Source organism: Stegodyphus dumicola, chromosome 10 (assembly GCF_044657685.1).
Source record: "Stegodyphus dumicola isolate Sdum_Otavi_A_Nest chromosome 10, ASM4465768v1".
In the NCBI taxonomy this organism is placed as follows: Eukaryota; Metazoa; Arthropoda; class Arachnida; order Araneae; family Eresidae; genus Stegodyphus; species Stegodyphus dumicola.
In genome coordinates, this window is record NC_140777.1 from 44,551,151 (window position 1) to 44,819,624 (window position 268,474).

Below are 268,474 nucleotides of genomic sequence, written 5' to 3' on the forward strand. Positions count from 1 at the left end.
AATGACAGCTATTACCAAGCTCTTACCTTTAATTGGCAAATTGTCAAAGATAGACTTACTTAGAAAAAGACACATCTTTATCGCTATCATAAGACCGATCTTCTCGTATGCCTCGCGGCTTGAGCGGCCGTTACAAGAAAAGAATTAAATAAACTGCAGGTTTTAAAGAACAAGTATTTTAGAATAATAACAAATGCTCACTTCTACGTCTCAAATGACACTCTTCAGAGAGATCTAAAGCTTGAAAAAGTAGATTTCTTACACCGTATGAACTCAAATTTCTTCAGTAAGGCTCTGAACTGCCAACATATAAAGCACTTTAAAGTATTTGATTACGTTATCTTAAAAGAGGACTGCAAACTCCGACCACTCGCGTCTCACCTCACCCGTTACTCAAATTTTCCGACCTAATTTTAACTTATTCTTACTTATCTATCTGTATATATTTTGTATATTACAGATAAATTACATATTTATTTTTATTTATCGTAAGTATTATTTAGTATCCATCGGATTTTCTTTGTAATGTATTTAATTTATACATATAGTAAAATTTTTATTATGTATTTAAACTACGTTGTGTTTTTTTAATCACCCCCTATCATGGCAACATAACATATTAGATTTATGCCACTTCGTCACTGCCTCTCAAGGTCAGTTCTCATATTCTGGCTTCTCGCCTTGTGACGTTTGGTCAACCCCTCTTTCCATTTCCGACCTCCCGCTACCCGGTCCAGACTTTCTAATGTTACGTGCCCTTACGGCACACTTGTCAACGGTTACAGCCGAAAACATCGCGGACGAAAACGTCGCGGAGAAAACAACACAAGGCGAAAACGTCGTGCTACAAAACATCGTGGGAAAATCATCGCAAAAAGAAAACATCGCAGTTCTAAAACATCGTGGTACAAAACATTTTTGTCGAAAATAAAGCGGTTCAAAAACTTCGCAGTTTAAAAACATCGTCGTCGAAAATATATTGGTAAAAAATAAAGTATCTGCAAATTATCGCATGACGATAACATCGCAAACATGCTTTTTTCAGACTTTAATAACTATACATGGATTTTGCCGTAATGATTTGTGAGCACAAGATGGAAAGAAGGATAATTTTTACTTTCATATTTTTTATTAATCAATAAATTTTTGCTGAGAAAATAAAAAGGAAACTTAAGCATAGAAAATTAATGCAACTTATAGCACTTAATAGAATTTTAAACCGACATAGTTAACTAACAAAGGCCATTAATAAATCATTTTTTGTAAAGTTTTCACTGGTAAATGTTCATGAAAAGTATGATCTATAAGTTGCATTTAGTTTTCTATGCTTAAGTTTCCTCCTTACTTTTTCAGCAAAATTTTATTAGTTAATAAAAAAATGTGAAAGTAAAAATTATCCTTCTTTACATCTTGCGCTCACAAATCATTATGGGAATATCCATTTACAATTATTAAAACCTGAAAAAAGCATATCTGCGATGTTATCGTCATGCGATGATTTGAAGATACTTTATTTTTTACCACGAAATTTTCGACGACGATGTTTTTAAACTGCGAAGTTTTTGAACTGCTTTATTTTCGACGACGATATTTTGTACCGCGATGTTTTAGAACTGCGATGTTTTCTCTTTGCGATGTTTTCTCCCACGATGTTTTGTAGCACGACGTTTTCGCCTTGCGTTGTTTTCTCCGCGACGTTTTCGTCCGCTATGTTTTTGCCACGATGTTATCGGCGGACACCTTGTCAACGACCCGGACACGTCACGTTATAACTGCGACATTCCGGCATAGATGGTATTGATTGATTGAAAATTAGAGATCGTTTGGTTCTTGAGAAAGCTGCCTTCACGTGGAGACCGGTTCCTAGGAGCTGGGTGTAAAAATGATAATTGGGGTTTGGGTAATGATACTTTTATAATGATTTATTGTTAATAGGTTTTCGGTAGTGTTTTAATCTAAAAATAAAAAGTTTCATGCCGTTGACTTCGCAGTCCTGATTTGATAACTGTCTAGGAGATTAAAGTACGGTAATTATAAATCCTGCTTCGATTACAAATCATGCAGTTTTCGAAGATCTCTTTATAGCCATGCTAAATAATTCCGTAAACATATCGGTTATCACTATTTAGACCTTGTCATAAGAACTGAACATTACAGCTGTTTAATGACATTGAATTCAGATTTCTTCAAAACTATGTATAGTTATCATAGAATTACATTGCATTTCATTGAGAAGAAATTTCATTTCTATTTTCGCAGCTTTCTTCATACTTTCTTAAGGATATTGATTTTAAAATATTCGGTTAACATTTCTGAATATTAATCATTCTACTTTTCGATAACTTTATTCCTGAGATCTATCGCACCTGATTAATCTAGCCGGTTGCCAATATTTGTTAATTAAATTGAAGGAAACATTTTTAAATTTTGTTCCCCTTTATTGAACATAATGTTAATAATATTGACGAATTGCGAAGGAAATTTATCCGCACTTTTCTCTTATTAAAATTGTGTTAGTTACTATATTTTCAAATACTTTACAAAATAGGACAAATTATTAGATTAAAACAAAAAAGTACCGAATGTGATAGAAATTGTTTTATTGAAATTCCATTTAGTATTTTAAGTTTGAATCAAGAATTGTTGTTGTGACTAATCTCGCTTGTCTAAATCAGGATAAGCCTAGAAAATTCACCGCGGCAAGGATACAAGACTACGCCTGTCGTTGGCAAGAGTCTTGGGCACCATATTGATAATAGTGCGAATTTGTTCAATCCTCCCCCTCTAGTTTTGAGAAAGACGGCTGAATCGGTCTTTCTCAAAACCATCGGACCCCGGATTGGGTCCGAGGATCTTCCAACCCTCTTTCTCTATCACTAGTCCACAGGAAAGAACTTTCAACCCGCCATATATTTAGAGTGCCTCCATACTGCAAAGATACTATACATTTACAATCATCCATATCTTCTCCGGGATTCGAAACCGGGGCCTTCGGTACGTTGGTTAGAGTCACTAACCACCATCCCGTTTAGGTAACTGAATCAAGAGTTATTCAGGAAACTGATTTTTCTTATTACATTCAATAATCAAATCTTAATTTTAAAATATAATAATAGTTTTAATTTATGATATTTTAAAGCTACCTCTTATGTTCTTTGATTTAATAATTTACTTGCTTCTAATATTTAATTCCATTTTTCTAGCATTTCGAATGGCATTTTATACAAGAATTTTATTAGGAACTATGATACAGTCTATTTTCTATTTTTCCTCTTTCTAACATTAGGGAACTTTAACCCTTATTATTTATTTTTAATTCTTCTTATACTCTTTTTTTAATATCAAAAACTGCGGTTCAAATTCTCTTGAATGAAAATTAGTATAATCACAAGGGAATTGTTAAAAACTCAGTACTGGTAAAATATCTGTGATCACCATTCATGAAGCTTTGTTCAAGAACTTCAGTTATAAGTCAGCTTCAAGAAAATGCAACAAAAACTACAGTAGTACCTCCCAATAAGGGATACTCACCGGACCAGACATTTTGTCCCTTAGATAGAGGTTTCCTTTTATCAGAGAGTAGATAATAAAAGAATGTAATTTAATTAGAAATTCAGGTTATATCAAGCTTTACATAAATGATATACAAATAAGTAACATAGTTACAGATATTTATTTGAATTTGAAATTAATGAAAAATGAAAATCTTTGATTAAAAATATTTAATTGCAGAAATGTATCAAAAGTGAACAATACATTTTGTACTTACTGAAATTTAATGAAAATAATCCATTACGCGGGTTTGTTTGAAAATCTGCTTTGCAAGCATTTTTTCCGTGAGGATATTTAAGTCGCTGATAATCTTAAGTTCTTCACTGTCACCAACGGTTATCATGAATTTTTTTAATTGGAAGGTGTACTTTAAAGCATTCTTTGTAGATTTTTATATCCCACTTTTCATCTGGCTCTTCGTTGTCTTCCTCACTGTTTTTCCAGTTATTTTTGTTAACGCACACATCATCAACTGCAGATAAAATAAAAGATTTCGTGTCGTCCATGGTATCTACAAGTTTTACTCAATTTATAAATAGTCTTTCAATTGAGCACTACCACTGATTTTCACAAATTCAAAAAAATTCATTTTCATCAAAAATATTTTTACCGAGGGCACCCGAAAGTCGAATTTCCAAGCCTCTTAAAGCATTGCTGAACACAACTTTGTGATAGGAGTTTAACAGCTTCTGTTATCCACTGAATGACATTTAATATATTAACACATTTTGTAACCTGATCCAAGCAGCTTAACAAAAAACATGCCGTAAAAACAGTTTTTTGTAATGAACTTTGAAGCTTCTATCTATCTTCATTATCTGATTTTGCATTAGGTGGGAAAAACACTAATTTCCCTTTCATTTTTTAGTATGTGGGCTGGTAAATTGTCAAAAAACAGAAGAAGGCTCCTGTTTTTCTAGACGTTGTTTAATCAAGAGCAAACAACCATTCTGACATTATGCTTTGCTTCATCCACGACTTTTTATAAAGCTTTTGGATTGATGTGTTTGAAAATGATCTGTGAAGAGAACAGATACCCATTGTTGACTGGTCCAAGAGACGTGTTCTCTTGCCCAACATAAACGGGCACCTCTGTGTCCTCGGTTCAAGGGGGGGGGGGCACAAACAACTGGTCGTCTTGCATACAGACCTGTATTGTGCAGACATCTGTGCACTATAGTAGTCGAGATTCTTGTTCCTGTTGTGACTAAATGATTTTGCCTCAAGCTGAGGCACAGAAATGTTAGTCCTGCTTTGGGCCGAAAGAGTTAAGTAACGGTCACTCGCAGCTCTAGGTCTGCCTGAAACGTGTCCTCTAGACACAGAATCATTGGATTCAAACTGATTCCATAGTCGGTGGACCACACTACGAGAGACGTTTAGATGTCAAGCAGCATCATCTTGTGACATCCCCATTTCCATCCATCTCATCGCCCGCCATCTTAACTAATCGGGCAAACGACTTCTTCTGGATATTGTCGACGAAACTGTAATAACAACTAAAGATACACACTTGTAAACAAAAATTATAATTTTTGCGTTTTTTCTCCAACTCCTATATAAGCCTTAATTTCTATGGAATAAAAGTGGTAGCTATTGTTTTTGCATATATTTTCTTAAACTTTGTTACTGTTATGCATATAAACTGTGAACTTAAACATTATCGACTCTTGTGTAATGATGAGCTTTGAAGAACGTTCTGTTCCTTAACTTTTGGAGGGTAGTATATATATGATATGGTTAAGTTGAAGAAAAATCTAAAAGGGGGGGTAAGAGATATCTGTAAAATTATAAATTTTTAATGTAAACTAAATAACTTGCCAAAGAAATAAAAAAAAAAAAAGGTTTTTTTTTTTTTTTTTTTTTTTTTTTTTTTTTTAAATTCGGCCAGTAAGTTAAGATTAACATGGTAACATGAAACTGCATTTGTCGTTTAACCCCTTCGAGCCGGGTAGCGAAAACGCGCGCTTATCGCTGAGGCCGGCAGTGTCTTACGCGAGCGTCTCTCCAGGCCCGGGGCCTTTTTTGCTACTAAGCCTAAATCCATAAAATTTCCGAAGTATCAACGCATTGTTTAATAATGCTCTATAGAGTATTTAAACGGCTTATGCTTTATAAATATTTTAATATATATACTTTAATTACCTTATTTCTTGTTTAAATGCATATTTTACACATTTTATTTTAATTACTCACCATTTTATGAATTTTAACATTATACATCTGAAAACTAAATATATTACTTAAAATTCTCTTTTCGTATGAAAAATTTGAAAACAGGGATCTACACACAGTCCTACGTTACATTCCTTGCACTCGTAATAACTCATTTGCCGTTTTGGAGGATTTTTCCGGGAATGTGAACAAACGAAGCATCGTCGTCTCATTTTCTTATCAGTCTCTTCTGAACAAAGTTTTGGAAAATGTCTTTCAGTTAATCTTTCAGAATCAATATCAGAATATCAGAATTTCAGAATCAATATCTGAAATATTTTGCATCATTTCTGCTATTTCATGCTCTGTTAAAAATTTTCGACGCTTCGACATTGCAACGGTAAAAACAAAGAATTCACGTCTAACAAGATCTAATTATTTTCTAAAAACTGAACTGCAAACCGAAATACCCAACGCTTTAGAGCAAATAAAACTTCTCTACTTACAGTAAACAACTACCACGTGCGAATAAAGTGCGATTTAAAGAGAGATCATAAATCACGCCATTCGGAAACATTTATTTCCCCGTTTGTTTATATAATCAAAAACACGTGTATGTGAGTTATGCTTCTCTTATTTCGAGTAGAAGGTCTAATTTACATGTATCTGAAACCATATGGACATACAGTGCCATCTTGTGGCAGAAATTATAGTTTGAAAAACGTTCCAAAGTACTGGCACAAATACGTGACAGTCGGTAGAGAATGGAACAATCCTCTGGCACGCCTGCGTGTCGGCCGGTAGGTAAGTGCGTTCGTTGCTGGCACGTATACGTGACAGTCGGCGCGAAGGGGTTAAAATATGGGAAAACATTTGTTTTTTAGGACGCTGCTGTCGCCACATAGTTAAATAAGAATCTAATTGGTTATGGTCAGTGATGTATTGAAGTTTATTTTACCATTTAGTACTATCCCATAACCTTTCAATAGTTTGTGTATGACAACCAGTACCAGGATTGATAAAATATGTTTATAATTGATGCAGAAATGTTTAAATCTGCCTTTTTTAATTCTCCAGTGTTATATCCTTTTGAAAGTCTTAATATATCAATAACAGTGCAATGATTCATATGAAGTTGGTACTGAGAACATTCAATGGAAGTTAACTCTAAGCACCATCCATAAATGAAATGAATTGCGTTAAGAAATTGATTCTCAATCTTTCAAACCAGTTTTGAGAAGGTAGTCTTCTTTTCTTTTTTTCCTCTGTACATCATATCTTCACATGTCCATTTTGGCACTTCCTTTGAATTGAAACAGAGCGGGCACCTCTGTGTCCTTTGGCCAAGGGCACCTCTATGTCCTCGAGTCAAGAACAAAAAATCAACTGGTCGTCTTGCATACAGACCTGTATTGCGCAGGCGTCTGCGAACTCTAGTAGCTGATATTCTTGTTCCTGTTGCCACTAAAGGATCTGCCATAAACTGAGCTTCTCCTTTGGCCGAAAGAGCTTATTAACGGTCTCCCGCAGGTGTTGTAACACTAGGTCTGCATGGAACAGGAACTTGCTCTACACACAGAATCCTCGGATTTAAACTGATTCCATAGTCGATGGACCACACTACGAGAGACATTGAGACGTCTAGCAGCATCAGCTTGTAACATCCCCATTTCCTTCCATTCATCTGATCGCCCGCCACCTCAGTAAATCGGGCAAAGGACTTCTCCTGGACATTTATAGACTCTCCTGGATATTGTCAACGAAATTGCTAATAACAAGTGAAGATCAACACTTGTGAACAAAGCTTACAATTTTTGCATTTTTTCTCCAACTCGTATATAAGTATTCATTTCTATGAAATAAGAATGGTAGCTATTGTTTTTGCGTATATGTTCTTAAATTTCGTTACTATCATGCACATAAACTGTGAATTTAAATGTTACTGACATTTTTGTAACGGTGAACTTTGAAAAACATGCTGTTCCTTAACCTTTGGAGTGCGGTGTATTTGCGCGTATGAGTAACCTCGCGGGTGATACTGTAGCGGAAGCACTCCTCAAATATCTCTGGCTTTCGCGTCATCCTACTACTGTACGCAGTATTGTAGGGGCATTAAATTAAGTGCGTCATAGTTGGCTGTTGTGGCAAATAAAATTTATAATCTAGCCGTATTTCCTCAAATCAATGTAATATGCAGTATACAGTCACCACAAAATTTACCGCCGGAAACACCATTTGCACAGCTAACTTGGCAAGTGGGTGAACTGGCCGCGATTTTGCATCATTGCCGCTTGAGAGATAATAAATTCAAAACTCATAAAGGGCGCAATTGCAGTCGTTCCAGGGAACGCTATAAAGAGCTGGAGAGTAATCAATGCTTTTATCATATGAATTTTAGTTCCAAGGCTAAAAATGTACTTCCCATGATCTTTCTGGAACCAAAGAAACTAGTTCTCCGATCGCATTTGGGTCATAACCGTCACTTCTATGTAAATCGCATTCTTTAGGTCGACCCTTTTCCTCATTCTCAACAGTCTGTTGAGAATGAGGAATTCGTTTTTTATGCCGCAGAAGGAACAAAAATCCAAACCTTTGGTAATTGACGTCTGACTCTTAAATTTACGGTGAAAGTTCATTTGGTCTTTCGTAATCGCCAAAGTTAGCCGACATATCACTGGCATTGCTTTTCTAAATAACTTTAATTTATGCTAGTTTAGTTGATGCTAAAACTAATAGTATAATTAATACTGAGACCATGCTCTCGTCATAGGAGAAATTTGCTCATATTTCTTCCGGGTAGCTGTAAATTAAGCGTTTTTTTAGGTCCTTAAAAGCTTGATAAAATTTTGACTGAATATTCAGAAATTATTAATCCTTCATATATTTTCAGAGAGCGGCAGAATCATGCTCTCTCTCATCATATTGAACCCAGATAACCTCTATTTTATAAATCGCACTGGCTATCGCCTGAGCTGCTTATGGTTGCTCACCAGAAGTTTGAGTTTCTCTTGGCATAGGGCATCGTGTGTCTGTCAAAGAGTGCTTCGTCAAGGTCCCTTCATATGGTTAATAAAAAAAATTGCCTGTAGCGTCTCTGCGGTGATTATTGTAGCTTTAATTCCATCACTGTCCCTGATTGTTATCCCCTTCCTCATTCAAGATTGTATCCGTGTATTTTAAGGAGAAAAGAATATTACACAACGTTAGATTTAGATCGCGCGTATCATCAACTCCCTGTTAATCCAACCGAAAATGAAAAACTACTGTAAGAATGTCAATTGATTGATTTAAATTTCTGTTTACGCCATTTGGCAGACCACATTTGCCATAAATATGTACATCAGGGTTTAAGTGGACAGATTTTTGTATACCCTATTTAGATGATATTTTAATCCCGTCGTCAAATGAGAAGGAGCACGAAAGCCATGTAAGGCATGTTTTAGATAAAAATCAAAGATTATTTTTCAAATCAAAAGTAAAAATGCATTTCCGCAACAAAATCATCGAGCTGCTATCTCTCACTAAAATAAAACAATATCTGCTCTCCTTCCTGAACACTTCTAATTTCAATACAATTCTAGAAATAGCCCTAAAACACTTTTCATTTAAAATACAACACGGAACTCTTCAAAACACCAGGGAAAGATAAATCTCAAGTTAAAGAAGTCAAAACACCAATTCAAATAAATTAAATAAACCGATTTTATAGTCACCAAACATTATAAATTACTTTTTCTACTACCGCAATAAGTTACATACCCACCCAGGTTCGAATTGAAATAAAACCATGTTTTCCGTAAGGATCACATGGGTGACCTAGTAGACCACAAGATAAAGCTCAAATAAAACATACAATAATTAAAACAATAAAGACATTTATCTAATATTCCAAACATTATAATTCAAGATAGCTGGCCAAACTCTCCGTACAAAATATTATCAAAAAATTTACTCATAATTTCTCATTTGATCGCTTATCTCTCATTACGAGTATGAATACTACAAATCATTAATCGGGGAGCTACCCGGATTTAGTCAAAAATCGTCAAAACCAAAATTTCGTCGTTGTCAGGAAAACCGATACTGTTCAAGGCATAGCGGGGATTTTCTCATAGTTCCAGCACTATCCTCTGTCTAGTAGCATTTTAACTCTAAAATCAGCCTTTGAAATGTTCATGCTAATGATGGGGATAAAGGCAGGCAAACAGCCAAGTGGAGAAGACGACACTCCTGCACTTATATTCTCATCCCTAATCTGGATCTTCGCTGTAGGAGCATCTTCCATAAAGTACAAAATATCAGAGACAAGGCGACTAATTTTTTTAAGAAGTACAAGTCTGAGTAACGGGAAATTACGAGCCGGACAGCAACATGCCAACAACCCACATTGCACACGGCTCGGTACCGCAGCAGGCAAACCACGGGGGAGGCGGTAACTGGTCATCACCGACGGCGGCTGGCCTCGAGGTGGCCGTCGTCAAAGATGCAAAAAGCTAAGGCTCTGGAAAATCTGCTAAACAAAATCTGCCAAAAAAATCTGCTCCTGCCTCTCGTGCAACGGCTTAAGAAACCTCGGTTGACGCTCAAAATATAACGTCTCTAATTGACAATCAGACATCACTAAAATTATAAATTAGCCAATGTTAAACAAAACTGGAATCCTCTGTAGCCAACTAGAACAAGAGCGATAAACAGCCACCTAAATTCTAAGAAAATCTGTCAGCGCAATCACAGGAATGTTTTCAATCGTAATTCAGTTAAACTTGCGACACGAGTAGGTAATAAACACATCATACAGTTCTCTTTTCAGAAAGGCCGAAAATACTTTCTCGCCTCCAAACCCGAAACACGTGTTCAACCCTCCTCTAGAAAGAAGGGAAAGGAAACGTAGCTGGCCGCAAAGTGACCACTCTGTGAGAACGGAAGTTTAAAAAAGCCGCGCCTTTTAGCTATATCAACTGTCTGCCACCCTAGCAGAGCTATACCGTAATCGAACGAAAAGTTTAAACAATGCAAAATATTAAACATTAATTCTTAAATAAGAACATTATAAATTCCTTATTTACAGTAAATTAATATGTAATAATTGTACACAACAAAATAATACATAACAATTTCATAACACCTGGGCTAAAAACGATAAACGGCCGGTTCCTTTGGACTATACTTTAACGCATCCATTTGAAGCATGTAAACTTGACCTTATGAATTAGGCAACCCTAGCTTACCACGCCCCTGATCAACAGCTATTCTTGACGGCCGAAAGAGTTGCAAACTCTAGCATACTTTTCGCGTAAACTGAGCTTTACCGAATGAAGCACTTATGACAGAGAGTTCTCAGCAGTCTATTCGGCTGTAAAACACTTTCGACATAATTTGCAGCACGTTCATTTTATAATAAACACAGACCATAAACTCCTGATCTTTGCTTTTTTTAAAAATGTCTGTTTCAGTTTTTCTCGACAAATGAGATACCTCGACTACATATCGCAATTCAGTACGAGTACGGATATCAAACAATATCCGAAGATGGATCCTATAATATTCAAAGATCTCCATTATTTATTCAACACAGGTCAGCATGTCATAAACGTATTCAAGAACCATTTATGTGGCCAGAGAATATTGAATTGGGCAGAGTCGTGCATAGACTGTCGTTTTCTGTTGCATCTAAAAGATTGGAGTACGCTGACCTCGACGTCTAAAGTCCCTTGCTTCCATCTAAGGGATATACATATTTTGTCACCTTTATAGATCATTTTTCTCTTTAGCCTAAAGAGATACCTGTGCAGGATATTACGCCTAGAGCTGATACCAGCTTGCATTTATTGTTGATGAATTCACGTTTTCATGTAAGTTTAATTATTTCTTAAACTTAGTTTAAGACACTGCTAAATTTAGGGTCTTATGTTGAATTACTTCCAGAATGTCATTAATGTGTTGGGATTTCCTTCGTTTAGTGCTTTATTTGTAGAAATGTACAGTGCGGGGGAAAAACAAAAGTGGGAGACAGTTCTATATCTTAGGATATATATTAGATTTATATATAGCACTATTCTAACATAGGTATTTTTACACAAAATCGGACTTTTTCTGAAATTTACATATTTCGATTCTATGACTCAAATTATACCAGACTGCCAAGTTTTGTAAAAATCGTACGAGTAGTTTTTAAAACATTAGCTCTCAAACTTTTAGCTCCTCAATGTTAATTGAATTTGGTATATATTTATTAATATCTCTTTTTTTACTAAACGTTTTTGGTTTTTCCTTTCACATTTCGAAATTTAGGTTCATTCCAAAACAAATTCACCCATTTTTTGTGTTTTATTTTTTTAATTTCTATTTTTAAATAATTTTTATAATTTTTTGAAAAAAATTTTGAATTAATTGAACAATAAAATTTTTACCATCATCTTAATGTTGGTGTAGTTCTAAGCATGCCTGCAAAAAATTAGAGTTTCTTATTCAAAATTTTCTATGATATACACGAATTTACATATTTTCGCGTTTTGAAATTTGGCATCTTTTTTTTGAGCGATAATAACGCCAAATGTGGTTTATGGATTTCTGTTGCAGTGAATTGACACAGCTATTTTTAACTTTAAATTTCAAATAATTTTTTTACGGAGAATCAATTATATGAAATTTTTTCCCTCAATGATGCGCAATAAATATTTATCAATAATATATGAAAAGCTATTTTTTTTTAAATTACAGATGATATTATTCAAATTTTTAACTTTAAAAAAATTTCTTTCTTCCTTTTTTTTAAATGTTTGTAAAAGTAAATTTTTACCTTCGCCGTGTAATCGTCTGCTACTTTGCTTTAATTTCATTTAAATTGAATTGTCTAAAACTGAGAAAGCTCGTTTGATGTTTATTTTCACAATGTTTTTAAGCAAACAGGACGTCGACAGTTTGGGCCATGTCCCAGCTTTAAAATATATATATATATATATAAATTTTTAAATTAATCCTTTTAGAAAGAATTTTTTAAATAGTAATTTTGTATCGTGTTGTAGATTATATAAAAAAAAACATGTTCTTTAATATAGATATTATTAGGCTTAGAAACTCTAAATAATATGATTTAGATTGTTTGCATCCGATATAAAAATCGGGCCACTCCGTGGTACAGGATAAGCGCTGCTGGAGTGGTTTATTTCTTTCTCATTTAACAAAATTCTTTTGATTCAAATATTTATTCTTTGGACTTTGCTTTAAACTTGCATTTGATGCAACTGATATTTTAAAAAAATTGATAGGAATACAAAATTTATGGAAGTGTAACAATCGAAAAATCTTAATTTGTGTCAGCACTGAAAACAAATGTAGAAGTAAAGAAGGAAATTGGGGGGAAGCAAAAATTTAAAGGGGAATCTACTTCAAGGAAGTTGCGTGTTCCAAGAAAAAACACTTGGACGTGCATACCAGCAAATAGCAGCAATTGAGTTAGTACTAATAGAAAAGACAAAAACCATATCATTGCATATTAAATTGAAGAGCGACTGGTTTGCGACTATATGGTTGTATAAATTTAAATTACATCATAGAACATCATATCGTATCCTAAACGGAACAACCGATGATTTCTCAGTAGAATTATATGAAGATTCAGGAATTTATCCAGTGACATTATAAATTATTACTCCCGCCTTCTTAGCTTGCATTCGTGGTGTAGTGGTCTGCACTCTCGGTGCGTATTCGAGAGGCCTGTGGTTCGATTCCCGGCGAGGGCATTGCTCATTTTTCACGTCTCCTGCTTCCAAAAATCCTAATGTCTCTAAAACGTATATGGATATCATCTAAAGACGTTTTTCCTCTTTATGAAACTAGTCTTTCCTTTCATCTCATGCCTTCAAAATGCTTAGCCATTAAAGACTGATAAAAGCTCTGACCAAATACTGATGAAATGGATTGAATTGGATTATTAATTACGGCAAAGCAGGGCTATCTGCCTAAAAGGAAGGATATAATTATTCTAAGAAAAACCAACTGGCACACACGTTACACATGAGAAAAACCACGAAAACGCCCATGCAACCAGTCCGTTTACCGGGATTCGAACCCCGGGGTGAACTACCTGTGTTCAGCAAACGCTCCGCCGTTTGTGGGCCTTTATGAAATGGAAGGCGATATCTGTATTTAAAATGAATGCCAGAAATAGCAAGTTATTTCGAAAAGTTGGATGCTTTATAATATACTTGCAGAATGCCTGAAGAAAAAGAGCAAGCCATTAAGAAGAAAAAATTAATTTTTGCATAAATTTAGTATTTTTTTTTTAATTTAAAGTGTTTTAGTCTTATAATATTTGATTCGTGAGATTTCAAAAATAAAATATTTGACTAAAATATGAATAACATTTTAAGAAACTAAATATTGGATAAAAATAATATTTTGTAAAGCAAATGGGCACAATGATAAAACTGTTTAAAGCAATGTATGCAAGTCATCCTAAATTAAAATGTCGGTTATACATCTCTCTTATTTATATATCTTTTTTGAACGGAACATTCAAAGGCGTGTTAACTGTGCTTTACTGTATTTTCTCTTTTAATATATGCAGTTTTCAGATTCATCGTAATCTGGGTCACAAACTATTCTTTCGAAAGAAACGCAATTCAAATAAATAAACTCAAATTCTGGAAAATTGTTATTAATAAATATATTTGTAATGCTCAGTTTGAAGGAATAAATAGAAAATTCTAAAGCAATTATCTGAAGAGACAATGCAACACAAACAATTAAAATAATAGTCTAAAAATTTAAAAATTACCTAAAATAATAACTATGACTAAAAATATAGTATAAAGAAAACTATTTGAAAAAAAAATAAAGGATACACCTTTATTTAAACTACGCAGTTCGAATGAGTAAATAAAAATTTTTAAAACAGTTATTCGAAAGAAACTATGTAACGTAAATAATTAAAATGAAATTCGAAAAAGAAAAAACTGCTGAAAATTAATAACAATTATAATTAAAAATATAATATAAAGAACATTATTTGAAAAAAGGAACGATTGTGTCTTTTTTTTCCTCTCACGCACTATGTAAAAATGAAAATGAAAATAGGTTGCAACATATTAAGAAATTCGCCAAGTAAACTAATTTTGGCGCAAACTGAATAAAAAGCGCCAACATAAATTGTTGAATTTCTTCGTAAATCTCGCAACAAATTTTACAAAATTCAATATTTAGGCATAATTTGAGTCGTAGAATCGAAATATGTAAAAAAATATGTATGTTATTTCAGAAAAAGTGTCCGATTTTGTGTCACAATACCTATGTTAGAATAATGCTATATATAAATCCAATATATATCCTAAGTCGCGCTTTCGAGACATGAAGAACGCAATTTAAATTTCGTCAATCGGCCCAGTGTAGAACGGGAGATATTGAACTTTCCCTTTTTTCTTTTCTTTTCTTTTCTTTTTTTTTTTTTTCTTCCCGCACTGTACATATGCTTGACACAATAGGCTTTGAATGCTTTGATGATTCCTTGATCCACTGGTTAAGGAAGTGATGTTCGGTGGATGGAATAAAATCTCTACATATGGATACTATGTTGTGAGAGCTTGGTGTGTATTTAATTATGGCAAAGCACACTAGGGCTATCTACCTAAGGGGGAGGGATGCCTTTCGTGGAGGACTTTCTAAGGGAAACTGGCTCGTATACACGTTACACATGGGGAAAACCACGAAAACGCCCATGCAGCCAGCCCGTTCGCGGGATTCGAACCTCGGACCGAACTACCAGTGTTCAGCGTCTTTACCGCTCGGCCGCTGGTGGGCTGTGAGAGCTTGAGTACTATGTTCTGGAGCATTGTCGAGAATTAGGAAAAAATTCAAGTTTTGATGTTCTAAGCAATGTTTGACTTCTTTAATAAAGGAATTTTCAAACTAATTATTAAAGAGGACCGTAGCAGAAGTATCAGAAGAAATTTTGCGTCAGGATTTTTTTCTGTTTAAAGGGAAGATTTTAAAAATTCAATATTTTATTTATAGGAAAATTACTTAGTATAAATCGAAAACTAACATATTTTAAACATACTTCAAATAAAATGGAGTTTTTTAGTTTTAATTCAAAACATTAAAATTTTTACATTGATTTTGAAACCTGAAAACCTTTGATCACATTTGTATGCAGATGCATGTATTAAACCTCTCTTACTGTATGAATTTGTACTATAAATATCTTGTTGCATACATGCATTTTTACTGCACTTTATTATATACGTTTGCTATATGAATTTCGTAATAATGTATGTATTTTGTACTGTACGTTTACTAAATGTATTTTGTAATGTACACTGCTCAAAAAAAAAAAAAAAAAAAAAAAAAAAAAAAAAAAAAAATGGACAGTCCTATATCTCCCGATCTACTGGCTCGATTGACAAAATTCAAATTGCGTTTTAAATGTCTCGAAAGCGTGACTTAGGATATATATTAGATTTATATATAACACTATTCTAACATAGGTATTTTGACACAAAATAGGACTTTTTCTGAAATAACATACCAATTTTTTTACATATTTCGATTCTACGACTCAAATTACGCCTAAATATGAAATTTTGTAAACTTTGGAGCGAAATTTACGGAGAAATTCACAAATTTATGTTGGCACTTTCTTGTCAGTTTGCGCCAAGAATACTTCACTTGGCGAACTTCTTAATATATGGAAACCTAGTTTCCTTTCCTGTGAGAGGAAAAAAAGTCACCATCGTTCCTTTTTTCCAAATAATATTCCTTATATTATATTTTTAATTATAACTTATTATTTTAAGTAATTTTTTCTTTTTCGAATTTCATTTTAATTGTTTAAGTTGCATGGTTTTTTTCGAATAACTGTTTTAAAAATTTCTATTTACCTATTCGAACTGCGTAAATAAAGGTGCAGCGTTTATTTTTTTTCAAATAGTTTTCTTTATATATATTTTTTGTCATAGTTATTATTTTAGGTAATTTTTAAATTCTTATACTTTTATTTTAATTGTTTGTGTTGCATTGTCTCTTCAGATAATTGTTTTAAAATTTTCTATTTATTCCTTCGAACTGAGAATTTTAAATATATTTATTAATATAAATTTTTCAGAATTTGATTTTATTTATTTGAATTGCGTTTCTTTCGGAGGAATACTTTGTAACCCAGACTACGATGCGTTTGAAAACTGCATTTATTAAAAGAGAAAATATAGTAAAGCACAGTTAACACGCCTTTCAATGTTCCGTTCAGAAAAGATATATATAAATAGGAGAGATGTATAACCGACATTTTAACTTAGGATGACTTGCATACACTGCTTTAAACAGTTTTACAATTGTGCCCATTGCTTTACACAATTTTATCCTACATTTGGTTTCTTAAATGTTATTCATATTTTAGACAAATATTTTATTTTTGAAATCGTAAGAATCAAATATCATAAGATTAAAAAGTTTTAAATTAAAAAAAAAAAAAATACAAATACTAAATTTAACCCAAAAATTTATTTTTTCTTCTCTTTTTCTTCAGGCATTATACTTTATTCTTGCTCTTTTTCTTTAGGCATTCCGCAAGTATATTAAAAAGTATCCAACTTTCCGAAATATCTTGATATTTCTGACAATCATTTTAAATAAAGTTATCGCCTTCCATTTCATAAAGGCCCATAAACGGCCCAGCGGTAAAGTCGCTGAACACTGGTAGTTCACTCCGGGGTTCGAATCCCTATAAGCGGGCTGGTTGCATGGGCGTTTTCGTGGATTTTCTCATGAGTATCGTGTATGCCAACTGGTTTTCCTTAGAAAGTTCTTCACAAAGGCATCCTTCTTTTTAGGCAGATAGCCCTGCTTTGACGTAACTTAATAATCCAATTCAATCCATTTCATCAATATTTGGTCAGAGCCTTTATCAGTCTTTATAGGCTAAACATTTTGAAGGTATGAGATGAAAGGAAAGACTGGTTTCATCAAGAGGTTTTGGTCTATTTAATTATGACAAAGCACACCAGGGCTATCTGCCTAAGGGAAGGGATGCCTTCGTGGAGGACGTTCTAAGGGAAACTGGCTCGTATACACGTTACACATGGTTAAAATCACGAAAACGCCCATGCCACCAGCCCATTCGCGGGATTCGAACCTCGGACCGAACTACCAGCGTTCAGCGACTTTACCGCACGGCCGCTGTTTCACCAGGAGGAAAAAAAAAACCTCTTTAGGTGACACCCACATACATCACTGGATAAACTCCTAAATCTTCAAATAATTCGAATGAGAAAATCATGGGATTCTCCATTTATGATACGATATGATGTTCTATAACGTAATTTAAATTTATACAACAATATAGTCTAAAACTAGTCGCTCTTCACTTTAATCTGCAATGATATCGTTTTTATCTTTTCTGTTAACACAAACTCAATTGATGGTATTTTCTAGTGTACACGTCCAAATGTTTTCTTTTTGAGCATCTAAATTCTTTGAAGTATACTGAAAGTATATTCAAAAGCGTCCAACTTTTTGAAACATCTTGGTATGTCTGACAGCCAAATTTCCCTGCAAATTTTTGCTTACTTTTCTCCCTAATTTTCTTCTTTCCTTCTACAGTTATTTTCAGTGCTCACACAAGAAAATTAAGATTTTTCGATTGCTAGACTCCCATAAATTTTGCATTCTTCTCAATTTTTTAAAATATGAATTACATGAATTGCATTTCAGCTGAAGACAGCTTTTCATTTTCTAGTCATTGTAACTATAAATAAAGTTTAAAGCGAAGTCCAAAGGATAAATATTTTAATTAAAAGATTTTTGCTAAATGACAAAGAAATAAAACAGTCCAGCAGGGTTTATTCTGTACCACCGAGTGACTCGATTCTTATATCGGCTGAAACAATCTAAATCATATTAAAGATCATGTTTTTTTATACAACCTATAACGCGAGAAAAAAATTAAGAGGATTAATATAAAAGATCATATTTATATATATATTTTTAACGCTGGGACATGAACCAAACTGTCAAAGTTTTAAATTTACATGGTGGTTATAATTAAAATTCCAATTTGAAATGGTCATAAAAGGAAAACTACAGGACCAAATGTTATCAAACTTGGGAATCGTTAAAAGGAGGTTATGGGAATTTATTTTCCGCGAAAAAAAAAAGAAAAAGAGTTCAAAAACTCACCACCAGGGCGAAAATGGCGCTGTATACAATATTGTTAAATGAAATAAGACACGAAAACATCTATTTAAAATGTGTTTAATAGTTTCCGAAACGTGTTACAAAGCATGTTCAATGTAGCATCCAGCATTTTCCGAAAGCAACTTAAATCCTGTTATTGCATTCTCAACAGCAGCTCTTAGCATATCAGGAGGAATGTTACGGACATGTCAGTGTATCACATTTTTCATTTCTGCCAAATTGTTTAGATTATCACCATAAACAGTGCTTTTGAGATAACCCCATAGCCAAAAGTCACAGAGGTTGAGGTCTGGTGGGAGGAGGGGAAGTGTTGGCCTATAAGACGTTCATTCGTGAAATGTTGCCTAAGTAACTGTGCGACACACGTGAGGTTAGGCCCAGCTCTGCATAAAAATCGTAGTATCTAAAATGCCTCGTTACTGCAGTTCATGTATCACGAAACATTTTAACATTGACTCTAAGTGAGCTGCAATCACAGTGGTCCAGCTGTCGACTGCTCTTCAGAGAAAATTGGTTCAATTATAAAACTAGCTGTCATTCAACACTAAACGGTGTGGAATGACTGCTATGCAATCGAATGCAGTAGGATAATGCAATGGAACTAGGTAGATAGCATGAGGGACTTCTTTCGCCCAAATCGATTAAAAGCGTTTTGAATCAGTGCTTGCATGTTTTAGGGCCGAATTCAGGGTTCAAAAATTACAATTTAGCGATCTGTCAGAAAACGATTTCCAGATTGTACGCACTTGTGCGAGTGATTTGCGATCTCACATTTTGTAATCGCTAATTCGTGGTTTTCACGGACGAATTTCTCACTTACACGAATGGCGCACTCGACGTTTATCGAATTTAACGGCTTTAAATGATATATTGCTTAATTCAAAGTTTCTTAAGGGTATACAACATATTAAACTCGTGTAACAAAAGGTTAAGTTAGATTCCGACCCATATTTCGTTTAACAGCGCCATTTTGCGCCATTATATACATATACAGCGCCATTTTGGCCTGGTGGTGAGGTTTCGAACTTCCTCTTTTCGCTCAAAATAAATTCCCACAACCACCTTTAGACGATTACCAAATTTGATAACATTTGATCCAGTAGTTTTCCTTTTATGACAGTTTCAATGTGGAACTTTAATTATAACTACTCTGTTTATTATTAAATTTTAATTTGAAGCTATGCGTTATATGTATACCATGCGTAAATTTTTTGCTTTTATGGAAAAATAAAGAATCGAAGCAAATATACTTAGGGTAATGGACCAAAACTGAAAAAATTTCACCTCCCTCCGAAAATCAAATATTGAAACTTCGACCTTGAATTTATTGGGCTATGGAAATATTTAATTTGACTTATTTCTAAGTCCTAGTTCTGACAACAATGCCGTCAAGAATTCTGAATTACTTAAGCTGAAGTAAAAGATTTAGTATATATTCACTGTATGTTAATAATGTAATCAGATTGTAATAAAAATAGATTATAGAATTTGCGCTGATGCAACTTTTTGTCTGACTGCACAACATGTAATGGAAGAGAAGGATTGTAGAGATCTGTTTTTGACATGCCTCTAAAATTAGATGTCATACTCCTTTTGTCTCTTCAATGTCAAAAAACTTTCCTTTGAGAGGCAACTTTAGTTTTTGGGAAAGAAAAAAAAATCACAAGAAGACAAATTTGAAGAACATGCAGGACGATTGAGTACACATACTTATTTTAGGAACACAAGCGGTTCTCCGACAGGTTATTGAATAATGAAAAGATGCATTGTCATGCAATACAAAACATTTGGAATACGTTTTCTGACTGAATAACGTAAGATTAAAAGTCATCTGCTTAATTCAGAGCCATTTACAAGTCAACTACTCGGCAATTGCAGAATCATTTTGATCCTGAGCTTGTAAGACAAACCTAATATCACTGGATTTAAACACTTCTTTAATCTTGCGAGAACATTCCTTCTTTAGCTCATATTCCAAGAATATTAAGTGAATACAATTATTGCAAAAGAAATTGAATATTCATTTTCACTACGGCTTGGTAGTTAACTAACGAATTAACAAAACTTAAATTCTGCTTTTTGTGTCTAAGAATACAACAATATTTTTTAAATATTTACAAATAAAATATTAAATTGGAGATTTACTTGGAGCCTCATCAGTTGCCTAGCATTTGAAGATTGTTAAATACTAATTGTTTGTTGCAACGTCTAACCCAGGCTTGCATGGTTGGTTTTCATAGTTTTCTATGTTCTCCTTACAAAGGTTCTCTATGAAAGCATCTTAATCAAATAGCTCCCATGTTCTTTCTATGTTCAAATAACCAACTAACTTAGTTTAAGCGCGATTTCCAAGTGAAGTTACTAGCAAAACTCGAATACTCATTAAAAATCATGTAGCTTGCCAATCGGGAGTAACATGAAAGATACGGCGCCAATAATTGAATTGCTGTTACGGTACGCTGTTTCTAAACTTAGATGGTCATTCCTTAATTAAATAGCCCACCAGCGGCTGAGCGGTAAAGACGCTGAACACTGGTAGTTCGGTCTGAGGTTCGAGTCCCGCTAACGGGCTGGCTGCATGGGCGTTTTCGTGGATTTCCCCATGTGTAACGTGTATACCAGCCAGTTTCCCTTAGAAAGTCCTCCACGAAAGCATCTCTCCCTTTAGGCAGATAGCCCTCGTGTGCTTTGCCATAATTAAATAATCCATTCAATCCAATTCAATCCTTAATTAAATATAATTGATTTGTAACTTCTACTAGAGTTGACGGTAAAAATTGAAGTGTAAATAAATAATATCGTGTGCAATCTTGATTAATATAAAATTAAAAATATTTGCATTCAGACAGAAAGTTTTTTGAAATATTTTCAGTTACTTTATAAGAAGGATTTATTAATAACCGTAATAATTACTTATTATACTACTGATGATCAGGATTCAGTTCTTGACAATTACATTCTAAATTAGAATTTTAAGGATTGTCCACAGAACCTGCTGACTTATCCAGCTATTAAGTAGCTGCAGATCATTTCTACATAACCATTGAACTTCCATTAATTAAGTCTCTAAGAGGGTTGTATGTTTATATCATAATTTGACTTTTATAAAAATGATTTTTCTAAATCTTATATTTCTATAAAAATACACTGTGATTTAAAAATATGGATGATAGTATCAGCCGCTCTTTCAGCTACTTCATAAGCAACAGTTTGTTTAGAAATAAATTATGCAGTTAATGTCATAAAATATTTTCATAAAATTCAAATAAACATCAAACGAAAATTCTCAGTTTTGGACAATTCGAATTAAGCGAAGTTAAATTAAAGTAGCAGACGATAAAACGCCGAAGGTAAAAATTTACTCTTACAAAAATTTACTTTTATTTTTTAAAAAAAAAGGAAGAAAGAGAGAAATTTAAAAAATAGTTAAAAATTTGAATAATATCATCTATAATTTAAAAAAAAAATAGCTTTTCATATAGTATTAAAAAATATTTATTACGCATCTTTGAGAGAAACAATATCATATTATTAATTCTTCGTAAAATTTTACTTGAAATTTAAGGTTAAAAATAGCTGTGGCAATTCACTGTAACAAAAATCCATAAACCACATTTGGCATTATTATCGCTCAAAAAAAAGATGCCAAATTTCAAAACGCGAAAATATGTAAATTCGTGTATATCTTAGAAAATTTTGAATAAAAAAGTCTAATATTTTGCAGATATGCTTAAAAATACACCTACTTTAAGATGATGGTAAAAATTTTACAGGTTATAATTCAAAATTTTTTTCGAAAAATTTATAAAAATTATTTAAAAATAGAAATTTAAAAAATAAAACACAAAAAATGGGTAAATTTTATTTGGAATGAACCTAAATTTCGAAATGTGAAAGGAAAAATCAAAAAAGTTTAATAAAAAAAGAGATATTAAATAAATATTTGCCAAATTCAATTAACATTGAGGAGCTAAAATTTTGAGAGCTAATATTTTAAAAACTACTCGTACGATTTTTACAAAACTTGGTATTCTGGCATAATTTGAGTCGTAGAATCGAAATATGGAAAAAAATTGGTATGTTATTTCAGAAAAAGTCCGATTTTGTGTCAAAATACCTATGTTAGAATAGTGCTATATATAAATCTAATATATATCCTAAGTCACGCTTTCGAGACATGAAAAAAGCAGTTTGAATTTTGTCAATCGGCCCAGTAGAACGGGAGATATAGCACTGTCCCATTTTTTTTTTTTTTTTTTTTTTTTTTTTTTTTTTTTGTGCAATGTACCTTTACTGCATGTATTTTGCACTGTATTTTTACTGTATGTATTTTCTACTTTACTTTTTGTATGTACGCCACTTTTATTGTATCTGCCTGTAAGCTTTGTTTACCTTATGAATTCCTGTAAGCCACTTTTAACTGTTTAGGGGAAAGAAAAACTTTAATCATGCTTCTAATTTTAAGCTAAACGCAAATTACAGTAGACTACTAAACATTAAACAATTATAAAATGTAGTAATAAAATGGCTTTGTTTAATTTTTCAAAATATCCCGCATGACTCCGAAACCTCTCTCATATTTCGTGTTAATTATATATAGATAATTCACTGTATTAACATCAGACAATATTCAAAGCGGAAGAAGTTTCCAATATACAGTGCCATTCTGAAAATTTAGAAGTTAGTATTTTTCTGAAGATAACAACAAAGCAATTTTTGAGTTTCTTCCCCACGGGGGGAAAATACATATTCTTGATTTTTTCCATTTTCTTTTTTAAATTAAAATTTGTGAATTTTAAAATTAAAATGTTTTTTGTTTTAAAATTAATTTTAAAATTAAAATTATGAATGAGAAAATTCACTAAAAACTGAAAAAAAGTTAAAAGTTAAAGATTAAATATGAAAAAAATAGTTTTCTAAAAATTTCAATTTCTTTGCTTAAATATTGACATTAAATAACGGTAGCAGAGCCCTTTCATGGAGTAATAAATTCATGAAATAACAGTAGCAGCGGGCGTTTCATGGATTAATAAAGTAACATAATAATTTTTTCTTGTCTACCTTCCAAAATTTTGGCATTAGCTAGGTGACTGAAAATTAAACCATTTTTTCCTATTTTCTTTTCTTCAGCGCAAAATGAAGCGCCTCTGAATAAAGCAGGGGGGGATACCCGCCCAACTGTTATACTCTTTTAGCCACGCCCGAAAAGAGAAAGTGGATCTGGCAACAGCAAAGTGGCAGATGGAGCGGCAGACGAGCACTTGCCGTGCGGTACTTTGGTTGAAATCAATCAAACTATCTACTGTTCTTTTCCTTTCACTATTTTGGTCGATGCGAAGAAGGTAAATATCTTATTATTCTAACGTGTCTTAATGTTCTTTTCGTGCGGATACATCTAAACATTATATATTTCAGTCCTATGTCTATTTATTATTTCCTAAAACGGTTTTACCTGTGAAAAACTTCTTAAAACTAAATTTTAAAATAGATCATAATTTTAAAGTTAGGATGAATGCTTTTGATCTAAAATATTTTAGAATACTATATGGAATAAAAAGTCGGGGCTGAAATAAATACTTATAGATTAATGTATTTTCATTTTATAAGTGTTATCACGAATATTAAGGTATAAAAATTCCCTGAGTTCTTAAATGTGCTGACAAATCTTGGAGTAAGAAAGCTCATTTATGTTTGCTATAAAGAAAGTTTTCGAAGTTAATAATAAGACTTTTACAGTTAATAAATACATTTTATATTTGATGCAAAATAAATTTTAAAATTTCATCAGCTTTTGTAGTTACACGATGTAGGATTTATATCGATACATTTCGTTTTGTTTCATTGACAATAAATTATGATTACTGCAGCAAACCTATGAAAAGAGCTAAATTGTGTGTATTTTAGTATAACATAATTAGGTATTGTAAAATTTTTAAACTGGGAGTCAGTTCGGAAATTATATTTTTTTAAATATATATATATAATTTTTTAATATAATATTAAAAAAATATATGTATAATTTTTTAATATATATATATATATTAAAAAGATATATATATATATATATATTTTAAATATTAAATTTTTCAAATTTAATTAATTAAAACCTATAAATCGAAATAGGCAAAAATGTTATCAATACACTATTAAAAAGTACATTACTGTTTAAAGTAAACTAAAAACGAAATACAAACATACAGGTGATTACAATTTATGTATTATTAAAAACGTTTTACATTATTAGCCCTAAAGGGGTGTTAGTCCTGAATGGAATATTAGTCTCGAAAGGGCATTTTTCGTCGAATCACTATAAACGGCTGTATAACTTTTCAAATTGTTGCGACCAAATATTATCGCCCTGTATTATATTTAAAGAAATTAAATAATGAAGAATCTGCATGAACGTATGAATGTTTCTCGCACTGTGAAAAAAATCAATGGTACCTAAAGCAATCAAATTTTGAATAACGTAGTCCTCTTCCGGAACATAGGCAGTCGGAAGCTCGAAATTCGAATTTCGAATTTGTTTTATTACCTATCTGATATTTTGTAAAACTTTAACGAATTTTTTATCAACAAACTCAACAATTTCAAAGCGAGCAGTACCAACACTGTACAGACTAAAATATTTTTATCTCCAGCGCGCGAAACTGTCTATCGGAAATTCTAAAGATACGCTGCTTTTAAATATTTGTGATTTTGCTGCTGAATCGAATTTTATGTGGCTTAAGCGTCATGAACATGATATTGAATAAATAAAGTAAGCATACAAAACATTAATAATACAAGACAAAAAACGTTTTCCAAAGCCATGTTAGTAAGAAGCATTGGTATGGTGAACTGAGAAAAGATTGGGTTAAAAAAAAAATATTATGCGAGCACTTAACGCTGCATCGGGAATTCTAAACATATACTACTATACTGCTTTTAAATTTTTGTAAATTTTCTTTAGCGAAATGCAAAGAAAATGTTGCTTAATAATAAAGCTACATTCAGGTAGAGGTTTTGAAGAACAATGGCATAGCGCAGACGCGTAATATTTAGTCCTATAAGCATTCTTATTAATGACGCTAAAGATATAGTTGTTAATAAAACTTTTTACCTTTAAGAAACTTACATTTACACATTGAACGACCACTTTAGAATACTGATTAACCATATTAATTTGGAACTTGAAATGAATATTGTTCTCTTGCCGAAGCTTGAAAACAGTTTCAGTATTTACTCTTGAAAAGGTTAAAAGTAAAATAATACTCAAAATTATTTATTTCAAGAGTTACAATAATTTTGTTGCGTATAGAATAACATCAATATCTAATTAAACAGAAGAATTTTTTCTTTCATTCTCAATCATATCTATTATTCTTTCCTAAATCCGCCTATTAAAAGCGGATTTTTTTTTTGCCTATTAAAAGCGACATGGTTTTAAATGGGCCTCGTTTCTGAATTCTGTCCCAAAATTTTGAAACTGATTCAAAATTTAGAAGGATCAAATTATGCATTAGTTCAGTAAAGGATTTACAGTCTTCTCTTGAGCGCCAAAGTAATGGCGATTTTGGTGATAAGAGAAAACGTGTTTTGGCAAACGAGAGAACTGAAGTTGATCAGAAGCTCAAAATGATGTTGATGGCAATAGCAAGAATTTAAGTAAATTAATTCTACATATATACTCTCCAACGCAACAAATTAATCCTATGAGAAATATTAATTTGTCCAAACTTATTACTGCAAAACTTCTCTAAATTACCATTTTTCAAAGACATTCCAATTGACAAGCTCATTGATGGATGCAATTGTTTTCATAAACAGCTTCTTACGATGGTCAGTCAAGGTACAATAACATTCTGTTCACAAAAACTACGTAAAGCCTTCTTATTCTCAATAACAGTGTGGATGCCGAAAAATATTTTAGTGTCTATAGCATCGTAATTACAGATAAAAGAAAAATATTCAAAAGAGGAAAAAGAATATTAAGACTACAACGATATTAATTTGCAATTACCGCATTTTTTTTCTCTTTTTATTGGGACAATTTATTTGATTACAATAGGTTAAAAAAGTAGGGATTTGCATTTCTTACTGTCTTTCGAATTAATGCCAAATTTTCATTTTCGAATATTTATTGTTGAGAAATTTCGATTTTTTAATGCGTTATAAATTATAATAAATTAGTTATAAAGCAATTATCGAATACAATTATATAAACCGCTATATTCAAAATTCTCTGATGCTTAAGATAGATCATTTATATGATCGGGCTTACAAGTTCGTAATAGAGATTGAATATACGCAGAATAGATGATAGCTTGATAAAATTTATTTTATCAAAAGATTTATCAAAAGATAAAATTTATTTTATCAAAAATTTATTTTATCAAAAGAAACGCTTCACAGTTCTGGAACTTCCCACAAAAAATGCTTGTACAGCTTTTCACAGTATCACAGAGTACAACCGTTTCAAATTACTGAGAACGTTAAACGCAACGCAATGAAAGCACATCTTAAAGCCGAAGCTCTTACGGGTATTTCAAGAATCCGTAGTCGTTCTGAACTAACAACTGAGAGCAGATGCTCTCTCGCCAATCTTCATAGCTTTCACCTGGCCGCCGAGAAATCTCTAATACTTCTTGAAAATACTGGAAGGCATATGAGGGCCGAATATGGTTACAGCTACATATGAAATCAATTGCAGTTATTCAATTATAATACCTATTACGGTAGTGCAAAGACCGGACCATGATGTCGACAAATATTCGCCAAGTTGGTGAATTTTCGCCAAATTTGGCAATAAAAATTAGTCACTAAAACCACCGCTAGCTTGGTGATACCTCACAATTTAGTGAGGTAGACATTTGCTCAATGCTAAATAGACTTTCACCTGTATTCTTATTTTTACGGCAGAGCATCATCTCTAGATTTTCGTGTTACATTGTACAGAAAGAAATACAAAAATTTCACATATAATTTCACTCAAATTATTTATATATGCACAAAATTTGTAACAATATATATTGCGAAAAATGTACTCCAGCATGTGGTAAGAAGTTATTTGTGAAGGCAGAATAAAATAACCAAAACGAAATAAGTAGCTTTGATTTGCTTATCAAACGACTGATTATTAATTTTTATTGACTAAATTTAAAAACATTTACCAAATAATAGTATCTGGGAAAAATTAATATATTCTTTTCAATTTAACCAGTTCAGAATTAGAAAGTGCACCTATAATTCAAGTACTCTCTTTCAGAAAGATGAAAAGGTGTTGAAAGATAGCTATTTCTTCATACATAGTAATAACATTTAATCGTGTGTTACAAGTGTTTTCATAAAATAGGGAACGTTCGCATGTATAACAATACAATGTTTATTAGTGTAACAAAATAAGCCATTTGAAAGCAACAGATATTTATGAATTATATTTGGATATTTTGCAATGGCAACAATATTATTAATAAAATATCTGTTGCTTGAAGTACTTTGATAGTATTTTTATTGGCATTGGCAAACAGAAGTTGATTTCAGGGAAAATTTAAGTAAGATTTGCAAGCTGAAAATCCCCATGTTAGAATATTAATGAAAGTTTACTGGGACGAATAAAAACTATATCGGAAAAGAGTATTAAGTTTTACCAGATTTATAAATTAGTTTATGCTATAGAGCAAGGAAATATTCCGGAATCTACTCAATGTACCTAAGAAATATTATTTGTATTCTAAAAGCCGAAGTCGGTTAATACATTTTAGAAAGGTTACTATGGAAACAAAAGTTACTCAGACAAAAGATGATTACAAAAGAAGATTAATGATAGCGTATTGAATCATCTCATCGAAGGGGAAATTAAGGCTTAATCAACGAGGCCCGTGTAAAAGACAGATTATTACTTAATTTTTTTCTTTCATCTAAACAGCAGCGTCTGGAAAATAAAGAGAAAATATCTGATATCACTTTTAATAGAAATCACTTTTAATAGAATGAAATCTCTTAATAATAGCTCCCAAAAGTTATAATTATTGAAAATATAAGCTTACAATCAAAAGAAATAAGGAATAATTTTCCTTTGGTAGATCAAATCTGAGGTATTGTAAAAGAACAAAGCAGACATTTCTTTTTCTACTTCTGCACTGATTCGTATTTTATGAGAAAACAGAGAACGTTAAATTACAATTATGGGAAAAGCATCTCATATCTATTTAAACTATTAAAACCTCTGTATATTAGTTAAATCATAATTCGCAATATATCCCTCAGCCAATGTGGCTATGAGAAAAGTCCTCCTATGACCAGGACTTAAAATGAATATGAATTCGTGCTTATTTAAGGCGAAATAGAAGTACCTGACACAAAAGAAACAAATAAAATTAATATATTGATAAATTTAGTAAGAATAAAGGAATTAAGCTGGATGTTGATGAGAATTCCAAATATTTATGTAGAGGAATTTCGAAAAAAAAAAAAAAAAAAAAAAAAACTTAACTTAAAAATAAATTTAATGAGGAATACAAGACGGCAAGCGTGAGACATCTAGTGTGGGAGGAAGAACAGATGAAGACTCAGATGTTTCAAATGTAACATAATGATTGATGTATTTGATTCTAAATATGCTAAAGAGAAATGCATTAAAATGGACCTATTACTGTATGAAATAAGGCCTCATGCAGATAATAATATGGCAGAAAATAATTATTCATCTTGCTTACAGAAACATTTATTTTTTGCATTGACTGTAGGAAATCTTAAGAGTAAAACAGTAATGTCTGGAGATCATGTGGAAACTAACACTTTAGAGAAAATTAAAAATTATTATCATTTTAAAGTTATTAAAAGGAGTAGGAGCACTGCAGTATTTAACTGGCTAGTAACTGCAATATCCAGCTGCATCTAGACATAAAGCGCAGATGACTGCGATAGACAGTGGCAAAAAGTACATTCTGGCTTTAAACATAGACATATCTTTCAAGGTGAACCTACAAGTGACAAAGCACAAGTTTATCGGTAACTTGTGGTACTCTGGTACTGTAAATAGACGGCATGCAAGAAAAGGTAACGTTTGAAGGGTTTTAAAAAAAAACGTTTTCCATGTTACGTTATGTCTTACGTATAGAACTGTCTACAGCTTCAGAGTTATAATCGCTTGGAAGATATCAGGGTTATATTCAAAAGCTAGCACTTGAGTTACATATCAGTAGCCTTAAGGAGTTAAAAGAATATGCAGTGGTTAAATAATTATTTAGCTCAGTGGTAAGTGAGATCAGCTTTTCGGGTTAGAATTTTAGAGAAGTGGTGTACTAACTATATTTTAGAGAAGTGATGTACTAACTGTATAGAAGTTATAAAAAGTAGTGAAGTCTATTATTCAAATATTAAGCTGCATTTCGGATGCCAAAGAATGGGAATTAATAGCAATTGAGAGTTAGATCTTTAAAAGATAAAAGAAATCAACAGGATTACTTTTTTGATATTTATGAATAATAAATTTATAGGAATAAAATTAAAGAGCAACATCAAATTATGAACTATTTAAAGTTAGTTAGCTATTGAAAGTTGAATAATCTACATATTTTTAGAAATCTTTTGATTATATTTTCAATTAAGATTATCCAACATTATAACCATAAAAGGTCTTATTTGTAACAAACAAATTATTTGGATTATTTGGATAATTGTATTATTTGGATTATTTGGATTATTTGGTATTATTTGGATAAAGCATGAATGGCTTTATCCGGTCATGATATTTTTGTCACTTGATATATATTATAATTTAAAATATTTTATTTTCTTACTTTCTTTAATGATGTAAATATCATGTTAATGAATGGAAGTTTACAAAAACAGAGACCAAAATAAATAAATAATACAAATTTAGCAAACAAATGCTGTTTAAATACAGGTGTTCATGAGCAGATCCAAAATGCTGTGCCACTCAGAGAATTTTAATGTAACGTTTTTATAGCAAACAGGATTTGTGAAAAGCAGGTAATTCAATGAGAAGTTCTTAAGAAACAGGAATGTTAATTTGCTTAAGCAAAAGATTTAAAGCAAAGCGGGTATTGAAATTAAGAAGATATTATTGGATTTTTAAAATACTTAATTTCAAATGAAATACTAAATACAAGAGTGGATGGGAGCACAATGCCAAACAATGCATCCAGTTGTGTAAAGCTAGGAAAAACACAACATTCATATTTGTACTACAGTCATCAATTTCTAAATGTATATATCATTGCTGACGTTTTTCTGATGAACACTTTTCCAGACTGATTTCATCAAGAAAATGGAAGACCTAATTATATTACTATAATGGATTTACTTACAGAAACCGAAAGATAACAAAAGAAGGAGATCAACAATTGATGCTTTTATTTTGCTCGCAGTGGAGCATACATACGGAGCGATATGCTTTTTGGTTTAAAGAATACAGCAGCGTTCTTTGAAAGATATATTTGGCAGTTACTTACATCGGGAAAATTTTATATCGAGGAAGTCAGGTGTACTATGTCTAGTAAGGTTATGATCTACAAGTGAAATTTACTAGAAACATTCAATAATAACATTTGACGAACTTCCAAATTAACAAACATTGATATAAAACTTCATATTCTGGACTGTGTTGCCTTCTTTTTATTTTATTTTGACACAAAACTGATTTAGTTTGGATCCTTTGTTTGTTAGTCTAAATTAAATCGTGACATGAGTTTTTGACTTACCGAACTTATATCCTTAAAATTTTGTACACATATGTATTTGCTGTAATAATACCATATATTCAAGCAATTTTTTCTTTAAATATTCGGAATTTCAAGGGCGTTTTTGCCTATGTCTTACTTAAATGTTTTTGACATTCTATGCAGATACAAAGTTATATAGAGAGATGCAGAGTTAAAGCAGCAAATTGCGTTTTTTCATGTATCTTCAATTAATGGTTTAGGGGTGTCGTATATCCATCGTGAGATGGGTTCTAGGTTATTTAACATGAACGCGACATGATATGGCTATTTTGATATACTATACGTATTAAAGGACGAGCATTTTATTATAACACGAACAAAGACACATCACATAAGTTAGTAACATAATATCCCGCTGGCATACAGCGTGCAACAACCATTTTCGTAGCGTTCTCTTCTATATCTGTAATGTCGACTCAGTGTCATGCGAGAGAGAGGCTGAAGCTGCGGAGCTGAAGGAGGCCACGTACGAAGGGACTGCAGAACACCCCAGAGCACGAGAAAGAAGACCATTTCCCTGCAACGACGTAGGAAACAAATTAATGACCATATCGCGGAGATGAGTTTGAACGATAGAGAAAAGCCTCAGTTTAAAGCGCTCAAGATTTCTGCAGTGAGTGGCAACAGTAATGGACTATCCATCAATGGGCATATCAGTGGAGTTCCTTGTAATATGATTATTGATACAGGAGCTAATGTTATAGCTAGCAACTCTGCTTAGTATACAGAGTTGTTCAATTCTAGTTTCTTTTTCCACTGCCATTTTACAGTACCATTATTCAGTTTACAGAAGGCTGCCCTTACCGCTTTCCGTTTCGGAGCCAACTGTAAAAATGTGATAACTGATATTTTGAATTAGTTCATCGTTTATGTTGATGCTGTCGGACAGATTAAAAGCAGCTGGATGAACTTTTTTCAGATGTGTTGCACTTCATAGTGCTTCATAGTCTCCAGCTATGATACAGTGTGGTGCTCTAGTTAGAAAATTAGAATTACGTTCTTCCAATAGAGAAATGATTTGCTTGGCAGTAGGATGCACAGCAATAACATCATTGCTACAGTTGCTAGTGTCTAGTCTTATGGAAAATGTATGCTGTATGGCTTTCATCAGGAGAGAGGAGAGAGAGCCATAGTAAATAATCGCAGCTAGTTGGTTCTTTGAGAGAAACTTTTTGCGATGTGACGGAACACTGGAAATCTCTCCATTGTAAGTGTAGGCCTCTTGGAAGATTTCAACATTAGTAGCGATATGTGGCATTGCTTGTAGTGCGTTAAACTGCATAGCACTTCTACAAATTGCACTGTAAAAATCGAAGACCTGTTACATGCTTATTTAATGTCATCTTAGCAGAGTTCTACTCAATGGTCGTTTTGAGGCCCTCAAAATGGGCTCTGAACACCGAGTAAGAGCTTGAAGTAGCTGGATGGTCTGTGTTGAAGAAGATCCTCTTTTCAGAATATGTATTACAGCAATTAACGCAACTCACTTTTTCTGAGCTACACTCATGCGTTAGATATCCGTTGCCACACTTCGCGCATACTAGAGTGGTCTTTCAGTTCCTATTGTAGTGCCTGAACTCCTGGTAGTTGTAGCAGCGTATAATCCTAAACACATGGACGAAGAGCACAGTACTTCAAAGCCGTCTAACTTAAATAGGTGCTCTACTGACTTAGGTTCTATGTCTATCACTCAGTTTTCCCGACGGCTTTGCCTAGAGGGGCTTGTTCGAGCTTGACAAATACTAGGATTGAAGTCAAGCAGTTGATCTACGAGTGCTGTTGTGAGGTCTTCTTTTCCTACTCCAAATATATTGAAGCTTGCCTTCTTGGTCTAGACTTCCGTATTTCAAATGTTTTCTTTAGTGCTACCCTATCTTCTGTTGCCTGCTTGAGGGTAGCAAGTGTGCCTTTCCCCAACACCTGATAAGAAGCTCTTTGCACATTGTGGGTCGCAATTGCACTAAAGAGATCCCTAGCTGGAATGAGGTCCGCAGTTAGTTCAGCTTTAATCTCTTCAGGTGCCCACGTGAAGTTCTTTGTTTTTGGTAAGAGAACGTTCTCCGGTAGTACTGGAGAAGAGCCTGAAAGCGGTAAAGGGTTCCGTTTCCTTCTTGTCATCTCTGCGAAGCGAGCTTCTGATACGGACTCTTGTGCTGAGACCGAGAATCCCTCTGCTAGAAACAATACAGAAAGCTAAGGAGTCTAGTGAAGTGGCTGTATACTGTTAGCAATTTGCTGCTCTTGTATCGTTACTCTTGTAATTTGTTGCTCTTGTATTAATACTTGTCCCCATACCTGGGCGCAATATACCGTTATAGTTAAGCGCACAGTGTTTGCAAAAGATGTAAACTGCTTTCTTTCAGAGGAGTTTAGTCTATGATATTCTTTTGCTTGTAAGATAAATAATTTGAGTTGGTTACAGATTTAGCTAATTTCTTCCAACATGGAGACAGGTGTGATTAAGCTAGATGCGCTTTTATCAGTAGGAGGGGAATCTTGAATTTACGCACCTTGCCAATTGTAGGGAGTATCCGAATGCATAGTATTCCACTCAGATAAAATCTTTAAAAAATTACAAATAACACTTAAAAAAAAAAAAAAAAAAGCAATTCACACATTTTTACAGTACTAAACGTGGATGAGAGGATGTACGATAAAATCAAACACACTCACAGTATTTCATGAATATAGCACTACAACAAAAGGCTGCGGAGTACAATGCACATACTTTTACAGAGCTAAAACTGAATGAGGAGATGCACGATGAAAGCACATACACTGCCAGTTTGGCTGGAGTAATGAGTATGCACCGTAGCACTATAAAGGAAGCATACGTTATAGATCTTCTGTATAAAGTGAAAAATATGTATTTTAATTCGATAAAAATATTTAAAGTTTTGAAGTAGATGTACCATGAATTAAAGGCATTTTTATTTAAATCAGTCTGATTGAACAGAAATAAAGTTATAGTCTTAAGAGTTGTATCTACTGTTTTCAAATAGTTTAGTTTATTAATTAATACCAGACAGATTAAATATGAAAACATAATATCTCACATTTTTCCGAATGGTCACAGACTCGAACGAAAAGTGAAAAACGCAAAATCGCCTTTTGAGACTAATTTAAGTTAGCTCTTTCTGGTTAAAAATAAACAAAAAATATATTTCAGTAATCATTTTAGAGTCAAATAAATTGACTGACAAGAGACCGACAGATGATTTTATGGAGAATATAAATCCAGTGACTTGACATATAACCTCTCAATAATTCTAATTCTCTTCCCCCCCCCCAAAAAAAAACTATTTCACAAACTTCTTTTGAAAAATATTTCTTCATAACACAGAAAGTCAACAATCAGGAGGCAAAGAAAAGGTGTGATTATACTCTTAATTTGCTTTGTGATTATTTACTTTATTATCAGTGTCGAATAATCATATGTTAGCCAATTAGAACTATATTTCGAGACAATTAGGTGTTGGAATAAGCATATATCGGCCAATCGGCTGCGAAAAGAGCCACAAAATTGGCATAGCACTCGTCTTCTGTGAAAGCTGTCGCAGAATTTTATTTATTTATTTATTTATTTATTTATTATTTAATATTATGTTGAGTTTCATAAATTCCAAAGAAACAACTTACAGGTTTTTATTTAAAACTTTTCTACTTAGATTTTACATATTGTTTAATATGCAACTCAGGTTATTCACTAACATCTTTTGAACCCTATATTCATTTGTTCCGTACTTTCTAAAGTTGCACCACGCCGTTTTCATTTACTTAAAATGTTCTAAGAAATAATTATATTTAACTACCAACGAATCTGTTATTCAATTAATCATCCAGAAAATATTGCTGTCTTTCTAAGATTTATTTTGGTCTATTTTATGATTATTTTAAATTTAGATTCAAAATTGTCAACTTTTTTAATTGGCTTGTACATATACTTACTCGACATCAGTATCATTTTGTTAACATTTCAAGAGCTGTAAATAATAAACGAATTGTGTTGCTGCAGTTTTACAAAATATAGTTTCAACAACTCTTTAGCGATTATATCTTAATCACTTGTTGATTATATCTTAATTATAATCAAAGTCAAATACGCTTGTTAGTTTCTAGAGTCATTAGGTAAGTTCGAAGCAGGAGTGATGAAAAATGAGCAACGCCCTCGCCTGGAATCGAACCACGAACCTACGTACGTAGGAATAAGAGCTCAGCGAGCAGACCACTGCAGCACGAAGGCACGCTAAGAAGGCAGGAGAAATATCTTATAGGTTTATAGACCGAAAAGTTTTGCATTAATTTGACTTGTTATAAAAGAGTACACTAATAGTAAACAGGTATGCTATTTATTATATCAAACAGGCAAGTCTGTTTGGCTCCCATGCAAATATACCTTCATGGAATTTTCAAGAAAAATTGGAGTTATTAATACGCAAGGCTGCTGTACTAAATTATGAGTTTTGTTTTTTGAGATAGTAATTTTGCTTCAGTTTTACTGTGTTTCGAGAGTATCCTAATATATATATAGAGAGAGAAACATTAGAGGAACTCATATAAATATCTAATTAATGTTTATCTTCGAGGTTTACCCCCTCCCTCTCTGATCAGGGGGGTGCTCCCAAGAAACTTAAGTTTTTAAATAACTATGTGTAGGAACGTAAAATGTGATGTGGACACCACATGACTTCCTTGTTCGGTCTATTAAATAATACTCTTTTTTTTAATTTTTTAAGGGATCATATCATTCTGGACACACACTCCCTTTTAATCGTAGCATTGATTTGTCCTTTATTAAAATAAATAATTAAAATTCAAGGTCATATTGTATTCTGATCATCAGTGAGATGTATAAAAAGGCTTTGAATGATCAAAATGCTTACAAAATCGAAATATGTAGATTCTTTCTTATTTTGGTTTGAAATTTAAAATACTTAAAAACATTTTATGCCGCAACTTTAAATCTGTACAGCCCACATAATTCTTTCAATTGTATTAATTATGTGCAACTGTTTAATTGGATTTCAAATAGTTAATTAGGTTAAAAGAACAATAACAGTTTTCATTGTACTCTGAATAGTAACAAAAATATTCGTTTACTTTTAAAATTACTTAGTAATAATTTCTTAGCATGTAGTTGGAAAGTTTTAAGAGAAAAGTTAAGAGAAGGGCCTTCAGGTGCCATTTCCTCTCTAGAGATCAAAATGAGTCCTAGTGTTGTGGTCTGGTTACCGTGACAACGGAGTTCTAGCTCCTAGTCTTGCATATAAAAAGGATAAGAACGAATATTAGTTCTCGTTCATACAGCAGTAGTTACTTGTCATTTAGAAGCAATGGGTCAGCTTTATGGGTAGAGGTTAGGAGTTTTGTGGGCGGGGTTGGCTTCCTGTTCGTCTTATTTTCTGTTTTAAGAGACAGACACGCACTTAGGAAACAATTTGCAGCTATAGAAGATCATTAAAAACATTTTTATATTGTTCATTTTTCTTTTTTGGATATAACACCATCCTATCCAGAAGAGACATAACACAGATATCTTACAAAACGCAGTTTATCACACATAACATGCATTATGTTGACATAATACGCACTTTAAAAACAGGTATGGAATTTATGAATTTCCAATAAAAAGGGGATAAAACAGTGTTAAAGTTTGTGAGTTACATGTAGTAATTAAATTTTAATTTTGCTTTTTATCTGTCAAAACGATAGCTTCACAAATCAGCTTACTAATCAGTCTTAAAATGCCTTAAGTCTTAAAATGCCTTGTTTCGGATTCTTCTTAAAATGAGTTTGCTAAAATTATTGTCAGAGTAATGTAAATTTATGGTAACCTCTGTACCTCCCCCATCTTTAATTTTTTTTAATTTGCTTGCGTTCTTGTAATACATGATAAACTGACAGACTTTAGAATAAAAAAATTGTTCATCCGAAGTATTTCTAGTTTTCTATTGCTAAACGTTTAAAATTTTAATAGAATTTTAAAAATACTGAAATTTAGAAAATCCTAGTTGTTTTAAGTTAAAATAATTGATGCAAGATTCATTAGCGAGTTTGTAAAATATCTGATGTTAATTAACCTAGTATAATTTTTATCTTTACTTTAACTTCTCCTTTTCGTATTCCTCACCAGAATGCAAATTACCTTTGCGTGTCTCTAAGCTGAGGTTTCTAACTCTTAGTAGAGAGAAAGAGAGCTTCTGGCAGTCAAGGCTATTGTAAATTTTGCCAGCTCTGTGTCAAAATGATATTCCGGGTTTGGCATCCTTGCTAACCGATATTTAAAACTTGTGCGCCAGTAAAATACACTTTGAGCCAGCTTATTTCTTATTCTATTGCATGTATAGTCTTAGACTACGTTATCAGCACCTCAATTTACTTGTCTGGTATTGCTTAATAGCAACGACTGGTGGTTTTGCCTTTAACGAAAGTTGTACCTTTTATTCAAATTAGATGAACATAAAAAAAAGGTTATTTTAAATCTTCTTCAGCATTTTGTGACTATTTAAGACGCCATGATAACTCGCAATCTTGTCTAGGAGGACTTGCAGGATTTAACTTTAGTTTCCAGTTGCAAGAGCAACACTAAAACTTGAATACAAAAATAACTTTAATTCGAAAGGACTGGTTCTTCTAATAAGTTTAAAAATTATCTAGATTTGAAGAAAAAAATCAAAGTCGTAAATATTATCAGTTAATACTCCAGCTTTTTAGATGTAAATGATATGTTAAACAAATATTTCAAGTGGTTTCAAGAACTCCATTCAACAATGAAATTCATGTATATTGTTATGAATTTTATATATATGTAAAACATTTTAATGAAAATTATGTGAAATTATGGTACCTTTTGCAACTCTTAGTAGAAGACTACTATTTCTAACTCTTAGTAGAGAGAAAGAGATCTTTTGTATAATGTATTATATAATAATAGTTTTGATGTTTAATTTTTGTCATTCGCCTTGGCGATACTTTGATTCGGTCCCCTATAACGGTAATTAGTACTGTAACTGAATGACTGTAATTGGTCTTTATATGTAACTGTAACCGTATCCAGTCCTTATATGTAACTTTAAGTGTATCTGCCTTCCTAAGTTCGATTTTTCGCTCTGCGGGCAAAAAGACTTAGCGGGAGCAAAGCAAGACATCTGTCTTCTTTGCCTGTCTGTTTGTCTATATCTGCCTTCCAGTAATTTCGAGAATGAAAGTACCAGAGATTTCTCGGCAGTCGGAGGAAAACTAGTATATAAGACTGGAGAGAGCATAAGCTCTCAGTTCAGAGCTGATTTCGGAGTATTGAGAGAGCGTACAAAATTCGCTCTTTGGATGCATCGTGTTTTTAACTTTATTAGTAGTTTGAAGTGCTATTTATTAATCCTGCTCTGTTATACTGAGAACAGCTGCAAGAATACCTTTGTGGAAAGTTCCAAAAATGTAAACTGTTTCTTTTGGAAAACTAAATTTTACCAACCTATCATCGCACTCAATTCATTACGAACACATACGCACGCAACAGTGTCCGTATTTGGAGTTTTTGCGGTAAAGCAGGCATTTCGTAGAATTGCATGAGTGGTCGGTCCCTAGTGGCAGCTAAAGCACGTAGCTCTCTTCTCATTGGAAAGCGTACATGTGTAAGTTAAATGCAATAAACTACATTTCAAGCATCTGGGTTCGTTGAAACAAACGAGCTGGACGTGTCAAAATCTTTGACATCGAAAACAAATCCTGGAACGTTTTCCTTCCTTGAATTTACGAACTCTGACCCGTAGAGAAGAAAGAGTTCTGATCTTAAATATTTGGAGATCCTCATCAGTTTTAAACACTTCTGTAAAGAAGGTCTGGAGCTTGAACAGTTGATTCATTTTTTTTTCTTCTCAAACTGTTTCATATTTGAAACAGGAATATATAGGCCAAGTAGTTTCAAGTAGTTCTTCTTTGATATTCAAAACGGAAAATCTCCTCCGTTCATTAATGTCAGATTCTTTTTTTTTTTTTTTCGGCTAAGTGTCGAAATTAAACACCAGTTGTTTAGCTGCGGCCAAGTAATAGAGACTAATAGTTGTGTGTTTTGCATTTTCATTTTTGCAGTGCTTTATAAAATATTTTTTTTAATATTATGAATCAGAGGAGAAGCTTTGAATTTGGAAAGTTATACAAAATTACAGTGAACAGGAAAAGACTGCAAGAGCAAAACTGACAATAAAACTGCACATAATCCAAAATAGCCAATAATTAGGTATATTAAACTTAATCTAATTATGATAAATTAGATAATAAAAATAGTTCTCATTTGAAGAAAATAGTCTATTATTTGACAACCACAGCTTAAAAAGGGAGAGGGCTATGAAACACAAACGTTCTTAAGGAATTTCTTCTTTGAAAAATTTGCCTCGGTTAATATAAATAGTCGATATAATTCTTCTTTGAAAATAAGTCATAAATTTATGAGTAATAGAAAATGATCGCTATTTTCCCCTCATTTGGTACCACTACGAACTAAAATAATTTATCCTAGTTTCTTCGACGAATTGCTTTATTTCTGAACATTAACACTTTATTAGACGCTGTTGTGAATTCACGACATTTCAGATGCTGTTTATGGCTGTTGAAAAAACGAATTCACATGACTTCAAATGTTCTTTCTGGTTTCTGATAAGGGGAATTTGTGTATTTTATGACGCATTCCGAGTACCGCTGGCGGGAATTCACATCGTTTCAAATGTTGTTTTTAATAACCTTTAAATTTTTTTAGTCAATTTCTTGTCACTTTGAACGTCACTGAAGATTCTTAACAAATTTTTGGGGAAAAATATAGAATTACCATAACATTTTAATGTAAATTTGATGCTATTTTTATTAGATCCAAGAATGATAATTATATATATTAAGAAATAGAATAGAATGATTTTTATGACAGCGTTTCATTTGCAGAACTTCAAAACTCTTGTAATGCAGACATGTTATCAAAAAATGCACTTATTCCCTTGCACTACAGATGAAGATGAGACATAACAGCAAACAGCAAATTTGGAAATGCCTGTTGCTTTACGTTTACCGATCTTGGAAATCACTGTAATGCTATTCAGCTGTAATTCCAAAAACTAATGAGCATTGTTTACTGGTATCTAAATATCAAGGGCATGTAAGTGTAAATCAAAATGAATTTAGATTTGTTAATAAAATTATATATTATTCAATAGTCCAGTAAAATAAAATTTTCAATAAAAAAGTAAAGAGGCAAACATTGATAATGTTGATATATGTTGAATCAGTTTTTATACATGACCGATTATACCTGATAAAAAATAATCTGACATTTCCTATTACATTCCATTCTATTTATTGGAACAATAAATTAGATTTAGTTTACAAACGATAAAACCTGAAGTGACACTTTACTTAAAACTCGTTGCTAATTGAAACATGGAATTGGGAGTTTGTGTGTTGGCCACATTCGACTATTTCTCAATCTGTTTCAGACGTAAATTTTGAAATTCCTCCTCAAAGATAATTCAAACGGAAATATTTTAATTAAAATAAAATTTTTACATGTCCCATATTTTAAAACAAATTTTACAATTTTTAGTCTTGGTTTAACGACAGAAACCTTCAACCATCAATCAACTTTACTAAAGGAATTAATCAAGGACTCAAACAAATGTTATCCGGTCTATTTGCCGGCCTATTTATGCGTATATTTATTCTGTTTAATTCTACAAAAGTTCAAATACTCACAATTTTTCTTCATCTCTAAAAATTTCGATATTTCTGTAGCTGGGTAGCAAGCGTATAGTAATTTAGTCACGTTGAAATATTGAATTATGCTCAACATTACCAAACACGAGGCTGGAAAATTATGAACCTCAAATTTTGTACTACATAGATATAGAAAACAACTTCTTACTATTAGTGTAGAACGGAAACTTGCGTGTGGAAAAGGTGTCGATTATGAAATTGTTTTCTTCCAGCTCATTGATCGTATTATTAACTGCAGAGTGTTTTTGAAATAGTCTTATACAGGTTATCGAAAATCAATCTTTTCATGAGAAATTAAGAAAGATGAGAAAAAATTCCATTCTTTAAGTCGATGGTACAGGAAAGTAAATTGCCAAGTTACTTGGCCGTCAATTCACACACACATATATATATATATATATATATATTTTGAAAGAATGTAATGCATTTTTAAGAAAAGTCATCTGCATAGTTTGTACAACATTTACATATCCAGATTATATATTTACAGAAGATTAAATGCAAATTAAAATTTATGATGCTCTTAAAATAAAATTTAGTTCCGACTGTCGTAGATTTAACTGAACTCGATCATTTAGGGAAATTAAAAAGTTTTCTTAAATCATCAGTACTGATATAAAGAGCACATACAAATCGAATGCCTAAATACCCATCATATATGATATACAGTTGGCAATTATATTACTGACTGAAAAATTTGTCCACTAGCCGGCCGAGCGGTAAAAGCAGTTGAACATAAGTAGTTCGGTTCGAGATTCGAGTCCCGGCGAACGGGCTGGCTGCATGGGCATTTTCGTGGTTTTCCCCATGTGTAACGTGGATACGAGTCATTTTCCCTTAAAACGTTCTCTACGAGGCATCTCTCTCCATCGTGTAGTGCTTAATGGCAGAGCACATAATAAATAAATAAAAGATAGAGACATTTGCCTCACCGGTGGTCGAGTGATTAAGTGATCTGGTGGTCGAGTGACTAGTGAATACTGTTATTTCGACTTGGTTTATGTTCAACCCAGACGAATGGCGTAGCTGCATGGTTTGCTTTTGTGTTTTCTTCATGTGTGGCGTGAATACGAGCCAGTTTTCCTCAGAAAGTCTTCAACGAAAGCACCCTTCTCTTCAGGCAAAAAGGCCTGGTGCTCTTTGCCTCGAATAACCTAACCTAATTTAGCCTAATCTCTGACTAAGTAGTCTTTAAGTAAAATATTTTCATACTTTCAATTAGCATGGTAATGAATGTCATTAGTATCTATAGTTAGATTCTGAGATCATCAAAGTAAGATTCAAGAACATTTGATCCGCATGGACAGTACCGTTTCTGTATTTCCATTCTAGGAACTTAACGGATATTGTTTATAAAAGACTTCAACAAATAGCTTAAACTTCAGCCAGTCATCCCGAGGAAAGTTTGGAAGCACAAAATCGCTCATTACTTAGATAATCAACAGATAGAAATTCTGAATCGTGCCTATTTAACAGAGATTTTTCTGACGCCTGGAAATCCAGTACATTTGAAATATTCTAGTATGGATTGTTCCGTAGAAAGCAGATCCAAAATTTTGATCTCTAATTTGAAATTGCGAGGTAAGAACAAAGAATTAGCTGTTAAATTTATACCCTTCTTTACAAAAACTAAATTGGTTTGTAGAGGATTAATCGTAGTGACATAAATCCAAAGCAAGCAATTGACGTCACATTTAACCTATATAGACGCTAAATCACACTGTTTGGCGACTGTTTTTATTTGTTGAAAGTAATAGACGGGAGAATACTTAAATACCATAAACATTTAAATATACAGACATTGGTAAAAATTTGCATAACTCAAGCAAATTTATCAGAGATTATAATTTAAACTAATTTACACAAATTCAAGATTTCTTAAAGCCATACTATTTTTTATTTAATTTAAGAAACGAAGTAAAACATTTTAAATTTAAGTTGTCAATCTGATGTAATTAATGTATCACATCAAATCAATTACTGTAACTGATATTTAAGAAATTGCATTTTATAATTTAGAAATGTTTTAAGCATGTTTTGATATTAATGAGAATCATTAATCATGATTCTTTTGCCTTGAAAGTCCGGCAAAATCCGTCTTTGCCCTCAAGTCTGACGACTTGAAGACAAAAGCGTGCATTTTTGCCCAATTTAAATACATGTACTTTCAATGCGAGTGTCATGAACAATTTTTCCATAAAGTCTTCATTATCTTATAAAATTTTAAAATATATTTTATATGTTTTTCGAACATTTTAAATAGCGCTCCTTAGACGATTAGAATAAGAATTTGGCAAAACAGTAGCATTAGAATTTGACATTTAGAAGCTTAATAAACTTAAATTTTACATAAATAACTCTCTTTATTTAGTAAATTAAGTTTTTAAGTATTATGCTTATAGCAGTGTTAACATCTAGAAACTTAATTAATGTATAAAAGTTTTATGTAAAAGCACTTTATAATAAAAATTTATTTGAAACATCAAAATATGAAATTTTTATTAGCGTTACTTACACATGTTTGTTTTATAACTTGATTCTGGAATTTATTTATGGAATCAATGAAGAAAACGTTAAAAAATTTCATATCAACAAGATTATATGCGATTTAGTTCATACTATAAAAGTCCTGAAAGGTTATTCAGTCTTTCGAATCTCGAACATAACTCGAAACTTTCAAATCTCTAACATATCTGGGAACTTTCGAATATCAAACATTTCTTTTTATCTTTTGAATTTTAACATCTTAAACATCTTTTGAAGCTTGTTTATCTTGAATCTCTCAAATCTTTCAAAAGAAATTATATATAATGAGTGGAAGGGGGAACTTTTATCTAATAGTAAGAGTTTTTAATTAAACCAAAAATTTTAAAGCTGCGTTTAACTAAAGACAGGTTTAAGAATATAGAATTTTAAAATGCATTTATACACCTATAATTAATTTCTGATTAACCGGAGTTTTACCGGGAACGACGTGCATAACTAGCTCAAAACACAGAATAGTTAAAAGAATAGTTAAACGTAAGAAACACACAGAATAGTTAAACGTAAGAAAGAGAAATAACCATATTATAATTAAAATAAAACTGCTATTAACAATTTGCCTCTATTCTAGAAATCTTAATCTGGAGCAGTTTATTTGGATAATTAAATTAAATCAATATTCAAAGTTCTCTGTCCCATTTCTTTCAACAGGGCGTGAGTAATCTCTTTTTCTCTATCTTGGTGTCTCTGATTTGGATTTGTTTCACTATGGTGAAGTACAGCATTGCGCGTTACAGCTACCTGCGTTAAACAAGAGATACCCTAGTGGAAGCTTTCTAAGCGGGCTCTTACGTACTTTTACTCATAAAGAAAAGTTCCTTTCTATATTCTTTCCTCATATTACGGCACCTGCGATTTATTTTTGTTTACATTACTCTTGCATTTCAGTGGAAGTCGGTGTGAAACAGAAGATTAGTGGCTTCATTTATTTTTAAAAACAAACAATTTAATAGGTGATTTAACAATATTTATATATATGTATATATACATTTTATATATTTATATCTATGCATTTTTTACATTTATATAATCTGTTATTTATATAATCCATAGTTCTATTTAAGAGAGCTTTCGATTTCTATATTCGATTCAAATCACTACTTCAATTAAGTCTTAATGACTTACACACATTTTTATGTTACAATATATGCATAATTCGAGATTAATTTCTAATCAAAACATGGGGATTATCCCCCCTTCGTATCAAATTCTATCAAGAGAAACCGAGTGAGCGACCGCCGCCTTCCCAGTTCGTTTTTCGACTCCTCGTTGCCACTGGCAGAAGCGAAACTTTCGCTCATTTCGCTTTCGAGTTGTAACATTTCTCCCACCTTTTGATTTTTGACAAAGTATGAAAAAAAAATCAAAACAATTGTGAAATGAAAATTGAAATAAGAATATAAGATGAGTAATTTAAATCTTACCAAAAATTAACAATTTTATCTAGGCGTAACAAATATCTTGAATATTTTAAACTTACTTAATATTCTGCAAACTTAGATTCTTTAAACAACAGGCAAAAAAAAATTTTCTGAAAAATACTATTAAAGAGATTAGTTCACTAAACTGGAAAAACCAAATTGTATACAAAATTTAAATTCAAAGAAAAGAATAAAGAAATCAAATAATAGTATTAAAGAGATTAGTTCACTAAACTGGAAAAACCAAATTGTATACAAAATTTAAATTCAAAGAAAAGAATAAAGAAATCAAATAATAGTGGTACTGAAAACAAAATTAAACTAATTAAAGTTCTTTGGTTTCACAATTTTTCTACCATATATACTAAACTGAATGTTTTTATCAGAATTTTCAAGTTCATAGTCTTTGGTATCAATTACTAAATCATCCGTTTTACTAGTATTTCTCGAAGATGTGGATGATTCAGTAGTTTTAAGCTCGAAGACTGATTCTTTATTGTCTATTTCCATTGGAAATACTCTTTGAACTGGTCTTAACAGTTCATCACTAGATGTTTTTACTTTCACCACTCTGATGTTGTTGTCTTTTCCTGGGTATGTTTCGTTTACACGACCCATGGGCCAGTCTGTTCTTTTCCTTCTAGCGTCCTCTGCGAACACTAAGTCACCTTTCTTGATGGTTTGCGAAGGTACGGTCTTTGGTCAATGTACTAACAGTCCAAGATATTCATCTCTAAAACTTTTACGAAATTCTACACGTAACTTTTGGTGGTATCGCCATCTTTTCGATAAGTTAATTTTATCCAAACTGTCCAGATTCGGAACGCCTTCAGTGTTCGCACATCCTTAATAAACATAGATGGAGTAAGTGCACATAAATCGGTGGAATCTTCTGACTCGTAATGTTAATGGTCTGGAGTTGATATTTACTTCTGCATCACATAGGATAGTTAACATTTCTTCATATGAAAGTAATGCTTTTCCCAGGACTCTTCTCAATAATTTCTTGATCATCTGAGCCTGTCTCTCCCCCCAGCCGCCCCACCATGCTGCGGTTGGTGGATTTAACTTCCACTGAATTGTCATTGTCGAAGAACTTCTGATAATTAGGTTCCAGTCAACAGATAGGAGTAAATTCCTTGCCCCTACAAAATTTGTGCCATTGTCGCTGTATACTACTCTAGGCCGTCCTCTTCGTGCTATGAAACTTCGAAATCCGAGGAAGAATTCATTAGTCGATAAGTTTTCAATTAATTCTAAATGAATCGCACGATAAACTCCACAGGTAAAAAGCAAGATCCAAGCTTTTCTATTTTCCTTTAAATAAAGTAGTTCTGCTACATCAACACCCGTCACCCGACTCGATCTTCTGGGAGAGGACAAGGTACTGTATCAAGAGCTTTCGCCGAGTGTCTCTTGCACCGAACGCACTTCGATATGACTCTTTGTATTGTTTTTCTTCCTCTTATTATCCAAAATTTTTGACGAATATTGGTCAAAAGAACTTGAGTAATAGCATGTAAAAGTTGTAAATGGTAGTCTTGTGTCATTCTTTCTACTAATTCATGTTTGGATGGAAGTACAATGGGGCACCGGAAGTTTTCATCGTCATTTCTTCTCAAAATCTTCGTTTTCAATCTTATAATCCCTTCTTCATCTCTGAAAGTAAAATGTCTCTTCAACTGTTCTTCACTAGAGAATGCTTCTTGTTGAACAATCTTCACTAATTTCTTCTCAACAATGTTCAATTCTTCAACACTCAGGGTTTTGCCATAATTTCTTCCTTCATGTCTACAATTATTTATGAATCTTAGAATCCAAGAAATCATTCTCACAATTTTAAAGTAACTTGAAAAGTAAATCAGATACCATTTTTCAGCGGTGATATTAGCCAAAGTCGAAATAATGTTCTTTCGCTCTTCTTTCATAATTTCTTCTTCGATAGTAATCACTTCACTAGTTGGCCACTCTTTCTCGTTCTTCATAAGCCATTCTGGCCCTTGCCACCAGCGAGATTTCACAAAACTCTTTATCGAACACCCTCGTGATGGTATATCTGCTGGATTCGAATTTCCTGGAATGTGACGCCATTCAGATTCCGATGACAATTTTCGTATCTCTTTTACTCTATTTGCGACAAATGGCGCCCAATGGTCATCTCTTTAGATCCAAGAAAGAGCAGTGCTCGAATCAGTCCAATAGTTCCTTGGAACGTTGTCTAATTTCAGTGTTTGTAAAGCAAGAGCTGCAAGTCTGACTCCTATACAGCAGGATAATAATTCTAGACGATTTATGGTCATTTTTCTTAATGGACTCACTCTGCTTTTAGCTAGAAGAAAATACACCGATACATTTTCACTTGTTTCTTTTCTGAAATAAATCACACATCCATAGGCTTGTTTACTTGCGTCGCAGAACGTATGAAGACTAAGACTTTCATTTCCATATATATCTAAAGCGCTTGGAATTCTAATACTGGATAAAAGTGACAAATCATCAATCCCCGAATGAAACTCTTTCCCTAAGTCTTCAAGTATATTTGTATCCCAACCGCCATTTGTATCCCAAAGGCATTTAACCAACTCGGAGATTTAGACGGCAGGATATTTAGCCAACAGAACATTTAACCGACAAGACCTTTAACTGAGAGTCTGTACTTATTTTCTCGGATTAAATTTGTCATAATATAAACCATATAAGAAAAGCAATCTTCTTATTTTTAGGGAGAACTGAAATTCATTTGTGTTGTTCAAAAAATTATCTTTCATTAACTAGGAACGTTCCTTCTATCATGTGGAATCTGTATCTACTTATGCTCATGATAATTCCTCCGGGTATGACAGCAGACAAGAAAGAAATATTAGCAGATACTTGTAGTGATGACTCAGTTCTGCCAAACACTCAACCCTTAGCTCAGCGTAAAACAACTGCACACTCAAATTTCACCCATGTAATTGGCTTTTTTGATGTGCACAAAGGAGATAAATGTCATTTATTGATTCAAGACGGTATGGAACAAGTAATGATGGCAATCGGTGTGTTTGAGAATCAACTGGCGATCCTGAACGATGGAGTTGCTGCTGACATTGGTAACTGGATTCAGTTTTTTGTTTGTTTGTTTGTTTGTTTGTTTTTTGTTTGTTTGTTTGTTTTGTTTTGCTGTTGTTTAGAAATTGGGCTCTAAGCAAATTTTTTAAAATGAATTTCAGATATTATATCATAACCAGTAAGCCCGCGGTTCTGTAACGAATCGAATAAGCTAACAGGTTAAATTCATTACGGTATGAAATACTATATCGGAATGAGAATAGGGAAAATCCAACTTTCAAGTTGCATAGACTTTTGAGATTTGGCAATAAGATTAAACAAACATTAAAAGAACTTAAGTAATAAAGAAATAACATTAAATAAAGATTAAACGAAGATGGATAAATTAAAATATAACTTAAGTTGGTGTAACAATGAGCAGTAAAGTTAACAAAACAAGTCAACTCGTGAAATTAATCCAAACTTCACTAATATACGCAATGTTTTGGGTAAAACCTTAATAAATATTACTGTAGATATAATACACATGTAATACACACTTTAAACTAGGTGTTAATTTCTGAGCAGAAAACTAGCCTGCTGTGGTTAAAATAACAATACACCGCGACCCAATCAGTGTTAAACGAGAAAACTCACTTTTTCCCGCAGATAGGGAAAAATTCGTCCAAGCTTTTATGTTGCAGAAAGAAAAGAGGAAAAAGAAGAATTCCTTTGACCTTGATCACCTGGCTGCGTCCACGGTCCACACATTCACTTTTTCTAATATAAGAACTGGACTTAAGAGCTGTGCAAAGAAACTTTCAGAGGAAATAGTTTTAACGGTTTTCTACTATAAAGAGTAGCTGATATAAAAGAACTTTACTTCTTATCAATTATTGAACTGACTCTAATAAACCAAGCAGACATAAATTTTTGATCTGAAACATGCAAACTAAAAATGATTACAAGTAAAACATTGTTAGTGACCTCAGTTTTCAATATAATGCTATGATTCTACTTTATTAATTCATGATCTTCCAGCAGTATTCGACAGTATTCAGATAATCAGAGTATTTCAATCAGCTTGACGGTATCATATTATCAGTTATAATACTAATAACTAAAATAATATCAATATTATGCTTTATCGAACATTATGGGTATCACATAAGCGTTGTTTGATAAAACATTTTATAAACTGTGTATAGTGTATTTCCTTAAAATCAATCCAGGCTTAAGTTTGGACGTTTCTCAATCTGCAGTCCTTGGGGTTTTTCCCTGTGGTTTTCCTAGAATTAAAAAAAGAGAGAGAGAGAGACCCACGCCCCCCAAAAAAATTAATTAAACTGCGTATATCATGCTAAGCTGAAAATTTTAGAATTTGGAAATTACACGTGGCAATCATCTATCGCGTTTCCGCCGAAGATTGGCATTATGAAATTTACTTTCGATTATTATTATTTAATACCGACTGCCATATCTAAGGACTTCCCACTCTACTTTTAGCGACAGAAAGGGATTTAAAACGCTACGACTGTAGTGCTTCTTACAAGTATACATCCAAACATAGAATAGTCATGCAACAAACGGCAGGCTAGTTCGTCTCTTAAGCTAAGTACCTTCATTTTTATTTAATAAGATTATCCAAACTTTATAGCTTTAAATTATTAAAAACATATATGGATTTTTTCTCTTAACTTAATTGCTTACTTCTAACATAAAACTAAATTAATTTTTACTAAATCTATTTTAAAAATATGAGTAATCTGGTAGTAACATATACTAAAATATATATGCTAAAAAAGAGTAAGATGGTCCACAGAACATTCTAAAAAGTTTTAAAAAGTTTGAGAAATATTGATTTGGAACATACTCATTTCAATCCAGAATTAGTCTCGGTGATTTTCACGGGTTTTCTGCAAGAGTTTTTGTCATAAGATAAAGTCAGTGGCATAGCTAAAATTTCGCCCTCCGGGGCGGTCCAAGATTTTGCCGTCCCTTTTGATATGCAAACAAATATGTTAAAATGACATGTAAGGAAATAAATTAGAACTAAGAATATAATAGAAGTTCATTTTTGAAGAATATCTTTAATTCCAAGATCTTAAAATTATGTTATTTCGCTTACTTTTTGTTCCCAAAACTATCCAGGACGTTGTAGAGATCTATTTGATAGGTCTCGCTGTTATGTTGATAGTAGAGAACGATTTCTTAAATGCAAAATACACATTTGTAGTTCTTATTATTTATTAAATGATTTTTATTTAGAAGACACTTCTCACAACAACAACATGTAAGGATTATGTTAACTTTATTAACAGTTAAATTTTAAGTTCCTTTCCTGTCAAATTCTTAACTTCAGCTTACTATTAAAATCGCAGTAACAACCTTGTATTTAACGTACATATATTAAAACACTCAATCGATTTCGAGGGCAGCTAAAGGTCCCTCCTCATCAAGAGAACGAAATTACTAGAAAAGGGATAAAGAAGAAAAATAAAGCATTGGCAAAGGAATCTCAGAAACACGTGGTTGTAACCGTAACTTGGTGCGTAAAGGTGCAGTTGCCCCTCGCTCCCTATTTTTGGACTTCGCTGATTTGTTTGCTTTTTAGTCTATGTTTTATATGCTTGATCAGATAGCGTTGCTCAGTAACAGTAGGCGGCCAGTGTAAATCTGATTCAAAATCTGGTTACGACCACGTGTGTGCTGATAACGATCACGTGTTTCTGAGATTCCTTTGCCAATGCTTTATTTTTCTTCTTTTTCCCTTTTCTAGTAATTTCGTTCTCCTGATGAGGAGGGGGACCTTTAGCTGCCCTCGAAATCGATTGAGTGTTTTAATATATGTACGCTAATACAAGGTTGTTATTGCGATTTTTAATGTCACATTGGCGTGTTTCTCTTTTATTCAGCTTACTACTTCCGGCCAGAACGTAGTTTTGGAATCACTCTGAATACTTAATGAGGACGAGCGGTATTTAAACCGCGAAGTCTACTTGCTGAGTCAGAGAGAATCAGAATTTCTGATTTGCGCGCGTCTGTCTTTTGGCTACTCTCTCTCAAAGCTGTTATTACGCTCGGCCGTACTCAGGCCCTTGATAAGCTTCGTAGTCAAATAGAGTTAAGGGCCAACTCGATTAGAATCTTGATAGCTTCGGCTATATCTCTTTAGTTAATCTTTAGTTTATTTCTTAAGTTCAAGCCCAAGTGTCTGATTTTATTGTACACTCCAAGACGGAGTGTTGTTAAATCTTATTGGAATAATAAAGGGTTAGTTACCCTTCCGTCTTGTTGTTTCTTGGCACACGAACTTAAGCGGTTATTCGCTAACTAGTTCTTAAGGTTACTCACTTTTGACTGCAATTATACAGTGGTAAACCTCACAGACACTTACGGCAATTTAGAAGAAAGTTTGTACTAGTATTACAATATTTGGAGCTTTGTTCTGAAGGTTGTATTTTACAATAAAATGGAAAAAATTAAAAGGACCGCCCTCTGACATTTCTCTATCAATAACGGAAATAACAGTCTAAATACGTCTTAATAAACTAGCAATTCTTCTTTATTAATATCACTGTGATAATAGTTTAGTTCATATTCGTAATTTGTATTCGAAACTTTCTACCGAATAAAAAAAATATAACAAATGTTGCTGTTGTAATCACGTGGTGATATCTTTGAATACTTTATCTAAAGAAAGAACTTTTTTTCTTCTTAATTTAATTCTGTACAGATATTTAGATTCTAATTATTCTTTGCCTGCCCTAACGATTAAAAAATGCCGCCCCTAAAAACATGCCACCCGGGAAGGTTCGCCTCTTCCACCCCTCTTTAGCTACACCACTGCATGAAGCAGTTAAATTAATCCTACTGTAGTTAAATCTTTTTATGGTTGCAATATGGGCAACTTTATTGAATTATGTGATCTGAATAAATTCTGTTATTTGATACGAATTTATAAATATTTTCTTAAATAGTGTTTGAATATATATATATATCATTCTTAATTACAAAACAATTTTTTAAAAGCAAAATATAAGCATGCCCAGTATTTTCGCGCATTAAACTGCTGAAAAGTTATCAGTAAAGACTTAAAGTAAGAAATTTAGAACTAATTTTTCACAAAGATCAAAAATTGAAATTCATAATTAATAAATTTCAAATAATCCTATAAATGCAAAAAAGAATTTTAAAAATGTTAAAACCAAAACTTTTCAAACAAGCAATACCCTAATTAAAAAAATCAAAGACATTTAAAGAAAAACAAGCAAAATAGAAGAGGAAATTCAACCAAATTCAATGCCACTTCGTCAGGAGAAGGAACACTGAAATCAACTGAAATCTCTCTTCCACAAAAATCCTTGCTTTTCTGTATCCAGCATTAGCCAAGCCAATGAACCATTTTAATGTATTTTAATTATAATAGTTCCCCCGAAAATTCTGGCCTCTACCCAAAGTAAGGAACAAAACAAAGTAAATTCTAATTAAAATTTAATAAGAAGTTTATAATAAAACGAGTCATAATTAGAGTTTGACGGGTTTCCAAATCCGATTTTAAAAAACCGGTTTTTAAAGTAAATTTGTCACATTCGAATAATAAAGAAAACCGGTTTTAAAGAATTGATAGCATTATGTAAAAATTAATTTTAAACTTATTTGGTTTGCTATTCATACTATGCAACTGGCAGCAAAATTTCAATTTGAATCTAGAAACTGACATACTTGCAGCCACAAATGAGGGTGCTGCTGTTATGAAAAAATTTGGCAAATTATCATCTATAATTAATTAACTATGCTATTCACACGCCATCCACTTAGCAGTTACTGATATGTTATATAAACATAGAGAAATGGCTGAAGTTGACGCCGAAATAAATGTTTCAAGTGAGGAATCGGAAGATGAAGACGAATACGAATATAAAGATTATGAAGATTCTCTTTATTGTATTTATAACCTCGAACATTCTATTCCTATTTTGTCTGACAATTACAAACAATCAGTTTCCCAAATTAGAAAAATTTTAAAGTTTTTTAGAAAAATTTTTAAGTTTTTTAACTCTCCAGTGAGAAACACGGCTGAATTTTCATTCTTTGAGCCAACGAATAAAAGAGCAAAAAACTTAGATTTGTTTTTTGATGCCTCGGAGAACTATAAAACCAAGCTCAGCAGCTAGTGAACGAGTATTTTCAATTTCAGGCAATATTGTATTCAAAATAAGAACGAGACTTAGCCACCGTTCAGTGAATATTTTATGTTTTTTAAAATCATATTTTCTTGGTAGAAATTAAAATTAATGAAAATAATATAAATATTGTTTGGAATTTTCGTTTGAGTTTTCTTTATTTTGTGTAAGTAATATGTAGATGTAATCCTTAATTTTGTTTACATTTCGATTTTGATATTGATTTCGTTTTTTATTATTTTATACAAAGTATATTATATGTATAATAATATATATTTATATATATATTATTATACATATAAATAAAATATTTTTCCATATTTTTTGACAAAAGTTCGAAAACCGGTTTTTCAAAAAAGTCGGTTTGTGTATAAACCCTAGTCATAATGATTCAAAACTATCTTTATAATAGCAGAATAATGTTAATAAAATTTAAATATTCTGTGAGCTTTTTAAAAATCTCATATAATTTTAAATGCCCATTTTTCTTTTCACGATGTATTTAGGGTTTGATATTTATGACACGTGTTCGAATTCTTCTACGGCTGTTCTTCATTTGATTCGTGCCTTAGTGAATACTCAGATTTTAAGACCGGACTGCAGAAATGAGCATTTCATAGGTAAGATTGAAATTCATATGCACTAAGAATGTCAAATGCAGACAAATTTAATAACTTTAATTATTTTGTATCCTCTTCCTATTTTTAGGTGTTATTGGACCAACGAATCCAGAAGTGCAAGGAAAAGTCGCAACCTTTCTGAAATCTATCAGCATCCCATATTTTCCACTTATAACATTATCGCTTAAAGAAGAGATCAAAGTACTTTACTTTTAGTTTAATTCTTTTAGACCTTAATGAAATAAATAACTCGTAATTAAAAAAGTAAGTTTCCTTGATGCAATAACCTCGAATAATTTTTTATTACAGATATCATTTATTCTAAATATAAAATTTTATCGTTAGTACTACTACGCAAGAACTATTTCTTGAATTTTCTTTAAACAATTTATGAAATTTGATCTCTTTACAGTCAGAAATACGAAGATGAATATGCATTATTTCTGGAAGAAATTTGAACAATTTCATGACATAAAGTTAATGTAAAAATAAACAGTGAGTCATCCTGCAACTCGTATCTTTTTCTCTGGGTTTAGGAAAAAGCTAAATGCTCTAACATAAGGATTCCAACATAGATTGTAAGAATTAAATTATGGTCAAGCTTACTGAAGGAAGTAGCTATACCTCAAGAGGACTTCAAAACTTTTAATAGAGTATAATTATAAAATTAAAATTTTCATTTCATTACAATTTTGTTACTAAGAGTATCAACATCGAGAATAATCCAAATAGCAAAGGTAAAAGATTAAAATTTAAAAATTGCCATGAGGTAACTAAATCAGTATATATTCCATATGAAGTATCAAAAAATTAAAGTCTGGACTGTACAGGATCATTTTATTCTTATCAAATGAGCTTCGACATTCGAATGAATATTGCTACATATAATCCAAACCTATTTTTACCACATATTGTTTCCAGACTAGAATAGCGTCAGTTCAGTGGTGATGACTGAGATTGATTGTGCCAAAACAGGCAAGAACTATCTACCTCAAAGGAAATGGTGCTTTCTAAGGAAAACTGGCTAATATTCAGGTTTCGTAAGGAAAACAAAGAAAACGCCTACCGGCGTGTGCAAACAGCTCATTCTTCGGATTTAAATCTATAGGTTCATCTATCAATGTTCAACGATCTTAAAACACGTAGCTATTGTTGTATGGCGTAGTATGGGGCGAAATTAAGTATATATTAGTATCGGAGAATTTTTGGAGTGTTTTATAAAGTAGATTCCCAACGGAAACAAACTCGCAATTTTAACCATTGCAGTGAGCCCTGTTTTTCTGACACGCATGTTTCTCCAGGCTATCACACAGCTTGCAGATGATCTGGACAAGTGAAATATTTCATGGGTGAACATACAAGTAAATATTAGAAAAGATCTCCTCTTTGGGTGTAAATTCTGTTCAAGAGCTTATGATAGTTCTGCTCAATGAAATTTTAATTATTTAACATTTGGTTGTTTATTCGCTGAAAAGATGCACTCTATAAGTATAACATTTTGTGGGTATGAAGGTGCTACTGAGATGTAGAGTCTCATTACCAAGTATTGCACTGAATATGAATCAGTTGTCAGAAACAATCTCGTTAACCAGTACTCGTTAACTAGTTATCAGAAACAATAACCAGTGCCGCATGTGCACTGGTTGTTGTTTGTAAGGACAAATCTATATTTATAGGTTAGCATTGGACAGTACTCGGTGTAAAGTCGTACGTTTGGCTCGTTAAACAAAATTGCTCGCAAATATAAATCCTTCCAAAAAGTGAAGTGGTGAACAAAGGATGTTAAGGAAGCATAATTCTATACCATTTCTATATTCTCTAGTGAACTGAGAATGGAGTAACAGGTATACGGAAGTACAACTAGTCTTTTGTGAAATCTATTCCTTAAATCTTCTGAGAAAATGGCCTTGTGTTGCATGTTTTTGTGCTGTTTGCACGACTTTATTCAATGATCGAGAATGAGTGAAATTGTTCTTCTTAGTAGAAACCTGCCGCAAATTCAGTATAATTTAAGATGACGCCACTCTACGAAGCATCATTCGTTAATTGTTTTTCGTCTTAAAGATACATATTTAGAAAATTTAAAAAGGCAAACATATCCATTAAAAGGCTACTCACCCAGTTATTTTCAAATTCAGTGTCACATGCATTCATACTTCCATTCAATTTTGTTTCTACTATATAGGCCACAGAAACGTACTTTATGGTAGCAGACTGAAAAGCCTTAATTCAATCTCATAATTGATAAAAATTATTCCGCAATTTCAAATTTCTGTCCAGGAAATATTCTACCATTAATAGTTTATTTTCAAATTTTGTGTTCTTTTACGCGAAAAAACCCTGCTCTCAATTATTCTAGCTTTAATTGTGAAAAGTTGAAAAGTAATGCGAAATATTAAATCCATCTCCAGATTCATATTTTTAAAAATAATGCTCAATATAATAGGCCTAAATGCTTCAATGTATTTTATTCTTTCAGGCCGTTACAGAAGTCTTATTTGACTTAAAATGGCAAATGGTCGCTCTATTCGCTTCAACAAAAGAATTAGAAAATGAATTCCGAGAAGAAGCTGGCATTCATAATATTTGCATTGTGTCATCAACTGTACTCACTACGGATACTAAGTAAGTCTGCTAAATTCTTCTTTCTGCTTGGATTCAGATTGTTCTTACGCGATATTCGAATTAAGTTCCTTAACCATGAATACTCAGAAGTATTTGTTTTATTAGTGTATAAAATATTTTTCTCGTCGCAACCATTTTTAAATTTAGAAGTCACATATGCTCAGATATTCAAGAAAATGTGCATTTGTCGTGCATGAAAATATTGTTCCCCATTAGAAATGACGGGAGAGTGAAAAAAGGGAATTAAATAATTAATTTTCATGATAAACCGCGTTTTAAAGATTACCCAAAGAAGACTAATTTTCAATTCAAGTTATCAACTAAAAAATTCTATAAATGATTTTATCTCCTTTCATATGCTTATCAACAGATAAAAGAGATGCGTTGCTAAACTTCTGAGCATTCCAAAAAGCGCCATTATGCAGCATGATAATGCCCAACTCCATATCGCGTCTTATATACTCTACAGCATCTTTGAGAGATGTGAAAAATGTTCCTTAATACAGTTCACAATATCTATCTTCAGAGCAGGTTTCAATGTCTATCTCCAGCAGTTTCACAATATGGTGCATGAGTATATAAATTTGAAAGGTACATTTTAAAACCATTCTGTGATTTAGACGTAGTTTTTGACTTTGAAGTGCTTGAAAGAAATCTTGCAAAGTTAGAAGCCAAGAAAAATATTTAAAGGCTTAGGTAATCAGCGACTGGTAATTATAAAAAATTGTAAATATTTCCAAGCATATTTCTGTTTTACTTTTTACCATACTTATGTTTCAACTGATTCATAAAATAAAGTTTTATCTAATATTATAAAATTTAAGAAACGTTTAGAATTAAATTTACATCAGAGGCAGTTGTATGATTTCTTAACTTTGATTTTTAGTATAAATATACATTTAAATGCATTATTATGGATATAGTTTGATATATTCTGAATTTCTATTTCTAATTTAATTATATTTTTCACAGGTCAGATTTTTTCCTTAGAATGACGTTTCAAGAAATAACATCATCAACTACTAAAGTCGCTATTGTCCTTGGGATGGGTATCAGCGCTCAAAGATTGTATGAAATGGCAATACTGACTAACAGCTCGATCCAGTATTGGTTTTTAGTTGGAGTCGACGAGAAAGAATCCGAATTGTCAATCATTTTTGGTCCTGACCAACCGGTGATCCTCTTTAAACGATCCCTTTCAAAGATTCCAAAATTTGATGAAAACATCTTGGAAGCATATGAATTCGGTGCAAAAATTAAACAATTAAATTTACCAAGGAGTTATGTGGCTTATGTAAACAGTTGTTCAAGCAACATGAATGGAAGCCGTTTCGAGAAAATTAGATGCGACGAACACCCCCTCAGGATGAGGAATCCACAATGGAGTGCAGTAAATGAGGCAATTGACAACTTACTAAGAGATATAAGCAAAAGTAAGTTACATTTCTTCCTCATGGAACCAATGATTATTCTTCGAAAACCTTTTAAGTACACATCAAATAACTAATAAATACCTATCAATAATTCTAACATATAATGCCTATCATTTAAAACAATGTATAGGAAAGTAATTTAAATATGTTTGTAATAATAAATAGGGCTACATCCTGATTTTTAACCAAAAACTATTCTTAGAACTTTGAAGAAATTTTCATTATAGTTGCCTAACATTTTGCTTTCAATTGTGGTACATTGTAATAGTGGAAATAGATGATTTCAATTCTCATTGAATTATTTACACAACATTATTTTCTACAAATTTTGAGGAAAATATTAGTCGAATAATCATGAAAAGTGCAGCAGATATAGCCCTTTTCTGTATTTTGTATAGGGTGGCCCAGAAGTCACTTTACATTTTGAAAATTAAATAACTTTTTCTTAAATGACTGTATTTAATTAATTCTTTTTTATTTTTTGCTTATTCACATGTCCATTCAAATGGAAATGAGCTTCATCTTCCATGATCAACTTGTGAATAAACTCATTGTCATTTCTTGCAGTTCTCTGAAACCTGACAGCATAATTTATTCGTTTCTGAAAGTCTGCTGGTTTTAAAGATTGCACTAATTGAACCTTGAAAACGCGTCACTAAGTTCCTTATTGCAGGCCTACTAGGGGGATGTCGAACATTAAAATGGCGCATATCTTTGCGTTGCAACAATTGACCGTCCATTTTCAAAGTAAAATTCAATTATCTTCACTCGTTGTTCTGTTGTAAACTTATCCATGCCAAAAATTTCCAGGGATTATATTTTTTAATTCTGAAAAGAGAAAAAGAAATATATTAATAGAAAAAAAGTTATTTAATTTTCAAAATGTAAAGTGATTTCTGGGCCACCCTTTATTTGCTTGAATATGGCGGATCACGTAAGTAATATCTGCCTAAGGAAAGTTTGGTTTGCTGTAGTTGATTATGGCAAAGCAGACTAGGGCTAGCTGTTCAAGGGTAAGGATGCCTTCTTGGAGGACTTAATAAGAGAAACTAGCTCGTATACACGTTACACATGGTGAAAACCATGAAAACGTCCATGCAACCACCCCGTTTGCCTGGAATCGGACACAGGTCAGAGCTAACAGTATTCAGCGATTTTACCGCTCGGCGGCTGGTGAGCGTTTAAGAAGAGAAACACCTCCTAGGAACACTTTCTGAAGGAAATTCAAAAAACAAAAAATAATTTTCTGTGAAAAAGTCATACAGTACAACGCAAGTTACAGCATAAAGCGATCAAAATAATCATATACTTTAATAGTCAAAATTATTCGCATGCGTAGAAAATCGCTGTAATATAGTAATTAAATTGGTTTTGTTTGCATCGCAGGTTGTCTATGTTTTACTGCCCAGAAGCTTCTGTGGTCTTTTTCAGAGCGTTTACTGCCGGTCATATTGAAAGAAAGTCAAGATGAACAACTGAAACGCGATGGAAACATGTAATGAGATTCCGAATGTAGTGCAAATCTTTGCAACAAATTCCATGATTTGTCGGAAAATCCCATTCTACAGCCAGTCCATAACTGACTGGTAGCGCTAAATACGATCTAAAATATACCGTGATATGAACATCTCCTAATCTTAAGCTACAAAAGAAAGACGGCTTAACAGCAGCAGAAGCGCTTTTTTTTAGGGTGGGAGGCTCAGAAAATTAGACCAAATTAAAGTAATTAGAAAGGCAGATAGAAAAGTACAGTAATTTTTTTTTTTTTTTTTTTTTGAGGGGCAGAAGGAAATTATATTAGGCGCCGCTTAATGTGATCACATTTGTGAATTATTATTTTAATAGCAATGAGAAAAAATTTTCGAAATATGGAAATTAACTAATTTGATGTAAATATAACTAAACTATCTTACGCTTAGGTTCCTTTTTTGAACTGTTTCCCTAATCGTAATACTTATAGTGCATCCATCATCATTTGCAGGAAATTCCCTGATTTCATGTTCATCTTCTTCAGTTTAAGTTATTATATTATTACAGTTATTTATTAAAGTTTATTACATGATATGGTTGGATTTATTTCAGAAAACGACAGGCAGACATCTTCTTCTGTCATTTCAATCTGCAGATTTCGAATTTTCATCAATATCTACTCAAGCGTTAAATTCTCATAATTCATGTTAGCTGGAAAATGTTTTTAATTCTTCATGTTATTTTATCATTTACTAAAGGGCTGGCATGCTTAAAATAGTTTTTTATTGTTTTATCTCAGATGCGGTTTCAAATTTTAATGTTGCCCTACATAAAAATCAAGATACTTTGCGATTTAGTGTTTTACTTGGCAACATAGATCTGTCATTTGGTAATCTCTTTGTTCTGTTTCAATCTTATATAAGGATTATATCTTTTAACTGGAGACATTACTTCAGTTTGAAAAATCCATTCTATAATATTTTGATAATATTAATTGCCTTGTCAATTACAATACGCTATGTACTTTCCATGTTTTCGTATACAAATGGGCAGCACTCTGGCAACTCGATAACAGTATCAGCATAATAGCATTAACCACGATCAGATTATGAGTCGCCTTCTGTATTACAACATGTGTCCCTTGATAGCCAAATAATATAGAACTGGGGGAGGGAGGAACATGAGTGTTAACTTATGGTCATAATGTACGTTTAACTACATGAGAACTTATGGTCAAAAATTAAGCACGATGGTGGAAGTGGTTTAGATTGGGGTTGTACTAGGTCTTTTCATAAATAATGCGATTCTTTTTTACTTCTTTTTATTTTTCAAAATTAAGATAAACAAAGTTCTCTTTAAACTAAAATATACTCTCCTTCAACCTCCGCTAGTTTCTTGATAGTTTAAGATGGGACTTTTTTCCCACTAGGATTTGTAGGACATGCTCGTCGAGCTCTACCAGATCTTCCAGGAAGGGGCTTGTCTTCTAAACTAGTTGTCAGTTTGGGATTTCTGGAACCATCACTGATATTAACATTATCAGATCTCCATATACTGCATTAATATTCCTATTAATATTAAGTTACTTAATATTAATAGGAATATTAATGCAGTATATGGAGTATTATTAATATTAAGTTATTAATAATTAAGTAATTGAACTCATCAAACAAAATATGCCATAGATGCATCTTTGACATTTCCGTTTAGCTTCGAAAAAATAACTGTTAAAATCGAACAGCACTCTTTCAAACTTGTACTAAGAATAAGAACAAGGAAAAGGATCGCAGGAAGAATGCTGCAATCAACCGAGGTTCTCGAACTCTGGATTCAACATCCGTTGAAACCGATTTGAATTTCAAAAATTGCACAATGGTCTGAAATAAATTTGTAATATAAGAAGACTTATCAATCAGTAATGAAATTAAGGATATAAGCGCAATATAAGATGCAAAAGAATAAGACGTAAAAAGACGGAATGAGCTGGCGACGAATGTAGATGAGAGTTCATTGCATAAAGAAGTTGATCAGGCAGTTTACATTGACCCCTCAGATTTTGAGTTCAATTATATAACCGAATTATTTGTGGAATGACATAATATAAAAGCATCAGGTGTTCTGAATTTTCACATTATTGAAAAAGTGACGAACCACCGAATGTAAATCTAGAATATAATGCTGTTTATAATGAAAAAATATCTTTTAGCAAGACAAAGACCCTAAAACATGCAGCATAAATATCAATTCTGGATGCAATAAAATATATCGAAATAGTGCCATTACCTTTTCCTTCATATAACATCAATTCTACTCAGCATTTGGAAATTCAGAGTAATAAAATTAGATATAACTAAGAAATTGATTTTAAAATTGGACTTCGGGAAGAACGGACATTTATTTCAATGAAAGGCCACTGTGAATTTAATGAAAATAGATGCGAATGTTAAAATATGAAATTGAATTTAATGAAATAGATGCGAATATTAAAATATGAGAATAAATGTGATTACATTTTGTTTGTTTGTTTTAAATACAGCATTTAAACAAAACAAGACAAAAGAAAAAAAGAAATGATTAAAATATATAAAGAAAGCATAAGAATGTGTAATAATATCCAAAATGATTGTATTAAAAATACTTCAAAATTAATACTTGTCTATATTCCCCAGCTGGAATTTTTGGCAACGATTCCATAACAACAAAACTAGCCTCCATTAGTGAAAGCTCAAATCTTACATCAAATGAAATTGAGATCTGGACATTTCAGCACGCCATCGGGAAATTTTCTAAGCATAAAGAATTACAGGTAAGAAATCCTCACTTTCTTTCACAGCAGTTTCTAAGCAGGGAATAATTTTTTGCCTTGCAATAGTCACACACTTTTGTCGCAGTTTGTTCTGATGAGGATATTGGTTTTCATTAAAAAATGCAACAGTTTATTACATTTCCTACCCTTAAAATAAATAAATATAAAAAATAAATAAGTATAAAAGTCAAGTGCTCATTTACAATTTAGATTTGTTGATTTGCGACATTCAAACATTGTTGGATTAATCTTATTTCAGTATACAGGTTTTTTAGCAACTTTAAAAAAAAATGAAATTTAGTTTGCTAATCTGCGGAATATACTGTATGAGAATTAAAAATAAAAAATAAAAAAAATCTGGAAGCTTTCAGATTTTACATTACGTCCAAGGGAGCGTTTTTTTTTTTTTTTTTTTTTTAGTCCAAAGGGATTTGAATCCCGAAGGACTATTAGTTTCGTTTTGGCATTTTGCGTCGGACTCATAAATGTCGGTTCACTTTTCAAACTGTTGCCACAAAACGTTAGAGTCCTGCATTATATTTGAAGAAATTAAATAATGAAAAATCTCCATAAATGTATGTATATTTCTCGTATTGTGATAAAACAACGGTACATAGAGTCATCGAATTTTGAATAACGTAATCCTCCAACGAATATGAGCATGTGGAAGACCAAATTTGAAATTTGAAATTTGTTTTATGATCGATTTCCTATTTTTTAAAACTTTGACGAATTTTTGATTAACAAACTCAAGGATTTCAAAGCGAGCAATGGCAACGTTGTGCAGAAAAAACATTTTTATCTCCAGCGCGTGAGTCTCTGTATCGGAAATTCTAAAGATATGCTCGTTTTAAAACTATTTTGCGATATTGCTGTTGCACTGGATCTTATGGTTTAAGTGCGAGGAACATGATATTTAATAAAGAAAGGTAACACACAAAATGTTAAAAAACGCCCCTTATGACGTAATTTAAAATCTGAAACATTTCAGTTTTTTTTTTTTTTTTTTTTTTTTTTTTTAACGTTTTGTGCGTTACCTTTATTAATTAAATATCATGTTCTTCGCACTTAAACCATAAAATTCAGTTCAACAGCAATATCGCAAAATAATTTGACAATGAGCATATCTTTAGAATTTCCGATTCACAATCTCGCGCGTGAAAGATAAAAATGGTTTTTTTTTTTTTTTCGTAGTGTTGCCATTGCTCGCTTTGAAATCGTTGAGTTTGTTATCAAAAATTCGTTAAAGTTCTACACAATATGAAATAGATAATAAAACAAATTCCAAATCTGGACTTCGAGATGCCATATTCGGATGGAAACATACGTTATTCAAAACTAGATGGCTCTAGGTACCGTTGTTTTATCAAAATGCAAGAAACATACATTTGTGCAGATTCTTCCTTATTTAATTTCTTTAAATATATAATACAGAGCTGTAATATTTGGTGGCAACTATTTGAAAAGTGAACCGACGTTTAAAGTTTTCAATGCAAAGTTCCAAAACGAAATTAATAGCTCTTCTGGGCCAACGTCCTTTGGGCTAAAAATTCATTGTAAAACTAAACGAAAGCTCTCCGTTTTATGTTTACGGATTAAACATTAACACTGTGTTATTTGCAACTTATATCAAAGATTAGTTATTCGTGGGTTGCGATTAATTATCAACATTTTGCTTCTCACATCTTACCTAAAAGATCCATCATTCATGCGTTGCATCTTAGCTTTCATCGCCATTAAAATTTGATGCAAGTAAAATTTGATGTACATTACCATTTATATATTATCTAATAGACTAAAGTGAGTTCCCCCTTCTTACTTCCTTGCAAAGCAAAGGAAATATTGTAATCAAGAAAAATTTCCGGAATCATATTTCAACGAAAATATCCATTTCAACCGCTCTCGAAACCATTTGAATGATGTTTTTCCGTGACATATATACGTACGGACAGAATAAAGGACTGTTTTTGCCCTAAATGATTATAAATTGGATTTAAAATCGATTCTGAAGAGATTTTATTCTTGACGTCTGTACGTTCGCACATATGTATGTATCTCGCGTAACTCAAGAACGAGTAGCCGTAGAACGTTAAATTTTGTATATGGAGCTGCTATAACGTGTACTTGTGCACCTCCCTTTCGCATTGCAATCGGCTGCACCAATTGTGTATATATATATTTTCCACTCTGTTTCCTGGCTCGGTGAGTTTAGTTTTTTTATTCTTATATGTTGATAAATTGTGCATTTAATGCTTTAAAAGTGATTGAATTATGGGGTTTATATGTTCCGGTTAAGGTCTTTATGCCTTTAGTTAATCTGTATGCAATAGTTTTAGAATTTTCAACAGTTTTAAAGTTTAAGTCACGAGTTAAGCTTAACGAACGGCCATTTGTTTACATTTGATACACAGTAGAATTGTGAATTAAGTCAGTTTCTGCACCTTCAACGCCTTTTTTGCCGAGTGGGGCCAAAAGTAAACTTTCAGTTTTGTGCACTGAGAAATATGCCTTTTTTCCCGCTAGCCGAATTGCTTGTTTTTCAGTAGAAACTCTAATTTTAATTCTAAAAATTGTGTTTTTTTTTAAACTGTTTCAACTGTACTTGGTGTTTAATGTTTTTCTGTATTTAACAATTTTTAATGAAAATGTTTTGAGTTTTTATGTATTTTTGCTTTACCGCGAAGTGAGAACTGAATTAATTGAATGAGAAGAATATCTCTAATAAAATTAAATACGTTTAAATGAAATGTAGCAAAATATGTGTATATTTTAACAGGAAGTCATGTGATGTCCATGTCAGATTTTTTACTTCTTTGTAAAAGTTATAAAGGTAAAAGGTACTATGTAAAGTTATAAAGGTACTTTGTAAAGTTATAAAGATACTTTGTAAAGTAAAGGAAGTATTGTAATCACAAAAGAAATTCGAGTATAATATTTCAACAAAAATGTCCATCTTGACTGCTGGCGAATCCATCTGAACGATTTTTTGGCGTAACATCTGTACATAGGACAAAATAAAGAAATTTTTTTTTTCCCAAACCGGATTGTAAAATGGATTTAAAATGTATTCAGAAGGTACTTTTCCGTGCCGTGTGTACACACGTATCTCGCATAACTCAAAAACGATTGGCCGTAAAGTGTTGAAATTTTGCGACTGCTATAGCATTTAGTTGCGCATCTCTCTTTTTATTATAATATGCCGCACCAAGATCAAAAGTTAAATTTAAATTTTGCTGTGGTTTATCTTTTCGATCGTGGCCAAATTGGTTGTTTTTTGAGTATAAACTCTAATTTTAATTAAATTTTTTAACTGTATTCGTTGTGTTACGTTTCTTTGTATTTTACAAATTTTAATGAAGATATTTTGAGTTTTTATATATTTTTGCCCTGTCGCGGAGTGAGAACTGAATGAATTGAATGAGGAAAAATATATCTGTAATGAAACTGGAGGAATTAAGTTTAAATGCAAAAGAATGTATTAAATTCAATAGGAATTACAAAGAAGTCATATGGTGTCAACATCTGATTATTTTAATATCATGTACAAGAATTGAAATATTACTTTATAAAAAGCCAGAATTCTTTCATGTAGAATAAGGACAGAGCAAAATGGGCTAACGGACAGAAAGAATATTAGACATTCATGCCATTGCCTATAGGATTTGGTAAACCATTTTGATACGGAAAGTTCGCCCCCCCCCCTCCGAAAAAAAATCTTAGTCGTTTTTTAACTGATAACGATCTTACCCATCCCCTTTTAAAATAATTTTAGATTTATCCATTGGAACCATTGACAGTATACAAGGCCTCACCATTGACAACTGACGTTCAAAATTCATTATTCCTAGCATTATGAAACTTTTTCAGAAAGTGAATTGCTGAGATGATCATGCCATACAAGTAATATTATAAATTCAAGACTTATTTAGAGTGGACTTAGTTAGCGGTTAGAGATTATTGAGCACTAATAATTATTCTTTGCCGAGTGAACTGGTGCTCCCGTGGAGCTCCAAGAAGTTGTTGTATTTATCAGAGGAGGACGTGGGACATATACCTGCTTATCTCTGTTAGAAGACAAGTGTTCCCACATTCCATCACCTGTCTACTAAATGTACTTTTATATTGTACTATTTATTTACATTACTATATATTTACTTTTATTTTTTGTACCACTTCATATCTTATGTTCTGTGTTTTATATTTTTGCATTGCATATGTTTTTTGCATTCTCTGTCTCCAAAATTATAGCCAATGTACGGCCACCTAGCCCTTGTATGGCCATGTGTCTTATTACGTAGATTCTTAAATTCTTCAATAAGAGCTGGATAGTAGAGGACGAGGAGTATACACATACTTACCTCTGGTAAATGCTAGGTGCCTCCGTCTTCCATAACCTTTTACCTGCCGAGTAAAATAAAATTACATGGTTTTTCATCATTTTCTATTAAGAATTTTCTATAAAAAAATTAAAATATTCAACAAGGGGAAGCCATACTCCCCATCTTTATATAATATTTTTCATGCTCACGAGGGACCAAATTAGTGCTAGTCAATACATTCCATATATTTAAAAATCTTCAGCAGTAGCTTGCAATATTTACTTAAAGTAGTAGTATTCCAACCTTCTCTTGTACTTTTGCTAGAACACTCCTGTCAACTCAGCACAGGTGGAATTTTAAGTTAATTCATATATGTTATGTTTGCGATCGGCTAGAATCCCCAGTTTCGGTCAGAGATAGCTTCATGTTAAAATCTTAGGATGCACTCAGGATTTCAACTTAAAAAACTGATCCTTTTTTTTTTTTTTTTAATATTATTGCAAATAAATAATTTCCGTATGTCATATGGTCCAGCATAGTTAAGCTTTTTTGCTTTGTGTGAATGAGTCAATATAATCAATAATCATCTGTGGCCCGCAGAGAGCCGCCTTTGTCTTGGTAGAGCTTCTGGCTTCAATGCTTATTCATAACATGCTTTTGAGAAATCCATTGTTATGCTTGAGAAATCATGCAGAGAATCTTGAGGCAAATCTGACACTCCCAGGTAGTTTAAGCTGTCATACGTGCTCTCAGGATTTGCTTTGCTTCAAATTTAAATTGCGATATCTATGTTCAGTATATTTGTAAACGATTCATTAAATCTACAACTAGCTCCAGTGATTAAATTCTATTATAACGTAAATTGGACAAACAAATTGACCAAACAAAAGACGTGCCTATCCAAACATTTGGATAGGCAGGTCTCTCTTGGTGTTCTTTAGTGTATAATGCCGCAAGATATACAGAAGCCGTTCTTACATTTTTTAAACGATTTTCATTGCATTTACAGAAATACTTTTCTGAAAAATTTGTGCTTTAAATGCTCTTTGATAATCCTTATTCTTCACCATCTTTCTGTACCGTAATTTCCAAGACAATAAAGCATCTTTTAGTACCTCAAGGCATATTTTAACTCATTCCTCTTGAACATCTTTCAGAAGTCCAAGGAGGGTTATAGCTCGACGTAAGTCCAAAAGCTCAAAAATCCATGGATGATACATAAGGAGATTTAGTAGGGATATGAGTGAAGGGTCTGGCCTTGATACCAGTTTCATGTTACAATTTTTCCAGGAAATTAACCGTGGACTTTGATGTGGCTGCTTGCTTTGTAACAGTGGACCTGGACGTGTGGCTTCTTGCTTTGCCTTGTTCTACTGATTGCTGGCACTGTGGGTAAAAAGGAGGTATTTCATATTTGAAAATTGGGTATAAAATATATTGGTGACATTATGTGGAGTTGATCTTAAGATTTTTCTCCGCTCTATTTATTTTGAATTTATTTTAATTTGAAGAACTAGCAGCAATCATAAATCCCTTCAAAAAAACCTTCTTTAGATCCTTTGAACCACATTTTAAGATTTCTTTCTTCTCCTTTGATGATAATAAATGGATCTCATTTTATTGCAGTCATTTACATACACCCAATATTCATCTACTGTTACAAATTTTTCCATTTTTGTGCGGATAAATATTTCTTATAAAGAATTCTGCAGCGCTTTCTGCGATTGTCGATATGTCGTGGAAAAAGACGATGCACATTGATTTTTCGCCTTTTTTAAGATTAAAATCAGCATTAATCGCTTTCTTAAATTTGACTCTGAGCATTTTAATGATTTTGCAACTATTCTTTAACTTTGTGGGTTTTTTTTAAATTAAATATTTTATCTTTGCAACGGTCGAAACATTCCGTCTTTTCCTTGAATATTGGATATGTATTTGGAACACTTTTTTTTTTCCCCCTCAATTTGAAGCCAAACAAACATTGACGTTTTTCCTTTTCTTGTTAAAAATATTACCTATCATAGTTTTAGATATCGAAAACTCATGGCTTTCGCAGCGTTTTTTAATAACTAAATACGAATAATTTTCTTCGGAAAAAGCACAAACATAGCTTTCATCCATTACTTCTTTAAAAGCGACATTATGCATGAAAACAAGTGTTAAGTGGCAGACAATAATTTATACTTTCAAAAATATAGTTGCAGTTAAAAAAATAATTTCAAACAGGCATTCTTTTTTATAACAAAATAAATTCATCTAAAATATGTGAGAACAGCCTTTGTACTGCTCAATAATCACCTGGGAGATGGTATTTCAAATACCGATATGTAAAACGAATTTTATAACCTCTAAAATAAAAGTCTAACTTCAGAAATAAAACAATTCACAGCCTACTTTAAATAAATACAATCTTGTTCTGGACATTAAACATAACGCCTGTTTCAGTCTAATTATTTATCTGATAATGGGAATTGAACTGATGAGGTGATTCTCTTGCATGCATAACTTTTATAATTTATAAATATTTAATAATATTTTTATATTTATTACACTTGAACATGAGAATTGTTTCATATTATCCTCTGAAATTGTACCTGTACAAATGTTTAATATTAGTTTAATTTTATTAAATAAAGGGTGATTTATCAAACAAATTTTTTATCCCTAGGTCGGTCACTACTATCAAGGACAGTTGATCTGGGACAAAAAGAGACTTAACATTCTTCGCTTCACTGGTTCTGGTTGGTTCAAAATTCCTGAATTCCATTGCCGTCACAGCTGTCCTGAAGTATGTAGCAATTTCGAGAATATATCAATTACTCCAGATTTTGAAAGCTTTTTCAGTAGAATTTATCATTGGAAGCATGAAACTTGGGTAACGATTCTTCTTACGACATCTAGCATTGGTATAATTGTCGCCGTTTCTACAGCTTTGTTCTTGATTGCGAAAGCCTGTAGAGAAGATTTTGAAGAAGGAACTCAAATTTCGAATGTGATGCTACTGATATCTGTTATATTCTCATACTGTTGCTCTGCTTTTTTCTTATTTCATGCAGATACCCCGACATGCTCAAAACGGATTACCGTAGTAGGTATAGCATATGCTTGCATGTTAGCTCCAGCACTTTCACGCTGTTTCCTACTTATCGCAGCCGAAATGGATGGAATTCACAGCCATATCAGTGGATTCTTGCAATCCATGCTGTGCTTCTTTATTTCTACTGTTCAGATCGCAATGGCAGCCTATTACTGGTTATCATACTCGGACGTAAAAAAATCGATATCCAGATGTGCTATTGAAATGAAACAGACAATAGCGTATTTCTCCTACGTTATGTTTTTGAGCTTTTTGTGGTTAATAGCCTCCCCGTTTTGTATCCGAAGTCGAAGAAATAACAGAGAAGGTCTCCTTTTGCACTTAGGAAGTGTCGCCGTCTGTCTAGTGTGGCTGATTTGGTATCTTCTATTTTTCCTCTTGCCACCTCGCTGGAATGAGTTTACCATATGCTTTGGTTTAGTCGCAACTGCAACATCAGTTTTGTTAGTGGTGTTCTTGCCTAAAATATATCGACTCATAATTTCAGCTGCAGCTAAGCAGCAAGGTCAAATGAGCATGCAGCCAGTCATTTTTGCTTCAACTTCTTCCAGAAGTCCAAATTTATCGATATACGAAAGTGTGAACCATGGCTACAATCCTGACAAAGATGGATTCATCGTGGATGTCTTTCGAGACGAAGATGACTCACCAGCCCCGAGAAAAATGACTCATCTGTGAGCAAATTGCTGTATTAAGCTAAGTAATCCAAGATAATTAAATCGTGGCTGTACTTTAAAACAGAAAAGCCATCGCAATTTAAGCGAATTGTTTTACTTATTTTCCTCAAAATAAGTGTACGCTGAAAGAGAAGTTTACAGAACAGGCCTTGTTGATTCATAGAGAAGGAAAAACGGAACATCCCATATGATTAATTTGAAAGAATACATACCTTTCATATTACTGACAAATATGCGTGATATAGGAATGAAGTTTTAATACATGCTGGTCAGAAGCATTGAATGAAATCCTAAATAATATTTTCGTTTTCAATCTCAAAACACTTTGATAGACTTACGACGTAAAGTTTTATTGAAATTATATATTGCTTAATTTTTGAAAAGCTGGACTACATTACCAAAAATAATTATAATTTTCCTTACTAGGTACCATTTTCTCTCTGTAATCGGAATTTTATTTCGGTATTATAGAATTGCAAAATTTTCGTAGCTAAGTTAATTTTATTGTAACTTTAGGTTTTCTGTTACACAATATATTTTATTCATTTTTCAATCTATTACTCTTATTCCCATTTTTATCTCTTACATTGCACGACTCATACTTTTTTCTCTTTCCTCGTTTATTTGCAATCCACAGTATGAGCGGGTTTCAGAGACATCTGCATCCTCATAACCCTGCATTTTTAAATGGCGAACATGTAATTAAGGCATTCCTTATTTAGATTAGAAGAGAAACACGCTAATGTGACAATCAAAATCGTAAAAACAACCTTGTATTTAGCGTAGGTATAATGAAACACTCAATCGATTTCGAGGGCAGCTAAAGATCCCTCCTCATCAGAAGAAAGAAATACCTAGAAAGAAGAAAATAAAGGAGAAGGAGTCACAGAAACACGTGGTCCTTATCAGCACTGCACGTGGTTGGTTATAACTAGATTTTTAATCAGAGTTGCACTGGCCGCCTACTTTTACTGAGCCAGGATATCTGATCGAGCATGAAAAATTAGCGAAGTTAAAATAGGGAGCGAGGGGCAAATGCACCTTACGCTCAAAATCTGAACTTCAAATGCATTCTTTATTTCTTTTCTTACCTCCTAGTTTATTAATACTTATATATGAAAAATCAACTGTCAGTGATTCTCGAGTTTTCATACGATTTTCTAATAGCTTTATTTTTGAAAGGATGCTGCCGAAATCATAATTTTACGCAATAGCATTATCCCGTTTCCCACCTTTCTAGTTAAATATAATACTTCAGCTCACTATAAACATGCACAGATGCGTATTATATAAAATCAAAAATCCTAACTTCTCTTCAGTTCAAAAGTTAAACTTCTTGACTGACAGTACATTTTTACACTGACGAGCCAAAACATCATGACCATCCTCACACTTTTCAATAAACTTGTCTGGATGACGTGGAGGGCATGTGATTGAGTGGGAATGGTAATTTAACTGGTTCGGCAGAAGGTAAGAAATCAAAGTACTCAGGATCAGGCTCCAGCCAATGAACTTGCTTCCTCATTATGCCTCCCTGGATTGGACCCTAAAATCATGTGACCACTGCGTTCTCTCTGGATACTTCCGCCACAAACGAACTCTTTTTTTTTTTTTTTTTTTTTTTTTTTTTTTTTTTTTTTGCCTGCTGGCATCGCCGCGAAGTGTACTTTTCACGGTAACTCACGGTTACCCCCTTCTCCATCGTCATCACTCCTCCCCTCTCGCGGATCTCCATTGCCATAGACATGCCAAAATGAAGTGCCTCATTTGAAAATACTGTGGCAGTATTTTCAAATGAGCTGGTAATATCGCGCTTCCCGCGATAATTCAGCAGTTATTCAATATTGGTAAGGAATCATTCTTGCACTTACTTTTGCGAATAAGGGAAAAGGCTGCTGATCTAAGCGAATTTGATACGGGGCGGATTATAATGGCCCGAAGACTCGGAAAGCGTATGTTCGAAACTGCACGTCTGGTGGGTTGTTCACGATATGCCATTGTATTTATGCTAAGTGGATAAATGACGGTGAAACCAGCAGTAGATACCAAGGTGCTGGATGTCCCGGCGTCATCAAAGAAAAAGGACGTTGGAGACTGTCCCGCTTGATAGAGACAAATCGACACCAGACAGTGGTTCAGCTGACAGCCCAATACACTGCTAGTCCGTGTTTCGGAACACATAGTTCAGCGGACACAGTTGGATGACCGCGCAGCAGACGACTCAGTTGTATGCCTCTGTTGACCAAGCGTCATTGTCAGCTACGACTACAGTGGGCCTGGAGACATCGAGACTGGACCATGGATAAGTGGAAGACAGTTGTCTGGTCGGATGAATCACCTTTTTCTCATTCATCACGTCGATGGTTGTGTCAGGGTACGAAGTCATCCAGGCCGAACAGTTGCTTTCCTCTGTACAGTACGTCATACACAGGCTGGTGGTGGCAGTATTACGCTTTGGAGGACTTTCTAATGGGCGGCTCTGGGACCCTTAGTCGTGTTAGACCAGATCATGAGAACTGCGAACTATCTGAATATAACTGCGGATCAGTTGCACCCTTACATGGCGTCTGTCTTCCCAACTGGAAATGGAATCTTTCAGCAGGACAGCGCCCCCATCACAAGGCTCGAATTGTGTTGGAGTGGTTCGAAGAGCTTAAGGGTGAATTCCAAATACCTAACCCGCTGTATACTCGCCTGGCCACCTAACTCTCCGAATCTTAACCCGATACAGCACATTTGGGATGTCATGGAGCGGCAGCTCAGAGCTCAAACACCACCATGTCGCAATATCTCGGCTGCGTGATCGCTGCTTAGACATTTGGTACAACCTGTCTCCAGTCATCTACCAAGAAATTGTGGCATCCATGCCAAGGCGAGTAGCAGCTGTTTTGCAGGCCAAAGGTAGCGCAATGTTTGAGTAGGTGGTCATAATGTTTTGGCTCTTCAGTGTATAATCCTTCTTTATTTTATGAAGAACATTCTTCATCAGAAATATCAAATCATCATTACCAGTACTTCATCAGAAATATCAAATACGATAAGATCAAATCCATCAGAAGAAAGCTCTTCAAGCAGTGTATGTGCTTCCTCTACAGAAAGTCCTCTTTTAGGCAGTTTCTTAAAACTCAAATATTTGCTTCATTTTTTCTTCCAAAGATAAATTTTTTGCATCTGAAATTGGCTTTAGAAATACTTCACTTCCCTTTCACTAACTGCAAAAACCTATTTCGTAAACCACCTCCTTGTATCCTTACCCAGGAGAAAAATTTCTTTTTTGTTCTTTAGTCTCTTATCTGAAAATATAGATTATATTACAGATATTATAGTAGTTAATGACGCTGACTGATGGGACGGGGTTCGTATACCAGAGAAAGCATGGATGTTACAGTGTCCGTGCGGTAAGGGCGCACACAAAATACATAATAAGCTGTAAATTCTCGCGAGTGGTTGCTCGTAGGGAAAAGAGATTCTTATGGATTCAATTACACTGCACACACAAATTCGATATATATTTAAAGGCGATGAACTATTTTAATTTATACGTGTAAATAGTGTCATTATTTGATCTGACAAACATTAAAGCAGAATTCAATTTAAAAAACTCCTCCTCTCCCCAAAAAATTTACGCTAAACTAAATTTTAAATCGAAAATGCTGAAAGTGGCAAGTTCTTGGTTTGAACACATTTTATTTTTCTCGAAGCTGATTCGGTAGTATTTAATAATCTGAGTGCTGTTCTTTTTATTCATATAACGTCATTCATAATTTTTATCTCAAGCGTGGAAGACATATCATATTTTTAGATTATTTTTCCTGTTTTAATCAAATATGCTTAACGAAGTTTAGACCTAGTGTTTGGATGATTTTGGGACAGTTACAGAATGATGAAAATCAATGTTCACTGCTATTCTTCTGATCATTGCCTTGATAGAAATTATCTGTTTGGTAACCCAATTCTTCAATTCAATAGATGTCTTCAAACTGTTTTATTATGTTCAATTGTATTATATGGTTTAGAATACCTTCAATGAAATAAGCTTACTGAATCCAGCAGACATATATTCAACAAAAGTATTATGTGGCCTCCAAACCTCTTTCTGCCGAAGTTATTATTTTTTTGGGGGGGAGGGGGGGTTCTAAATCATTTATTTCAGTTCTAATATTTTTTCTCAGAATATTAGTCTTTCATCCCTTCTAAGCATATTAAATTTGCTATGAATAGTAAACCAGTAAAAATTACTTTATTACAAAAACTCCTAAATTTTTGTTGCAGTCAGTTTTGCAAATATTAGCCAAAGTCTCTTTTTCTTTTCCCACTTATAAAACTCCCATTTCGGTTTTCGTCCATTACTTTCACTGGATCAAATTTCCAACAGACTCTTCAAAGACTTTCCAGTTTAACAATTGCCATTTCTTACATTCATTCCGAAAGAAAGTTTTTTTGCTTAAACTTTCCTTTAATTTGCTTATGTTAGAAAAAGCTTTAGCTATATTTCTAATGCATTTACCATTTTTAAAACGTTAATATTACTAGTTTTCGAATTTCTATAAATTTTTTCCTCTACAGTTAACAACACGTTTTTAATAAAACTGATTTAGACTATATTAAACTTGAATTGTTAGCATCAGGAAAAGCAAACATTTTTTTCCCCTTAAGATATTTAGCATAAAAATGTTTGAAAGAGATTTCCATTGGATTATGATTGTTTGACAAGTATTCCTAAAACTTTCATTAAGCATTTTAATATATAATTTTTTTTAACCTCTCAAAAATTTTTAAAAGATTAACAAGCTGATACATATGAATACCATCAAAACAAAGATACATAATACAATTATTTTTAAATAATAAATTTTTGCAGTTTACCGTATTTATAATAACAGACTCACTTCACTATCAAAATCCACTGTATGTTCACTTAGCTGAATTTATAATAATTCATCTTTTGTTCAAGAAAAGCATTAAATAATATCTATGAAATATCTTTTACATTTAAAATCTGCCCTTGTGTGTTAAAAATATTTGGACAGTGCTAATAACATCTTATTTTGTTAAATAAATAAGGAAAAGCAAGTAGTTTTGTTTTTCAAACAAGGCACCAGCTTAACAATATTCATACTGTAACAATGATTTCAATTCAAATAAGCAGATTCTATGCTATGGATCTAAATCATTTTTGCATATTTTAAATTTAAAAAATTATATTTATTCAGAATCACATTAGGTGTTAATTGCTGTCTCTGGATCTTGCAGTAATTTTAAACATACCTAAAACCTTATTTACTACTGATATAAAATTTGGATTATGAATTTGACATTTACAATCTGTGTCCGTGTGGTATATTTAAACATACCGCATAGACATTTTAACCGCATATTAAAATCCTTACCATGTCAACTATGCTTTAAATTCATACTCTGTGAAAAATATTTTTGAATATACATAAAAATCCTGCTTATATCAAGATGCAAAAATAAGTAAATGAAAGCAAACTGAAATAATTTTTTTAATGTATTTTCATGTTGTGATCCTTATTCTTTGCTATATGCTTCTTTTTAATAAATGAAAAAATTAAATAAAAATGCTTTGCAGTCTTATGTGAATAAATCTGCCACTGATTTCATTTGTAAAAGTGAAGTTTATTTTAACTACTGATGCAGAAAAATTACACAGTGACTATAGATACACCATTTTAACTACCTGTACAACAGAATCAACAATCTGTACAAAAAGTTATAACAATCAATACACAATGATTTCTGAAATCCTTCAATAAATGACAAACATTTTTAATAAAAAATGTAACCTTAATATAAGCCCACAAGTTCAACATTTAAGTGGATGTGGAATGTTAGCAAAAAGACAAAAAATAAGTATGTAAAATGGAAAGACTTATTAGTTTAAAAATATATGAACTTCAATTAAAAATTAAAAAGTTGCACCAGCAGTTGCAGTTTATCTTTAAATGTTGCACCAGCATCTTTTTTCAAAACATTGCAGATATTATGCTATTATCTACAATATCATTCATTGAGCTACAAAAATGAAGGAATGCACAATTGAAGCAATAAAAGCACCACATTTTATGCATTGTTGCAATAACAAAATTCTGTGCTGGAAAAGTATCTTTAATCTACTTATTACACTTGCAACACACTCTATACTTTCTATACTGCTTACAAATTGTTTAGTTAAATGAACATATTTCATTTTATTTTGTAAAACATTTTTATAATATAATCAAGTACAGTAGAACAGAATTTTCCAACAAAAATGGGAACAGATAGATGATGATCTTGCAGCAGTTACTACTTAAGACTGAATATCAAAGGGGGGCTTTTAGCATGATATTATGCAATCACTGTGCATTAATTTTATTTCTTAATGCCGAAAATATTTTTCTTTTGAGGCATTTATACATCCCCACTTTTCTAGACATAAAAAACTTCTCATCTAATTTCAAAAATACAGAAGCATTTCCAAATCACTCTCATCTGGTATTTTTAAAACCTCAAGATTCAGTTTAATTATAAGATATATTGTCTAATGCTTTTAAGTGGATACTTTTTCATGTTAAATAAATGTAATAGCCTTCCTAAGTCTGCATAATTAGGATTCTACTATATATGTTTTACACATTACTTTCTCTTTTAAAGGACACAAATATATTGATTTTTGATGATTACATAACAAGAATCAATGCAAGTAATAACTAAAACATTTTCCCCTTATTGTTATTAAGTTTGATGTTCCCCCCTTCTTTGCTATTCAGTTTGATTTAGCTATCTATGCAATAAAATTACTTAAATAGTTTCGATACAAAAGTAATTGCTATCATTTCCCAACAAGAATTTTTATACAACAATAAAGCAAGTTTTTCTAAGAATATCACTTTTAGGATTAATATTCTAATTGCATAGAAACAGGTCTACATTCACTGCATTAGAAAATTTATTAAGCTGTCAACTGTCATATATTCAATAATATAATAATAAAAATTGTCACAACATTTGCATTAAATTCAAAATTTATTCTTTACATATTAAAATAATTTAACGACTCAAAAAAAAAATTACTAAATAATGCTTAAAAATATTAACTTATTATTTTTGTTTCAGAGATAGCACATAGACACAGATACATATTTCTTTTGCATCAAATGCATTCTTCTTTTTACACATGTAATTTTTAATCTTTCAGGGATTTCTAATAATGATTAAACATGCAATTTATTCCATCTATAACCAAATAAAATTAATTTGCCATGCATTAATCTGTGATGTGCAAAAGACATAATTTTTTTTTTAATGTTACAGTAATTATTCTAAGGGTTCTCGCATGGAATCATTCTAAAATAAAATCATTGATTTATCTAGTCTAATAATTATTAAAGTCTAGAACTTTAAAGAACCATCTGGCAGTATCTTAAGAATGAATGGAAAAATAAAGAGCACAGTTCTGGCTGCTTTTTTATGTGTAATGTTACAAAATGAATATTTTAAAAACACTGGGTTTTTAAAATATTCATTTTGTAACATTACACATAAAAATGATAAGTTAAATTCATCAGAATAATCTCACATCAGCGACTTAACTTTCATACCTGATCCTGAAATAAAAACTGAAAATTTAGAGAAAAATGACAAAGTAATATTTTAAAATATCCAATTAAATATAAGTCATTTGAAATATATTTCATACACATTAATGTCTTTCAAAATTCTATACAGTACCCAGGTAACTCTCAAAATTTCATAATTTCTTTTCATGGTATATTTCGAAATATTATATGGCTCTATATATCTTTAATACCTAGTTTTACTACAATTTTTTTAAGAACAGACATACACTTACTAAGCCACTTTATTTATGTTGTTGAAATGGTTTCAACGAGAATAAAAAGAAATATTAAATTCTACAATGCCCTGCATTTTTACACATCTACATGCTATTAATACCCAAATCATTACATTCATATATTTTGTAAGATTTTCCCTCTAAAATTTACATAAAATTATATCCTTACTGAAAATTAAAAGAGATTAAATATTTTTGTGTAGAGGGAGACAATGTATAGAGGGGTCATAAAAATTCAAAGCTAAGGTTAAAAAATTATTCACAATAAAAGTTTAATTTTCAAGAAATGTGCTCGTGAGTATGGTATCTCTGAAATATTTTAAATATCAGATCATTTACATCAGTGATATGCAACAACATCCTTTGATAAGGATTAGATACTTGTTTTAATGCTATATAAAACATTTAACAATAGTAACATTTCTAAATTCCATACATTAACATTCGTTAAACTTCATACCTTTTTTAATCAACAGGTTTATAAACATTAATTGAGCAATTGACCCTAGAAACACAAAATCACATTAAATGATTTCTTCATAAAAATGATCACAAGTTACTATTAAAAGCACAACATGTTACTAAAAGCACAACTATTTCATTAAAAAATAATTTAACACATCAAATGTGCACATTTTCCAAAATATACAACATTTATTTGGATTGACCTACAGAATTAGAATCTACTTGGTGAGTTTATTAGTTTCTCAAATGAAATACTTCAATGGAATAAATCTGTATAGTGCAAATTGCTTAGACTAAAGTTCCTTTTCATTTGCATAAATACATTGTTCCTTTTTATTATACATATATTTGCAGGAATGTTACATTATACTCTTATAAAAATGACAATTGTATAAAATAAAATAACAACATATTTTAAAATACAAATTACTTTCTATTGCATTAACAGCGTGGACACAACTAATATAGACTTTATAACGTTTTTAGAGCTATTCACATTTATCTTAAGATCAGGTGTTATTCAGTGTATTTTGTCTTATACCATTCAACAACTTTTTAAAAAAACAATTAAAATATTATTTGAATATGCGTACAAATCTTAAAACTTAGATTTTAAATAAATATCTGAAAATTTTTTGCATTACAAATTTTCACATAAATGTTTAGTTTCACTGAAATTTTATTTTGTATTTTACAATGTTATATGATTATGAATGAAACAATTTTAATTGGGATGAGAAGAAAATTACAATATTTTTTTAGAAGGTGCGAAAATAAGAACTGGAATGAATAAATAGAGGAAGAGGCCACTTTAGAGAAAATAAAATAGGCGAATATTTTTAATTTCTTATTTCAGGATATGATTGTTGACCCCCTCATTAAATATAAGTATTATTCTGGACTTCATTCTGAATATTCTGTTTGATTTGAAATACAAATTGCATGACCAACATAAAAAAAATCAAGTTAAAAAAATAAATAAAAAATATTGACCTAGAAGTGGATATTACAAAATAGTAATAACAAAGAAAATAAATACAATTTTATCAAAAATCTGTTACCTATTAGAAAGCTGGTAGATAAGCTTTCTCAATAATTTTAATTATATATTTCTATCCAACTATTAAACAAACATACTAAAACAAAAAAAGAAATTCAATTTATTAATTTTTTGTAATGAATTGAATACTTATATTATAATGAACGCTTAATTTAATTAAAATGAATGCTTAATTTCATTCAATTTTATTTTTTTTTCAAATAATTTTAACCAAAAAGTACACTCTAGTACTTTCTGACTGAAATCACTCTCTTACAAAGTAGACTACAATCGCTGTTCATATGAGCTCAAGTCTTTACTCTGAATATGAATCATTTAATTTTGCATAAGTTAAAATTGTAATAAATCTTGCAATTATGTAGCACAGCAAATTATTTTGATAGAAAAAAACACACTGTAAAAGTTATGACAATATTTTGTTTAAAATCAAAACTAAGTTTTTAAACTGTAACTAAAAGTTGTACTTTTACTAAAACACTTAAAATTATGTTTCAAGAGTATTTAAATTTCCTCTACCATCAAATTCTGTTTCATAACTGGTATATTTCCTTTAAGTCAAAAAAAAAAAAAAAAATATTAATTTTTTATTTTTTTCAAAATTATTTTAAAAAGTGAAAAATATAATTGGTGTGAAGCGATTTTGCCCTAACCACAGAATATCAACAGCTACAGTGGAACATACTTCATAAGCAGGTAGATCCTTTAAATAAATCTCAAATACAAAGTTATATACATAAAAAATTAGTGAATGGTTTAAAATTAGAATTTTTATGATTTGAAACAAATACAAAATCATATTCCTAACAAGATCATGAAAATAAGAGCAAAATCCATGCGAGGGAAAAAATTTTTAAAGCAGTGTTTTTGAACATAAGTATTAAATGTTTAAAACAAAGAATATACATCTTGTGCCTGATATACATCAACAAAATATCAAATTAATAAAAACATATGTAACAAAGTTCATGGGCAGAATAAACAGCAAAGATACTTTATGAAAATACAAGACTATATATATTTTTTAAAAATAATTTAACATAAAGAAGCTTTATTAGATAAAAGCGTGATAAAGTAATTATTGTATTTTTGGAGCTACAACAAATATAAGAAAACATGATTTTATATTCTAAAGAATTAGTATAAAAAAGGTATACTCTAATTTTAGTTTAATTCTTAATACTCATCATCTTGAACAATTTTTCAAAAGCATTAAAACTTGAATATTTTTTATGTTGACTTAAAAAAAGTTGACAATACATAGAATTATGCAATTACTAAAGAAATAAAACACCTATAATTACAAAGCTTAAATGCACTACATCACACATCATATCAAAAGGTGGTGTAAAAGTTCACATGAAGTTATGTTTAAAACTAGTATAAATTATGGAATGCAGAAGAATATACCATAATATTATATTTTCAAACAAAAAATTCTACAAATGCATAAAATAAATTAAATGCTTATAAAAGTATGAATGCATAAGCATTCAAGTGTACAAACCGTGCATTTTGCACAGGCATATGTACACTTTATTAATATCTGTTTTATTGAAACTAATGTTTATGACAGAAACTCAGATATCAATAAGTTGAGCAAAATAAGAAAAATACTTTTCATAAATGGCTTTGAAAGTTTAAAACATCTAACTATAGACACCTTATAACTAATTAAGACACTTAAATAATTGAAATTAATACCACAAAATAAATTTTGGAATAAAATTGACAGAGTATTAATAGTATTTGAATGTTCTCACTCAGTTTCCTTGTTTAAGCTCAGCCAATATTAACTACCATGAAATATTAATCTTCATACATTGGATTACAAAGCCTAAGGTTATGCAGAAAGCTTAAATGCTACCTGTCACTTAATCCAAAACAGCCCAGTTTGAAGAAGAGCTCAATATTGCTGTTCTTTGTGTTAAAACAAGATAAAAAATCAGATATTATTTTCTTTATTCATCACATTTGATATACATTTAAATTCAAGGAAATAAAATTTTTCTTTGGCACAGATGTGAAAAATAGGAAGAAAATTTTGTTAAAGGTTAACACACATTTTTAAGGGAGGATTACTTAACAGAACAGCATAACGGTATTGCATTGTGATATGCAATAATAAAATTACGCATCTCCATACATTATCAGATCTGTTCAGTAGGCAATGGAAGCTTCCTTATACTCAGAACCTTCTAAGGTAAAGAAGTCTTCCAGTTTCCACTGCAGAGTTTCAAATGTTGGCCGCTTCATAGGATCTTTGTGCCACGTCTCAAGCATGATTTCGTACAAAGCAGGTGGGCAACCAGGAGGGCATGGCATTCTGTAGCCATGTTCTACTTGGTGGAGGACTTCAGCATTTGTCATACCTAAAAAGAAATTTTATCAGAAAACAGTTTTAAAAGAAAGTATGCAAAGAATGTTTTTCAAAGAATAAACACATAATTTGAAGGAAGGTTCACATAGAAATTTTATCACTTTTGTCACTGACTGGATGAAAATGTAGCAATCTCGTACTACAAACAAGTCTGTTATTTATCAGAAATATAATAAAATTTGTTTACTTTTCAATATTATTTAGATGCTAGCAAGAATTTCATGCCATTTTCAACATACATAAATATGTTTATTAAATAGTATACATATTTCATTTAATACTCAAAATAGGCATAAAGGTTTCTCTTACACAATAGTTATTCATACTTACTGTGAAGAGAATTCAAGTTACTATATGATATAAATATTTAAATGGATTGATAAGATTTATTTAAATTCTCTTTGTTTAAGAAGAAAAGTGAATGTGTCAATACATTAAGTTCTCTTCATTGCAATCTCTTTGTGAAAATACTTTTCCATCTTCATCTGTAATTTAAATTTATATAGTAGTCAAAAGTGCCCTATTCGTGAAAAATAATGACATAACTAGAAATCTTAATTGTGAAAAGCTATATCAGTGCATCAAAAATTAAATTAATTTATGTGGAGATAAAATATTAAAACAACTTTTTACTTATCATGGACTGGCTACTTTTATTAATAGATAATTTGATACCTTTGCTTCCATTCAAGCATATCACATCTGGCCTATTCCAGACACTGTACTTACTAGAGAACAAGATGAAATAAAGCATGTTTATTGCCACTAAAATCTCAGTACCCATCAGTATGAAAAAAGATGCAGAATACTATTAGAAGGTTCTCACCCAGAAAACATTCTCCAAATAATATTTTTGACTCTTGTTTCTCAAAGTGTGCTACAGAAACTGGCATTGTAATTATGATCAAACAGCTATTAAACTGACACTTCATCTTAACAGAACTCTACTAATAAACAGTTCATGGATACCTGAGCTGTAGGAACAGAAAACTAATGAATTCTCACTTAATAGATATTCCCTGATAATTAATAAAATATTTAGCTGCATGAATATCTTCTAAAAGGGGATTGACCTAGATTTCATTTTAAAGCTCCCTGTTAAAATTTCATTCCACTAGCTTTTATTTTAGTGTAAATATTTAAGAAATTTTGATATAACAGCCATGATATATATAATAAAAATCCTAGTCTGACTATTTTTGTACATTAGTAGAAAAAAGTTTATTCCTAAAATATTCGAACTTGGTAACTTTGCACCATTCAAATTAAAATCATTAATTTTATACCACAAAAATGGCCAATGTCTTCATTGTTACATTCTAAGTTAGACCTATCCTCAAGATATCATTAAACCATATCTAAACAAGCTATTATAATAATAATTTTAATGATATCCACATTATAATAAGAAGCAATTCCATGCCATTTCAAGTACATAAGGGGAAAACGAACACTTGGAAAAACATTTCTTTGCATTCTACATTATGATTCAAATATTTAGAGAATCTAAAATAGATTTTTCTTTAAAACTTTCTTCTAGTAATCTATAGAATTATTTGCAGGTTTGGACTCTTTGTAACTGGATCTGAAATGGTTAAACTTAAAAATTAAAAATGTGATAAATCATGCTAACATATTTTTGAAATGTTTGTCACCTATATGACTAAAAAAAATTTAGAACCTTTTCTGAATGACCCTTTCTACTGATGCAGAGTTACTATAAAAAAATCTGCTTTTAATTTGTTACCTTAATAGGAAAAAAGCTCTTAAGAATGACTTTTTTATTTCTTTATTTTTCATCAACTATTATATTTGCCTCATTATACTAGGTACCTGCATATAAATAAGATGATTCTAATCTTTTCAAGTTTTGGTTTGAAAATTATTAGTTAAAGGGGTTTGCATTTAGGATGAATTCCTAAATGTAGCGGCTTGATATATTGAAATGTTTAATAAGGAAGGTTATGAAATGGTCTAAATTAGAATGCATAAGGAATATGCATCTTCTTTAAACATTTTAGGCCTAATAGGATTTATATGTCCCAGTGGGGCAAAGAAGTTATGTTGTTATGCTCTGTTTATGTTGTTATATAATACAATGATGCTTTACTGACAATTTTTATATATTTGACTTATCATACCTCATACCCCGTGTTATCACTGCTACATGTGCCTAGTTTGAGAGTTACTGCCTTTTGGAAGAACATAAAATTCTGCTATTTTTAAAGGTAAATGTTTTCATTTATTATTGTGATAAACTACTCTATTGAAATATATATTTGTAACAGGTAAAAGGCAATGCATACTTGTGGGACACATGTACCCCAGTGGGTTTTTTTAAAGGGTTATACATATCTTACTGCCATTTTTTAGCATGCATAAATTGACTCAGACTAAAGTTTAGGAGTTCTTAGCTGCCAATATACAGATGAAGAAGAATTCCTTGCAAATGAACCAGTCGATCTGAACTCTTTGGTAAATGGTTGCAAAAGAGTTAAGCTTAAAAATTAACAAATAAATGAAAAATTATGTCAACATATTTGCCTAATAAAATATACGAACACTGCTTTGCCTAATAAAATATACGAAACAAATGTGATTTTCATATATGCAGCAATGTAAAGGCCATTTTAAGAGGAAAAAAGATACCTATTATTTAAGGCTAGTAGAGTAGTAAAAATGATAAGCATTGCAAATTACACGAAGAAAATTAAATGTAAGTTACTAAAAATAATGTGACTGTCACAAAAACTAGTTTTGCTTAGTAGTAGACTAAATAGTATAGGTTATAAATCACCATTATAATTAATATTAGATTAACTTGAATGAAAAAAAAGATAGTTTTCCATTTAATGAATAGTGTAGATAAATAAATATTTAAGATTTCAAACATATTTGACATAACATAGAAAATAAATAGAAGCCGACAACATTTGCAACGACAAAAAAGGTCACTTTATAAACGAGATACAAAATGAAAATAAAATAATAATCCAATATACCTGGATAAGGTATCCTGCCATATGTTACTAACTCAGTAAGTAATATTCCAAATGACCAAACATCAGATTTTATTGAAAATTTACTGTAGTTAGCTGCTTCTGGCGCAGTCCACTTAATGGGAAATCTAGCACCAACACGAGCCTCATACTCATCCTCCTAGATAACAAATTACTGAATAATTAAATTAATACCAACAAATAATAATTGTAAAAAAGGAAAGAATGAACATTAAAGTTTCTTTTGGATAATTGTGTCTTATATAATTAAAAGCAAAAATGCAAATTTTAGAAGGACTGTTTTATACACACCTTTATTAATCGAGCTAAACCAAAATCAGCAATTTTAACCACATTATTTTCTCCAACAAGAATATTTCGTGCAGCTAAATCTCTATGAATGTAATTCTGAGATTCAAGATATGCCATTCCTGATGCTATTTGGCTAGCCATATCAATTAATTGCGGTAGTTTTAGTGCCCTTGCTTTGCCTAATAAAAAAGATAAATAATATATAGCAAGAAGATAAACTAGATATAAAATATGCAGGAGAAATGAAGGGCATCATTAATATTTACAACACAGTAACTGTCACATGAAAAACACTTTTTTAAACAGTAGTCTACCTTGAAGATACTCTAGTAGGCTGCCATGCTTCATTAATTCTGTGATAATATATATAGGTTCTTCCAAAGTACATACTGCATAAAGTTGAACCAGTTTGGGATGCCTCAACTTTTTCATTATCTGTGCTTCAGCCAAGAAGTCTTTAGGATCCATTGTGCCTGTTCATTGAATATTAAATATTAGTGATACTGATAAATAAATGCATGATGAGATTTTATGCAAAAATTAGTTTTGAATATCCATTTTTATTACTACTATATCAGGGGTTCTCAACCAGGGGGGAATTTCACAGTTTCAGGAAGGAATGCGATTAGCCTTTTATTTAGTTTTTGTTTGTGAATATAAGAAAGTACTTTTATTCAAGTTTCAGTATTTAACATCATTTTCACATGTGATAATTAGAATATCAATTTCACTGCAGGTTAAAAGAAAAAGATTCAGCAATCATATTTAAGAAATAATAATTATTTTAAGAAAATTATTAATTTATGTCCTATTTTGCATGTAAAATGTAATAATTGCAATTTTACCTTTCACTTTTTTATTCTAAGAATTTCAGATATTAGAATTACACTGATCAATATATTTGTAAATAAATAAATTAAAAAATTTCCCCTTGATAATAACAGCTTATTTCCAGTTATTAGAAATGTGACTCATATGAAATATCAACATTTCTCCGTAAAACTCATTACACTATATAAAACAAATATATAACAAACTATATAAACAAATATAAATACCACTAGCATTTTAAAAATGTAAAAACTCTTATATTTTAAGAAGTATTCACATAATTAAAAATTTTCATATACTTCTTAAATCACCATGAAAAAAGTGGAAAAGAAATATGAAAAACTGACGGATAAATTTATGGGGACATTGATAGTAATTATAATGAAAATAATGATAAACAAAATATTAAAATTTAGAATTAATTTTAGTATTTCTGATGCTAATGACACATGTAAGAGAACGGATATACCAAATATTTAAAATGAATAATAAACTGTATCTATACTTAAATATATTGTTGTGTTCTGTGGGTTTGTGGTTAGGGAACATTCTAGAATGAATTCTTTACGGTTTACCCCAGAATGTTCTCAAAGGCATATCAAAATATCAAAAGCTATATAAACCCTGCCTGTACATGGAGCAGTAGTGTATTGCCAGGTTTTATCTCGAGTGTGTTGAGCTCTGAAAGCAATTGACTGAGTCGGGAGCTGTACTTTAGTGTTTTGCCATGAAGTTGTCTTCACTGCTATAGCCTGATAGCCTGCAGGCTGTGTTGCTGATTATTTCAGTATGTTTGTCGCAGTTTCTCGATGACTGTAAACGTGATTTTTGAACTGTCCTGAGGAATACTGCCTAAATAAAGTGTGTTTTGTTTCTTTATTAAGTGTTGTCATTAATCACCCAAAACCATGAACCCATAGAACACAACTGGTGTCAGAAGTGGAATTTTGCTTGATCGAAAGTGTTATAAAATGCCCAGCCACACTAAGATAGCTTCCCCTCAAGGCAGGTTTAATGTTGCCTGAAAATGACAAGGGAAGGCTAGGCTGCCATATTTGGTGACCATAAAGCCACCTTGCTGGGAAGCTATCTTACTGGGGCTGGGCATCTCATAACAATATTATTTATACTAAGACTACCTGAACTCAACCTTTTAATTTTGTCAAAAACTTTGTAAAATGCCCAACCATAAAAATTAATAAAAAAAAAAAATAAATAAAAAATCATACCATTAAAAAAAAAAGCTTCCCTGTAACAAACTATTTTTCATATTGAAGATGATCATTGAATAATTATGATGATAGTACTGCTTTCCTCTTAACTGTATTTTAAGAATTTGATATCAGTTTATTCAGTTATTAATTTCTTCAACAAATAATTTTGTTTTTATATCCAACAAAAAGATATACCATTTAGAAGTAATGATGATCATGATATAGACAATGATAATGAAAATATTTCATAACTCTAAAAAGTAAGCTATTTTAAGTGTTCATAACCAGCTTTTTTTTTTTATTCTAAGCAGGAAAATATACTATATGTAATAAAATAGTTAGTTTAATTAAAATTTTGCCAAAAGCATCCTTCATGATACAAATACTTCTTTTTTTTATTAACATATCTCAAACACGTTTAATGATACTTATTCAACCCATTTCTTTTTATCTCAAATATAATAATTGTGCTAACACTGAAAGATGCCAATATTAGTGGTAATTTTGAGATTCCCTATTTGAGACATACGGCTGAATTTATGCAGTAACCCCGATCTGATTATTATTCACCAATGTTTTCACTTAAAATGGATATATGCCACTAAACAGAAATTTATATTTACCTGTTTTCAAAGTTTTTATAGCTACTGGAGTTGTATTGTTCCAAAGTCCTTCCCAGACTTCTCCAAATTGGCCTTGTCCCAATTTTCGAACAAAATTAAGTGAGCTTCTGTCTATCTCCCAGTGATCTCTTGTGTTGTGGGATAAGCCCCCAGTAGTAGGTTTCTCAACCTGTTTTAACATTAATTTGTTTTAAAAACAATTATATGACAAATAGGAATACAGAAGAGCGAGAAGTAAATTAAACACATAAATTATCATACAGAAATGGTTGCAGGGAAATACATTTATATGAAACACTAATTCAAATAATACATGGGCATATATATTTCTAAATATCACTTTTAATGTGTGAAAATTCTGGCTATATTGTTTATGCATACATTTGGGCTAGGATTCTTTATTTTCTCCTTTAATAAACATTGATAGTATGCATAGTCGAGCTTTTATTGTAACTGTAAAAATGAATATCACGAAAAGTTTTGCATATTTTTATTACAAAAACTTAAAATAAAACAACAAACAAACAAATAAATTTACACAATATGATTGTAAATATGTTGTTGCATGTGTACGGGTTCGTGATAGATTGAATGCACAAGTCCGATGAAAAGTTAAAAGAAATTATTCTTATCATAAGAAATAAAACAAAATGCTGAAATTTTTCATCACTGATATTCGTACAATATCACAATAACACACAGTAGTTATATTTTAAACTATTAAAACGTTAAATAGAACACAATTCGAAGTGCAGAGAAAGCTAATCCGATCTCACCGCAAATTCGCTACAGTCAACAACAATAAATAAGTAAACAAACTGAACAGAGATGTTTTTCTCTGGCTTTATAAAGCTTTTTAATAATGCACGAGAACATTCTGGTAATTTTTATTTTCTCAAGGTTTCTGGAAAGCAAAAGAGTACAATTACAGTTACAGTTAACACACAATTGCACTATTCAATTTAAATACAAATTACGAGATATCTATTCATTACATGTGAATACTCCTGTATTTTTACTTTTTCAGCGTAGCTTTCTCTTAAAAATCGTCACGCGTTGCATTACAGGGGAAGGAATAAAACAATTTTAATTACAATTCTACCAAAAATAGCCAACTAAATACAAAATCTGTAACAATATTTTCAATTATGGTGCAGGGATACCTATTATTGAACTTAAAACATTAATCTGCCTATAAAATTTCATAATAATTATGTTTAAAAGAAGTATGTTGCCAATGAGCTGCCATAATCTTCTTTTTACCACAGATATATTAAAGCACACAGAAAGCCTAGTTATTACTAATGATTTAACACTTCGAATTTTTTAAGTACTTATTGAAACTCTGTTATGCTGCTCTTTTAATATTTAAAAGTAACTTATATAAACACCTTATAACAGTTACATAAACATAAAATTGAAATAATGAAGTGAATTTTCTGAATTATGAAGATATATTGACGACAAACTAATCTCAATCAAAGTAATTTAGAAAATACGTAAATTATTATTCAGAAGCCATATTTGATTCTTGGTAATACATGTAATTATGAAGATTCATCAAAAGATCTTTTTTTTTTTTAAAAAAAACTTATTTTATCAACAAAATAATTAGTTCATAATTATGAAGAAGGTAAAATGGAATGTAGGATATGTTAAACTGCTTTTGTCAAAAATCATGTTCGAAACATAATAGATAATAAGATATTAGCGTCCTTTATTCAAGCTAGAAAATATCTTCTGGTTCTAAGAAAAGCAATTTCACATAGATTTTGGATATTACTTGTAGAAATTTAAAGAAAAATATAGATAGATATTTTACGTATATACAACTTCATCAGTACAAACCTGAATGCATGGTTTTCGTAAATTTACACAAAGACCATCAGCATCTTTAGTATAATGCTCAACTAGTTCTTGCAATGTTCGAAATGCAGTTCTTCTGGCTATGAAGAAACCACCTTCATCTAGTTGTCGAATTCTGTAATGTTTTACTGTATCTCCATCACGCACTGAAATGCAAATCAGAATATTTAAAATTTACTTTGAAAGTAATAATACCCGTTTTGTTTTAATAATTTAAAAGAGAAAATAATTACACTCATGTCCATTAATTAAGGATAATTCGGAGTCACGCGGAAATCGAACTCTAAAATAAACATATCACCTGTAAAATCACTACGCACATCTTCAAGAATCATATGCAAATTTCAGGAAGTAACCAGATGACACCGATGGTACGTCGCAATGACGAGAGTGATATATAAGGAATGCGGGCAAAGAAGTAAAATTGTTCGCAGGCGCTTTATAAGCATTTCAGTGCAATAACCGAATAGTTATGACACAAAGGACGCATTTGGATGATTTTTTACGTGGTAGCATTATCGGCCGTCTGGAATGTGGGCGTACCCAACTGGAAGTATCAGACGAACTTGGAATTGCCCAGAGTGGGATCTCCAGGCTTTGGCAACGATTCCAAGATGATGGTAATGTGAGTAGACGTTACAGCACAGGTCGCCCCAGAGTTACAACGCCGAATGAGGACCGGTATTTGGCAGTTACTGCCAAAAGAAACAGGCAGAGCACAGCCTCAGACCTGTCTCGTCAGCTCTCTTCAGCCACCCCTACGACAATTTCAAGGCAGACCGTGTACAGACGCTTAGGGCAGATTGGTCTATATGCTCGTAGACCAGTCAGATGTGTTCCACTTACGGCAACTCACTGTCGCCTGCGGTCAGCCTGGAGTAGAGAGCATGCATTGTGGACACCGTAACAGTGGGCTTGTGTGATGTTTTCCGACGAGTCCAGGTTTAGCTTGCAGTCTGATTCTCGGCGGACTTTCATATGGAGAGCTTCAGGTACCCGTTACCACCAAGAAAACATCATTGAACGACACCGTTACGGTAGTGCAGGAGTGCTCGTTTGGGGTGGAATTATACTGGGTTCCAGAACTGACCTGCATGTTCAAATTGGAACCATGACAAGCCAAATCTATCGGGACGTCATTCTGGAACAACATGTACGTTTGTTTCGGTGCGCCATGGGCGCACAATTTGTGTTCATGGATAATAACGCCCGTCCTCACCGTGCAAACATCGTAAGCGAATGCCTTCAATCGGAGGATATCACCCGTATGGACGGGCCAGCATTCTTACCTGACTTGAATCCAGTAGGGCACGTGTGGGACATGCTTGGCGACGAGTTGCAGCCCGTCAACCTCCTCCTACATGTCTACCGGAACTTCGGAGAGCATTGCTTTTTGAGTGGTGTAATATCCCCCAAGATCAGATCGATAATCTGATACTCAGCATGCCTAGGCGTTGTATGGACAGTGTTGCATCGTCTGGGAGACATACAATGTATTAACAATCATACCAACCATGTAATATTGGTTTTTTGTAAATAGTTTTTTTTTTTTGGTAACTTTTGGAGGAAAAAATCGCTAATTTTTTTAAATAATATCAAACATATAGCATCTTTTTTTTGCTCTTTACCTTTTGTTTAATAAATAAGCTTTACAAATAAGTCAAATTTGCTTTGCTTCTAACTCTTCCTTTGCCTGATTTTGCATTACCCTTAATTTATGGACATGAGTGTAAAAAGGATTCCTACTCTAGTGTAGTTTTAAATTTAAATGTATAACTGCTTAGAGGACAACATAAGAAAAAAGACTAATACTCAAACTCTCTCTACAGCAAAACTATAAAAATGGAATCTTACAGAACAGGAAATTCATTACCAGAAATTCAATAATCATGCACAATTTACCCATCATAATATTATTTATCAGTGATTATAAAGAACACACATAGAATTTGTGCCCTTTCGTTATAATAAACATATAATGCATATTCTACGTAATTTAATAATTTAAAGAAAAATAAATAATTATAAAAAAATCGAAAGCTTTCGGATTTTATATTATGCCCAAAGGAGCGTTTTTCACACACAGACACACGTTTTGAGAGCATTTGGATTAATGCCACCTTGGGCTAAAAATATTTAAAAACAGCAAACCTTTAGAATTTCCAATACACAGTCTCGCGCGCTGGAGATAAAAATGTTTTTTTCCGTACAGTATTGCCCCTGCTCGCTTTGAAATCTTTGAGTTTGCTTAGAAAAATTCGTTAATGTTTTCCAAATACGAAATAGACAATGAAACAAATTCCAAATTCGGGTTTTCAGGTGCTCATATTTGGGTGGAGAATGTAGATACCTTTCTTTTTTCACAGTGTAAGAAATATACATACATTCATGCAGATTCTTCATTGCTTAATTTCTGTAAATATAATATAAGGCGATAATATTTGGGGGCAAGAATTTGAAAAGTGAATACAACGCTTTAAGTGATTCAATGCAAAATGCCATTTCGAGACTTATAGCCCTTCTGGGCTAGTAAATGAAAAGAATTCTATGATAAGTATTACATGTGATTAAAATTTATGGTTTTAATTAGATGAAAAGCACATACATTAAGTTTCTCAATTCACAAATATAAAGTTAAAGATCGAATAGTAAAATATAAAATTTTTTAACAAAAGCTCACATATTAATTTTTTAAATGGTATTTATTCTCTTAAAATTTGCAAAATATCAGATAATTTTCTTAGGCAGAAAATGTTACCTCCAATTACATCGAAAAGTAACATGAAATTTAAACTATTACTTTTAGAATAACTTAATTCCTTTTTTCTTCTAAACTAGGTTTTAATAGGAAAACATCTAAACTACTAGAATATCTGAACTACGTTTTAACAGAAACAAAAATTAATGGCGGTGATAAGCAGTTAATATTTGGACTGTTAAACGATTTTATAATAACCAAAATGATAAGAAAATTTATAACTCTCCATTAGTATTGGTTCTAAATAAAATAAATAATACTTTTCAAAGCAATTTCATATTACATTTAAATTTTAAAAATTGTTATCTCAGGTCATTTTCTCTGTTTGTAGCTTAAACGTAGAAGAGTAAAAATAGATAAAAATAAAGCAAATGTACTGACACATTTAAATAAATCCAAAATTTAAAAAAATACTTTATGGCTTTTACATACCAGAAAGAGAAAAATCATTTCTTCTGCTTTCACTGTCTCGGATTAAGAAAGCTCCATGTTCATTTTCAGGTAGAAGTAACTTTTTCTCAGCTTCTATCCTCTTTATTTTTCCAAAATACCATCTGAAATTAATAAAATCAATAGAATCATTACAATCATAAAATAAAACTTTTAATCTAAATATACTTTCTCTCTTTGAAATTTTTGATTTAAAAATCCACAGTAGATTATGATCATTATTAATAGCATCCCATGATTATTATTAACAGGCACTATTGTGAAATTCGCTAAATCACGTTAGAGATTTCAAGCTGCTTCGTTTGAAAGACTATTTTCCGATTTATTCGAAGATACAAAGTATAAAATTCTATGACGATTAGTTAGTTTGACCATTAAATTTTAAAAAAAAATCACTTCAATATTAAATAAAAAAAACTACATCAAATTAAAGGGGGAAAAACCTGTGAAATACGGTATTGACATAAAAATATATATATGTAAAATTTCAATACAATCACTTGGGTATAAGTCAAAAACTGATCTTTTTTGAAAATTGTTTTGTTTCAAACAACAGAGTAATAAACAGAGAAACCAACTTAAATAAACCGTACAATAATTAATATTTAAAACAATATTAGACAATATCAAACGTTAATTAAAATAATAATAATAATAAATTAAGTTAATAATAAAAATTAATTTAATAAAAATTACAATGCCATAGATAAGCCATTTTAATTTATTGAACGTTCAATATCTAAAACAATCTTCAACTTCTAATTAGTCAAAAGCATGAACATAATGAAAATTCCGAATCTGAGGTTTCATAGCTCCATCATGATCTCATCCCATAGTGTAAAAGAAAAAAAAAAAATTAAAAACTTTTAACATTATTAAATGATCACTTTACGGGGTAAAGAAGTCATATTTTACTATAATTAATTCTCCATCCAAGCCTACTAAATATTAACATTCTGCATTTGATAAAATTTTCTTCATTGCATTGTTGAAATCCTTGGTTCCATCATTCCAATCATCGAACAATAGTAATCAATAGACAGCGAGTGATAATAACGTTATTTATACGTAGAACAATGCTACGAACCTTCTTCCTCATTTCCATAAAACCAGAGAGAACCGTATTTTCTATAATATCGCATTAATAACCGACAGCTACACAAAGCCATTCAAAAAGCAATCAACACATCCGCAAGCAATTTTTCCTTCAGAGGTCATGATAACAGCTTGAAGAGATGGATGAGGCAAGTTGATAAAGTATTCCTAGCTTTCGCACAGGCACAATAATGGCCATACGCTTTAATGATTTGTACGATGGAATGTCGGCTTTAAACAAAGCCAGAAGATTTCAAATGATAAATTTTACAATCTTTTGTGCCATCGATATAATACTTAGTTACCATCACCATACAATGAAAGATATGCATTTTGATTGCAAAGCATACAGAATGATGACTAGTCGAGCGATTCTAAATATAGTAAACGGAAATTTGAAAAATAAAAATATAAATATCCTTTTCAAAAATTAATTTAATTATGTAATTTATCCGATTAAAATCTTTACGAAAACAAACACTGACGAGTAGTTTATTATATAGGTATCCATTGATTGACGAAATTAATTAATGTTACAATTAACATTGAAACTATGTAAGTGAAAATAATAATAAAAGGGGTAAACTTAACTGATCCATTACAAAGAATCAGAAAGGTTTATAGAGGAAAAAATATAACGAAGATTAATATTATTGAATAGTTTAGAAATATTTATTTTTTACTAAAACCCACGGTCAGATAAGAAAATAGCTTTTATCTTTCCACAAATGGAAAGATAAAAGTTAGCTTTTATCTTTCCATTTGTTCATTTTAAGACAAACGGGAAGTCCTTCCCTGATTTTTGAAAGATCAAAGAACTTAAATTCTATTAAAAGTGTTTTTTTTTACCTCTTTTAATAACTTTCTTGAGTGATTGTAAATCAACAACAAAAACTGTTATTAAACTATTAATACCAATATCAAAACAACTTTATCAGAAATTCAAAAAAGCAAGATATGAAGAGATTCAATAAATGTTTGTCTTGATGGAAAAGTAAGTTTTTTTCCTCTCTTCCAATAGTAATCAAATATTTAATTATGTCTTAGAAATTTTTTATGCAATCCGATTTCGGGGAAAGGGAAGAAAGAGAAGATTATCAGTAAAGAGAAGATATATTTTATAGCACTATTACACCGCAATCATTGATATCATAAATCTGATGACGTTGGTAATGACACAAATAATTCATAAATATTGCTTACAATACTGTAGATATGAAAAATCATTAACACAAGAAATCAGAAATGAAAAGACAATGTGAAAGAAGTATTTACAGGTACCAGAAAGATTCATGCAATAACAATGCATGTATAACTTTATACTAATAACACGATGAGCGTAGTCGATAGGATACCATTTGCTATTCCAATTTTTAGCTAATTTAAGCGTCCGAAAATTGAAACAGGAAAATTAAGTGAATAATTAAATTTCGAAAGAACGCACGTCCAACAGCGGCCGAGCGGTAAAGACCCTGAACACTGGTAGTTCGGTCCGGGATTCGAGTCCCGCCGAACAGGCTGGCTGCATAAACATTTTCATGGTTTTCCCGACGTGTATACAGGCCAGTTTCCCTTAGAAGTAATCCACGAAGGCAATCCCCACTCTCAGGTAGATAGCCCTCGAATGCTTTGCCATAATTAATATAAATCAAACTAAAAACCTAAAAAACGCAGGTCTCATAAGAAATGAGAAGCGGTCATGAATTAACCACTAATAGCTATCACAATATTATTCCTTTAAAAGGTACATTTCATTAAGAACACAAAGCAATGTCAACATTACAATATCTGAAGGATATTGAGCCAATATCTGACGATGATTGAGTCAGACACGTCATGCGGCTCAACTACCTCGTAAAACTACAAGAGCATCTTACATGAATGAATCATGGCCGCAATTTCTAAGAGGGATATCAGAGGAAGGAAGGAGAAGGGGGATAAAGAGCTGGATTTCGAAAGATCGAACACATCAAGAGTAGTTAAGGTCACAATGAGCTGAAACGTAAATAACAGAAGTAAGGTGAGATCACGTTTCGAAATTTTTTTAAGTGTAAAAATGTTTCTTAAGTGTTCTCTGGCTCCAAATGGCATTTAAGATATCAGTAAACATTTGTGCACTATTTTCTTGATTGATTGTTAACATTTTGTTTCACATATCTGTTTGTTTTGTCGTAGTACAGAGTAACATCTGCATAAATTTTGTGCGTTCGTATCTTTTATTTTAACCAAATATCAGGACACTCGCAACTTAGCGTCAGGAAAGACTGAATATATCAGTCATTTACCCGTCTTATCACGGACAGCGTTGTCCAGGGAGCATCAAAGGATACGACCGATATTACACTCGCAAGAAGAGGGAAAGGGTACAGAAAAAGAACGATGGTAGATTAGGTTACTTCAGTATAACAACGCCTACGAGAGCTAGTTGCCCAAGAAGGGATGCTTTCTAAGTCAAACTAGCCTGTATTCTTGTCACATACGGAGAAAACCACGAAAACCAACAATGCAGCCAGATCATTCGCGTGGATCGAACATTCAGAGGTTTTTAACCAGTCAGCCACTGATGCAGTCACAGAAACAGCAACAATTCAGGAATTTGAACTAGCAGTCAGCCTTCGCTAATTTACTACACCGTTCAAAGCGACTGCATTTGAAACATGGCGCAAATATATATTTCCAAGCTACATAATTTGTCTACTAATACTTTCAAACTGCAGTATACATCGAAAATTCTGCCAATACATTTATTGAAAAAAAGGGGGGATTCAAACACGCGTTTTCAACAGTCAGTTGAATATTTAACCACATCTTTAATACACAATTAACCCAATAACCGCAACTTATTCCAATAATAATCGAGTTTCAGATATCCAAGGAAAAAACATTCATTTTATACAACATATCCGTCTGACTCGTATAAATAACAAAACTGTTTAAAACAAATTTTCTGTTTGGTTACTAATGGACAATAAAGAAAAGAAAATGAAATACACCTCAATGTACGTATCCAGTGAACTTTTATGGCGATGGAGCGAAACGGACATTGAAAAAAAGAAATTAAAGTTGATAGAGATTTCCGACGCTAATAAAGTCGAATAAAAAGACGATAGAACTGGTAAACAACTATTTTAAAGGGAATCAAGACTTTCTTTCTGAGTGCAAAGGAAATTCATATAGGCAAATAATGTAATATTGCTCTAATTTGATTTTCATACAGTGGGATCCGTGGGATCACTATAACCCAGTTTGTCTTTAGCAAGGGTTAAATTATTCCGTTGAAGTATTTCTTGTTTTCGGTTCGCAGATTTCCTATCTTGGCAAAATAAAAAAGCATTGCCACTTGAAATATTTTCTGCAAGTTTCGCGTGCAGTCAATCCAGAGGAAAAAAAAAAAAGCAAAATTAAGTCTTCAAGCACAGTCTTTTCTTTATTAAATAACCATACAAGTCTTCACATATTACCAAAAAAAAAGTTTGTTTATTTTACTATGGAACAGTATCACAGCAACCCCCTAACCATTTAGATTTGCTATTTTCAATCGCGATGCCCCATTTCAACCTTTCCCATTTTAGGCTTTCTCGAAGTGACGCGGTAAGATAGCTTCCCCGCAAAACAGGTTACAGGTTAGGGTTACCAGAAAATGGCAAAGGAAGGCAAGTTTATCGGATTTGGCGCGAAATCGTCCATTTGGCGACAAACTTGGCGATATGACATAGACGGATGGAGAAACCTTCTAGAACCTTCTAGAACGAATTCTTACCGGTTTGGCCCAGGATGTCTCGAAGGCAATATAAACTCCAAAAGCTATATAAACCCTGCTGGTATGCGGAGTAGTGTTTCGTAGTCTATCGAGTGTCTCGTAGTTTATTGAGTTGATTATCAGTCTAGTGTGGAGGTGCCTTGTTACTGTATCAAGAGCGTGCATCGTTAAGTATATCGTCGAGTGCATCGCGAGTTGTAACGTGGAGAGTCTCGAGAGTACGTTCAGTTCCAAGAATGATCGAACCGAATCGGGACTGTACTCAGGTGCTTTGCCGTGAAGCTGTCTTCACCGTGACAGCCTGAAGGCTGTGTTGCTGATTGTGTCAGAGTATTTGTCGAAGTTTTTCGACGACTGTAAACGTGTTTTTGGAGCTGCCCTAAGTAATACTGGCTAATAAATTGTGTTTTCATTCTTCATCAAGTGATGTCGTTAATCACTCCAAATCCACGAACCCATGCAGCAATGTAACAATATTAATAGTTTGTTTCTTTTACGATGGAATAGTATCACAACAACCTCCCAAACCATTTAGTTTTATTTTCAATCGCAATGCCCCCTTTCAACCTTCCCATTTTAGGCTTTCTTGAAGTGATTTGTTTTCCATTCAAGGCAATAAAATACATCTCACTTCAGGCACTTTTTTTTCTTCATGCAGTTGTACAAGGCGAGAACAGCATAAATCTTGCAATTTAAGCTTTATACGGTGCAGTCTCGATTATCTAAGGTGCAGATTATGCCTACGTGGTATGCCAGCATATGCAGACTGAAATGGCGGTTTTAACATTAAAATAATAACTTATCATAAGATGTTAACGTGGCGAATTAACAATAAAGTTCGCGGAAGGATATGGAACTGGTGCGCAAACTGTTCGTGCTACTGTTTTATAAAAAACTTCTTCGGCCGAACGGGATTCGAATACACTAATAAAATAGCACTTGGAAAAATGCGTAGTGAAATTCGACAGACATTTAAACGTTCTCAAAAAAATAATAATAATAAATAAAATAAAATAAAATTACTGATTTTTTAAGAAATAAATACAGTAAGACCCCGCTTAACGCGGGGGATACGTTCCATCGAAGTAGAGCGTAATGCGAAACAGCGCTAAGCGAGGCTATCTTAACATGTAAATAATGGGGTTAGGGGAAGACGGATAAAAAATGGTTAGGCATTAAATTTAATAATGTTTTTTTTAATAAAAATAAAATCAAACATTTATTTCTTACAAAAATAAAAACAATATAAACGCATATACATTTAAAAACAAATAAAATTCTCAGTCAGATCATTCAGTCTATTCTGGGTTTCCAATTTTCTGCCTTTTTGTCAAGAAGGCATTATGATAGATTGGCTTAATGGCATATTGCGTTCAATTTCGTCGTCAATCCATATAGACAGTCGTTTTTCCATTTCCTCTATAATGTTATTTCTAGAACGGATAATTCTAGTTGCAGAGCTTGACGTAGTTGCAGTTGCCGATGACAGTATTTTTTCTTTATTCTTAAGAATTGTCCTTATTGTTGAAGTTGCCAAAATCAATGCAGCACTAATTTGAGATTGACGTTCACCAGAATCTAATCTTCTGATCACTTGCATTTGAGTTTCCAGTGAAATGCTTTTTCTGGTTGCTTTCTTTTCTTGTTTTTTATTATCACCCATGATAAAAACTAAAGATCATAATATTTGTCACTGTATTAATCGTTATAGTATTATACAAATTTAAACTTACAATAATGTCAACAAATGTTTCAAATGATAAAAATGCGTCCACAAAGCAAGAAACACAACTACACTGTTTCGGATATGTTATTTGGAAACCTAGCGCTGCGCACAATTTCGGAGAATCCCCGGGTTGAAATAAAAGAGCGCTAAACCGAAACAGCGCTAAACGAAACAGCGTTAAGCGGGGTCTTACTGTACATACAATATTTATGAAAATTAATAGTTTGGATTATGCGCGTTTTTCGATTATCTGTGACCTGCTTGCCTTACATTACACCGGATAATCGAGATTACACTGTATTGCTATAATTTTTCCTTTACTACAGTTGGTGGGCAGACATTTTTCTCGGGATGGGGGAGGTGTTAAAAAAAATATATTGAATGAAAATGTAACACGTGCTTTATCACGTATTACTATTTTATAAAAAGAATTTTCGTGTTTACTATATTACGCATAGTGATCATAATTTTCATTTAAGCAATGCCTGAGCTCGGTAAAGCTAGAAGCATCACTATGTATCACTTCATATATACTTCATTATTACGTCATAATCATGTCTCACTGTCATAATTTTCTCTTTTCTTCTGATGGAAAGGCTAAAATGAGAATAGCTCTTACCTTTCCCCACACTGACATGCTAAAACGGGACACTATTCAATAAGTCATCAGAGAAAGCCTGAAAAGTAGTACAGAACTTTCAAACAGCTAATTTTAAACGTCAGATTTCATGTTCTATATAGTTAATTTCTAGGGGGTTAATTCTTAAATTAATACAACTATTATAACTACTTAGCTTAAAGTTTTCAATCACGTGTTAAACTAAATGTCAGACTGCAATTTCCTTTCAATCTTACGATTCTTTTAATTAAAAATAAATAAATAAACTTTCAGAAACTTCAGCAGTATAATGGAACAACTACACAGGCATTCTATACTAGAATTTTTTGCATCTGACAAAACTGTGTTAAGTTAAAAAGAACATATTCCGCAGAAAAACGAGTAACAAAATAAATTTCATCATTGACATACCTTTTTAATCTTCCAAATAATCTTCTATAAAACTTCAAAACGAAGAATTTAGGTCATTTCCCTTCTGAGATACCACTGGTGTGTATACAATATCATAATACATTTTAACTATTCTTTGCCGCTTTCAACTTTTATCTTTTTCTTCCCCCCCCCTCCATTTCTCTTTTATTCATTCTCATGCTACAGAAAATACGAAACCAACAAAAAGAGTGTGTCACGCACAGCGCGTTCTAGCGATTTCTTATTCTTTTTCGGAACCAATTCTTCTCCTCCCATTCGACGTGAAAGGCGGCAACAGGTAATGCTATTCTAAACTAAATACATCGTGTTTTAGTGAGTTTCAGGTAAGGTGATACTTAAATGAGCAACAATGCGTGAAATATGATGTAAAAGGGAAAGTAAACCACGATGCCACACGCTGAAGAAACTATGCAAATAAAATGAATACTAAATGAACACTGGGTTAACGACATCTTCTAAATTCTATTGTGATGCTTATTGTGAAGGAACTGTATGCTTTACAAGCTAAGCAACCGAAGCTTAAACTTCCGTTGAATATTTATAAAAAAGAATATATAAATCTTTAGCTTCCCCCAAAAGTAGCCGGTGAAAAATTTTATTTGCTTGTTACAAGACTAACGTATTGGTAAAGATTAATATAAAAAAATTAAATTTTTATTGAAATTTCAAAAAGTATTACAGAAAAATATGGTATCTGTTGATGGTACTGTAGGAAAATTCTTATTGTTCAGGCAGAGTCCAATATTGCAAACTGTATACCGCCGTTTATGTGATGGGGTGCAGCTTTCGTATTGCATAAATCGCATCGTAAAGATGTTTCATATATTGGCATAGGCGCTGCTGCTTCTTAGCGAATCTCAGATGGAACAAGATGTCCGTATTTTCTGGCACATGTATTGATGTCTTCAATTTTTTGTCTACGCTCTTCACGTTCGCAGTGCTATCAATTCTATAACTACAGAAATTCAAAAATCTTTCACTCGTAAAGAATGATCTTCATCACTCTTCATAGATAACAAACTGTACATATTTGTAATTGTCACGTCAACAAAATATCGAAATATACAAAGCCACAAACATTAAGAAAACTACTTACTGGCCACTGCACAAGCGATGAAATGTTATAGTATAAAATACACAAAAAGCAATGTTATGACATTTCACAAGTAGTAGCACACCAAAGGTGAAAAGATGTGATGTTTACGAAACGTAAAAAGATGACTCCCTGTGCTCCCTACCGTATTTTCTCGAGTAATAGTAGCACTTTTTTTGCCCATTTCTCATTTTGAAAGTCTAGGTGCGACTATTATGGGGAGAAATCTGCTGCACAATATTGTACATTTTTGACTATTTTTTCTGCTTTGAAACGGGGGTGGGTGCGACTAAATACGGTATTTATGCATGACGTTGAGGACAGAAAAAAAAGGGGGATTACATTCTATAGAATTTCGAACAGGTGGTTCAATGTTAGACCATCGGAAACGAAAATGTTAAGGGAGGGAGCAAACTAAAATAAAAAATTTTCAAATTATGTGGCTTTCATATTTTGCATCAAAAAGGTTATCATTTTCAAAAACATAAAAAAAAAAGAATATTAGATCCATAAGATTAAAAAAATTACAATGGGATTTTGACATACAGCTTCAGTTTAATACTTGAAACAATTTTATATTGAGTAATTCTGTTAGGTCTACTAAAAAATCTACTTATTTAGTTCAAGAATGAGTTCCCCAGAAATTAAAGACATAGAACATAAAATCTTATCTATCTTATCTAAAATCAGCTGTTAAATAAATCAAATGATAGAATTTTTTTTTTTTTTTTTTTTAAGAACTAATCGTAAATCAAAGCACTTAAAGACCTTGTGCTTTTATTTTGATAAAGATAAACTTTAATTATTCACGGCATAGCTGCGCATTTATTTCACTGAATCACTTACATACGAGGCTTCCAACAAATATCTCTCTGCGACAATGTTTTTCACTTTTTCAGTATATCTATCGAATTCGTGAAATGAAAACAATTTAAAGAGAAAAGATGGAAGGGGTGCTTTAACACATATGAAGAACAAACAAATATAAAATTGCGGTTAATGAATTCTTCTCTGAGTTAAATTAGCTTAACCTCAAATTAGATATGAGGATGTTATTTTGCAGAGGACAAAAATATAAAACTCAAAAAGAAGAAAGATAAATCCCAAAGAAAGATGAAAGAACATTTCTGTATTAGCTATGGCAGTGTCATTAAAACCAGTTTAGACCAAAATAATATTCTTCATAAATACTAACAAGAATATCCAACCCAATCTTCAGTAATAGATTAGATAATGCGGTTTTAAATAATACTAACTCTCAGCCACTGGAACTTAATTTTGAAGATAGATGTTATTAACAAACAAAAGAATTTCCACTATTATTTTTTGATGATAGCTTATCATATTTATTTTTACAAAAATACCTTACAGTTTTGAATCTTATCACGCTAAAGTATTCGAACCGCTGTTTTCAGTATGAATTCACAATCAGTAATTACCACTTCAAACATCTAGGGAAGTTGAAAACAACGAAATGGAAGGGGCGGCTCGCGTGGAGTTTTCTCAACAGTCCGAACTAAACTGAAAACTCAAGTTGGAACGTAATGGTGCACTAACCATTTTAGCAAGGAATTGCTATTTACCTACGCTTTCGAATTATTGCCCTAAAGCGGTGGCTTTTGAAGTACAAGCCAACACCTTCTAGATCAGGGGCTCCCAACCTATGCCCGCGGGCACCATGCCGGCCGCAGATCGTTTAACGTGTGCCCGCCACTGTGCGATCACAATAAAAATTTTTTAGTTCAATAAAATTCTATGTGAAAGTTTTCTCATTTTTAATGAAATAAGAATAATTTCTGTATATTAAGTTTTATTTTTAAATTCGATTTTTTTTTCACATTAAGTGAATGTATTACTCTATCCAATATAAATCCACCTCGAAAAAGTAAACGATGCCCGTCGTCCAACAGATATTCTAGAATGTGCCACCTTGTTTCTTACCCTTACGGACAAAAAGGTTAGGGATCCCTATTCTAGATAGTTCTTCGAGAAGGTGTTGCACAAGCGCAGCGCAAAGCACTCTCGCCGATAAGGCAAAAAAAAAGTGAAGCTCGTGCTGCCAGCTGGTGACACAGGATGTGGTTAACCCATCAATTCCACACGAGCGTGATAAAATTTTCGTTCTGCTGCCGAGTTGGAGACTATCTTCGGTATCGTCTAATTCAAGAACAGTTCTGCTGCTTTTAGGATGGTAGTTAGCATTTCTGCGGGTGACCTTTCTTTCTTCATGTCTTTTAAAATGGGAAATATTTCTTTTATCATGCTTATCCAGTTTCTATAACTTGAACTCTCTTCATTCGAGTTTCCTGAATTTTCTATGCAGTTACTTATTATTTCGTTGCATTTCTTCCGTTTTGGGTGAAAGTGGAGGCTTCTGAATTTTTCGATAGTTCCGGAATGTTTACCTTTGTCTTCAGGATTTGATTTACTGTTTTTTGCTAAGTCTTTCTTGGAGGTTTTGGAAAATTCTTTTTATGTTCTTCGACACTAGGATACCTGCTGACACGATGTGCGCGACAAAAAATACAAACAGTGGTTTCTTCTTTTGACTTAGCGGATTCGGCACTTCGTTTTTTGGCTTTTACTGCATACCGCACAGGGAGTGATTTTGAAGCACCAGATGCTGAGTGCGGCCAAATCTCTAACATTTATAGCAGTAAGTAATTCTCCCCTTTTCTTGTTTTCTTCGGATATGTACATTAACTGTTGCTCTCTGCGGTATTATATAATTTCCCCAGCTCGATGAGATACATCCAGTACCTTCGATTTTTCGAAATTGCTGGAAAGCATACACAGTTACAGTTACATAGGGTCCGATACAGTTATACTTACATAGGTATACGACCAAAATGTCGCCAACTGGTTGCAAAGATTGGCGGCTTTGGGTAATTTCTCGCCAAATTTTGGCGACAAAAATAAGCTCCCCAAATCATCGTTAGCTCGGCGCTATTTGGTAAGATAGCATTTACAGTGGGTAAAAAAGTATTGGCAATTGCCTATAAATGATCTTATTAGCTAACATAGGAAATGCTTGACAATTTTAGGTGGACAATAACGAACACAGAAGGTAATAAATACAATCTAATGAAACTTTCGTTTTAACATGCCTTTTACACAAAATATTCAACGAAAACGTAAACTTGCATGTCAAAAAAAAAAAAAAAAAGTGTATTGGCAAGACCATACAGCAAAATCTAGGAACGAACAAAATTTAATAATTTGTATTCATACCTTTTGCATTTATAATAGCTTGTAATCTGTTTCTCATACAGAAAACCAAAGTCTTGGTTGTACTACTGGGAATTTTGTGCCATTATTGCAGGAGAGTATACGCTTAAGTTCAGTTTTACACGAAATTTTGTTTCCTGACTTCTAGGTCCAATTCGTGTCATAAACTTTAAATTGGATTTATGTCAGGGGATTGAGATGGCGTCTTTAACTGGCGAGGAACGTTATAGAGTAACTACTCCCGGGTGAGGTTCGCTGTACCCTTAGGGTCATTGTCCTGTTGAAACACGAATGATGTTCCTAAGCCAAGTTTTTGGACACTGAAATTCAAGTTATAGCGCAATATGTCAGTGTACGTATGTGTTGTCATAATTACATCAATGAAGCAAAGTTACCAACTCCATTTGCTGCCATACAGCCTCAAACTAAGATACACCCTCTACCATGTTTCACAGTCGGTGAGTGAGTGAGCGCCACCAAGGAAGACCACTGACCTGGCCTTAGCCTCACAGTGTGTTATCTTCCTGGCAGAAACCATCTACTCTCTGCTCCATCCTGCTCCGGGAACGCAGCCGAATAGACGGCTAAGAGCCTCATAAAGTCTACATATAAGCTTGGATGTTGTTGTACGGGGAAAGAGTATCCTGTTAAGAACTACTTAAAATTAAGCAAAGAAGCAATCAAAAGACTGTTAAGAATCGCTGTTAGAATAGACAGAAACTTGTGTTAGATAAAGTAAAGATAGGAGGACTCTGCCTGAAAAATTCTCTGCCGAAACTCTGCCGTCGATTTTCTGGACTTGTTAAATGTCTACATGCGGATGCTTATCCTGACACAACTGTCATATCTTTATGGGGCTTCTGTGAAATCGTTGGTCCTGCATGGAGGAAAGTTGTAACCTATTAAATTATTGCACACAGTAAACTTTAAAAAAAAAAAAATAAAAATAAATAAATAAAAAATAAATAAAGAGAGAGATTAAAAGATTAAAAAAATCCTAGCGCCCAAACATAATTTAACGCAGTTTACTTTCCATGTGCCTGACTCTTATGTAAGAACATTTAAAAGATTGTGTACCTGTTATCACTAAGATAACAAATTCCTGCATAATTTAGTTCTTTGCGCATACTTAAACTGTAGTTGTTTTACAAATTGAACCATTCACCTACATTTTCTTTCGTAGTACTTGCAGACAGGATAATACATACATAAGTACAAAACTGAATATTAAAGTGAAAAACTAACATGATACTGAGTACAGAAATACAGAAAGCAGATCCCTAATGCCTGCATACATACATAACATGTCGTTTTTCAGAAAGCTGATCCCTAATGCCTGCATACATAACACTTAAAAATGCATACATAACATGTCGTTTTTTCAGTTCGGTGTTCGGTTTCACCACACACATTGTCGTCCATCACTCCTGAAAATGTTAAACTTCGATTCGCCGGAGAAAATAATTGTCTTCCCAAACTCGTCTGATAAATTAACATGAGATTTTGTAAATCTAATCTCTTTCTCCTGTTTATTTCTGAAATGAAAGGTTTCTTTCTAGCTGCCCTTCCATAATAACTCCCTTCACGTATAACATTCCGTATAGTCTTTACACCGAAAGTTTTATGCACAGTATTAGCAACATCTTTGGCTAACTGGAGTGCACTTATTTTATGGTTCTTCCTAACCTCTCTGATAATGCCCGTTTTCCCTTGCAGAAAATATTCGGGGTCGTCCCCACCTGCAATGTTGTTTTCTGTCGATTCTGTCTCGTTGAACATTTTTACAACACTTCTAACAGTAAATCAACTTCTGCTCAGTTGTATTCCTATAGCATGATAAGTTAAACCATCATTTCTGAACTGAATAATCTTTTTTTTTTTTTTTTTTTTTTTTTTTTTTTTTTTTTTTTTTTTTTACATTAACATCCAACTCCTTCGACTCTGAAGCCATTTTATCACAGTATTAGCAAAATAACGTTTTGAAGTAGCATTGCAGACTTTATCCTAACAGGGTTTCTTATCAGTCTAAACACGTGATCTCAATATAACAAAATTTGCATCAGCAGTTAGAACTTTACTTTTTTTGACATGCAAATTTACGTTTTTGTTGAATATTTTGTGTAAAAGGTATATTAAAATGAAAGTTTCATTAGGTTTGTGTGTTTATTACCTCCTGTATTCGTTCTGTCCAGCTAAAATTGTCAAGCATTTTGTTTGCTACCTAATATGATCAGTATTATATAGGCAATGGACAGCACTTTTTTTATCCACTGTATCTTAACGTCACTACCATTTACTTCAAGTTACTGAATTTCACTAAAATTATTTACATATATATGAAATTCGTACCAATATTTAATTGTATAAAGCAATGATCTCAAACTGACCTAAGCAATTTTATGAGAATAGCGAGCACATTTCAGTTTTGTGTTTGCTACAAATACCGTAAATATTCCAATATTTTAGTTACTTGAAGTCCGAGTTTACATTACTTTCATTACCATTAAAAATGAGCATCAATAACGCACCAGAAAACTATAAAGGAAGCCAGTTAATTTATAATGAGATACATATCTTATTCAAAGGTTTGAAGTTACATATCTGATTAACTTGTCAAAAAGTAAATAAACTCTGTTTTGAATTTTTGCACAAAGAATATTCTCTTTGTTTGGGAATACATTTATATGCGAACAGCTTTTTTTCAGTTATAAACTAATAAAAAAGATCCCGGTGGACCGAAGAGCATCTAAAATCTGTGGTGAAGACAATTTCTAGGAATTTTTCTTTAAGCCAACAAACTTTAATCAGAATCGAAACGGCACCAAATGTCAAAGCAGTAGTAAAAAATATAGTTTATAAATATTTACATAGAACATATGTATTTTATTTATGCGCCGAAGAAAAATTGAACAAATAAGAGAAAGAGACTATGCAGCTGTCATTATTTATTTTCAAATATTGTCCCACTTGAAAAAATATTCTCTGAAAACTTACAAAGTTTTCATAATATGTTTGTTAGTAACTTAAATTAAAGTAAGTTATTTAATGAATAATTAAACACGTCAGAATTATTTCAAAAAATATCAGTCTGAAAATTTAATATATAGCTGTCAATACAGTCAAAAGTCGTTAATCCGGACTCGTCGGGACTTCGGCGATTCCGGATTATCGATTTTTCCGGATTATAGATCATCAGTTTAAATCTGGTAAGATGGCCTGCAGAAATTACAAATTTAAAAATATGAAACCGTAATTTATGAAATAAAGAACAATTATGATCTAAAGGGTATCAAAATTTACAAAAAGAAAAAGCTTAATATTTATTTGTTTACTTTATTAAACATTTCTTTCAATGTAAGTTAAGTTGCTTCGTTTCATGTGATAATAATTTCTCTTTAATTCTATTAAACAGACATAATTTCTTGTTCAGTTACAAAGTTCCGCTGTTCAAGTCCTATAATTGCTGTGTCGAGAATACCGACTAATTTGTCAATCGAAATTTTTTCGTTTTCAATAACCTCTGTGTCACTTTCTTCACTATCGGAAGCGAATTATAATGACGAGGAACTTGATTTAAATCATATCAAAGACGGAGTACATCGAGATGAAATACTACATTTAGTAAGGAATTATAAGGCAAATAAAATAAAAACATCTGCTCTGAAGATAAGGATAGTGCTGACAGATCAACTTCCAACTCATTGCGCGCCGCGGCGTCCCCCCCCGCAGCGTAAAATTGATAAACAGATTTCGGATTTCGAAACATACTTTCGCTTTGTAGATCCTTTACATATTAGTAAATATATATAGGAAATTTTATTTGACATAAATCGAAAGTTCAAGCTTACTTTTATAAAATTGCTCTAACAGTCTGAAAAAAATAATAAGCCGGATCCAATTCGAAGATTAAGGAACAACGCAATCTGCAACATTAACTGAATTAGATAATTTTAACTTACCTTATACCGTCCGTTATACATTAAACCCGCACGCGTAAACGTATTATGCGCATGCGCATATTTGCAGCCGTAAAAATCTTACGCACACGCGTAAACGCCTATGCGCATGCGTCAATGCTACGCATGCGCAGAAAGTTTATAGAGTTGAGATCCGGATTATGGCTGCCCGAATTAACGACTTTTGACTGTATATTGTATAACCAATAAAAATGTCTTACAGGTACCCAACTTTAGATTTCATACTGAAAATAAATATAAATTTGAATTTTTTTCTTTCGCCTTATTATGATTATTCTTTATGTATGTTTTATTAAAATTTAGTAAGATACATTTAAAATGTATTTAAAGCATTTTTTTATTTTGTTAATGAAAAATTTTCATATTGTTAAAAAGAAAAATTTGGCCAGTCAGCTGTTTTCAGATTGTCCATTCGATCCGCATGCAATTTGAGTTTCAAATTACTCGCTTAAAGTATTAAAAAATACTTTTTTTTTTTTAAATTTAGCTTTATAATGGTAGAAGAGAAAACAGCATTTTGAGTTTAAACACCGATTTTAAAATTTCAGTGACATTCAAATAGAAATGCATATTTTTACCATGCCAGAAGTAGTGAGACCAGATTTGGATTGGGAAGCAGTGAGACCAGATTTGCAGCTTGAATTAATTGAGTTACAATCTAACAATCTTATTATGCAGTTGTTTGCTAGTTTTTTCAAAATTAGAGTTTTACAAATCATTATAGAAATAAAATTTCCAAATTTAATATTTCACGCTCTGAAAATTAGTGCTATGTTCGATTTTTTATATATATCTGTGAACAAATGTTTTCTGCTATAAACATTAGGAAGAATTCTATTAGAAATAGACTGACAAATGAGCATTTAGCATCACTTCTCAGAATCAGTACATTACAATTCGAAACTAAATTTAGGGAACTTGGAAGAATGCAGTTGCAGTTTCATTCATCACATTAATACTTGTATACTCTCTTTTAAAGTTTCAGAATATTAGCCAGCTAATTTCCTCCCCCCCCCCGCTTCCAAAAGGTTTGCCCATCACTGAAATAGATTATAAAAATTGCAAGGTGACAGGGAAATGTCCCCAAGTGAAGTGTTAAGCCACCAAACAGCTTGGTTTCGATTTCAGTCAACCATCTAAAATTACGCAGGAAAGCAACCTTAGTTTGACGATGATTTTGAGTAACTTTATCGATCGATGAAATTTTTATCCTTCGATGAATAAGGATTTTAAGGGTGGTCAGACGCAAGTCTCTTGTTCAGGAGCAAACAATATTTTGAATTTTTTTTTTTTTCCCGATATGAAACATCTACGATAAACTAAGGTTGTCTTCCGCTTAATTTAAAATTTTACACCAGCATGTTCTCTTCCAATGAGGGTTGTCAGAAATGTTACGAACAGTTCATAAATGAACTGCACTGCTCATATGAACGAACTTTTGCATTTTCTTAATTAAAATGCTGTGAAAATATCTATTTGTATGTTTGTTGAATTTTTATATTAAATTAATTAAATTTTGTTGTTATTTTGAAGAATATTTTTCTCATCGTTTATAATGTTATCACTCAGAGTTATCAAAATAGCCATGGACAAAGGTGATCACAATAAGCGGCGCCCAATGTGTGGTATAAAACTGTATATAATTATGCAATTTATTTAGTTAACCTCTATTTGCGCTTAGTACTACTGAATCCCCCCTTCATCACAGCAAAGAATTGAACTGCGCAGGAACTTGCAGTAGAAGAGACAGTTATAATATCCAGCATTTCATTTTCTTTTGTCTCTAATTCATGGTTAGAAGCAGACAAGTCTAAAACCAGTAATCTGGCCTCGATTACAAAACTTCCTCCTACTATAAAACGACAAGGAAGTGCACAAGAATAAGATTTAACCGTTAAATGTTCCAAGGTTGCTGTTCCAATTCGAAGAAGCAGAATAACCTTCTAGGACCCAACTTATGCCATTAACAGTACATTAATATGCGTACCTGATCCTAACTACCGTTTGTCGTTCATTATGCTGGTTAAAATAAGAAAGGGAGAGGCCATGCTGTGTAACAGACAGTCGCCATTCGTGAATCACGCGACAGATCGCCTGCAAGATTAGACCTGCTGTAATTTAGGTCAGAAAACATAAGTTTCATATTGAGTATTGGTGCAAACGATTACTGCGTTACAAGAAGAAAAGATAAATGAATACATTATATTCTGAAGCAAATTATAAAGAAATAAAAATAAAATCACAGGCGAAGAAAGAAGGAAACACGTTGAACGGGAAAGTTTTTGCCTATTAGGTTAAAACTCGCTACATACACAACGAAAATGAAAGTTTGATAACTTCCTAACGGTGACGAAACTGAAATTCAATCATTCTGAATTTGAAGTAACGGTTTTATGTTGCTGCTGCAACACAAAAGAGGCGATTAAAAATCAAATCACTTCCTGGCATCTGCTGGAAACTTCTTTACGAACTAAATTAGTAAAACAACGAAATTAGAACAAATCATATACAGTAAGACCTCACTTAACGCGGGGGTACGTTCCATCAAAGTAGAGTGTAATGCGAAACAGCGCTAAACGAGGCTATCTTTACATGTAAATATTGGGGTTAGGGGAAGATGGCTAGGAAATTGGTTAAGTATTAAATTTAAAAAGTATGTTTTTTTAATAAAAATAAAACCAAACATTTATTTCTTAAAGCCCAAATTAATTCCACATTATTATTTCTTGCAAAAATAAAAACAAAATATAAATAACAAAACGAATATTCTTAAAAAAAACAAATAAAATTCTCAGTCATATTTAGTTAGCCTTCCGCGTTTTCAGTGTTCTGCCTTTTTGTGACAAAAGCATCTAATGTTGTTTGCCTTTTTCTTTTGCGTTGTTCTCTTAAAAGTTCTTCATAAACGGATAGAGCATCTCTAACACCACGCCTTACTTTTGAGCTCCTGTCAAAATTCGGATCATTTTCAATGAATTGATCCATTATTTCAGTTATGGTACACAAACTCCTTTTTACAAACGCCATCGAAAGTTCTTTTTGCTCTTCTTCTGAATCACTGCTGTCAACATTTTTGTTTTCTTCTTGTTCAGTTAATTCCCTGAGCTCATCATTAGAAAGACTAGCTGCTGCTTCTTGAATTATTTCTTCGACATCTTCCACATTTACCCCTTCAAAATATGTCTGTACAATACCGCACCAAACAAGAAATACAAGTACACTCTTTCGGATATGTATTTGAAACCTATCGCTGCATAATATTTCGGGGAATCCCGTATGCTGCGAGCGATTTCGTGGAATCCCCGGGTTGAAATAAAAGAGCGCTAAACCGAAACAGCGCTAAACGAAACAGCGTTAAGCGGGGTCTTACTGTATCAGCGAATTACGCAGACATTTAACTATAGAAACAATTGTTAACTTGCATTCAAACTACAGTTACCCCCTACAAATGAATTTTAAATAATTTATTGCCATTTCGTTTTAAATAAAAAAGAAAAATACGACATTTTTATAAGTATGAAAGGTTTAGTTCAGTAACAATTCCCTCGATGAATAAGGAATAATTTTTGAATCAAGAACGGTCAGCGCGGTTGAAGCGAAGATCGCACGAGCCATGGAATCGAAAGAATCGACTCAATGGATTGCTAAGTCCCTGAACTGAGTTCTTTCAAACAAAATTCTAATATTCCCTGAAACTTCCTTTCTATACAGAATTAACAATAAATTTCTATGATAACTATTTTTCAAAAAGTTGAGAAAAAATAAAAATTAAACTCATGTTTAACATGGGACAAAAAACATTCTTTTCTTCCCTAAAATGGAAGTCGAACTTCCACAGATCAAATGTTAAGTGAATTAGATCTTGAACAAACAGCACATCTCTGTTCCAGGCAAACTTCCAACAAGAGTTATACGTGAGCTGTAAAACAGCTAAAACTACGTTTTCTGGAATCGGAGTAAATTCGCTTAGTAAAATTAATTGGTTGGAGCGCATCGTCCAGTTCTACTGTAAATATCCATGCGAAAGATTATCACAGTCGTAAGATTTTGATTTGTTCAACTTAATTACTCTGTTTACAAATAAAATTCTTATTGGTCTAAATTGTGCAAGTGGAAAAGTAAATTATTTATATTTACTCTTCCACTTGCACAATTTAGCCTGAATATTCTTGTTCTGTCTGTATAGTAATGAAATATATTTCTTGGCCTATGAAATCTAGGGTATTTTTAGGGGGAAGGGGGGAACTGGGGAGGGGGAAAGCAAAATCCAACAATTTTTAACTTTTTATCTATAATATCCAGTAGGCAAGTCGTTGAACACTGGTAGTTCAGCCAAGCTCAAATCTCGGTGAACAGGCTGGCTGCATGCGCGTTTTCGTGATTTTTCTCGTGTGTAACGTGCATACGGGCCAGTTTTCTTTAGAACGTCCTCCACGAAAGCATCCTATCTCTTAGGCAGATAACCCTCACGTGCTTTTGCCATAATAAAATAAACCGAACCTAAAATAGAATTTGCACTATTATTTAATGAATTAAAAAACAATATAAAAAGAATAAAACTAGAATAATGAATGTATCCTTGACATTCAACTGAAAAAAGAGGAAAGACAACAAATTAAAATTTTAATGTTTTAGTGATTTCTTTTAAGACAGACATCCGTCTCCAGTATCAGGTTGCAACTGTTTCCTAAAATTAGGCAACAAATCCATTCATTTTTAGATTTCTCAACCTAAGACGGAAATATTTCACAAATGATTTACTGTTGCAATTGACTTCGACAATGAACTGAAATGACATTTCCTTCGTTTTATGCTTCTAAAAGGACTTTTCATCCTATTTATCTAACATAAAGAAACAGATTTATGATTTTTTTACGTAAGGAATTCTCAAAAAAAAAAAAAAAAAAACTATCAACAGCTAAAATTTTATAATAAATGCACTTGATGTATCGATTTCGAATAAAATAATCGAAACAAAGGGGAAAATATCATTTTTTGAAACACAAAGTGATGTTTGAAAGGGGGAAAAAAGTAGAGAGAGAGACTAAAATTGTTAGAATTTTTTTATTGCGAGAATTTAAACTCTTAATTAAAAATATGTCCAAGAGTATTCTGACACAAATAATTGGATAGTACAATTTTTAAATTGACATGATCAAACTTTAAAAAGGCAGCAAGAAAATGCTGCGTTGCCAGACTTATGTTTTCCAACAAACACAACTAAATTAATATGCTTTTCCATGTTTATTAAAATAACTTTCATGATCTACAAGCTATTGCGGAATTCCCTAGCTTCAGAGGCGAAAGGATCTTGCTACTCTTTCGAAAGCCTGGCAATTAATGGACTGTTGAGCAGGTAACTGTTTAACCCTTTGGTTTCCCCTCCTCCAAAAGTAGTAGTTAAGAATGTTTATTTGCTTGTCACATGGTTAACACATTGGTACTAACAAAATTTTTATTGAATCTTTTAAAATTACTATAGAAAAATAGCGGTTACGCTACAATATCATTAGGACTACAAGGTCATGATTTATTTTGAAAATATTTCTCTTCTTAACGTTCAGAGACAGTCTAACACTGTAAACAATGCATTGCCATTTTGCGGAATAGGGTTCAGTTTCTCTACTGCATAAACCATACAGAACCTAGAGTCGCATATGCGCTGCTGCTTGTTGGCGAATCTCAGATGGTACAGTACGCCTGTATTTTCAGGCAAATATGTTGTCTTTACTTTCTCATCCACATTTTCGTAGTGTTATCAATTTTCTCGCTACAGAAATTCGAAAAGTCTTCCAATCATAATGATTGACCTTCACTCTTCATAGTAAAGCTATCTCAATTAATGAGAATGGGTAAATGAAATTCACATAAAGTATTACTCATTGGCGTGAAATACAACTCATCAGCCATTGTACAAGCGATATTGAAATTTTGTTACAGGTACAAAAAGCACTATTATGGTACTCTACAAGTGGTATCACACCAAGAAAAGGCTGATATTGATAAAACGTTGCATTTTATACTGAAATTTTCGGAGTTATGCATCAAAAGATGACGTCCTATTCTACCTACTATTTATGCATGTCGTTGCGCAAAATAGCACGGTTTACATTTTGTATAATTCTGAATAGGTGGTTTCATTGCTAGGCCACCGGGTGTGACAGTTGTAATGAATATGTAGACAATAAGAATTCCGCTGTTGAGATACTTGGGCAACTAAGATGAATTGAAGTTTTCTGTGAAAATCTTTATCACTATAAGGACTTAACAAACAACAAGTCCTTTTAAAATAATCTTGCTTTTGGATAGTTATGGAGAGCTTTTCCAATGATAACATCGAGAAGGGTTATTGGGTACTAAATGGGTACTATTCCGTTTTGAGGACCGTAAAAAAATTGCAGCGAAAATGTAAGCGCAAAAGCGCCAAATCTAGCAAACGCGCTCATTTAACAGCGTGCCAAATCTAGCGTACGCACTGATTTCAGATTGCGTAAGTTTATATACTAGTTCTATATTTCTCAAGACGCCATTGAAATACTAGTTTAAGTTTTAAATCCTTTGTTGATATCCTATGGATTTAACAATTTGGGAATTGCCCATGACGAAAAGTCTGCAATAGAATTTTGGCTAAAGTGCAGAATCACCCACTGCTTCACGCGTTTTTTGAAGAATTGCACATACTCGGTATCCATGTAAACATCGACCTATTTTCACTTAAAAAAAAAAATCCAAGAATTGCACAAAAATGACACTGCGCACACCCTTGACTTTATTTTCTTTCTTTATTTCTTGATTTAACCTATTTTCACTTAAAAAGTAAAAGAAAATTGACAAAAATCCAATTGTTTTTACCCTTGTAAAAAGCGACAAACAAATAAGTGGGCGATTCTGCACTTTACCGATAATTTTTTTTCAAAGAAAAGGCATCATTCATTATAGAAAATTATGTTTGAACGACCAACAAGATTAAATTATGCTTTAGCGATAACTCGGTAGCGAAATAGCGACGCAGGCATCCATTCAGTTACGTTTAGCAATTTTTATATAAATTAGAATCTGAAATAGTTATTTACTCTTATGCTTCTATTCAGTCATGTTTAGCCTTTTTTATATAAATTATAATAATAAAAAAGTATTATATGAAATTAACCTTTCATCTAAATTAAAACATCAATCTTAAATAGTTATTTACTATTATACTTCCTTTATTGCATTAGGGTTGCCGTATTTATTTTTGGCGGCACTGCCATCAACAACAGTTTGGCGATTTTTTACGGCCCTCAAAACCGAATAGTACCGGTTATTGCAAAGGTTGCATTATTTATCGCTTGTAACAATTAAATCAAGCTATCTTTGCTATTCCATCAACAAAGAACAAATCTCCAAGTTTTGCAATTTGCTGGCCCTTTGCTAGAAAAACTACCAGTGAAATTATTTTTACTTGCATAAACGCAAAAGCCACTTCTGTTTCAACTAACAAAAAGTTACTCATTCTTATAAAGCAAACCATAAAATTAAATTCATATCATTTTTATTTCACTACAATCGAACAATGAGCAATTTCTTTTTATTTGCATTAAAGAAAAAGTCACAATCTTTTTCTATTCAACTGTTATTTTAAAACTAAGATATTAATTTTTATTGACGTAAAATAACAAAGTTAGCAATATCATACAAGATACTAAATGTCTGCACTTGCAATTAGATCGTTCAAACAACATAAAAATTAAAAAGAAACATGTGATACAGTTAGCAATCAATTTCACCTTATTCAGCCCAGAAGAAACAATAACTGGAATTTTGGATATCTGTATTTCGGATAACTTCTGTTCCATTGTACATGTTACATATAAATAAAGAATCAACTAGTTATATCAATAGAGTATATAAATGCGACGGAATATTTCAAATGATCTGATATAAGGATAAGATTAATTTTTTTTTAGTACCTGTTTGGTGTTTTACAAAGCATACGATCAAACAAACTGGACACAGGACAAAACAATAAGACAACTAACAATTAACTCTTGCAGAAGAAGCATGGATAACGAGCATGGAACAGTTTACGCAATGGAGAAATCGACGATTACCTAATGCACTTCCACAGCTGCAAGCAGAAAGACAAAGCAGATGGAAACAAGAACTTCCACCCGGTAAGTTCTGGGAAACGAAAACAATGCATAACAACAAGGAAACGAGGCGCTTTGACCCCGAACGCGTAACCCACATTGCGGATTCGATTCCCGATTAGCGGCAGAAGGATTAGGATTTTCCGCGTGCATTGGGTGAGTGAGTTATGTGAGAAAGGAACAACATCCTAAGCGTGATAATGACGATGGGAACAGAAGGGTTACTGCTGTCATTGAAATCGCTGAATTAACTGCATGGTGCAAATATGCTAAAGAAAACAACAATCTTGCAGTTAACCTTTCAAAATTAAATGCAAAATCTTGCTGTAAAATGCTAGAATTTATACTACTACAACAAGATGGACAGCAAAGTTAGTAAACTTTGTTACTGGTACAAAATGCCATAATAAGTGAAATCAGTAGAGAGAAAGGAATAAATTAAACTGCAGCAGTTGCTTTTTCGTGTATTTTCTTTGAATCTCTTGAAAATTTATTAATGAACTTTCTTCCTCATAAGTGGACATAGCATACTTTTTTTTTAAACAATACATTGTGTGCAGATATTCAGTGATTAGGTTAGGTTGTTTGAATCTGGCAGCCTGCCTAAGGGTACCCTGCCAGTGACCTCGTTGGGTTCGAACCCATACAAATGGTATCACACCACGAAAGTACAGGTATTGATGAAACGCTGCATTTTTATCTCGACATTTCCGATACCGCGCCAAAAGATGGTATCTTATGCTACCTGTTTTATCAATATGGTTGCGCAGGAAAGCCACCGACGCTCTTCGGAAACCTACAATAGTTTGATGTGATGTGCCTAAATGGCCTTATTTGTTACTGACTCGGACACATCTGACGGCATGGCTTGATTCTATTCTATAGGAAACAACCAGCTCACATTCTATAGAATTTTGAATACATGGTTTCAGTGTTAAACCACAGGTAAAAAATGGCTTGGTTTATGTGATTACGGTAAAGCCTCGAGGGCAATCCGCCTAAGGGAATGGATGCCTTCGTGGAGGACGTTTTAAAGCAAACTGGCTCGCATACACGTTACACATGGAGAAAATAAATTAAAAAAAAAAAAAAAAAAAAAAAAAAAAAAAAAAAAAAAAAAACACCCATGCAGCCAGCCCATTCTCGGGATTTGAACCTCGGACTTAACTACCAGCATTCAGTAACTTTACTGCTCGGCCGCTCCCACCAGGATAGAAAGGGTTAAACACAGAAAAATGATCATTTTTACCTTATAAAATGATGCGTGCAATAATATTCTGATTAAATGCTCAAATCAAGTAAAATAAAATCTGAATTGTAAACAGCGGCTAGTGTCTAATAATGTCAGAAAATCGGTAACAGAGTTAGCTCCTTGAGCATTTTAATAGTTTTACCAATGTTTAGCGTAAATACTGACTCTTATTCACGTTACACATAGGGAAAACCACGAACAGCTCACTCAGAAGTCGAACTACCAGCAGTCGTAGCTACTTGCACACTGAAACATATTGATTTTTTGTGAAAATTGAACACGTAATCGGTTATATAATTAATGGCAGTTGTTAATTTTATAGCAGTATTTTTTGCGAAATTTTGGCATGAATTTAAGAAAAGTAAATTGGAAAATTTCTTCAAAATAATATTTTATATCTGCGAAGAAACTGGCAACGCATTAATGGAAATGGACGGGCTAACTTTGGCGATAATTTGAGACAATTATTAATTATTAGCCCGAAGGGCGTTAGCTCAGATGGGCTATTAATTTCCTTTTGGCATTTTGCGATGAAAATTTTAAATGTCGGTTTACTTTTCAAATTGTAGCCACTAAATATTATCGCCTTGTGTTATATTTAATGAAATTAAATAATGAAGAATCTGCATAAATGTATATACGTTTCTCGCATTGGGATAAAACAAAGGTACCCAGAGCCATCAAATTTTGAATAACGTAATCTTCCACCGAATATGGGCATCTGGAAGCCCTAATTTGGAATTTGAAAATTGTTTTATTATCGATTTCCTATTTTGTAACATTTCAACGAATTTCAACAATTTCAATGATTAACAAACTCAACAATTTAAAAGCGAGCAATGGCAAAACTGTACGGGAGGGTAAAAAAAAAATTATTTCCAGCGCGTGAGACCGTGTATTGGAAACTCTAAAGATATGCTCATTTTAAAATTATTTTGCGATAGTGCTGTTGAATTGAATTTTATGTTTTAAGTGTAAAAAATATTTAATAAATAAAGGTAACACACAAAAGATTAAAAAAAATCCCTTCGGGCGTATAATGTAAAATCTGAAAGCTTTCAGATTTTTTTATAGTTAATTAATTATAATAATAATTGTATTTTAATAAATAATTATTATATTTCTCTTTGTTTTTTTTACTATTATTATTTCGGACGGAAAATGTTTGGCAATCGCTTCTAAAATAGCTTTGCCAAGATTATCCTGCCCTTACTATAGCTTTACTCTGATCGGCAAATTTCTGCCGCCACCTAAACTTCAAAATCCGACTTCAAATTATGTCTTTTTGTACCCCTATTTTTCTTGTACCACAGTTTTCAAGGTGGTGGTGGTGGTGGTGGTGGTGTGGTGGTGTATTTAATTATGACAAAGCACACTAGGGCTATCTGCCTAAGGGGAGGGATGCCTTCGTGGAGGACTTTCTAAGGGAAACTGGCTCGTATACACGTCACACACGGGGAAAACTACGAAAACACCCATGCAGCCAGCCCGTTCGCGGGATTCGAACCTCGGACCGAACTACCAGTGTTCAGCGACTTTACCGCTCGGCCGCTGGTGGGCCCCAGTTTTCAAGGGCCCCGCACCCGTTCGATATTTTATATGTCAGCTCTGGAATGTGGATCCTCAAAATTAAATTTGTGGTTCACTTTGAAAAGCTCGAAACCGGCTTTTCGGATGCTTCTGTTTTACGGCAGGTTTAGAAATGGGAATAAATGGTCTTTTTTTTTTTTTTTTCCCCGGAAATATTCCTCAAAATCGATGGCAAAACGGCGTTATTTCTAAATTTCGCGAACAGCCTTTTGTGAATTTCTACCATTAAGCTTTCACCCACCTATTCTTTTATTTTCATGACGTATGTGTGTGTATGCATATATATATGCGTTACACAAACATATAATATTCATTCATACTTGCTTACATACATACATTTCTGAATCCGATCCCGATAACAGAACAGTACCAATATTTCTCTCAAATAATTTTTTTTATTCAAAATTTTATTGACGTCATTTCCGTACACCAGCACTATAGATGAAATATGATGGCAATAACAAATATAAACTCACTTGCTGCAGATTGCCGATTCGCATTCCCACATCTTTCGAACATTGCCATGTGCTCTTCGATTGCTGGAATAAAACTTTATTTCGTTCAGATTGGAACATTGACGGTAACTCAGCAATTTATTATACTCTTAAGAAACTAATAGCACCACTTTTGTTTGGTAGATTCCGCACTCCGGAAAAAAAAAAAGAACTCCAATTTTAAAAATGCCGCTTGAAACTTAGCAGAGTCATACGGTTGCAATTATTTTGTGTTATGTTGCCAAAGTCGGCAAACTATTTGCTCTTTTTTTTTTTTGGCTAATTTTGGTCTCTCCTACGTTAACACGTGAATATCAGAAAACTAACCCGTGATAAAAACGAAACGAAATTCAGCAAACGTTTCAGTAGTTTTTTGAGTAATATTATTTTTTAAAAGTCTCTGGATTGACTTCACTGGATTTGCGTTCATTTAGTTTCACTGGAAAACCTGAAGGATCAGCATTCCATTGCTTGTAACAAACAAAAATATTCATGCAGTATCTGTAAGATAAAGATTGCGGATAACGTCAAAATGTTCGATGCCCGAAGGTAGGTAAAATAAATTACATTTTATATGCATTTTTTTCAAAATATTTTTTTAAAAAAATTTGGAATTTTTTTGGGGGGGAAATATGAAAAAAAAATTTTCGAAAATTATGAAAACGGAACGAGACATAAATTTTAATTTAAAATTATTAAAATAACATGCAAAGTATTATCTCTGAAGTAGCGAGAGCAATGAAGCATTAAAAAGTAAGCAAGTTAAAAAAAAAAAAAAAAAAAAAAAAAACCTGAATTCTTGAACGTTTATTTATTTAGTATTCAGGGTAATATAGAAAACTGTATTTAACAGTTCAGTGTTCTCAACTTATTTGACAGATATACAATGTTCACTTTTTACTGTTTTTATTTATGTATATATGTATATAATATAAATATAATATTTTAATGCGTAGAAGGAATCCGGTACTTTTAACTTCTGGCTGTAGAGATGGCCTACGAAGACAATAGTGGTTGAGGGTGTAGGCATGATAATGCAGTTAACACAACTGAACCGAAGAATCACCATCTTTATTTTTACACATTTCAAATCCTCCCTTTGGCAGACAAATTACTTTTCAATCACCGTTGAATACAATAAATTTTTATATGCACAGGTAAAAAGATACGAAGTCATTTCAGGCAGGAAAGCACAAGGGGCGCAGAGTTCTTTGAATGGCAGAAACCAGGAAAAAGAAAAAAGGAACGTAGTTCCTTGCGAAGCAGCATTTGTACTACGTAGGTGCAGGAAGTATTTTAAGCTATAATTGGTCTTTCAAGCAGTGTTATATAATTTGGAAAGATTTCGAATTTAGGAGAAAGGTTGAACTTAGGGGGAGACCATAAAATTTAGAATTATCAATTTTAAGATCGCCAATTATTTCTTAACATAGCCATCGTATTTTATTATATCTTACATATATGTATATAGTTTCTCTTAGTAAATTTATTTTCTGTTTCGCATTCCTAACTCATAAATTCCACACTTCAGAAAAAGCTAAATAAATAATATAAATTAATAAAAACAATTAAGAAAAAAACTCTGAAAGAGATAAGTTTTTAACGATCGCTAGGACCTTTTGAAGTTTAATCTTTATCAGTAGAAATCACCAATATACATGCCTCAGATAGAACAAAAAAACATTTTATAGGATATCAAATGAATATGCATTTAGACTAAGAAGGCAACGTTATATCTTCTGTATATTTTAAAAGTGAAAAAATATTTAATGTAATTCTACAAAAATAGTTAATGTTCTAAATTAGATAATCATGAATAAAATGCATTGTTATTGAAATCAATTCGATTCAAAATTAAAAAAAGTTTTAAAAAAAAAAGAAGTGAGCAATCACATGACTTCCTTGCATGCCTGTTAAATTATACGTATGTTTTGATGCACTTCATTTAAACTTATTTCCTCGAATTTTTCTAAATTAATCGAACCCTCAAGACAAGCTGAAAATAACATAAAAAATTGTAAATTTTAAAATTAAATATGCCGGACAACTTTTGCCGTAAGGGGGTAATATTCCCACCCACCCCCCATACAGAGTATAAAACTTTCCCAAATATAAGTATAGCCACTAAGAGACTACATTTAACACTGAGACGGCGCGCTTTATTTAAAAGACGTTCTCTCAGAACGAATGGTAGTCGGAAGTAGTCCCAGGCAGGGGATTTTGCGTCCGCTAAGCCTAATTTTAGGGGGGGGATATCACATACAAAACAAGTTTACGCCCTAACGTTATAATTTTGGGTATTATTTTTAATCATTACTTAAGTTATCCTATACAAAATTAGCACTTAATAATGTTTTTCCTTTACTTTATATATATATAAAAAAACTGCTTACTTTGAGAAATAATTTTCGGAAGCGCCATTCAAATTACTCCGAAGTTTTAACTGAAATACATTAATAAACTTTTAAATTAACAAAAAAAAAAAAAAAAAAAAAATAAGGACTGTTTACAAGAGGAAATATAATCTTTCATGTGAACAAAAAGGCAGATACTCACTCAGCTCAGTTTCTGATAAAATGTCCTCATGAAAATCACTAGAAATATCGTTCTCTTTAGAAAATGAATCATCACTCTCAGTTATATCACTAATTGGCTCATTTACCATTCGACTGATAAATAAGGCTTGCTATCCATAATAAATTGTCTTTCCGAAATAAAAGCAATGCAAAGCGTAATTGAACCTCACATAGTAAGCCTAAAACACCCTACATGGTAGCAAAAAACGAATAAATATAAAAAAAAAAAAAAAAAAAAAAATCTGAAATGTTTCAGATTTTAAATTAGGTCCAAAGGGGCGATTTTTAACATTTTGTGTGTTACCTTTCTTTATTAAATATCATGTTCCTCGCACTTAAACCATAAGATCCAGTGCAACAGCAATATCGCAAAATAGTTTTAAAACGAGCATATCTTTAGAATTTCCGATACAGAGACTCACGCGCTGGAGATAAAAATGTTTTTTCTGCACAACGTTGCCATTGCTCGCTTTGAAATCCTTGAGTTTGTTAATCAAAAATTCGTCAAAGTTTTAAAAAATGGGAAATCGATCATAAAACAAATTTCAAATTTCAAATTTGGTCTTCCACATGCTCATATTCGTTGGAGGATTACGTTATTCAAAATTCGATGACTCTATGTACCTTTGTTTTATCACAATACGAGAAATATACATACATTTATGCAGATTTTTCATTATTTAATTTCTTCAAATATAATGCAGGACTCTAACATTTTGTGGCAACAGTTTAAAAAGTGAACCGACATTTATGAGTCCGACGCAAAATGCCAAAACGAAACTAATAGTCCTTTGGGATTCAAATCCCTTTGGACTAAAAATTATTAAAAGGGATCTAGAAAGGCGAATGTTTATATCACGTGGCGAGTTAAAGAGACAATCTGTTTACATTATGCCCCCTCCAGCAACAGCTGACACCAATGTTACGCAGATTATGATCAAACTGAAAGTCAGGATCCTAAAACTATATTCAATTCCAAAGTAATGAACACAGGACATCATTTAGTAGTTCTTTAAAACGTTCAAAACCCTGGTATGAATGTGTGAAGGTCGGGGTGAAAGAGAAAAAGCTCTGGCACGCCAGCGTGCTGGCCGGAAAATGACAGCGTTTCTTGCGGCATGTATGCATGACAATCGGCGCGAAAGGATTTTCGTTATTTCTTCAAAATTAATTTCTTTAATTTGAAATTGCCAAAACATTAAACATATTTGTCATTAAAAGAATTTCTGTAATCGCAAGTTTATGACTACGATTAAAAATCACGAAAATAAAGGCCGGGTAAGGAGTTTTACGGCAGGTAAGGCTGGGTGGGCACCAGATTTGGTACTGCCGATTGCAATAAAAAAGGAGGGGCACAAACAGATGTTATAGCAGTTTCATATCCAAAATTTCAACGCCCTACGGGTAATCATTTCTGAGTTATGCGAGATACATATGTACAGATTCGCGAGTACATATGTACAGGAGTCAAGAAAAATATTCATTTTGAATCTATTTTACAATCCGTTTAGGAATAAGGAGTCTTTTATTTTTGTCCGTAAGTAAAAATGTTACGCAAAATATTAATTAAAGTAGATTTGGGAATGGTCAAAATGGCTATTTTTTAAAAATCTGATAACTGAAATTTTTCGCGATTACAAGGAAGCAAAAAAATTTTAAGAGTTTCATCTCTTGCTTTTAAATAGTTTAGTTAGTTAATTAATAATAGACAGATTAAACATGAAATGATAATATCTTACGTTTTCCCGAATGGCAACAGACTCGAATGAAAAATGAACTACACAAATAATAACTGAGAAACATTCTGGGCTCCCCCCCTCGAAAAAAGAAGTGAAGGTGGAAAAAGAGAGAAAAGGGGGTGAAGTATGCGGAAATGACAACGTCGCTTGTTAAAAAATTGGTATTATGTACATGTTTGTCAGAGTTAAACGCATTCTGAAAATGTGGGGCCTTCTACTAAAATGGCTATGCTAATAATGCAAATATCTACTTTGTTAACTGTAGTCGATTATTAAAATGTACTTGCTAAATGAATTTTATGATTTTATACCTTTTATTTTATATCTTTAGAATATCTCCCCCCCCCTGTTAGTGGTTATTTCAATTAAAGCATGCAAATCTTATAATCGACGACATCTTAGAATTAAAGAGATAAAGTAACAACAACAATGCCACATCTTAACAGTTCAATGATCGTAGGTTGAGAAGTTTAGAGAAATAAATAAAAATCCGCAACATTAATCGATGAAGAACAATACATATCCAAAAGAATTTCTTGTGTACAAAAGAGGAAAATTATTAAAATGCATTACGAGAATGCTCAAAGTTATAATTTGGTTGTCGATCGGTTTATCTACCAACAGGAAATCTGTCAAAAAAAAAACTAAACTAAATGAAATGAAAAGTCGCTGAGAATGTCTGAGAAAGGATTTACGCAGAAAATGTCACCAACATAGTAGACCCGACGCATAAAAAATGAACAGGAAACCTCAGTACATGCAACGCAGTTCATAATCTTAAGATTTAACGTTGCTAGGAATAGTTTAAGTATATTTAAACTGTTATCAAAACAAAGAAAAAACCAGGACGTCTAGAATTGATATTTTGCATACACTTAGCGGCTACAGAGGCTACACACCTCAGAGTTAATCCAAAGTTCATGTTGTATTTAATAGCAAGTTCAGTCGACCGTGATTCTATATCGGATTTTCTTTTTAAGCTGCAAGAAAGAAGTATACCTGAGAGACAGAGACCCACTCTTAATTCCTACATGAATTTTAATTAGTCTAAAAGAAATTTACACAATAATCGCACGCAAAGATGTTTTTGAGACTAGACGATCACGAGATCAAGCAACGTTTTGGAATAAAAATTTCTGGCAAGAGCTTGTTAATTGAAATGATTAAATATCGTCTGCTACTTCTAAATTCATTCTTCCTTCAAAACGTAACACGTAAACAAGATATGGACTGAAGGATATGTTTTTGCCCATTCCGAAGAGAAATGAGAAATATTCCATAATTCAAAAATGCTCCGAAATGCAATATTAAATTTTTTTAAGTGCAAAAAAAGTAACATTGTGAATTGGAATAATCTGTAGCAGAAATAACTAAGAAAATAAACTAAGATTTACACTTAAAATACTTCAAAACATAATGTTCATTAGCTTTTGCCGAGGCATGTGGCTTAACGCAGAAAATTCATAGAACCCAGTATGAAAACTATTCAGCAGGAGATAAATGGAAATACACAGTGACCCTTCATGAAACGTGGGTTAACTAAATGAGTGAATCAATATAAGGTATATTTATTATTGAAAACGAAGAGAAAAAAAAAAAATTTACATCCAGGTTCCATCAATGCAAAGAAAGTTTTGACAAGGGGCTTTTGATTGTCGCAGGGTTCTCTTACAATGGGAAATTAAAAATAAGAAGAGAAGGGAGAAAATATTAAAATCAACGTAGTATCGAGAGAAAGTTTTACATCCGATATTTACAGAGAAATCCCATCTTTCAAAGAATGAAACTTCATCAAGACAAAGCAACAAGTCAACCACATTCCTTGATAAAATGAAGACTTTTGCATGTATATATTTTAAACCAATTCCTGCGAAACCACTGACGTTTCATTTATGCACTATTGTGCCTTTGGTCTCTTGAAAAAGAGCTCTTTCTAAGCGCAAATCAACCACTCTAGACCTGATGGACTCTGGAATATAGTGGAAGAAGGAATGGAAATCGCTACTCCAGGAAATTTTACGAAAAGTTCATCATGAAAACCACAATGAAGACATAAGTCCAGGAAAAATCTATCAGATGGAACCTTTAAAAATAAATGAATAATAAAATCCGAAAGGTTTCAGATTTTAAATTACGTCCAAAGGGAGCGTTTTCTTTTAAACTTTTTTGAGTGTTAGCTTTATTTATTAAATATCATGTACCACGTACTCAAACCATAAAATTCAGTTCAACAGCAATATCGCAAAATAATTTTAAAATGAGCATTAGAATTTCCGATACACAGTTCCGCTCGTTGGAGATAAAAGGTTTTTTTTTTTTTTTTTTTTTTTTTTTTTTTTTTTTTTTTTCCCCTTAGATTGTTGCCATTGCTCGCTTTGAAATTGTCGAGTTTGTCAATCAAAAATTCGTTGAAGCGTTACAAAATATGAAATCGATAATAAAACAAATTTCAAATTCAAATTAAGGCTTCCACAACATGCCCATATTCTGCGGAAGATTACGTTATTCAAATTCTGATGACTCTAGGTACCGTTGTTTTATCACAATGCGAGAAATATACATACATTTATGCAAATTCTTAATTATTTAATTTCTTTAAATAAAAAACACAGCTATAATATTTGGTGGCAACAATTTGAAAAGTGATTCGCCGTTTATAGTTTCCAACGCAAAATGCCAAAACGAAATTAATAGTCATATCTGGGCAAATTGCCCCTTTGGACTAATAAAAAAAATAAATACTCTTTACAATTTTTAATATTAATTAAACGACCCTGAAGTCGTTCTAAAAATGTGTAAATCCCCTGTGTACTTTAATGCCAAGAATGAGATAAGCTGACAGTGTGAAATTTTTTCTTTTCTTGCAGAAATGGTCTCAAAAAATGGTCTTTTTGAACTAAATTAAAAACATTTTTACTACATAATTGTCAAAATATACATATAAAAATGATGCAAAGAAAAAATTCCAATTTATTCTTATTTTCCCTCTGACCTAAAGGTTGGTATCGGCAAGAAATTTCTGTTAGCCACACTCTGTAATGGCAAACATGTTGACAGCTCAATATCAAAATTTTCAGACTGATATTTATTTAAATAATTATAATATACTGAAGTAACCACTAAATAACTTGCTTACACAAAAAACAAATATAATAGAACTCTCCAACATGGATAAAACTTGAGAATTACTTTTATTTATTACATTCTTTGACGCATACAGAAAAAATACATACTCACATTTCTTTATTTCTTAGTACACCTTTCACCTACAACACCACCTCATGGCGTTTAAATTTTGATAAAATTTGCAACCTTTGAGGAAAATTGCTGAAAAGTATCTTCATTCTAATCGCTGATACTTATCGGCAATTTGTTTCTTTTGGTAGACATTAATTTTCAACAACGGAAAAAACTGCTCACATGGGAAAGGACATTTTTTATTTTAGGTAGATGCCATAGAGTGTTGTTGCCGTACATAAATAATGCGATGCAATACTACTCCTCAATACTTGTTTAAACTTCCATACACCCTTTCCAAAACGATGAAAATAAGCTTGTATAGACATTTTTCAAACCGTCCACATTTGATAAGCTATCACTTTCAGCTATAACAATGAGAACAAAGAAATTCAAATATATATTAAAATAGCGAAGCGTATGTGACCAAAACAAAATATTTTATTTACATGTTTTAAACAAAAAAGCTTACAGAATGAAAAGATAAAACATCATTCAATCACGTGTTGACAATATGTAATAATGCACAAAAATGTTTTAAGTGATGCAATTATTCTCAACTCAGTCACGAGCGGAAAAATATAAAAAGAAAAATAAATAAAAAGCAAATACAGTTTTCCAAGTGAATAACTAAAATAGACAATCTGACAAGACCAAAACAATAGACAATACTTCGCTTGCAGCTACAAGAATCCAAACATTCTTTGGCTTTGGAATATTCTTCACATCCTAGGCGGACAATTCCAAGACCTCGGTATGATTCCAGGGGATTTCTTTTTAGCCCAACACCCTCGCCCTCTAAACGTGACATATGATCAGTCACCCATTTGACGAATTAGGTGATTTTTTCAAAAAAAGGGGGAATTTCTTTATTGTATGTATGTTTGCGTGTACAGATGGGTTAAATTATTTTTCTTTTGTTATATGATTTTTATTCTAAAGTAACTGCGAATAAAAACATTGCATGTGAAAATTTTTATGCTAGCACGCGGGAAATTAGAAAGAGGAAACGAGTCAGATAGATGATCGTTTTACCCTCCGACGGGTAATAAGAAATATAAAATAACAATTCTTTTTCACTCGAGAGTGGAAAAAACGTTTTACGAACACTAAAGAAAACTTAACTCGTTAAGCAGGTTGAAATTCAGCTTAGTTACCAGACGACATTCCAGATACTCATTTAGGTGTGTTTGGAGAAGGGAGGAGGGGGGGAGGAGAATTTAATCACCAGCAAAGAAAAATGTTCAGTCTTAAACCATACGATTTTGGGAGGAGGGTCAGCAAAATATACTTAAAGATTCTTGAGAGGGTATTTATTGTGAGAATCCGTATAGGATGTAAATATTTATAAATGACTTCTTTCAATTATGCGTGCAGTTTCTGCTCAAGTTGGAGCAAAATTTTTTTACTGAGAAATTTTTGGCACCTTCGCTTTACAATAGTAACGTTAGATTACATATTTAATTCATCATAGCTGCTGAGAACTATCTGCCATTTCCCCCCCCCCTACTAAGAATTCTGCAGGCTTCGGCCTGTATTTACATACTGTTACTTATTATTATTATTATTATTATTATTATTATTATTCTGACACCGGTTGTTACGCTATTTTCTTCCTTCACTTTCGTACGGGTTTCGTGTGAATTTGGAGTGAATAACGACGACATTTGATGAAGTATCGAAACTAATTTTATTTGCCAGTATTGTCAGGACAGCTCCAAAACGCGTTTTACAGTCGTCGATGAACTCCTATAAACACGCTGACACGATCAGCGACACAACCTTCAGGTTATCAGGCTATCATAGTGGAGACAGCTTCACTGCAAAGCACCAGACTCTGCTCGGTCGTTCTCGGAGCTTCACGTACTCTCGAGACTCTCAACGCTACAACTCGCGATGCACTCGACGGCACACAGAGCACAGCTCCCGACTCTTAGGTTCAGTTGTTCCCGGAGCTCAACACGCTCTCTCGACGATGCACTAACCGCGATACACTAAGAGACTCCTTCGGTGAACTCGACGACCCACTCGGCACTCGCTGCCCGGCTGTCAACTCGATCGACTCCGCAGGGATTGACTCGCTAGACAAGACACCAACTCGATACTAACTATCAGCTCGCTAGCCGAGGCACTTACACACTGACTGACTGCGGACCAGCAGGGTTTATATAGCCTTCGGTTTGTGTTCGAGAACATTCTGGGCTAAACCGGTAAGAATTCGTTCCAGAAAATTCTCCATCAATCCATGGCTTATCGCCAATTTTTTCGCCAAATGTCGCCAAACGGTCGATTTCTCGCCAAATGTGGCAATTTTGTTTTTATTTGCCATAAAATGGCAACCTTAAAACTGCTTTGCGGGGAAGCTATCTTACCGCACCTGAACATTTCGTAACAATACTTAGAGAAAACCACGAGAATGCAATGCCACTACGCCAGATTGTGTTCCGGGCGTTATGATGACCAGCTAACAATCACCTGTGATTTTTACAGCATTAGAGCTTGAATGTTATATAAAATCACTGAGAACTGCATGATGAAAGGTAGCCGAAATAGCACTTCGAATGAGAGTAGGGAATCAGAAAGAACCTCTAAAGGAAATCTTCAAATACTAAACTGCAAAATCTTATGGGATCAGTTTTTTATTGTGTTGTTATATTTTCACAGAGTCTACTTAATTTCTTTCAATACGGGTTGAATCTCAAATGCCTGAAAAGTGCAACTGATTTTATTCCTGCTATCGTACGTAACCATACAATAAAGTTTCAGTTAGCTGGATTCAAAATATCTGGAACTCCAGTTATTTGAATGGAATCGGAAAACTATTAAATTTTAAACCAGCAAAATTAAATTTCTTTTCATTTCTTTGTATGTTTTCCATTTTAAAATTAATAATCAAGTTTAAATTCAATGATAAGCATTGCTAATTTCACTATTTTATGCCGGCGAAAAATTAATGTCATATGTTGCTTTCAAGGAAAAGAAATAAGCTATGCCTTTGGTTCTTGAAAAGAAAAACTGTTTTGGTACAACAAAAAAAGTTTTTCTTAAATAAGTAAATAAATAACTAAAAATACAATAAAATAAAACAAAACAAAAAAGTATTTTGTTTAATTGCATTGTGTTGTATATCTAAAATAAAACTGTGATTAGGTTGTCAGAATTATGCCATCCAATGAATATTCTCGCTTAAACGAAACTCATGATTCAGTGGAGAGCATCAATTAGATGAATAATCAAGTTTCTAACTCAGCGATTTTCAATTTCCCCCGTCCCATCGATCCTTTTTAAAGGAATGGTTTTCGCCATCGAACCTCTTATATATTATTACTACAATATACACTATACAATAAAATCGTAATACAAAAAATAATAAAATAAATAATTTAGCTAGCTATTACACTGGTGTGCAAAAATTAAGGACGAGACGGTTTTTTCAATATAACTTTGTACAAAAGCTTTCCAAATCAATACATTTAATACCGTAAGATCCCCAATACGTAAGGACAGGAGTAATGTAAGCAACACTTACTAAAAGAGAAATCAGAGGGATAAAAAGAAGCTTTATTGAAAAAGTAGCATGGAGCGCAATGCGACTGAAGGCCGAAACATCCCTGTGATGGGTGTCCAGCAAGAAACATCCGGTCTTTAATAGGGGATATGATCTCCCCTGACTGCTAGGCAGGTTTCACAGCGTCTGCCCATGCTGAAAATGAGGGTGTCAATGAGTTGTTGAGGCATTGCTGCCCATTCGTCTTGCAGCGCCAATCGAAGCTCCGGAATCGTTACTGGTGGTAAGGTACGAGCTGCCAAGCGTCTGCCTAGAAAATCCCATACATGCTCGATGGCATTGAGATCCGGAGATCGTGCCGGCCAATCCATACGTTCAATATCCTCCCTCTCTAAGAGCTGTTCGGCAGCTGCTGTGCCATGACATGGTGCATTGTCGTCCATGAAAAGGAACTGTGGACCCATAGCGCCTCTAAAAAGACGCACATATGGAAGAAGAATCTCGCTACAATAACGGGTCCCGTTGACTGAACCTGCGTCGAAGATGTGAAGGTCTGTACGACTACCAAGCATGATGCCTCCCCAAACGAGAACACCGCCACCTCCATACCTGTCCCTTTCAATGATGTTCGAGGGATGATTGCGGCTTCCCCGCTCTCTCCAGATGAGTATGCGATGAGAATCGCTACTCAGACTGAATCTGCTCTCATCTGTAAAGAGTACTCGTCCCCATTCATTGTCTCTCCAATTCCGGTGTTCCCGGCACCACACAGAACGCCTTCTTCGATGGGCATGCGTTAGAGGTACACACCGTACAGGGCATCGTGCAAACAGACCACCACCATGTAGTCTTCTGGCCACGGTAAAACGCGATATCGATCGTCCAGTCGCCTGTGTCGTGTGTCTAGCGATTTCTCCCGCTGTCTGCCGCCTGTTTCTTCTGGCCTGTAAGGCAATATACCGGTCATCTGCGGGTGTGGTTCCTCGCGGACGACCACTACTAAACCCCCGGATAGCGGTTCCTGTAGTTTGAAATTGTCTCCAAAGTCGTGAAACGATGCTGTGAGCAATTCCGAACTCTGCAGCCACACTTGTCACACTGCGGCCTTCCTCCAACTTCCCTATGATTCGACCTCGGGTAAAAGCATCCAGATGTCGTCTAACAGATTGATTATTCGCCATTTCTCGCTGAGGCAGCAACTCGGTGTGATTTTAACTGCTTATACGGCGTGCAATCTCTTTGCCAGAAATACTGATCTTACACCGACAACATGCTTTATACTGCTCAGACACTCCCCCATTACGTCTACCTGCATATCTGCGCATGTGCTACCGTACATCACCTTACTTAATCTCCTGATTGGTCTTTCTGTCCGCTCTGCCTCTTCATTCAGCTGATATGCTAATTTTTCGACTTCGTCCTTAATTTTTGCACACCAGTGTAGTTTAAGAATATGAAGTTTTCTTACTAATTAGGTAAATCTGCCGCCAAAACGTCAAAGATGGTTCAAACAGTATATGGTGATGCATCGTTATCAAGAACACAAGTGTATGAGGGGTACAACCACTCTGGACGTGGGCGCGAAAGCACTAAAGATGAACCATGCACAGGGCGCTCTTGGACTTCAAAGAATGAGTAAAATTCGGAGAAAATTTGTTCTTTGATAAACACTAGTAAACATGTAACAACTCAGCAACTTTTAGACATGCTTGGGATAAACAAAAACCGCTGCAGGTCAATTTTACAGCAGAAGAGTGAAATGAAGATAGAAAAGCTTGCTGCGAAGATTTGTTGACTACTACGAGACAGGAAATCAATTTCTGAAAATCTTTATCATAGCGGGAGATGAGACCTGGTGTCTACAATATGACCCAAAAACAAAAAGACAGAGTGCACAGTGGAAAGTACCGTCTTCTCCCATACACCTCCCCCCCCCAAGAAAAAAAAAACACGGTTGCCGAAATCGAAGACTAAAGTGATGCTGGTTGCATTTTTTGATTACAAAGGACTTATTCGCCAAGAATATATCCCTGAAAATCAATCACTTAATTAGCAATTTTATAAGAAGGTTCTTTGTCGATTAAGAAACACGACAGGGCGAACTTTAGAGTCTGAGAAATTCTTTCTTTTACGCGATAACCCTAGGCCGCATACAGCATTGTCTGTACAAGAATATCATGGTAAGCATTCAACTGCAATGATAAATCACACCATTTTCTCCCAACTTATAGCCAGCTGATTTTTTCCCTTTTCCTGAAGTTTGACAGACCTGAGACAGAGATCTGAAAATATTCGAATTTAATATAATAATTTTATATAATTAATATAATATTTTTTCGTGAAAAATAATTTCACGAATATTAAAATAATAATATACGCATTTCGCGAATGGTTAATTCCAACGCCTATGAAAACCGTTTCGATGACCTGAAGAAACAGCAAGCCCTTTTAGGCGACAATTAAAATCTGAAACCTTTCAGCTTTTCTTTAACTTTTATTTTTTTTTAATTTATTTATTTATTTTTTATTATTATTATTATTTTTGGGGAGGGTTAATCAATGAGATTTTGATTATGCCGATCAATTGTCGGTGCATATTTGGCTGCTGATCCTTTTATCATCCTTGTCCCCCTTTAAAACTGCATGGAATCCCAAGGAGTCGATACAAAATCCGTTGGAAACGCTTACTGAAGGGAAAGTATCGGTCTTTTCGTAAAAATCGCTTGAAAGTCATTGCGGATGCGACATAACTAAGATACGCATTACTTTTTTATTTTCCTGTCATTAACAAATATACTTCGAATGATATCTTTAAAAATTTAAGAAGATGAAACATATGCTTACTAATATATTAGAAGCACGTATGCCAAAAAAAAATTCAGTCAAAGAAGATAAATTTATGCAGTCCAGAGAAACGTGTGTAATTTACTCAAGTTGAGAAAAACTAACAATAAAATAGTATTAAAAAAAGGGGGATGCGACTAAAAAGTACAGAACCGAATGCGTAATTTAAGCATTCTGAATCGAAACGCAATTTGCTACGCTCAACCAATCAAGGAAGGCTATAATGTCAGCCTATAAGAAAACATTTTGCTGTTGAGGTTCCAGTCCACAAGCCGTACGTCACAAATGCCTCGCAGAAGCAAACTTCGTGACTTTAATGTAATTTTCAAGCAGGCAGAATCGTAAACTTTTCGTAACGTGAACGGAATTCCCGCGAGAATTGCAAAGGAAAGGAGAAGCGCTACCGTTTTTGAATTCTTTTTTTAATGCGACCAGGGTAATTTTTTTTAAACTTCATAGTTGAATGTGAGAATGAACGAAGGGATGAATAGAATTCTACTATTTCTTCCTTAAACTCTATACGTTTATTTATTTATTTATTTTTTTTTTTTTTTTAGGATGCGAGAAATGACATTATTATTCGACACTGGTGCACAGTACGCATTACAATGTCGATAATCCGTTTCGAAATCTTTTACGCTTCAAAAGATCGGTGTTAAAGCATAACAAATATGATAATACGCTGGTACTTCTAGGGAATTTTAAGTAGTATTGCTGAATGTAAATTAAACGCACTTTTTTTTTTTTTTTTATGCTAATATAAACCAAAAAACGTTTTTTGCTTCAATAAATTTTTACTTTATAGTATGTAAAGAACACAGAACTAAAAAACTAAAAAATTAATATCCGCACTATATAATATGACTTCCTTGTGTAGCCTATTAAATCATAGATATCTTTTGCTGCACGTCACTTGAACTTATTTCCTCGACTCATTGTAACATAATTAACGGATCTCTCAAAACAAGTGCTGTGTCGCGAATTTTAATTGTGCTATTGTAATTTAATTAATCATTATTAAGGTTTTTATTTAACGGCAATTTTTTGTGACTAGTGTAATGGATATTCATTTTGGCAGTTAAAATCTTTAGTCGTATTTATTTTCGATGCTTAGACTTTCTCACGAAACAGGGAGGGGTTTTTTCGGAATATCTGGGTGGAAGTGGGGATCGAATTACTTAGTCAGTATTCCCAAACGAATTCTTTTCACGGATTCATTTTACTAGAATATGGTTGCGCTCACTAGCTCTTTGATGCATTTATTATTTGCTTTAAAGTATTTTGTGCTAATCGCATATTAATGGATTGATTTTGCTAATCACATTTTTAATTAATTGGTTTGGTTATTTCCATTTTTAAAGAATTGTTTTAATGTCACAACAATTTTGTAGGTGAAATAGTGAATGTTTAACTTCTTAAAATGTGTTAATAGATTTTAGGGAATTTGTGTATTGTGAAATTAGTTAAGAATTGGATTTTTTAGGAATAACTGAATTGTTAATTTTTATTTAAGTTAATATCGGTTAGGATTGTAAAGTTGTGCGAAACCAGTAATAGTTTGCTTCGAGATTGACCGAATTATTTTTTACAAGTTAGGATTTCAGCTTCAGTGAAGTTCCTTGTTTAGCTTTTAAGAGTTAAGAGTAACTGAGATTCTGGCTGTTTTCTGGATTTTGTGAATAGTTATTACAGTCAGAGAGTAATCGTTAGGCAGTAAGAATTTTGAGTTTAGTGTTTTTACGTGAACTGTTAATTGTGAACATTATGAGAATTTTTGTGGCAGGGCAGAATTTATTTTATTGCGCATTATGAAATCTGGTTAAAGGATAATTACTCTTCTTCCTCATAGTATATACACTTTGCAACTTGTTAAATGCAGTTTCGGTATGAAATTAATCAGTGAGTTATATAATGCTTTTATTAGTGAACTAAAATGTTATTTGATTCGTCAATTTAATTTTTAATAGTTTTCTTGTATTAGTTACTGGATTTTAGTTCTCCATTGAATTTGTTGCAGACATTCTAATTCTTAATTGAGTTTTGTGCAAAATAAAATCGTTAGTATGTGAAGTGAGAATGGATTCTTATACAAGAGACTTGGAACAGTTTTGTGTGAATTTCGGTTAGATTTAGGTATTATGTTTTTGATTAGTATTTGGTATGCATTTCCTGTTTTTTAAACTCACAAGACTTTTGTGTTGCATTTAAAGCCTTGGTAAGAGATATTGCCAGGTTTCAGTGTGGATTTTTCCTAGAAGCTTAGTGGATTTATTGGAAATGATTTGTGGATTTATTAAAACTGAGTTGAGTTTATTTTGAGTTTTTGAGTTTTCAAAGCACTTATTCCTTGGTTGAGATTTTCACATTTATTCCTTGCAGGGAATTGTAGCCTCTTTGGTAATGGTTGTGTTTATGCTAAAGACTGCATCTCACAGTTGCAGTGCCTGCTAAAGAGCTCTTTAAATGCAATTTTATGTTTCATACAGTCAAAATTTGCGGGTATTATGAACACCTTCTAGGTTATTTTGAGAATTTTTATATGTGTTCTTTTAATTTGCTTTGGTTCAGTCTTGACGAATTCCTGTTAACAAAAAAGTGGGTATATTTATGAATTTTGAATACAATTTGAAGTGTCTGAAATTTTCTTTTGCTTCTTGAAGAATTATTTCATTTTTGTTCTCAATTAACTGGGTTTCGCTCTAGTGGCTGTTTGCGTACGTTTGAAAGTCTCTGAGTTTCGGTGTCTTAGCTCCATTGTTGATTTGTGTCTTTTCAAAGGGTGTAGCCGCCTTCTCTATTGTAGGTATTTTAGAGTAGATTCATAAATTCAGAAACAGTACAAATTTTAACTTTTAAATACACGCTAAACTGCACTTTCATCAGAAATACAAGGTAGGGCTCTATTTATTCACTCTAGCAATCGCCCAACTTTTAAAGAGGTGATCACTTCTAGCCACAGTCCCTGCTAGACGTGATTTTTCTGAGAAACAAGATTCTGGTAGCACTGGTTTAAACGGGAGGATTCCTAGAAAAAAGAGCTCCGCTGGAAGCGAATTCCCAGCTATCTACGGCAACGATGTAGCGGCTACGAGGGATTTTTTCAAACTTCACCGAAAATGTCTGCGCTGGAACTCTGTCCCGGGTACAGATCAACCAATCAGACGAAAGTTCTGCTTCTGAAGGATCACGTGATCCCAATCTGAGCGATAATCGATTACTGTTTGGCGTTCAAGTCTTTGTAGTAAGTGAAAATGGTAACCTAGCTACGTGGGTTTCCTGGAAATATGCGGGTTTTGAGAATTGTCCCTTTCGACGTCCAGTCCCGCCTAGCCGAAATATAATGTGATTGGAACAGACCGTCGCCGCCCTAGCCAGTTAGGGAACATCGCGAAACAACGCCGGTTCCGCTATTAGCCAACATCAGGGATAAACAAACGCTGGCCCAAGCCCGCAGCAGACAAGCTGGCCTCCTAAACCTCTTTTTAGTCTAGATACCTACAGTTCAAAATAAAAACTGATTTCAAATTCCCGTACAAGCCACGAAGAGAACTCGGTTTCTCCACCCACCAGGAGAAATTAACCAAAATTCTACAGACTGAAAATTAAGCATAGAATTAAATTTGACCAACCGAAAGAATTTTCTCTTTCTTTTGTTTTTATTACTTTCAGTAACTCCCCCTAACGAATAGAAACAGAGATGCTGTAACAAAAGACATTCACTGAGTCACCGAAACGCGTTAGAAACCAAAATTCGATCCCTGTTAACTTCTGAGAACACAGAGATAATGTCGCTGCTACCCTTTTAAATTGCTGAAATAAATTTCACTCGACGCCCCTCCATTCGAAAACTCATTTACTCATCACTTGCGACATTCACAAAGCAAAAGTGAAGCAAAAACGCAATTATTTCTTCCTTTTCACACTCAGTAAACAACATCTCCCACACATACTTTTTTTATAGCTCTTTGTCATCGTAAATGTTATTCAGAACCCGCCAAAAGAATCCGTTTGGGAACACTGACCAAGTATATCGATACCGCTTACGCCCATATGTTCCGAAAAAACCCGCTTCCTGTTTCGTGAGAAAGTCTAAGCATCGAAAAAAAAAATACAGCTAAAGATTTCAACTGCCAAAAATGAATAGCCACTACACTAGTCACAAACAATTTCAGGGTTAAATAGAAACCTTATTAATAGTTAATTAAATTACAACAGCGACAAAATTCACGACACAACGCAAGTCCATAAAACTGCAAATTTTGAAATTAAATATTTTGGTCAGTTTTTGTTGTATGGGAGTCAAAACCTTTCCAAACATAAGTATAGGAACCAAGAGACCGCATTAAAAATTACATTTCACTTGAAATTAATTCGTTAGTGGGTTTTTTTTTTTTTTTTTTTTTGTTTTGTGTGTGTGTGTGTGTGTGTGTGTTTGTGTTTGTGTGTGAAATTGTTTTTTTTTTTTTTTTCCCAAGTTGAAAATAATTTTTTTTTTAAATCTGACATTCCCAAAACATGAATATTTTCGCCATTTAAAACATTTCTGTAATTGGCAATATACAACTACAACGAACGCTTACGGAAATAAAAAACAGGGAAAGAACTTTTATGTCGTGTAAAATGGCGAGTATATAATATACGTATGGTACTACTGACAGTTGCAAAGAAAAAGGGAGGTGCAGAACTAGATGTTATACCAGTCCCATATACAAAACTTCAGAGCTCTTTGGTTAATCGTTTCTGAGTTGTGCAAAATACATACATACGCCACGAAACAATCCCTTTCGAATCCATTTCAAATCCGTTTTGGAAAAAAAGATTCCTTTTTATTCTGTTAATACGTATAGATGACAAGCAAAAATATCTTTCTAATGGATTGGGAAGGGTCAACATAGATATTTGTGTTGAAATATAGTACCCGAAATGTTTCGAAATTACAATACTTCTTTCACTTCGTACTAGGAAGTAAAAAGCATTTTCTGCAATAAATTTTTACTTTACACGTAAAGAAAAAATATGATGAGGACAACACATGTTTTCCTTGAACGACTGATTAAATTATATGCATTTTTTGTTGCACTTCATTGAAACTTATTTCCTAGAATTTCATTAGAGATATATTTCTCATTCAATTAATTCAATTCTGATTTTATGGCATGGCAAAAATACATAAAAACTCTCAAAGCATCTTCATTAAAAACTGTCAAATACAGAAAAACGTAAAACACCAAATATATAGATACTTTTCGTGATACCAATTGCAACCAAAAAGAGAGGTGAACAACTACATTTTATAGCAGTCCCATATACAAAATATTAGCGTTCTAAGGCTATTCGTTTTTGAGTTATGGGAGACACATATACGCTTAAGTTACAGAAGTCGGGGGGGGGATATCTCTCCTAAATCCATTTTACAGTCCATTTTGGCAAAAAGAGTCCTTTATTCTGTTCGTACGTACACGTCATGCAAAAACATTGTTCAGATGGATATTTCAAGGGTAGGGTACGAACTGCGCGAAATTTGATCGATGATCCCCTCCCCCTCTTATCTAATCCACGAACTGCGCGACGTTTCCTGTCCCCTCTTTCTTTACCAAAAAGATTGAGTGCTACAAAAAGTCATTTATCCCCATGAATGGGACATTTTATTGAGACTGCAAGCCTCTATTTTCGTTTATCAATATTGTAAAAATTGTGCATATGAAACAAATATTAATTTAAAGTCTAGCATGTGTTAAAGTAAAAATGAATTTCTTTTACACTCATTTTGAACTTTTATGATGCTTAAAAGTATGATGAGCCAGATCTTTTTTATTCTCTGTAAGAATTAAAAACTTTCCAAATTGTAGATTTTAGTCACTAATAAAATTGATAGATTAATGACATACACAAAACTGATACATAATCAATACATAATGCACATTTAATTAATAAATTGATAATTATGAGCGTGTTCAGAATTTTCATAATTAACAAAAAATATTCAAACTCCCTTATATTCATATCTCTCTTACATTCATATTATATCTATCCCTTATATTCAAATTTAAATTTAAATTTAAACCCCTTTTAATCCATTTCTTTTTCACATATTATTGCACTGTATTCAAGTTTCATATATATGTTATCATGATAATTAAAATTTATATATTCATATTTATATTTTCATATGTATGTTATCATGATAATTAAAATTTATTTACAATTTGTCAGAGTTCCAAATGCATACTTATGTTGTTATAATAGATTTCATGCTAAGCTTTTTTTTTAATTTAACTATTTATGAATTTCTGCAAACATTTACATGATTACTTTAATTAACAAAAAATATTTCTAGCACACTTTGATATGGAATAATATTTTGCCCGCCAGTGAGCTATGCTAAATTTTCCAGTCTAGTTCAGACATTAAGACTATTATTGATGTCATTTATAAAAAATACAATTGGTATGCTTTATATTTATTTAATTTATGATATTATTATATTATTCCTTGCTGTAATATTGTAATTAATGAAAGATGTTTGTAATGCTAATGTATGTTTACTAATACCGTTTATTTTCTTTGTTAGCTCTCGCATTTATTACTGTTATTCAAGTAATTAGCCTGCTTGTTAAATATTCTTTACTTGTTCTTGTGATTGTGATATGTAATTCTATTTCTTTATTTTTATTTTCCTCTTGTTTACAATTGGCTTCGAAGAGTAAAATTGTAACCCTGTAGGCAAGAGGAGGAAAAGCAATTTTGATTTGCGCAGTTGGACTATAACAGGACGAGCGGGGGGATTTTCATTCGCGCAGTTGGAGTACACCCATTTCAAGCAATGCAAAAAAAAAAAAAAAAAAAAAAAAAAAAATCAAACGATTCCAATTCAGATATTTAATATAGTGGGTTAAAATAAACAACAAATAACTGTAATAGTTATACGTGTATTTTGAATTTCATCAATAAAATATTTATGGAAACTTCTTTGAATTTTAAAATTCCTTCTTAAATAATAATTTCAGTATTTATTGGTACACAACACGTAAAACTAACGAAGGTCTAATCCATTATCAAAAACGTGATTGACGTCTATTCTAATGAATGCTGCAAGAATGAATTTTATGGATTTCCTTGTTTGTTATTCACTTTTTCTGGTTGCGTGTTACCATCCTAATGACGATAAAAACACTGTTTTAAATATTACTCTTTGAAACTAAAAAAAATTAGTCAAGGTTCCCAGTTGCTGGAAATTTGATGCTCATATCATCCTCAACTAGACAAACTCATAAATTCACATTTATTAAAGAATAAAAATATTTGGCGGCAAAGAATAAAAATATTTGCGTTGGTTCGAAGCTTAATGCACACGCGTTACTATGGTAACGAATGACGTATATTCCAGATCAGAAACACGGAGTGATCGCTTTTAAACTTCTTTCTTGATTCTGATTCTACGTTTACGAAGATTTTATCAAATGTTTCATATCTTCCAAAAACGATTGTTAAGTATTGAAAACTCATAACCGTAACCATCTAAAACCTCAAAATGTCTTCATGCAACATTAGACATGAATAGAAAACGAATCAACCTCATTTTCAATACGGATTCAAATATTCTATTTAGTCAGTTCCTTTTAAGCTTCGGAAGGAAATATGAGATTAAATAGGGCAACCTTTGCTATTCAAATGATAACAAAAATTTTAACCTGAAATGCACAGTAAATAGCTTTTGTTCTTCTAAATCCCAGAGCAATCGTGAGAGTGGAACGGTTCTTTAAGCGCAGAATTAAAACCTCAAAAGTGGAAACTGTAGTTGACAAACGATCGGATATGTTGGCACAGAAAGTTACTGAAATAACAATGTTAAACAGAAAAAAATTGCAGTTAACCTTTGGTTTCACAATAAGTAAATAATCGTTATCTAGAACTGAAAAAATATAATTCTCTTTGACATACAATTGGCTCAATTTCAAAATTAATTCAGACGAGCTACGAGAGCAATTTCATACAAACTTTTGAAAAATAAAAGACTTAAGTTTAGAATCTGCTCATAATAAGAAATTTCGGTTTTGAGTATTATTTTGTTTAAAAATGAATGCACATCATTAATCTATTTGTTTCCAGCTTATTTTCTACTGCAATTTACATTTTATGCATTTATATTTACTCTCATGGCTGATGTCACAAACCGTTTTTAGAATTAAAAATATATGCTTGGAGAGAGTAACGCGCTTCATCTATTAATATTACTGATTCTATGAATAAAATAATTATCTTCTTTATTTCTTTTTAAGCATTGCTTTGCACTGTAGGAAATATAATACTTTTATCTTCCATGCGCCAACGAGTTTCCATTCAGTAAAGCGTAATATATTTAACTTTTCAACTGTCTGATATTAAATAACAAACAAAGCTACCTAAAAGCAATAAATGCAGTTTTTAAGAATATTTTTCTCCGTTTCAGTCAGGCTGATTTAAATAAAATCGTAAGATGTCTAATTATAAATATTAAATATTTTTATGAAATTACACAAGCTGATAAAATTATTATATATTTTTAACCCAAAAGGATTTTGCTGAGAAGAGCTAGCTTCGTTTTGGCATTTTGCGTTGGTTCACTATAAACGGCGTTTCACTTTTCAAAGTGTTGCCACCAGATATTACAGCCCTGCATTATATTTCAAGAATCTGCAGGAATGTATTTATGTTTGTCGCACTGTGGAAAAAAAGGTACTTAGAGACATCAAATTTTGAATAATGTAGTCCCCCACTCATATGAGTATCTAGAAGACCGAATTTGGAGTTTGTTTCATTATCTATTTCATATTTTGTAAAACTTTAACAAATTTTTCATTAACAAACTCAACGGTTTCAAAGCGAGCAATGGCAACACTGAACGGGAAAACAAAAATTATCTCTAGCGCGCGAGACTGTGTATCGGAAATTCTAAAGTTATGCAGTTATGTTTGTTTTAAAGATTTTGTGATATTGCTGTTGAACTGAATTTTATGGTCTAAGTACAAAGAACATGATATTTAATAAATCAAGGTAACACAAAAATTGTTAAAAAACGTCCCTTTGAGATAATATAGAATCTGAAAGCTTTCAGATTTTTTTTTTAATGATGACTATTTTAGGCTACTGGCAGCACAAACGGCTAGTTACAAAAAAGCCTGAAATTTTCTCAGAAATACCAAGAACAGACTCAGAAACACAAAAATGAACAAACGTAATACAAATTAAACGCAAAATGCAAAGCAAAAGTAAAATGGCGCCAACCAACCGAGTCAGACTGAACTATCACAGAAAAATGAGCAGTAATTGCGAAAAGCAATAAACGAGTATGTAAGTATAAAAATATCAATTCGACCTTAAAATTCCATAAATAGTAAGCTACACTACTTTTCCCTAATCATTCTATTTCAAAACACGCTCTTCTTCCTCAGGCGACATATGCCCATGCTCGTAGAAAATTTCTACCCTCTTTTTCGCTGAAACGTTTGTTTGACGTTTAATACCCGCTTATCGGATTACATACATCCTGTTGCTCGAAGACAGCCCTTGCGAAGCTTGTCTCTTCCGACTGACATAGTTTGTTCGCAGAAACTGCAGCAGTTTCAACGTACAGCAGTTTTGCTGTTTCACATCCCTCTTTAAAAACATGGAAGTAAGAACAATTATTTCAATAATTAATCTTTATTTTCTACCTCCATGTTTAAAAACTCACACTAGTTTTGTCATCTCCCTTCCACTTTACTAACGTTTCAAATATAACTTATTGATAGCGTGGAGTCTCAAGGAGCGGTTTAAGATTAGTTAGAATGAATACCAATTCTTTCATCATATGTAAGGTTAATCATCGACTAACAATGTGTGTACAAAATCTGAACTCGCTAGCTTAGCATGAAGAGAGTTAAAAATCGATGACAAAATTCCACCCACAGTGAAACCCCGTAAGTGAACTGAATTAGCTCATAATAAACTCAACAGAAACATATAAATAGGTACTTTCACAGCATTTTTTTAATTAGGAAAATGTAAAAATTTGTATATAAACTGTTCACAACGTCTTTTAAATGAAAATTTTATAACATTTCTGAAAACTATTTGACCGATGTCGTAAGCCTAATCTTAATACTCGGAGGGCATCCCTTACGGGATGAGAACTTGGAAATGTAAAATTTAAAATTAGGCAAAAAGCAGCCTTCGTTTGAGTAGATGATTTCAGTTACTAAATCATCTAGGTCTACAGAAGACGTATCGACGACGATCACATCAGAAGTAGATAACCTGACGTAGATGATTTCAGTTTTTCTGTAGATACTGTAGAACTCAAACATTCTACAAAACTTTTTTCCTCTTAGAAGGAAAACGTTCTGTAGAATTTTGTAGACGTTTGAATTCTTTTACTCTTGAAGAAGAGGGACCTCGATATAGATAATATATAGAATTATTAAAAACGAACATCAAACTAAGTTGTTTTTTTTTGGGGGGGGGAGGGGTTGCACGAGAGTCAGGCTTTTCGCTGCTCGGTGCAAACTGCGAGTTTTAAAGTCTGCCACCCGTTGCTACTGCACCGGTTACATTGGGTCTGGCGCCACCCTGCTTGATTGCCTAATTTGAAATGATCGACTAAAATCGAACTAAACTGTTTGGTTATTTAATTCCTTATTTGGCGATATTCCTCTATCACTTAGCATTTTTTATTATCAGTTTTGAATTTATTTGGCAACCTTATTCAGTTAAAAAAAAAAATTCTATAACATTTTGATTACATTAACCGAGTTTTTATCACAATAAGCGATGTATTTCCTATGTTTTCGTATATAAACGGGCGAGACTTCGGCAATTCGATAACAGTATCCGAAAAATAACATTAACCGCGATCACATTCGGCTGCGTCCACTGTATTTCAGAATACTATATAAGCAGCTTTCATACTTATAAAAATTCACCCGATTTCAATTATAATAATTAATGTAATATAATTGCTAACTACTATTGTGTTTCGGCACTAAATAATACACTCAATACAACGGAAAAATGAGCTTGCCGTTTTCTTTTTCTAAAAGTATAAAAATAGTTTATTTTTAGCCAGCATTTCTGACTCACAGCATCGATTTTCGGAACTTCGAGAAAAAGTAACTTGTTACTAAGCAACGGCGTGCAAATGATGATTGTGTTATATAAGTAAAACAGCTGAATTATTTGGTGCAAGCTTTAACCAATGTGAATAAAACGTAAATGTTCTTCAGAATTAAAACAGCCAAAATCTCAAGATTAGTCACCAGACTTGTTAAATACAATCCCCAAATTTTTAGCCTGCAACAGATTTGATTTCCTAATTGCTTTGATTGCGATGTTGTCCAAGTAATAATCATCAGTTTAGTATTTTTTTCCCTCTAAAATATGTAGCATTTTAACTTACAAACAATTAGATCAGAAGCAGTAATTTTTTGCGATATTTATTACGTGTCACATTTTTTTATTGTCATGCTCACTTTTGACCGCGTGATAGCGTTCTGTCATTAATTATTTTGTTTTTAAATGCCAGCAACTTTTATCTCTCAGTAAATTTGAAAATCAGATTCTTCGCGATATCATTTCCTTCGTATTCTTTATAATTAATTTTTCTTCTAAAATATTGACTATATTTAACTTTCTTTCAACTGAAAAGGAAGCGACGGTTTTCTTACAAAAACACCGAATTTTGTGTACTGAGCTACAGTGTAAAAAGTGCCATCAAACGATTAGTTATAAGGACGCTGGTGAAACAAAAGGCTAGAGAAATGGCGTCCGAATACTTGGATTCATATATAGAAAAAAGTATGGGGCGACAGCATAGACAAAATGTGTGATTCTTTTATTGCAGCAATTGTCGAATTAGGGCCTTCATAAATGGTCAATAAATAATTTCTCCAGAGGTAAAAATACACATAAAAGTTACTAATTACTAAATAAATGTAGGTACTTACATATTTTCCCGTCGACCGGCCAAGTAACGCGATTTAGCGCCAATTATGGATGATCGTGCCCTTTAGAATTCCGCAGTAAACCATTGATGACCGTTGCCGAAATTTCCGCCATATTTAACAAATTAATTGTTGCCAAATTTCGCCAAAGAATATGTGGCGGCCGCTTTAATACTGAAGTACGAACAAAAATTATGCCATTTGATTTTCGCTGAGGAAAAACAAAATGCTCACCACATATACACGTAAGAAAAATAATGCACAAATACATTTAAATCTTAATTCAAATAAATTTTATGTTATGCAATTTAATATGCTATATAGTAAATTACGAGCTATTTAATATGTTATTTTAATATATATTATTTTTTCTGCTATATAATACACTATATACATGTATTTGGGTGTAAAATGAAATCCATAATTGATTAAAATTCCTTAGTTCTAATAATAATTAAATCCTCTCTTTCAAATTATACTTGTTTAAACAGACCACGCCTAGTGCATTTTTGCATATTTTAAACGCACCATCTAGAATTAACGTCGTTAACAAACTTTAAAGCCTCCGCTCTAATTACGGGTTTCATTGAAGAGCCGCATGAAAAAGACTGATTAACTAAACAATTAATCATAGAGTAAACAAAGAATAGTTCGCCCCACATACAGCACGTTATTCTTTTCCCATTATATAACCATTTATAAACTACGTACTTGCCGAACATTTTAAGCTGTGTATATTCATTTAAATAAATTTAATAGATTTTAAAAAATTATGTATTGTACTGTATTATTTTGTACATTATTTAAAGTAACGAAACAATTAAGAACGAATAAACGTATTAGAAGCAAACTCAGTTTACTTTCTGTATATTGAAGCGATTCGGATATATGGAACTTTGGATGCCTGGAATTCGGATAATTCGAGGTTGCACAATTGTCTCATTTCCCAGGTATTTATAGCAGATTTTAGTAATCACTGGTTTTGCTTTTCCGGTCATAAATTAGCTCAAAAATTGTTTGTGAACATTAACTTATATACTATCCATTCCATCATGTCCATTTCAGCTCATTATTGAAAAAATTAGGTAGTAGCAGTTTCATTAGTAATATTCAGGGGGAATTAAAAAATGAGGGAGGGCTGATTTTACTCGTTTACAAAATCAGTTTCGAGGATAATTCGAGGTTGCACAATTGTCTCATTTCCCAGGTATTTATAGCAGATTTTAGTAATCACTGGTTTTGCTTTTCCGGTCATAAATTAGCTCAAAAATTGTTTGTGAACATTAACTTATATACTATCCATTCCATCATGTCCATTTCAGCTCATTATTGAAAAAATTAGGTAGTAGCAGTTTCATAAGTAATATTCAGGGGGAATTAAAAAAAATGAGGGAGGGCTGATTTTACTCGTTTACAAAATCAGTTTTCCTTAGATTTATAGAAATGTGCCTGCGTTATATGACTATAAAATGGCAAAGCTTGTTTTTCAGGTATTCTGTGCGCGCATTTTCCATAATTCATATTAATGCGGTAATCAGTTCCATGCGCCGCACGTGCTGTAGTTGCGCATTTAATAATGAAGTGCCCTCCTGCAACGAAGACTAACGAAATCCTTCCACAATATTAATGGAAAAAATAATATGATTTACACAGAACTCTATTCGGAATCTAAAAAAAATCTGAAGTGTACACCACATGACTTCCTTGTACGGAATATTAAATTATACGCATTTTTTCTGGCATTTCATTTAAACTTGAATTAAATCTACTTCGTCGATAGCGCATAAACCACAGTAGAATAGATGTATTCTTTAAATTTCACTTTATTTGTTTACTATAGCGACATTCTGGCGCTAGGTTCACTTAACATAGTCACATTTCGTTCATATTATAACTCAGATTGCACAAAATTTATATGATTTGAAGAATTATCTAATCGCTGCTACATGTTCTATTCAAATACTATAATAAATCTAAAACGACGTATAAAAGAAATTAAGCAAACAAAACAAAACAAAAAAGTTTTTCACAAACGATTCAGTATTTCTCATTCAATTAATTCAGTTCTCACTTCGCAACAAGGCAAAAATACATAAAAAAACTCAAAATATCTATATTAAAAATTACGCAGTAAATCACTTATTTTCTCCTATAAAGGATAATAGTATGGATTAAGCATGATTTAATTCGCAATACTAAAAGAAGGCGTTATCTTTGTTGTTGAAAGCTCAGTTTCTCTAAATTGGCAACAAATCGGCTATTCTGCTAAGTTTCAAAAGTAAACAAACATGGCTGCCATGGCAATAATAATTAGGCTTAGCCGCACTTAAACAACTTTTAAGTTGTTGATAATTCTACAAATATCGCATGCAGATTTACTAAAGGCATAAAAACCTTAGACAGAAGATAAGAACAACATAATTCAATCATTTTTAAAGCAAAAAATACACAATTTACAAATAATAAAAAAGAAACTAAGATCACTGAGCCGAGTAACAGAGTGGATATATCTATATACATATATTTATATGCTTTTGGTGTGGCCGATTGCAACCAAAATACAAGGTGCATATCTACATGTTATAGCAGTCCTATATACAAAATTTCAACGTTCTGAGGCTACTCGTTTTTGAGTTATGCGAGATACGTACGTACGTACGCACAAACGCAACGACAAATTCTCTTCAGAATTCATTTTAAATCAGTTTTATAATTTTTTGGGAGAAAAGAGTCAATTGTTCCGTCCTTACGCACAGATGTCGCGCAAAAACATCGTTAAATTACACTGTAAAAAAAAATCTGTAAAGTTACTAAGAAAACTCATGGAAACTGGGATGCCATGGGTTATTTGAGTAACAGAAACAGGCGTTTTCTTTGTAACATTACAAGAGTTTTGCCTGTAATGGTTACAGATCTTTTTCTTGTAATATCACAGCATATAGTTATGTAAGTAGAACATATTTTTCTCATGTAAATTCCCAAACGATATATCTGTAATGGTTACAGATTATTTGCGTGTAATATTACAGCAAATAATTATGTAAAAAGAACATGTTTTTCTCATGTAAAATCCCAAACGATATATCTGTAATGGTTACAGATTATTTGCGTGTAATACTATAGCAAATAATTATGTAGAAAGAACATGTTTTTCTCATGTAAAATCTCAACAGATATATCTGTAACCATTACAGGTTATTTACTTGTATTATTATAGCAAGTTATTATGTGAGTAGAAGATACTTTTCTTACGTAAAATTCCAATGGTTGTATCTGTAAAGGTTTCAGATTATTTCCTTCTAATATCCCATTAAGTAATTATGTGTGTAGAATATATTTTTCATAGATAATACTAAAGGATATGTTTATAAAAGTAGTAGATTTTTTTTTGTCTAAAATGATGCTTATTATAATAAAATATATTGAAATCAAGATGTTTTGAGTAAAACAATATCTTCATGTGTATATCATTATACAGATATATGCAAGTGAAGCATAATAGTTTGGCTTTTTAAATTAGTCAATTTGACCTCAGAATAGCATTAATATAAAAGATGTGCTTTCAACAGCAATGTTCTTTTTTCAAAAAGTAACATTAGTCTGTTGCAGAGTATTTTTGTTTTATGAAGAGAAACTTATGTCTGATATTATTGAAAGGCCTTTCATATTATCATTTTGATTAATTTAAAAGTTCAAATTGATATGCTACTCCTTATATTTGCCCTGTAAAATAGCTGAAAAAAATAGTATGTTTTATTTGCATGTTAGTGTCAGTTAATAAGATATGTTCTAGAACTTTCTTTTTAGTAATTTTAGCTAAAATAGACACATGTTGCTTTAGATTTAACTTATATGAGTAAACGTGTTGCATGTTGATATGATCATATTATTACAGTAAAAGACATTTTGTGAAATATTTCTATGAAGAACTCAGAACAGCTGTTCTTCATATTTCAAAAATATATTCTCTCCTACTAAAAAATGACATTTTCAGTAAATTAAAGAATTCAACATAGCAATGAACTTCATTTTGTTACTACAAGGAATTCAAATTTTGTTCATACGCTTGAATTACAACGTCTAACTAATTTTTTTATTCTTATCTGCACTCAGTGTTTGTCAACAGTCTGCTATTGTTTGAAATAATGCATAACTTTTTTACTTACCTTCAAATAATTTCCTTTGCATTAACAGATAGAAGTCTTTCATTAAAAACCTAATGTCATGCTTTTTGAATAAGCATAAAACTTTGCCAACTGACCTTAATTTTTAAAGCCTTGTTTCCCTTAAAATTCTTAATACAATTATGCCTTTAAGAAATTTATTTCTAAAATTAATACTTCAGTTTAGCTTAAAATTTAATGCATTTTAATTTTACCTATAATTTTTTACAAACATAATATGTAATAAATCTAAGCTTAATATTTACCATTTCGAAAGTGATACTAAAAAAGTATTCCTAGATATTATAAATTTCGAGATTCGCATACAAAATTGTGAAATAAACATGTGACAACAGAAAACAAACTTTATGCTCTCTCTATATTACAGCATGTTAATTAAGAAAATTATTGAATTTATAATTTTATTGTGAAACACTATGAAGGAAATAATATGCTAATTAAAATACAGAAGTAAAAATAATTTATTGCTTAATTCATAAACTTTACATAAAACCTGAAAAAAAGAATTAATTAAAAAATAACATAATTTAATAAACATTTCATAAAAATTCGTTTCGACTGCTTGGAAAAAAGGAATGGTTTTTCTCCTCTTTGTAAACCATGTCTCCTAAATAAAGAAAAAAACATTTCTTTTAAAATCATAATCATGCTCTTAAAAAGCTTATAAAAATTATTTTAATAGATGTTTTAAACATGTGCTTTTATAACACTTTTAATCATATTTCTTTATAATATCTTAATTAATTAAGAACAGCTTAAATTCTTTAAAAAATTGGATTACAGTGAACCGTCTCATTACGACAAGCTACCTCAGTCAATCAATTTTTAAATTTAATCAGCATCCCTCATAAAATAACTAATTAGTAAACATAACTTCGCTAGGATGCCCACTATCATTTAAAGATCAAAATTTTCAGGAATCACGTAGCTTAGAGAAGGTTCATTGTACAAAAACAGCCAATATTCAAATATTTTCATAAATGAAGCCACCATAGTTATTAAATATAATATACAGTATACTTATATTCAGAATTCAGAACTTGAATAAATTTCTCGAACTGTTTTAGCATTCGAAAAATATTATATTTATTACCTTAAATTTCTAAAACAATATTACATATTCGTCCAAAGGAATCACTGGGACTCGGACAACATTTTCCCCCTAGCTTTCTTTTAGCACAGGATTCTGAATATGTTTTAAAGATTTAGGTAATGTTTGCCTTCCTTAAGGCGCTCACAAAACAAGTTACCCTAAATGTTTTGTCCGCATAGTGGTCATTTTCATCTTACTAACTGATTTGCTAGTGGATTTTGGATGCATGGCCTATCATTGATGAAACAATAATAGTGAACAGCTTCAAGAAAATGGGGATATCTAATGCTCTTGATGCCATATTCCCACTTATTTTTACTAATTTTATCTTCCGAAAATTAAGAGGGAAAAATTAAACGAATAATTTAATTTCCAAAGGACACAGTCACAGTACGAATATAACAAATGAAAAGTAATCATGGATAAACTACTACTATCACAATATTATTTATTTAAAAGAAACCTCTATTTCAATAAGAATACACATAATTGCAACATCTAATAAGTTATCTCATTTCTTTATAATTTGAACTTCTGTCATTCTCATTGTTGTTCTTGCAAATCCTTAGGCCTCAGATCATACATAAATAATTAGAGAAGGTTGTGGTCCGATGCTTACTAGGGTGAACATTCAGCTGATATGGCAACATTGCACAGTGAATGGCAGTTGGTATTTGCTTTCACTATCATAGATCATTGTTTGTATTAGGCTGACATAATATTCAACAGTTAGAAGAGAAAGATTCAACGGGGCCTTAAGTGTAAAAGTTTGCCTTTGTTAGTATGACGAAAACAATCATTATGTTGATAAATCCATTTTAAAATCTTGGAATATTCATTTTCTGAATGTATTAAAAGGGGGAAAATTATGTAAATATTTTTTTAATTTTCAGAATCTGGTTCTAAAGCTGGGTGGGGTGGAATATGCAACGCAATACGATAATTCTGAAGATCATTGCTCGTGGCAGTACAAACTAAACGGTGATAACTTGCATGCTGTAGAAAAAGACACAAATTGCAGTTCCAGATGCATTAAATGCTTTGAGGTCTAGGGAGTAGCAGTGGGCAATACTAAGAGTGAAATTCAATGTATAGGGAAGTAGGAATGAAAATTACTTTTATTAGATAACTTAAATGGTTATGTTACTAAGCGTTCTTATCGGAATGTAGGTTTCTTTTAAATAATAATACTATGATAGTTACCAGTAGTTCATTCATGAATATTTTTGATTGGTTATGATCTTATTGTGATCACATCCTTCAAAATTAAATTGATTGTTTAATTTCCCCCTTGATTTTCATACTATAATATAAAAGGAGGAAAATAGTCTGGAAGTAAACATAACTCCTCTTTCTCTCTCTATATATAGACATGTATCTTCGTGTGCAACTAAGCAAAACAAATGTGACTTTTTCTTCTTTAAAAAAATTGTGTAAATAAATAGAATTAAGTTCATTTCAAAGACTTATGACACATGAAATATACATGATCAAAATAAATTAGAAAATTAAGTTCAAATAAATTTTAAGCTAAATTACGTGTTGCATTGTAAGTTGCAATAATTCAGTTGTAATAATTAATACTAACAAAACCAAACATCATATTCCCATTCTGCAAAGTATAAAAATTCTTCTGCAAAACTGAAAAAATGACCAACACTTTGGCTTATTTGATAACTTTCAAATTCACTCCTTTGTTTGCATTTAGAATTTATAACTTTAATTTTCCACATAAATTTGTTTTTGATTTTAAAAAATTTCACTGGCATAATTTCATTCACTTCAGCATATATTAATAGATGCAGAAGGTTTTTGTACCTTACATAATTTTAAATCTTATGTAAACTAACGTAATTAATAACAAAATCAAAACATAGATCAGAAACAGCATAAAATTTAATTAATAATTACTACTAGTGTCACACAAAATGCTATGAAATTAATTAATAAAATAAGAATGAGATAAAATATATAGAATTAATATTCCACATGTGTGAAGTTTGGAAGTTTTACGTTAAATATTTTTTTTAATTAAGTATTTTTAAAAATGACCCCTTAAAGCATGGGATCTTTCGTAATTAGAACTTGCAAATCTGCTTCGCTAGTCTTTCATAACATTGCTTTTCTTTTATTAACAAGAAATATTGCATTCAGTTATTTAATTTAAGATATCAAAAATAATGCTACTGAAAGGCATGAATACTTACTTAAATTTGAAATTAATTTGGTTGACTTAAAATAATATTTAAAAAAATAAATCTTCATATATAGGTCTAAAAATCAGACCTTATTAATTTTCTTTTATTTGAACGATATCTGAATTCTGCCTTAGTTTGGACTAGTAAATCATTGGGCAATTAAATGCCAAGCTATAAGAGAACTAATGTAGTTTACAAATGCACTGAATTTTATTTCCGGTATTAACTTTCAAAGAAAGTAAAATTTTCTGCATATTTGCATCATTTGGATTGATAGAATATGGCAAAGCATGCAAAGGCTATCAGCCTAAAGGAAAGTATATATTCATAGGCGGTTTTGTAAGGAAAAGTAGCTTGCATTTCCATTTATTCATGTGTATATATATATATATTGTTAATGCTAAAATCAATGCTTCATTAAAAATTCATTATTATTTTATTTTTAATACAACATACAGATACAGAATTGTTTTAAATTCCAATAAACAATAATAATTTATTTTTAAGAAAACTTATGATTTATATATTACATGAATAAGAGAAACATTTGTCAAGAAATGTATTAAACTTGTATTAGCAGATTCATGCTATCCTAGTAACAAGACTATCATACTTCAAAACTGTATTAAAACTGGGCAAAATAAAATCAACATAAATTCTACATTAAATGTTTAAAAACTTATAAGTATGCAATGGTAGTTATATATACAATATATGTTGTCATTTATAAAATATTAATGAAATGATATTTTTGGAAATAATGCACAAAATTTTAGTTTTGTTTTATAATTAGTTTAACGAATTGTTAGAAAAATATTTTAGGTCATTTCCATTTTTCCCCTGTTGATATTGGTATATTAAAATATATGGAATAATTAAGTTGCATCTAGTTAGTAAAACAAAACATTACGAAAAGTATGATACGGCATATTTTTAATCAATATAATTACTTCATTTTGGAATTATAATATTTTCGTAAGAAATTAATACCACTGAAAAAAATATTATTACACTAAAGGAATAAACGAGATTCTCGACCGCGTTGTTCAAGTTTTTGTAATTTTACTTCATAACACACTCGTACATAAACATATTAGACTGAATTATAAACCAGGTATAACTAATTAGATAATCCTAGAAAAAGAATAAACTAAACCTAGTAAGCAAAAAAATATATACATTACATTCAGAATTCTAAATGTTTATATAAACGTTTCTCGCAAGGCCTGCCGGGAAAAAGATGTCAAACGTTCTTTGGTCAGACGATTGGAAAAGAACGCTAAAATGATTAGTTTTGTTTTCAACAACCACATTACCATTTCAATTATATACCACAAACAGTGATTAAATTTTGGAATAATTAGTTTTAAATAATAATAAGGGCAGTTGAAGGCGTAATTTATCGGATGCACAATGACAAAATACTACTATTAGATCTGCATTTGGAATAAATATTTTGCACTCTTTCAACTCATTAGACATTACGAACACTGATATTAATTAATCGCAAAGCTTAAACGTTTAAATACTTACTCAATACATATAACAGTGCAAAGTGCATGAGAATAATCTGCATAAAATGAACAAAAAATATTTCAAGTAGTAATTGTAAACATTTTCTTACTTACCTGCGCTATACAACCAACATGCATTCAGCCATGTTTTTTTTCTGCAACTAGCTTTCAAACACTTTTCTCCTGATTGGCTAATTTCCAGTCAGTCACGTGATTCTTCCGCGCGGCTACTGAAACATTATCTGTAATGTTACAAGCAAATCTGCTGTTACCGCTACAGTTTGCTTTCAACCTGTTATTATTACAGGAAATTCTTCTGTAACTTTTTGATTTCTGTAACTTTACAAAACTTTTGCCTGTAAAGAGCGAACTTTTTTTTTACAGTGTACATTCGATAGCGGTGAAAATGGATATTTTCGTTGAAATATGATGCCTGAAATTTTTACAATAGTTCCTTTTTACTTTGTGCAAGGAAGTAATATATGTGAGGATACGATCCTTGCGAAAGGATATATCCAGGTTTTAATTCTTTTTTTTTATAAATTTTTTAAATAACGAAAGTTATTTTATGCGCTCGCCTTGTCACATAAAATTTTAATTTTCTGAATAAAACAAATATTAAGTTTCAACATTATATTCGCAATACGACCTCTGATGTTTTTAAAGGCAAGCAAATAATACAAAACGAAGAATAAAATTAACAAAAGCGAATTGTTTATCATATTCTGCCATATTAGAATTCGATGTAACTGAAAAGGTAACACAAAAAGTGACGAAAAAAATTAATGTATGACTGATTTTGCTCAGTATGTCACCTGAATTTCAAAATTCTAATTTCATGGCATCAGTTCAAAGAGTGAATATAATTCGAATTGCACCGTGGGCACAAAATGGTTCACAGCCATTGCATCAGTAAAGCCTCTTTATCCTTAATTTGTCTCTAGTAAACCATCGATAACATCGTCCTTTTACATTCAAGCAATCTCTAAACCCTCAACTGTTACATATTCAATAAGATTGATGGAAATGATAACGTTAAAATATACCTTGCGTTGATGCTTACGACAGAACGAGGTCAAGTTACGGACAAAAATCGCTCACTCTTATATCGATAATAACATCACATTTACAGCAATGAAAACTGCGTCAGAGTAAAAGTGTCAAGTAAATAGCTCAATTACATATATTGCTCAGAAATGAAACAAATCACCATGACACAATTATAACTTTTTATTGAAAGTCGATAATCACCTATGAATTGACACAAATATACAGTTGTTTTGTTCAAATAACGGCATTTAAGAACCAAAAAAATCAATTTTTAAATACCGTCATATTCCCTGAATAACAATCATGTTTACTTATCATCCTTATTGATTTTGGTACTTTTTTGTTAACAGACGCCAGCCACCAAATGCGCGCCAAAGCGCCAAATATGGTAGCCTGGTAATAAACAGCTGTGTAATGAATAATATATATAATGTTAAATATAGGCGATGCCAAAGGCACGCACGATAAGAATTTACGCAATTTGCGTATTTTTTTTCAGGAAAAACAGATCAAAATGCATATTGGGTGAACGATGAATCATTAAGGGCTCGATTAGTAAATTATAGTAAATCGAGGCTGGTTTTTCCCCCTTTTAAATGTCATTCACTTATACTGTTTTGTGGTTTATTAACGCCTTTACAATTTTACTGCACTTGACATAGCAAAAGATTTTTCATACAAATAATTTGTAAATTTCCAAAGCTTAAAAATGCGTTATTAATATTATCGGGGAGTTTTATTACTTTAGGATCTTAATTTTGTAATCGTACAGAAATTCATTAAAGTAAGAACATTTTCCTTTTTTAATTAATGCGTATAATATTACGACTTGGCTGCGCGCCCAAACTGAAGTCTGTGAGTACTATCACAATAGTATTTCTTTAAAAGAAAGCTGCATTCCACTAGGAATACATAGTAATATTAGCATTACAATATGTGACGGATATTGAGAGAATATTCAGCTCAATTACCTTGTAAAGCCCCAGGTGCACCTCACATGAATGAATCTTGACCGCAATTCCTGAGAATTGGGAATGAACGGGGGAACGAGGTAGAAGGGAGTGAATAAAAGACCTCGAGTTCGAAAGATCAAACATATCAGCAGTAAAAAAAAAAAAAAAAAGACTCCTATGAGCTGGAACGTAAGTAAAACAAGTAAGGTTTAAATGGCACGTTTGAAAAGTTTCTGGAGTGTAAGAACACCTGCTATGTCCGGGTATTAACAAAGAATTTACGCAAAACACGTTTCAAATAATAAATGGAATGGGAAATAAAATGGAAGAAATGCTAATATAAATGAAGACACTGAACAAAAAGAATCAAGGATTACAATTCACCAATAAACTAACCATCAGAGGAAAACACTATGTACAACAGAGGAAGGAGAAATTTATGTGAATATTTTTAAAAGTTTCTAGTGCCTAAAAAGCTAGGAGGAAATATATGCCAGTAATTTTCTAAGTACATAAAATTCTGTGATGCCATTTAGCAACATCATGCATTCAGTCAGAGTTCTGGTGATACACTTGTACAAATCAGCTGACTGCTCATTGCTAATGCATTTCAAATTGCTTTTAAGGTTTTACGCATTGCATATGAGTTTCAGATAATAAAAAAAAATGTATTAAAATGAGCAATGGAAAAACATGGTCATTTAGGGGAATTGATTGATGAAATATGGTTCTTAATACGATTGAGTAGCAACAATGAAGAACGAAAGTGGGGACGATGAAGAAATTTATGACAATGGCAATAAATTCGCAAAAACTAACGGTGGCATAGTAAATCTTATTGCATTTGAAGTTAATGCAATCACCCGAAAAAAGACTTCAAGTGAATCTGGCTCTGCTGGACCTTCAGGAAATGCAGGCAGAATGTCAAGTGCATAAAACCTTAAATTAAATTACTGGTTGGAGGTGTTCCAGGACGGTCTGTTCAAAATAAGGAATCAAAGAAAGTATGAGATGTATTATGGATGAAGCTGATGATGAAATATGTAGAACAACCTTTTCTTGGAAGAAAACATCTACCTGATGAGATATTAGTCAAGGAAATTGTCCGATATTGATAAAATTTTAAGCGTGTCACGACTCATTGTTTTCTTGTTTTTCGTTGCCAGTGTACATGTGGTAATAGTAAGAGACAATTTATCATGAATGTATGTTGTTGCCAAATAGCAACAAGTAATAAATAACTTACAGTAAAAAAGGTTATATATATTTCCCGTTCCACAAACATTTTTAACAGCATAAATTTGTTGAGTACTAGATTTTTTTAAAAAAATCACTCAATATAGGGTAAGTTAATTTTATTCTTCTTTTCTTTTCTTTTTTCTTTAATTACACTCTTAGCTCAGTATAAAAATAACTGTAATGGAAGTATAGTCATGAACATTCAGACAATTCATTTTTTCCCTCTGTTAATTCATTATATTAAGAATCAGCTCAAAGGCAGGATTCTAGAGGTTATTAGAAAAGAAGATTAGGCTTAAGTGTTTTAGCATTTTAAAAATATAATTCACAAAGATTCTTTAGGATACCAAAAGAATATATCAGATAATTTGAAAGATGACACATCCTTGAGCATTTATTTTATGAAATATTATGAAGATGCAGAAAAAAAGATAGCTCGCGATATTGATTCCTTACACACAAAAAAATTGCTAAATTGAATATATCACATCAAACGATAAAAACAGATTTTAAAAGAAATATACAATAACAAAATTTCAAAGGTCGCTTAAAAACCGCCTGTACAAAACTTCTTCAGGGAAAAAAAAAAAAAAAATAGCACCTGCAAATTCACTGCGGTTTCTTTAAATAAAACAAAAGCGAAAAAAGTTGTCAAATATTGTTATTTTTTAAATGAACTTGCTCTAATTATCTTAAAACAATACGATTATTTCAATTGCTCCAAAAATCGTATTTCTATCAGATTGTTCCATAAACTTAGATTATAAGCAGCATCTTTTTCGTTCCCCCCTTTTTTAAATAGATTCCTTTTTTTTTCTTTTTTTTTTTTTTTTTTTCTAAAAATTAAAAAAAAAGTTTCAATAACGAAAGCGAATTTCAAAAGATAGCGATTAGATCTTAGCGTGAGAGAAACTTTAATATTGTTACGAATTTTATATATATGTAAATAACTTTAGCGAGACTATGTGTATAATGTAACTATTGCATAATGTAACATGAAATTCTTGAAAACGACGAAGCTCTGCCAGAATAATAAGATTACTCGGGCAAGTCTATCTAACATTCAGGTAAATGGCTATCTCGCGATAATGATGTGGAAATAGCCATGTTGATGAGGGTTTTGAAGACTAATTTTGTCGTCAAAAGCCGTCAAATTTGTCGACCATTTGGCAACATTTGAGTGCGGTCCCTGTATAACTGTAACTGGTACTGTAATTGAATAACTTCAGTTGTCCCTATATGCAACTGTAACCATATCCGGTCCTCAGATGTCAAGTAATTTCGAGAAATTTCGAATTCTTCCTTCCTTCGAATAATTTCGAGAATCCTCGAATTCCGGTTAATTTCGAGAAAAGAACAAATTACAGGCTTACAGATTTCTCAAGTCAGATTTCTGAGTTGACTTCGGAGTATAGGAATTATCTCCGTGCGAGCTTCACTCTTTAGATGCACTTTGCATTGTGCTGTGCTTTCAGATCTGAAAAGTGTGTCTTTTGCTAAAATTAATTTTATCAAACTATCATCGGTTCTATGTGCATTCAATCTATTACGAACCTGTAAGTAATGAAAAATCTGTATGTATGTAATGTATGTGAACGATAAATACTTACAGAAGACCGATTAAACATCGCAAGGAGCATAAACACTGTATACATGCGTATGTTCTTCGCGTTTTTGAAAAACGGTTGAACCTACAGCCATCAAACATTGAAAGACCATCAAAGGAAGAAATAATGGTAATATGAAAAAAATCTGATGTGGACACCACATGACTATTATATTACACACATTTCTCGCTGTACTTCATTTTAAGTTTATTTCCTCATCAAAATTTGCAAATTTTGAAATTAAATATTCCTTTCAGTTTTTTGTCGTATGGGAGTCAAACTTCTGATATTTTTATTTTTTCATATAAGTATAAAACTTCCCAAATGTAAGTTTAGGAACCGGGAGACCGCATTAAAAGTTAGATTTCCTATTTGTCGAACATCATTAAAAAAATAATAATAATAATAATAATTTAGCAATGGTAAAATTTTGTTCTTCATGATGATTTAATTCCAGTCCCTGTTAAAACATTATTAACATCTTTCAAAATATAACTTACTAGTATGGATTCACTCTTTTAAAATAATTCTACTTTTAAACTTAGGAGATAATATAATCAATTAATCAATATTGTTTAGGAAATAAATTATTATATATATATAATGTTGTATGATCTTAAATTCACTTAGTTCGAAATATACACACACGTTTGGTACAGAATCCATTTTACAATACGATTTGGCAAAAAAAGTCCTTTATTCCGTCTGTACGTACAGATATTGCAAAAAAAAAAAAAAAAAAAAAAAATCATCCAAATGGATTCGGCAATGAACAAAATGAATATTTCTTTCGAAATCTGACAACTGAAATTTTTCGCGATTACGTACAATACTTCCTTTACTGAAATAGGAAGTAAAAGATGCTTGGAAAGGCCATTTCGGTTTATGATACATACATTTTTTTCAAAAACGGAACTCCCTAAATAACTTCTGAAAATAGGAACAGAAAGCTGTACTTAATTTATCTCATGCATCTTCGGACGTCCCGCTTTTTTATCTACCGCTAATGATTTTAATATTTCTGTCGACCTCTAAATGAACAATTGTGAATAAATATTCAGTGCACATTAAATTACCGATCAGCCAGACCATCTATTAATTTTCTAGATTACCAAAAGTATCGTTACCCTATTTTTAAAATATAATTTATTAAGGGCATTGTTAAAATGAAAATGTATTAATGATAGCAGATTGATTACGACAATAGATATCGGGGCAGTTATCAAATGAAACGAATAAAATGATATCGTTAATTAAAGCGCAAAAGCAGACGAAAAAACATTACCTTAAGTGAACTCGTCATATATTTTATGAAGCTTAGTTTAAATCGTAATAACTACTTGTATGCATATTATTATTGCTTTAGACAATTTATTAATGTCTTGTATATCTTAGCTGTTGATATTCGAGTACAAAATATTTAGTTAAAACGTTGATCATTTCCGCCGTGTGAATGACAGTCTACTTTGGGGATGGGGGGGTATGGCTAAGCACACGAGGGCTGTCTACCTAAGGGGAGAGATGCTTTCGTGGAGGCTTTCTAAGAGAAACTAACTCATATCCACATCACACATATGGATAACCGCGAAAACGTCCATATATAATGGTTGATTTATATTAGTTTATCTGGGTTATGGCAAAGTACACGAGGACTATCTGACTAAGAGGAGGGATGGCTTCATTTCCAAGGGAAACTGGCTCGTATACTTGTTACACATGAGGAAAACCTTAAAAACGGCCAATTAGAATAAAAAGGATTGGTTTATGTTCTTTTATATTTGAAAACAGTAAAGCATACAATGGCAAGCATACAATGGATGACTTCGCGAAAGAACCGGAAGAACCCCAAGGGAAATGGTCTTGCGAAAGAACTCCGAGGAAAATGGACTCGTATCCACGGTATTTTTACATGAGGAAAACCAACCATGTATCCAGGCCCCTTGCTAGGAATCGAAACGGGTCGAATTCCCAGCAGTCAGAGGTCTTAATCAGTCGCTGGGGCCATGTGAATGGCAGTCATTCTTCCCACGAATGTATCCTAAGTATTGGCTGCATTAGTGGCCGAGTGTTTAAGGCCGCTAAACACTAGAAATTTGACCTGGGTTCTATCTCAGGTGAACGGGCTGGCTGCATGGTTAGTTTTCACCATGTGCAGCATGAATATGAGCCAGTTTGGGTTGGGAAGGTCCTTCAATAAGGAATCTCTTCCCTTAGGTAGATAGACCTCGGGCATTATTTTCAGAATTTGAAAGAAACCCTAGCCTAACTTGTGCCGTGTCATATATAAAATCATCCGTCTGCCAAGAATACACCCGAACGCGCCCGAATTAAGCAAGAGTACATGTTGACAATTACGAGGCCTTTGCAAGAGACAAATATGTTTGTATTAGGCAATTTTTTGCCTCCGTCGACAGCTCTGGAAATGCGCTATGCGTGTCACAGGTTCGTCATCACTGCCTTACATCGTAAGTAAGAAATGCCGTTTGGCTGTTAAAAATTCAGTTTTACATATTTCTTTTAACAATAAAAGTTTCCAAAAATTAGTGCACAAATTAAATGAGTATAGTTATCTTCTACAGTTTAACAGTCCCCTCCCGAAAAAGAAAACTTTTAATGAAGCGTCACATATTCGGAATCCGTTTTGAAAATTTCTCAACTACGTGGAAGATTATTTCTGAAGCCATTTAAAATAATCAATTTACCATTCACAATAAGACATTGTTTTCGCTTCACTATTTACTTTCAGTTATTTAAAAATCTCTTATGTACTCATATCTTTTACTCATATCTTTAAGTAATTATCAAATAACTAAGAAAAAATAAATGTTTGAGTTTATTTATTTATTTTTTATTTTTTTATTTTATTATTATTATTTTTTTTACTTGACGCTAATAGACAATTAAGAGTATTACTCCAAGTTTCATCATATTTAATAAATATATGTATGAGGATCGATGTTGGAAGTTATTCAGCTCTTCAGATGTCGACATTTATCCATTTGAAGGTAATTTTAAAGAAAATGATACGTAATGTATTTTACACACTCGGGAATATTCAGCGAAACAGATCTTAATACTGCATCCTGATTCAAGTAGTTCTGCGAAAACGTAATTGTATATTGTTATGGTTTATGTATTTATTTAGCTATTTTTAGTAGAACTGTTTTATTTCCCCGAACAATGCAGCGCGTGACGAGTTTTAAAAGAAAGTAAAAATACAGAAACACGGGCATTTAATAAATAGATTTCTCGTAATTGTACTCTTTTGTTTTCCAGAAGTCTCGAGAAAACAGATTTTACCAGAATGTTTCCCTGTACGATTAAAAAGCTTTAAAAAGCCGGAGAAAAACATCTCAGTTCAGTTGTTTACTAAGTTCTTGTTGACTGTAGCGAATTCGCGGTGAGATCGGATTAGCTTTCTCTGCGTTTTGAATTGTGTTCTAGTTAATGTTTTAGTAGTTTAAAATATAACCACTGCATGATATTGTACGAATATCTGCTAGGAAAAATTTCAGCATTTTCTTTTATTTTTTTGTGACAAGAATAAATTTTATTCACTTTTCATAAGACTTGTGCATTTAATCTATTACGAACCCGTAAGCACGCAATCAATATGACGAAGTCAGAAATATGGTTTTAAGTTTGAAGTAAACGCATACTGTATTAGTATATATTATAGAACAGAAAAGATGAATGGTATATTAAATTTGAAACTTCGTTCTTTCATTTCAAATAAGAGTCACTTGTTGAAGTTTATATCATTGAGCTGAATATGAATAAGAGATAAAAGTTTTATCGCACTTGATGCAACTGATCATCGCATAAAATAATCGCGAGGCTGTGAGCGTGTAGAAATATGGTTTTAATGGTTGCGGGGGGTGGGAATGATATTGTCCACATTGGAAACGATGAAAAAACGACTACTTATCGCGACAAACATCCAGAGAAGATTTCTTGAAAGGACTGCAGTATAAGCACTCGCAATAACAACAACATAAAAGAATTGTGGTAGGACATTTAAGAAAATAAATTGATCCGGTCGGTAGTGTTGTGCATTGTCCCTCGGTTTCCAGCCTTCCAATCAGCATTATCTAATTTCTCCTAGCCGTAATATTTCAATCACCGATTTTTCGCCTAAAAAAATTCTTTTTACACTGAAGTAAAAAGAAAATTACTGAGCAAGCCGACAGTTTTTCGCTTCAAAAGTACAGGTAACGGCACTGCTTGTGTGACTGATACCCACTGAATTGAGGCCCAATTAAGATTCATACGCGGCGCGGCAGGGTACCGCGGATGTGCGCGGGCGGTAGAGTACCGCTCGTGCTGTCTGCTTTCCCTCCCCCGTTAGATGTTCATGGAAGGTAGGAAGTAAGATGTTGTCGCCCCTCCCTTCGGAGGCGCACCCTTCCCTTTGAAAATCAATGATCTCCTGCATATTCATTTAGTATCCTATAAAATGTTTCGCTGTTCTACCTCGGCCATCTCTATCGATAATCTCTATTAATAAACCATATTAAACGTAAAACAGCCCTTTGGGGTAAACGTTAAAATGTGAACTGTTTCAGATTTTTTAAAAATTTTTACTGTTTCTTCCTCTCGTACAATTACTTAAATACCTTCGGAGATGAAAATGTTTTATAAACTGATTTGAAATTAATAGGAACCACACCAACAGAAAATTAATTTTTGTTGGTCAATATTATTTATTACGTCAGAGTCTTGGAAGATGAATTCCAGATAGACATTCTTCCATTCGCTAACCGGTAAATTTAAAGAAATGCTTGACCTGTAAAACATGTTTGGTGTACATGTATTATGTAATACATTATGCATGTACGTTATGCAATGCATGTACATATTATGCAATGCATTATGCATGTACATGTATTATGCAATGCATTATGCATGTACATGTATTATGCAATGCTTCATCTATGAGACATACATGTCCGTAGATATGCATATTTAATGAGAGTGTAGTTATGTATACGTCTGTATATTTGTGCATATATAAGTGTGTATACTCGTGCACGAACCTTTCAAGCATACACAGCTACATGTGTACATATGCACGCGTATATATACTTCTGTACATATGTTTCAAGCATACATAATTATGTACACATACATAGGCTTGTACACTTGCAATAATAGCTTTGTTTGGGAATTAATTTACATGTGAATAGCTTTTACAGTTGAAAATTAAAAAGAAAAGAACCCGACTGGCCGGTGAGCATCTATAATCTGTAATGAAAATAATTTATAATGATAAATTAAATAATAATACATGTGCATACTTGCGCACATATATTTCAAGCATTTCAGGAGTTATGCATGTTGGAGGTATTTCGACTGCATACGCAAACCTAAATGAGTGGCTACCTAGTATAAACTGATATGTGCACCATTAAGTTCAAACGGGAGTTCACTCCCGTTTACTCCCTTCTCGTCTTAACAGGATAATTATGTTTAAAAGCAGTTTTTAGTTAATGCCTTTTTGCTGCACTTGGTATCTTCATGTTTGTCAGGTGTTTTATTTGGCACTTAAAACGCCCCCATCAGATTTAATAGCTTAATATAGTTTGTCTGAAGTTGGCGGGCCGTGTGTAGCCCACAAAGCAATTTTATGCGACCGGCAAAGACATTTTAAGATTTTAGTTATTTGAAGTCCGATTTTATATTATTTTCATTTCTATTAAAAACATAACATTAAACTAACAAAGCGCCAAAATAAAGGCCGTGTGTAGCCCACAAAGCAATTTTATGCGACCGGCAAAGACATTTTAAGATTTTAGTTATTTGAAGTCCGATTTTATATTATTTTCATTTCTATTAAAAACATAACATTAAACGAACAAAGCACCAAAAAAAATCTATCTATATATGGACCTAATTAATTTTTATTGTAATATAAAGCTTTTTCAAAGATTTGAAGACACAGATTTTAACATTTATTCCTACTTATCAAAAAATTAATAAGCTCACTTAGCGAATAATAGCTTTGTTTGGGAATAAATTTACGTGTGAATAGCTTTTACAGTTGAAAATTAAAAAGAAAAGAACCCGACTGGCAGGTGAGTATCTGGAATCTGTGGTGAAAATAATTTATAATGATAAATTAAATAATAATGATTTAAATTAAAGCAAATTAGTAAATGACTAATTAAACACGCTAGAACTATTTGAAATAAATGGCAGTCTAAGAATTTATTATTTAGCTGGGAATATATTTGAGTTACGAAGCATTAACTAATAAAAATATCCAAACTTTAGATAGAAAATAATTATAAATGTGATTTTTTTTCCCTTTGCGATATTTTTATAATTTTTTACGAATGTTTTTGTCAATACTTAGTAAGCGAAATTTAAATTTTACTAAAAATTTTATTTATTTTTACTTCTTTGCACGAAATAAAATATTGTAATAGTAAGTAAAGTATAGTAATTGCGAAAAATTTCGGGTTTCAAATTTTAACGGAAATATCCATTTGGATCCATATTCTCGAACTCATTTTGACTATTTGACTATCTGTAAGTACGGACAGAATAAAGGACTCCTTATTTCAAAGTGGACTGTAAAATGGATTTAAAATGTATTCAAGATAATATTTTTTTTTTTTTTAGTCCAAAGGGATTTGAATCCCGAAGGACTATTAGTTTCGTTTTGGCATTTTGCGTCGGACTCATAAATGTCAGTTCACTTTTCAAACTGTTGCCACAAAATGTTAGAGTCCTGCATTATATTTGAAGAAATTAAATAATGAAAAATCTGCATAAATGTATGTATATTTCTCGTATTGTGCTAAAACAACGGTACATAGAGTCATCGAATTTTGAATAACGTAATCCTCCAACGAATATGAGCATGTGGAAGACCAAATTTGAAATTTGAAATTTGTTTTATGATCGATTTCCTATTTTTTAAAACTTTGACGAATTTTTGATTAACAAACTCAAGGATTTCAAAGCGAGCAATGGCAACGTTGTGCAGAAAAAACATTTTTATCTCCAGCGCGTGAGTCTCTGTATCGGAAATTCTAAAGATATGCTCGTTTTAAAACTATTTTGCGATATTGCTGTTGCACTGGATCTTATGGTTTAAGTGCGAGGAACATGATATTTAATAAAGAAAGGTAACACACAAAATGTTAAAAAACGCCCCTTTGGACGTAATTTAAAATCTGAAACATTTCAGATTTTTTTTTTTTTTTTTTTCTTTTTGTAACGTCTCTAAGTTCCTAGTTACGTATCTCGCATAACGTATGATGGGCATATACATATATAAATACCACCCCCTTATCTGGTCTTTATTTCTTTATTTTCGCAATCGTTAGATGTAGCCATATACTTCCAATTACAGAAGTTTATTAAATAATGAAAATATTCATGTTTTGGCTATTTAATTTTTTTTTAATTAATTTTGGACAAAGAACGAAATCCAATTTTTAACGCGGTCTCATGGTTCCTATACTTAACTGGGAATGTTTTCTACTCGATACGAAAAAAATAAAAATACAAGAAGTTTGATTACCATATGACAAAAACTGACCGGGATATTTAATTTTAAAATTTGCAATGTATGATGTCATTTTCAATTTCCTTGAGGCATCGGTTAATTAAGTTAATATAATTGGAGGATATAAGTTTAAATGAAGTGCAACAAAAATTCTATGTAATTTAGAAGTCATGTGGTGTCCACATTAAATTCTTTGAATAAGATTTTTCATTTAGTTAAAGATAAATTCTGGACCGTCAGTTGTTTTCAGGTTGTGATTTTGGCTCATAAGCAGTTCGAGTTTGAGGCTTAATACAACACACTATTTCGCACAGTTCTATGCAAATGCTTCTTCTGAAATATTAGTATACAGTGTAGTCTGGTTCGCTTCGATCGTCTGAAGCAAAAGAGTAAAAAACTGGATGGTATGCAACATTGAGCAATTATTTTATCTTCCTCAAGCGATCGAAAGAATCAAGGAAGTGCAATGAATCATGAGAAAAATTACAAAATGGCTATATATCTGATTTCAAACCGCACTCGGGTGAAAAAGACAATTACAGATTTTTTGCGAACCTCTGATTGTATCGACAGCCTGATAAATGCGATGCTCATACTAAAAATCTTCCTCGACAATGAAATTCCATGCAAAAAGGCTACAATGACATCTATGTATAGAATACATTCAAGAAGAGAAGCCGGGAAAAAAGAAACGGGAAAGATTAAGTGGACACTGATGCAGAACAAAAATGTACTGCAGGAAATTCAGAAGAGCCTGTAGTTTGTATGCAACAGGCATAACATCTTTTAAAACTGTCCTTTTCGTCGGCAGCAAGACAAAGAAATTTCTAAAAGAGAACGGGTCTATCAATAAAGAAACAAATTAAACCGGAGTATTGGAAACTGGGTCAGTCCAAGGTAAAGTTGCAACACGTGTTCCTTCGTTCCCTTCCTCACAAAATAACGAAAGAGGGAGAGAGAGTTGGGAAGGGAACTTTCTATGTAACAAAAGAAGTTATGGGCATAAAAAAATCCTTCTCAAACAATGCTCAAAAAAAGAATAATAAATCGCTTAGAAGCCGAGGCGAAAAGAAGGATTACAAGGAATAGACCAGAAACGGAACAGGTGTGTTGACTGGAGAATGCGGTAAAATAACATTCCGAGAGAAAAATCCAGTTCTGCCAGGATGGCTCTGTAGCGAAGGAGATATGCACGTATTCTGAATTATATCTGAAAGAGGTATAAAGATATGACTTTATTTTCTCTACTATTAAATTCTCAAAGGTGTTGCTTGGTTCAAGCTTTATCATTGACTCAGAAACCCCAGCCAGCACTATTCTGATGCTAAATAAAAAATGTGCTGAAAATTAGAACCGAGTGCTAAATATTACCACCACAATTAGTGCTAAATAATGAACACATTTAGTGCTTAATATTACCAAATTTTTAAAAATAACAATAGGGATTTAAAATTAAAAAAAAAAGTTATTTAGTTGAAATAATATTGGTTGTAAATTTAATATAAAGCATTAACTGTTCTCGGTAGTGTATAGAGCAGCGGTTCTCAACCACAGGGAAATCACCCAGGGGGGGCGGGATTTTATAATTTCAGAGGGGAGGGTATGCGGTCAGCATTATTCACGTTTTGGTATTTATCAGCACTTTCTATAGATTTTCGGTATTTATGTTGAAAATAATTTAAATCAAAATAAATGTACATGCATGTTTCAAGTTTGTGAAAGGATGGTAGGGAGATGATCTTCTAGCAATGGTGAAAGAGGTGCACAGACAAAAAAAAAGTTGAAAACCATCGGCGTAGAGAATACAAATTCAAAGCAGATACTCCAAAAAGAAAGACTTAAATTAATTGAATAACAGACATTAGGTATTTTGAAACAAGCGAGATGAAAATTGAGCAATGCCCTCGCCGAGAATCGAACCGCGGACCTCTGGAATACGCGCCCAGCGTGCAGACCACCACACCACGAAGGCATGCCAAGAAGGTGGGAGAAATATCTTATAAATGGACCTAATAAAATGGTTCTAAGACATATCTAAAGGTCTCGGCAGGATTAATAACTTTTCATTCACCAATTCGGATTACAGTAGCGACTTTGGACCTGTGAGAATTACTCACAAAGCATCTTCAGCTAGTAAGGTGGACACTTTTTTTTAACCTCTTTCATATTAAAATTTTATTTTTCTTCTTTGTTTAATAACATTAATTCCAGTCTAGTTCTTCCCATCGCTTTTAAAATATTTTATTTTTTTCACGTTTCATTTCATATTGACAGAACATGCTACGGTCATTTCTGGTTTTCTATACTTTTTTTTTTTTTTTTTTTTTTTTTTTTACATAAAATCGTTTCGCTCCTCCCATTGCTGCAAACCCCCTTCCAAAATACATAGAACTACGTCTGATCGCTCTCGAAATGGATTTATAAATTTAAGCCTACCTACGGTTGTTTTTCTGTCTAATTTTAAAATCCATACTTTGCCAAGTATTAACGACAAAAATGCAGTACTTGTCCTCAATTATTGTGCATTCTGGAAAGGCCTTTTATTGAATAAATATGGACAAATTTTATTAAAATATTGCCATATGGTTTCATCTAAATGTACGAGCTGTCAGCTACATGTGCTGTCTGTTTAAGCGTTGTTGGCTAAATGTCTTGTCAGCTAAATGTCTGCATTAGCTAAATGATTATTGTCTAGGTATTTGCGATCATATTAAAACACAGTGCGACGATGTATTAACAAGGCAGCGGGCAACAAAATGTCTCTCACTGGCTGCCATCCCTTGCAGCAAGGCTTATTTACCTTATGCAGATTTATATAATAGAAAAGTAGTTACCTATTTACAACACGTAATTACCTATTTCTGCTTTCAATTTTAGGAGAAAAAAAGGGAGATCTCATATTTTTTCTCCTTTTGGCCATACATATAAAGAATTTGATCCCATAAAACTCACACGTAATCTTTATGAAGGTTCATCTAATATTCAGCAGCTTAAAACTATACAGCATAAATAATGATTCATATTTAAGCTTATTAGAACTAACATCATTTTCTGCGTCTCTTATAGGAGACATCCTGATGGGTTAGGGCCCTCGAGTAGCCCAGCGATAAAACCACTGAATGCTACCAGTTTGACCCTGGTTCGATACCAGACGAACGGGCTTGTAACCACTAGAAACCGTATACAAACTTTGTTTCTACAACTTCATGTAGATTGGAAATGGCAACAGCAAAATACATTATTAGAATTATAATGTTTTAAAAAGATCAATGTCTTTAAAAAGTAGTAAATAATTTTCTTTAAAATATAGTAACAAAAAGTTATTCTTAAACAGAAAAATAACGCTTTGTAATGTAACAGCCGCTACAGGTTCATGTGTAAATGTGAATACGGGTCAAATTTCCTTAAAATACTCCACGAAAGCACCTTTCTCTTAATGGCCCTGATGTGCTTTACATTTCCAATAACCTAATGTTCGCAGTCTGCCTTATTTATTCGGATCTGAATCTAAGTGGAATACAGTCTTCAGCTGTCTAAATCATTCGGACCGCTAGAAGGCTGGTATCACATATCCATTTGTTTTGGACGAACAATTGTTTCAAACAATTTTTTTTCTACCTGTTTTACCATTCAAAGAAAGTTGCACTATATTCGCAACAACAGAATATATATGCAGAGCTGAAAATTGTCCAGTTAAGAACACATTATTGTATATCCGTCAAAACTTTCCATAAACGCCAGGGACAGATCAGTAATCCTGCAATTCGAGCCTGTAACTACAGCTTCAAGAATTCAGATAACATCATAAAGACCCATATTAAATGACTAACTGTCCGGGAAAAATGGGCATTCTTTATTTTGTAAATCCTATTCCTGATTTTCAAAAGTATTATGTATGAAAACTTGTGGCACCATCTGATTAGCATTTACTTACACTGTAATTTATTTCCCTGCGTCTGCTCATGTGAATTAAGCAGTTTCGGTCTTAACTATTTATTTCATCACAGACGACTTTATAAATAATAAGTGCCTAGTAGCCCAGTTACCCTGTTGTTTAACACCATTATACAGTCAAGATACAATTTTCTCCTTCCTTTCGCAAAAAAAGCAGCAGCAAGTTGTTCGTTTTAAACCGCCAATCAGCATCGGATTCTCCACTATTAACCATCATTTGTAATGGAGAACTAGTTTCCCTTTTACATAGCAACCGCAAAGTGATCCGTAGTGAATGGCTGTTTTGTATCATCTAACAAAGCAGAAACATTGTTGTTCTTTCGAAACGTTTTGAATCGCCATGAAAAATGCTAGATCTCCCTAGCAAAAATTAAAAAAAAACGAAAAAAAAAAGGGGGGATTTGAACTACTGGAAGAAATGGATTTGTGAAATTAAAATTGTTTTGCACAGCTTCTCATCTTGATGATCTTAAGTGCTGCCCAGGGGTCTCTTGTCAGATGTATCTTTGACTACCTTCCCCGAGTAATTCTGCTGTGATAATTGGTCACTCCTTTTTCTGCCTCACTTCTGAGGTACCACAGTTCAGGATTCCCTTAAGTGACGTGCCTTTAAAATCTTATCTTGTTATCGAGCTGGACAAGTCTCGCCTAGCACGATATTCGCGGCCTAATTTGTTTTGATTCGATTGACGTTTTGAATGTCTGATCTGACTTCAGAACTCGGTATTGATGGACATTTGGCACAACGTTTGAAAGTTAGAAGGATATGATTTAAAAGAATAGTATCACTTGCCATGAAATCTAAAGGAAGTTTTTGTCCTCAGATTTCACTAGGTGAATTTCCATAAGATCAACCCATACAGACCTCTTCAAAGTCCAGCAATACTGAAACAGAAAATATTCTAAAAGAAGTTAGTTCCCCAAACTTTCCACTTTTACGGCGCATACGTATATTATGGGAGCAATTTGTTGTGATCCATATGCAGATAGTTGCTCTGATGTAAATATAGACGATAAAAATATAAAACATAAAGAAGAGTACTTTTCGCAATCCATTGAAGACTTCCAAAGATTGTCACTGGAGAATGTTCACAGTTCGGATGCCATTTCTTAAAAGAATACACAAATTCACCAAAATATAAAACTTATTCAATTTTAAATCTATTTCCCTTGAAACGTATACCGTTTGGGCTTTCGTAATCATTGTGAAGTTTCATAAAGACGACGGATTACAGCCAACCATGGTACGAGAAAATTCAAACGCCTACCTAAACTCCATGTTATTAACGATGATGAAATTCGAATTCAAAAAACTCAGCGTAATGCTTTGTAATAATATTTCCGCCACATCATTAAAAAATCCTAATCAATACAAAATCTCTTTCTCATTCGTAACATAATGATACCGATTCGGATATAAGTCCACTGTTAAGGGCGGACAAAGCGGCCAAGAGCAAAGAAAAAAACAACAGTAAGAATCCATCTCCCAATGCAGAAAATCGGCATAAAAATAAAAAATAAGAGAAGGTGTAGGAAATCGCAGACGCTGCATGTCCTTTTTCTAACCCGAGGAGTCTCCCGAGATATGAAGAGCAGACGCAATCGATAGAAACACGCCCCCCCCACACACACACACACATCGAGTTCCACGTGACTGTGGACGGATTCAGAAGCGCGCGCTATCTGCAATCTGGACGGAAAAGAAGGATGAGTCTCCACGGGAATTTTGTGTTTTCATCAGATATGGGAAAGTACCGTTCGATTGCTGTTTATTCCTACAACGTTATGGACGTTATCATTTTTAAGACGGTAAAGATTTTTATTCACAGTAACGTATTAGGTATAATATTAGCTCAATGAGAATAAAGTTTAGAACTGGCTCTATAACGATACTATTAAAATGTGACAGAACACGGTGAAAGTAATAATTTTCACTATGCATTTCAAAATTGTGGAAAACAAGGTAGAAATACAGCAAATACGAAGAGCATGGTAAGTAAACGGTCATTTCAATCACGGATATTTGCAAGAAATAGTGTCTGACATGTTTATATTAGAAAAAAATCTGATGTGTACACCACATGACTTGTACGGAATATTAAATTATACGCACTTTTATACGCACATTTCATTTAAACTTATTTTATTGAATTAAATCTACTTTGTCGACAGCGCATAAACCACAATAGAATAAATGCATTCTTTAAAATTCACTCTAGTATTTGTTTACCATAGCGACACTCTGGCGCTAGATTCACTTAACAGTATTAATAATTATATAACAGTTAACTCATATAATAACTATATAACGGAAACTAAGTTAACTGTTATAATAATTATATAACGGAAACTAAGTTAACTGTTATATAATCCAATGATTATATAACAGTTAACTTATATATTTCGTTCATATTATAACTCATAATGCACAAAATTTATATCATTTAAAGAACAGAATTATCTAATCGTTGCCACATGTTCTATTCAAATACTATAATAAAGCTAGAATGATGTATAAAAGAAATTAAGCAAACAAAACAAAAAAGAAACAGTTTTTCGCAGACGATTGAGTATTTCTCATTTAATTAATTCAGTTCTCACTTCGCAAGAAGGCAAAAATGCATAAAAACTCAAAATATCTATATTAAAAATTACGAAGTAAATCTCAAACACTTATTTCCTCGAAAAAATTCCAGAAAGAATTAGCATGATTTAATTGGCAATAATAAATGAATGCGTTATCTTTGTTGTTGCGAAGCTAATTTTCTCTAGATTGACAACAAATCCAATAGTTTCCTGTTTCAAATGTAAACATCAATGGCCGCCATAAAAAAAGGCTTAGCGGCACTTAGACAACTTTAAAATTGTTACTACTTGAGGCTGTAAAAAAGGTTGCAAATATTTGGTTTCTTTCCCCCCCCCTCTCTTCTGGCATGTTTATTCAAAAAGTTTATACGAACTGTTAACACACAAAAATAATAATCTGAAAACGATAGAAAGTATCAAAATGTTTAATTTAATTATTCTTTGTTTTGAATTATTCTTTTTTACAACGATATGTAAAGGGAATTAAAAGGAAATCCTGAATTTTCAATCTTTTATTTTGGAAAACAAGTAATACGTTATTTTTCTGCGTTTAAAATTGTGTATTTTAATTTGAATGTTTTAAGCTTTATGATCGATCTTATTTTATGATTTGCATTTTGTGAACTGTTTTGATGTTAGTTTTAAGATATTATAAGATGAATGAGTTGCCTATTTTAGTTAATGTTTACTTTAGTTATCCTTTATTGGCAGTTTAGTTATTGTTTCCAGCGCTATCAGTGACATCAGCATCTTGGTTATTACGATTCAGAAAGGCGAAGAAAAAAATAATACAGAAGAAAAAAGAAGAAAAGAGAAAAAAAAAGAAAAAAAAAACTTGTGCCTGGCATGGACGCATGAAAAATGTTTACGTTTACAAATATTGTTTTCGAAAATAAGAGTAATTAAAAACCATCTGAAAGGGATCATTGAACAGCAAAAGTCTTTTCATGCTTTCTACTAAATAACATCAACAAAGAGCAGTCAAAAAAGTTTAGTTCGGCTGTGTGCTCGACGAGTTAACATCAATAGTATAATTCACATTATTCATTATACAACCATAGCACATCAAAAGTATTAATCGAAACAGATCATTGGAGATTGAAAACAAGGGTTGAACACTGGACATGACACAAGTACATTTTTAATCTACCTTCAGGGGTCACTTAATACATAAATTAGAATAATACGAGGTTTTCCGAAATACGAGTATAGGAATCGGAGGAACGAATAAAAAGTTAGATTTTGTAGAATGTTTAGAAGTGCTAATTATTAAGTCTCGAAATTCACATTTTGTCTGTATCACTTTTGTGTCCAAATCGCTTTTGAAACTGTTGCCACCGAATGCTAATAGTATTTTGAAAAAAAAAAAAAAAGATAAATAAATAATGAAGATTCCGTATTTATGTGTATAGATTTTATTCCTCTCACTGTGGGAAAACGACGGCATATAGAGCCATCGAATTTTTAATACACGAATATTCCACACAAACATGGGCACCTCGAAGCCCAAATTTTGAATTTAGAATATGTTTTTGATTGACTTCATATTTTACACAAATTTAAAGAATTTTCATTAAACAAACTCGGGGATTTGAAAGGAAGAAGTGGCAACACTGTTCGAAATAAAACACTTTTATCTCATGCGTGCCAGTCTGTTGCCATTCAGCAAAATGTAAAATATTTATCTTTCAATTTTAATCCACAAATTCGGTTATTCGAAAGCAATGTGTTCTTACTCCATCAGACAGACCACTTAATATCTCTATGTACCAGCGTGTTGTCATTCAATAAAGCGTATGATGTTCAACTTTCAAATTTAATCTTTTTATTACTCAGTAGCAAACCAAGTAATTGAAATACAATACACGTCTTTTAAAAATACTTTTTCTACTTTCTATTCTGATTTATTTAAATAAAAATGCATTTAAATCGTGAGATGTGTAATTAGAAAAATTTAAACATTTTTAAGAAATGGCACAAGCTGGACTCATTATAAAATCATTATTTACCTTTTTCTTTTTTTATAACTCTTTTAGGCGGCAGGCCGCTTGAGCGTCTACTTTTGAAAGAAGTAATATAGCGCATATAAAAAAATGTACGGCAACACTTAACACCCTATCGGGAATTCTAAAGATATGGTGCTTTTAAACATCTTGTGACTTTACTCTTGAATTTTATGCGGCGTATTTACGAAGAAAGTGATGCTTAATAATAAAACTGAAAACACAGAAAAACTATGTTAGCAGGAGTGAGTTCATCAGCAGATTATTAACTTGCGATGCTCAGCCAGTGCATAAAAAACCTTAACAAATCCTTTGGTGTGATAGCAGAATCTGAATCCTTTTAGATTTTCTTTGTTTCTTTATTATTTTTTATGTAATTCTTATCAATTTTTTTGCACGGAATATCACTATCTTTAGGAAATAGAATTAAGATGAATGGGGCTGTAAAGAATATGCAAATGATTTAATTTACTAGACTGGATTAAATCTAGTTCGAACTAGCTCCCCAACAACTTTTAATAAAAATTTAAACATTTGGCTAAGCGAATTTGTTACCTAATACTGTTAACCAGTCTTCGATATTTTACAGTAAAAAAAAAAGGAAGGTCCAGATTTAATAATTCCTGTTCCTTCCTCCCCCCTAAAAAAAAGGTATCTAAAAACAAAAATATGCGAGAGGAGAAGTAGTGAAACTTAAGTGCTTGAGAAAGTTGGGGGAAATGACCTTGAAAACAGAGGGTATTAGGGGAAGAAAATAGTAGTAAGATGAACTTTCTCATGACCCATTCACCTAAGCTTGCCATTCCGTGCATGGAAAAGTAAGGTATCAAGATATTATTGCTTCACACATTTTTAAAAATTCAATATTTACTGATTAAATTTTATTTTTTCCATGTGAGAAACAATATTTTAATAAAATATATTTAAACAACCTCTTAAATAATAAAAGTAAAACGGTGAGAATAAGAAAATGCAGTAATCTCATAGGAAACTGTTTTGTTATTTTTAATATCATTTTTAGTAAATGTAAACTGACGTATCTTAGAGCTGATAAAAGTTCTGATTAAAGGTTTGGTTTAGTTTATTGTGACAAAGCACACTAGGGCTATCTGCCTAAGGGAAGGGATGCCTTCGTGGACGACTTTCTAAGGGAAACTGGCTCGTATACACGTTACACATGGGAAAACCACGAAAACACCCATGCAGCCAGCCCGTTCACCTGGATTCGAGCCTACGTCGAAGCTATCAGTGTTCAGCGATTTTACCTCTCGGCCGCTGGTGGGCCCCTGATTAAAGGAAGCAAGATTAAAAGAATTATAATTATTGCCCATACTATTCCGGAGTGGCTAATACTATTTAAACATAGAATAAGAGAATTCCAAAGTCATCCTTCCTTCTAATCCATCTTTCTTTCGCACTTACCTTCATTCGCTTCAGACATTTCTCAGCTAATAGTAACTTCTCTCTGAACAGATCACCAGATAACTACCTGAAGGAATGTCGCCAAATAAACGACAAAAATCGCTAAATAAGTAGAAAGATCACTAAACGTTACAGCTATGTCGCCAAATAAGGGATTAAGTCACCAAACTTTTTGATTTTGATTTAAGGCAACATTTAAAATCTTAGAACCGCGTCTCAGAAAAGCAACAAAGATATGCTTTAAGCAAGCCAACCTTTTAATAAATGATAAAATAATTAAAAATATCTCCAACTATCATGAATGATGAGGAATTTAACGCTTGGATGGATAGAAATGAAAAACCACAAGCTCCAGATTCAACGACAGAAGAAGATATTTGCCTGTCGCTTTTTGAAACATATCCAAGGACATCATGTGTAAACTTTTTGAAGACGATGCTGACGAAATCGGTGAAATTCCTACAAGTGCTGAGATGAGGGATTCCGTCTCAATATTATGATTAGTGATACGCCATCAGTTAAATCATTTCCAGAAAAAAATATAAAGAGTTCAAAAAAGGGATTTTTGAGTAAGAATTCCAGACAATCAACTAATATTGACTTTTTCCCTAATTTAAAATGCAGTGAAAGTAACTGTTTATACCCTTCTAGTTATATTAAATTAGCTAAACTCCATCGATATTTTGAAGGATACTTTTCTCATCCAAATGTTACCAAAATAGTCATGGAGACACGTGAACACATTAAGCGGCGTCTATTCTAATAGTTAACATTATACTTTCCCTTTCAACAATTATAATGAGTTATATTTTTTCTTAAATATACCCCATAAATATATTCAAAGGAAGTAAATGCAAAACCATACTCTTGTACAAAATTTTTCATGAATTTACGGGCCCTGAGGCACATATTAAAGTTCAAATGGCAACATTTTGATCACGGGATGTGACTACAACCGTAATGAAGCGAACCGACTCTTTCGTTTCCGTTTCCTGGCCTTTAGTTTCTAAAGAGATCAATGAACAAGCTAATAGCTGATAAAAGTTTGGACTTTGCAGTTTCTTCCGTAATGATGATAGTATACCCAGATTTGAAGTTGTTGCAAATTACCCAGTTTCACTATCACTTCCCGAGATAGTTATTATTTAATTAAACTGTAAATTGAAAATAATTCACCCATAGAGTTTTTAAGGACACATTATAACGGGTTGAAATTTATTTAAAATACACACTTTTTGATAGCCATTAAATTATTATGCTTGAAAATAATATAGTATATTAAAATTTTTAATTTATATTTTTATAATGTGTCTCGGATCGCTTAATTACGATATCCTTTATCCACCGCTATTTTGATAACATTAATTGAATGATAAAACTAAATGATAAGAAAAAATACCCTTCAAGACAGCAATGGAGTTTGTTTAACTTAATATAAAAACATCGAAAAATGTATAAATGGGTATTTTCTTAGCATTTTAATTTTAAAAAATGCAAAAGTTTGCTTATGATTCGTTCATAATATTCCTAGAAATTATTTAAAAAGTGCTGTATTTTTAATGTTCGGAAGGCATCCCTCATTGAACGAAATACGAAAATGGGTTAATTAACATAAAATATACTTTACGCTATCTCAATAGAAATATAGATCTTTACAATCTGGTTCTCAAACAATACTACCTGCGATAAACAGAATACTTTGTACTTAGCAGTTTGGTTTCAAATAGCAATAAAAATTACGGTGTCTTAATTATTCCGAACTTATTTAACAAAATAAATATAATATTTTTATACGAAAATTCAGCCAAAGAACCAATTTTAATCGATGAGAACCCAACAGGCATAACAACTTGAAATTGAAAATCATTCAAGATGACATTTATCAAAATGATTCAAGCAGCCTGCTTCAGATAGAAATTGTTCAGACAGACACTATTTCCAACTGTAAGACGACGCTTCCCACAGAGTTTTCAAAGAGATTTTCTATAAGTATTTCCGGCGATGACAGATAAGCTATGATAAAGTGACAATTTCGTCGCTAGCTCGCTCCTCAAATGCCACTCAGTTCGTTGCATTCTTTCTTGAGAGAGAGGAGCTGATATACGAAAGCCGACAGCTACGAAAGAAATGAACAAAATTTATGCTTGTAAATTCGAAATCACCAATAAATTCAAAACGTAGCCACAATAACACCTACATGCACGGGTGTATTTCTCCTAGAAATTTATAATATTTAATTATTACTTAATGTATATAATTATAATTTGCAGGATATTTATAGTACTTAGTTTATATATGTACTTCATAGATAAAAGGTGGTCATAAAAAAAAACTTCCCGATATATGAACCCTAGTCTTCCATCCGCTCAATCAATCGAAATTAAATTTGAAATACGATTGTTATCTGAATGTATGCGCTCAAGTTTGTGATGATTTAATACATGACTTTATACAAGAGAGATCTCATGGTTACAATGAGAGTGAAAAACAAATTTGAAATTTTCTAATGGCAATACCCATATTTTTCCTACGCTAAAGAACCATAAAGGGTTTTGGATCAATACACGCATGACGAAAATTGCCGGAGTAAAACATTCGCAAAAACAGCATTGTAAAGGACCAATGACAATACAGGAGAGGACAAGAAGAAAAAACTTTTATAGGAATTACAAAGTTTTCAACGTGTTCACCTTAGCAGACGATAATGCATTGTATGCAGGAGACTGAGGTACGTAACACCGCAGGAGGAATCTATATAACTTAACCTTTTATGACACCTTTCAATTCTGACATACATCGTGGATTTGATGCGTACACCTTTTCAGATAACCCAGAACCTGGGAATCCACAGAAGCGAGGTTGGAGACACCTTACAGAATAGCCAACACTTACTAGAAGGAGTACTAGTTCTCTTCTGTTAGGAGGTGTTGGAATGGTGGTGCAAAGTTAGGAAAGATGACTCTTATCTTGAAACGTTGTACACATTGAAAACTTGTCATTCCAATAAAAGTTTTTTTTTTCCCTCTCCGCTCTTGTGTTGTCACTGGCTCTTTACAATGCTCTTCTTTTCAAACGTTTTACGACGTCAGTTTTTGTCTCGCGTGTATCGTTCTAATGCCATTTAGAGTTTTTTAATGCGGGGATTTGAATTTGCGCAAGTAAAATGTGGATGTTGCCATTCGAAAATTTAGAGACTTTTTCACTATAACTGTAACCGTGAGAGCTCTATTGTGTAAAAAATCCTAATAATCTCGGGCGTATAACGTTAAATCACAATATCTAAAATTTCATTTCAATTGGTCACCGGTTAGGTAGCTAAGGATCTTATATTAGGAAAGTTTTTATATGACCACTCGGTATTACAGTTTTATATGTAATCTAGAAAGAACAATAAAAAGTAGTATGTCTGTGCACTTCAAGAAACTGTATGATGCGTCAAAGCACAGTTTCCATAATAGATTTATTTTTATTATTTTTCTTTTTAAATTTCTGAGCAAAATTATCTCAGGACCCGATATTAGCTAAAATTAATCGAACTGAAATTTCATACATGAAAAAGAAACGAAGCCCTAATCCAACCATCAATAACATCAAGTCAATAGTGTCATCAGTTCAACGAAACTGTTATCAAGCCTACGCCGAATGGATGTACAAGCGTTATCAAGTTAAACTGATATGAAGCCCTAATTCAAAAAACAGTTAACATCAGCGGTGATACCATCAGTTCGACAAAACAGTTATCAAGCCTTACGCTAGACAGATGTGCAACTGTTATCAAGCCAGACTAATACAAAATCCTATCCTAAAAGTCTATAATTTCAATACTGGTAACCACATATTCAACGAAGCTGCTAATCAAATCTGCTCCGGACAGACACGTAAGTGATATCAAACTGATACAATGCTGTAATCTAAAAATCAGTAACATTAATGGTGAAACCATAAATTCGAACTGTTATCAAACCTTATGCAGGATAGACGAGCGATGGTTATCAAGTCAAACTGATAGGAAATCCTAATCCAACAATGAAAATCAGTAACATCAAAGATAATACCATTAAGTCGACGGAAGTTTCACTCGACGGGCTATGTTAGACAGAGATGCAAATTTTATCAAAGGCCCACCATCCGCCGAGCGGTAAAAGCTGCTGAACGCTGGTAGTTCTGTCCGGAGTTCGAGTCCCGGCGAACGGGCTGGCTGCATGGGCGTTTTCGTGGTTTTTCCCATGTGTAACGTGGATACGAGCCAATTTCCTTGAAAAGGCCTCCACGGGGCATCCCTCCCTTTCCGTGCAGTGCCGAAGGATCAAATCAAAGGGAGGTTCAAAGAAATAATATACAAGTGTAATAATAATAATAGTAAAAAAAAAAAAAAAAAAACTGTTAACTACTTTAACCTCATTCCGGCGTTTAACTCGCCGGAGGTCGCTGCTATCCACTCCCTAAGGTTTGAATTTAGATTGTTCCGCCGTTAGTGGACAGCAAAAAAGACGATTGCGCAGTTTTCTTCTGGGAACGCCATGGCATAACATTATGTAATTGTAATTCCTTTTATGTTACGTTTAAAAAAAAAATATTTTAAACATCGTTTGTCGAGGGTACATTTTGAAAAAAGGAAATTTATGTTCTTGTTATATATAAATTTAATCGGTGCCTGAAAGCCCTTATTGGTCAAATTTCTTTACAAAGAGATAAATCGCATGTTATCTAAATTTTTCATAGATGGATTATTACTTCAGCCATGAATTTCATGCTTCATAAAACGGTAAATGGTACAGATGCGTAAGGAAAAAGTAAATGAAGATGGAACAAGTCGCATCGCTTTGTTAATCTAGCGGAAACTCAAATAAAAGCGGCCATTCGAAACCGATGTCGAAAGTAATGTTTACATACACGTCGCTGTTAAAAAAAAGGGGGGAGGAAGTCGTGGTCAACACATGAGTTTTTCTGTAAACGTTTTGCAACAAAAATAATTGTTGCATGAAAAAAAAAAAAAAAGAGAATGGTACCTACACTAGTTAACAGGAAGTAATACAAGAAAAGTGTGAAATGTTACGATGTGAGTTCAGAGTCCTGGTAGTTATTACGTGGTTAACGATTCTGCTCCAATTTCAAAATATTGTTTAGTTAATATGAATTTTTTTCATGTCATTTGCACTTAATTACAATTATTTTATGGATGATAACTGTTATAATGAATAGTTGTAATGCAAAACATTACCATTTTATGTTTCTATCGCTACCAAGAAAGAGGAAAAAAATTAATGATTTATTTATTTAAAACTTCGACGTCATTCATGTCTCGAAATCTCGGGTAATGTCTTTCATAGTCTTCTACAGAAATTAAACCTAGATTAGCGATTTTCAAACTTTGCTTCTTAGAACCTCGTGTTCCCATACGGCAGCTTTTCTCAGTCTGTGGTCCTCGAAGCTTGCATTGTGGTCCTTCCAAATTTCCAAAAAGGTCTTGTTATTTGCAAAAGAAATTAAAGTAGATTTTTACATCATTTCTTTCTGATGACCTATGGCTAAGTCCGATGGCATACCTTTCAGATATGTATTCTAAAAACTAAATGAATTAAACCTCTGTACATATTTCTTTGTTTCGTTTCAATGTCCATGGGGAAATATAGAGTTCTGAAATGGAACTTAATTTGTGGTTAGTTGTGCAAAAGGAGAAATTTTTCATCATTCCCAACTTCTGTAGAAAAAAGATTGTAATCTTTTTTCTACAGAAACTTTATAATCTTTTTTAAATAGAAAATGATGTATCATTATTGAAAAAGAATTATTGAATGAAACATGCTCACATCTCAAACTGAAATTTGAAATCGCAAGCTGAAATTTATTACCGAGTAACTTATAAAAATATAACGCATTTTTATAAGTTAGTAATCCTTTCCATTGCGACATTAAAAGTGACATCGGACTTAAAAGTTCCAAGCAGAAAGTTTGGTTAATTTTTAAACTTCGTTGCCAGCGAAAAATAAATACAGTGAACTGTACAATGGTGCTTTAAAAATTATAATTCAATTTGCTTCTACGTATCTCTGTGAGAAACAATTTTCATCACTAACTCAAATAAAAGCAAAGGTACCGAAATCGACGTGATGTATCCAAGCACAGAATAGCTGTGCAAAAATCAGAAGGCTCATCCATCTCATTAGTGTAAATGCATTCATTTAATTTTCTGTTTAAATGGTTATCTAAACTCTAATAGCCTTGAATTTTAATTAACTGTATTTTAAAAATATAAATATACCAGTAGTAACATATGTAAAAAAAAAATTGCTTTCGAAGGAGACAAGAACAAGGAGACCTGCAGAGCACTCTAATTTATAAAAGTGGTCCCCACTTGAAAAACGCTGATCTAGTAGTTCCGAGTTAAAATCGAACTTTGGAAGAATTTTTATAATACCACATGAACCGTAAAGTTAAATATTTAAAAGAATAAATTCGATAGCATATTTCTATTGCTATTTTAATAGTAATAATAATGTAACCTTGTGATAAGCGAGGCTGATTTCTACATACCGGTGTTTTTTTATTATTTTTCTTGTAATTAAGAATTACTTTTCAGGGTGTGATATAAATTTATGATAAAGATACCAAGTACCCTTGTGATGGCCATTGACATACAGCAGATACGTGCAGATAAGTTGGTAGACTTTTAAAATAAATTCTAACTTATAAATAAATAGATAAAATAATAACAGTAAAATAAATTCTAATTTAATAATTTCAGCTTCAAGCAGAATTCTTAATATCAGATGAAACTTTATTTTTAATGTTAAGGTGCTACGTATGTTACTCTGAAAATTTTTAAACAGGAGCAGAAAGTATAGGCTAAACACAAACCGTTGGGACGTTTCGCCGTCAATACACATATTTCTTTACATGCCGGTATTTGCTGTATTATATTAAGCTGATTTACTTTAATAATTTTGTTGACCTATTGTATATTCAAGAGATATTTTTCTTTATATGCCTATAATATATCTTGCCATATTATGTTACTAAATTAATTTAATAATTTTGTTTACCTAGTGCATACCTCTCAAAAGCAAAAAATTTTGCAATGAAACACATCTTCTAGACTTACTAAAATATTACCTAGAATTAATAATATTTTTTCCGGAAAAGAATTTATTTGGAAAGATTTTTTTCAGTGTGATAATTAAGTGTATTGTACGCATATAGTAGTGTTACAATAAAAACATCGTGAATTTCCTGCTTGCATGAGTGATTCTCTGAACTAGCAGATTAAAATTTCAAGAAATTTTTACAAAATCATGTAAATATTGTATCTGCAAAATTTTAAAACAATAACATAATTTCTGTTATATCGGATGTTTAGCCCCAGTTCTCTTTGATACTAACATAATTTTCTAACTAACTATGCGTAATTTCTTTATATCTCACATTTACGAGCAACTTTATATTATAAGCAATCTTTATTACGTATAATAAGGTAAACAGAATTACTAAACTAGATAAATTTAATACGGCAAGATATAATATAGTCATGTAAAGAAAAATATGTCTTGACGGCAAAACGTCCCGACGGCGAAACGGCCACGGTGAAATGGCACCGGCAAAAAGTCCTACACCCTTTTCTGAGGATCCAATGCATCAAGAAAGTAAAATATGGGTCTCTGAAGATGTCCCCTACCCAACAACGATGAAAACAACACAACCAGCCATAAAAAAATAATGTATGCCGGTTTTTTTTTAATTTTATTTTTATTTTATTTTATTAGAAGTACAAGACTGTTTAAAGTTATCAAGTTGGAGGGATGGAAGACAGTTACAGCCAGATGTGCACTACTAAGTGTCTTCCAGAGATTCTTTGAAAAGTGACGAATTTCTGGAACACATTAGACTGATAAAACATCCACTTTATTCTCTTGATTTTGCTGTGTGTGAGATCATTGGCTATTTTTTAATCTAAAACAAAATCTACTTGGCCGTCGTTTTCCTTCCAAAGATGAGACTTATGAAGTTATAAAAGCATATTTTTCCTCGATGCCAAGTAAAATGATAACTTGAAGCAAAAGCTTTGGAAAATTCCACTAAAAAAGTGCAATGATGTTGGAGGAAAACAACTTTGGGCATACATAAGATTTGGCAAGTTTAACTTATACCATTTAACCGTATCTCATAAATTTCAAAGTGAGTCTCATGTTAAAAAGAAATATAAATTTTTCTTCGGGAAGAAAAGCTGAAACAGTTATATAAGTTTTATTCTTATTAAATCCTTTCTTAAATAGTATACTGGTACGTCGATCGTTTAAAACTATCAAAGAATTCTTTTACAAGTACTTATACAGTTTTCGGAATCCGCAGACTTTATGACACAATTTTAAAAAACAGAGCAGAATTACATCTTCAAAGTGGAACATCTAAGCGAGATGGATTTTGAAACGCTTCAATTTTCGACTCAAAAACAGGGTTGAAATAGACCATTTTTTAGTTTTTGTTTTGAATTCATAAGAAAAATAATGAAATGATGGCAATAAATCATCTTCTATCCGGGCATACGATCAGAAGCTTCAAGGATTATTAGAGTTGTCAAATATTTTAGATGTAATTGTTCATCCGCTTTTCCGGCTCAGACTTACGAGAATTCGAAAACCGCAACTGTTTAAGTCGCGCATGAACCGTGACGGGCATCGATCACTTAACAAGCTTGGAAAGATGATTGATAATAATTGAAACACCTCGGTTTTATGTTAGTGGGTTAGTTACATGATCTAAGAGTTACATTTCAATGAACAGGATAAAAAAAAAAAAAAAAAAAAAAAAAAAAAAAAAACTTAAAATTCAGCTTTGAGTTCTTTGGTTTCAATAAAACCGTCTTTTCTCAAATTTCCTTCCCCTAACCTTTTACCGCTAAGTTCTGAAAATTTAAAAAATATTCGCACAATTTTCTCCTTCCGCTATTGTATACACTTTTTCCCTCTGATGGTTAATTTATTGGTAAATTGTATACCCTTGATTATTTTTAATTCAGTGTATTTAACTTGAATTTTAATTTTGGTATAAGCATTTCATCCACTTTATTTTACCTAACACTTTTTTTTTTTTTATTTGAAACGCATTTTGTGCAGATTCTTCGTTAAGCTACACGGACAGTGCAGGTGTTCTCATACTTAAGAAAATTTCCGAACATGGGATTTCACCTTACTTCTATTACTTATGTTCCACCTCATTGTAGCCTTACTTACTGCTGATTCGATATCCGGATCTTTTGTTCGCTCTCTTTCTTCCTCGGATGCCCCTCTTGGGCACTGTGGTCAAGACTCATTAATGTGAGATGCCTCTGGGGCTTTACATGGTTACTGAATAAGACACGTCGCGCTCCGCACGACGTCTCTGGCTCAGTTACCGTCAAATATCAGCTCAATATCTTTCAGGTTTTGTAATGTTAATACTACCAATAAAAATATTATAAAATATCAGATATGAAAAACAAAAAACAAAAACAAAAAAAAAAAAAAAAAAAAAAAAAAAAAAAAAGAATCTGAAAGGTTTCAGATTTTAAATTATGTCCAAAGGAGCGTTTTTTTAACATTTTGTCTGTTACCTTTATTTATTAAATATCATGCTCTTTGCACTGAAACCATAAAATTCAGTTCAATAGCAATGTCGCAAAATAATTTTAAAATGAGCATATCTTTAGAATTTCCGATATACAGTTCCGTGCACTGGAGATAAAAAGTTTTTTTTTTTCCTTCCCCGTAAAGTATTGCCATTGCTCGCTTTGAAATCCTTGAGTTTGTCATTCAAAAAGTCCTTTTTACAAAATATGAAATCGATAATAAAACAAATTCCAAATTTCAAATTGGTCTTCCACGTGCCCATATTCGTAGAAGGATTACGTCATTCAAAATTCGATGGCTCTATGTACCGTTGTTTTATTACAATGCGAAAAATATACATACATTTATGCAGATTTTTCATTATTTAATTTCTTCAAATAGTATAATGCAGGACTCTAACATTTGGTGGCAACAATTTGAAAAGTAAAACGATATTTATAGTGATTCAACGAAAAATCGCAAAACGAAAACAATAATCCTTCAGGGACAAAGCACCTTTGGACTAATAAATCCTGTAAGTTATCAATCATAATTGTTAGGACTTTTAAGAATTTCCCTTGTGAAAAAGCGAAAAAAGAAAAGAAAAATTTCATATTTATTCGTTCGATGCAAAATGCTTGCATAAAACTGGATAGTTCCTCCACACAGGAAAAGCTGTTCATAAATAACAAGCTTCCCAGGCCCCGATCAAGCATTTTTATTAGCCTAGGCCATATTTGCGGTGGCGGGAAACTTTCCTTAAAACTCGATACAAACCTATACATTTATTTCGTTTTTAAATAGCTGGCGGTTTTTGTTTGGGATAATGTCCGATGCTACATTCGCGATAAGTGAATAAGCGCAAAGTTTTTCAATACCTCTAATGCTCAAGTATCCTTTTCTTTCATCATTTGAGTCAATTTCCATTTTAAATATCAGACAGTTGTGCCTTTTTTAACAATTCCTAAAACTTATTGTAAAGGTTCTTATCTTCTATCTATACTGTCGTTGCTTTCACCATCTGCTGGTGTTATACGATCATCCATTTTTCATTTGTTATTTCGAGAATGTCATTTTTGACTAATTCTTTGATCTATCCTGCTTAGATACCTGAAAATCCTTGGCCGCCCATTGCTTTTGCGATTTCCTTGGCTTCATCTTCAATCGATAGAAATTCTTTAAAATTGGTGAACGAATTGCTACCAAGCATTCATTGTTGATGAATTCACATACTCCCGTGTACGTTTAATCATTTCTATTCCGTGTCTTATGTTGAATGGCTTCCAAATTGCCATTGGTGTGTCCTTTCTTTCATAGAGCTTTATTTTCGGAGATGTAAACATGCCTGGCATGGTAGGCTATGAATGATTTTATGATTCCTTGATCCATTGGTTAGATTAAGGATGTGATGTTCGGTGGAAGGAACAAAACCTCTACATTTGGATGCAGTATTGCGAGGGCTTTAGTACCATGTCCTAGAACATTATCAAGAATTAGGAGAACTTTAAGGCTCAAGTTTTGCTGTTTAGGTAAAGAGGAGCACGCGACCGACTCTCTGAAGACTACCGCGTATAATTGAAAATTCTCATGTTAGGCAAATTAAATGGAAATAATTAAGATAACATGTATACGCAAATAAGTTCGCGTTCAGCACGGGCTAAATGTACAGTTTATCCTGCTATATATCGAGATGGCTAAAACGTATAAAAGGTATTTCCGTAAATATATTATAGTAGTAGATATACCAGATTTCCTCCGCTATTTCCCCCCTTCTTTTTACTAAATTTATCGTACTAAAAAGAGAGAGAAAAATTTAATTTCCAAAGCATGCGGTCAGAATAAGAGCATAACAAACGAAAAACAGTTCGGATAAACTACAAGTAACAATAATAATATTATTTCTTGAAAAGAAAGCTACGCTGCAATAAACATAAACATAAATATTAACATTACAATACCTAATAAGAGATCTTCATTTCTATTTCCCTGTAACTTGAATCTCACCTGTTTTTATTGCTGTCCCTGCTACTCCTTAGGCCTCAACTGACTCGGCGAAATAGTAGACTGAATGTCAGTTCGTGTTTGCTTCGCTGTGACTGGTTTGTTCAACTATTAAATTGGCACAAAGTTCAATAGTTAGAAGGAAAGGTTAGGCGTGAGCTTCGCAGGTTGTTTTCGTGAGTCTGTTAGTAAGACGAAAACAATCACTATGTGAACGAATCCATTTTTTTTTTTTTTTTTTAATTTAGGGGAGCTCTTTCTCTGAACACATCGATGAAGGAGAAAATTACGCGAATAGTTTTAAAATTTTCAAAACGTGGCGCTAAAACGCTAGGAGTAAACACATGCGAACAAATACAGTGCTACATTTCTTTCTCCATTCATCACCAATTAAAATGTGTGCTTAAATGCACCAATGTTGGGTTATAATAGATTAAGGGCTGAGTTAGGTTAGAATAATAGGGCAAAGAACACGAAGCGGCTACCTGCCTAAGGGAAATGATGCCTTCGTGGAGGGTATAAAAGATTAAAGTTTAGTTTAGGTATTATTAAAAAAAAAAAAAAAAAAAAAAAACAGAGCTGGAGAAGTGTGTGTGATTATGACAAAGCCTCGAGGGCTATCCGCCTAAAGGGACAGATGCCTTCGTGGAGGGCTTTCTAAGGGAACTGGCTCGTATACACGTTACACATGGGGAAAACCACGAAAACTCCCATGCCCGTTCGCGGGATTCGAACCTCGGACTGAACTACCAGTGTTCAGCGACTTTACCGCTCGGCCGCTGGTGGGCCTAGAGAGCTGGAGAAGAAAAGAAAGAAAAAAATGACAAGGGGGCAGAAAACAGAGAAAGAAAAAATTTCATTGATTTTATAGAATAAAATTGTTTAACATTTTTTTAATTTTTAATTTTAGGAATTTTAATATGGAAAATGCTCAAAAAATAATTCGTAATATTTTGAATGCAAATGACAGCTTTTGTTTTGCATGGAAGTTCTAATATTTTTCCCCCTCAGCTCGAACATGGCTTCTGAATTAAATATATATAAGAACAAAACAATATAATAGTTCCGCGTGAGCTACGTTAAATGAAAATAAATATTACAAAATGACAGTTTTTATTCCTCTAGTTTTACTACTAAATCACACAGGAAGAATACATCACATAATGTAAAATATATAATGTTAGATCATACCAAACTCATCTAAAAACGCAAGTGAATATACTGGATAAATTGCTTCAAATTGCTTAAGTAATTCAAGTTAAGTGATGACTTTAACCATAACAATTATGAAGATAAAACCACACTTCATCATTCCAGCTGTGCATTAAGTAAGCACATCACTTACCACAAATTATAATGGAAAGCAGGATACAGACATCAAATTAATGAAACGTAATTTTTTAAACCACGTTATGCATCTCTTTAATTTTCTAAAGAAAAAGAAAGAAAGCAAACTTTAAAAAAAAAAAAAAAGCGGAACTGTTTCGAGAGAAAATCGGATCGAATAGACCTCGAAAGAAAACGCAAAGAAACGGGAAGGGGGAATTGAAATTACACGGCATTCTATACCAGCTGCAGAAGAAGAAAATATTTTATGGCTTTTAATTTCTTTGAAAATGACGTTCTTTCTTTTGATTGGTCAGAACAAAAATGCAGCACAAAGTGGAAGAACGGCCAGGTACCTCAGGAATTTTGTTTATTTTCGAACGAAGCACAGTTTTGAAAGGTACGCGTGTAAATCCTCCATGGTTTAAATACGAAAGGCGGTGGGCAGGGGGAAATTAGGATGTTGTGCAGCAAATGCTTAATAAAATAAAATGCACAACCAAGGCTTAATTTCTAAAATTCGCAGTGCCGGAGCTATCGAGAAGAAAGGGGGAAAATAAAAAATTTGAAACATATAATGCCCAAAGGGCTTTTTTTTTTTTTTTTTTTTTTTTTTTTTTTTTTTTTTTCATATACACATACATACGCGGTTCGAGAGCATTGTGCTAAAAATATTCAAAAGCAGCATATCGTTAGAATTTTCGAAAGACAGTCTCGCGGGCTGAAGAAATTTCTTTTTCTTTTTTTTTTTTTTTTTTTTTTTCTTTTCAGTACAGTGTTGCCACTCCTTGCTTTAAAATTGTTCAGGTTGTTAATCAAAAATTCGTTAAAGTTTTACAAAATGTGAAATAGACAATAAAACAAATTCCAAATTCGGGCTTCCTGGTGCCCATGTTCGGGTGGAGAACAATGCTATTCAGAATTTCATGTCTCTAGATATCGTTGTTTTTTCACAGTGCGAGAAACACACATACATTCATGCAGTTTCTTCATTATTTAATTTCTTTAAATATAATGCAGGGCTCTAATATTTGGCGGCAAGAATTTGAAAAGTGAATCGCCGTTTTATAGCGGACGACGCAAAATGCCACAACGAAATTAATAGCCCTTCTGGGCAAATTGCCCCTTTGGATTAATAAATAAAATAATAGTTATAAATCAAAAAATTATAAAATAATCAATAATAATAAGTAACAAATAAAAATATTATTTTCTCATAATAAATAAAACAACAGGAAAAGTAATTTTTTGTTTTTCTAAGCATCTTAATTTTAAATTATCCAGGTCAGCAAATTTGAAAAGGTGGCAACACTGCCTTTTTACTTAGTTAAAAATTATTGACTAAAAATCGAAACTAAGATGTTTGGAAACAGTCTGCCATTAAACAGTTTTTATAATTTATTTTGACCATATATGCCTATTTTGCCTTTTATTTGATGACGTTATTTTTTGCTTGATTATAAATGTTTGGCGACATAGCTCTGTCTTTCAACAATTTTTATAATTTATTTTGACCTTATTATTTGAAAATAAATTTATTTGAAGACTTTAAATCAGTTTAAAAAAATTTTTTCTATACTATTTTGATCATATTAACAGAAATGTTGATCACAGTAAGCCATGTATTTTCCAAGTTTTTATATACAAACAGGTGCCACTTCGGCAATTCGATAACAATATCCGAATGATAACGTTAACCGAAATTACATTAAGAGGCGTCTACTGTATTCTTATTTGCAGAGCCTCCAGGGCACAGGTTATGCGTTTCAAAATATATGAGACTATGAACAATAGAATGAACACTAAAAATGCTAAAGAATAAATGTTTAAGGGGAAAGGATTTAAGAGGCAATAAATAATTGCAAAGCAACAGCAACAAAACTCATAAAATGGTAGTTTGGAATTATATTAATAGTATTACATAAACTTAATGTTTTAATGCATGGATTAACCTTTCATAACATTTTATTTTAATGGGTTAACATCGATAATGGGATTAATGAACTTCAAATTTTCAGCCGTATAAAATGGCATTCCTTCAGCTGGAAAAATGCCATTAATATTTTACATAAATTTTAAATCCGATCGATAGTGAATAATGTCTACAGTTCATGTGGTTAAGAGAAAAACGACAAACGTCGAAACAAAATATTTTTAAGGTAATTAAACGCGACCAAAGACATAAATCAAAAGAAAGGAATCACTAACAGTTAAAGCATCGTATATTAGGAAAACGCGAAGAGAAGAAAATCGTGTGCACGCAGTCAGCAGATCAGCATTCACGTTTAAAGTGTTAAGTGTTGGCACAATTTTTCTTTTATATTCGCTATACTATTTATATTTGTTATGTATAAATTGATGAAAGTATCCGATTGGTGAAAATATCCAGATTAGCTCCGGATATCATCAATTGTAAAACTTGTTATTGCTTATAGTTGTAAAAATTATTCCAAATTTTTGCTTTCCCCCCCTCATTTGACATGCTTATTTACATGAATTGTTAACATAAAAAAATTCTAAATCAGTATTTGATAATATCAAAATGTTTAATTTAATTATCCTTTGTTTTGAAGCTTTGAATGGCAACCATTTGTAAAGCAATTTAAAAAGAAATTTTATGTTTTGATTTTTTTTAACAAGATGCTTTTTTTGAAATTGTGAATTTTAAGATTCAAATAATGATTAATAGTATGCTATAAGATTTATTATGATTATGATTTAATTTTATGATTTGCATTCTGCAAACTTTTTAATGTTAATTTTAACATATGATTTACGATCGGAGTTGCCTGCTTTAGTTATTGTTTACTTTAAACATCATTTGTTGTAAACTTTAATCATTATTTCCAGCGTTATCAATGGCACAGCACTTTGCTTAATATGATTCAGAGAGACGAAGAGAAAAAAAAAATGAATATGGTGTGGAGACTTTCAGCTGATCAATGCTTACATTTAAAAATAATATTTTCGAAAATGAAAGCAACGAAAAACAATCTGAGAGAGATCATTAATTAAGCCATCAAAAAATATTTTAATTCTCTCCGTGCGCTCAACGACTTAACATACATGTTAATACACCAATTTTTTTTTTTTTAAATAAATCACTAGGAACTGAAAACAAGAGCTGAATGCCGGACAGCGTACAGCTATGTTAGTTAGTCTTTTTAATTTAAAGTATTATTCGATTCGTTAAAGAATCGGGAACTTACTAGTAATTTATCAATCAAGAAGGCAGATAACACCTCACGTGCTTTGCTGTAATTAAATAAACCAAACCTATACTAATCAGCAAGGGTGACACGCAATTCAAAGCACTCTTTCATTCCTGCATTATCGACTACTTAAGAAAATACAATAAATCGAAACATATTTCAACATCACTGATGAATCTCCGAAATAATTTTTCAGTTTCTTAGGTTTGAAATGATTAATATGTTTTACTCTTCTAATAAGAAAACTTGCACAATTTTGCCTGATATTTGATAACAAACTCTCGTCATTAGAAAATCTTATTACGAATTGACTCACTGAGATGTAAGCGTTAATCCTCATTGTTCCCTTTCCCTATGCATTCGTAAAAGACCAGCTGATATTACCATATTTCCTCCCTGCTTTTTGCCGCTGTTTTGAAAATTTTAAAAATATTCACATAATTTTCCCCGTCTTTAATTCTATGCAGTTCTTCCCTCTATCGGCTAGTTTACTAGTGAATTGTAATCACTTTATTATTCTTTGTGTTTATTCAGTGTGTTAAATTGGTATTTGCATTTTTATATTAGCATTTTACCCATTTTATTATCGCTTGCTCTTATTATTTGAAACGTCTCTTGTGCAGATGCTTCGTTAAACTACCGAGACATGGCATATGTTCTCACACTTACGAAACTTTCCAAACATATGACCTCACCTTACTTCTGTTATTTACGTTCCAACTTAAATTACTGCCTTATCCATCCTTATTTACTGCTGATGTGTTTGATTTTCGAAATCCGGGTCTTTTGTTCGCTCTCTTCTCATTCGTTCCTCCGATGTTCTTCTTGGGAACTGCTGTGAAGACTCGTCCATGTGGGATGTCCCTGAGGCTTTACAAAGTAAATGATTCGCGGAACAGATTCAAATACCGTCGCATATCAATTTAATATCCGTAAGCTATTCTAATGTTAATATTATTATGCATTCTTATTAAAATGTACGTTTCTTTTAAAGAAATACCATTGTGATTGTTACCAGTAGTTCAACCATTACTACTGTTACGGATTTGGTATTTAAATAGCTAATATTAGTAGAATTATAAATTTAATTGTTTTATTCCCCGTGCAGTGCAGCGCCTGACGAATATTAAGAGAAAGCTAAGCCGGAAAATTAAAAACACAAGAGCACGTGCATTTAACATTTAATAAATAAATATCTCTTTTTGATTTCGAGAAATTGCCAGTCGTGCGGCCGATTTAAAAAGCTATAAAAGCCAGAGAAAGAACACCCCCGCTTAGTTTTGTTTAGAAAACTGCTGTTGTTTACTGTAGCGAATTCGCGGTGAAATCGGATTAACTTTCTCTACGTTCCTCTATTTTGAATTAGATCTCTGTTGAACGATTTTAGTAGTTTATAAGATAACTACTGTGAGGTATTGGGATATTGTACGAATATCTCAGGAAATTTAAGCATTTTGTTTTATTTGTTGCGATAATAATAGCAGCAATATGTTGCTGAAAACAAAACTGAGGATTTAATCTGCCTTCGCCTCCAATTTCCAAGATATTATGGATCAACACTACTACGCCATTCCTCCTTCTGCTCCTGAATTTATTACATATATATATGCTTAATTTAATGAGTTAAAAATAAGCGGATATAAAATTTATACATATATATATATATACAGTCCATTACCCTTCAAATAAAGATAAAATATGTGATTACTTGAATTAAGTGGATATAAAATTTATACATATATATATATATATACAGTCCATTATCCTTCAAATAAAGATAAAATATGTGATTACTTGAATTAAAAAACACTCGATAAAAAGCATGGATCTTAAACTTGATTTTTTTCGTTGCATTTTTTCCCTACATTCTTCCCTTTTTTCGAATGAAATATATTAAGAAAGATATTTCCATAAATATATTTAAAGAGTAGACATACCGTATTTCTCGTGTACTTTTTGGCGCTCTTTTTTACTCATTTTATCAACCGAAAATCGAGAGGGGAAAATCATGCGAAACATAATAAATGAAAGGCAGTCATGGGTTAACTACAGGTAACTATCACAATATTATTTCTTTCAAAAAAAAAAAATTCCCATAAGAATACGTAGTAATACTAACATTACAAAAATCTAAAAAGGTATCTTCATTTCTACTTCCCTGTAACTTGAATCTCATCAGTTTTTATTGTAGTCTCTGGTATTCCTTACACCTCAAATCATCCATAAATAATTAGAGAAGCAGAATGTGACTTAATGAAATCGTAGACTGAATGCTGAAATAGTGTTTGCTTCGCTGTTGTTGGTCCACTTTTGTATTAGGTTGGCATAAAGTTCAAACAGTTTGAAATGACAGGTTCGATGTCACAACTGCAAGTAGTTTTCAAGGGTTTGCTTTTGTTAATAAGACCAAAACAATTACTACGCTAATAAAGCCACTTTAAAATTTAGTGAAGCGAGCGTGTTCTCTGAACACATTAAGGAAGCAGGAAATTACGCGAATATGTTTAAAATTTTCAAATCTGTGGTAGAAAGCCGGGGTGGGGATGGATATGCGAGAAAATACGGTAATTATTTGTCTTTTATTTCTTATTAAAAGAGTTCGTTTGGTATAGATATGGAACATATCAATGACATATACCAAGGTGGCACTGTATTTTACTGTATTTAAAACTGTGTAAATGGTGGTGTATTTAATTATGGCAAAGCACACTAGGGCTATCTGCCTATGGGGAGGGATGCCTTGGTGGAGGACTTTCTAAGGGACACTGGCTCGTATACAAGTTACACATGGGGAAAACCACGAAAACGCCCATGCAGCGAGCCCGTTCGCGGGATTCGAACCTCGGACCGAACTACCAGTATTCAGCGACTTTACCGTTCGGCCGCTGGTGGGCTCTGTGTAAATGAATAACACGAAACTGTGACATTAGAGGTTATTCGATAAAACCAGTTTCCCCCCCCCCAGAGTAGGAGATATTTATATCAATAATACATACACAGATAATCAGAAACTCATACTTATTTCTTCCAAGAGGAAGAAAAGGAAGGAGGGAAGAATAAGAAGGTAGGCAGACATCATGAACGAGAGTGAAATTGCTCTTCGGACAGTAATTGAAATTCCTTCCGAAAGACGATAGAAACAAGGAAATCACTTAAAAGTGAAATTTTGGATTTACGTTCATAAGTCATGTGTTAACCAAGCGTGAAATGAATTTACACTTGGATGAAGACACTTTAAAATGAAACGTAAAAGTATTTCATATATTTGAAAGAAAAAACAGATTAATATCCGGCGAAGAAGATAAAAATGTCTTCAACAAGCGGAAAAGCAAACTTCAATTTTATCTTTTTTCCCCCTCTTTAACTGGAGTCATAACGGCATCGAAAATTCGATTTCCAAAATGAGAAATAAAACATAACGTATACTTGGGATCGATGATTCGAAACTCAGAAATTAAACGTATGAGAAATCAAACTAAATCAGATGTCTCGTAGAATTTGCATAATTTATGCATGCTTGGTTGCAATTTAATTATTTTCCTCGGGGAAAAAAAAAATTACGGTTCTATAAGTATCGCTTTAAATACTACCATAACTAAATTAAGTCGACGATTTTTAAAATTAAGTAAAATACAATATTTGATTGGTGTTGAAGTTTTAGACAAAATTTTATGTTCTTCGAAAGAAACTAATGATTTTTCTTTTCTAGCAGAAAATTATACTGCGCCATTTTGTCAATTAAGTAAACGAAATAAAAATAAATAATAAGCAATATTTTTGAAATAGAAATGATATGAATAAAAGTTATGAGATATAATGTTTAGATATTTTGAGAATGGAATTAAGATGATCGATCTTCTCTGTTATAAGACAATAACGCGCGAAAAAATGTCTTACTATCTGCGCCAACATTGCCATATTGGTCACCGTTAAATAAAATGTGTTGTTCTTGCGTGTTATTACAAAAAAAAAAAAAAAAAAAAAAAGGATTGATTTATTTTAGTTCCGATAAACACCTAGCCAAGAGGTAGAGAGATCTAAATCCCAGCACAGGGAGCCAGAGCCAACACTCCCTACATATTTACTTCAAGACAGTGCCGGCAGAGCTCGAGGCACGTACCAAATGCAACACATTGCAAGCAGCGCCTGGCAAGGCCTCCTGTGGGCCCTGTGGAGTGGAATTACCTAAATAATAAGTGCAGCTGGACAAATCCACATTGCCAGTGGTTAAACAAGAAGTGCCAACTTCAGTTTCCCATATCCATATACACATAGTACTTTTGTGCCACCCAAACGATACAGTGGTTAGTGACACTGACTGCCATACCGAAAAGCCCAGATTCAAAACCAGAAGAGATGGATATTTATAAATGTATAGTGTCTGTGCGGCAAAGAAGAATTCAAAATACATGGCAAGCCAAAATCCTCTTGATAAGTTGGTGGTAGGGAAAGAGGGTGGAAGATTCTCGGTTTAGTTGTTTATGGAAAGTTACACACGTGTCTAAGAGGAGGGACGCTTTCGTGGAGGACTTTCTAAACTAGCTCCTACATACGTTACACATGGGGAAAAAACAAAAACAAAACAAAAAAAAAAAAAATGCAGCCAGTCCATTTGCCTGGAATCGAACCCAGGTCGGAACTACCAGTGTTCAGTGATTGGGAGATCCTTGGACAGCATTCCAAGGTGTTCTTCCTCGGAATTCCATTTGGTGGTAGGGAAAGAGGGTGGAAGATTCTCGGTTTAGTTGTTTATGGAAAGTTACACAAGTGTCTAAGAGGAGGGATGCTTTCGTGGAGGATTTTCTAAACTAGATCCTACATACGTTATACATGGGGAAAAACCACAAAAAAAAAAATGCAGCCAGTCCATTTGCCTGGAATCGAACCCAGGTCGGAACTACCAGTGTTCAGTGATTGGGAGATCCTTTGACAGCATTCCAAAGTGTACTTCCTCGGAATTCCATTTGGGGAAGAATCTTAGCAGTTGAAAAGGCTCATCGATACCCAATGTGCCTACTTGGATGCAACAGCTGGCGGCCTTGCTTAACCCCTTCGAGCCGGGTAGCGAAAACGCGCGCTTATCGCGGAGGCCGGCAGTGTCTTCCGCGAACGTCTTTCCAGGGCCAGGGGCTTTTTTGCTACTAAGCCTAAATCCATGAATAAAATTGAACATGAAAAACGTTCCAAGGTACTGGCACAAATACGTGACAGTCGGTAGTAAACGCAACAATGCTCTGGCACGCCTGCGTGTCGGCGGTAGGTAAGTGTGTTCGTTGTTGGCACGTATACGTGACAGTCGGCGCGAAGGGGTTTTAAACCTATAACTGTACAAAAGTCTCATTTTGAAAGTAAGTGCTGTCAATGAAAATATTAGGTTACTTTGAGTACGGCAAAGCACACAAGGGCTGTCTGCTTACAGAAAGGGGTGCCTTCGTTGAATACGTTCTAAGAGAAGCTGGCTCATATTATTTGCATTACACATTAGAAAAAAACACGAAAATAAAACCAACTCCTTGACGTTGCTTCATAACTGGAATATGAACTGATGATAACTGTTATGTTTTCTTGCTGGAAGAATCAGTTGTAATGCTTTTGTCTTTTTACAGAAAACTTTTCTGTTTGGTGCATGCTGCCCTATAACGGAAAAGATCCGAAATCGTTAAAAAAAAAAACTGATAATTTTTTAATAAGCGTGAAAGGCTTCAAAAAACTTAATTCTCCAAATGATATTTTTCTCCCTCCCTCCTCAGCTTACCTTAAAAGTTGATATCGATATTCTTTTTCACACAATAAATTCTACTTTCATTTTGCATCATAAATACTTAGTTGGATAATTAATTAAAGTAAAGCATTAAAATAGGCAACCCACTTTAGAAAATTTATGCATTTGCACAACAAGATGTTCTGAAGGAAACTTGCTAGCACTTTATACTATAAAGCCCTATAGCCCTAAAATACCTTTTACCTAAAATACCTAAAGCCCTTTTATACCCTAAAATAACAGGCAACTAGCACGTTGGCTAATGGGAACCGACCTTTTATCTAACTAAACCAGCGTTTTGAGGCCTTAACCAATCCGGCACTGTAAAATGGTTAAGTATGGTAGAACCGAAATAAGATGTTACTGCATACCAAGTTTTACCTTCAATAAAATCTAATTATTTTCATGTTCTGAAATAAAACCGAAAAAAAGTGTATGTAATTTTTTCTAAATTTTCCGTAAGCAGGAACGTCATAAAAAGAACGCATTCTTATGATAGTTTACTAATTTACTATGTTTTAAAGATATGTACATAAAAATTTCATTTAAAAACTTGTATTTTCTTCAATTATGAAGAAAATATCTCACAAATTTCAATTGCTCGCTCTACCCCTTTCCCTTTTACTTTTTTTCAAGACGCAGTTCACATTTAACTCTTTGCGGCACAGTGTGTCCGGTCTGGACACACCTAAAAATGTTCTTCTGTACGCACAGAAAAATTAAATGAAAAAGGATTTATAGGTTACTCTGAACCTTCTTTATTTATAGTAGATGGCAGCTCAACACAAACCAGTCCATATATTTTAGCCATGTTTAGTTTTTTAAGACCCTTATTTTTCAAAGAAATCTTCCAGATTTTTTTAGGGTATAAAAGGAATTGTTTGAAAGGAAATTTCTATGTTATTTTTTTGGCTGTATGCTTATTCTATATTAGTTTTAAATTTTTACCTTGAAATCTTGCCTAAAATCAAACAGCGAACCCTAGATTTCCCCAGACCGGGCTCAACAATAATCTAGGACAACTGAGAGTCTGTATTCTTTGTTTCTCCGCATCTCATCGGTCAGTCCATTGACAACAATGCTCGTTTCAGCACTCTTTTCGAAGCTCTATTTAATCAGTGTACCACTCTGGGCACATTCACAGAATTAAAACGATAAGTGCTATCTTCACAAAATTTTACCTGCGTACTCCTCTAGGCCTAATTAGACTGCCTATTTTTTTTTTTTTTTTTTTTTTTTTTTTTTTTAAATCAAAACTCCGACTTTAAAAGGTAGCGTGTCGAAAAGGGCTAAGTTGGATGAAATCGTAGAGGATAATGGAAACTTTTATATAGGAAAAAATAAATAAATAAATAATTAAATAAATAAATAAAAAACTTCAAAGCGTAAAAATTATTGATTTATAAAAGACCTTTTAAGAATTTTAAGAGCAAGACCTTTTTAAGATAGCAATGTCTTCAAACATTTTCAAAGCGGACAATCAGCCATAAAAAAGGTCGGATCCTTTATAACATTGGTCAAACTTCTTTTGTAATAAAAGACGTACCATATTCATATAACATTCTTATCTTTCTTAAATAGAAAAAATCGAGCTAGTTCCCATAGAATGTCGCATTTTATTAAGAAAGAGACTTGCCAGTTTAAGATAAGGCTTATCACAAAACAACTTACATCAATTCAAACATTTTTGGTGAGATAATTCTGTCCTTAAATACTTTAAGGAAGAAACATTAATCTTTTCAAACATACATAAGTACGACCATAAGTGTGTGTAGAACAAAAAATGCCACCGATGACTATCTTATCAGACTTTTATTTGAGGAAACTTAACTAAAATCATTTTTAAATTACACACCGCGTTATCAGATTCAAGCGAAAACTGCTCATATCACAAGTAAGCAGTACTACACGCCCGACTCCAGATGACAATGAAAAGAACATAAAAAGATTAATTTCTTCAAAGCAGTAAGCATAAACGCTTTTAGTACACGACACGCTTTTAGTACAAACCAAAATATAGTCTTTCCTAAAATAGTGGAAAATCTCATTCCTTCTTAAAAATGCCTAATGTGGACACCACATGATTTCCTTGTACGGCCTATTAAATTATACACATCTTTTACTGCGCTTTATTTAAAGTTGTTTCCTCAAATTATTCCAACTTAATTAACAAACTTCTTATAATTTATTTTTTCATAACGAGTATAAAATTCTCCCAAACATAAATAAGTATAGGAAACGGGAAGCCACATTAAAAGTTAAATTTCGTTAATTGTCCAGAGTTTTTTTTTTTTTTTTTTTTTTTGACATTGCCGAAACATAAACATTTTCGTCATTTAAAACATTTCTGTAATTGAAAGTATATTATTACGATCAACGATCGCGAAAATAAAGGCGAATGAGAGAGATGAGTACATACATATAATAAATACACTTTTGGTACTGCTGATTGCCCCAAAAAATGCGCACGACTTAGATGTGAGTCCCATGTAACAAATGTCAACGTTTTACGGATAATCGTTTTTCAGCTATGCGAGATGCATAGAGACGTAAAGAAAAAAATCTGTTTTTAATCCTATTTAAAATTCGTTTTGGAAAAAACAGTCCTTTATTTTGTTCGTACGTACAGATATCATGCAAAAAAATTGTCAAAATTGATTCGGTAACGGTAAAAATGATAATTTCCGTTGAAATATGATGCTCGGAATTTTCACGATTACAATACTTCCTTTATTTTGTACAAGGAGTAATAAAAATTAACTACTGAATGCCAACACAGGATGCTTAACTAGGTACGAGGGAATTGTATGATTTCAGCTGAGGAATGCGGTTAGCCTTTTATTTAGATGCTTTTGGTTTGGTTTACACTTAATTATGGCAAAGCACATTCGGGCTATCTGCCTAAGGGGAGGGATGCCTTCGTGGAAGATTTTCTAAGGGAAACTGGCTCGTATACACGTTACACATATGGAAAACCACGAAAGCGCTCATGCAGCCAGCCCGTCCGCGGGATTCGAACCTCGGGCCGAACTACCAGTGTTCAGCGACTTTGCCGCTCGGCCGCTGGTGGGCTTTATTTAGATGCTAAATATTTAATTTTAGCTTATGAATATAAAAGACAACATTTATTCAACTTTGGTGCGTCAACGCTTCCTGCGCTTATTCTTGTTTAATTTATAATATACACTTAAAAAAACCCTAAATTTAAATAAATATACTATATGGGTAGTTTTCCGTTATGCCGGCGCAAGCGATAAAGTCGTCAATAATGGTACATCCGATTCCAAACGGAATATTCTCGCTGGTAACCTTTTACGCCTCATTTTAGAAACAAGTCGCAGCTTTTTCTTATCAGATTGATTGTTTCTTTCAATACTGGCATATAATTACATAGGATTTTTATCAGATAGTACAGTTTTATGTCTAAGGCCATTTTCGGTAATTAAGTCAATTAGGATGCAATCACAGCGCTTACCCGAAGCCGAAAATATAGAAAAGGTAAAGTCAAGGCTTAAATTCATCCATTCTAATGAGAATGCATTAGCGAAGTAAAGCACTGCAGTTTTACATAATTTCTGAGTAAGCTATTCGTACGAATTGAAATATTTGTTGCATTTAAACTTGTGTTCCAAATTAAGATTTAACTTGAAATTAATGTAGATAATTACTGAGAACATTAGATTTTTGTAGTTTACATGAGATGAGATCGCTTGGGGTCACGTAATAGGAACCGGCGAATCAGGATGTTAAACCATGAAAGCATAGTAAATTCTTAAATTAATGTCTTTTTACAAATTTATTGTCTTTATTTATTGGCTTTTTATAAAATTTTAAGCGATATTAAAATGTTTATGCCTTCAAAATAAAAAATTCTTAGAACTAACATTTTTTTAAATATTTTTTATGTGTATACTGTATGTTGTCGCCAATAAAGTCTGCTTGGCGAGATTTGCGCCGGCGAAACGGAAAAGTACCACTATATGTACTATTGGAGTTTTGAAAAGGAGGGGTGATGATCATCTAGCAATGATAAAAAGGTGACAACCTCTGGTCTAATACCGTGTAAAAGGACTTTCTCTTTAGCTTCGAGGTCTACGTCAAGAGCCATTGCGCATAGAAGTGAAAGACACTGATAAAGAATCCTTCATACGCTATCAGCGGCGATGACTCATACATACGAATCGAAAGCGCAAACTAACGGAATAAAGCTTAAATAGAAAGAAAACAGGCTACTTCTTGTCTGTGATTAATCAATTAATCAAGTAACTTACGTATTTTTACAATTATTCCTCTTTAGCGTTTCCATGTACACAGGCAAATGCAACACTTTAGTTAACTAGAAACAATATTTTCATTGTTTTATTTGTTAATAATGTATTTTAAAGTTGTTCATTATTCTCATTTAAATACTATGTTACCATTGTTAATGAAATTAGAAGTCAAGAAATATTTATATTTGTGATCCGCGCAACAAAGAACTATGTCATTAGCTTGCAGAATAAATGGTTGACTACTAAGTTGAAAAATTTTTTTAATATTCTTCATTTAGTTGTTTTCAACTTTTTCAAAGACACTTTTCTGAATCAAGGTATGAATTTATATAAAAAGTTTTATCATTTTACGAAACTGAGTTATGTATCGTATTATAATCTCGCTGTACCACTCTTAAAAGCTAGTACAAGACAGATTCAGGATAGTGTTTCTGTTCAAACGAACACATAAAAAGATTTTCATCTTCTTTGGGGCTTTCTGAATATACGTACCCTATGAAAAGTTGCCAACTCATTGGCGAAAAGCATTTGTTTGGCTGTATTTACAGCTTATAGGTACTGTTCTATTCATAAATAATAATAAAAAGAAGCATTTTACAAGAAGCAAGAAATTTTACAAAGGGCAAAAAAATCTATGTAGTCAAAACTTACATTTTATAGCCGGTGGATATTGTTTAGCGAAATGATCACTAAATATAAAGCGTGTAAGTGTACTCAAACATGTATGTGGTGAAAGTTGAAACAGGGATATGAGTAATTAAAAAGTACCAGTATTTTTTATTAATATTACTGCATTTCTCCCCTAGGTTTTGAAAATTTAAAAATATTCGCTTAATTTTCCGCTTCCTCTACTGTACATAGTTTTTGTCTCTGATGACTAGCTAAATTATAAGCAATTTTCTATTAACATTTCGTTTACTTAATTTTCCCTTGCATTAATTATTTGACTCGCATTTTGTGCAGATTCTTCATTAAGCTACCGGACGTGGCAGGTATTCTCACAATTAAGAAACTTTCCAAACACTTGATTTCATCTTACTTCTGTTATTTAGATTCCAGATCTCGTTGTAGTCTTATCTATTGCTGGTGTTTGGATGTTTCCAAATCCGGGTCTTTTGTCCACCCCTTTTCTGCAACGTTTCTCTGAAGCCCCTCTGGAAAACTCATGGAGGTATGAAAGGACTTCCTATCTCCATGCGAAAACTGCAATGAAGACTGGTTCATATGAGGTGCCTATGGGGCTTTACAAGGCAACTGAGAGTAAATACGGTCAGATATCGGCTCAATATCTATCAGCTATTGTAATATTAATATTATCAGATTAGGTATTCCAATTGGATTGTAGATTTCTTTTACATAAATATACTATGATAGTTACCAGTAGTTTGTCCACGATTCCTTTTTATTTGTTATGTTCTTACTATAACTTCGTTCTTCAGAAATTAAATTAATCGCATAATTTCCCCCTCCCCAATTTTCGGACGATAAATTTAGTTTAAAAAACGGGATAATAAGCGAGAAAAACGGCATTACATTTTAAAGCGCATTATTGGTCGAGTGGATAAAGTAAATAAATCCTCGACGTTCGACCTGGTTTTGAGCGCTGGCTGTGTAGGTATTTTCGTGTTTAACCTCATATATAAATGCAAGTACTAGCCATTTTCTCTTAGCAAGTCTTGTACAGATGCAGTCTTCCCTGTAAGACTATTCCCCTCGTTATGCTTTGCCGTAAACGAAAGCAAGAATTCCGAACTATGTTTTCTTTCACTCACAAATTTTCATATGCATAAGCATGTGCGACTGTCAGCTGATCTGCCAGTTTTGAAAACTCGACAAATATAAGCATGAAAAGGCATCTTCTGCTCTTCGATCCTTTACTTTTAAAACTCCAACCTATTTATTTGACGTTTAGTTCATTCTCTCAATTATTTTTTAAAATTTTGTAAATTTAAGGGCACATTTTTGTATATATATATTTTTTTAATATGCGTCAGATGCTATTTATTTTTCCCACGCATTTGCAAATAATATATAATTTGTTATTTGCATTTCTCGGAGAAGAAAATATAGTTGAAAATTTAAAAGAACACTGGCATTCAGACGATTTCGGGTTTCCGCGGAAGTTCTAACACCTGCCGAATAAACGCTGTAAGGTCTATAAATTCAACTGTTGCTCGAAAATTGTTTTAAACTTCCGTAATTTTAATTTTTAACTGATGACCAAAATACATATTCCCGTAATTTTGATTTTCGATTACTAACCAAAACACAACTGCAAATTAAAAAAAAAAAAAAACTGAGTTCTCTTTTCGACGATTTTCATTTTCCGCCGATACCTGCCGAATAAACAAGGAAGGCCGGTATGCTGAATGTTGCCAAACATTATTTAGGACTCTCGAAATTTTAATTTTTCGTTCATGATAAACCTATTCAAAAAGTATGCTTTTCGGTTGGATGAACCGACAACTTCTCATACCAGTAAGACACGAGAGGGTTGAAATTAGTTTATAATAAAGGCTGCACAAATGTTTTGTCATCCTTTAGCTATTTGATTCCTTTCTTTTTTCCTCCCTTCGCCCCTCCCCAAGTACGAGGCCGAGACCTAAGCACGGAGAAAATATACTAAATAGAATAAAAAAAGTAATGCAGCAAATTGATATCTTGCAATTGACAAACTGGTCAGCCCTGGTCTATAATGTTAGGATCCCCATTTCCATAATGTTAGGATATTAGTTATTTATTATAGTGGTTTCAAATACAATTAATTATCTAGCTCTCAGAACATTGGGTTCAATGATTAATCTTCTAAATGGATTAACGCACTGAGAAAGGTCAGAGATGAAAACTCCTCACATTCAATTTATTTGACCTTAGGATAAATTTATCACTATTTACAGATTTCAACTAACTAGACCATTACAAAATATTTTACAAAATTTTATATGTTTACAATGATATATTATAAAGCGAAATTTGTAGCACAGTAAATAATCAAACACATAATTATACAGTTATAAATGGCTTCTTGAAAATTTTACACCTGCTTATTCCATCAGTTCTCAATGAAGACAACACTGTAGATTCAATTCATTTGTTATGGACGAATCCGACCAAAAATTCACATGATTTCTTAAGATTTTGATGACCTAAAAATTCACTCAAAATGCCCTTAAAAATAGTCAGAAAATGCACTTAAAATGAAAAAAAAAAAAAAAAAAGCCCTTAATAAATAAATTAATTAATAAAAATGACATCATTGACAATCACTGATAAGTGGATTAAAACCCAAACAATTAGGCATACCTGCCACTTCATTTTTATTTTCCTCCCCCCAAAGTTTGAACCTTACACAAATGTATTATAACTGCATTAAGTTTTTACGTGCTTTTCAATGTTTTTGAACGTGAATGATTTTCTGTTATCAGTATACAGATTTTCATATCATAAGAAATTTCCCTTGACAGCTACCGCAGTTATTGGAACATATTTAAAAAACCTACACCTCTTAATTGTTAATTCTTCAGTTTTAAAAGAGCCTGCTTCAAAATACTACAAGATGCCAAAAAAAATGACCTTCAAAGCTCCCAACATGTTAAAAAATTTTTAAAATGCTTTAAAAGTGGAAAGTACTCAAAATATGCACACAAACAAAAAGAAGAACAATATGTCATCAAAATCCAGGCCTTGGTTATCGCTTTACATTTCAGTTTCTGTTTAATTACTCAGAAATGCTCTGTTGTTGATAGATGTTCAAGAGAAAATGATCAGAATATTTGAAATTCAACTATAATATGTAAAGAGTTTCTACTTTTATCATTAGAATTTAACATAACAGTAAGTAATTTACTGCTGCAGACTGTTCAGTTCAGGTTCAAGTTCCTCTTACAATTTTTTTTTTTCATAAATAATAAACAAGTTTCAAGAATGCAGCATGTTGTGTTCTGCAAATATCCTGAAATATTCTTTTCAATTTAATAATCTTTTTAAAATAAAAATACTCTTTTTCTTGAAATCACTTCAGAACTGGGATTTTAAATCAATCCTCCTTGCTGTTTCTGAATTTTTTCTTAAATTTATTCAACTATTATGTTATTCATTAAACTGCAAATATTTCTATGCCCGTTTTTGTTTACAACATTCATTAAACATGATTCTATATATTTATTTTGATGCTTCTATATGTAAATTAAACACAGAATTATCCCATACAGAGAAGAAGAAACAGAGGTAAGGAAAGAACTTTTAGGAGTTTTTAGTCATTCTGGTCCCTTTAAATTTGAAAGCAAAGTCATAAAACCTCTAACCAAGAGATTAAAAAATAACCATGTAAAACACATTTGTGAAAATCATGATATCCATTATCTTTGAACAGAGAACAATATTTTAAAATTTCATTTGCAACTTGAAAGTATCTTATATGTATTTTCTTGAATTCAAATTAATTTTCACGAGATCATTAAAGCGTAATTTTTTCCCGCCAACGAAAGGGTAAAAATTTATTTAAATTGCATATAACATACATAAGTTAAATGAATTATTGCCCAATAATACTTTTATTGGAGTATATAAGCATACATAAGACTATTAAATGTTAATTAAATATGGAAAATCTATTAGAGAAGATTCAAAGTTATTTATTAATGAATGAATAATTTTTGTTTTTCTTAATTTCAGTAGAATACTAAATGAAAAAACTCAATGTTCTGTCTTAAAAAACAATTTATGAAGCTCTTCACAGAACTGTACTGAAGGTAAAGCTGTGATATTTACAAATTAGTTGTAAATTTTTTGGCTATCTTTTTTGGACTACTGCATAGCACTACAATATTTACAAACATTAGTGAAATTTTTTATTTTTTTTTAGCACAACTACATGTAAAATTAGATTATCATGATTTATACCTTAATGACTATTTGCTATTAAAGATGTTATCATAAATTTAAACATTATGCAGAACTCCTATAATTTAAAACTAATGACTTTCCGTTTAATTACTTGTAATAAATAAATAAAAAAACCACTTACGGCTCAGCTTCTATGGATTTCAACTTAGCCACATAATTAGATGGTATATATCCTTCTTGCTTGGTCGCTTTAGAACGAGCAAACCACCAGTCACCCTGAGTATCATTTAATACTTCTAAATGTTCACCTTTTTTGAAGCTCAAATCTTCGTCTGTCCTTGCATCATAGTCATACAGTGCTACAAAAACTTTGGCACTAGATCCGGAAGAACTATCTGAATCAGACGGTACTGGGGGCAAAGTAGGGCCACTTCTACACGTAGGGTCAGCTGGATACCTTATATTCGTTGCAGAAGGTTCATGTGTCTGGACACCTAGCGATGACAGTGAAGTTGGACAGTTGTCAAGTATGGTCCTTTCAACAGGAGGCTGACCTGCCACTTCTTTCTTAGCATTTTTGTTGGCAGATCGGCTGAAGCAATTACCCATCTTCTTCTTGATCAGCTATCGTACTTTCAAAAATAAGGAATGAGATAGAGATCATCAGCCAAAATAAATAATTTCATTCCTCGGTTGTTTGGAACTTAACAGAAAACATGCTGGAATATCTTCTACGATCTCCCAAATTAATACTGAAAGAAAAGTGACTTGAGAATTCAAATGATTTCCCGTTATTTTCATCCATTCAGAACCATCACGCAACCCGCTCCCAAAGTATACAAACTCTTATCTGCGACTGGTTCGACGTCCTGTTCACGGATTTCATACCTTCCCTTCGAGCGTCAGACGTCAAATAATCAATATTTGTGTGGCGCCATCTGGTAGCAATATACATAAATAAACATCACTTTATACGTACTCCATGCTTAATAATGCCATTTTTTTAATGGTTTATTTTTTCATTCTCATGAATGTATTTAACATGAGTTAATAGTGAGAATTATTATTGTGGAACGTTTTAAGAATTTTTTATCAACTCCTTAACATTTTATAACAAGGTGTTTGCTATCTTAACTAATTTAAAACTAATCACGAAACCGTAAAATTTTGTACTGCTCACAAGAATATGCATCACATAGACGAGCGGAAGCATGCTCTTGTATTCTCAGTTTGAAAACTTCTAATTATCTATAAATTATAACAAGTATTACCTAGTTATAATATTAATAACTTAATTTTTTATTTATCCGCTAACTGAGAAAATTCCATGTTTTGGTTAATGCTTTTTAAACGGTTTAAGAAAAGGGGAAAAAATACTTAAATTTTTATGCGCGTTTTTTGAATAAATTAAATCTCTGTACTAAAAGCAATGGATTTTTAAAACGACTCAATATTGTATTACGATCAGGATCTGGTTTCCCTAGGGGCAAATGAGTTACGCACCTCTACTCTCAAAGAAGCGGGCCTCAAAATCTTCCTATATTATTCAAAAAAAAAAAAAAAAAAAAAAGTTCTAGGTTTTAAGAGAATAAAATTAGAAGCAAAAAACATCATAAAAAAGCTTTTCTTCCACTCTGAAAGGCCCACCAGCGGCCGAGCGGTAAAGTCGCTAAACACTGGTAGGTCGGTCCGAGGTTCGAATCGCGCGAACGGGCTGGCTGCATGGGTGCTTTTCCCATGTGTAACGTGTATACGAGCCAGTTTCTCTTAGAAAGTTCTCCACGAAGGCATGCCACCCCTTAGACAGATAACCCTAGTGTGCTTTGCCATAATTAAATACAACACACACACACCACTTCCACTCAGAAGGGAAACTGAATGTTTTAATTTTATTAATTTGGTCATGTCATTGGAACTTTATTAAGACTAACGGTAAAATAGGAATTTTTAGTCGATACTTACGTATTATCGCAACCACCTTGGCTCAATTCGACGATTTTTTTATGAAGTATGACTTATAATGGAAATAAATAATTTATAAGGTGCAAGTTTTATATTTTAATTAGGTATTTATCCCTAAAAGCAATAAAAAGTAACCTACTTACACGTGAGTTTTTGTATCATTTGCTTCGGCAGAAATTTTGTGCCGATCGCTTTAAGAATGTATTTAAAGCAAATAATGTTTGTTCGCTTTGAAGATTTTCCACAAAACACAGTGTTTCTATAGAACTTTTGTCAAATTTCTTCCAATGCAAACAAATACCATGAGCGCATATTTTAAAATTCAAATTAAGACAAAAAATTCGCACTTTGTTTATAAAAGTCGTTAGAAATTGGAATACAACAGAAAAAATGCATACTACTAGATTGACGACATTGCTTAAAAAGCTGTAACGTAAATTTTATCAAAATACCAAAAAATCAGAACTACGCCGAGACTACCCGTCAACAGTTATTCTGCACAGGTTCTTAATATACGTATATAAGCCTTAATAATAATTAGGCACAGTGAGTCTACTATTAGAATATCTGTTTACAATTTCAATATTTATATAAAAAGAAATAAATCTTATCTGGATTCTGCACATGTTTCTTGACGTCTAACAATTTTATGAAAATTTGACATCAGCATTTTCACAGTTTCCTTGAATTAAAGCAGAAATTAGGATATTATTCAATAAACAGAACAGTAATGTAGTTTTAATAAACAGTAATGTTGTTATAATAGACTTATAATAATAATATAATTTTGTATAATAGATTTATAATTATAATAGTTGTTATAATAGATTTCATGCTAAGCTATTTTTTAAAATTTAACTATTAATTTCTGCAAATATTTACATGATTACTTTAATTAACAAAAAAATTTTTTCTAGCACGCTTGGCTACAATTGGCTTCGAAAAGTAAAATTGTAACCGTGTAGACAACGAGAGGAAGAAATTTTGATTCGCGCAGTTGGACTATACCTGGACGAGGGGGGGGGGTTCATTCGCGCAGTTGGCGTACACCCATATTAAGAACTTGTGCAGAACAACCGTTGACGGGTAGTCTCTGATTTTCTGATTACGTTGACGGGTAGTCTCGGCGTAGTTCTGATTTTTTGGTATTTTGATAAAATTTTCGTTACAAGTGGTGTCCGCGAAAGGACGTAGTGAGGTTTCTGTTAGAATTAATTAGTGAGAAGTTAGGTGCCTTAGAACAGATAAATTTAGAAACTAGGTCGCAAAGTAGTGTTTCTAGTAATTCACCTCGTTATACTAGATCGTTAAAGCTTCCGAAAATACAGCTTAAGAAGTTCGATGGAGAATTACTGAATTGGCTTCTGTTTTGGTCTCAGTTCAAAAAAATACACGAGAACCCTAATTTGCACGAAGTGACAAATTTCAGTATCTTGTGCAAAGCAAGAAACAAGAGACGCGCGCTAGAGACCTTATTGACAGTTACCCAATGTCTGAGAAAAATTATTCAAAAGCTATTAGTGCTCTTAAGGAACGTTTTGGGAATCATGATTTATTAATTGAGGTATACGTGAGAGAGCTTGTAAAGTTGATTATAACGAATGTTAAGACAGGTAGTAGTGAAAAATTACCATTGCCGCAATTATTTGATAAGACTGAAGCACAACTAAGAGCTCTCGAATCCTTAGATATTAAAAGGGAAAACAATGCTTGTTGGTTATATCCCATGGTAGAATCATGCCTCTCGGAGGAAGTCCTCAGAGCCTGGCAAAGAAGCGCGCTTTTTGAAGAAGTAAAGGAAAGTCAGAATATTTCTCGCCTAACTAATTTGATGAAATTTTTAAGATGCAAAGTGAAAGGGGAGGAAAGGCTTAAGTTAGCGCGGAGTGGATTTGAAATTTTTGGGCAAAAAGACAAGTATTGCAATAAATTGAAAAGGGATTTAAAAGACAAATTTAAATCGAAACAGTTAACGAATGTCCCTACAGCGGCAGGTTTCCTTACGACGGAAGATAATAACTGTATTTTTTGCGATAAACTACATGATAGTAAGGACTGTTACGAAGCACTCTCTCTGTCATTAGATGAGAAAAAGAATAAAATTAGGCTTAGGAGGCCTAAAACACTTTTCGCCTGGACATGTTGCTAAGTCGTGTAAACAGTTTGTACGTTGCTATGTGTATGGTAAGGCTCCCACAATTTCTCTCTGCCCGGATCTGCAGATACAGGAAACGTAGGAAAAGGCAACAGAGACACAATTCAGGCAACTATGGCGGGACAGATGTATCATTATCAGTATCAGTAGCGGGCGCATCCCAAGCCCCCTAACCAAACAAGTTGGTCTTATGGTCATGACAGGCTACGCCCATTTCAACAAAGAAAAAAATTAACATAAAATATCTAAATGAGAATAATCATGTATTAATAATAATTATAAACATAAAAGTGAAGAAAAAGAACAAATACAAACATTTAGACAAGAGCAGACACCAAAGAGAAAAACAAACAAGAAGGAAAAAAACGAGAACAAACACAAACAATGGTAACAAGAAATTACTAAAATAGACCAAATAGTGGTGGCAATAAAATGCATATATCATACACTGATTCCTATTGCCCGGCGCTCACCGTCAATAAATTTCATCACAGATTTACATAATTGTACGAAATCTTTATAGCATAAAAAGGGATTTTCAAAATCAATATTTTTGTTGTTCCTTAAGCCATCAAAGTAGGGACAGACCTTGAGGAAATGCTTAGCATCACCAAACAGATACATAGTTTACATTTATCGTCGTTCTGTATCTTAAACCTAGCAAAGTATCCCGGAACGGGACAGATGTGTTCCCCGGAGGTAGCTCTCATGACAATTAAAACCAATGTGTTAGGAAAATCAGGCACGAGTGAAGTACGAGCGCTTCTCGATTGCGGATCATAAAAATCATACATTTTAAAGTCTACGGTACAGGAATTAGGACTAATTCCCATTGCCGAGAAAACTGTAGTTCACACGCTTTTTGGAGAGGTTAAAATTGAACCGAACGTACATAAAATGCATCGGATCAAGCTACGCTCTTTCAGTCCTTATATGAGAAAAGAAATGGAATTTGTGTTTTTGGATCAGGAAGCTATGTGTGGAAATATAGCACGTGTACCTAAGGGCTCTATTTTAAAATAACTTAAGTGTAAAAAGATATGGCTTTCAGACATAGGAACAGGTTGCCCGAAGATAGAGATGCTAATAGGCAGTGACATTTACGGTACAATTCCTTACCGGGAAAGTGAAACAGCTCGATGGAGATTTGACTGCAATTGACACTACAGGACTGGAGTCAGACTGGAGACTTCTCAGACTGGAGATGTAATAAATGGTCTTTCAGTCGTCAGAGATGAAATAGGACTGATAAGAGTGAAAACAAAGATTCTCGCAAGAGATGAGAATTTGGATTTAAATATTCAATTCTACTTCCGTCAAAGCATCATATTGTGCAAAGTGCTCGAATACCATGAAAAGAATTCTCATGCCGGTGTTCAAATGCTCATGTCAATGATTAGAGAAGAATACTGGATTATTTCAGCTAGACAGACAATTAGATCAATAATCAAGAAATGCATTATCTACAAGAGATTCACAACAAAGCCACCTTCAACCATACCTATTCGTTTACCTTTAGACAGAGTACGGGACGCTCGAACTTTCGAAGTAACCGGAATTGACTTCTGGAGTCCCCTTATTTTTAGGAAAAGGACTAAAGCCTGGGTGGTGCTGTTTACATGCGCAGTCTACAGAGCAATACATTTGAAGATCGTGACATCCTTAAGTGCAGATTGCTGTGCACTCGCGTTGAGAAGATTTATCGCTCGACGAGGCCGTCCGACAGCTATCTATAGTGACAATGACACGAACTTTATCGGTGTCTCTGGCGCATCGAACCAAATTGTGTGGCAAAAGATAGCTGTTCTTGAAACTCTAAATCCAATTAACTGGAAATTCATTCCCCCAACCGCAGTATGGCGGGAGAGACTAATTCGCATAGTGAAAAATCTACTTGTTCGAGTTCTTGGTAAGTCGTCTGTTACGTATGAGAAACTGCTGACAATTCTTTGCTACGCAGAAGCCACCGTTAACAACCGCCCGTTAACATACATCTCCAACGATGCAGATGAGTTGAGGACTCTAACACCATCCATCTTTCTCCAAGATGTAAAAGAGATTGGAACGGCTGATCTTGATCACTTGGATAGGAACAAAGTGGTAAAGAGAGAACGTTATTGCCAAGAACTGCGTGAACAATTCAGACGACGATTCCGAAAAAAATACTTAGATCAGTTGGTGCAAAAAGCTAGCACATCTGAAAAAATTTTCAAAGTTGGAGAAGTGGTCCTTGTTGGTTCTGAAAACCCTAAGAGATGGCCACTTGCAGTGACTAAAGAACTGTATCCAGGGAGAGACGGCCATGTGAGAGTCGTCAAAGTCAAAACTCCACTTGGTCCTCTCGTTCGTCCATTCCAAAATGTTAAGTCGCGAATTTTAATTATCAATATGTGTGTTAAGTTATTATTATTCTAATATTTTTATTTGTATTCATGTATATTTTAATCTGAAAGAAATATTCTTAAGTTGTTAAGGCTTTATTTAACTCGTTATTCTTGAGTAGGCAGTGTAACAAAGGCGAGAGACGGTTACGAGGAAACAGATCTGGGTTATTGGTTTATGGCCTTTTTACTAACAATGGAAGCAGTAGGGTGTTGTGTTGTCGCCTTTTACTTCTGGCGTTTGAAACGATATTCGTCTTCCTTTCGCTTTTGTTACAGTTGCAATTTTTCTTACTTCAAGACAGTGGAGGGGGGGGCTGTACTTAGGTAATTGGATTTTCGTAGTTTCCGTTTGTTAGTTAGGGGGTCCATTTATTTCCCACGTTGTGTGTACAGATGTTTCTGGACTGCATTGTCAGATTTTCTGGTGTTTGATTCGTCGTTTGGGTGGAATTTTTTCTCAGTCTAGTTAAAGTAAAATTCCGGGATTGGTAACATTTAATTTTATGATTTTTTGTAGGCCTATAAACTTACAGAGACTGAGAAACCGAGATTTCCTAGGTGCGTGCACCAGGCTAGAGTTCATTCTGATTCAGATTTTCAAGCTAAGAGTAAGAGGAGAAAAGAGTGGGGGCTTGACCCCTTGCGGGTCTTGCTCTCGCGAGCGCCGGCTATTGCGTCGGATTTGGAGTCTGATTTGAGTCCTGCGATGTGAAGTTAAGCTGAAAAAAAAAATCAGGACGTTTGCCCTGTAGCGGCCTTGTTTGCAGCGGACGGCGTGAACCAGCGAGCAGCGGATATGATTTTCTCTCGGCGTTTAGCTGGAGAGAATTTGCGTTGGCATAAAGCGTAGGGCTCATCATAGAATTTAGATTCTCTTGTTCCAAGAATTGTAATGCATATTCTCGTGGTGATCCTGATGCGGTATTCCTGTTTTTCCCAACTTTGACTTCCTAATTAGATTTTGTTCCAAAGGTGCTCCACGTTTTTGGCGGGTTTCGAGGCTTCCAGAATGAAAGAGACTCGTGTAGGATCCGTCTAAGGTCTGCGATGCTGTTTATTCTGCCTGTGTCAGCTGCGTCGATTTTTTCATCCTTCCGTGCTCTGGAATTTATTAATTGCAAAGACAGCTTCAGTGGTGTTTCAACCAAGTCATATTTAAAATTCGCAAGAACTGTCTGTCTCCATTAACGAGGATTTTGTGAATAACGGACAGCAGGAATAATGTGGTAACTGGACGAGTAAACTGGACGATCTGTGGAGATGTCAAATCGCTTTATTAATCAGTATACGAAGGTATTTCCGAGTAATGGGAGTCTGCGTTATGGACTTCACCCCGTGAATGATTTTTTTATTTGTTTTACTTTAATAATTATCTAAATACTCAAGCAAGAGTCGTCATTTTAGTGTTTGTTGAAATTTGAGTAATTACTTAAATTAATTAATCGATGTGGAAATTATCAGTGTTCTTAAAGGGAATTACCATGATAAATACTTAAAGTTAGTATAAACAGAACAAAAATACAATATAATATAATTCCATTCAATTCATATCAACATTAAATTCATAGAACACTTATATCACTAAGCAAACACGGATCAGAACGTGCATGGCAACGCCGAAAACTGATGTCATCCACAAAAAAAGGATACATAAAACTCGCGTCATTAAAATATTAATACATTAAAAGTCTCGTGTTCATTCAATAAAGTTCTTCATAAAACAAAGTCTCGTGGATATCTCCCGAAGTTTATTGACGGCATTACGTAACAAAAGCCGAAGAAATGTTAACATGCATGGTATTCAGAATTTGGCGACTACGTCTTTTTCTTTTAATTAGTTTTGTGTCTTTCTTTTAGTCCAGATAATAAAATATGTAAATTTACATTTTATGCAACACCGGCTAAAATGAAACCATCAAACCTAGACGCACGAAAAGGTGCAATGCAACTTTTGTTTAATAATTTTGAATGAAAAATGTTAAATTACAAGTCTGTTTCACAAAATACTTTACAAGAAATATACTTTATGTGAGAAATAATTTGATCAATGGCATGTAAAATACACCACATCGAACAAATTAGAAGGGGTAGGAGGCTGCATAATAAATTTGGCCTAGGGTCTTCGGTTTTATTAATCGAGCTTAGCAGGGCCGATGTTACGCTTTTTACCTCCCCGTGCAAACTCCGGCAGTCCTAAATTCGACCGCCAAGTTCCTTCCTAAATTCTAAAAACTCTGCCGCCCAACCTATTTGCACCAATTGCATCGACTGCGCCAGCCCTGATTGCAATCCCAACTAGCACAAGAACGTTCAGAGCAAGTGCTTCACAAACGTGTCGGGAACGTTCAAGCAGAACGTTCAAAATGCCGTCTACATGTTACAGTTCTAAGACGGGCAATAACACGTCAAATACTTGTGTTTGTAACACTTTCATGCAACGTGTCATTAACGTTCTAGTGCAACGTTTTTGACACGTTTTACCTGAACGTTCTGAACCACGTCTATGTATTGCAGTTCAATAACGGACAGTAGTACGTCAAAAGTGGTACTACTATCACTTTTTTATAACGTTCTATGAATGTTCTTCTAACGTTCTAACAGAACGTTCCTTTAACGTTCAGGCAGAACATGGTGAATCACGTCAGTATGTTACAGTTCAATAACGGGTAGTAGAACGTCAAAAAGTGGTGTTACTAACAATTTTATAAAACGTCCCTTGAACGTTATATGGAAGCTCCGTTACCTTTTAACAGAACGTTCCTTCAACGTTCTAGCAGAACGTTTCTTTAACGTTCAGGCAAAACGTTCTGAATTACGTCTGTAAGATATAGTTCATTTATGGACAATAGAACGTCAAAATGTGGTACTAGTAATAATTTTATATAACGTTCCTAGAACGTTCTTTGAAAGTTTCTATAACGTGCTAGCAGAACGTTCTCTTAACGTTTGGGCAGACGTTCTGAATGTCGTCTATAGATTAAAGGTTTATGACGAGCAATACCACGTCAAATACTTGTACTGTTAACACTTCTGTATAACATGCAAAGAACGTTCCGAATCACGTTTAACTAGAACGTTTTGAGTTACGTCTAACTAGAACGTTCTGAATCCGGTCTATATGTACAGACTCTGAAGGACAACAGTACATGAAATATTTGTGTTTGTAATACTTGCGTCTAATGCGAAACTTTGTTTCCAAATAGTGAATTCATATAATAATTTACATTTCTTTAACGGAAGAGAACACTGCAATTTTCTGGAAAAGACATTATCTGTTTGAAGAGTTGAGCCTGAAATGTTACATTTACAAATATATGTTATGCTTTATATGTGCATCAAAATTCAAATTCTATTATTTTTTTCTATTCTCTTAGTTCATTACATACATGCCACTTATTAATGAAACTTTACACTTTTTCTCTACATTTACATGCAATTCCTACATTACAATGCAATATTATCTAGACCTTATATTCCCATAGAAGTTTTACACACCCTTCTTATTAACTACATATAAAAACAAGATTTGTTACAATTATAATGATAGAAATGTATTTTAAATTTAATAAATTAACCAAGAAATTAAGTTATTGTTCTCACTGGAAGGAAAAGGAATCAGACTGCAAATCACGATTTTTAATATATGGCCAGAATCATTGCAATTTTCAAAATTCTGAAACCTTATTCATGTGATCATATACACCAAACTATTTTAATGGGAGACTGTATTATATTCTGGACGAAATAATTATTTCTTATTAAATATAATCCTCGGTACTTTTTTGCAGTAAATTAAAAACAAATTGTTTTCTTTCAACACTAATAAGCTCTGATATGCTAGTTTAATAACTGTACTTAAACTTTATATGAGACTACTGCTGTCTAGAGTTTTTGTCATTGCAGTAGACTAAAAGCATCAGGATGATGGGAATTTAAAGTGAATGCTTGGACATTTCTTGTCATTAAAATAAATTTAAAAGTTTGCATTTAAATGTATGCAAATTTTAAAAATAAATATTTTTCTTGTGTTCTGTTTACAAGCAATTTAACTGTACTAAACAGTTCTCTGTTAAAATTACTTCTGTCCATGTAATTTTTTTATAAAGTTAGAAGGCGTATTTTGAAAGTTAATAAACAAATAAAATGACATATATCTTTCACAAATTCATTATTTTGCCATAAATTTGATTTATAAAATTAGTTCAGTGGATGGTCCAATCAATGGATAAGGTTCTTAACAAGCAATTTTCAGTTAAAATATAATTATTGTCATAATTTAAAATTTGAAGCATTTATTGCAAAAGGTTTTAATTTAATGCAGCTACTAGGAATGCATTAAATTCTCAAAATCTATAAACTGATAGTTTTATATTATTTCATAAAATTTTAAAGCAAAATTAAAAGTATTAAAGGAAATGTAATGAAATTAATTTCCATATTGCATATTCATGTAATAAATTTCTCTTCTAGAATCAAACATTCAAATTCAATGAACTAATTATTTTCATATTCAGTAATACAATGTATAAGATACAATATTTGCTTAAGCTAAGTATCCTCTACCAATCCAAGTCTTCATGAAAGTTAGGAAACAAACTGAACAATTAATAACTTTAATTACAGTATTTTCGTACAAGCTAATACAGAAATTTTTTATTCCATTGTTTACAAACTTCCTTCTGTTGTACATTTTCCTTTTTATTTATGATACTTTTCTCTAAATGAAACACTTTTCAACCAGTCTTTTATAATATGTTCAATAATACTGCAAGGTACTTCTCTGGTGGCCCGATTTTCTTTGAAAGCACCTAAAAGAATTTTAAAAAAAATATTTTTTAAACTAAATAATCAAGAAATAATAAATTTTCTCAAACTTTAATAAAAGCGATGCTGTTTCATCCTATGTGGTCGGTTTAATGTAAAATTATGTTATCTTGAAATAGTACTATTGAATAATGCTTCAATTTGAGATTTCGTCGTTAGAGTTGATTTTAAAAAAATCAAAATTTTAGATAAATTTCAATTTTTCAAAAATTAGATAAGTGCAAATTGAACTGTTATTTAGAAAACAGGAACTAAAAATATAATGGAATTAAGAAAAAGGATTTTTTAACAGATAATTTTTGGTTAAAGATTTTGAGGTTTGCAATACAAATACCTCATTTTTTGGCATTCTCAGATAGCATTATCAACAATAAAAAAATGAAATTTGTTTCCTTGCCAGAAAAGAAACGAAAATGGTTATTTAAATCATGAAATGCTGGTCTAGTTAAAATATTTGAAAAGAATGAAATGGTCATAAAATTATGAAGTATTACAAACAAAAAATGTCGAATTGTGTTTCTTTCAAGTAGCTATTTTCCCGTTTAGTTTCTCTAGTGAACAAGGCTAACATGTGCTGGAAAAGATTTTCGATTCTGGAGATTCGTTTTTCCTATTTTCCTTTTATTTCGGCACTGCACTTAAAGGCTCATATGAGTTACAGTCATGGAGTAGAAAAAATTATTTCATTGAAGGGATGGCAACATATATGTTACGAACGAAAATAAGGAGCATGGATACTGTCACCTTGAAATGCTTATATTAAAATAAGAGAATACAGTGCAACTATGATAAAAATTTAAGTACATGTGCATATGCATGTAAAGATAAACGTTTTACATATATATATATATATATATATATATACTCTTTTAAAATAATTTTACTTTAATTAAACTTAGGAGATAATATAATCAATTAATCAATATTGTTTAGGAAATAAATTATTATATATATATATATGTGTGTGTGTGTGTGTGTATACACACTATATATGTATTTTAATACGAATGTTAAGGAAATTAAATAGAACTTTGACTCACAAGCAAAAATATCCTACAATGACTCCCTAAATATTTTAAAGTTTATTATACATATAATAAGTATAAACATAAAATTGAGAAATTTGATTTGAAATATTATTTGCTATTTACATTTTGCATATATGAATACATTTCAGTAATCAGAATAACTTTTTATCCTAGTGTTTCATTCAAATTAAAATTTAATTTAATATGAGAGATTTACAATTAATTTAAAATCAAATTACAATGTAAATTCAATTTAATATTAGAGATTAGTGCATTGATTAGTTAGAATTGTGTCATTATATGTTGTTAAATGTGCTTTATTTGTATTAAATTTGCACAGGTATCTAATTAAACGTGAAATAATCTTAACAAAAAGTGAAGTAGTATTTAGTCATGAAAATTTGTCAACGTTAATGGAGAAATGTGTAAGTGAGAAAAACGTTTAATATGCAATTCTATTCATTCCTACAAATATGTATTTAGGAATTTTGGCACCCTTGTTTTAAATTAAATAAAGCATTTTACTATAGACTTTTCTTTTTTTAGAGCAATAGACTTCAGGAAAGCCGAGTAGCCAAATTTTGGGGCAACAATTACATCTATTAATATAACAGTAGAGCTAAAGCTATTTCATGATTCATTTAATGAGTGCTTATGATTTTAAACCTGTGATGGAGAACAACTACAAGAAGCGCAACATAATACTTACTCATTAGATTCTACTAAAATAGATCTGATCAATTTTAACCACAAAAAACTTTTAATAAGCAATGCCATATATATATATATATATATATATATATATATATATATATATATTGAAATAGAAATTGAAAAGCTAACAAGTAATTTGACGTAAGACCTACTTGGTCTTAAAAATTTTTTTGCGCAAAATGCTGCAAAAATATGAAATAATAGGAAGAAATATTCTAGTGAGCTTGCTAAAAAGTTACCAGGAGCTGTGGCTCCATAGAATAGTTTAACGCAGTATTTTTTAAAATAATAACATGGAAGTAATTTTTAAAAATATATTAACATGGAAAGGTGAAAAAACAGCCTACACGCGAAATAAAACTGTTAGAATCAACGTTGGAAAACATGTGAATGCACTAAAAACTAATCTTATCGATGTGATATGTGAAAAGTTAACACATATAAAAAAACAGATCGACGGATATATATAAATCTATACATATGTATATAATTAATAAATATAAAGTAAAAAATCAATATGGGTTATCCTAGAAATGACTGATGGTTTTTCAAAGTTTAAAAGTGAAATAGCAAACAAATTATAACACTTACTAAAATTAATTTTGTAAGAAGATTATTGGTCAAGAATTGTTTTTAGCAACAAACGTCGCCAACAAATTGCGCTTCAATTTCATATAGCGTCAGTTATGTCAAAATGCTCTCGAAATGGTCGCCGTTTAAAGCAATCATTTTCGAGATTGAAATACAAAATTAACACGCTCTGTAATGTCACTATTTGAATTTAGTTAAATTCACTTGAAGAAAAATATACAATCCTTGAAAAAAAATCATTGAAATTTTTTTGAATATGATTAGAATATGGTTAGAATATGATTTTTATGTATTTTGAAATCGCGATTTAGTCTCAAAGATCATGTTAAGTGAAATATTGGAAGTGAGGGTATTTTTTGATTTTAAAATTTTAATTTCCAAATGTACTTTTAAGCAATCGCTTTTGAACTTTCCTCTTCCTTGCATATATATATACATACAGAGAGACATGTGAATTCAAACAAATGGAGTTAATATAAACCTAAAATGATGAACTCTGTAACAATAAGTCACAAATCAAAAGAATGAATCAAAAACATGGAAAATAAAATTGGAGCAAAATTAAATCAATACATAAATAAAACAAAGTTCGAATGAAATTTAAAGAATTAAAAAATATCTTCGGTCTTTGTCAAAGAGCACCCGAAAGAAAATGGAATTATAAACAGAGAAATCAAATTATATCTGGATGAATTGTACAAGTAATCAAAGAGTCCTTTGAATTAAAAGACCAAAACCTTAATTCAAAATTAAAATTTTTCAAAAAATTTAAAACTGTTTAAAAATTATTTAATGATTATTTAAGGATACTCGAATATAACGAAGTGTACAAATGATATCTGCCTAAGGGAGGGAATGAATTCGTGGAGGAATTTCAAAGGAAAACTGGCTCGTATTCATGCTACTCATGGAAAAACCACGAAAACCAACTACGCAACAAAACCGCTCGTCTGGAATAGAAGCCAAGACGAACTCCCAGTCTTCGCTAGTGTTATACATTTAGCAACCGATGAGGCAAATTGAAATAATGATAAAAACTGCAAGTATCTGAAATCAGTATTTATCACGATATCACTTACTCCGACGTGACTCAAAATCGAATACATAAATGACAAAATAGACTAGACTCGCCTTTTGAAGTATTTTTTAACGCGCTTTCTTTAGAAGATTTTGAAGAATAAGTGAAAGCATATTTATTCATTTTAAATTAAAAAGTTTTTAAAAATTAATAACTTGGAAAATAGGAATGACATAATGTACATGAAAAAAAAAAAAAAAAAAAAAAAAAAAGACGCATGCGGAATTCAAAACCACAGAGAAGGCAAAGCTTGCCAAATTTTGAAAATATGGACTTAGTAAACTTATGAAATTCAAAAGAAGATTAATGAATTTAGATCGTGAAAAAATAGCTAATAAGCAAAGTTAATGCTGAGAAATTAAACATAGCGCTAAGTGTCTCTGAGATGAACATTCTTGAAAAATAAAAGTAAATGACTAAATAGCGAGTTAATTTTTGACGTGATTCAAAATTAGTTACTCAATATATAAAAATATGAAAAAGTCAACACTTTTTTGAAAAGAGCAAATTTTGTTAATTTGAAAGTTAGAAACTTTTTATATAAAATGTACTATAAAAGTACTACTAAAGTACAAACTTTTTATAAAAAGAACTTGAAAAAGTACAGTGACATAAAGCGCAAGTCACCAAGAAAAAGAAAACTGTAGAATTCAAAAATCTTATAATAGACAAACGTTCATAATGTGAAATTGTTAAAATGCAAAATTTCAAAATAAAATCAAAATTTGATAAAGGAAAAAATAATCAGCAAGCAAAATTATTATAATGGAATTAAACATATAATTTCGATTTAATTATAAAAAAAAAATAGAAACTGAAATAAACGATTAAAAACATCTTCTACTACTGTAATTAATATAACTAAGTAAAGAAGCTTAAGAAAGTGTAGTAAAATTTAATTTACTACCGCATGAGGAAAAATTAAAAGGGATTTCTTTTTATTTAGCTATAATTTAATTTAGTAGGAGGTAATTCTGTTTTGTTTCTTTTTGTATTTAATTTATCATACGAAGAATTAACATTCTGATACATGTATATTAATATATACATGTATCAGAATGTTAATGGCCTCTTTCGCTTTTGTTTTGGTGTTTCAAAGTCTGAACCTGAATCTAAAATTTAATGTCTTTAAAGCCGTTTTTGGACTTAAATTCAACTGTAGCATAATTAGCTACAAAAATGCATACATTTTTCATTAGATACAGTCTCATCTTTCAACTCAACAGCATATTTATTGTTTAGAATCGTTAATCACTTTAACATTTCTTATAGAAAACTCAAATCTTATTATTGAAAATTATATTTTTATTCAGATTTGTAAATAAAATATATAGATAGGCGTTTTTAAATTAAATTTAAACACAGTGTTAACATTCTGGAGCCTGATTCATGACTTCACTCAATAGAATTGAATTTGACATTTATATGGATCCGCAGGCTAAAATCTCTCGTTCAGTCTTCCTTTGAGCATCCATTATTTTATATATGGGTAATTTTTTAAAGAGGTTGTATTAAAATTCACAAACTAGCAAAGTATATTGAATATTAGAGTCTTACTATGAACCGTAATTAAGAATGTTAAGAATGTAGATATAATTTATTTCGGAGCGAAACTATTAAAACATAAGCTGATATAATATGAGCACAATTAATAATAAGAATAAGGATAAATAATATTTGTTTAGAAAAATTAAAGTATGCTTAATACATTTTCCTACGCATCAAAACGTTTTTTTTAAATTTCAATGTTTCAATTCAGAAAACATATTATTTCAATTTTATGCTCTCGAAAAACTTCCTACCAATTAAATTAATATGGGAAAACAGACGTAAAAATCATTTGTAGAATACTTACAATATTCTCCCAGGATAACAATATAAAAATTCTCTCAGGATGTATCTGGTTCTCTGTGTTCCAGAATTGCTCTTTCCATGTGACTTCTTTCTTTATACGAAGGCGAGTTACATGTCCCTTTTTATCATCTGACACTCATTTGCTTGGACGACAGCCACTTCATCGGTCATTAGCAAATGTACAACGCTAAATGCCATTTTCTGTGAATGTAATGAAATAAATCCGTAAATGTTCTGAGACTGAATGGAAGCAATCTTACTTTATATGTAGTTAATTATCAACATTAAAAAGCTTGTCTTATACGAACTCAAACTTCCTGACATTCTGGGAAAATTCCTCCCTGACTTTCTGAATATATTTTGTATTTTCCATGGCAGTTTAAAATTTTCTAGGTGAGGGAAACTCTGTTAGTACACCTTATTAAAAACATAATGGATAACAAACATAATAATCCCTATATGCCACTAGCATATATATATACATTTAACAGATTCCACTGATGTAGATTCTAAATTTATTGATAGTTCTGAAATTATAATGACACCCAAATTTAGAGAACTGAAAGGATGACTAAAATTCTTTTTGTTTATTAAATCTGTAAAAAAACAATTTCTTTTTCCGATGAATTTTCTAACAGATATTTGATTATTAGAACTGATTTGTCTATAAATAAACAACAATTATCACCAGTGTCAGCAGATATCTTAAATTCTGAGAGTTGAAACGATATATTTTGCTAATTTCACTTATTGATTCCTTTTCTTCGTCAAAACGTGTTTGTTAAGCATATCTGCGTGCAAGCTGCTGCAAAGGTTTTGAAAGAGAACAAAGCATATTTTTCAGTTCCCCCAAAAAGTTCAAATGTTTTCAACAAAAAGTGTCAAGAGGCCCAAATATTTGAACATCATTTATTAAATGAATCAAAGATAGAACCTTATACATTATTAAATAAATTATTAAATAAATATTTTCCCATGTAATTGAATACTGTGTTTAACAAAAGCTCTTAAATCATTTTCTGCAAATGCATCATTACAGAAAGCAATATCTGAAGGCTTTATTAAAATAAAAATTTCCACATGTAGTAAAAGAAAGTTGTTGTACATAGCAGATGGCAAAATTGAATTCATAACAACAGGCCTAGTGTATAGAAGAAATAAAGAAACTTTGTTGCCTTCCAACTCTGTATTTCTTTAAGTATTCTAGGTTTACGACTAAATTCGCTTGGTACGTAATGTCTTAGACCAATGTGAGATGAAGATATTTCGTTTACATCGCTCCAGTGCAGTTCCAGTGATTTATTGAAAGTTAAAATTTTTACTTATTTATTTGTTTATTTATTTATTGCCGCTTTAGCTGGAGAACTTAAACTGCTCTAAAATAGTTATCAAAAAGTTAAAAAAAACTAGCCAAAATTTCAGTTTTTAACTCTAAATAATAAAAAATGTTTATTTCATTGCTTGTGTAAATATAAGATATCTAATTCTCTTAGTGTTTAATTTTTCTTTACAATTTAATGAAAACAGTACGTGCATAAAATACCAGTACTACATTTGAATAGTATAAAAATTGTATTTCTAAAGCCATAAACACAATCGTATATGCATGCAGATCATAGTTTCCAGCCTTGGAAAATCTTAAAAGACGGGAGATTTTCTTTAAAGACGGGTTTGCTCTAAAAAAATGAAAGGTTTTTCACTCTGCGAGGTTATACCATTTCAAAGAAATTCCAAACTCGCTTTGATTCAGTTTATGATGCATGATGGTTCAGGTTACTATAGTACTTGTAATTTAATTTTGATGTAAGATGCATTAACATTTTATTAGATAGTCTAAAATTTATGCTCTTTACTAATTTCATTTTTTTTATTTCCTCGCTTTTTTATGCTGAGGAAATCTTCAGTAATGAAGCAAAGCTTTTATTTATCAAAGTATTTTTAAATATACGATGCATGTGAAATTAATAATTAACATACATAATAACACTAGATAAAATTAGTAATATGCCAGGTACTAAAGTAAACAAAATTAAACACGAAAATTAACTAATTAAACATTGCCTAAATCTTCACATAAAAATCTACTGATGTCTACAGCAGATCAAAACAACTCAGATTAAACGAAATCCGATAAGAAAAATTTATTAAGGTCAATAAAATTAATAAAAAATATAGTTTTGTGAAATAAAGTTTAACAAGAAAAATTATTATGAAAATCATTACAGGTGGACGAATACAATTCGCCTAATTAAAAATTTCATTATTTTGATAAATTTCGTTTTTTTGCTGGGAAAAATTTTCTTTAGTAAAGATTTAAATTTCGAGACTTTAAAATCTCGAGATTTGGTAATTTACCTTGAGATGTGATGAAAAACTGGGACTGAGTTGAAAACTTGAGTTGGCAGCTATGATAAGTTTGAGATCAATATGATTATAGCATTTGGAAGATTTTAGACATATACAAAACAATTTTAGCAAACTTTCATTATTAAAAATACGATTAAAAATGTGAAAATATGCATACTTACACTTTTAGTAGAGCGGATAAAACAAAGACTTCAATACTTCCCTTCGATCTGGAATAATTTTAGCGGTGTTCTTGATGACCTCAAGCCCCGGTCTTTCGAATCGTTCTTCTTTAAGAATGACTGAGGTCAGAGTCAGCCGGACGTCAGTAATTTCAGGATTTGATTGGTTACATCTTAGAGCTGTAATGTAACAGGTCTATGGGTTACATACGTTTTTTGGACCGCAGGCCATACTTTGAGGGAGAGTACTTTGAGGGAAAAAAAGTGATTTTGTCCTTGAGAGAAATAGTGCTGTGGGACAACATATGGAGAAGCGGAAAGAGCTCCAGCCTAAAGTCTACTGTGTGCAGATCCATAAGTCAAGTGAGATGATAAAAAAGTAAACGTACAAAAAACATTTTGTTTTGATTAATCCATTGACCAAAAATTAAAAATGTTTTACTAGGCACTTTACAATTTACAACACATTCACTGCAGAGACGTTTTGGCTTTTATAGTGTTTTTATACGGTAATAGTATAATAGTTAATCAAAAACGGAGGTGTTAATTTTAAAATTTTTCATTAAGTCGAGAATTTAACTAGCAGCTTTCCTTGCAAGTGATGTAAGTTCCACACATTGCAAAAGTTACTTTAATTTCAAAATTTAATCAGATAATTATGGCAGAAAACCAACATATTTTCGTATTCTCGTCGACATCAACAAATGTTTTTATAATTTTAGAAAAATTATCATAGAAAAATCAACGTACCATAGCACGACTATGATGAAATATTTTATATCTGATAGTAAACAAAAGTTGGTTAAAATGTATATTCGAATATTTTGAAATTTGTCCAATATATCTGGAAATTAAGCTGATCTTCATGATTGGAAGGTAGTAGGAAATTTAAATCTATTAACACAGAAATATTACAGTGTCCTTTTCCGAGTTTAATTTAATTTATTTATTTATTGGGCATGTTCGTGTGTGTTTTTGAATTCTGCATCTGAATGCTTCACGAGAAAGCATCCTTTTTCTTAGCTTTCTTTTTAAATGCATTGTGAAATATTAAAAAGCATACATCTTTATTTATTACATCATAATGATATTTAAAGAAACATTAGTATTTCAAAGAATCCATAAATGCACATACGTATTTGATTTATATATATTAAACTATTTTTAAGAGACATTTATGAATATCATACTTAAACATATAAAAAAAAGATACCCTTCATGAACATACACTGTCCATGTGACACGTTTTAATGTGCTCTACTACGTAAACTTTTATACTTTGTTGTTGTTGTCGTGTCCACATTACATGGAGCAATGGTTGCCAGAGCTTATTCTGAAGAGAGGTTGGACTTCTATTTTCCACCCCAAATTTTGAGAGAGAGCATCCCGGGGATATCCCACTCCTCTCCCCTTCCACTAATCCCCACGAAATGACTTTCGGGTCGCCGCATATTTAGAGTGCCGCCATGCAGCACCGACACTATACATTTACAAACGTTCATGTCTTCTCCGAGATTCGAACCCGGGACCTTCGGTATCGTAGTAGGCTTCCCTAACCACTATACCGTCTATGAGACACTTTTATACTGTCTTTACATGTAATGGAAACTGTTAATACCGGTAATTGACGTGCGATTATACGGATAAAAGGTGTAACAGATAGACATAATTCAGAACGTTCTTGTAAAACGTTACTGACACCACCGTGAATAACGCCTGCTTTACATTTTCGGAACATGATCCTGTTATTTGTGTCATTGGTTACTATTTTTGAGTCGATTATATAAGTAACAGAATAGCAGGATCAGTTACGGTATCGTAGCATCATTAGGTTAAATCGATCCAGGAAACATGAAACACGTGAGGAAAAGAAGTCTTATATGCTTTCACTTTTAAGGGTGACTAGGTATGAGGTGGCTCAGTCGAAAAATCCTGGTAGTGACGAATTGTTGTCTACCATCTTTTATTTCGGGCGCCCCTTGTAAAGCTTTTTAGAACTCACGAAACAAGAAATCCGCAGTACTCTCACCAGGATTCGAATTCCGAATCCTCCGAATACGTATTAGCGTGCTTGCAATTACACTACGATGGTATGCGGAAAGAAGGGCGAAAAAATCTTATAATGTAAACAGAATAGCAGGAAAAACTGTTCTCCACAATTAGGTAAAACATATCGTATCGCTAGGGTCGGTTTAAGTAATTTTGGTAGTCCTCGCAAGCTGGATCATAGGGCCCCTTAACGGGGTTTCTCTTTTAAATTGCAATTTCTATAGTATGTTTAGATTATCACCTAATTTATTACCCTTCACCCTATTATTCTGAAATAAAAATTGAAGTTACTTATGAAATATATTTTGTGCATCAACAATTTTCAAAATTACGTTGTTTTCCATAGCTAAATAGAATAGAAGCATAGTAAAAGAACTCTTCAAATGCGGCACTTCCTTCCTATAAATTGCGATTTCTAATTGCAAACCTTTCTGTTGAATTATTTTATTAACTTTATTGCAATGAAAATAAGTATTAGACCAGGTCGTAAGAGATAAATAAAATCTAAACACTGCAATTTATTTAACTAGATGTCTCACAGAAACATATGGAATTTCTTTTAAAATTTTCCTTAAAATATTTTAAAATATATATTATATTTTTAAGTTCTTACTTACCAGTTCTAAAGAAGCATTTATAAGACTGACGAGTCGGAAGTCTTCTTGGGTGTTTTGCTGGCTAGGAAAGAGAGGTGAGAGTCCCTCGGAGTGTTCTCCATCAAAACTGCGACGAAACTTTTCCCTTTCTCACGGCAGAAGATCGGTCGCACTCACAGCAAAGTTCTCGGTGATGGAATGGCTAAATAACTGATGAAGACTGGCCATTCCTAAGAATGTATTAAGTTACGAATGCCCTGAATTTGAGACTACAGCTTTCAGTTCTCATTTTTCAACTAGTTTCGCAGATTGTTTTCAGCGTGAATTGTACATGACTATCAAAATTTTTCGAGCTACATAGATGCAGAAAATAAAATTAAAAATCCCTGCCTTTTACGAATAAATAAAAAGTGCAATTCATTCCTGCTATGAGCATAACAAGATATAACGAGTTTCTGTGTTTTCCTGAAAAATTCATGCATGTGTCCGACTATGTTTTACCTTCCATGTTTTCCATCATCATATATGACTCTACATGGCAATCTGCAAGGTATCCAAAGATCAGGTAATAAATAAAATTGTAATTCAGCGAACATTTTTCCATGATACGTTACAGTTTCAAAATATCGAAATAATGCTAACAAAAGTAGAACGCACATCATCACTCTTAAAATCACATTCAACTTTTTTTGACGTTAATTACGTCTAGCGTGCAATATAGAACAAACGAATAATATTTTTTAAACATTATTTCCATAACATTGTGCAATTTTTATTTTGAATTTTATTTCAATTGAATTATTTGGTTTACATTTCATATATTGTTGATTCGCATCCTTAGAAAATGTCAAAGACATTTTCTAAGGATGCGAAATGACGTTATAACCATCATTAGCTTCATATAACTATGAAAATAATAAATTTCCCTGTTGATAAAAAGTTTTTATGCTTATACACATCATTTAAATGCACCGTATGTCATTTAAGTTAAAATTTTTATGGCCATGTATAATTTAAATGGTACAGAATGCCTTCAGTTTAAACTCATATTAGCTATTAAGTTGGATATTGCAGGATCAGATTGCAATTTTTATGAAAATCTCATAATTTTTTATTACAAAAGAAGATATACAAATGTTTAACAGGTTTCGAATGCTGTTATATGCTTGCAGACGTATTGTATGCAACAATTTAAAATACTGGATTTTTTGAGTGTATTTGAAATTTTATATGTGCACGTTTATTAAAAATATAAAGTCTTTATAGATTTTATTACACTGCACCATTTAAGTTAAGTTTTTCTTCTCTTTTCTTTCTTTCTTTTTTTTTGGGGGGAGGCGATAATTTTATGTGGATATTTTAAAAATAAATATTCTTAAAATATTTTATGGTAAATTTTAATTATTTCTATGTGAACATTTATATAATAGTAATCAAATATTTGAACATATGGGTTTGGTTTCTAAACAATAATCAGCGTTATTTTAGCCAGTTTATTAGAGAAAAATCTTCTTTTTAACCACCATGTTGCCAGAAAGCTATTTTTCTTTTGTTGAAGAAACACATAACTCGCTTTGTGTTGCTTCATTTGAAACTCGCTTCATTTGAAATTTTCATCGCTAAGTAGAGCAGTATGCACATATTTAAAATAAAATTATTCTTGAATAAGAGCATATTCTGTTTCATAATTAAAGTTTGGATTAGCGCATGTAGAGAATATTTATTTACTTTGTTGAACTAATTACGGATACGAAACAAGTATTTTATAACTCCAAATATTCAGAGTTCTAAAGTACTTGGTACTAGATATTAAATTCTGAATTGAAAAATCTGGGTAGTTCTTTAAATCTTTTATTTGTAGGCTAAATGTGATTATTGCTCTACAAATGAATAAATTTTGTACATACCAAGTTTTGTTTCATCAGAGATAACAGTGCTAAGTGAAAAGTAAAACATTTTCTGTTCCTTATAAACAGTATACAAAAAACGGTTCTTTGATGATGATAATAATAATAAGAGTAAGTACTGAAAGGATATAGTTATAAAGGGAAATAAAATGCACTTTTAGATTTAATTGAAAAGTTGTAGAAATCTGGAATTGATGAACTTCACAGTGTTATAACGAAAACCTAAAGTTCTTAATCATCGAATCTTGAAACGATCCAATTGCTGTTTTATATTGGCATTTTGGGAATGGACGTAAACATTATTGCATCCCGTGAAAAGGAAATAATGCGGTCGGTAACCAGAAAGATCAGTTTTATTGTTAACAGACGTGGCCACAGGCGAGGCTCTTGGCGCCCCACGATGTCTTGAAAGCTAGTTTGAGAATGGTCAAAAGCAGCGGGAACCTGAGGCCTTTCATCCAAGTTCGGTGTAAAACTTTGAATCCTCGAGAATGAGTCATAGTCACAGGGTAAAAATTTTAAGAAAATCAGAAACATTTGCTCATAGACTTCTGCGAAAAAACTTTTGGAAGTAAAGTAAAATATTATTTCCCATGTTTACCGAATGTGCATAAGCTTTGCACGCACGATTGTTCAAGAAGTTAAGCGTTTTCAAGAACACTTTGTTTACATGTTATTGTCAATAGATGAGCAATGCAAATAAAATTTGCTTTTCATTAAAACAACGAATATTTTGCTAAATATCAGAAATAATATGTAAATAGCTTCTAGTTAATTGGACGACATGATTTTCATACAGGAAATCATATTCTGAGTTAAAAGTTGATATGAATAAAGGACAAATTTATATAAAAGGACTATATAAATTCATTTGAAAATCTACAGCTTAATAATATTCGTAACAGTTTCGATGCAGATATACATAAATTTCTCGCATGTGATTAAAAATCATTGCTAAATTTCAGCTTCATATATGTGATCTTCCGAATAATGATTAAATTATTTAAATTTGCGAAAAATAACAGGATTAAATTTTCCCAATTCGCAGAGCTTTTAAACAGGGAAAAAATTAAAGCAACAAATATATAGAGTATGAAATTAAAATGCTGTTGAAAAAACTATTTTTTTCATACTCTTCTTTTTTCATGTCTATGAAAATGGATAACAAGTGTAAAATATCAAGATATTTTGAATTCATAAATTTCTTATGCTGCCTAATTTTCAATTTTTTATTTTTCTGTAAAAACGTAATAGTGGGCAAATGATTCATTTGGTGATCACTCAGAAGGGATTCCATTTGTGGCGTATTTAGGTATCCGAATCTTGCAATAATTTTTCCAAAGAAATTTTTTCCAAAGAAAAGCAATTAAGCATTAACGTATTACTAGATAAGATTATTGGCATTTACTAATGCTTGTTATCTAGTGGTCTTCTACTGATGTCATGCACTTTTCAGTTCTCACTATAACTGATATTCGGTAACGCGCATATCAATTACTTAGGGCCCTCGAGGCTCCTTAAGTAATTAATTAAAGAGTTCGAGTCTATGTGTGTTAATTATTTTACATGCGCTCGAAAATAAGTTTGATTTTCCATTGACTCATTTTCATCCTAAATTTTCTATAGTATCACTCTGCTTTATTGTAAATCTTGTACAATATCATAGATTGTTGCAATATGTGAAGGTGAGGGTTCGCGAGAGATTTTGGTCTGTGTGCCTGACAAATATCCTCTTTATGACGCCTGTTTTAGGCGGTGAGAAACATGGAAAATATTCAAACAAAAAAGCGGATTATGTCGCCCCAAATTTGTATCCTTTATTATTATTATTATTATTATTGTATCCGTGTTTACATGATTGTAAAATTAATAAAATTTATAAAACAATTTTCTTAAATAAAAATCATTAAGTGACTTTTCTCTTCTTTCACTTGAAAGAAACAGTTCATCACCAACGACATTTAACACCTACAATACGAATAATTCGTGCATTTTAGGGAAAAAAATTAGCTAAGCTCGCAAAGGTGTCCTAACATCATCATAATTCTGTTGCTATTCTAAATATGTACAATCGCATTTGTAACGCGAATAACATGTAGTTTTTTTACCCCATGTCCAAATGTTATGGAAGATACCAATATTGCACATAGAAAGCTACATACTATTCACATGGTTGTTCTAGTAGAAAGTTCATGACACGTTTCATGAATGTACTGCAAACACAAATGATTAATGCGAAATGGGGAAAAAAAAAAAAAAAAAAAAATCGACATAATTTCATCTGAAAAATATGCAGGAACTTTTAAATATTTTTTTGAAATTCTAAATAACTTACATTTAATAAGCAGAATACAGTTTTTAAGTAACATTATTTTATCTATTTTTGAAATACAAGCCTTGCGAACTGTCTTTACAGTACATATTTAATGAAAATGTTTTCTATAACTAATACTGCGGCAAAATAAAAGATATTGAAGTATTTATGGAAAATGAATAATTTGACGGTTGCCTGAAACCTAGGTAATTAGTATAATTGTAATGTGAGTAGCATGTACTTTATAGCACACGCTCCAAATGTTTTAACGAAGAACATAGTACAACACGGCAGTGTTATATATTAAAATGTACAGAAAAATACAGGTGTAACAAGCACGTTATGTAGAATGCGCTTGATAGCATGCAGTGAGCCATCCGAAAATTACCAATGGATGCTCTGAAAAGAACATCCTTAGAAACACGGTGTAATTAGCTTTAGCGTGTCATGTATAAAGTAATTTATACCACATTTTTTTTTATTAACGTGCTTCGCTCTTAGGCACTACACGGAAGGGAGATGCCTTCCTGGAGGGCTTCCTGACGGAAATTGGCTCGTATACACGTTACACATGGGGAAAACCACGAAAGCGCCCATGCAGCCAGCCCGTTCGCGGGAATCGAACCTCGGACCTAACTATCAGTACCGCTCGGCCGCTGGGGGCCTATAGCACATGCTGAGAACGTTTTGAAAAATACCAGTATTGTATTTCTAAATGTACGTTATAAGAATATAGTTGTAACACACACTTCTTCAGCACATCATGCAGAACGTACTTTATAGTATGTCTGGGAACGTTTCGAAAAAACCAGTGTTGTACTTTAAAATGCATGTCCAAAGAACACGGTTATAATACGCACAGCTTTACCACGTCCTGTAGAACGTACTTTAGCACATGATCAGAACGTTCCAGAAAGTATAAGTGTTGTACGTTGAAATATGTGTTCTGAGAACACTGTTATAATACGCACCTCTTTAGCACGTCGTTTAGAACGTTTTTCATAGCACATGTTGAGAACGTTTCGAAAAGTACCAGAATGTACGTTGAAATATACGTCCTATAAACACAGTTATAATACGCACCGTATTAGCACGTAATTTAGAACGTTTTTCCCAGTACATGTTGAGAACGTTTCGAAATGTACCAGGATTGTACGTTGAAATGTGCGTTTTAAGAACACGGTTATAATACGCACCGCTTTAGCACGTCGTTTAGAACGTATTTTCTAGCACATGTTGAAAACGTTTCGAAAAGTACCAGTGTTGTACGTTGAAATATACGTCCTAAAAACACGGTTATAATACGCACCGTTTTAGCACGTAATTTAGAACGTTTTTCCCAGTACATGTTGAGAACGTTTCGAAATGTACCAGGATTGTACGTTGAAATGTGCGTTTTAAGAACACGGTTATAATACGCACCGCTTTAGCACGTCTTTTAGAACGTATTTTCTAGCACATGTTTAGAACGTTTCGAAAAGTACCAGTGTTGTACGTTGAAATATACGTCCTAAGAACACGGTTATAATACGCACCGTTTTAGCACGTAATTTAGAACGTTTTTCCCAGTACATGTTGAGAACGTTTCGAAATGTACCAGGATTGTACGTTGAAATGTGCGTTTTAAGAACACGGTTATAATACGCACCGCTTTAGCACGTCGTTTAGAACGTATTTTCTAGCACATGTTGAGAACGTTTCGAAAAGTACCAGTGTTGTACGTTGAAATATACGTCCTAAGAACACGGTTATAATACGCACCGCTTTAGCACGTCGTTTAGAACGTATTTTCTAGTACATGTTGAGAACGTTTCGGAAAGTACCAGTATTTTACGTTGAAATGTACGTCCTAAGAATACGGTTCTAACATAAACAACTTTAGCACGTTATGTCGAACGTATTTTATAACTCGATCTGGGAACGTTTCAAAAAACACGATTGTTGTACGTCGAAATGTACGTATTAAATACACGGTTGTTACACGCACCACTTTAGCACGTTATGTAGAACGTTCTAAATACACCTAACACCGTTATAAAACGGTATGACACGGACTCTGAACGTTTTCGGAACGTTCCGGTGCTGCTTGGGAATAAACCCTGGCCGGATGCAGGGGTTACGCCATTAATACATTGCAAATATAACGAATATGCGCTCTGCAAAATTAACTTTCTGTGGAAGAATATGTGTTAGGTAAATTGAGATTAAGAAAGTGTGTATAATTTTAACGCCTAAATATTGTTCTAATTAAAATTGAAAAACTTGAAATAAATATTAATTTAAAGGATTTTTATTAGTGTGTAATAAGTATATGATACATATTTTTTTAAATTTTCTTAAAGGATGGTGATTTTTGCCTCGTACAATAAATGACACAGAATTTTTCAATGGCTCTCATAAAGTGTGCTCTTCTTCGTTTGTTTAAATTTCCACTGCAAAATCTGGCAGTATATAAGGTATTTTCTCCCTCCTTCCAGCAAGCCTTCGTGGTGTAACGGCAGTACACTCGGCACGCATTCGAGGGTCCAGAGTTCGAGTCCTGGTAAGGCCACTACACAGTTTTCACCTTTCCAGCATTAAAAAAAAAAGAAAGAAAATCTGAAGTGTTTCAGGTTTTAAATTACGTGCAAAGGGGCGTTCTTTTTAACATTTTGTGTGTTACATTTATTTATTAAATATCACGTTCTTCGCACTTAAACCATAAAATTCAGTTCAACAGCAGTATCTCAAAATAGTTTTAAAATGAGCATATCTTTAGAATTTCCGATACAGAGACTCACGCGCTGGAAGTAAAAAATGTTTTTCTGTACAACGTTGTCATTGCTCGGATGGCAACACGGGATTTTTTTCCATATTTCGATTCTACAACTCAAATTGTGCCCAATCAGAGAAATTTAAGGAGCAATTCGATAATTTCGCTTAGCCACTTTTTTTTTTTACTTTGTGGCAAGAATAGCTCACTGGCGCCCTGTTCAGTTTATGGCAACCTATTTCACTTTCTCTTTCATTCTGAACGTACCGAAAAAAAAGTCTTGGTCCTTGTTTTCTGGTAACATTTTTATTTTATATTATATTTTTTTAATTACAGCTATTACATTTACATTTTTTCCTTTCTGAATTTCGTTTTAATTATTTGAGTTTCGTGAGTAAATCATATTTCTTCAAATAATTCTTTTAAAATTTTATTTTATTCATTCGAACTGTGTACTTTAAGTTCATCAATATACTTAAAATATAAATGTTTTGAGAATTTATTCGATTTATTTGAACTGCATTTCTTTCAAGAAAACTATTTCATCACACATTACACCATTATGCATTTGAAAACTGCTTATATTAAAAGAGTAAATACAGTAAAGTATAGTTAATACGTCTTCCAATGGGCCATTCAGAAAAGATATATAATTAAAAAGGATGAAAATTCTTCAATTTAATTTAAAATGATGTTCATACAAATAATTTTCCCCAGTTTTGTCACTGTGCCGTTGTTTTACAGTTTTATTTTCATGCCTTTGCTTTACACATCATTATATCTTATCATCTTACTTTAAGTTTGTTAAAATATTATGCATATTTCAGAATATGTTTAAATATTTCATTTTTAAATCACAATAATCAAACATTTTAATAAAAAAAATATGCAAAAAATTATTTTTATCTTTTTAATATTTAGATTGCATTTTCTTAATGCATTTTCGATTTTCTTAATTCGATTTTCTTAATGCATTCTTAATTTTCGATTTTCTTAATGCATTCTGGAGATTTATCCGCAACCCTCCTCATGTTTTTATTCACTACGTATCATACTTTTCAAACTTCCAGCTTTTTGAAGGATACTTATGAATAGAATTCTTCCATTTCATCAAAATTTGCTCAAAACAGTAAAGCAGTTTTGACCTTCATACTGAAAATCTAGCTTCAGAAACTAGGCATTAGGTAAATTAAACTATGCAGGATAAGAACGGAAAGACTTGTTTCATCTGCATTGAAAACATTTTTAGCTGATGTCCATATAGTACTTCTTTGGATAAATTCTTAAATTTTCAATAAATTCAGTTCAGACATTTTTGGGTTCTCTGTTTATGATATGATATAAAATTCTATAACGTAATTTAAATTTATACAGACCTTCATAGAAAATATAATTGCCTTTCGCATTCACCCGCGATGTTATTTCTTGGGTCTTTTATGTTAACATAAATCCATTTACTGGAATACTTGCGCACTGTTCTAAGTGAAAACCTAAGCAAAATATGGTTTGAATATCCAGATATTTCGTACTAAACACGCAAGTTCTTTAAAACGGATTTTCCATGAACTTTTGTTCTTTCATCTAATTTCCTTCTTTTAGAGGTATTTGTTTTTAATGTTGACAAAAGAATATTCAGTTTTTTTTGACAGTGATATTTCGTAAATTTTACATTCTTATCAAATTATCTTGAAATTTCAGTTGTAGCTTTCAGACAGACCGCTTTTCTTTTTCCAGAAATTTTAGTTGTTAAATTTAAATTGAAGCTCAGAGGATAAATACTTGAGTTAAAAATTGTTCATCAAATGATAGAGGCATGTCCTAAATTCAATGACAGAAGCATCTTCAAAATTTTTCTGGTCAACAGAAGCAACGTTTATTCTATTCCACCAAGTGATCCAGTCTTAAAATTGGGTGCAAAATCTAAATTATATAATGATAGTAATCGTTAAGACCAATAATTCTCACATTAAAAAGCATACTTTTAAAATTACCTGTAATAATATGAAAAGTAAAAATACAGTTGCAAGTTCATTTAACATTGAGTAAATGGGTATCTGGGTAATTTGGGGAGATATCGCTAAGCTGACAACGGTTTTGACGACTAATTTTATCGCCAAATTTGGCGAGATAAACTTGGTGACCATTTGGCGACATTTGGGTCCGGTCCTCGTATCACCGTAATAGGTATTGTAATTGAATAAGTGTAATTGATCACTATATTAGCTGTAACCGTAAGTCGACCCTCATACTGCTTTCCAGTAATTTCGAGAAGCAGAAAGTACTAGAAATATCTCGGCGGCCGGTTGAAAAACTGCATAAGGCCGTATAGAGAGCATCTGTTCTTAGTTGTTGTTTTTATTGTTGCGAGTTGTTAGGTCAGCGTGAGGTCGGAGATATTTCCGAGTTCTCTTTAGATGCGCTTTGCAATACGTTGTGTTTAACGTTCTTAGTAGTTTGAAGCGTAACTACTGATTGTACTTTGTGATAGTGTAAATACCTGTTAGAGTATTTCTGTAAAAAATTCACAACTTTGAAGTGCTTCTGTTGATGACATAAATTTTATTAACCTATCATCGTAGCTGTGTGCATTCAGTCTATTACGAGCCCATTCGCATGAAACATTATATTCGATAATTTTTGCTAAAGTATGCGATATGACCAAAACTGTCAAACTTTTACAAAGCTTAGTTTATTTCATTATATACTTAATTTGAAACTGTACTCTATGGAATAAGGACATCGGTTATAGAATTTTCGCTTTTATGGTAAAAAGCAAGACTCAATCCAAATACAGTCAAATTTCAATAAGCCAAAACTAAAGAGGCATATTGCTCAGGAAACAAGTATTGAAAATTCGGCTTTGAATTAGTATCAATTTCGAATACTATAATTCTATAATTACTTTGATTCACCTTCGAATTCCTAGTTCCCCAAACCATTTTATCAAAAATAACGACTTACTGAAGTTCAGCTAATCATAGTTTTAGTGTATATTCACAATATGACACTTAAGTAATCAGAGTGTAATTAAAGAAACAGATGCAACATGTATTTAAGAAGGTTTGTAGAGGTCTGTTTTTAGCGTGCTCCTAAGAGTAGATGTGGTATTCCTTTTAGCTTTTCCATGAAAAAAAAAAAAAAAAAAAAAAAAAACTCTAAGATAAATTTTAGTTTGAAGAAGACATAAATAATGGAGACCATGCGGGATAACTGAACGCACAAACTTATTGTTTACTTTCCATTAATCAAATGGCGCCGAAAAACAAATGATCATTTGATGTTGAAAATAAAATAATAATGTGACAAGGCGACCGTGAGTATGCAATTGTCTGATATCTTTTCCCAGCAGACCTTGCTAGAAAAGTTAATGAAAATATTTATAATTCTGAATGTAAAATATATATGTTTTGCTGAAAAAAATGGCTATTGTGTGATACTATGTGCAACGGCTTTTTTTGCTCTCCGATAAATGTTTCAAAAATGCGCATAAATTGCTGCAACTATCCTTAAAGCTATATCTTCTAAAAGGTTTTCATAAGACGAATATGATGTTCTAATTTTAAAATTAGTAAATTAGTTATAATTTTAAATAAGTCCAGCCACCTGTGAGCTAGAAGGATAAACATGGATTGCACTTCAAGTCTTATATCAACTACAATCGTTAAACGATTAAATCATTAAATAAGCAATATTTTCAAAGTTTTTGGCTTTCGTCCTTCTATGCATTCTGTATCTTCATGTAATTGCTGCACTCCTCAAGCAAATCCATTAACGTCTTTACACACTCCGCAAAGGACACGAGATACACATCTAAATTCAGAACATATGCAAGATCTAACTTCAACATCCATGAACATCAATAACACGGTAATTTGAGAAAAAATTAGGGTTCAGTCCGAGATTTTCGACATCCATGTACCCTCAGTCAAATGGTTTAGTCAAAAGATTTAATCAGATTTTAAAACGTATGTTGCATCATATTATTAGAGAGGAAGATCGAGTTTGGCACAGGGGTATCACCTTTCCAACTATTGTATGGTAGACCGGCACAAGGACCGTTATCTATTTTAAAACCTACATGGTTAGGGGAGCATGACGAATTGAAAATCGATCTGGAGCCAATTCACAAATATTTGCAAAATTTGAAGGAGCGGTTGAAACGGTCTGCGGAGCAAGCTGATCTTACAAGCGAAGTCCAACAAGGTAGGATGGCGCAGTATTATAATTTGCGCTCTTCGAGTAAAACTTTTGAAATAGGAGATAGGGTTGTAGTCCTCATACCTAATTCAAGCAACAGATTATAATCTCGATGGCAGGGTCCCGCAGTGATAAAGGAAAAGAAAAAACCACACTCTTTTTAGTAAAACTGGCAGACGGGAGCATTAAGCATGTACATAAAAATAAAATAAGGAAATTCATTGTGCGGTCAAATACAATCAATGTAATGTTTGACGGGAAGGAGTTCGGGGAGGTCTAAAGTATTCCCTCTAGACCAGAATAGTAGTTTTTGAAGTATGTTAAATAATCTAAGTACCACTAATCTTAACATCAAGCAGATTAATGATATAAAACTACTGTTGGGAAAGTACAAGAACTTATTTTTGAGACATGTTCAACCCGCTAGAGTAGGACAAGACAAGATTGATCTTATGCCTGGGGTAGATAAGGAAAAAACCTCATTGTTACTGCATGCCAATGGCATATCGCAAGGAGGTGGGCAAACAAGTTAAGGCCCTTCTAGGTCTGGGTCTCATTGAACCGTCGGAAGCGGACACAGACCATCCGGTTGTGTGTGTGCTAAAGAAAGACGCGACAATCAGAATGTGTGTTGATTTCAGGGCTTTGAATTCGATCACTAAGGTACCAGCATTTCCTATGAAGGATATGCATGAATGTGGCTGGGCATTCAAAATGGCTATCCAGTTTAGATATGCGCAGAGGATACTGGCAAATAGGAATGGATGAATCAAGTAAACCGCTGACAGCGTTTTCAACTCATAACGGGACGTTTCAGTTGAACATCATGCCGTTTGGTTTGGCAGGAGCGTCAGGTACGTTTCAAAGAGAAATGAATAAGGTTCTTTTCCGGTACAGCGATTTCTCCCAAGCATATATCAATGATATTATAATTTTTCAAACACATTTGAAGAACACCTGAAACATCTAGAAACGATCCTTAAGATACTGGAAGAATTAAAATTTTCTGTCAGGCTCAGTAAGTTGGATTTTGCAGCTAAGGAAATAGATTACCTAGGCCATAAGATAGGGAACGGCAAACACGGCCAGATCCTAGATTGCAGTAATTAAAGTGCTAGAAAGGCCCTCGAATAAAAAGGGTGTCCGTTCAGTACTGTGTCTCATGGGATTTTATCGCACAATATATTCTGAACTATGCCGAGATAGCTGGACCTTTGGTGGATTTGACAAAAAGGAATCGCCGAATAATGTACTGTGCGGTCAATATGAAGACGCAGCTTTCCGGAAGTTGAAAGATATGATGTGTCAGGTGACGTCTTTGGCCACGCCTGATTTTAATTTACCATTTCAGGTGCATTCGGATGCAACAGATGTCGCCGCCGGCTGGTGTCTAACTTAGAGAGATGCACAAGGGTATTTTAAACCAATAGCCTTTGCATTCCAAAAATTTTCTGGTGCCCAGAAGAATTGGGCTGGTATAGAAAGGGAGGCCTGGGCGGTTTTATTCGGGCTCAAGCAATTTCATAAGTGGTTTTTTTGGGGGACGGTGGAAATCATTACGGACATAATCCTTTGAAATATCTCACCGAAATTATACCTAGGAGTCCAAAATTAACGCGTTGGGCTCTCTCTTTGCAAAGATGGAATTTCAAAATCACTTATCATCCAGGAGTACAACATCGTGCCGCAGATGCGTTGTCACGATTGGTATGAATAATAACAATATTCAAAAAAAAAAAAAAAAAGGGAACCACGGATGTTCAAGGTTCATAATTCATGTTTTTAGATACTTCTCGAGATAATTTATTTAAATGATGTTGGTAAATAACAATGTTTGGCTAATGTAGAATTATTTATGCAGTTATGTTTAGTGTAATACTGTTATTTGTTAAACGAAAAAAAAAAAAAAAAACTGGTAAGAAGACTTTTGTATCCTGATCAGATTTTGTTTTCTAAGTACCCCCCCCCTGCACCTGGTCGGGTAGGGGGCTGAAAATTTTCAGTATCCATGTCAGCTACCAGGAATTTTGACATTTTGTGTGAATTTTGTCAGTCAACTAATAAACCTATGAGCTCTTATTCTGACAAATTTGGAATTGCTTATGATGAACGCTGTGCTTTGTTTCTGATGAACTCTGCATTATTTCTAATGAATGCTGAACAGTTCTGTTGAACGCATGGAGTTAAGAAAGGACTTCCTACCTCCATGGTTGAAAGTGTTGTAAAAATTAGCCTTAAGAGGCAAATCTTCATCTTAGTGGGGGCGTGTAATGCCCATAGCCCCAGGAGAAGGAAAGGCCTGGACGGAAAAATAATTGATCTGACGTGGCGATCACTGGGGAGCGCCGCGTGGTTTGTTGGACGGAAGTAATAAAAAAAAATTAAAAAGTAGAGAGGAAGAGCAAAAATACCGGTGAGGGCAAGGGGGACTTTTGACCCTGGATGTCGGACGGGACGGTCCGATTTCTTTGCCTGAAGGGCCGTCGCCATTTTTCTGTTATGTAAAGATTGTTCTTCTCATCCGGCGGTGATAATGCCGGAATTACCTATCCATGATTTTACCTATAATATATGTTAATCAAGAATTGTTTTCTTATTATTGTTAAACAAACAATAAAAAAAGTATCATCTATGCGTCGATCGACAGTAACATGTATGAAGGAAATGAACCCCACGCTACGGATATACAATAATTCTTATTCCCATCGGCACGACTACGGCAATCTACTACAATAGCTTTGTACTATAAAAACCAGTAAGACGATGTTTGTTTGTTTTATAGCTTGATTTACTTTTTTGTTTGTTTGTTTGTTTGTTTGTTTGTAATATGGGTTTTGTAATGTTTGTAATATGTAATATGGGCGCAGCTCCTTCGTGTCGTAAGACGAGCTTCGCTCGTCATAAATAAATATATTTTTTGCTTTCTAGGTTTAGTTTATTTATTCCTTTCCTCGAATTGCCTAATTAATTCTACTTAATTTACAATTAAATCTAATATGTTTATGTATGAGACGCATTATTAAAATCAGAAAAACTTGAACAACATGGTCTTCATGCGAGAACGACGTTTATTCTTTAGTGTATAATATTATTTTTTCATTTCATTTTTGATATTTTTTAATAAATTCAACTTCTCCCATTTCATACAAATCAAACTGTAAATATATAATAATTATACATCCATCTTTAAACATCTAATAGTAATCCGACAACTTAGTTCAATTAACAATAAGTATTAAAACAGTTACAGGTCAGCTACATTCTAGCGATCATATTTCATGGACAACAACGCGAAAGGTGTGCCGACGCAAGGAGAGGAATAAATGTAAATTAATTACGAAAAGTGTGAAAGCAAATACTTATTTTCGGGCAGAAGCAGCTCTACGAAGTGGCTATTGACAGAAGAAAAAAATGCATTATCATGCAATACGACGTATTTGGAATGACTGTTTCCGACTGAATAATGTAATATTTAAAATCGTCTGCTTGATTCTCAACTATATGTAAGTCATCTACTCAGCCAAACATTTAAAATCACAGAATTATTTTAAAATATCACATTGTAAAATAAAACTAATGTCACTAATTTAAAAATCTAACTTCAATTTAAATCTTCCAAGAACATTAGGAAATGGTCGTCTCGGCTTTACTTTATTAAATTTAAATTACTTCCATGGACACTAAAGAAATATAATAAAGTATGCAAAAGTCTACATTTGTCTATTCCATCGAAATTTCGAATTACTGAAGTTCAAGTAAACAAAGGTTTAGCGTATGATAACAATAAAGTAATCAAAGTGTATTAAAAGAAAGAGAATCGTAGAGTGTACATTGAATGTAATTTTCTGTCTTAATGCAAACGCAGCAAGTAGTTAAAGAGAAGGCTTGCAGAGGTCTGAAAGGCAATTTTAGTTTGGGGGAAGGGAAAATAATCGCAACGAGACAAATCTAGATAGCTACACAGGCTTATTTTCGGGTAGCAGCAGTTCTACGAAGTGGGTATTGACTGGTGGGAAGCTATACAGGGTGTTTATAAAGTCCCGGACCCATTTTAATGTTTAATAACTCATAAGATAATGAAGATATAAACAAACTCATGGCATTTATTGATGGAATAACATATATTTTCCTTTTCAGGTTTGAATATCTTTACTATTGTAAATATCGTCTGCGCGTGTGTTTAATTTCTGATAATTTTATTTTCCAGTCTAAATATCTGTACTTTTCTAAATATCGTCTGCTTATTAATTGCATTTTTCTCTCTTTTGTTTTTGGCAACTATTGCAATGTTATGGACTTTTTCCTTTTTATGGGAATGCAATAATAGCAACGTTTACAGGAGGAGAGTGTCGAACATTGATGACCTAAAAGCCAGAATTACAACCGCAATAGTCTCTGTGGATGCCGACATGCTTGCCGGTTCTTGGCGTGAAATTGAATATTCTCCGTGCGACGTAGGGGCACACGTGGAAGTTCATTGACAAGGGTCATGAAACAAGTCTATCTAACCATTTATGTTATTAATTTTAATCTATCTTTATTATTTTATGAGTTATTAAACATCAAACTGGGTTCGAGACTTTATAAACACCCTATAATGTACATAAAGAATGCTTTGAGAAGGATGGTTTCCGACTGACTTGCCCAAGATTAGAAATCGTCTGCTTAATTCTCGGCTATTAAGTCAATTACTCAGCCAAATGTTTAAAATTGCAGAAATTGTTTTGATGTTTCACTTTGTAAGATATATCTAATGTCATTATTTTAAAAATCTAACTCCTGCTTAATCCTCACAGAACACGGGGAAATTATCGTTTCGTCTTTAGCTTACTTTCCAAAAACACTATGGGAATGCAATAATAGCAAATGTTACTGAACATTCATTTGAGCTTCGGCTTGTTAGTTTACAAAGTAAAGTGTCAACAAAAGCTCTGTTTTTGGTGCCTGCGAATACAATAATATTTTTTAATATTTACAAACAGAATAGTAAATTAGAGACTAATAACCTGGCTTCTAATTTTAGCGTGCCCTGCCGCTAGCCAACAGGGTAATGATCACTTAGTACTGATAGTTCGTTCGAAATTCGAATTCAGGTTAACGAACTAGCTGCATATTCGTAGTTTCCGCATGTGTAATGTAATGCGCATCAGTTTCTTCCAGAAAGCTATCTACAAAAGCACCCCTATCCTTAGGCAGGTACCTCTTGTTTTATCATATTCAAATAGCCTATTCTAACGTAAGATAATGCGACGAGATTTCGGAAAAGACAATCATAAATTTTCAAGAATTTAATTTAGTTTAAATTCGAAACAAAGTTAAATTTTTGAATAAAGATCAAACCATAAATTTCTAAAATACTGCAAATTTGAATATTATTAATTTATATATTTACTAAGCCTCTATACCTGTGGTTCCCAACTTTTTTTGCTTCATGCATCTCTTTTACCATTGCTAGGCGATCACCCCTCTTCCTTTTCAAAACTAGAAAAATTCATACATATTTATTTAAATTTAGATTATTCTTAATGTGTTTCATAAATTAAAAAAGAAAAATACAGAAAATGTTGATAAATACCAAAACTTGGATAGAAGTAGTTTTTTTATAAGCGTGAATAAAAGTAGCTTTCTACAATCTCACAGATACGGCTGTTACAGCAAAAACATTTCGAAAGGCAGCACCCAATTTTTTCTTGCGCAAATTCATCAGCGCACTGAGAAACCATAAATGACAATGGAACGATATACGCACGTCAAAAATTGCCGGTATGAAACATTTGCAAAGAAAAGCGTTTTAAAGATCCAGTGACAACACACAAGAGATGAGGGAGAAAATTGCTTTATTGGAATTACAAGTTTTTGACGTGTACAACGTTTCAAGATCGAGACATCTTTGGTAACTCTGCAGTTTCGTGGCCATCATGATTCCTCAACTTCCTCTGACGGATTTCCGGTTGTGGTGTTATCTGAAACCCAAGGTGTACACATCAAATCCGCGTGATTTGGAATTGAAAGATGCCACAAAACGTGAAGTTGTACAGATTCGTCCTGCAGTGTTGCATTTGTCATTGTTGTCCACAATCCTCTGCATGAAATACGCTATCGTCTGTGAAGGTGGGAAGTAGGAAACTTGTAATTACAATAAAAGTTTTTCCCCCTTTCTTCTGTCTTGTGTTGTCACTGGTTCTTTAAAATCCTCTTATTAGAAAATGTTTTACCCCTGCAATTTTCGTCATACCTGTATCATTCCGACGCCATTCATGGCTATTTGATATGCAGATCAATTTGCGCTGGAAAAAAGGTAGTTGCTGCCATTCGAAAATTTCGAAATTTTTCCACTATAAGAACTATAAGAAATTTATTGTTTTAAATCATCACAATCTCGAGTGCATACCTTCAAATAATAATATCTGAAATTTCATTTCGATTAGTTCAGCGGATAGGCCGCTAGGGATTCATATATCGGGTGAGATTTTATGATCAAGTTGAGACTCTAATATATTAGTTGGAATTCCATCCAGTATCGAAGAGTATATAAAACCCCTAATGCTAAATGCTAAAATTAAGTTGTTATTTTCCTAACCAAGTGCTCTCTGTTGGTCGACGGAAGGTTGATGTGTAACCTTCTGTAAGAGGACAGAAGGTCAGGTAATGCTCTGGAGCCAGTCTGTCCACAGACGCACTGGCTAATGTGACTTATCCCGCGTTTGTTAAAGTACTCGGGAAATAGTCCGTGACCCGTGATGTATCTAACCAATTGCATGTTTGCAAAATTTTTGGTTGTGAAACACCTCTAGAAAATCTAGTTCGCCAACGAAAGATGTTTCTTAAAAGTGTTGGCTGAAAAAAAAATGTGAAGTGATTTTTTCTGACAAATTGTGTTGACAAAAGCAACAAAAAATTTATGTGTTTCTTTTCCCCTAAAGTACGCCTTACGTTCCTTACGGAGAAATTGTAAGGAAATTATTTTATTATTATAAAATTTAAAGTAAATTATTTTATTTTCATAAAATTAAAAAAAATTATTAGCTTTTAAGGAAATTATCTCATATATTTTTTTAATTTTTGTCAATATGGAGCCAGTAGCTTTGCAAAAACATTAGGTTATTTTTGGAAGCAGAAAAGATGAAAAATATGCAACGCCTTCGCCGGGAATCGAATCGCGGACCTCTGGAAAAAGCGCTCAGCGTGCAGACCACCACACCACAAAGGCATGCCAAGAAGGCGGGAGAAATACCTTATAGCTTGACTTTCTTCACACTTTTATCGCCTAAGCACAGGCTTATCTTTCATCATTTGGCCTTTTGCAGCAGAAGAAGGAGGTTCTATATGTAAAGTTTCGAAACTAATCCTGAAAATTTATGAATATTACGCTCATTCTTATTGCTTTAATACCTCCAACACACTTTTAGATGTTTAACAAGCTATATTTTGAGAGTATAAAAACTGGCTGCTAAATACTATTGAATTCGGAATTAAGGAACACATTATAGATGTTTCCGTAAAAATGATATTAGGAAATTAAATTTTGATTAGAAACTGAAAATATTTAATATATGTTTGACTACGAAAATTATTAAAAGTACAGTGCTGGCCATTAAAACTGCAACACCTTGAAAAAAAGCAAAGACATAAAAGGTATTTATTGTACGTAAACAGTATGGAATGAAGACAAAATGTAAATTTGTAAGCAGTTTGAGGGTTTACAGGGGTGCGAAATTAGTAGAAACAGCTGCCACCCTGGCAGCTAAAACAGCTCTTGCACGGTTAGACATGTAGTCGAACTGGGCTTGGCTGACAGAAACGGGCAACTCATTCCATGCTTCTTCAAGTCTATGCCCCACTTCATCAACCGTATTAACTGGAGAAGGGTGGCGAGCCAGTCTCTCAGCAACCCATGACCATATGTTTTAAATGGATGACAGATCGAGACTGTGCAGGCCAGGTCAGCAGTCGAATACCCTGGGTATTGAGGAAGGTCAGGATACAGCTTGCAACATGTGGTCTTGCATTATCCTGTAGGAAGATGGCGTTTGGCAGGTCTCGAAGGTAGAGCACAACCACTGGACGTAAGATATCAGAAATGTACCGATCTGCGTTCAAATTACCGTCAATCCAAAGTAGAAGTGTGCGTTTCGTGTACCCAATGGCTGCCAAAACCATAACACCAGGTGAAGGACCCCTATGCCGACATCGAATGCAAGCAGGCGACGTGCGGTCTCCTCGGCGAAACGTATATGGCTCTTCAGACACGCATATGACAACCAGAATACTGCACGCAGAACCGGGATTTGTCTGAAAAGACGTCGCTGTGCCACTCCTGTATCCAGCTTTTGTCGTTCGGCACACAGAGTTGCCGTGTCTCTCTATGCTGCATTGTGAAGGGAAGCCGAAGTAATGGTCACCGTGTTGATAGTCGACGCTGTTGCAAACGTCGATGGACCGTACGAGCGGACACTGTACGTGCTGCAAACATGCCCATTTTCTGACTAATGGGCCGTGATGTGGCTGTACGGTTTTGCAGGGCCGACCTCACAATATGTCTCTCCTCACGGGCGTTAGTCACGGGAGGGCGTTGAGATCCTATATGCCGTTCAGCATGACCCTCAGCAACCCACTGATTCCATATTCGCATGACAATGACAGTGGTTGGATGTCGACCATTGCGACGGCAGATATCGCGGAACGATAATCCACACTCTTGATAGGCAACTATCCTGTCTCTATCGAATTCCGACACTTGCTGGTACCCATTTCTTATTATTTTCGTATAACATGATATTCTGAGCACACTCCGACCTTACAAAGCGCATTCCGAATAAGAAATCCACTACAGAACTTTTCTTTTATGCAGTGCTTCGGATGTTGGTTTAAATCGATCAAATCTTAATGCAGAAATAGCTACAGACTGAGAGCTTGATAGTCAGTGGATCTAATGAACTATGGAATCACTAAACGTATGTCAGAAATTCGTAGTTTTGCAGAATAAAAATTTTAAATGATAAATGCTGCAAAAAACCAATTTTTTCGTAATTTAGCAAGATTAACCAAAACTGCATTTTGCCTCTTTAATTCACTAGCAGCAAATGAGAGAATATTTAGCGCAGTGAAAAGGAATCGGAATAAAATAAGAAACCAACTACAAACTGTTCTGAAGAACGATTCCTTTTAACAAAGCGAAACATTAATCCATTCATCATTGAATAAATTTTACGGTTTAAGAGTTTATTAATTTAGCACAATCTGCTAACAAGAGGTGAATGAATACTTCGAGCCTTTTTCTTATATGTAAGAATACATGCAATTAGCGCATTAAATAAAATTAATATCTATGGGAAAATTAAGTTTTCGAAAACATTTTTTAAATAGTTGTAGCTCAGTGGTAATTTAAAATTCTAATTCCAAAGGAACTCCAAAAGACGACATACTGGTCGTATTTCCTTTTAATGACGCAGATGTAGATACTCATATTATTACATAAACCAGTCTACATCGATAAATATTTAAGAATCTAATGAATAAGACGAATATCTAAGAATCTAATGAAAACTTTCAAAGACTATTGAATATAATTATCTAAAAGCAAACATCGAACATTATCGTTCGCGGCTTCTCGCACGAACAATTCAAATTGAAAATTCTAATCTTCACTGTTGTTACCAAATTAGTATCAAAACAAAATGAAAAATTATGAGCGTCTCAGCGCAGGCTCGTGAGGAGAAAAATCTGCAAAGAAGTTAAAAGGTCAAAAAAAGGTGAGCGACTAAAAAAGGTGAGCTCGACAAATGACTATAGCGACTTGAGTGTTAACTTTTCTTATTTTCACATTTGTCGAACAAATCTTAATTTAAAATTATGCTAAAATAATAATGCCATAAAAGGCTTAAATAAAGGAAAAGAAAATATATATTCAGTATAGTACCTTTCGTTGTATAAATTAGTTTTATGTTGATTTTTGCGTTAAATCCTAAGTGATATATCTGACTTCGAATCTAAAATTTTCTGAAGAACACAAAAACCTTGTCTAAAACTTAAAGGTTTATTTAACTGGAACTTCAACACTGATGAAAACTTAACATCATAAACGAAAACTTAACATCTTGGGCGGAAAACATTCAAAGTGCTTTAGTTCAAAGTAACAGCTATGCCGGCACGGTGACGAACACTTTCCTTTAAAAGACAGAATCCATCTAGCCCTTTCGGCATATATCTCCATTCGCTGGATTCAGATTTCCGCTCCTACGTGTTTTGGACTTAAACGGCCAGACTGGAACTGGAATAGGACTGGATCAGGACCGGAACAGGACTGGAACAAGACGGGAACCGGAACAGGACTGGATCCGCAACAAGACGGGAACCAGAATCTCTCATCCCCTGGCTTCTCCCCCGGGCAGGTCTATTCTGGCTCGAACTAAAATGAACTGCGGTGCCACTAAGGAAAGCACCTCCTTTTATTGCTGGCGGTTGCCGTTACTACAGGCGATTATGCAAATATTTAACATCCTTCCACCTAAGGAAAAAAAAGTGAACTTTCACATCAAAGTAAAACAATTGTAAAGAGCCTTAATATGCCAGTCTGTCCGGCGGAGTTACAGTTCTACCAGATCGTGTTACAGGCCTGACAGATTTATCATCTATGTTAAGTTCAGACAACGATTCAAAGTAAAACAATTGTAAAGAGCCTTAATATGCCAGTCTGTCCGGCGGAGTTACAGTTCTACCAGATCGTGTTACAGGCCTGACAGATTTATCATCTATGTTGAGTTTAAGTTCAGACAACGAATCTTGTTTTTCATTCTGCAGCTTGACGGGTACATCATTAGTTCCATTATCACTGTACACAGTTGTGGGTTTACCTCTTCGCGACACGAACCGATGAAAAGCCTGAAGAAACACTTCTGTAGATAGAGAAGTCAGCAACTCCAAATGGACCGCTCTATAAACGGCGCATGTAAAAACACAAATCCATGCCTTTTCTTTGTTTCTCAGCAATAAAGGACCACAAAGGTCTATACCGGTTACTTGAAATACCGCTGAATCATTTACTCGCTCTATTGGCGGTGGGGCTGATATATGGTCAACAGATACAGCAGAAATATCTCTTGCAAGTAATGCATTTACTCAAAACAGAACGCACAGTTCTTCTGCCAGATAACAACCAAAACCTTTCCCTTAAGGTATTCAGTATATATTGTACACCTGCATGTCCTTTCTTTTTATGTTCTTCCATAATTAAATTTCTAACTAACGGATGTTCTCCTGGTAATATTATAGGAGTTCTAAACTCTAACGTGTCATGTCTTCGAAACGCACCAGTTTTAATTCTTAGAATTCCCGCATCATAAAATGGACTAAGAGTTCGTAAGCGTGCGTCTTCTATATCCTGAAACGATTCCGATTGAATCAAGCGAATAACAACTTTTTCTGCAAAATCAATTTCATCAACAGTGAGTTCGCCTTTCCTTTTTTCCTATTTCTGCAATTAAAGAAAAACGTTGAATCCAACCAACAACTAACTGTTTTTCGATAGCTAGAAAATCGCTCACTCAAACTAAACCTTTTAGTAGACACTAGAGATGAAACCACTGCCTTTTTCTTTTCTCGCTGACTATTTCCGCTTCATCAGTTTTGAATTCGGCACTCGGCCAATTTTCTTGGGATTTTAAAAGCCAGCTCGGACCCTCCCACCATTTTGACCTGGAGAGTTGGCGAACTGAACACCCTCTTACTTCGAAGATCTGCAGGGTTAAGGTGACCAGGTATATGCCTCCAATCCTCTACACGTGTCAAAAGCCTTATTTCCTGTACTCTATTTTGTACAAATGTAACCTATGGTTCTTCCCTTTTTATCCATGCAAGGACAGTAGTTGAATCTGTCCAGAAAAAATGTACTTCTGGCCTCAAAGTCTTTTAGAACGTCTGCAGCAAGACGAGATGCAATAGTTGCTGCTAACAATTCTAATCTTACAATAGTAGTTTCCTTTTTACCACAAGGGGAAACTCTAGACCTAGCCTGAAGCAACTGGACTTTAACTGATTCAGTTTCTTCTACACGAATGAAAACTACTGCCGCATAGGCTGCTTGACTGGCGTCACAGAAAACATGTATTGAACACTGTTTTGTTTGTTTATCGTATCCACCTTGGAATTTTAATGTTTTTCAAAAGAAAAATGTCTCTTACCCATTTCAAAAATTTACTTTTAATTTCAGTGTTAACTTCTTCGTCCCATTTTACTTTTGTTTCCCATGTACGCTGTAATAACATCTTAAGTAATATAAGGACTTGACATGTTATATCGATGGGATCAAATATTTTATGGGCTATTGCCAAAATACTTCTTTTCGTGACTTTCTCGAAAAGGATTTTGCAAATTAGCAACATTTATTTGAAGAGTATCGCCTTGTCTTTCCCATAACAAACCTAATACATTCGCAATAGTTTCTGTTTCTAAACTACATTCGGTATATTCCTAACCCCGTAATTCAAATTTTCGTTCTGCCATAACATCTGAAGATACTTTCATGAAGCGCTGTAATTCATCTTCACTTCCGACACTTGTTACACACTTATCAACATAGAAACTATTCATTAATTTAACAATAATGTCGGAAGGATATTTTACGTCTGCATAATTTTTCTCTAAAATTGAATTTAGGTGATATTGAATAACAGCTGAAAGTAAAAATGGACTACTGGTTACACCAAATACGACTCGACAATGACGAAAATGCTTCAAGCTATCTTCACCCTTTATTCAAAGAAATCGGAAGAAGTTTCTGTCACTATAATTGAGGCCGATTTGTAGAAAGGCCTTACGAATATCAGAAATCACCCCTATTTTTTCTTGGCGAAATCTATTTAAGATTGTAGGAATAAATGCAATAAAGTTTAACCCCTTTTCAAGACAATCGTTGAGACTCGGAGAACCCTTTGCTTTAGACGAAGCGTCAAATACTGGCCGTAACTTCGTAGTACTATGTTCTTTAACAACATGTCTATGTGGCAAATAATGATGGGGTAAATCTAATTCATTTACGGGTACTTCCTCTATTATGCCCTCTTTGAGCCATTCTTGGAATATATTTTCATACTCTAGGCGAAGATTATCCAGTTCAAGTTGCCTAATCGTACCGTGCAACCTTTTAAACGATAACTCAAAATTATCCGACAGGGGAGGGTGCCCTTCCAACCAAGGCAAAGACACTACAAAGCGGTCATCTTCTATTTTTACAGTATCAAGAAAATGTTGCCTGGTAGCCTCATACAATTCCAGTTTACTCTTTTGTTCGGATGGGTCCGTAATACCAAGCGAGTCGAGGGCCCATAAATCAGAAATACGAGCCTCTTTATTCAACATTGAAGTAACTAAGAATGTTGAACCTTCACTATTCAACTCCTCGGTTTTTCCCATAACTGTCCATCCTAACTTTGTCTCAATAGCCACAAGACCGTTTGAAATTTGTTTACGATTCCCCGTTAATAATCGTCCTGCAACATCGGCTCCAATTAAAATTTCTATAGGTCCTTCTAAACGATCTGTTAAACTTATTCCACAGTCAGCAAGCTCTTTAAGCCATATTCCTTGTCCAATAGAAGGTATATTATTACAAATAATAGGCTGACTTAACGTATCAAAATTACAGCTGTACAAGCCAGACGTATTAGATAAATGAATTTTGTAAACTTTATGTTCACACAAACTGGTCGTCGTACCGCCAAATAATGCGTGGCTAAGGTATTCCTTTACCGTATACCTATAACCCATATCTTGAGCTGCGCTTTGCAGAATATATGACCTTTGAGAACCAGTATCAATTATAGCTCGAGCCGAACGAGATTTTTTATCTCCTTTAATTATTACTCTTATTGTTTGCAGCAAAACTTTAGGAGAATTAGAAGAAATGTTGGCGAGTGTTTCAGCCTGGAGGCTGTTCCGTTGCCCTTGTCTCACTCATTTGTGAATGGCCCTTACATAGAAAAATATGATGCTTTTTGCCGCACGTAAAACAAACTGTTTTTAATCTACACCTCCTGACAGAATGTCCAGATTTCAGACACAGATAACAAGAGCGTGTCCTTTGGACCAAAACTTCTTAACATTTTATTTCCGACAACGATAAGTTACGGGCTTGAAAACATTCCGCGAAACCATGATTTATACTGGAACAAAATATGCAGCCTTTTCTAGCTTCATTAGAAGAAGTAAACAGTTCAGTTGCCGTAGGTTTTAAGTGAGGTTCTCTTATCTTTAAATCCGAATACCCTTTCTTATTACTGTGAGCTAATCGATCGAAAACATTGAAAGATTTAGCTGCTAAAGAAATTCTTTCCTCACTTTCAACTTCACCGCGCAAGAAACATAAAAGGCGCTCAAGGTCAGATTACCTTTCTCTTAACTCGGCGTTTTCGCCGGTTAAACTTTCTGATCCTTTACGCGAAAACCTAAGTCTCTCCCACGTCTTTAAGACTTCATTCGGCAATGCTGAGTCTACCAATGGATATAATATCGCGCAATATTTGCCTCTATTTATTCCCAATATCTCCAAGGCTCTTAGATTAGATTCGAATTCATCGTATAGTTTCCGCAAAGAGTGTGTACCTTGTTTTTGAATAACAAGGGTTAACAAATTACGAATATAAATCTCCGTTAGTAATTCTTTGTTACCAAAACGCGTTTGCAATGCTTCGATTGCGCTCTTGTAACTATCGCCAGTTGGCGGAAAGCTTTTAACTATTTCCTCTGCGGGAGAATTCTTCTCCATAGCCTGTGCTAAATAAGCAAATTTATCATTATTATCTAATGTAGGATCTTTATCAATGTTTTGGAATTGCCCCCAAAATCCTAGCCATTTCTTCACGTTGCCGTCAAAGATAGGCAATTTAATCTTCGGATAATGTAACATTTTATTCTGAACAAAGGATGGATCAATTAAAAGTTACATTCGGGGTACCAGAAGTAAGATCTTTTAGTTTACTTTCCATAAGTCTCCACCTATCAAAATATAATTCAGATTCATCTATTTCCTTAATAAGTAAAGTCTCATCTGTAATTTCTTTAAACATTAATTCTCGTATTTTCATTTCAGTATCAAACAAAACTTTAGCTTTCTCGGCAATAACTTTTATTTTAATTAATTTTTCTTCCTGATTAAATTTAGTTTCTTCATTGTCAAATTCATTACACGCTTTACTGTATAGTCTTCTGTATTGAGTTCGTGCTAACTTTAAGGCTTCTATGATTCAAAAATAAAAAAGTCGCTTACCTTGCAGACAATATCCTGTCGCGGACACCAAGTGTTAATTTTTCCGTTAAATCCTATGTGATATATCTGACTTCGAATCTAAAATTTTCTGAAGAACACAAAAGCCTTGTCTAAAACTTAAAGGTTTATTTAACTGGAACTTCAACACTGATGAAAACTTAACATCATAAACGAAAACTTAACATCTTGGGCGGAAAACATTCAAAGTGCTTTAAAGTAACAGCTATGCCGGCACGGTGAAGAACACTTTCCTTTAAAAGACAGAATCCATCTAGCCCTTTCGGCATATATCTCCATTCGCTGGATTCAGATTTCCGCTCCTACGTGTTTTGGACTTAAACGGCCAGACTGGAACTGGAATAGGACTGGATCAGGACTGGAACAAGACGGGAACCGGAATCTCTCATTCCCTGGCTTCTCCCCCGGGCAGGTCTATTCTGGCTCGAACTAAAATGAACTGCTGTGCCACTAAGGAAAGCACCTCCTTTTATTGCCGGCGGTTGTTGTTACTACAGGCGATTATGCAAATATTTAACAGTTAAATAGTAACTATCGTATTTATGCGAATTTAGTGCGCCATCGAATCTAATGCGCATCTCCATTTTAAAACTTTAAATAATAAAAAATTGTTTGTCGGCGAATGTAATGCGCATCAATGATATGAGGAATCTATTGAATCTTATTTTATACAACAATGGATTTGTATATAAACTATCAATTAATGGTATGATAATTTTATTTAAATTTAGATACCATATTTTATACAACAATGGATTCATACATAAAGTAGCAAAACATAGAATTAACCTATTAGTGGGCTATTGTCATGTGAAACAATCATTGTTAATTAGCACTACCGTATATACGGTACCTATCGTAAAATATGAACATGAAATAAATCGTAACATTTCTATCTAGCTAACAGTTTCTACAATCAGTGATTAATAGTAAACGTCTTTATTCACTAATGTTTTCATCACTGGAATCCTCGCAGCTCTCTTCGTCAGAAGCAGATTCATTTCTTCTTTCCTCATCATCGTCATCGTTATCCTCGGCGTTCCAGAGCACGTCATCGTCACTGCCATTCAATGAATTTGAAATGCAGCATTTCTTTAAAGATTTCACAATCATTGGTGCTTCGATGCTTTTCCAGGCAGCAGAAACCCAGTGTGCAACAATGTGCGGTGCAGCACGCTTAATTTTTCCTGTCGGGGTCAATACACGGTTTGGCTCACAAACCCATTTTTCGTACTCCGCCTGAACGTACCCATTAAAAGGTTTATTTATACTAACGTCCAGGGGTTGTAACACAGACGTCATCCCTCCAGGAATGATAACAAGATCACTGCCTAGGCTGTGTATCTTCCTTTTTACGTCGTCGGTGAGATGACCACGAAATGCGTCCAGACAAAGCATTGATGGTGGATTAGAGAGCCCACCGGGGCGGCGTTTCCATACATTTCGGAGCCAATCAAGCATTAATGATTCCGTCATCCACCCCTTCTCTTCGTTTCGAATCAGGACATCATCTGGGAACAGCTTTTCATTCTTAGGGGTTTAAGGGCATGTTTTCCGTTTGAAGATTAAGAAAGGGGGAAGTTTGCACCCGTCTGCTGTTATTGCCAGCATCACTGTTACGCGTTGTTTTTCACATCCTGAAGTTTTGATGATAACTTCCTTAGTCCCCTTCTCCATAATGGTGTAGTTACGAGGCATATCAAACCATATTGCCGTCTCGTCAGCGTTGCCAATTTGTCCCATTGAAAAATTCTTTTCCTTCCGAAGTGTGATGACATACTGCTGAAATGTTAGTAGTTTTCCCTCAAAATCTGCAGGATGCTTTTGGCATATTGTTGTACGGCGTCTTAGAGATAAACCCATCCGCTTCATAAACCGATCCACCCATCAACGGCTAGCCTTAAACTCTTGTTTCGGTATTCCAAGAACTTCAGCCTCCTCTTTTGCTTTATTTCTTATGGTGTCACTAGTCACAGGTTGTCCACTCTTCCTCCTTTCACGTACAAATTCCAAAACCTTTTCTTCAGTCTTCCTTTGCGAGGGCCAGTGAATTTCTTTCTACTAACTTTAGTTGCAAACAGTGCCAGTTGCTGTTGCCGCCACAAGCGAACATTGCTCTCAGCTACGTTGAACTCTCTCCCTGCCTTTCTATTGCCATTTTTTTCAGCATAAAGAATTACTTTACGTTTGAAAGTAGCGTCATATGACATTCTTCTCTGTTTGCCCTCCATTTCGTGACTACGTACTCTGCAGTTTGTATCCTCTATGCAATAATGTGTCAACGATAAATGTAACGGTAAATGTAGTCGAGAAATTTGGTTGACGTCATCGGCAAACTTTGCACTCGAATTTAATGCGCAGCCCAATTTTGAATACTACATTTGGCCAAAAACGATGCGCATTAGATTCGCGTAAATACGGTATCTTTCCTATATGATTAATACGTTTGCAACGCATTTGGCGATATCTTGTTCTTGACGCATGTTGGCTAGAACACCACTCATGTAATTAGTTTACATAAATTTTTTAAGCAGTTTTGTTTCCGACGATAGCGGCACGCAGCGCGTTAAGACAATTAAATAAATAATTAAGTTCAATTGTTTTATGTTTAATAAACAATTGAACATCGTAACCACATCGCATCCGCACTCACAATTAGTACGAAATATTTTTGCTGCCTATTCACCCTGGTGATTAGTGAACATAGCCTCTTCTCTCAGAAATAGGGAAAATAAAAAGCACATTCTTAATACATGTTTCTTAGTCTGAATGGTGCCACGAAACAAAACCATGGCAAAACTAACCTACGCCTTAATGTTACAGAATTTCTCGAAAGATTACATTCAACGTTGTTTCACTACAAAATATTCCAGGTAAAATCAAGAGTTCCTACGAGAAGGTTTTAAGTTTTCTGAAACGATATGGCAAACCGTCTGGTACGTAAATCAAAATTTCTTCATCACTGTAAATAGAATGAAAGTTACAAACCGAACCAGGATATATCTTTTCCATTATCATGGTAAAATATTGATTGTAAAAACATACAAAGTGTGAGCATAACTTTATATTGGAAAATGATTAGTGAAAATAACGGTCAGCTATTTCGAAATAAAATTAAAAATGCTATTATTCTATATTCATTATATTGAAATCATAACAATTTTAAACTTTTCATTTTTGTTTGCATCAGTTTTTGAAATAATGGAAAATAACGAAGAGTGCCGAACATTTGAAAAGCCAAAAATGTGTTTGTGTTTGACGTCCCATTTGATGAAGCACACACAAAGTTTAAACAAAATGGCTCATAGGCTGGAAAAGCGAAGGAGCATTAGAGTAAACATCGACCTGCACTAATAGAGACATATGGTGCACCCAGATTATTAAGCAGTTTATCCACTATTGAAGAGCAATGGAAGTATTGAAGCAGTTTATTTACGCTTGTTTGAAGATCTGAAATTGTAGCAGTTGCAATAAGCGCAACAGAAGGAATCACCATGGTTAAGAGCAAAAGTGTACTGTATTTCCACGACAGTGTGAGACGACATATGACAAAGACGACCAAGGGCACAATTCAGCAACTTACATTGTTTGCATATTACACATAATGGGCTGGAAGATACTGTGGTCGCCGTACCTAGTGCCTATACATTATCACACGTTTCCATTCCTTGGACAGCCACCTCCGTGGGAAATCTTTTTATAGTGCAACCCCCCCTCAGAGTTTTATCGCCAGGGCGTTGCTCAGCTGCAGGAATGCCGCAAAGGGTGCTGGATGCAGATGGAGATTATTTTGAGACCTCACGATGAATGCCTTGTGTTGCACATCTTTGTTTCTGATTATCATAAACGACAAGATCATTTTTGTTTACCTTATAATTTCAACGAATGCCTCGAAAAAGAAAATTTTGCTAAAGTTGTATAAGATATTTCTCCCTCCTTCTTAGCATGCCTTCCTGGTCTGGTGGTCAGCACACTCGGCGCGTATTCGAGAGGTCCGTGCTTCGAGTCTCGGCGAGGGCATTGCTCATTTTTCATCTCTCCTGCTTCAAAATAACCTAATGTTTCTACAGATGAATAACTGCAATATTTATTTTAATAATGCTATTTATCCTAAATAGGTTTGTTTTAGATATTATTCTCATGAGCAAATTGCAACAGGAAATTATCATTTATTCGAGGGCAGGAAAAAAAAAAATCTGAAAGCCTTTAGATTTTACATTACACACAATGGGGCATTTTTTAAGGTTTTGTGTGTTACCTTTATTTATTAAATATCATGTTCTTTACACTTAAACAATAAAATTCAGTTCAACAGCAATATCACAAAATACTTAAAAAAAGCATATTTTTAGAATTTCCGATAGTCTTGTGCGCTGGGGGAGGGGGGTTGTACAGTGTTGTCACTGCTCGCTTTGAAATTATTGAGTTTGTTAATCAAAAATTCGTTAAAGTGTTACAAAATATGAAATAGCTAATAAAACAAATTCCAAATTTGCACTTCCAGATGGCCATATTCGAGTGGAGGACTACGTTATTCAGAATTTGATATCTCTAGGACAGTGGTCGTCAACAATTAGAACTTCACGGACCACTACATACATAACTTTATATTTGGTGGACCACTAATATGAATTAAAAAAACCTTTAAATCAGACCTTAAAAACAACATATTAATACACCAAAACAATATTCAACTTTACATGTAATTCTAATTTTCATTTGTTAATATATAATTTTCAAATCCTTATTATTATTTGATATCTTATATAGGGTTTGAATCCCGTTATGATTAAGCATAGAACAATAAATTCTTACAATAGATTGTCTCTTAAAGCAGATCAGTTTAAAATTTTATTAATGGCCTTTCTAAAATTAAATACTGCAAGAGAAAGAAAAAGTAAATAAAGCTTAGGATTAAAAATTTTAAATATGTATAATGCTTCATGCCTAACAGAGAGATTAACGAAAAAAATGCCAGCAAAATTGGTTGAGGTTGCATGGGTGTTTTACTTTTGCGATAGTGAATTAAATAAATAAACACAATAGAAAGATTATCCCTTTCTCTACGGAAAATCAGAGAAAATAGTCTTGAGAAATGTGAAAATTTAAAGATGAATATGAAGAGAAGTTAAGAAATCAAACAGTAAAATGTCAACTGATAAAAGAACTAATTTCTCAGAAAAGTATATTTTTACAGCAGAAATGAAAAATATTTTAATCTCATAACTAAAACGAAAACATACATAAATTATACGAGATAGCTTTCGACATTGTTTCTAACTGGTGAAGAATTCTTTAAAGGTTATGCTAGGTTAGATTGTGTCTCGCAAATCACATGAGGGCTATCCACCTCAAAGGACGAATGCTTATGTATTTTAAAAGGGACCAGCTTCTCATCCAGCATTTAATTACCCAAATCATATAAAAGCTCCATTTTCATCAGAAATAGCTAGTTTTAAAGACCATGCTATTTCAATAATTTTGGTCATTAAAGGAAAACCAGCTCTTGAGAAATGTGAAAATTTAGAAATGAATATGAAGAGAAGTTAAGAAATCAAACAGTAAAATGTCAACTGATAAAAGAACTAATTTTTCAGAAAAGTATATTTTTACAGCAGAAATGAGATATTTTAATCTCATAACTAAAACGAAAACATACAAATTATACGAGATAGCTTTCGACATTCAATTTCTAACTGGTGAAGAATTCTTTAAAGGTTATGCTAAGTTAGATTGTGTCTAACAAATCACGAGGGCTATCTGCCTCGTGGACATCACGAGGACAAATGCTTATGTATTTTAAAAGGGACCAGCTTCTCATCCAGCATTTCATTAGCCAAATCATTTAAAATCTCCATTTTCATCAGAAATAGCTAGTTTTAAAGACCAAGCTATTTCAATAATTTTGGTCATTAAAGGAAAACCAGCTCTTTTAAAAATAATTCAGGAATACAATTTAGTCAATTATCGAGCTTTATTTGTCTAAATTGGTGTTCTACTTTTGTGCACTATTACTGGTCTTGTAGCTAGTAAATATGTTAACCTGGGGACCCACTTGCATGTTTTCCGCTGTCAAATCTATGGTTTAGAACGACTAATTGCTAGTCCGAACTCCAAGACAACATTTTGAATTCTGTGTTAGGCACAGTTGTTGTTTAAATGTATGTGTATTTACATCTTTCTTGTGGGTGTAGTGTTTTGTCTCACATGGTGCACCTGGACAGCGCTGTTAATGATGAGATCGCTAAATGACCAGTAGATTCCACCATTCGCAACAAACGCATTAAATTGCAAATATCCGGCAGTTTAATAAAAATGCAGATTGTTTCGTATTGAATGGGACAAAAAGAGCATACATGTGAATGCTAGAATTATTTTATTTTGATAAATCAAATTTACAGTGAAACTATGGATATCCAAGTTTCCATAGATGTTCTATGTGTGCCTCTCCGGTGACGTGGCAAATATTTATGCGATACTCCAGTTTCTACCATACTCGTGATAGAATATCCTTTGTTAATGATTCGAACATTTCATTTATCCTCTGCTTTAGTTGCTGTAAGTCCTGAGGAAATGGAGGTATGATCACTTTCTGAACACACACTTTTCTATAACAAAACCCCCATAGGAAAAAAAAAAAAAAAAAAAAAAAAATGGGGGGGGTTAGATCTGTGGATCTCTATGGCCAACAAAGCAATAACATTATCGTTTGATGCAGCGTTATCCCCGCTGGGGCAGACTATCGTTCAGGTACTGCTGTACTTTTTTATACCACTGTAGTACAGCGCAATCTTGCTATAGAATGAAGCCGGGAACCGTTTCTCCCAACTGAGGGAACAACCACTCTAATATCTTGATAAATACACCTGTTCATCGATTTTCCACGAAGGAAAAAGAAACAAACTACAATTGTTGGCAATGGCACAAAAAACATTAATCATTGGAGAATCACGCTTATGTTCTACAGTATTTGGAATTTCAGTGTCCCAGAATTGTAAATTATGGCGATTAACTTTGCTAGAAACAAGAAAAGCAGTGTCATCCGTAAACACGTCTGTTTGCAAAACCAGCTTATCTTGCAAATTTTCATAGAAAGCTCTATCGAACGGTTTGTAGCAAGGTTTAATCTGAAAGCTATATGGCTGGAATAGTAGATGTTTTCGTAACACCCGCTGCCTCATTACAGGAAGCACAACAAGTTCAGAATTTGCAAGCGTTGATTTTGTGGCATCTGTAAAAACGTTTCTAGAATTTTTTCAACCACTTCGGTTTAGGCTGTTTTCTTACAAAAGTAGCCCGTGGCCTGAAAATGCTTCATACATTTGACTTTATAGTTCTTTAACAAATTTAAAGAGAAAATGTCTTTGAACAATGATAAGGATGATGCTTTCTACTGCATATATGACGCTATTTTGATTAACAATGCCTCTACTGGCGATTATGTAATGGTAAGTTTTTTCGCTGTTGCCAGATAAAACTTGTGTAATTGTATACAAGTTTGTAATATCTTGTAATGTTAGAATTAATATTTTCAATTTAATAAGTAAGTACAGAATTTGAGCTATGCAAGTCTTTCAGTCCCATTCAATATGGAACCCCCTGCATATGTTTCACACTGTAAATTTAAATTTCATTTATACATTGTTTGTGAATGGTTTCTCGAAAGACATATAAATGGTGCTCCATTGTATATAATGCATAGTTGTTTAAAACTCACATAAATGTTAATATTTTGTATATTATTCAAATTAACTTCCATGTTTAAGCAAATGAATGCTGAAAAATTCTGATCTTTACCACAAACATTACTTATTATCATACTGTAAATTATTTTACGTTAGACAATAATGATCACCGATATTTATCCTTTTACAGGGAATTAAAGGATAAGGATACATTAATGCCAGCTGTTATCAAATTATCATGCAGAAAAAGGGAGATAAATATTCACGACTACAATGAGATGTAAACCCATTAGATCTTGTCAGCACACATTGATGGTTGACATCAGATCTCTCCAATCAAACAATGATGTCTTTTGAACTGGTTCAAAAGCTTATAACTACAGCATGCACAGTCAAGATCTGTATGAGTGTTCCACAAAATTACTTCTTACATGCATTTAACTTAAATTATTTTTAAGCATTTATATTGCATTTTATGTTTATTTTTTATTCTCTTCAGATAGTTCTCCATCAGCAACGATACACTTTTACCAACGTTTCGATTACTGCTAGAAACAAGGGAAACAGTTCTGGAACTCTTGGTACAGAATAGTGCTCGAACTAGCATCCAATTTTTTCGAACCTTATCCACACTATTTACTTTCTTTTAATTTCTGAACTGCTTTTTCGTTCTGCATGGAAATATAGAAAATTTGCACTGGCATGAAGATTTGGTGTATAATATCAAGTACCATGTTATTCTTCACTAATAACGGTTAGTCAAAGAGAATTTCTTCTGAAATCTGGTCGATGGTCTTTTGACAAACTTCAACAAAAATCTCTCACACTTTCCCAATGCATACCTCATTTTTGCTTTTCAGTGGATATTCAAACGTTACAGTCTTCATCTGACATTGTTGTGGTCTGCTAGGCTCCATTCAGATGGCAGGCTGAATGTCATAAGTGGTTTAGCCAAGCTTCATTGCTAGACAACTAGACCTTGGCACGACACAAAAACTGGTGTAAGAACTTTGGCTTAAATGTTCTAATCTTTCAACTTGATGCTAACTTGGTTATAAGGCTGTGTTCTGCAATAAATTTCTATTGGTTATATTTTATTATCAAATGTACTAATAGCAAAACGCTAAATTTTTAGACCAAAATATTTCAAATAATTCTAACGTTGTGTTGAATTAACCACTAAACAATTTATTTAAAGCAAAAAAAAAAAAAAAAAAAAATTACATTGGTCATCAAAATTAAAGAATGAGAAAAAATATGCTCTACTAAGTTAATGTTGTAATTGCAATGCGAAATGCTGTAATTATTTAGGTTAATTAAATACAACTGATGATAAAATCGCACTTCCATGCATATGTTAGCACTGGAAATATGCAAATTCGGTGATTGACAATGTGGTGCACAATGGACACACGTTGGAATTCTGGTCTTTAGTGTTGTTTAAAGTGAATTTGGTTTCTGAGAGTAATCAGTATTCAGTAGTTATGGCTCAAAGGCATCATTTATGTGAAGGTCAAAAGCGGCGAATAATTGGTTGAATGGAGGGAGGTCAAACACAAACGGAGGTGCCCAATATTCAAATATCCCTCAAAGTGTTATATCAATATGGAGTCTCATTTTAAGCACTGGATTAGCTGACAGTCAGCCTGTTAAAGATAACTTGCATCAGAAGACCGCTTTCTGTTGTTATCGGCTCGAAGAAACCACATATTTTGGATTTAGACCTTCAGGTTACCACAGGAACTTGAATTAGCCATTCTACCGCTGCACGAAGGCTTAACAAGGTTGGACTGTATGAGAGAAAAATCAATAATTTGTGTTCCACTCACTTCAGCTTCCAAAGGTGCCCCTTTGAACAGGTGCTGTCGTCATGTTCAATGAAACCTACACGACCTGGCCTGAGTATTACTTATTGATGAGTCCGGATATATAGTCTGAACAGCAACTCTAGATGTACTTGATCTGGAAAGAGAAATGAACACACAACTTGCCTTCCCTTGTCAGTGAAAATAGCCCATTTCCAAGACTGCAATTTAGGAAGGAATCATGGCAAATGGCCACATCAAGCTGCATATCTTTCAAGGAAGTTCTGTGGCCACTCAGAGATATGTGGATGAGGTATTGGAATCCCATGGGCACCTTACTCAGCCGACTTGAACTTGATTGAGCATGTGCGAGATGCCTCAAGGTGCCGAATTTCAGCCCTTTCTAGACCCCCCAGAAGCTGAAAAAAGAACTTTTTTAAGAAGAGCTGCGAGCAATCCCACAAGATTTAATCAACAATTTCGTGATGTCTATGAAATCAAGATGTGAGATATGTATATCTGCTCAAGGTGACTACACACTGTATTAAAGAAAAAATAATTCTATCCTTTTCCAATTTCCATAAATTTGGCTTTAAAATTTAAGAATAAATAATGACAACATATTACCTTTCTTTGATTTAAAAAAATTTTCTTTGATATGCATAGAAAAATACATATACTTGTATGAAAATAATTATAGGCTTCTTTATCTCTTACTACAACTTTGAGCTACAATATCTAAAGTTCCAATTTTGATAAAGGTAGTAACCCTGGAGAAAAAGTATTAGAACCAATCTTTATCATAAATTATACTTTTTTTTTTTTTTTTTTTTTTTTGGCTTCAGACTTATTAATTTTCAACAGGAGAGGGGGGAGAGCTGTTCATTTATAAATGTATTTGTAAACAAAGCGATTATTCTTACTAGACAAATTCATAACTGAGGTATGTATTTTTAAAAGTACAAATAAATAGTAAATCAAATTTGTATCTTCAAGTCTCTGGATAATTAATTAGGTCCATTTGTAGATTTTCTGAAGCGTTACTCACAGTCATTTTAATGGTAATGAAAATAATGTAAAACTGGACTCAAAATCATAAACCTTTAAGCTTTTTGCCCTAATATATGAAGTGATAATAATTTAAAATTAATGTACAGGAAATGTATTTGTAATCTACATTAAATTACTTTAAGGGCCACATATGGCCCATTACACTATAATACCATGTTCTTACAGTTTCTAACCCAGCTAATAAATGAATTTTCTCTTTTTGCAAGTTGCTTTTCCAGTTTCGCAACCATAATTTTTATTATGATTTCAGATGGCTCAGGTAAGCCAAATACTACATTAATCAAAGTTAAATATGTAAACCAATCACATTTTCAAAACAAAGCTTGACTTTTGAGCGGGCTAAAGCACCGGATCAGGGTTAACTATATCAAGAAGATTTTAACCCTCTGAGCGGAAAGGGTTTTCAATAAGAAAGCACAATTTTCCCAAAACTACTATGAGAACAATTTTTTTTTTTTTTTTTTTTTTTTTTTTTTAAATTTTAATATAAAAACTCTCCTGGTTTTTCATACCTGGATTTGTTTTCTTTTGATATATTGCCTTAATTTATTTGACATATTTTAATATCATATATATATATACATTCTTACATAAAATATTCTAGATATTCTTGCCGCTTAGAGGGTTAAGAGCCAATAGGTGTGAAATAAGTCTATATATCTTTGTTCCACATTCTTAAAAATCAGCAGCTATTAATCTTAAACCTTACTTT

The 268,474-nt window shown here is 32.8% G+C and overlaps 2 protein-coding genes across 2 annotated transcripts; one reads left to right on the plus strand and one right to left on the minus strand.

The window, feature by feature from the left end:
* Window positions 1-24,088: 24,088 nt before the first annotated feature.
* Window positions 24,089-76,369, plus strand: boss (G protein coupled receptor bride of sevenless). Its single transcript, XM_035360945.2, has 9 exons — window positions 24,089-24,236; window positions 40,554-40,764; window positions 48,119-48,432; window positions 54,063-54,176; window positions 54,265-54,377; window positions 56,656-56,801; window positions 57,774-58,234; window positions 62,374-62,510; window positions 69,498-76,369. The coding sequence occupies exons 2-9, from the start codon at window positions 40,727-40,729 to the stop codon at window positions 70,602-70,604; spliced, it is 2,430 nt and encodes an 809-aa protein (XP_035216836.2). The 5' UTR covers window positions 24,089-24,236; window positions 40,554-40,726; the 3' UTR covers window positions 70,605-76,369.
* On the minus strand, window positions 76,223-209,849 carry LOC118190252 (tyrosine-protein kinase Src42A-like). The gene is made up of 8 exons (XM_035360946.2): window positions 209,170-209,849; window positions 93,399-93,520; window positions 90,191-90,354; window positions 88,343-88,511; window positions 85,989-86,147; window positions 85,675-85,853; window positions 85,366-85,522; window positions 76,223-82,355 (listed from the first exon to the last, which is right to left on the minus strand). Exons 1-8 carry the CDS (start codon window positions 209,595-209,597, stop codon window positions 82,144-82,146), a joined length of 1,590 nt encoding a protein of 529 aa, XP_035216837.1. The 5' UTR covers window positions 209,598-209,849; the 3' UTR covers window positions 76,223-82,143.
* Window positions 209,850-268,474: the final 58,625 nt, after the last annotated feature.

Excerpts from the sequence above, each read along its gene's own strand:
- boss (XM_035360945.2), top strand. The coding sequence starts at position 40,727 with ATGAGCATTGTTTACTGGTATCTAAATATCAAGGGCAT. Across the intron at positions 48,433-54,062 it reads TGGAGTTGCTGCTGACATTG|GGTTTGATATTTATGACACG; the intron begins GTAACTGGATTC and ends CGATGTATTTAG. Across the intron at positions 58,235-62,373 it reads ACTAAGAGATATAAGCAAAA|CTGGAATTTTTGGCAACGAT; the intron begins GTAAGTTACATT and ends TATATTCCCCAG.
- LOC118190252 (XM_035360946.2), bottom strand. The coding sequence starts at position 209,597 with ATGGGTAATTGCTTCAGCCGATCTGCCAACAAAAATGCTAAGAAAGAA. Across the intron at positions 85,523-85,674 it reads GTTTAGCTCGATTAATAAAG|GAGGATGAGTATGAGGCTCG; the intron begins GTGTGTATAAAA and ends TTTGTTATCTAG. Across the intron at positions 82,356-85,365 it reads TGGCAGGATACCTTATCCAG|GTATGACAAATGCTGAAGTC; the intron begins GTATATTGGATT and ends ATTTCTTTTTAG.